The 264,894-nt window shown below is 47.8% G+C and overlaps 1 long non-coding RNA gene across 1 annotated transcript; it reads left to right on the top strand.

The window, feature by feature from the left end:
• The first annotated feature begins 76,613 nt into the window (after window positions 1-76,613).
• Window positions 76,614-203,320, top strand: LOC125774444 (uncharacterized). Its single transcript, XR_007420900.1, has 3 exons — window positions 76,614-77,644; window positions 132,868-132,909; window positions 203,280-203,320. It is a non-coding gene; the product is annotated as an uncharacterized LOC125774444 (long non-coding RNA).
• Window positions 203,321-264,894: the final 61,574 nt, after the last annotated feature.

Genomic DNA, 264,894 nt, shown 5'->3' with positions numbered 1-264,894 from the left:
TCTTGGCTGATGTGTCTTGGCTAAGGTGTCTTGGCTAAGGTGTCTTGGCTAAGGTGTCTTGGCTAATGTGTCTTGGCTAAGGTGTCTTGGCTAAGGTGTCTTGGCTAAGGTGTCTTGGCTAATGTGTCTCGGCTAAGGTGTCTTGGCTAATGTGTCTTGGCTAAGGTGTCTTGGCTAATGTGTCTTATCTAATCCCAATGTGCAATTCAACCACGCCTGCTTATTAATACTATTGCCGCTATGTTCTGGCCTACAGGCGAAGTGAGATAAAAAACGTGCACATACGCATATACACGGTACGCTGTCGATCCCAATTAGCCCTTTCTCCCTCTACCTAACTGACGATCATCCTGCTAAAGCGAGAATGCGTGTTGAGATCGCGCGTCGATACACACTAACACATTCAAAGACACCATGTGTATACACAGCGTACGAGCGCCTGCACGATCCTAGGGGCGTGACGCGGGTCGATGTGGAATCCATGTGGAACGCATCGGGATTGCTCGCAGCGTACGGGCGCATGCACGATCCTGGCGGATGAATATGGAAGCTTTCGAGTCCATGTGGAATCCTGTCGGAATCCATGTGGGATCCTCACAGCGTCCATGTGGAAAGCAACGCTAGCCCTCGCAGTGTACGGGCGCTTGCACGATCCTTGCGGGTGAATGTTTAATGCCGGTGAATGAGTCCATGTGGAAAGCAACGCGTCCGCAGCGTACGCGGTGGTCGTAGCGTGCAAAAGCGCATTCACTTTTCTTCATTTATTTGTATTAAAATCATTATTTATTTACAAACCACCGATTACAATATGTTGACCTCACTTTGGGCTAATAGTTGCAAGATTTTCCCGTGAGATATTTAAATAAAATAGTATTATATTTCAATTACAAAACCGAGGTATTTTTCGCTACAATTCTATGCCTTGCTTTAGCTATTTCCTCGTGGCCGCCCGTAACGAACTGGCTTTGGTTTTTATCGAATAACTAAAAAAGTTGAAGAGCTAGACAAAAATGATGTTCTACAAAGTTGTAAAGAATAACATTTTGCATCTTTCAAAGATATTTATAGATTTTTATACAAATGATTAACCATGTTATTTTGATTAAATATATCGGGGATTGCTTCAGCGTCACAAATTTAATTTTTAAATTCATTCAAACATACGATTTGGATAAAAGTGTAAAGGACAGTGTTGACCTACTTATGAACAACTGTTATGAAAAATTTTGGACTTCTGAACAGCTTTTAAATTGATCGTTCACTGCCTGTAGTCCCATCGTTCGACACCTAATCGACGCATCCTGTTACATTCATATTCGTTACCTATGTACGCATCACTGGTAAGCGAGTCGGTGTTTAGCCGGTAAGCATTTCTTGGCCAAGCAATGGTTTGTGGTATGACTCAATTCTCATCAGAGGTATTCGGTTTCCCCTAGTCGCACCTACATAACATCCTGTGTTCATTACCTGCCTACAAGAACCAGTAACACCTTTTGCATGTATAGGCGCGTAGCGACAAGGAACAGTGCTAGTTACCTGTCGTCTGTCTGAACGCTCATGGGAAAAAACTAGCACGTGTAGCAGCTACCTCGTATTTCTGTGCGTTTATAGAAATTTTCCATAAAGCCACACCTTGAGGGTAGTTAAAAAGGTCCAAACAGCGTCTAATATTTTTTATCGGAACGGCCGTATGGTAGGAAACAAACCTGTTATGCAATATTTTTCCCCAAAAATATCTAAAAGCACGAAAGAATTATTTTTTGCATCATACGTGCAGTGAAATCCATTCCCATTCAGCTTCATTTATATACGGTACACAACGTACCCCCTCAACGACTGGTCGGATAGCGCAAATGTAAGGATGACTTTCTTCTACACCAATTTCTAATCCAATGTTCTCTATCATTTCAGCAAAAGCTCCAAGGAAATTGTATGGGGAAAAAAGATTCTCTCACGCTCTCACGAGAGAGTGAATTTGAGGAACCCCCCTGGCGTTTTTATTTTCTGGAATTCATTCATTTTTTTTGCTAAAATCCGGCATAGGTCCACACGCTACGAACGCTCGCGGGCGACTGCAGCGGGCGTGGCTACGCGGGGCTTTATATACCAACCCGGTTTGAGTGTGTGCGTGTGGTCGCTAAATGTCTTCCTCCGGGACTCCGCGGTGGATTCCGAACAGACCCGTTAGAGACCATGAGAACAAAAGAAACTCGACCGCATGAACTCGCTTTTGCATGACTGGGATGTGTCTTGGCTAAGGTGTCTTGGCTAAGGTGTCTTGGCTAATGTGTTTCGGCTAAGGTGTCTTGGCTAAGGTGTCTTGGCTAAGGTGTCTTGGCTAATGTGTGTTGGCTAAAGTGTCTTGGCTAAGGTGTCTTGGCTAAGGTGTCTTGGCTAAGGTGTCTTGGCTAATGTGTCTTGGCTAAGGTGTCTTGGCTAAGGTGTCTTGGCTAATGTGTCTTGGCTAATGTGTCTTGGCTAAGGTGTCTTGGCTAATGTGTCTTGGCTAATGTGTCTTGGCTAATGTGTCTTGGCTAAGGTGTCTTGGCTAAGGTGTCTTGGCTAAGGTGTCTTGGCTAATGTGTCTTGGCTAAGGTGTCTTGGCTAATGTGTCTTGGCTAATGTGTCTTGGCTAATGTGTCTTGGCTAAGGTGTCTTGGCTAATGTGTCTTGGCTAATGTGTCTTGGCTAATGTGTCTTGGCTAAGGTGTCTTGGCTAATGTGTCTTGGCTAATGTGTCTTGGCTAATGTGTCTTGGCTAAGGTGTCTTGGCTAAGGTGTCTTGGCTAAGGTGTCTTGGCTAATGTGTCTTGGCTAATGTGTCTTGGCTAATGTGTCTTGGCTAATGTGTCTTGGCTAAGGTGTCTTGGCTAAGGTGTCTTGGCTAATGTGTCTCGGCTAATGTTTCTTGGCTAATGTGTCTTGACTAATGTGTCTTGGCTAAGGTGTCTTGGCTAATGTGTCTTGGCCAATGTGTCTTGGCTAAGGTGTCTTGGCTAATGTGTCTCGGCTAAGGTGTCTTGGCTAAGGTGTCTTGGCTAAGGTGTCTTGGCTAAGGTGTCTTGGCTAATGTGTCTAAGCTAATGTGTCTTGGCTAATGTGTCTTGGCTAAGGTGTCTTGGCTAATGTGTCTTGGCAAAGGTGTCTTGGCTAAGGTGTCTTGGCTAATGTGTCTTGGCTAAGGTGTCTTGGCTAATGTGTCTTGGCTAATGTGTCATGGCTAATGCGTCTTGGCTAAGGTGTCTTGGCTTAGGTGTCTTGGCTAATGTGTCTTGGCTAAGGTGTCTTGGCTAAGGTGTCTTGGCTAATGTGTCTTGGCTAATGTGTCTTGGCTAAGGTGTCTTGGCTAATGTGTCTTGGCTAATGTGTCTTGGCTAATGTGTCTTGGCTAAGGTGTCTTGGCTAAGGTGTCTTGGCTAAGGTGTCTCGGCTAATGTGTCTTGGCTAAGGTGTCTTGGCTAAGGTGTCTTGGCTAAGGTGTCTTGGCTAAGGTGTCTTGGCTAAGGTGTCCTGGCTAATGTGTTTTGGCTAAGGTGTCTTGGCTAATGTGTCTCGGCTAAGGTGTCTTGGCTAATGTGTCTTGGCTAATGTGTCTTGGCTAATGTGTCTCGGCTAAGGTGTCTTGGCTAAGGTGTCTTGGCTTAGGTGTCTTGGCTAATGTGTCTTGGCTAATGTGTCTCGGCTAAAGTGTCTTGGCTAATGTGTCTTGGCTAAAGTGTCTTGGCTAAGGTGTCTTGGCTAAGGTAACTTGGCTAAGGTGTCTTGGCTTAGGTGTCTTGGCTAAGGTGTCTCGGCTAATGTGTCTTGGCTCAGGTGTCTTGGCTAATGTGTCTCGGCTAATGTGTCTTGGCTAAAGTGTCTTGGCTATGGTGTCTTGGCTAAGGTGTCTTGGCTAATGTGTCTTGGCTAAGGTGTCTTGGCTAATGTGTCTTGGCTAAGGTGTCTTGGCTAAGGTGTCTTGGCTAAGGTGTCTTGGCTAAGGTGTCTTGGCTAATGTGTCTTGGCTAATGTGTCTTGGCTAATGTGTCTTGGCTAAGGTGTCTTGGCTAATGTGTCTTGGCTAATGTGTCTTGGCTAAGGTGTCTTGGCTAAGGTGTCTTGGCTAATGTGTCTAAGCTAATGTGTTTCGGCTAATGTGTCTTGGCTAATGTGTCTTGGCTAAGGTGTCTTGGCTAAAGTGTCTTGGCTAAGGTGTCTTGGCTAAGGTGTCTTGGCTAATGTGTCTTGGCTAATGTGTCTTGGCTAAGGTGTCTCGGCTAATGTGTCTTGGCTAATGTGTCTTGGCTAAGATGTCTTGACTAAGGTGTCTTGGCTAAGGTGTCTTGGCTAAAGTGTCTTGGCTAAGTTGTCTTGGCTAAAGTGTCTTGGCTAATGTGTCTTGGCTAATGTGTCTTGGCTAATGTGTCTTGGCTAATGTGTCTTGGCTAAGGTGTCTTGGCTAATGTGTCTTGGCTAAGGTGTCTTGGCTAAGGTGTCTTGGCTAATGTGTCTTGGCTTATGTGTCATGGCTAATGCGTCTTGGCTAAGGTGTCTTGGCTTAGGTGTCTTGGCTAATGTGTCTTGGCTAAGGTGTCTTGGCTAAAGTGGCTTGGCTAATGTGTCTTGGCTAAGGTGTCTTGGCTAAGGTGTCTTGGCTAATGTGTCTTGGCTAAGGTGTCTTGGCTAATGTGTCTTGGCTAATGTGTCTTGGCTAAGGTGTCTTGGCTAAGGTGTCTTGGCTAATGTGTCTTGGCTAAGGTGTCTTGGCTAAGGTGTCTCGGCTAATGTGTCTTGGCTAAGGTGTCTTGGCTAAGGTGTCTTGGCTAAGGTGTCTTGGCTAATGTGTCTTGGCTAAGGTGTCTTGGCTAAGGTGTCTTGGCTAAGGTGTCTTGGCTAAGGTGTCTTGGCTAATGTGTCTTGGCTAATGTGTCTTGGCTAAGGTGTCTTGGCTAAGGTGTCTTGGCTAAGGTGTCTCGGCTAATGTGTCTTGGCTAAGGTGTCTTGGCTAAGGTGTCTTGGCTAAGGTGTCTTGGCTAATGTGTCTTGGCTAAGGTGTCTTGGCTAAGGTGTCTTGGCTAAGGTGTCTTGGCTAATGTGTCTTGGCTAAGGTGTCTTGGCTAATGTGTCTTGGCTAATGTGTCTTGGCTAATGTGTCTTGGCTAAGGTGTCTTGGCTAAGGTGTCTTGGCTAAGGTGTCTTGGCTAATGTGTCTTGGCTAATGTGTCATGGCTAATGCGTCTTGGCTAAGGTGTCTTGGCTTAGGTGTCTTGGCTAATGTGTCTTGGCTAATGTGTCTTGGCTAAGGTGTCTTGGCTAATGTGTCTTGGCTAATGTGTCTTGGCTAAGGTGTCTTGGCTAAGGTGTCTTGGCTAATGTGTCTTGGCTAAGGTGTCTTGGCTAAGGTGTCTCGGCTAAGGTGTCTTGGCTAAGGTGTCTCGGCTAAGGTGTCTTGGCTAAGGTGTCTTGGCTAAGGTGTCTCGGCTAAGGTGTCTTGGCTAAGGTGTCTCGGCTAAGGTGTCTTGGCTAATGTGTCTTGGCTAAGGTGTCTCGGCTAAGGTGTCTTGGCTAAGGTGTCTTGGCTAAGGTGTCTTGGCTAAGGTGTCTTTGCTAATGTGTCTCGTCTAAGGTGTCTTGGCTAAGGTGGCTAATGTGTCTCGGCTAAGGTGTCTTGGCTAATGTGTCTTGACTACGGTGTCTTGGCTAATGTGTCTTGGCTAAGGTGTCTTGGCTAAGGTGTCTTGGCTAAAGTGTCTTGGCTAAGGTGTCTTGGCTAAGGTGTCTTGGCTAAGGTGTCTTGGCTAATGTGTCTTGGCTAAGGTGTCTTGGCTAAGGTGTCTTGGCTAATGTGTCTTGGCTAAGGTGTCTCGGCTTAAGTGTCTTGGCTAAGGTGTCTTGGCTAAGGTGTCTTGGCTAAAGTGTCTTGGCTAAGGTGTCTTGGCTAATGTGTCTTGGCTAAGGTGTCTTGGCTAATGTGTCTCGGCTAAGGTGTCTTGGCTAAGGTGTCTTGGCTAATGTGTCTTGGCTAAGGTGTCTTGGCTAAGGTGTCTTGGCTAATGTGTCTTGGCTAAAGTGTCTTGGCTAAGGTGTCTTGGCTAATGTGTCTTGGCTAAGGTGTCTTGGCTAATGTGTCTCGGCTTAGGTGTCTTGGCTAATGTGTCTTGGCTAAGGTGTCTTGGCTAAAGTGTCTTGGCTAAGGTGTCTTGGCTAAGGTGTCTTGGCTAAGGTGTCTTGGCTAAGGTGTCTTGGCTAAAGTGTCTTGGCTAAGGTGTCTTGGCTAAGGTGTCTTGGCTATTGTGTCTTGGCTAAAGTGTCTTGGCTAAGGTGTCTTGGCTAATGTGTCTTGGCTAAGGTGTCTCGGCTAAAGTGTCTTGGCTAAGGTGTCTTGGCTAAAGTGTCTTGGCTAAGGTGTCTTGGCTAATGTGTCTTGGCTAAGGTGTCTTTGCTAAGGTGTCTTGGCTAATGTGTCTTGGCTAATGTGTCTTGGCTAATGTGTCTTGGCTAATGTGTCTCGTCTAAGGTGTCTTGGCTAAGGTGTCTTGGCTAATGTGTCTTGGCTAAGGTGTCTTGGCTAAGGTGTCTTGGCTAATGTGTCTTGGCTAAAGTGTCTTGGCTAAGGTGTCTTGGCTAATGTGTCTTGGCTAAGGTGTCTTGGCTAATGTGTCTCGGCTTAGGTGTCTTGGCTAATGTGTCTTGGCTAAGGTGTCTTGGCTAAGGTGTCTTGGCTAAGGTGTCTTGGCTAATGTGTCTCGGCTAAGGTGTCTTGGCTAAGGTGTCTTGGCTAAGGTGTCTTGGGTAATGTGTCTTGGCTAAGGTGTCTTGGCTAATGTGTCTCGGCTAAGGTGTCTTGGCTAATGTGTCTTGACTACGGTGTCTTGGCTAATGTGTCTTGGCTAATGTGTCTTGGCTAAGGTGTCTTGGCTAATGTGTCTTGGCTAATGTGTCTTGGCTAAGGTGTCTTGGCTAATGTGTCTTGGCTAATGTGTCTTGGCTAAGGTGTCTTGGCTAAGGTGTCTTGGCTAAGGTGTCTTGGCTAAGGTGTCTTGGCTAATGTGTCTTGGCTAAAGTGTCTTGGCTAATGTGTCTTGGCTAAGGTGTCTTGGCTTAGGTGTCTTGGCTAATGTGCCTCGGCTAAGGTGTCTTGACTAAGGTGTCTTGGCTAATGTGTCTTGGCTAAAGTGTCTCGGCTAAGGTGTCTTGGCTAATGTGTCTTGGCTACGGTGTCTTGGCTAATGTGTCTTGGCTAAGGTGTCTTGGCTAATGTGTCTTGGCTAGGTTGTCTCGGCTAAAGTGTCTTGGCTAAGGTGTCTTGGCTAATGTGTCTCGGCTAAGGTGTCTTGGCTTAGGTGTCTTGGCTAATGTGTCTTGGCTAATGTGTCTCGGCTAAAGTGTCTTGGCTAAGGTGTCTTGGCTAAAGTGTCTTGGCTAAGGTGTCTTGGCTAAGGTGTCTTGGCTAAGGTGTCTTGGCTAAGGTGTCTTGGCTAATGTGTCTTGGCTAAGGTGTCTTGGCTAATGTGTCTTGGCTAAGGTGTCTTGGCTAATGTGTCTTGGCTAAGGTGTCTTGGCTAAGGTGTCTTGGCTAAGGTGTCTTGGCTAATGTGTCTTGGCTAAGGTGTCTTGGCTAAGGTGTCTTGACTAATGTGTCTTGGCTAAGGTGTCTTGGCTAAGGTGTCTTGGCTAAAGTGTCTTGGCTAAGGTGTCTTGGCTAAGGTGTCCTGGCTAATGTGTCTCGGCTAAAGTGTCTTGGCTAATGTGTCTTGGCTAAGGTGTCTTGGCTAAGGTGTCTTGGCTAATGTGTCTCGGCTAAGGTGTCTTGGCTAATGTGTCTCGGCTAAAGTGTCTTGGCTAAGGTGTCTTGGCTAAGGTGTCTTGGCTAATGTGTCTCGGCTAAAGTGTCTTGGCTAATGTGTCTTGGCTAAGGTGTCTTGGCTAAGGTGTCTTGGCTAATGTGTCTCGGCTAAGGTGTCTTGGCTAATGTGTCTCGGCTAAAGTGTCTTGGCTAAGGTGTCTTGGCTAAGGTGTCTTGGCTAAGGTGTCTTGGCTAAGGTGTCTTGGCTAAGGTGTCTTGGCTAATGTGTCTCGGCTAAGGTGTCTTGGCTATTGTGTCTTGGCTAAGGTGTCTTGGCTAAGGTGTCTTGGCTAAGGTGTCTTGGCTAAGGTGTCTTGGCTAATGTGTCTCGGCTAAAGTGTCTTGGCTAAGGTGTCTTGGCTAAGGTGTCTTGGCTAAAGTGTCTTGGCTAAGGTGTCTTGGCTAAGGTGTCTTGGCTAATGTGTCTCGGCTAAGGTGTCTTGGCTAATGTGTCTCGGCTAAAGTGTCTTGGCTAAGGTGTCTTGGCTAATGTGTCTTGGCTAAGGTGTCTTGGCTAAGGTGTCTTGGCTAAGGTGTCTTGGCTTATGTGTCTTGGCTAAGGTGTCTTGGCTAATGTGTCTTGGCTAAGGTGTCTTGGCTAAGGTGTCTTGGCTAATGTGTCTCGGCTAAGGTGTCTTGGCTAATGTGTCTTGGCTAAGGTGTCTTGGCTAAGGTGTCTTGGCTAAGGTGTCTTGGCTAAGGTGTCTTGGCTAATGTGTCTCGGCTAAGGTGTCTTGGCTATTGTGTCTTGGCTAAGGTGTCTTGGCTAAGGTGTCTTGGCTAAGGTGTCTTGGCTAAGGTGTCTTGGCTAAGGTGTCTTGGCTAATGTGTCTCGGCTAAAGTGTCTTGGCTAAGGTGTCTTGGCTAAGGTGTCTTGGCTAATGTGTCTTGGCTAAGGTGTCTTGGCTAAGGTGTCTTGGCTAATGTGTCTCGGCTAAGGTGTCTTGGCTAATGTGTCTCGGCTAAAGTGTCTTGGCTAATGTGTCTTGGCTAAGGTGTCTTGGCTATTGTGTCTTGGCTAAAGTGTCTTGGCTAAGGTGTCTTGGCTAAGGTATCTTGGCTAATGTGTCTCGGCTAAGGTGTCTTGGCTAATGTGTCTCGGCTAAAGTGTCTTGGCTAAGGTGTCTTGGCTAAGGTGTCTTGGCTAAGGTGTCTTGGCTAATGTGTCTTGGCTAAGGTGTCTTGGCTAATGTGTCTCGGCTAAGGTGTCTTGGCTAAGGTGTCTTGGCTAAGGTGTTTTGGCTAATGTGTCTTGGCTAAGGTGTCTTGGCTAAGGTGTCTTGGCTAATGTGTCTTGGCTAAGGTGTCTTGGCTAAGGTGTCTTGGCTAAAGTGTCTTGGCTAAGGTGTCTTGGCTAATGTGTCTCGGCTAAGGTGTCTTGGCTAAAGTGTCTTGGCTAAGGTGTCTTGGCTAATGTGTCTTGGCTAAGGTGTCTTGGCTAATGTGTCTTGGCTAAGGTGTCTTGGCTAAGGTGTCTTGGCTAATGTGTCTTGGCTAAGGTGTCTTGGCTAAGGTGTCTTGGCTAAAGTGTCTTGGCTAAGGTGTCTTGGCTAAGGTGTCTTGGCTAAGGTGTCTTGGCTAATGTGTCTTGGCTAAAGTGTCTTGGCTAAGGTGTCTTGGCTAAGGTGTCTTGGCTAAGGTGTCTTGGCTAATGTGTCTTGGCTAAGGTGTCTTGGCTAAGGTGTCTTGGCTAATGTGTCTTGGCTAAGGTGTCTTGGCTAAGGTGTCTTGGCTAAAGTGTCTTGGCTAAGGTGTCTTGGCTAAGGTGTCTTGGCTAAGGTGTCTTGGCTTATGTGTCTTGGCTAAAGTGTCTTGGCTAAGGTGTCTTGGCTAAGGTGTCTTGGCTAAGGTGTCTTGGCTAATGTGTCTTGGCTAAGGTGTCTTGGCTAAGGTGTCTTGGCTAAAGTGTCTTGGCTAAGGTGTCTTGGCTAAGGTGTCTTGGCTAAGGTGTCTTGGCTAATGTGTCTTGGCTAAAGTGTCTTGGCTAAGGTGTCTTGGCTAATGTGTCTTGGCTAAGGTGTCTCGGCTTAAGTGTCTTGGCTAAGGTGTCTTGGCTAAGGTGTCTTGGCTAAAGTGTCTTGGCTAAGGTGTCTTGGCTAATGTGTCTTGGCTAAGGTGTCTTGGCTAATGTGTCTCGGCTAAGGTGTCTTGGCTAAGGTGTCTTGGCTAATGTGTCTTGGCTAAGGTGTCTTGGCTAAGGTGTCTTGACTAATGTGTCTTGGCTAAAGTGTCTTGGCTAAGGTGTCTTGGCTAATGTGTCTCGGCTTAGGTGTCTTGGCTAATGTGTCTTGGCTAAGGTGTCTTGGCTAAAGCGTCTTGGCTAAGGTGTCTTGGCTAAGGTGTCTTGGCTAAGGTGTCTTGGCTAATGTGTCTTGGCTAATGTGTCTTGGCTAAGGTGTCTTGTCTAAGGTGTCTTGGCTAAAGTGTCTTGGCTAAGGTGTCTTGGCTAAGGTGTCTTGGCTAAGGTGTCTTGGCTATTGTGTCTTGGCTAAAGTGTCTTGGCTAAGGTGTCTTGGCTAATGTGTCTTGGCTAAGGTGTCTCGGCTAAAGTGTCTTGGCTAAGGTGTCTTGGCTAAGGTGTCTTGGCTAAAGTGTCTTGGCTAAGGTGTCTTGGCTAATGTGTCTTGGCTAAGGTGTCTTGGCTAATGTGTCTCGTCTAAGGTGTCTTGGCTAAGGTGTCTTGGCTAATGTGCCTTGGATAAGGTGTCTTGGCTAAGGTGTCTTGGCTAATGTGTCTTGGCTAAAGTGTCTTGGCTAAGGTGTCTTGGCTAATGTGTCTTGGCTAAGGTGTCTTGGCTAAGGTGTCTTGGCTAAGGTGTCTTGGCTTAGGTGTCTTGGCTAAGGTGTCTTGGCTAATGTGTCTTGGCTAAAGTGTCTTGGCTAAGGTGTCTTGGCTAATGTGTCTTGGCTAAGGTGTCTTGGCTAAGGTGTCTTGGCTAAGGTGTCTTGGCTTAGGTGTCTTGGCTAATGTGTCTTGGCTAAAGTGTCTTGGCTAAGGTGTCTTGGCTAAGGTGTCTCGGCTAAGGTGTCTTGGCTAAGGTGTCTTGGCTAATGTGTCTTGGCTAAGGTGTCTTGGCTAAGGTGTCTTGACTAATGTGTCTTGGCTAAAGTGTCTTGGCTAAGGTGTCTTGGCTAATGTGTCTCGGCTTAGGTGTCTTGGCTAATGTGTCTTGGCTAAGGTGTCTTGGCTAAAGCGTCTCGGCTAAGGTGTCTTGGCTAAGGTGTCTTGGCTAAGGTGTCTTGGCTAATGTGTCTTGGCTAATGTGTCTTGGCTAAGGTGTCTTGTCTAAGGTGTCTTGGCTAAAGTGTCTTGGCTAAGGTGTCTTGGCTAAGGTGTCTTGGCTAAGGTGTCTTGGCTATTGTGTCTTGGCTAAAGTGTCTTGGCTAAGGTGTCTTGGCTAATGTGTCTTGGCTAAGGTGTCTCGGCTAAAGTGTCTTGGCTAAGGTGTCTTGGCTAAGGTGTCTTGGCTAAAGTGTCTTGGCTAAGGTGTCTTGGCTAATGTGTCTTGGCTAAGGTGTCTTGGCTAATGTGTCTCGTCTAATGTGTCTTGGCTAATGTGTCTTGGCTAAGGTGTCTTGGCTAATGTGTCTTGGCTAAGGTGTCTTGGCTAATGTGTCTTGGCTAAGGTGTCTTGGCCAATGTGTCTTGGCTTATGTGTCTTGGCTAAGGTGTCTTGGCTAAGGTGTCTTGGCTAAGGTGTCTTGGCTTAGGTGTCTTGGCTAAGGTGTCTTGGCTAAAGTGTCTTGGCTAAAGTGTCTTGGCTAAGGTGTCTTGGCTAATGTGTCTCGGCTAAGGTGTCTTGGCTAATGTGTCTTGGCTACGGTGTCTTGGCTAATGTGTCTTGGCTAAGGTGTCTTGGCTAATGTGTCTTGGCTAGGTTGTCTCGGCTAAGGTGTCTTGGCTAAGGTGTCTTGGCTAATGTGTCTTGGCTAAGGTGTCTTGGCTAAGGTGTCTTGGCTAATGTGTCTTGGCTAAAGTGTCTTGGCTAAGGTGTCTTGGCTAATGTGTCTCGGCTTAGGTGTCTTGGCTAATGTGTCTTGGCTAAGGTGTCTTGGCTAAGGTGTCTTGGCTAAAGTGTCTTGGCTAAGGTGTCTTGGCTAATGTGTCTCGGCTAAAGTGTCTTGGCTAATGTGTCTCGGCTAAGGTGTCTTGGCTAAGGTGTCTTGGCTAATGTGTCTTGGCTAAGGTGTCTTGGCTAAGGTGTCTTGGCTAAGGTGTCTTGGCTAATGTGTCTTGGCTAATGTGTCTTGGCTAAGGTGTCTTGGCTAAGGTGTCTTGGCTAAGGTGTCTCGGCTAATGTGTCTTGGCTAAGGTGTCTCGGCTAATGTGTCTTGGCTAATGTGTCTTGGCTAAAGTGTCTTGGCTAAGGTGTCTTGGCTAAGGTGTCTTGGCTAAGGTGTCTTGGCTAAGGTGTCTTGGCTAAGGTGTCTTGGCTAATGTGTCTTGGCTAATGTGTCTTGGCTAAAGTGTCTTGGCTAAGGTGTCTTGGCTAATGTGTCTTGGCTAAGGTGTCTTGGTTAATGTGTCTTGGCTAATGTGTCTCGGCTTATATGTCTTGGCTAATGTGTCTTGGCTAAGGTGTCTTGGCTAAGGTGTCTCGGCTAATGTGTCTTGGCTATTGTGTCTCGGCTAAGGTGTCTTGGCTAAGGAGTCTTGGCTAAGGTGTCTCGGCTAAGGTGTCTTGGCTAAGGTGTCTTGGCTAAGGTGTCTTGGCTAAGGTGTCTCGGCTAATGTGTCTTGGCTAATGTGTCTTGGCTAAGGTGTCTCGGCTAATGTGTCTTGGCTAATTTGTCTTGGCTAAAGTGTCTTGGCTAAGGTGTCTTGGCTAATGTGTCTTGGCTAAGGTGTCTTGGCTAAGGTGTCTTGGCTAATGTGTCTTGGCTAATGTGTCTCGGCTTATGTGTCTTGGCTAATGTGTCTTGGCTAAGGTGTCTTGGCTAATGTGTCTTGGCTAAAGTGTCTTGGCTAAGGTGTCTTGGCTAATGTGTCTCGGCTAAGGTGTCTTGGCTAATGTGTCTTGGCTGAGGTGTCTCGGCTAAGGTGTCTTGGCTAAGGTGTCTTGGCTAAGGTGTCTTGGCTAAGGTGTCTTGGCTAAGGTGTCTTGGCTAATGTGTCTTGGCTAAAGTGTCTTGGCTAAGGTGTCTTGGCTAATGTGTCTCGGCTAAGGTGTCTTGGCTAATGTGTCTTGGCTACGGTGTCTTGGCTAATGTGTCTTGGCTAAGGTGTCTTGGCTAATGTGTCTTGGCTAGGTTGTCTCGGCTAAGGTGTCTTGGCTAAGGTGTCTTGGCTAATGTGTCTTGGCTAAGGTGTCTTGGCTAATGTGTCTTGGCTAAGGTGTCTTGGCTAATGTGTCTTGGCTAAAGTGTCTTGGCTAAGGTGTCTTGGCTAATGTGTCTTGGCTAAGGTGTCTTGGCTAAGGTGTCTCGGCTAAGGTGTCTTGGCTAAGGTGTCTCGGCTAAGGTGTCTTGGCTAATGTGTCTTGGCTGAGGTGTCTCGGCTAAGGTGTCTTGGCTAAGGTGTCTTGGCTAAGGTGTCTTGGCTAAGGTGTCTTGGCTAAGGTGTCTTGGCTAATGTGTCTTGGCTAAAGTGTCTTGGCTAAGGTGTCTTGGCTAATGTGTCTCGGCTAAGGTGTCTTGGCTAATGTGTCTTGGCTACGGTGTCTTGGCTAATGTGTCTTGGCTAAGGTGTCTTGGCTAATGTGTCTTGGCTAGGTTGTCTCGGCTAAGGTGTCTTGGCTAAGGTGTCTTGGCTAATGTGTCTTGGCTAAGGTGTCTTGGCTAATGTGTCTTGGCTAAGGTGTCTCGGCTTAAGTGTCTTGGCTAAGGTGTCTTGGCTAAGGTGTCTTGGCTAAAGTGTCTTGGCTAAGGTGTCTTGGCTAATGTGTCTTGGCTAAGGTGTCTTGGCTAATGTGTCTCGGCTAAGGTGTTTGGCTAAGGTGTCTTGGCTAATGTGTCTTGGCTAAGGTGTCTTGGCTAAGGTGTCTTGGCTAATGTGTCTTGGCTAAAGTGTCTTGGCTAAGGTGTCTTGGCTAATGTGTCTTGGCTAAGGTGTCTCGGCTTAGGTGTCTTGGCTAATGTGTCTTGGCTAAGGTGTCTTGGCTAAAGTGTCTTGGCTAAGGTGTCTTGGCTAAGGTGTCTTGGCTAAGGTGTCTTGGCTAAGGTGTCTTGGCTAATGTGTCTTGGCTAAAGTGTCTTGGCTAAGGTGTCTTGGCTAAGGTGTCTTGGCTAAGGTGTCTTGGCTAAGGTGTCTTGGCTAAGGTGTCTTGGCTAAGGTGTCTTGGCTAATGTGTCTTGGCTAAAGTGTCTTGGCTAAGGTGTCTTGGCTAATGTGTCTCGGCTAAGGTGTCTTGGCTAAGGTGTCTTGGCTAATGTGTCTTGGCTAAGGTGTCTTGGCTAAGGTGTCTTGGCTAATGTGTCTTGGCTAAAGTGTCTTGGCTAAGGTGTCTTGGCTAATGTGTCTTGGCTAAGGTGTCTCGGCTTAGGTGTCTTGGCTAATGTGTCTTGGCTAAGGTGTCTTGGCTAAAGTGTCTTGGCTAAGGTGTCTTGGCTAAGGTGTCTTGGCTAAGGTGTCTTGGCTAAGGTGTCTTGGCTAATGTGTCTTGGCTAAAGTGTCTTGGCTAAGGTGTCTTGGCTAAGGTGTCTTGGCTAAGGTGTCTTGGCTAAGGTGTCTTGGCTAAGGTGTCTTGGCTAATGTGTCTTGGCTAAAGTGTCTTGGCTAAGGTGTCTTGGCTAATGTGTCTTGGCTAAGGTGTCTTGGCTAATGTGTCTCGGCTTAGGTGTCTTGGCTAATGTGTCTTGGCTAAGGTGTCTTGGCTAAGGTGTCTTGGCTAAGGTGTCTTGGCTAATGTGTCTCGGCTAAGGTGTCTTGGCTAAGGTGTCTTGGCTAAGGTGTCTTGGGTAATGTGTCTTGGCTAAGGTGTCTTGGCTAATGTGTCTTGGCTGAGGTGTCTCGGCTAAGGTGTCTTGGCTAAGGTGTTTTGGCTAAGGTGTCTTGGCTAAGGTGTCTTGGCAAAGGTGTCTTGGCTAAGGTGTCTTGGCTAAGGTGTCTTGGCTAAGGTGTCTTGGCTAATGTGTCTTGGCTAAAGTGTCTTGGCTAAGGTGTCTTGGCTAAGGTGTCTTGGCTAAGGTGTCTTGGCTAAGGTGTCTTGGCTAATGTGTCTTGGCTAAAGTGTCTTGGCTAAGGTGTCTTGGCTAAGGTGTCTTGGCTAAGGTGTCTTGGCTAAGGTGTCTTGGCTAAGGTGTCTTGGCTAAGGTGTCTTGGCTAATGTGTCTTGGCTAAAGTGTCTTGGCTAAGGTGTCTTGGCTAATGTGTCTTGGCTAAGGTGTCTTGGCTAATGTGTCTCGGCTTAGGTGTCTCGGCTAATGTGTCTTGGCTAAGGTGTCTTGGCTAAGGTGTCTTGGCTAAGGTGTCTTGGCTAATGTGTCTCGGCTAAGGTGTCTTGGCTAAGGTGTCTTGGCTAAGGTGTCTTGGGTAATGTGTCTTGGCTAAGGTGTCTTGGCTTATGTGTCTTGGCTAAAGTGTCTTGGCTAAGGTGTCTTGGCTAAGGTGTCTTGGCTAAGGTGTCTTGGCTAATGTGTCTTGGATAAGGTGTCTTGGCTAAGGTGTCTTGGCTAATGTGTCTTGGCTAATGTGTCTTGGCTAAGGTGTCTTGGCTAATGTGTCTTGGCTAAGGTGTCTTGACCAATGTGTCTTGGCTTATGTGTCTTGGCTAAGGTGTCTTGGCTAAGGTGTCTTGGCTAAGGTGTCTTGGCTAAGGTGTCTTGGCTAAGGTGTCTTGGCTAATGTGTCTTGGCTAAGGTGTCTTGGCTAATGTGTCTCGGCTAAGGTGTCTTGGCTAAGGTGTCTTGGCTAAGGTGTCTTGGCTAAGGTGTCTTGGCTAAGGTGTCTTGGCTAATGTGTCTTGGCTAAGGTGTCTTGGCTAAGGTGTCTTGGCTAAGGTGTCTTGGCTAAGGTGTCTTGGCTAATGTGTCTTGGCTAAAGTGTCTTGGCTAAGGTGTCTTGGCTAAGGTGTCTTGGCTAAGGTGTCTTGGCTAAGGTGTCTTGGCTAAGGTGTCTTGGCTAAGGTGTCTTGGCTAATGTGTCTTGGCTAAAGTGTCTTGGCTAAGGTGTCTTGGCTAATGTGTCTTGGCTAAGGTGTCTTGGCTAATGTGTCTCGGCTTAGGTGTCTTGGCTAATGTGTCTTGGCTAAGGTGTCTTGGCTAAGGTGTCTTGGCTAAGGTGTCTTGGCTAATGTGTCTTGGCTAAAGTGTCTTGGCTAAGGTGTCTTGGCTAATGTGTCTTGGCTAAGGTGTCTTGGCTAAGGTGTCTCGGCTAAGGTGTCTTGGCTAAGGTGTCTCGGCTAAGGTGTCTTGGCTAATGTGTCTTGGCTGAGGTGTCTCGGCTAAGGTGTCTTGGCTAAGGTGTCTTGGCTAAGGTGTCTTGGCTAAGGTGTCTTGGCTAAGGTGTCTTGGCTAATGTGTCTTGGCTAAAGTGTCTTGGCTAAGGTGTCTTGGCTAAGGTGTCTTGGCTAAGGTGTCTTGGCTAATGTGTCTTGGCTAAGGTGTCTTGGCTAATGTGTCTCGGCTAAGGTGTCTTGGCTAAGGTGTCTTGGCTAAGGTGTCTTGGCTAAGGTGTCTTGGCTAAGGTGTCTTGGCTAATGTGTCTTGGCTAAGGTGTCTTGGCTAAGGTGTCTTGGCTAAGGTGTCTTGGCTAAGGTGTCTTGGCTAATGTGTCTTGGCTAAAGTGTCTTGGCTAAGGTGTCTTGGCTAAGGTGTCTTGGCTAAGGTGTCTTGGCTAAGGTGTCTTGGCTAAGGTGTCTTGGCTAAGGTGTCTTGGCTAATGTGTCTTGGCTAAAGTGTCTTGGCTAAGGTGTCTTGGCTAATGTGTCTTGGCTAAGGTGTCTTGGCTAATGTGTCTCGGCTTAGGTGTCTTGGCTAATGTGTCTTGGCTAAGGTGTCTTGGCTAAGGTGTCTTGGCTAAGGTGTCTTGGCTAATGTGTCTTGGCTAAAGTGTCTTGGCTAAGGTGTCTTGGCTAATGTGTCTTGGCTAAGGTGTCTTGGCTAAGGTGTCTCGGCTAAGGTGTCTTGGCTAAGGTGTCTCGGCTAAGGTGTCTTGGCTAATGTGTCTTGGCTGAGGTGTCTCGGCTAAGGTGTCTTGGCTAAGGTGTCTTGGCTAAGGTGTCTTGGCTAAGGTGTCTTGGCTAAGGTGTCTTGGCTAATGTGTCTTGGCTAAAGTGTCTTGGCTAAGGTGTCTTGGCTAATGTGTCTCGGCTAAGGTGTCTTGGCTAATGTGTCTTGGCTACGGTGTCTTGGCTAATGTGTCTTGGCTAAGGTGTCTTGGCTAATGTGTCTTGGCTAGGTTGTCTCGGCTAAGGTGTCTTGGCTAAGGTGTCTTGGCTAATGTGTCTTGGCTAAGGTGTCTTGGCTAAGGTGTCTTGACTAATGTGTCTTGGCTAAAGTGTCTTGGCTAAGGTGTCTTGGCTAATGTGTCTCGGCTTAGGTGTCTTGGCTAATGTGTCTTGGCTAAGGTGTCTTGGCTAAGGTGTCTTGGCTAAAGTGTCTTGGCTAAGGTGTCTTGGCTAATGTGTCTCGGCTAAAGTGTCTTGGCTAATGTGTCTCGGCTAAGGTGTCTTGGCTAAGGTGTCTTGGCTAATGTGTCTTGGCTAAGGTGTCTTGGCTAAGGTGTCTTGGCTAAGGTGTCTTGGCTAATGTGTCTTGGCTAATGTGTCTTGGCTAAGGTGTCTTGGCTAAGGTGTCTTGGCTAAGGTGTCTCGGCTAATGTGTCTTGGCTAAGGTGTCTCGGCTAATGTGTCTTGGCTAATGTGTCTTGGCTAAAGTGTCTTGGCTAAGGTGTCTTGGCTAAGGTGTCTTGGCTAAGGTGTCTTGGCTAAGGTGTCTTGGCTAAGGTGTCTCGGCTAATGTGTCTTGGCTAATGTGTCTTGGCTAAAGTGTCTTGGCTAAGGTGTCTTGGCTAATGTGTCTTGGCTAAGGTGTCTTGGTTAATGTGTCTTGGCTAATGTGTCTCGGCTTATATGTCTTGGCTAATGTGTCTTGGCTAAGGTGTCTTGGCTAAGGTGTCTCGGCTAATGTGTCTTGGCTATTGTGTCTCGGCTAAGGTGTCTTGGCTAAGGAGTCTTGGCTAAGGTGTCTCGGCTAAGGTGTCTTGGCTAAGGTGTCTTGGCTAAGGTGTCTTGGCTAAGGTGTCTCGGCTAATGTGTCTTGGCTAATGTGTCTTGGCTAAGGAGTCTCGGCTAATGTGTCTTGGCTAATTTGTCTTGGCTAAAGTGTCTTGGCTAAGGTGTCTTGGCTAATGTGTCTTGGCTAAGGTGTCTTGGCTAAGGTGTCTTGGCTAATGTGTCTTGGCTAATGTGTCTCGGCTTATGTGTCTTGGCTAATGTGTCTTGGCTAAGGTGTCTTGGCTAATGTGTCTTGGCTAAAATGTCTTGGCTTAGGTGTCTTGGCTAATGTGTCTCGGCTAAGGTGTCTTGGCTAAGGTGTCTTGGCTAATGTGTCTTGGCTAAAGTGTCTTGGCTAAGGTGTCTTGGCTAATGTGTCTCGGCTAAAGTGTCTTGGCTAAGGTGTCTTGGCTAAGGTGTCTTGGCTAAGGTGTCTTGGCTAAGGTGTCTTGGCTAAGGTGTCTTGGCTAAGGTGTCTTGGCTAAGGTGTCTTGGCTAATGTGTCTTGGATAAGGTGTCTTGGCTAAGGTGTCTTGGCTAATGTGTCTTGGCTAATGTGTCTTGGCTAAGGTGTCTTGGCTAATGTGTCTTGGCTAAGGTGTCTTGACCAATGTGTCTTGGCTTATGTGTCTTGGCTAAGGTGTCTTGGCTAAGGTGTCTTGGCTAAGGTGTCTTGGCTAAGGTGTCTTGGCTAAGGTGTCTTGGCTAATGTGTCTTGGCTAAGGTGTCTTGGCTAATGTGTCTCGGCTAAGGTGTCTTGGCTAAGGTGTCTTGGCTAAGGTGTCTTGGCTAAGGTGTCTTGGCTAAGGTGTCTTGGCTAATGTGTCTTGGCTAAGGTGTCTTGGCTAAGGTGTCTTGGCTAAGGTGTCTTGGCTAAGGTGTCTTGGCTAATGTGTCTTGGCTAAAGTGTCTTGGCTAAGGTGTCTTGGCTAAGGTGTCTTGGCTAAGGTGTCTTGGCTAAGGTGTCTTGGCTAAGGTGTCTTGGCTAAGGTGTCTTGGCTAATGTGTCTTGGCTAAAGTGTCTTGGCTAAGGTGTCTTGGCTAATGTGTCTTGGCTAATGTGTCTTGGCTGAGGTGTCTCGGCTAAGGTGTCTTGGCTAAGGTGTCTTGGCTAATGTGTCTTGGCTGAGGTGTCTCGGCTAAGGTGTCTTGGCTAAGGTGTCTTGGCTTATGTGTCTTGGCTAAAGTGTCTTGGCTAAGGTGTCTTGGCTAAGGTGTCTTGGCTAAGGTGTCTTGGCTAATGTGTCTTGGATAAGGTGTCTTGGCTAAGGTGTCTTGGCTAATGTGTCTTGGCTAATGTGTCTTGGCTAAGGTGTCTTGGCTAATGTGTCTTGGCTAAGGTGTCTTGACCAATGTGTCTTGGCTTATGTGTCTTGGCTAAGGTGTCTTGGCTAAGGTGTCTTGGCTAAGGTGTCTTGGCTAAGGTGTCTTGGCTAAGGTGTCTTGGCTAATGTGTCTTGGCTAAGGTGTCTTGGCTAATGTGTCTCGGCTAAGGTGTCTTGGCTAAGGTGTCTTGGCTAAGGTGTCTTGGCTAAGGTGTCTTGGCTAAGGTGTCTTGGCTAATGTGTCTTGGCTAAGGTGTCTTGGCTAAGGTGTCTTGGCTAAGGTGTCTTGGCTAAGGTGTCTTGGCTAATGTGTCTTGGCTAAAGTGTCTTGGCTAAGGTGTCTTGGCTAAGGTGTCTTGGCTAAGGTGTCTTGGCTAAGGTGTCTTGGCTAAGGTGTCTTGGCTAAGGTGTCTTGGCTAATGTGTCTTGGCTAAAGTGTCTTGGCTAAGGTGTCTTGGCTAATGTGTCTTGGCTAAGGTGTCTTGGCTAATGTGTCTCGGCTTAGGTGTCTTGGCTAATGTGTCTTGGCTAAGGTGTCTTGGCTAAGGTGTCTTGGCTAAGGTGTCTTGGCTAATGTGTCTTGGCTAAAGTGTCTTGGCTAAGGTGTCTTGGCTAATGTGTCTTGGCTAAGGTGTCTTGGCTAAGGTGTCTCGGCTAAGGTGTCTTGGCTAAGGTGTCTCGGCTAAGGTGTCTTGGCTAATGTGTCTTGGCTGAGGTGTCTCGGCTAAGGTGTCTTGGCTAAGGTGTCTTGGCTAAGGTGTCTTGGCTAAGGTGTCTTGGCTAAGGTGTCTTGGCTAATGTGTCTTGGCTAAAGTGTCTTGGCTAAGGTGTCTTGGCTAATGTGTCTCGGCTAAGGTGTCTTGGCTAATGTGTCTTGGCTACGGTGTCTTGGCTAATGTGTCTTGGCTAAGGTGTCTTGGCTAATGTGTCTTGGCTAGGTTGTCTCGGCTAAGGTGTCTTGGCTAAGGTGTCTTGGCTAATGTGTCTTGGCTAAGGTGTCTTGGCTAAGGTGTCTTGACTAATGTGTCTTGGCTAAAGTGTCTTGGCTAAGGTGTCTTGGCTAATGTGTCTCGGCTTAGGTGTCTTGGCTAATGTGTCTTGGCTAAGGTGTCTTGGCTAAGGTGTCTTGGCTAAAGTGTCTTGGCTAAGGTGTCTTGGCTAATGTGTCTCGGCTAAAGTGTCTTGGCTAATGTGTCTCGGCTAAGGTGTCTTGGCTAAGGTGTCTTGGCTAATGTGTCTTGGCTAAGGTGTCTTGGCTAAGGTGTCTTGGCTAAGGTGTCTTGGCTAATGTGTCTTGGCTAATGTGTCTTGGCTAAGGTGTCTTGGCTAAGGTGTCTTGGCTAAGGTGTCTCGGCTAATGTGTCTTGGCTAAGGTGTCTCGGCTAATGTGTCTTGGCTAATGTGTCTTGGCTAAAGTGTCTTGGCTAAGGTGTCTTGGCTAAGGTGTCTTGGCTAAGGTGTCTTGGCTAAGGTGTCTTGGCTAAGGTGTCTCGGCTAATGTGTCTTGGCTAATGTGTCTTGGCTAAAGTGTCTTGGCTAAGGTGTCTTGGCTAATGTGTCTTGGCTAAGGTGTCTTGGTTAATGTGTCTTGGCTAATGTGTCTCGGCTTATATGTCTTGGCTAATGTGTCTTGGCTAAGGTGTCTTGGCTAAGGTGTCTCGGCTAATGTGTCTTGGCTATTGTGTCTCGGCTAAGGTGTCTTGGCTAAGGAGTCTTGGCTAAGGTGTCTCGGCTAAGGTGTCTTGGCTAAGGTGTCTTGGCTAAGGTGTCTTGGCTAAGGTGTCTCGGCTAATGTGTCTTGGCTAATGTGTCTTGGCTAAGGAGTCTCGGCTAATGTGTCTTGGCTAATTTGTCTTGGCTAAAGTGTCTTGGCTAAGGTGTCTTGGCTAATGTGTCTTGGCTAAGGTGTCTTGGCTAAGGTGTCTTGGCTAATGTGTCTTGGCTAATGTGTCTCGGCTTATGTGTCTTGGCTAATGTGTCTTGGCTAAGGTGTCTTGGCTAATGTGTCTTGGCTAAAATGTCTTGGCTTAGGTGTCTTGGCTAATGTGTCTCGGCTAAGGTGTCTTGGCTAAGGTGTCTTGGCTAATGTGTCTTGGCTAAAGTGTCTTGGCTAAGGTGTCTTGGCTAATGTGTCTCGGCTAAAGTGTCTTGGCTAAGGTGTCTTGGCTAAGGTGTCTTGGCTAAGGTGTCTTGGCTAAGGTGTCTTGGCTAAGGTGTCTTGGCTAATGTGTCTCGGCTAAGGTGTCTTGGCTAAAGTGTCTTGGCTAATGTGTCTCGGCTAAGGTGTCTTGGCTAAGGTGTCTTGGCTAAGGTGTCTTGGCTAAGGTGTCTTGGCTAAGGTGTCTTGGCTAAGGTGTCTTGGCTAAGGTGTCTTGGCTAAGGTGTCTTGGCTAATGTGTCTTGGCTAAGGTGTCTTGGCTAATGTGTCTCGGCTAAGGTGTCTTGGCTAAGGTGTCTTGGCTAAGGTGTCTTGGCTAAGGTGTCTTGGCTAAGGTGTCTTGGCTAATGTGTCTTGGCTAAGGTGTCTTGGCTAAGGTGTCTTGGCTTAGGTGTCTCGGCTAAGGTGTCTTGGCTAATGTGTCTTGGCTAAGGTGTCTTGGCTAAGGTGTCTCGGCTAAGGTGTCTTGGCTAAGGTGTCTCGGCTAAGGTGTCTTGGCTAAGGTGTCTTGGCTAAGGTGTCTCGGCTGAGGTGTCTTGGCTAAGGTGTCTCGGCTAAGGTGTCTTGGCTAATGTGTCTTGGCTGAGGTGTCTCGGCTAAGGTGTCTTGGCTAAGGTGTCTTGGCTAAGGTGTCTTGGCTAAGGTGTCTTTGCTAATGTGTCTCGTCTAAGGTGTCTTGGCTAAGGTGGCTAATGTGCCTCGGCTAAGGTGTCTTGGCTAATGTGTCTTGACTACGGTGTCTTGGCTAATGTGTCTTGGCTAAGGTGTCTTGGCTAAGGTGTCTTGGCTAAAGTGTCTTGGCTAAGGTGTCTTGGCTAAGGTGTCTTGGCTAAGGTGTCTTGGCTAATGTGTCTTGGCTAAGGTGTCTTGGCTAAGGTGTCTTGGCTAATGTGTCTTGGCTAAGGTGTCTCGGCTTAAGTGTCTTGGCTAAGGTGTCTTGGCTAAGGTGTCTTGGCTAAAGTGTCTTGGCTAAGGTGTCTTGGCTAATGTGTCTTGGCTAAGGTGTCTTGGCTAATGTGTCTCGGCTAAGGTGTCTTGGCTAAGGTGTCTTGGCTAATGTGTCTTGGCTAAGGTGTCTTGGCTAAGGTGTCTTGGCTAATGTGTCTTGGCTAAAGTGTCTTGGCTAAGGTGTCTTGGCTAATGTGTCTTGGCTAAGGTGTCTCGGCTTAGGTGTCTTGGCTAATGTGTCTTGGCTAAGGTGTCTTGGCTAAAGTGTCTTGGCTAAGGTGTCTTGGCTAAGGTGTCTTGGCTAAGGTGTCTTGGCTAAGGTGTCTTGGCTAATGTGTCTTGGCTAAAGTGTCTTGGCTAAGGTGTCTTGGCTAAGGTGTCTTGGCTAAGGTGTCTTGGCTAAGGTGTCTTGGCTAAGGTGTCTTGGCTAAGGTGTCTTGGCTAATGTGTCTTGGCTAAAGTGTCTTGGCTAAGGTGTCTTGGCTAATGTGTCTTGGCTAAGGTGTCTTGGCTAATGTGTCTCGGCTTAGGTGTCTTGGCTAAGGTGTCTTGGCTAAGGTGTCTTGGCTAAGGTGTCTTGGCTAATGTGTCTCGGCTAAGGTGTCTTGGCTAAGGTGTCTTGGCTAAGGTGTCTTGGGTAATGTGTCTTGGCTAAGGTGTCTTGGCTAATGTGTCTTGGCTGAGGTGTCTCGGCTAAGGTGTCTTGGCTAAGGTGTTTTGGCTAAGGTGTCTTGGCTAAGGTGTCTTGGCTAATGTGTCTTGGCTAAGGTGTCTTGGCTAAGGTGTCTTGGCTAAGGTGTCTTGGCTAATGTGTCTTGGCTAAAGTGTCTTGGCTAAGGTGTCTTGGCTAAGGTGTCTTGGCTAAGGTGTCTTGGCTAAGGTGTCTTGGCTAATGTGTCTTGGCTAAAGTGTCTTGGCTAAGGTGTCTTGGCTAAGGTGTCTTGGCTAAGGTGTCTTGGCTAAGGTGTCTTGGCTAAGGTGTCTTGGCTAAGGTGTCTTGGCTAATGTGTCTTGGCTAAAGTGTCTTGGCTAAGGTGTCTTGGCTAATGTGTCTTGGCTAAGGTGTCTTGGCTAATGTGTCTCGGCTTAGGTGTCTCGGCTAATGTGTCTTGGCTAAGGTGTCTTGGCTAAGGTGTCTTGGCTAAGGTGTCTTGGCTAATGTGTCTCGGCTAAGGTGTCTTGGCTAAGGTGTCTTGGCTAAGGTGTCTTGGGTAATGTGTCTTGGCTAAGGTGTCTTGGCTTATGTGTCTTGGCTAAAGTGTCTTGGCTAAGGTGTCTTGGCTAAGGTGTCTTGGCTAAGGTGTCTTGGCTAATGTGTCTTGGATAAGGTGTCTTGGCTAAGGTGTCTTGGCTAATGTGTCTTGGCTAATGTGTCTTGGCTAAGGTGTCTTGGCTAATGTGTCTTGGCTAAGGTGTCTTGGCCAATGTGTCTTGGCTTATGTGTCTTGGCTAAGGTGTCTTGGCTAAGGTGTCTTGGCTAAGGTGTCTTGGCTAAGGTGTCTTGGCTAAGGTGTCTTGGCTAAGGTGTCTTGGCTAATGTGTCTTGGCTAAGGTGTCTTGGCTAATGTGTCTCGGCTAAGGTGTCTTGGCTAAGGTGTCTTGGCTAAGGTGTCTTGGCTAAGGTGTCTTGGCTAAGGTGTCTTGGCTAATGTGTCTTGGCTAAGGTGTCTTGGCTAAGGTGTCTTGGCTAAGGTGTCTTGGCTAAGGTGTCTTGGCTAATGTGTCTTGGCTAAAGTGTCTTGGCTAAGGTGTCTTGGCTAAGGTGTCTTGGCTAAGGTGTCTTGGCTAAGGTGTCTTGGCTAAGGTGTCTTGGCTAAGGTGTCTTGGCTAATGTGTCTTGGCTAAAGTGTCTTGGCTAAGGTGTCTTGGCTAATGTGTCTTGGCTAAGGTGTCTTGGCTAATGTGTCTCGGCTTAGGTGTCTTGGCTAATGTGTCTTGGCTAAGGTGTCTTGGCTAAGGTGTCTTGGCTAAGGTGTCTTGGCTAATGTGTCTTGGCTAAAGTGTCTTGGCTAAGGTGTCTTGGCTAATGTGTCTTGGCTAAGGTGTCTTGGCTAAGGTGTCTCGGCTAAGGTGTCTTGGCTAAGGTGTCTCGGCTAAGGTGTCTTGGCTAATGTGTCTTGGCTGAGGTGTCTCGGCTAAGGTGTCTTGGCTAAGGTGTCTTGGCTAAGGTGTCTTGGCTAAGGTGTCTTTGCTAATGTGTCTCGTCTAAGGTGTCTTGGCTAAGGTGGCTAATGTGTCTCGGCTTAGGTGTCTTGGCTAAGGTGTCTTGGCTAAGGTGTCTTGGCTAAAGTGTCTTGGCTAAGGTGTCTTGGCTAAGGTGTCTTGGCTAAGGTGTCTTGGCTAATGTGTCTTGGCTAAGGTGTCTTGGCTAAGGTGTCTTGGCTAATGTGTCTTGGCTAAGGTGTCTCGGCTTAAGTGTCTTGGCTAAGGTGTCTTGGCTAAGGTGTCTTGGCGAAAGTGTCTTGGCTAAGGTGTCTTGGCTAATGTGTCTTGGCTAAGGTGTCTTGGCTAATGTGTCTCGGCTAAGGTGTCTTGGCTAAGGTGTCTTGGCTAATGTGTCTTGGCTAAGGTGTCTTGGCTAAGGTGTCTTGGCTAATGTGTCTTGGCTAAAGTGTCTTGGCTAAGGTGTCTTGGCTAATGTGTCTTGGCTAAGGTGTCTCGGCTTAGGTGTCTTGGCTAATGTGTCTTGGCTAAGGTGTCTTGGCTAAAGTGTCTTGGCTAAGGTGTCTTGGCTAAGGTGTCTTGGCTAAAGTGTCTTGGCTAAGGTGTCTTGGCTAATGTGTCTTGGCTAAGGTGTCTTTGCTAATGTGTCTCGTCTAAGGTGTCTTGGCTAAGGTGTCTTGGCTAATGTGTCTTGGCTAAGGTGTCTTGGCTAAGGTGTCTTGGCTAATGTGTCTTGGCTAAAGTGTCTTGGCTAAGGTGTCTTGGCTAATGTGTCTTGGCTAAGGTGTCTTGGCTAATGTGTCTCGGCTTAGGTGTCTTGGCTTATGTGTCTTGGCTAAGGTGTCTTGGCTAAGGTGTCTTGGCTAAGGTGTCTTGGCTAATGTGTCTCGGCTAAGGTGTCTTGGCTAAGGTGTCTTGGCTAAGGTGTCTTGGCTAATGTGTCTTGGCTAATGTGTCTTGGCTAAGGTGTCTTGGCTAAGGTGTCTTGGCTAAGGTGTCTTGGCTAAGGTGTCTTGGCTAATGTGTCTTGGCTAATGTGTCTTGGCTAATGTGTCTTGGCTAAGGTGTCTTGGCTAATGTGTCTTGGCTAATGTGTCTTGGCTAAGGTGTCTTGGCTAATGTGTCTTGACTAAGGTGTCTTGGCTAATGTGTCTTGGCTAAGGTGTCTTGGCTAATGTGTCTCGGCTAAGGTGTCTTGGCTAATGTGTCTTGACTACGGTATCTTGGCTAATGTGTCTTGGCTAATGTGTCTTGGCTAAGGTGTCTTGGCTAATGTGTCTTGGCTAAGGTGTCTTGGCTAATGTGTCTTGGCTAAGGTGTCTTGGCTAATGTGTCTTGGCTAATGTGTCTTGGCTAAGGTGTCTTGGCTAAGGTGTCTTGGCTAAGGTGTCTTGGCTTAGGTGTCTTGGCTAAGGTGTCTTGGCTAATGTGTCTTGGCTAAGGTGTCTTGGCTTAGGTGTCTTGGCTAATGTGCCTCGGCTAAGGTGTCTTGACTAAGGTGTCTTGGCTAATGTGTCTTGGCTAAAGTGTCTTGGCTAAGGTGTCTTGGCTAATGTGTCTCGGCTAAGGTGTCTTGGCTAATGTGTCTTGGCTACGGTGTCTTGGCTAAGGTGTCTTGGCTAAGGTGTCTTGGCTAATGTGTCTCGGCTAAAGTGTCTTGGCTAAGGTGTCTTGGCTAAGGTGTCTTGGCTAAAGTGTCTTGGCTAAGGTGTCTTGGCTAAGGTGTCTTGGCTAATGTGTCTCGGCTAAAGTGTCTTGGCTAATGTGTCTTGGCTAAGGTGTCTTGGCTAAGGTGTCTTGGCTAATGTGTCTCGGCTAAGGTGTCTTGGCTAATGTGTCTTGGCTAAGGTGTCTTGGCCAATGTGTCTTGGCTTATGTGTCTTGGCTAAGGTGTCTCGGCTAAAGTGTCTTGGCTAAGGTGTCTTGGCTAAGGTGTCTTGGCTAATGTGTCTCGGCTAAAGTGTCTTGGCTAATGTGTCTTGGCTAAGGTGTCTTGGCTAAGGTGTCTTGGCTAATGTGTCTCGGCTAAGGTGTCTTGGCTAATGTGTCTCGGCTAAAGTGTCTTGGCTAAGGTGTCTTGGCTAAGGTGTCTTGGCTAAGGTGTCTTGGCTAAGGTGTCTTGGCTAAGGTGTCTTGGCTAATGTGTCTCGGCTAAGGTGTCTTGGCTATTGTGTCTTGGCTAAGGTGTCTTGGCTAAGGTGTCTTGGCTAAGGTGTCTTGGCTAAGGTGTCTTGGCTAAGGTGTCTTGGCTAATGTGTCTCGGCTAAAGTGTCTTGGCTAAGGTGTCTTGGCTAAGGTGTCTTGGCTAAAGTGTCTTGGCTAAGGTGTCTTGGCTAAGGTGTCTTGGCTTATGTGTCTCGGCTAAGGTGTCTTGGCTAATGTGTCTCGGCTAAAGTGTCTTGGCTAAGGTGTCTTGGCTAATGTGTCTTGGCTAAGGTGTCTTGGCTAAGGTGTCTTGGCTAAGGTGTCTTGGCTTATGTGTCTTGGCTAAGGTGTCTTGGCAAATGTGTCTTGGCTAAGGTGTCTTGGCTAAGGTGTCTTGGCTAATGTGTCTCGGCTAAGGTGTCTTGGCTAATGTGTCTCGGCTAAAGTGTCTTGGCTAAGGTGTCTTGGCTAAGGTGTCTTGGCTAAGGTGTCTTGGCTAAGGTGTCTTGGCTAAGGTGTCTTGGCTAATGTGTCTCGGCTAAGGTGTCTTGGCTATTGTGTCTTGGCTAAGGTGTCTTGGCTAAGGTGTCTTGGCTAAGGTGTCTTGGCTAAGGTGTCTTGGCTAATGTGTCTCGGCTAAAGTGTCTTGGCTAAGGTGTCTTGGCTAAGGTGTCTTGGCTAAAGTGTCTTGGCTAAGGTGTCTTGGCTAAGGTGTCTTGGCTAATGTGTCTTGGCTAAGGTGTCTTGGCTATTGTGTCTTGGCTAAAGTGTCTTGGCTAAGGTGTCTTGGCTAAGGTGTCTTGGCTAATGTGTCTCGGCTAAGGTGTCTTGGCTAATGTGTCTCGGCTAAAGTGTCTTGGCTAAGGTGTCTTGGCTAAGGTGTCTTGGCTAAGGTGTCTTGGCTAATGTGTCTTGGCTAATGTGTCTTGGCTAATGTGTCTCGGCTAAGGTGTCTTGGCTAAGGTGTCTTGGCTAAGGTGTTTTGGCTAATGTGTCTTGGCTAAGGTGTCTTGGCTAAGGTGTCTTGGCTAATGTGTCTTGGCTAAGGTGTCTTGGCTAAGGTGTCTTGGCTAAAGTGTCTTGGCTAAGGTGTCTTGGCTAATGTGTCTCGGCTAAGGTGTCTTGGCTAAAGTGTCTTGGCTAAGGTGTCTTGGCTAATGTGTCTTGGCTAAGGTGTCTTGGCTAATGTGTCTTGGCTAAGGTGTCTTGGCTAAGGTGTCTTGGCTAATGTGTCTTGGCTAAGGTGTCTTGGCTAAGGTGTCTTGGCTAATGTGTCTCGGCTAAGGTGTCTTGGCTAATGTGTCTCGGCTAAAGTGTCTTGGCTAAGGTGTCTTGGCTAAGGTGTCTTGGCTAAGGTGTCTTGGCTAAGGTGTCTTGGCTAATGTGTCTCGGCTAAGGTGTCTTGGCTATTGTGTCTTGGCTAAGGTGTCTTGGCTAAGGTGTCTTGGCTAAGGTGTCTTGGCTAAGGTGTCTTGGCTAATGTGTCTCGGCTAAAGTGTCTTGGCTAAGGTGTCTTGGCTAAGGTGTCTTGGCTAAAGTGTCTTGGCTAAGGTGTCTTGGCTAAGGTGTCTTGGCTAATGTGTCTCGGCTAAGGTGTCTTGGCTAATGTGTCTCGGCTAAAGTGTCTTGGCTAAGGTGTCTTGGCTAATGTGTCTTGGCTAAGGTGTCTTGGCTAAGGTGTCTTGGCTAAGGTGTCTTGGCTTATGTGTCTTGGCTAAGGTGTCTTGGCAAATGTGTCTTGGCTAAGGTGTCTTGGCTAAGGTGTCTTGGCTAATGTGTCTCGGCTAAGGTGTCTTGGCTAATGTGTCTCGGCTAAAGTGTCTTGGCTAAGGTGTCTTGGCTAAGGTGTCTTGGCTAAGGTGTCGTGGTCAAGGTGTCTTGGCTAAGGTGTCTTGGCTAAGGTGTCTTGGCTAATGTGTCTCGGCTAAGGTGTCTTGGCTATTGTGTCTTGGCTAAGGTGTCTTGGCTAAGGTGTCTTGGCTAAGGTGTCTTGGCTAAGGTGTCTTGGCTAATGTGTCTCGGCTAAAGTGTCTTGGCTAAGGTGTCTTGGCTAAGGTGTCTTGGCTAAAGTGTCTTGGCTAAGGTGTCTTGGCTAAGGTGTCTTGGCTAATGTGTCTTGGCTAAGGTGTCTTGGCTATTGTGTCTTGGCTAAAGTGTCTTGGCTAAGGTGTCTTGGCTAAGGTGTCTTGGCTAATGTGTCTCGGCTAAGGTGTCTTGGCTAATGTGTCTCGGCTAAAGTGTCTTGGCTAAGGTGTCTTGGCTAAGGTGTCTTGGCTAAGGTGTCTTGGCTAATGTGTCTTGGCTAAGGTGTCTTGGCTAATGTGTCTCGGCTAAGGTGTCTTGGCTAAGGTGTCTTGGCTAAGGTGTTTTGGCTAATGTGTCTTGGCTAAGGTGTCTTGGCTAAGGTGTCTTGGCTAATGTGTCTTGGCTAAGGTGTCTTGGCTAAGGTGTCTTGGCTAAAGTGTCTTGGCTAAGGTGTCTTGGCTAATGTGTCTCGGCTAAGGTGTCTTGGCTAAAGTGTCTTGGCTAAGGTGTCTTGGCTAATGTGTCTTGGCTAAGGTGTCTTGGCTAATGTGTCTTGGCTAAGGTGTCTTGGCTAAGGTGTCTTGGCTAATGTGTCTTGGCTAAGGTGTCTTGGCTAAGGTGTCTTGGCTAAAGTGTCTTGGCTAAGGTGTCTTGGCTAAGGTGTCTTGGCTAAGGTGTCTTGGCTAATGTGTCTTGGCTAAAGTGTCTTGGCTAAGGTGTCTTGGCTAAGGTGTCTTGGCTAAGGTGTCTTGGCTAATGTGTCTTGGCTAAGGTGTCTTGGCTAAGGTGTCTTGGCTAATGTGTCTTGGCTAAGGTGTCTTGGCTAAGGTGTCTTGGCTAAAGTGTCTTGGCTAAGGTGTCTTGGCTAAGGTGTCTTGGCTAAGGTGTCTTGGCTAAGGTGTCTTGACTAATGTGTCTTGGCTAAGGTGTCTTGGCTAAGGTGTCTTGGCTAAGGTGTCTTGGCTAATGTGTCTTGGCTAAGGTGTCTTGGCTAAGGTGTCTTGGCTAAAGTGTCTTGGCTAAGGTGTCTTGGCTAAGGTGTCTTGGCTAAGGTGTCTTGGCTAATGTGTCTTGGCTAAAGTGTCTTGGCTAAGGTGTCTTGGCTAATGTGTCTTGGCTAAGGTGTCTCGGCTTAAGTGTCTTGGCTTATGTGTCTTGGCTAAGGTGTCTTGGCTAAGGTGTCTTGGCTAAGGTGTCTTGGCTTAGGTGTCTTGGCTAAGGTGTCTTGGCTAAAGTGTCTTGGCTAAAGTGTCTTGGCTAAGGTGTCTTGGCTAATGTGTCTCGGCTAAGGTGTCTTGGCTAATGTGTCTTGGCTACGGTGTCTTGGCTAATGTGTCTTGGCTAAGGTGTCTTGGCTAATGTGTCTTGGCTAGGTTGTCTCGGCTAAAGTGTCTTGGCTAAGGTGTCTTGGCTAATGTGTCTCGGCTAAGGTGTCTTGGCTTAGGTTTCTTGGCTAATGTGTCTTGGCTAATGTGTCTCGGCTAAAGTGTCTTGGCTAAGGTGTCTTGGCTAAAGTGTCTTGGCTAAGGTGTCTTGGCTAAGGTGTCTTGTCTAAGGTGTCTTGGCTAAGGTGTCTTGGCTAATGTGTCTTGGCTAAGGTGTCTTGGCTAATGTGTCTTGGCTAAGGTGTCTTGGCTAATGTGTCTTGGCTAAGGTGTCTTGGCTAATGTGTCTTGGCTAATGTGTCTTGGCTAAGGTGTCTTGGCTAAGGTGTCTTGGCTAAGGTGTCTTGGCTTAGGTGTCTTGGCTAAGGTGTCTTGGCTAAAGTGTCTTGGCTAAAGTGTCTTGGCTAAGGTGTCTTGGCTAATGTGTCTTGGCTAAGGTGTCTTGGCTAATGTGTCTTGGCTAAGGTGTCTTGGCTAATGTGTCTTGGCTAAGGTGTCTTGGCTAATGTGTCTTGGCTAGGTTGTCTCGGCTAAAGTGTCTTGGCTAAGGTGTCTTGGCTAATGTGTCTCGGCTAAGGTGTCTTGGCTTAGGTGTCTTGGCTAATGTGTCTTGGCTAATGTGTCTCGGCTTAAGTGTCTTGGCTAAGGTGTCTTGGCTAAAGTGTCTTGGCTAAGGTGTCTTGGCTAAGGTGTCTTGGCTAAGGTGTCTTGGCTAAGGTGTCTTGGCTAAGGTGTCTTGGCTAATGTGTCTTGGCTAAGGTGTCTTGGCTAATGTGTCTCGGCTAAGGTGTCTTGGCTAAGGTGTCTTGGTTAAAGTGTCTTGGCTAATGTGTCTTGGCTAAGGTGTCTTGGCTTATGTGTCTTGGCTAAGGTGTCTTGGCTAAGGTGTCTTGGCTAATGTGTCTTGGCTAATGTGTCTTGGCTAAGGTGTCTTGGCTAATGTGTCTTGGCTAAAGTGTCTTGGCTAAGGTGTCTTGGCTAAGGTGTCTTGGCTAAGGTGTCTTGGCTAATGTGTCTTGGCTAAAGTGTCTCGGCTAAGGTGTCTTGGCTAATGTGTCTTGGCTAAGGTGTCTTGGCTAATGTGCCTCGGCTTAGGTGTCTTGGCTAATGTGTCTTGGCTAAGGTGTCTTGGCTAAGGTGTCTTGGCTAAGGTGTCTTGGCTAAAGTGTCTTGGCTAAGGTGTCTTGGCTAAGGTGTCTTGGCTAAGGTGTCTTGGCTAATGTGTCTTGGCTAAAGTGTCTTGGCTAAGGTGTCTTGGCTAAGGTGTCTTGGCTAAGGTGTCTTGGCTAATGTGTCTTGGCTAAGGTGTCTTGGCTAAGGTGTCTTGGCTAAAGTGTCTTGGCTAAGGTGTCTTGGCTAAGGTGTCTTGGCTAAGGTGTCTTGGCTAATGTGTCTTGGCTAAAGTGTCTTGGCTAAAGTGTCTTGGCTAAGGTGTCTTGGCTAAGGTGTCTTGGCTAAGGTGTCTTGGCTAATGTGTCTCGGCTAAAGTGTCTTGGCTAAGGTGTCTTGGCTAAGGTGTCTTGGCTAAAGTGTCTTGGCTAAGGTGTCTTGGCTAAGGGGTCTTGGCTAATGTGTCTGGGCTAAAGTGTCTTGGCTAAGGTGTCTTTGCTAAGGTGTCTTGGCTAAGGTGTCTTTTCTAATGTGTCTCGGCTAAGGTGTCTTGGCTAATGTGTCTTGGCTAATGTGTCTTGGCTAAGGTGTCTTGGCTAAGGTGTCTTGGCTAATGTGTCTCGGCTAAAGTGTCTTGGCTAAGGTGTCTTGGCTAAGGTGTCTTGGCTAAGGTGTCTTGGCTAAGGTGTCTTGGCTAAGGTGTCTTGGCTAATGTGTCTCGGCTAAGGTGTCTTGGCTATTGTGTCTTGGCTAAGGTGTCTTGGCTAAGGTGTCTTGGCTAAGGTGTCTTTGCTAATGTGTCTTGGCTAATGTGTCTTGGCTAATGTGTCTTGGCTAAGGTGTCTTGGCTAAGGTGTCTTGGCTAATGTGTCTTGGCTAATGTGTCTCGGCTAAGGTGTCTTGGCTAATGTGTCTTGGCTAATGTGTCTTGGCTAATGTGTCTTGGCTAAGGTGTCTTGGCTAAGGTGTCTTGGCTAATGTGTCTTGGCTAAAGTGTCTTGGCTTAGGTGTCTTGGCTAATGTGTCTCGGCTAAGGTGTCTTGGCTACGGTGTCTTGGCTAAGGTGTCTTGGCTAAGGTGTCTTGGCTAAGGTGTCTTGGCTAAAGTGTCTCGGCTAAAGTGTCTTGGCTAAGGTGTCTTGGCTAAGGTGTCTTGGCTAAGGTGTCTTGGCTAAGGTGTCTTGGCTAAGGTGTCTTGGCTAAGGTGTCTTGGCTAAGGTGTCTCGGCTAAGGTGTCTTGGCAAAAGTGTCTTGGCTAAGGTGTCTTGGCTAATGTGTTTCGGCTAAGGTGTCTTGGCTAATGTGTCTTGGCTAAGGTGTCTTGGCTAAGGTGTCTTGGCTAATGTGTCTTGGCTAAGGTGTCTTGGCTAAGGTGTCTTGGCTAATGTGTCTCGGCTAAGGTGTCTTGGCTAAGGTGTCTTGGCTAAGGTGTCTTGGCTAATGTGTCTTGGCTAAGGTGTCTTGGCTAAGGTGTCTTGGCTAAGGTGTCTTGGCTAATGTGTCTTGGCTAAGGTGTCTTGGCTAATGTGTCTCGGCTAAGGTGTCTTGGCTAAGGTGTCTTGGCTAATGTGTCTTGGCTAATGTGTCTTGGCTAAGGTGTCTTGGCTAAGGTGTCTTGGCTAAGGTGTCTCGGCTATAGTGTCTTGGCTAAGGTGTCTTGGCTAAGGTGTCTTGGCTAAGGTGTCTTGGCTAAGGTGTCTTGGCTAAGGTGTCTTGGCTAAGGTGTCTTGGCTAATGTGTCTCGGCTAAGGTGTCTTGGCTATTGTGTCTTGGCTAAGGTGTCTTGGCTAAGGTGTCTTGGCTAAGGTGTCTTGGCTAAGGTGTCTTGGCTAAGGTGTCTTGGCTAATGTGTCTCGGCTAAAGTGTCTTGGCTAAGGTGTCTTGGCTAAGGTGTCTTGGCTAAATGGTCTTGGCTAAGGTGTCTTGGCTAAGGTGTCTTGGCTAAGGTGTCTTGGCTAAGGTGTCTTGGCTAAGGTGTCTTGGCTAAGGTGTCTTGGCTAATGTGTCTCGGCTAAGGTGTCTTGGCTATTGTGTCTTGGCTAAGGTGTCTTGGCTAAGGTGTCTTGGCTAATGTGTCTTGGCTAATGTGTCTTGGCTAAGGTGTCTTGGCTAAGGTGTCTTGGCTAATGTGTCTCGGCTAAAGTGTCTTGGCTAAGGTGTCTTAGCTAAGGTGTCTTGGCTAAGGTGTCTTGGCTAAGGTGTCTTGGCTAAGGTGTCTTGGCTAAGGTGTCTTGGCTAATGTGTCTCGGCTAAGGTGTCTTGGCTATTGTGTCTTGGCTAAGGTGTCTTGGCTAAGGTGTCTTGGCTAAGGTGTCTTGGCTAATGTGTCTTGGCTAAGGTGTCTTGGCTAATGTGTCTTGGCTAAGGTGTCTTGGCTAAGGTGTCTTGGCTAAGGTGTCTTGGCTAAGGTGTCTTGGCTAATGTGTCTTGGCTAATGTGTCTTGGCTAATGTGTCTTGGCTAAGGTGTCTTGGCTAAGGTGTCTTGGCTAATGTGTCTTGGCTAAAGTGTCTTGGCTTAGGTGTCTTGGCTAATGTGTCTCGGCTAAGGTGTCTTGGCTACGGTGTCTTGGCTAAGGTGTCTTGGCTAATGTGTCATGGCTAATGTGTCTTGGCTAAGGAGTCTTGGCTAATGTGTCTTGGCTAATGTGTCTTGGCTAATGTGTCTTGGCTAAGGTGTCTTGGCTAATGTGTCTTGGCTAATGTGTCTTGGCTAATGTGTCTTGGCTAAGGTGTCTTGGCTAAGGTGTCTTGGCTAAGGTGTCTTGGCTAAGGTGTCTCGGCTAATGTGTCTTGGCTAATGTGTCTTGGCTAATGTGTCTTGGCTAAAGTGTCTTGGCTAAGGTGTCTTGGCTAATGTGTCTTGACTAATGTGTCTTGGCTAAAGTGTCTTGGCTAAGGTGTCTTATCTAAGGTGTCTTGGCTAAGGTGTCTTGGCTAAGGTGTCTTGGCTAAGGTGTCTTGGCTAATGTGTCTTGGCTAAGGTGTCTTGGCTAAGGTGTCTTGGCTAAGGTGTCTTGGCTAAGGTGTCTTGGCTAATGTGTCTTGGCTAATGTGTCTCGGCTAAGGTGTCTTTGCTAATGTGTCTTGGCTAAGGTGTCTTGGCTAAGGTGTCTTGGCTAAGGTGTCTTGGCTAAGGTGTCTTGGCTAAGGTGTCTTGGCTAATGTGTCTTGGCTAAGGTGTCTTGGCTAAGGTGTCTTGGCTAAGGTGTCTTGGCTAATGTGTCTTGGCTAAGGAGTCTTGGCTAAGGTGTCTTGGCTAAGGTGTCTTGGCTAAGGTGTCTTGGCTAATGTGTCTCGGCTAAGGTGTCTTGGCTAAGGTGTCTCGGCTAAAGTGTCTTGGCTAATGTGTCTTGGCTAAGGTGTCTTGGCTAAGGTGTCTTGGCTAATGTGTCTTGGCTAAGGTGTCTTGGCTAAGGTGTCTTGGCTAATGTGTCTCGGCTAAAGTGTCTTGGCTAAGGTGTTTTGGCTAAGGTGTCTTGGCTAAGGTGTCTTGGCTAAAGTGTCTTGGCTAAGGTGTCTTGGCTAAGGTGTCTTGGCTAATGTGTCTTGGCTAATGTGTCTTGGCTAAGGTGTCTTGGCTAAGGTGTCTTGGCTAATGTGTCTCGGATAAAGTGTCTTGGCTAAGGTGTCTTGGCTAAGGTGTCTTGGCTAATGTGTCTTGGCTAATGTGTCTTGGCTAAGGTGTCTTGGCTAAGGTGTCTTGGCTAATGTGTCTCGGATAAAGTGTCTTGGCTAAGGTGTCTTGGCTAATGTGTCTCGGCTAAAGTGTCTTGGCTAAGGTGTCTTGGCTAAGGTGTCTTGGCTAAGGTGTCTTGGCTAAAGTGTCTTGGCTAAGGTGTCTTGGCTAAGGTGTCTTGGCTAATGTGTCTTGGCTAATGTGTCTTGGCTAAGGTGTCTTGGCTAAGGTGTCTTGGCTAATGTGTCTCGGATAAAGTGTCTTGGCTAAGGTGTCTTGGCTAAGGTGTCTTGGCTAATGTGTCTTGGCTAATGTGTCTTGGCTAACGTGTCTTTTCTAAGGTGTCTTGGCTAATGTGTCTCGGATAAAGTGTCTTGGCTAAGGTGTCTTGGCTAAGGTGTCTTGGCTAAGGTGTCTTGGCTAATGTGTCTTGGCTAATGTGTCTCGGCTAAGGTGTCTTGGCTAATGTGTCTTGGCTAAGGTGTCTTGGCTAATGTGTCTTGGCTAATGTGTCTTGGCTAAGGTGTCTTGGCTAAGGTGTCTTGGCTAATGTGTCTTGGCTAAGGTGTCTTGGCTAAGGTGTCTTGGCTAATGTGTTTTGGCTAAGGTGTCTTGGCTAAGGTGTCTTGGCTAATGTGTCTTGGCTAAGGTGTCTTGGCTAAGGTGTCTTGGCTAAGGTGTCTTGGCTAATGTGTCTCGGCTAAAGTGTCTTGGCTAAGGTGTCTTGGCTAATGTGTCTTGGCTAATGTGTCTTGGCTAAGGTGTCTTGGCTAAGGTGTCTTGGCTAATGTGTCTCGGATAAAGTGTCTTGGCTAAGGTGTCTTGGCTAAGGTGTCTTGGCTAAGGTGTCTTGGCTAAGGTGTCTTGGCTAAGGTGTCTTGGCTAAGGTGTCTTGGCTAAGGTGTCTTGGCTAATGTGTCTTGGCTAATGTGTCTCGGCTAAGGTGTCTTGGCTAATAAGTCTTGGCTAATGTGTCTCGGCTAAAGTGTCTTGGCTAAGGTGTCTTGGCTAAGGTGTCTTGGCTAAGGTGTCTTGGCTAAGGTGTCTTGGCTAAGGTGTCTTGGCTAATGTGTCTCGGCTAAGGTGTCTTGGCTACTGTGTCTTGGCTAAGGTGTCTTGGCTAAGGTGTCTTGGCTAAGGTGTCTTGGCTAAAGTGTCTTGGCTAAGGTGTCTTGGCTAATGTGTCTTGGCTAAGGTGTCTTGGCTAAGGTGTCTTGGCTAAGGTGTCTTGGCTAATGTGTCTTGGCTAATGTGTCTCGGCTAAGGTGTCTTGGCTAATGTGTCTTTTCTAATGCGTCTTGGCTAAGGTGTCTTGGCTAAGGTGTCTTGGCTAAGGTGTCTTGGCTAAGGTGTCTTGGCTAATGTGTCTCGGCTAAGGTGTCTTAGCTAAGGTGTCTCGGCTAAAGTGTCTTGGCTAAAGTGTCTTGGCTAAGGTGTCTTGGCTAAGGTGTCTTGGCTAAGGTGTCTTGGCTAAGGTGTCTTGGCTAAGGTGTCTTGGCTAATGTGTCTCGGCTAAGGTGTCTTGGCTACTGTGTCTTGGCTAAGGTGTCTTGGCTAAGGTGTCTTGGCTAAGGTGTCTTGGCTAAAGTGTCTTGGCTAAGGTGTCTTGGCTAATGTGTCTTGGCTAAGGTGTCTTGGCTAAGGTGTCTTGGCTAAGGTGTCTTGGCTAATAAGTCTTGGCTAATGTGTCTCGGCTAAAGTGTCTTGGCTAAGGTGTCTTGGCTAAGGTGTCTTTTCTAATGCGTCTTGGCTAAGGTGTCTTGGCTAAGGTGTCTTGGCTAAGGTGTCTTGGCTAAGGTGTCTTGGCTAATGTGTCTCGGCTAAGGTGTCTTAGCTAAGGTGTCTCGGCTAAAGTGTCTTGGCTAATGTGTCTTGGCTAATGTGTCTTGGCTAATGTGTCTTGGCTAAGGTGTCTTGGCTAATGTGTCTTGGCTAAAGTGTCTTGGCTAAGGTGTCTTGGCTAAGGTGTCTTGGCTAAGGTGTCTTGGCTAAGGTGTCTTGGCTAAGGTGTCTTGGCTAATGTGTCTTGGCTAATGTGTCTCGGCTAAGGTGTCTTGGCTAATGTGTCTTGGCTAAGGTGTCTTGGCTAATGTGTCTTGGCTAATGTGTCTTGGCTAAGGTGTCTTGGCTAAGGTGTCTTGGCTAAGTTGTCTTAGCTAAGGTGTCTTGGCTAATGTGTCTTGGCTAATGTGTCTCGGCTAAGGTGTCTTTGCTAATGTGTCTTGGCTAAGGTGTCTTGGCTATGGAGTCTTGGCTAATGTGTCTTGGCTAATGTGTCTTGGCTAATGTGTCTTGGCTAAGGTGTCTTGGCTAATGTGTCTTGGCTAATGTGTCTTGGCTAATGTGTCTTGGCTAAGGTGTCTTGGCTAAGGTGTCTTGGCTAAGGTGTCTTGGCTAAGGTGTCTCGGCTAATGTGTCTTGGCTAATGTGTCTTGGCTAAAGTGTCTTGGCTAAGGTGTCTTGGCTAAGGTGTCTTGGCTAATGTGTCTTGACTAATGTGTCTTGGCTAAAGTGTCTTGGCTAAGGTGTCTTATCTAAGGTGTCTTGGCTAAGGTGTCTTGGCTAAGGTGTCTTGGCTAAGGTGTCTTGGCTAATGTGTCTTGGCTAAGGTGTCTTGGCTAAGGTGTCTTGGCTAAGGTGTCTTGGCTAAGGTGTCTTGGCTAAGGTGTCTTGGCTAATGTGTCTTGGCTAATGTGTCTCGGCTAAGGTGTCTTTGCTAATGTGTCTTGGCTAAGGTGTCTTGGCTAAGGTGTCTTGGCTAAGGTGTCTTGGCTAAGGTGTCTTGGCTAAGGTGTCTTGGCTAATGTGTCTTGGCTAAGGTGTCTTGGCTAAGGTGTCTTGGCTAATGTGTCTTGGCTAAGGAGTCTTGGCTAAGGTGTCTTGGCTAAGGTGTCTTGGCTAAGGTGTCTTGGCTAATGTGTCTCGGCTAAGGTGTCTTGGCTAAGGTGTCTCGGCTAAAGTGTCTTGGCTAATGTGTCTTGGCTAAGGTGTCTTGGCTAAGGTGTCTTGGCTAATGTGTCTTGGCTAAGGTGTCTTGGCTAAGGTGTCTTGGCTAATGTGTCTCGGCTACAGTGTCTTGGCTAAGGTGTCTTGGCTAAGGTGTCTTGGCTAAGGTGTCTTGGCTAAAGTGTCTTGGCTAAGGTGTCTTGGCTAAGGTGTCTTGGCTAATGTGTCTTGGCTAATGTGTCTTGGCTAAGGTGTCTTGGCTAAGGTGTCTTGGCTAATGTGTCTTGGCTAAGGTGTCTTGGCTAATGTGTTTCGGCAAAGGTGTCTTGGCTAATGTGTCTTGGCTAAGGTGTCTTGGCTAATGTGTCTTGGCTAAAGTGTCTTGGCTAATGTGTCTCGGCTAAGGTGTCTTGACTAAGGTGTCTTGGCTAATGTGTCTTGGCTAAGGTGTCTTGGCTAATGTGACTTGGCTAAGGTGTCTTGGCTAATGTGTCTTGGCTAAGGTGTCTTGGCTAAGGTGTCTTGGCTAAGGTGTCTTGGCTAAGGTGTCTTGGCTAAGGTGTCTTGGCTAAGGTGTCTTGACTAATGTGTCTTGGCTAATGTGTCTTGGCTAAGGTGTCTTGGCTACTGTGTCTTGGCTAATGTGTCTCGGCTAAGGTGTCTTGGCTAATGTGTCTCGGCAAAGGTGTCTTGGCTAATGTGTCTTGGCTAAGGTGTCTCGGCTTAAGTGTCTTGGCTAAAGTGTCTTGGCTAAGGTGTCTTGGCTAAGGTGTCTTGGCTAAGGTGTCTTGGCTAAGGTGTCTTGGCTAAGGTGTCTTGGCTAATGTGTCTCGGCAAAGGTGTCTTGGCTAATGCGTCTTGGCTAAGGTGTCTCGGCTAAAGTGTCTTGGCTAAGGTGTCTTGGCTAAGGTGTCTTGGCTAAGGTGTCTTGGCTAAAGTGTCTTGGCTAAGGTGTCTTGACTAATGTGTCTTGGCTAATGTGTCTTGGCTAAGGTGTCTTGGCTACTGTGTCTTGGCTAATGTGTCTCGGCTAAGGTGTCTTGGCTAATGTGTCTCGGCAAAGGTGTCTTGGCTAATGTGTCTTGGCTAAGGTGTCTCGGCTAAAGTGTCTTGGCTAAAGTGTCTTGGCTAAAGTGTCTTGGCTAAGGTGTCTTGGCTAAGGTGTCTTGGCTACTGTGTCTTGGCTAATGTGTCTCGGCTAAGGTGTCTTGGCTAATGTGTCTCGGCAAAGGTGTCTTGGCTAATGTGTCTTGGCTAAGGTGTCTCGGCTAAAGTGTCTTGGCTAAGGTGTCTTGGCTAATGTGTCTCGGCTAAAGTGTCTTGGCTAAGGTGTCTTGGCTAAGGTGTCTTGTCTAAGGTGTCTTTTCTAATGCGTCTTGGCTAAGGTGTCTTGGCTAAGGTGTCTTGGCTAAGGTGTCTTGGCTAAGGTGTCTTGGCTAAGGTGTCTTGGCTAATGTGTCTCGGCTAAAGTGTCTTGGCTAAGGTGTCTTGGCTAATGTGTCTTGGCTAATAAGTCTTGGCTAATGTGTCTCGGCTAAAGTGTCTTGGCTAAGGTGTCTTGGCTAAGGTGTCTTGGCTAAGGTGTCTTGGCTAAGGTGTCTTGGCTAAGGTGTCTTGGCTAAGGTGTCTTGGCTAATGTGTCTTGGCTAATGTGTCTCGGCTAAGGTGTCTTGGCTAATAAGTCTTGGCTAATGTGTCTCGGCTAAAGTGTCTTGGCTAAGGTGTCTTGGCTAAGGTGTCTTGGCTAAGGTGTCTTGGCTAAGGTGTCTTGGCTAATGTGTCTCGGCTAATGTGTCTTGGCTACTGTGTCTTGGCTAAGGTGTCTTGGCTAAGGTGTCTTGGCTAAGGTGTCTTGGCTAAAGTGTCTTGGCTAAGGTGTCTTGGCTAATGTGTCTTGGCTAAGGTGTCTTGGCTAAGGTGTCTTGGCTAATGTGTCTTGGCTAAGGTGTCTTGGCTAAGGTGTCTTGTCTAAGGTGTCTTTTCTAATGCGTCTTGGCTAAGGTGTCTTGGCTAAGGTGTCTTGGCTAAGGTGTCTTGGCTAAGGTGTCTTGGCTAAGGTGTCTTGGCTAATGTGTCTCGGCTAAGGTGTCTTAGCTAAGGTGTCTCGGCTAAAGTGTCTTGGCTAATGTGTCTTGGCTAAGGTGTCTTGGCTAATGTGTCTTGGCTAATGTGTCTTGGCTAATGTGTCTTGGCTAAGGTGTCTTGGCTAATGTGTCTTGGCTAAAGTGTCTTGGCTAAGGTGTCTTGGCTAAGGTGTCTTGGCTAAGGTGTCTTGGCTAAGGTGTCTTGGCTAAGGTGTCTTGGCTAAGGTGTCTTGGCTAAGGTGTCTTGGCTAATGTGTCTTGGCTAATGTGTCTCGGCTAAGGTGTCTTGGCTAATGTGTCTTGGCTAAGGTGTCTTGGCTAATGTGTCTTGGCTAATGTGTCTTGGCTAAGGTGTCTTGGCTAAGGTGTCTTGGCTAAGTTGTCTTAGCTAAGGTGTCTTGGCTAATGTGTCTTGGCTAATGTGTCTCGGCTAAGGTGTCTTTGCTAATGTGTCTTGGCTAAGTTGTCTTGGCTAAGGTGTCTTGGCTAAGGTGTCTTGGCTAAGGTGTCTTGGCTAAGGTGTCTTGGCTAATGTGTCTTGGCTAAGGTGTCTTGGCTAAGGTGTCTTGGCTAAGGTGTCTTGGCTAATGTGTCTTGGCTAATGTGTCTCGGCTAAGGTGTCTTGGCTAAGGTGTCTTGGCTAAGGTGTCTTGGCTAAGGTGTCTTGGCTAAGGTGTCTTGGCTAAGGTGTCTTGGCTAATGTGTCTTGGCTAATGTGTCTTGGCTAAGGTGTCTTGGCTAAGGTGTCTTGGCTAATGTGTCTCGGCTAAAGTGTCTTGGCTAAGGTGTCTTGGCTAAGGTGTCTTGGCTAAGGTGTCTTGGCTAATGTGTCTTGGCTAATGTGTCTCGGCTAAGGTGTCTTGGCTAAGGTGTCTTGGCTAAGGTGTCTTGGCTAAGGTGTCTTGGCTAATGTGTCTTGGCTAAGGTGTCTTGGCTAATGTGTCTTGGCTAAGGTGTCTTGGCTAAGGTGTCTTGGCTAAGGTGTCTTGGCTAATGTGTCTTGGCTAATGTGTCTTGGCTAATGTGTCTTGGCTAAGGTGTCTTGGCTAAGGTGTCTTGGCTAATGTGTCTTGGCTAAAGTGTCTTGGCTTAGGTGTCTTGGCTAATGTGTCTCGGCTAAGGTGTCTTGGCTACGGTGTCTTGGCTAAGGTGTCTTGGCTAAGGTGTCATGGCTAATGTGTCTTGGCTAAGGAGTCTTGGCTAATGTGTCTTGGCTAATGTGTCTTGGCTAATGTGTCTTGGCTAAGGTGTCTTGGCTAATGTGTCTTGGCTAATGTGTCTTGGCTAATGTGTCTTGGCTAAGGTGTCTTAGCTAAGGTGTCTTGGCTAAGGTGTCTTGGCTAAGGTGTCTCAGCTAATGTGTCTTGGCTAATGTGTCTTGGCTAAAGTGTCTTGGCTAAGGTGTCTTGGCTAAGGTGTCTTGGCTAATGTGTCTTGACTAATGTGTCTTGGCTAAAGTGTCTTGGCTAAGGTGTCTTATCTAAGGTGTCTTGGCTAAGGTGTCTTGGCTAAGGTGTCTTGGCTAAGGTGTCTTGGCTAAGGTGTCTTGGCTAAGGTGTCTTGGCTAAGGTGTCTTGGCTAATGTGTCTCGGCTAAGGTGTCTTTGCTAATGTGTCTTGGCTAAGGTGTCTTGGCTAAGGTGTCTTGGCTAAGGTGTCTTGGCTAAGGTGTCTTGGCTAAGGTGTCTTGGCTAATGTGTCTTGGCTAAGGTGTCTTGGCTAAGGTGTCTTGGCTAATGTGTCTTGGCTAAGGAGTCTTGGCTAAGGTGTCTTGGCTAAGGTGTCTTGGCTAAGGTGTCTTGGCTAATGTGTCTCGGCTAAGGTGTCTTGGCTAAGGTGTCTCGGCTAAAGTGTCTTGGCTAATGTGTCTTGGCTAAGGTGTCTTGGCTAAGGTGTCTTGGCTAATGTGTCTTGGCTAAGGTGTCTTGGCTAAGGTGTCTTGGCTAATGTGTCTCGGCTAAAGTGTCTTGGCTAAGGTGTCTTGGCTAAGGTGTCTTGGCTAAGGTGTCTTGGCTAAAGTGTCTTGGCTAAGGTGTCTTGGCTAAGGTGTCTTGGCTAATGTGTCTTGGCTAATGTGTCTTGGCTAAGGTGTCTTGGCTAAGGTGTCTTGGCTAATGTGTCTCGGATAAAGTGTCTTGGCTAAGGTGTCTTGGCTAAGGTGTCTTGGCTAAGGTGTCTTGGCTAAGGTGTCTTGGCTAATGTGTCTTGGCTAAGGTGTCTTGGCTAAGGTGTCTTGGCTAATGTGTCTTGGCTAATGTGTCTCGGCTAAGGTGTCTTGGCTAAGGTGTCTTGGCTAATGTGTCTTGGCTAATGTGTCTTGGCTAAGGTGTCTTGGCTAAGGTGTCTTGGCTAATGTGTCTTGGCTAAGGTGTCTTGGCTAAGGTGTCTTGGCTAATGTGTTTTGGCTAAGGTGTCTTGGCTAAGGTGTCTTGGCTAATGTGTCTTGGCTAAGGTGTCTTCGCTAAGGTGTCTTGGCTAAGGTGTCTTGGCTAATGTGTCTCGGCTAAAGTGTCTTGGCTAAGGTGTCTTGGCTAATGTGTCTTGGCTAATGTGTCTTGGCTAAGGTGTCTTGGCTAAGGTGTCTTGGCTAATGTGTCTCGGATAAAGTGTCTTGGCTAAGGTGTCTTGGCTAAGGTGTCTTGGCTAAGGTGTCTTGGCTAAGGTGTCTTGGCTAAGGTGTCTTGGCTAAGGTGTCTTGGCTAATGTGTCTTGGCTAATGTGTCTCGGCTAAGGTGTCTTGGCTAATAAGTCTTGGCTAATGTGTCTCGGCTAAAGTGTCTTGGCTAAGGTGTCTTGGCTAAGGTGTCTTGGCTAAGGTGTCTTGGCTAAGGTGTCTTGGCTAAGGTGTCTTGGCTAATGTGTCTCGGCTAAGGTGTCTTGGCTACTGTGTCTTGGCTAAGGTGTCTTGGCTAAGGTGTCTTAGCTAAGGTGTCTTGGCTAAAGTGTCTTGGCTAAGGTGTCTTGGCTAATGTGTCTTGGCTAATGTGTCTTGGCTAAGGTGTCTTGGCTAAGGTGTCTTGGCTAAGGTGTCTTGGCTAAGGTGTCTTGGCTAAGGTGTCTTTTCTAATGCGTCTTGGCTAAGGTGTCTTGGCTAAGGTGTCTTGGCTAAGGTGTCTTGGCTAAGGTGTCTTGGCTAAGGTGTCTTGGCTAATGTGTCTCGGCTAAGGTGTCTTAGCTAAGGTGTCTCGGCTAAAGTGTCTTGGCTAATGTGTCTTGGCTAAGGTGTCTTGGCTAATGTGTCTTGGCTAATGTGTCTTGGCTAATGTGTCTTGGCTAAGGTGTCTTGGCTAATGTGTCTTGGCTAAAGTGTCTTGGCTAAGGTGTCTTGGCTAAGGTGTCTTGGCTAAGGTGTCTTGGCTAAGGTGTCTTGGCTAAGGTGTCTTGGCTAAGGTGTCTTGGCTAATGTGTCTTGGCTAATGTGTCTCGGCTAAGGTGTCTTGGCTAATGTGTCTTGGCTAATGTGTCTTGGCTAATGTGTCTTGGCTAAGGTGTCTTGGCTAAGGTGTCTTGGCTAAGTTGTCTTAGCTAAGGTGTCTTGGCTAAGGTGTCTTGGCTAATGTGTCTCGGCTAAGGTGTCTTGGCTAATGTGTCTTGGCTAAGGTGTCTTGGCTAAGGTGTCTTGGCTAAGGTGTCTTGGCTAAGGTGTCTTGGCTAAGGTGTCTTGGCTAATGTGTCTTGGCTAATGTGTCTTGGCTAAGGTGTCTTGGCTAAGGTGTCTTGGCTAATGTGTCTTGGCTAATGTGTCTCGGCTAAGGTGTCTTGGCTAAGGTGTCTTGGCTAAGGTGTCTTGGCTAAGGTGTCTTGGCTAATGTGTCTTGGCTAATGTGTCTTGGCTAAGGTGTCTTGGCTAAGGTGTCTTGGCTAATGTGTCTCGGCTAAAGTGTCTTGGCTAAGGTGTCTTGGCTAAGGTGTCTTGGCTAAGGTGTCTTGGCTAATGTGTCTTGGCTAATGTGTCTCGGCTAAGGTGTCTTGGCTAAGGTGTCTTGGCTAAGGTGTCTTGGCTAAGGTGTCTTGGCTAAGGTGTCTTGGCTAAGGTGTCTTGGCTAATGTGTCTTGGCTAATGTGTCTCGGCTAAGGTGTCTTGGCTAATGTGTCTTGGCTAAGGTGTCTTGGCTAATGTGTCTTGGCTAATGTGTCTTGGCTAATGTGTCTTGGCTAAGGTGTCTTGGCTAAGGTGTCTTGGCTAAGGTGTCTTGGCTAAGGTGTCTTGGCTAATGTGTCTTGGCTAATGTGTCTGGGCTAAGGTGTCTTTGCTAATGTGTCTTGGCTAAGGTGTCTTGGCTAAGGTGTCTTGGCTAATGTGTCTTGGCTAATGTGTCTTGGCTAAGGTGTCTTGGCTAAGGTGTCTTGGCTAAGGTGTCTTGGCTAAGGTGTCTTGGCTAAGGTGTCTTGGCTAATGTGTCTTGGCTAATGTGTCTTGGCTAAGTTGTCTTGGCTAAGGTGTCTTGGCTAAGGTGTCTTGGCTAAGGTGTCTTGGCTAAGGTGTCTTGGCTAATGTGTCTTGGCTAAGGTGTCTTGGCTAAGGTGTCTTGGCTAAGGTGTCTTGGCTAATGTGTCTTGGCTAATGTGTCTCGGCTAAGGTGTCTCGGCTAAGGTGTCTTGGCTAAGGTGTCTTGGCTAAGGTGTCTTGGCTAAGGTGTCTTGGCCAAGTTGTCTTGGCTAAGGTGTCTTGGCTAATGTGTCTTGGCTAATGTGTCTTGGCTAAGGTGTCTTGGCTAAGGTGTCTTGGCTAATGTGTCTCGGCTACAGTGTCTTGGCTAAGGTGTCTTGGCTAAGGTGTCTTGGCTAAGGTGTCTTGGCTAAGGTGTCTTGGCTAAGGTGTCTTGGCTAATGTGTCTTGGCTAATGTGTCTTGGCTAAGGTGTCTTGGCTAAGGTGTCTTGGCTAGGGTGTCTTGGCTAAGGTGTCTTGGCTAAGGTGTCTTGGCTAAGGTGTCTTGGCTAAGGTGTCTTGGCTAATGTGTCTTGGCTAATGTGTCTCGGCTAAGGTGTCTTGGCTAATGTGTCTTGGCTAATGTGTCTCGGCTAAGGTGTCTTTGCTAATGTGTCTTGGCTAAGGTGTCTTGGCTAAGGTGTCTTGGCTAAGGTGTCTTGGCTAAGGTGTCTTGGCTAATGTGTCTTGGCTAAGGTGTCTTGGCTAAGGTGTCTTGGCTAAGGTGTCTTGGCTAAGTGTCTTGGCTAATGTGTCTCGGCTAAAGTGTCTTGGCTAATGTGTCTTGGCTAAGGTGTCTTGGCTAAGGTGTCTTGGCTAAGGTGTCTTGGCTAAGGTGTCTTGGCTAATGTGTCTTGGCTAATGTGTCTTGGCTAAGTTGTCTTGGCTAAGGTGTCTTGGCTAAGGTGTCTTGGCTAAGGTGTCTTGGCTAAGGTGTCTTGGCTAAGGTGTCTTGGCTAAGGTGTCTTGGCTAAGGTGTCTTGGCTAAGGTGTCTTGGCTAATGTGTCTCGGCTAAGGTGTCTTGGCTATTGTGTCTTGGCTAAGGTGTCTTGGCTAAGGTGTCTTGGCTAAGGTGTCTTGGCTAAGGTGTCTTGGCTAATGTGTGTCGGCTAAAGTGTCTTGGCTAAGGTGTCTTGGCTAAGGTGTCTTGGCTAAGGTGTCTTGGCTAAGGTGTCTTGGCTAAGGTGTCTTGGCTAAGGTGTCTTGGCTAATGTGTCTTGGCTAATGTGTCTTGGCTAAGGTGTCTTGGCTAAGGTGTCTTGGCTAATGTGTCTCGGCTAAAGTGTCTTGGCTAAGGTGTCTTGGCTAAGGTGTCTTGGCTAAGGTGTCTTGGCTAAGGTGTCTTGGCTAAGGTGTCTTGGCTAATGTGTCTTGGCTAATGTGTCTTGGCTAAGGTGTCTTGGCTAAGGTGTCTTGGCTAAGGTGTCTTGGCTAAGGTGTCTTGGCTAATGTGTCTTGGCTAAGGTGTCTTGGCTAAGGTGTCTTGGCTAAGGTGTCTTGGCTAAGGTGTCTTGGCTAAGGTGTCTTGGCTAAGGTGTCTTGGCTAATGTGTCTTGGCTAAGGTGTCTCGGCTAAAGTGTCTTGGCTAAGGTGTCTTGGCTAATGTGTCTTGGCTAAGGTGTCTTGGCTAATGTGTCTTGGCTAAGGTGTCTTGGCTAAGGTGTCTTGGCTAATGTGTCTCGGCTAAAGTGTCTTGGCTAAGGTGTCTTGGCTAATGTGTCTTGGCTAAGGTGTCTCGGCTAAAGTGTCTTAGCTAAGGTGTCTTGGCTAAGGTGTCTTGGCTAAAGTGTCTCGGCTAAAGTGTCTTGGCTAAGGTGTCTTGGCTAAGGTGTCTTGGCTAAGGTGTCTTGGCTAAGGTGTCTTGGCTAAGGTGTCTTGGCTAAGGTGTCTTGGCTAAGGTGTCTTGGCTAAGGTGTCTTGGCTAATGTGTCTTGGCTAAGGTGTCTTGGCTAATGTGTCTCGGCTAAGGTGTCTTGGCTAATGTGTCTTGGCTAAGGTGTCTTGGCTAATGTGTCTTGGCTAATGTGTCTTGGCTAAGGTGTCTTGGCTAATGTGTCTTGGCTAAGGTGTCTTGGCTAAGGTGTCTTGGCTAAGGTGTCTTGGCTAATGTGTCTTGGCTAAGGTGTCTTGGCTAATGTTTTTTTTTTTTTTTTTTTTTTTTTTTTTTTTTTTTTTTTTTTTTACAAGGAGTTTAAAATCTTCGAAAGACACCCACAATGGGGGACATGGGATTTTTACCCAGTAAAAAACTCTCCTTGAACCCTGTGCACCCTCCCACGGAATCACCTCGCGGTATTACTTCATGGGAGGGGCAGTGCTGTGGCACTCAGTCTGTCTTATGATACGCGCTAGCAACAAGCAACACTTTTGTTTGTTTTTTTTTTATTTTTTTTCACAACACAACACAACACTGGACATCACATACACAGCACAGCACACACTCATGCGAGACCAAACCGTTGATCTTGTCGCCACTGTTTCTGCAGTTTCACCAGAATCGATCGCATCGCCGTTTCAGCTGCCTTCCACAGATCTGCACTCTGCAACATCACTTGCAGGATGTTCGACGCGTTCACTGCCGTTCCGCACTTGTCGCTCAATTGCCGGCGCTCCTCAGCAAATCTAGGACAGTAGAACAAAACGTGTTCAGCTGTCTCATCTACGTCCCCGCATGCTGGGCATCGTGGTGAAGCGGCATGTCGGAATCTATGCAGGTAGTTCCTGAAACAGCCATGACCGGAGAGAAATTGTGTGACGAAGAAGTTCACTTCGCCATGTTTCCTTCCCAGCCACGTTTCAACGTCGGGGATCAAGGAATAGGTCCATCTCCCTTTCGCCGAGTTGCTCCAAGCCACCTGCCATTTCCTCTTTGACTCCGACTTAACTGCTCCATCAGCAAGAGGTTCCCCCGAGCGTGCGTTGCGGAAGTTCTTCGCGTCTTCTTCAAGGGTGATGTAGAGCGGCATGATTCCCGCAATTACGCATACCGCATCATACGATATGGTACGATACGCACTGGTAACACGCATGACCAATCGTCTGTGTACCTTATCCACAGCTTTCCGGTTCTGCTTCGCCGACATGATGTGCGCCCACGCAGGGGCTCCGTACCTCACTACGGACGTGGCTACATTAGCGTGTAGGCGCCTAATGTTGCTGCTTGGTCCACCTATATTTGGCATGAATGTTGCCATCATATTTGCGGTCTTCATAGCCTTCCCACACACTTCTACGAGGTGCTGCTTGAAGTTCAGCCGATCGTCGATTATGACTCCGAGATATTTTAGATATCTGGTAGACTCAATGTGGTGCGAGCCAACCAATATCGTAGCTTTCTGTACTTCCCTGTGGCTGCTGATGACTATAAACTTCGTCTTCGCGTGCTCAATTTGCAGCTTTACCCCTCTCATCCACCTATCAATCCTGTTGACTGCGTCCGTTGCCAGCATCTCGATCTCCTCAATCGTTTCGCCGGTTATTGTAAGGGCGATGTCATCTGCAAACCCGATCAATTGAGCTCCTGGTGGTAGTGCGAGAGTCAGCACCCCGTCATACATGACGTTCCACAGAGTGGGTCCTAAAACTGATCCCTGTGGGACGCCTGCCGTAATCGAGGTTGTCCGGACTCCTTCCTCCGTGTCATATTGTAGCACCCGTCCTTGAAGATAATTACTCAAGAGCCTGCACAAGTACGGGGGAACCTCCATGCGCTCCAACGCAGCAGCAATTGCCTCCCAGCTAGCACTGTTAAAGGCGTTTTTTACATCGATTGTAATCAACGCGCAGTAACGTGCACCGGACCTTTTTCTCCGAAACGCAGCATATCCCGTCTCCAGCACTGCCAGCATTGCGTCGACTGTTGAGCGCTTCTTCCGAAATCCAAACTGCCGCTTAGAAAGTCCAAGCGGACCTTCCGTGTGCACTGTCAGGCGATCCAGAATTGGAATTTCCTGTACCTTAGCCAGGGAATCAGTGAGCCCCAAAGGCCTTAGAGCTGATGGGTCGCCCGGCTGCTTTCCTGGTTTTGGTATTAGCACCAGCTTCTGCTGTTTCCACGTCGACGGGAATTGGCCTGACTTCAGTGTGTCCTGGAGTACAATCTGGAACACTTTCGGGAAAGCTCTCATGGCTACTTTGACTGCTTCGTTTGGAATGCCATCCGGGCCAGGTGCTTTCCCAGGTTTAAGACGGTCGGCAATCCGTAGAATTTCGTCTTCAGTTATTGGCTCAATCTCTTTTTCTGAAGTTCTGAAGGTAGTGTACAGTTCTGGAGCGTCATGAGTGGGGAACAAATTCCCAATGATCCTTTTAAGCCTCATGGGACATCGTTCCACAGGCTCTTGGCGAGTTTTCACCTTCTGCATCACTGTCTTGTAGGCAAAACCCCAGGGCTTCCGAGCAATTTCAGCACTAAGCTCCAGGAAGCATCTCCTCTTACTGTCTTTAATTGCTCTCTTCAGATCAGACCTGGCCGTGACGTATGCTGCTCGCAGTTGATCTCGGTTTCCAATACGTCTCTCCCGCTGTAATTTCCGGCGTACTGCTATGCACCTGGCCCGTAGTGTCGCGATAGAAGCGTTCCACCAGTAGGCAGGGTTTCGCTTACAGCTGGAGGCTTTTCTCCTCGGCATTGTCGCATCGCAAGCATCAGTCAACCCAGCTGCTAGTTCGTGCACGCTGCGCGCATCTGCGAAGCCACCAAAGGCTAACGCCTCCTTGAACAGCTCCTCGTCGAAAAACTGGATTTTCCAACCTAGGGTGCCGTTAGTATACACTGTCGTTGGCATGCTCCTTCTGATGGCAGCGTATCGGACAACTCGATGGTCGCTGAGAGTGTACGCTTCGCTCACTCTCCAGTTCAGATGTCGCGCTAGGATTGGGCTACAGAACGTGATGTCTATAATCGAAGTCCTATCATTTCTACTAAACGTGGGAGTAGAACCTACGTTTCCCAAAACAACATCCAGTCGAGCAAGGCTTTCTAGCACCGCGTCTCCTCTGGTGTTCGTCCGTCTACTTCCCCATTCAACCGCCCAGGCATTGAAGTCTCCAGCTATAACTACTGGGCTTCGCCCCTCGAGCTGTTCCACTAGGCTGTCTAACATATCGTTGAATTTGTTTAGCTCCCACCTGGGGGGAGCGTAGCAGCTGCAGAAATATACTCCGTTGATCAGGGCGATGACGAACCCCTCGAAGCCGCAGGATACTACTGTTTGAATGGGAAAAGGTCCCACAGCCCAGATTGCAGCCATCTCAGTTTTATCCATGACCCAGTTGTTGGTGTTACTTGGTGCACGATAGGGTTCTGATATAATGGCCACATCGCCTTTTTCCTCCATTATCACCTGCCACAGAAGATCCTGTGCAGCCTCGCAATGGTTAAGGTTCACTTGGACTACTTCCATGCTTTCCGAGCTGCGTGGCAACGGGTTCCTCCGACTTGGTGTGCATTGCTTCCCGGGGGGCACACGAGACACACTGCTGGTTTGACGCAGGTTCGTGCTTGATGCCCTTTTTCACCGCAGCGTAGACAGTGCTCTCTTCTGTCTGGGCCCTTACAGTCACGTAGGACATGGTCGAACTCCCAACAACGATAACACCTTCTGGTCTGGGGCAAAATGCGGACGCGACAGATTGACCAATCAACCTCTACCTCTCTGGCTTCTGCTACAATCAACGCTTGCTTTAACGGCATTTTTATGTACGCCGTCTGCGTTCCATTAAACGCCGGTTTCATCTTTATTTCCACGGTGGCATTTCCTAGTTCGAACCGACTTCGCAAAGCGAGTTCAACTGTCTCTGCTGCTGTGACTTCATCTATATCACGACATTCAATTGTCGCCTCGTTGCCACGTACTGTTACTTTCCCCGCTTCTCCCACAGACTCCTGTAGGAGATCCTTGTAATTCATCCCACAGGCCGTTTCGTCCTTTTTCAGCTCGAAGATCATATTTCCTTCTCGCGTGCGCCTGATCTTCGAGACCTGTTTACCCAGCGTCTGTAGCTTTGGGTCTGTCTTAACACGCCGTAAGATATCCGCGTAGGAATCTTTTTCGTTAAGCCCGATCACTATGGCTTCTGTTTTCGGACGCACTTGCGGCTTCGATGGAGGATAAGTCCAAGCAGCATGTTTTTCTTCTGCGGGTGTTGGTCTCTGCTGTTTTTTCCTTACAACAGTATTCCACTGATACTCGCTGCTTTCATCGGCTGAAGTCGGCATTTTCTTCTCCGTGATATTGCTCTTCTGCTTCTTTTGTCCTTCTACATCGGCCTCCGGTGTTCTCTGGTTTCTCCCACGTTTCGAGGGGCCTGCCGGAGGGATAACAGGAGTAGCCGATGAATCGCGGGTTGCTTCAGCATAGCTTAGTGCCTTTTCCGCTCTTTCTGCTCGCAGCTTCAAGGTAGCAAGCTCACGTTCCACGTTGCTAAGAGCATTCAATATTTTCACCGACATCCTCTTTATCGGCGCATGGACATTGTTGCGATCCTTAGTGTACAGGTGCAACTCACGCGCCGTGTCAAGCGCTTCTTGAAGCCTGCTTTTGGTCAATGCTTCGGCGCTCTCCTGCCTCGGAAATATTTGCATCTGCACAAGCTTTTTTCCGCCAGCAATACCTGCAGGATCTTTTTCCGCCTGTGCTTCCTGAGCTAAATCGCAACATTCGATTGTAGTATGCTCACCTGCTCCCTGTCCTTCACTGTCCTTCTTCCCTTCTTCTACCGACTGGGAATTTCCACTGGGCGGAGAACGCACAGTTTTACTGCTACGGCCGAAGAAAACGCTCAGTGCAGTACCCAATGCATTTGGGTGACTTCCTTCGTGTTCACTCATTTTAAAAATGCTGCGTTTCGCTCGTGTAAATGAGCCTTAAGCACAGCACTCACCGCTGAACACCATCTGACGCACTATACGAACACTCACGCAGGCTCACACTCACACTCTTGGCTAATGTGTCTTGGCTAATGTGTCTTGGCTAAGGTGTCTTGGCTAAGGTGTCTTGGCTAAGGTGTCTTGGCTAAGGTGTCTTGGCTAAGGTGTCTTGGCTAAGGTGTCTTGGCTAATGTGTCTTGGCTAAGGTGTCTTGGCTAATGTGTCTTGGCTAATGTGTCTTGGCTAATGTGTCTTGGCTAAGGTGTCTTGGCTAAAGTGTCTTGGCTAAGGTGTCTTGGCTAAGGTGTCTTGGCTAATGTGTCTTGGCTAATGTGTCTTGGCTAAGGTGTCTTGGCTAAGGTGTCTTGGCTAAGGTGTCTTGGCTAAGGTGTCTTGGCTAAGGTGTGTTGGCTAAGGTGTCTTGGCTAAGGTGTCTTGGCTAATGTGTCTCGGCTAAAGTGTCTTGGCTAAGGTGTCTTGGCTAATGTGTCTCGGCTAAGGTGTCTTGGCTAATGTGTCTTGGCTAAGGTGTCTTGGCTAATGTGTCTTGGCTAATGTGTCTTGGCTAAGGTGTCTTGGCTAAGGTGTCTTGGCTAAGGTGTCTTGGCTAAGGTGTCTTGGCTAAGGTGTCTTGGCTAAGGTGTCTCGGCTAAGGTGTCTTGGCTAATGTGTCTTGGCTAATGTGTCTTGGCTAAGGTGTCTTGGCTAAGGTGTCTTGGCTAATGTGTCTTGGCTAAGGTGTCTTGGCTAAGGTGTCTTGGCTAATGTGTCTCGGCTAAGGTGTCTTGGCTAAGGTGTCTTGGCTAAGGTGTCTTGGCTAATGTGTCTCGGCTAAGGTGTCTTGGCTAAGGTGTCTTGGCTAAGGTGTCTTGGCTAAGGTGTCTTGGCTAAGGTGTCTTGGCTAAGGTGTCTTGGCTAAGGTGTCTTGGCTAAGGTGTCTTGGCTAAGGTGTCTTGGCCAAGGTGTCTTGGCTAATGTGTCTCGGCTAAGGTGTCTTGGCTAATGTGTCTTGGCTAAGGTGTCTTGGCTAAGGTGTCTTGGCTAAGGTGTCTTGGCTAAGGTGTCTTGGCTAAGGTGTCTTGGCTAATGTGTCTTGGCAAATGTGTCTTGGCTAAAGTGTCTTAGCTAAGGTGTCTTGGCTAATGTGTCTCGGCTAAGGTGTCTTGGCTAGTGTGTCTTGGCTAAGGTGTCTTGGCTAATGTGTCTCGGCTAAGGTGTCTTGGCTAATGTGTCTTGGCTAAGGTGTCTTGGCTAAGGTGTCTTGGCTAAGGAGTCTTGGCTAAGGTGTCTTGCCTAAGGTGTCTTGGCTAAAGTGTCTTGGCTAATGTGTCTTGGCTAAGGTGTCTTGGCTAAAGTGTCTCGGCTAAAGTGTCTTGGCTAAGGTGCCTTGGCTAAGGTGTCTTGGCTAAGGTGTCTTGGCTAAGGTGTCTTGGCTAAGGTGTCTTGGCTAAGGTGTCTTGGCTAATGTGTCTCGGCTAAGGTGTCTTGGCTAAGGTGTCTTGGCTAATGTGTCTCGGCTAATGTGTCTTGGCTAATGTGTCTTGGCTAAGGTGTCTTGGCTAAGGTGTCTTGGCTAAGGTGTCTTGGCTAAGGTGTCTTGGCTAAGGTGTCTTGGCTAAGGTGTCTTGGCTAAGGTGTCTTGGCTAAGGTGTCTTGGCTAATGTGTCTCGGCTAAGGTGTCTTGGCTAATGTGTCTTGGCTAAGGTGTCTTGGCTAAGGTGTCTTGGCTAAGGTGTCTCGGCTAAAGTGTCTTGGCTAAGGTGTCTTGGCTAAGGTGTCTTGGCTAAGTGTCTTGGCTAAGGTGTCTTGGCTAAGGTGTCTTGGCTAAAGTGTCTCGGCTAAAGTGTCTTGGCTAAGGTGTCTTGGCTAAGGTGTCTTGGCTAAGGTGTCTTGGCTAATGTGTCTCGGCTAAGGTGTCTTGGCTAAAGTGTCTTGGCTAATGTGTCTCGGCTAAGGTGTCTTGGCTAATGTGTCTTGGCTAAGGTGTCTTGGCTAAGGTGTCTTGGCTAAGGTGTCTTGGCTAAGGTGTCTTGGCTAAGGTGTCTTGGCTAATGTGTCTTGGCTAAGGTGTCTTGGCTAAGGTGTCTTGGCTAAGGTGTCTTGGCTAATGTGTCTCGGCTAAAGTGTCTTGGCTAAGGTGTCTTGGCTAAGGTGTCTTGGCTAAGGTGTCTTGGCTAAGGTGTCTTGGCTAAGGTGTCTTGGCTAAGGTGTCTTGGCTAAGGTGTCTTGGCTAATGTGTCTTGGCTAATGTGTCTTGGCTAAGGTGTCTTGGCTAAGGTGTCTTGGCTAATGTGTCTTGGCTAAGGTGTCTTGGCTAAGGTGTCTTGGCTAAGGTGTCTTGGCTAAGGTGTCTTGGCTAAGGTGTCTTGGCTAATGTGTCTTGGCTAATGTGTCTTGGCTAAGGTTTCTTGGCTAAGGTGTCTTGGCTAAGGTGTCTTGGCTAATGTGTCTTGGCTAATGTGTCTTGGCTAAGGTGTCTTGGCTAAGGTGTCTTGGCTAAGGTGTCTTGGCTAAGGTGTCTTGGCTAAGGTGTCTTGGCTAATGTGTCTCGGCTAAGGTGTCTTGGCTAATGTGTCTTGGCTAAGGTGTCTTGGCTAATGTGTCTTGGCTAAGGTGTCTTGGCTAAGGTGTCTTGGCTAAGGTGTCTTGGCTAAGGTGTCTTGGCTAAGGTGTCTTGGCTAAGGTGTCTTGGCTAAGGTGTCTTGGCTAAGGTGTCTTGGCTAAGGTGTCTTGGCTAATGTGTCTCGGCTAAAGTGTCTTGGCTAAGGTGTCTTGGCTAAGGTGTCTTGGCTAAGGTGTCTTGGCTAAGGTGTCTTGGCTAATGTGTCTTGGCTAAGGTGTCTTGGCTAATGTGTCTTGGCTAAGGTGTCTTGGCTAAGGTGTCTTGGCTAAGGTGTCTTGGCTAATGTGTCTTGGCTAATGTGTCTCGGCTAAGGTGTCTTGGCTAATGTGTCTTGGCTAAGGTGTCTTGGCTAAGGTGTCTTGGCTAAGGTGTCTTGGCTAAGGTGTCTTGGCTAATGTGTCTCGGCTAAAGTGTCTTGGCTAAGGTGTCTTGGCTAAGGTGTCTTGGCTAAGGTGTCTTGGCTAAGGTGTCTTGGCTAAGGTGTCTTGGCTAAGGTGTCTTGGCTAAGGTGTCTTGGCTAAGGTGTCTTGGCTAATGTGTCTTGGCTAATGTGTCTTGGCTAATGTGTCTCGGCTAAAGTGTCTTGGCTAAGGTGTCTTGGCTAAGGTGTCTTGGCTAAGGTGTCTTGGCTAATGTGTCTTGGCTAATGTGTCTTGGCTAAGGTGTCTTGGCTAAGGTGTCTTGGCTACGGTGTCTTGGCTAAGGTGTCTTGGCTAAGGTGTCTTGGCTAAGGTGTCTTGGCTAATGTGTCTTGGCTAATGTGTCTCGGCTAAGGTGTCTTGGCTAATGTGTCTTGGCTAAGGTGTCTTGGCTAATGTGTCTTGGCTAATGTGTCTTGGCTAAGGTGTCTTGGCTAAGGTGTCTTGGCTAAGGTGTCTTGGCTAAGGTGTCTTGGCTAATGTGTCTTGGCTAATGTGTCTCGGCTAAGGTGTCTTTGCTAATGTGTCTTGGCTAAGGTGTCTTGGCTAAGGTGTCTTGGCTAAGGTGTCTTGGCTAAGGTGTCTTGGCTAAGGTGTCTTGGCTAAGGTGTCTTGGCTAAGGTGTCTTGGCTAATGTGTCTTGGCTAATATGTCTTGGCTAAGGTGTCTTGGCTAAGGTGTCTTGGCTAATGTGTCTCGGCTAAAGTGTCTTGGCTAAGGTGTCTTGGCTAAGGTGTCTTGGCTAAGGTGTCTTGGCTAAGGTGTCTTGGCTAAGGTGTCTTGGCTAATGTGTCTTGGCTAAGGTGTCTTGGCTAAGGTGTCTTGGCTAAGGTGTCTTGGCTAAAGTGTCTTGGCTAAGGTGTCTTGGCTAAGGTGTCTTGGCTAAGGTGTCTTGGCTAAGGTGTCTTGGCTAATGTGTCTTGGCTAATGTGTCTCGGCTAAGGTGTCTTGGCTAAGGTGTCTTGGCTAAGGTGTCTTGGCTAACGTGTCTTGGCTAATGTGTCTTGGCTAAGGTGTCTTGGCTAAGGTGTCTTGGCTAAGGTGTCTTGGCTAAGGTGTCTTGGCTAATGTGTCTTGGCTAATGTGTCTCGGCTAAGGTGTCTTTGCTAATGTGTCTTGGCTAAGGTGTCTAAGCTAAGGTGTCTTGGCTAAGGTGTCTTGGCTAAGGTGTCTTGGCTAAGGTGTCTTGGCTAAGGTGTCTTGGCTAATGTGTCTTGGCTAAGGTGTCTTGGCTAAGGTGTCTTGGCTAAGGTGTCTTGGCTAAGGTGTCTTGGCTAATGTGTCTCGGCTAAAGTGTCTTGGCTAATGTGTCTTGGCTAAGGTGTCTTGGCTAAGGTGTCTTGGCTAATGTGTCTTGGCTAATGTGTCTTGGCTAAGGTGTCTTGGCTAAGGTGTCTTGGCTAATGTGTCTCGGCTAAAGTGTCTTGGCTAAGGTGTCTTGGCTAAAGTGTCTTGGCTAAGGTGTCTTGGCTAAGGTGTCTTGGCTAAGGTGTCTTGGCTAAGGTGTCTTGGCTAAGGTGTCTTATCTAATGTGTCTCGGCTAAGGTGTCTTGGCTATTGTGTCTTGGCTAAGGTGTCTTGGCTAAGGTGTCTTGGCTAAGGTGTCTTGGCTAAGGTGTCTTGGCTAAGGTGTCTTGGCTAATGTGTCTCGGCTAAAGTGTCTTGGCTAAGGTGTCTTGGCTAAGGTGTCTTGGCTAAAGTGTCTTGGCTAAGGTGTCTTGGCTAAGGGGTCTTGGCTAATGTGTCTGGGCTAAAGTGTCTGGGCTAAAGTGTCTTGGCTAAGGTGTCTTGGCTAAGGTGTCTTGGCTAAGGTGTCTTGGCTAATGTGTCTCGGCTAAGGTGTCTTGGCTAATGTGTCTTGGCTAATGTGTCTTGGCTAAGGTGTCTTGGCTAAGGTGTCTTGGCTAATGTTTCTCGGCTAAAGTGTCTTGGCTAAGGTGTCTTGGCTAAGGTATCTTGGCTAAAGTGTCTTGGCTAAGGTGTCTTGGCTAAGGTGTCTTGGCTAAGGTGTCTTGGCTAAGGTGTCTTGGCTAAGGTGTCTTGGCTAAGGTGTCTTGGCTAATGTGTCTCGGCTAAGGTGTCTTGGCTATTGTGTCTTGGCTAAGGTGTCTTGGCTAAGGTGTCTTGGCTAAGGTGTCTTGGCTAAGGTGTCTTGGCTAAGGTGTCTTGGCTAAGGTGTCTTGGCTAAGGTGTCTTGGCTAAGGTGTCTTGGCTAAGGTGTCTTGGCTAATGTGTCTCGGCTAGGGTGTCTTGGCTATTGTGTCTTGGCTAAACTGTCTTGGCTAAGGTGTCTTGGCTAAGGTGTCTTGGCTAAGGTGTCTTGGCTAAGGTGTCTTGGCTAATGTGTCTCGGCTAAAGTGTCTTGGCTAAGGTGTCTTGGCTAAGGTGTCTTGGCTAAAGTGTCTTGGCTAAGGTGTCTTGGCTAAGGTGTCTTGGCTAAGGTGTCTTGGCTAAGGTGTCTTGGCTAAGGTGTCTTGGCTAAGGTGTCTTGGCTAATGTGTCTCGGCTAAAGTGTCTTGGCTAATGTGTCTTGGCTAAGGTGTCTTGGCTAAGGTGTCTTGGCTAATGTGTCTTGGCTAATGTGTCTTGGCTAATGTGTCTTGGCTAAGGTGTCTTGGCTAATGTGTCTTTGCTAATGTGTCTTGGCTAAGGTGTCTAAGCTAAGGTGTCTTGGCTAAGGTGTCTTGGCTAAGGTGTCTTGGCTAAGGTGTCTTGGCTAATGTGTCTTGGCTAAGGTGTCTTGGCTAAGGTGTCTTGGCTAAGGTGTCTTGGCTAAGGTGTCTTGGCTAATGTGTCTCGGCTAAAGTGTCTTGGCTAATGTGTCTTGGCTAAGGTGTCTTGGCTAAGGTGTCTTGGCTAATGTGTCTTGGCTAATGTGTCTTGGCTAAGGTGTCTTGGCTAAGGTGTCTTGGCTAATGTGTCTCGGCTAAAGTGTCTTGGCTAAGGTGTCTTGGCTAAGGTGTCTTGGCTAAGGTGTCTTGGCTAAGGTGTCTTGGCTAAGGTGTCTTGGCTAAGGTGTCTTGGCTAAGGTGTCTTGGCTAAGGTGTCTTGGCTAATGTGTCTCGGCTAGGGTGTCTTGGCTATTGTGTCTTGGCTAAGGTGTCTTGGCTAAGGTGTCTTGGCTAAGGTGTCTTGGCTAAGGTGTCTTGGCTAATGTGTCTCGGCTAATGTGTCTCGGCTAAGGTGTCTTGGCTAAGGTGTCTTGGCTAAGGTGTCTTGGCTAAGGTGTCTTGGCTAAGGTGTCTTGGCTAATGTGTCTTGGCTAATGTGTCTCGGCTAAGGTGTCTTGGCTAATGTGTCTTGGCTAAGGTGTCTTGGCTAAGGTGTCTTGGCTAATGTGTCTCGGCTAATGTGTCTCGGCTAAGGTGTCTTGGCTAAGGTGTCTTGGCTAAGGTGTCTTGGCTAAAGTGTCTTGGCTAAGGTGTCTTGGCTAAGGGGTCTTGGCTAATGTGTCTGGGCTAAAGTGTCTTGGCTAAGGTGTCTTGGCTAATGTGTCTTGGCTAAGGTGTCTTGGCTAAGGTGTCTTGGCTAATGTGTCTCGGCTAAAGTGTCTTGGCTAAGGTGTCTTGGCTAAGGTGTCTTGGCTAAGGTGTCTTGGCTAAGGTGTCTTGGCTAAGGTGTCTTGGCTAAGGTGTCTTGGCTAATGTGTCTCGGCTAAGGTGTCTTGGCTATTGTGTCTTGGCTAAGGTGTCTTGGCTAAGGTGTCTTGGCTAAGGTGTCTTGGCTAATGTGTCTTGGCTAATGTGTCTTGGCTAATGTGTCTTGGCTAAGGTGTCTTGGCTAAGGTGTCTTGGCTAAGGTGTCTCGGCTAAAATGTCTTGGCTAAGGTGTCTTGGCTAATGTGTCTTGGCTTATGTGTCTTGGCTAATGTGTCTTGGCTAAGGTGTCTTGGCTAAGGTGTCTTGGCTAATGTGTCTTGGCTAAAGTGTCTTGGCTTAGGTGTCTTGGCTAATGTGTCTCGGCTAAGGTGTCTTGGCTAAGGTGTCTTGGCTAGGGTGTCTCGGCTAATGTGTTTTGGCTAAGGTGTCTTGGCTAATGTGTCTTGGCTAAGGTGTCTTGGCTAAGGTGTCTTGGCTAAGGTGTCTTGGCTAAGGTGTCTTGGCTAAGGTGTCTTGGCTAAAGTGTCTTGGCTAATGTGTCTTGGCTAAGGTGTCTTGGCTAAGGTGTCTTGGCTAAGGTGTCTTTGCTAATGTGTCTTGGCTAATGTGTCTTGGCTAAGGTGTCTTGGCTAAGGTGTCTTGGCTAATGTGTCTCGGCTAAAGTGTCTTGGCTAAGGTGTCTTGGCTAAGGTGTCTTGGCTAAGGTGTCTTGGCTAAGGTGTCTTGGCTAAGGTGTCTTGGCTAATGTGTCTTGGCTAATGTGTCTCGGCTAAGGTGTCTTGGCTATTCTGTCTTGGCTAAGGTGTCTTGGCTAAGGTGTCTCGGCTAATGTGTCTTGGCTAATGTGTCTTGGCTAAGGTGTCTTGGCTAAGGTGTCTTGGCTAAGGTGTCTTGGCTAAGGTGTCTTGGCTAATGTGTCTTGGCTAATGTGTCTTGGCTAATGTGTCTTGGCTAAGGTGTCTTGGCTAAGGTGTCTTGGCTAAGGTGTCTTGGCTAAGGTGTCTTGGCTAAGGTGTCTTGGCTAATGTGTCTTGGCAAATGTGTCTTGGCTAAGGTGTCTTGGCTAAGGTGTCTTGGCTAATGTGTCTTGGCTAAGGTGTCTTGGCTAAGGTGTCTCGGCTAAAGTGTCTTGGCTAAGGTGTCTTGGCTAAGGTGTCTTGGCTAAGGTGTCTTGGCTAAGGTGTCTTGGCTAAGGTGTCTTGGCTATTCTGTCTTGGCTAAGGTGTCTTGGCTAAGGTGTCTTGGCTAAGGTGTTTTGGCTAAGGTGTCTTGGCTAAGGTGTCTTGGCTAATGTGTCTTGGCTAATGTGTCTCGGCTAAGGTGTCTTGGCTAAGGTGTCTTGGCTAAGGTGTCTTGGCTAATGTGTCTCGGCTAAAGTGTCTTGGCTAAGGTGTCTTGGCTAAGGTGTCTTGGCTAAGGTGTCTTGGCTAAGGTGTCTTGGCTAAGGTGTCTTGGCTAAGGTGTCTTGGCTAAGGTGTCTTGGCTAAGGTGTCTTGGCTAAGGTGTCTTGGCTAAGGTGTCTTGGCTAAAGTGTCTTGGCTAAGGTGTCTTGGCTAAGGGGTCTTGGCTAATGTGTCTTGGCTAATGTGTCTCGGCTAAAGTGTCTTGGCTAAGGTGTCTTGGCTAAGGTGTCTTGGCTAAGGTGTCTTGGCTAATGTGTCTCGGCTAAAGTGTCTTGGCTAAGGTGTCTTGGCTAAGGTGTCTTGGCTAAGGTGTCTTGGCTAAGGTGTCTTGGCTAAGGTGTCTTGGCTAAGGTGTCTTGGCTAAGGTGTCTTGGCTAAGGTGTCTTGGCTAATGTGTCTTGGCAAATGTGTCTTGGCTAAGGTGTCTTGGCTAAGGTGTCTTGGCTAATGTGTCTTGGCTAAGGTGTCTTGGCTAAGGTGTCTCGGCTAAGGTGTCTCGGCTAAAGTGTCTTGGCTAAGGTGTCTTGGCTAAGGTGTCTTGGCTAATGTGTCTTGGCTAAGGTGTCTTGGCTAAGGTGTCTTGGCTAAGGTGTCTTGGCTAAGGTGTTTTGGCTAAGGTGTCTTGGCTAAGGTGTCTTGGCTAATGTGTCTTGGCTAATGTGTCTCGGCTAAGGTGTCTTGGCTAAGGTGTCTTGGCTAAGGTGTCTTGGCTAATGTGTCTCGGCTAAAGTGTCTTGGCTAAGGTGTCTTGGCTAAGGTGTCTTGGCTAAGGTGTCTTGGCTAAGGTGTCTTGGCTAAGGTGTCTTGGCTAAGGTGTCTTGGCTAAGGTGTCTTGGCTAAGGTGTCTTGGCTAAAGTGTCTTGGCTAAGGTGTCTTGGCTAAGGGGTCTTGGCTAATGTGTCTGGGCTTAAGTGTCTTGGCTAAGGTGTCTTGGCTAATGTGTCTTGGCTAAGGTGTCTTGGCTAAGGTGTCTTGGCTAATGTGTCTCGGCTAAAGTGTCTTGGCTAAGGTGTCTTGGCTATTGTGTCTTGGCTAAGGTGTCTTGGCTAAGGTGTCTTGGCTAAGGTGTCTTGGCTAATGTGTCTTGGCTAATGTGTCTTGGCTAAGGTGTCTTGGCTAAGGTGTCTTGGCTAAGGTGTCTCGGCTAAAATGTCTAAGCTAAGGTGTCTTGGCTAATGTGTCTTGGCTTATGTGTCTTGGCTAATGTGTCTTGGCTAAGGTGTCTTGGCTAAGGTGTCTTGGCTAATGTGTCTTGGCTAAAGTGTCTTGGCTTAGGTGTCTTGGCTAATGTGTCTCGGCTAAGGTGTCTTGGCTAAGGTGTCTTGGCTAGGGTGTCTCGGCTAATGTGTTTTGGCTAAGGTGTCTTGGCTAATGTGTCTTGGCTAAGGTGTCTTGGCTAAGGTGTCTTGGCTAAGGTGTCTTGGCTAAGGTGTCTTGGCTAAGGTGTCTTGGCTAAAGTGTCTTGGCTAATGTGTCTTGGCTAAGGTGTCTTGGCTAAGGTGTCTTGGCTAAGGTGTCTTGGCTAAGGTGTCTTGGCTTAGGTGTCTTGGCTAAGGTGTCTTGGCTAAGGTGTCTTGGCTAAGGTGTCTTGGCTAAGGTGTCTTGGCTAAGGTGTCTTGGCTAAGGTGTCTTGGCTAAGGTGTCTTGGCTAATGTGTCTCGGCTAGGGTGTCTTGGCTATTGTGTCTTGGCTAAGGTGTCTTGGCTAAAGTGTCTTGGCTAAGGTGTCTTGGCTAAGGTGTCTTGGCTAAGGTGTCTTGGCTAAGGTGTCTTGGCTAAGGTGTCTTGGCTAATGTGTCTTGGCAAATGTGTCTCGGCTAAGGTGTCTTGGCTAAGGTGTCTTGGCTAAGGTGTCTTGGCTAATGTGTCTCGGCTAAAGTGTCTTGGCTAAGGTGTCTTGGCTAAGGTGTCTTGGCTAAGGTGTCTTGGCTAAGGTGTCTTGGCTAAGGTGTCTTGGCTAAGGTGTCTTGGCTAAGGTGTCTTGGCTAAAGTGTCTTGGCTAAGGTGTCTTGGCTAAGGGGTCTTGGCTAATGTGTCTGGGCTAAAGTGTCTTGGCTAAGGTGTCTTGGCTAATGTGTCTTGGCTAAGGTGTCTTGGCTAAGGTGTCTTGGCTAATGTGTCTCGGCTAAAGTGTCTTGGCTAAGGTGTCTTGGCTATTGTGTCTTGGCTAAGGTGTCTTGGCTAAGGTGTCTTGGCTAAGGTGTCTTGGCTAATGTGTCTTGGCTAATGTGTCTTGGCTAAGGTGTCTTGGCTAAGGTGTCTTGGCTAAGGTGTCTCGGCTAAAATGTCTTGGCTAAGGTGTCTTGGCTAATGTGTCTTGGCTTATGTGTCTTGGCTAAGGTGTCTTGGCTAAGGTGTCTTGGCTAAGGTGTCTTGGCTAAGGTGTCTTGGCTAAGGTGTCTTGGTTAATGTGTCTTGGCTAAGGTGTCTTGGCTAAGGGGTCTTGGCTAATGTGTCTGGGCTAAAGTGTCTTGGCTAAGGTGTCTTGGCTAATGTGTCTTGGCTAAGGTGTCTTGGCTAAGGTGTCTTGGCTAATGTGTCTTGGCTAAAGTGTCTTGGCTTAGGTGTCTTGGCTAATGTGTCTCGGCTTAGGTGTCTTGGCTAAGGTGTCTTGGCTAGGGTGTCTCGGCTAATGTGTTTTGGCTAAGGTGTCTTGGCTAATGTGTCTTGGCTAAGGTGTCTTGGCTAATGTGTCTTGGCTAAGGTGTCTTGGCTAAGGTGTCTTGGCTAAGGTGTCTTGGCTAAGGTGTCTTGGCTAAAGTGTCTTGGCTAATGTGTCTTGGCTAAGGTGTCTTGGCTAAGGTGTCTTGGCTAAGGTGTCTTGGCTAATGTGTCTTGGCTAATGTGTCTTGGCTAAGGTGTCTTGGCTAAGGTGTCTTGGCTAATGTGTCTCGGCTAAAGTGTCTTGGCTAAGGTGTCTTGGCTAAGGTGTCTTGGCTAAGGTGTCTTGGCTAAGGTGTCTTGGCTAAGGTGTCTTGGCTAATGTGTCTTGGCTAATGTGTCTCGGCTAAGGTGTCTTGGCTATTCTGTCTTGGCTAAGGTGTCTTGGCTAAGGTGTCTCGGCTAATGTGTCTTGGCTAATGTGTCTTGGCTAAGGTGTCTTGGCTAAGGTGTCTTGGCTAAGGTGTCTTGGCTAAGGTGTCTTGGCTAATGTGTCTTGGCTAATGTGTCTTGGCTAATGTGTCTTGGCTTAGGTGTCTTGGCTAAGGTGTCTTGGCTAAGGTGTCTTGGCTAAGGTGTCTTGGCTAATGTGTCTTGGCAAATGTGTCTTGGCTAAGGTGTCTTGGCTAAGGTGTCTTGGCTAAGGTGTCTTGGCTAAGGTGTCTTGGCTAAGGTGTCTCGGCTAAAGTGTCTTGGCTAAGGTGTCTTGGCTAAGGTGTCTTGGCTAAGGTGTCTTGGCTAAGGTGTCTTGGCTAAGGTGTCTTGGCTAATGTGTCTTGGCTAATGTGTCTCGGCTAAGGTGTCTTGGCTAAGGTGTCTTGGCTAAGGTGTCTTGGCTAATGTGTCTCGGCTAAAGTGTCTTGGCTAAGGTGTCTTGGCTAAGGTGTCTTGGCTAAGGTGTCTTGGCTAAGGTGTCTTGGCTAAGGTGTCTTGGCTAAGGTGTCTTGGCTAAGGTGTCTTGGCTAAGGTGTCTTGGCTAATGTGTCTCGGCTAAGGTGTCTTGGCTATTCTGTCTTGGCTAAGGTGTCTTGGCTAAGGTGTCTCGGCTAATGTGTCTTGGCTAATGTGTCTTGGCTAATGTGTCTTGGCTAAGGTGTCTTGGCTAAGGTGTCTTGGCTAAGGTGTCTTGGCTAAGGTGTCTTGGCTAATGTGTCTTGGCTAATGTGTCTTGGCTAATGTGTCTTGGCTAAGGTGTCTTGGCTAAGGTGTCTTGGCTAAGGTGTCTTGGCTAAGGTGTCTTGGCTAAGGTGTCTTGGCTAATGTGTCTTGGCAAATGTGTCTTGGCTAAGGTGTCTTGGCTAATGTGTCTTGGCTAAGGTGTCTTGGCTAAGGTGTCTCGGCTAAAGTGTCTTGGCTAAGGTGTCTTGGCTAAGGTGTCTTGGCTAAGGGGTCTTGGCTAATGTGTCTGGGCTAAAGTGTCTTGGCTAAGGTGTCTTGGCTAATGTGTCTTGGCTAAGGTGTCTTGGCTAAGGTGTCTTGGCTAATGTGTCTTGGCTAAAGTGTCTTGGCTTAGGTGTCTTGGCTAATGTGTCTCGGCTAAGGTGTCTTGGCTAAGGTGTCTTGGCTAGGGTGTCTCGGCTAATGTGTTTTGGCTAAGGTGTCTTGGCTAATGTGTCTTGGCTAAGGTGTCTTGGCTAAGGTGTCTTGGCTAAGGTGTCTTGGCTAAGGTGTCTTGGCTAAGGTGTCTTGGCTAAGGTGTCTTGGCTAAAGTGTCTTGGCTAATGTGTCTTGGCTAAGGTGTCTTGGCTAAGGTGTCTTGGCTAAGGTGTCTTGGCTAATGTGTCTTGGCTAATGTGTCTTGGCTAAGGTGTCTTGGCTAAGGTGTCTTGGCTAATGTGTTTCGGCTAAAGTGTCTTGGCTAAGGTGTCTTGGCTAAGGTGTCTTGGCTAAGGTGTCTTGGCTAAGGTGTCCTGGCTAAGGTGTCTTGGCTAATGTGTCTTGGCTAATGTGTCTCGGCTAAGGTGTCTTGGCTATTCTGTCTTGGCTAAGGTGTCTTGGCTAAGGTGTCTCGGCTAATGTGTCTTGGCTAATGTGTCTTGGCTAAGGTGTCTTGGCTAAGGTGTCTTGGCTAAGGTGTCTTGGCTAATGTGTCTTGGCTAATGTGTCTTGGCTAATGTGTCTTGGCTAAGGTGTCTTGGCTAAGGTGTCTTGGCTAAGGTGTCTTGGCTAAGGTGTCTTGGCTAATGTGTCTTGGCAAATGTGTCTTGGCTAAGGTGTCTTGGCTAAGGTGTCTTGGCTAAGGTGTCTTGGCTAAGGTGTCTTGGCTAAGGTGTCTCGGCTAAAGTGTCTTGGCTAAGGTGTCTTGGCTAAGGTGTCTTGGCTAAGGTGTCTTGGCTAAGGTGTCTTGGCTAAGGTGTCTTGGCTAATGTGTCTTGGCTTATGTGTCTCGGCTAAGGTGTCTTGGCTAAGGTGTCTTGGCTAAGGTGTCTTGGCTAATGTGTCTCGGCTAAAGTGTCTTGGCTAAGGTGTCTTGGCTAAGGTGTCTTGGCTAAGGTGTCTTGGCTAAGGTGTCTTGGCTAAGGTGTCTTGGCTAAGGTGTCTTGGCTAATGTGTCTCGGCTAAGGTGTCTTGGCTATTCTGTCTTGGCTAAGGTGTCTTGGCTAAGGTGTCTCGGCTAATGTGTCTTGGCTAATGTGTCTTGGCTAATGTGTCTTGGCTAAGGTGTCTTGGCTAAGGTGTCTTGGCTAAGGTGTCTTGGCTAAGGTGTCTTGGCTAATGTGTCTTGGCTAATGTGTCTTGGCTAATGTGTCTTGGCTAAGGTGTCTTGGCTAAGGTGTCTTGGCTAAGGTGTCTTGGCTAAGGTGTCTTGGCTAAGGTGTCTTGGCTAATGTGTCTTGGCAAATGTGTCTTGGCTAAGGTGTCTTGGCTAATGTGTCTTGGCTAAGGTGTCTTGGCTAAGGTGTCTCGGCTAAAGTGTCTTGGCTAAGGTGTCTTGGCTAAGGTGTCTTGGCTAAGGTGTCTTGGCTAAGGTGTCTTGGCTAAGGTGTCTTGGCTAATGTGTCTTGGCTAATGTGTCTTGGCTAATGTGTCTTGGCTAAGGTGTCTTGGCTAAGGTGTCTTGGCTAATGTGTCTCGGCTAAAGTGTCTTGGCTAAGGTGTCTTGGCTAAGGTGTCTTGGCTAAGGTGTCTTGGCTAATGTGTCTTGGCTAATGTGTCTCGGCTAAGGTGTCTTGGCTATTCTGTCTTGGCTAAAGTGTCTTGGCTAAGGTGTCTCGGCTAATGTGTCTTGGCTAATGTGTCTTGGCTAAGGTGTCTTGGCTAAGGTGTCTTGGCTAAGGTGTCTTGGCTAAGGTGTCTTGGCTAATGTGTCTTGGCTAAGGTGTCTTGGCTAATGTGTCTTGGCTAAGGTGTCTTGGCTAAGGTGTCTTGGCTAAGGTGTCTTGGCTAAGGTGTCTTGGCTAAGGTGTCTTGGCTAATGTGTCTCGGCTAAAGTGTCTTGGCTAAGGTGTCTTGGCTAAGGTATCTTGGCTAATGTGTCTTGGCTAAGGTGTCTTGGCTAAGGTGTCTCGGCTAAAGTGTCTTGGCTAAGGTGTCTTGGCTAAGGTGTCTTGGCTAAGGTGTCTTGGCTAAGGTGTCTTGGCTAAGGTGTCTTGGCTAAGGTGTCTTGGCTAATGTGTCTTGGCTAATGTGTCTCGGCTAAGGTGTCTTGGCTAATGTGTCTTGGCTAAGGTGTCTTGGCTAATGTGTCTTGGCTAATGTGTCTTGGCTAAGGTGTCTTGGCTAAGGTGTCTTGGCTAAGGTGTCTTGGCTAAGGTGTCTTGGCTAATGTGTCTTGGCTAATGTGTCTCGGCTAAGGTGTCTTTGCTAATGTGTCTTGGCTAAGGTGTCTTGGCTAAGGTGTCTCGGCTAATGTGTCTTGGCTAAGGTGTCTTGGCTAAGGTGTCTTGGCTAAGGTGTCTTGGCTAAGGTGTCTTGGCTAAGGTGTCTTGGCTAAGGTGTCTTGGCTTATGTGTCTTGGCTAAGGTGTCTTGGCTAATGTGTCTTGGCTAAGGTGTCTTGGCTAAGGTGTCTTGGCTAATGTGTCTTGGCTAATGTGTCTTGGCTAAGGTGTCTTGGCTAAGGTGTCTTGGCTAAGGTGTCTTGGCTAAGGTGTCTTGGCTAAGGTGTCTTGGCTAAGGTGTCTTGGCTAAGGTGTCTTGGCTAAGGTGTCTTGGCTAAGGTGTCTTGGCTAAGGTGTCTTGGCTAAGGTGTCTTGGCTAAGGTGTCTTGGCTAAGGTGTCTTGGCTATTGTGTCTTGGCTAAGGTGTCTTGGCTAAGGTGTCTTGGCTAAGGTGTCTTGGCTAATGTGTCTTGGCTAAAGTGTCTTGGCTAAGGTGTCTTGGCTAAGGTGTCTTGGCTAATGTGTCTCGGCTAAAGTGTCTTGGCTAATGTGTCTTGGCTAAGGTGTCTTGGCTAAGGTGTCTTGGCTAAGGTGTCTTGGCTAAGGTGTCTTGGCTAAGGTGTCTTGGCTAAGGTGTCTTGGCTAATGTGTCTCGGCTAAGGTGTCTTGGCTAATGTGTCTTGGCTAAGGTGTCTTGGCTAATGTGTCTTGGCTAAGGTGTCTTGGCTAAGGTGTCTTGGCTAAGGTGTCTTGGCTAAGGTGTCTTGGCTAATGTGTCTTGGCTAATGTGTCTTGGCTAAGGTGTCTTGGCTAAGGTGTCTTGGCTAAGGTGTCTTGGCTAAGGTGTCTTGGCTAAGGTGTCTTGGCTATTGTGTCTTGGCTAAGGTGTCTTGGCTAAGGTGTCTTGGCTAAGGTGTCTTGGCTAATGTGTCTTGGCTAAAGTGTCTTGGCTAAGGTGTCTTGGCTAAGGTGTCTTGGCTAATGTGTCTCGGCTAATGTGTCTTGGCTAATGTGTCTTGGCTAAGGTGTCTTGGCTAAGGTGTCTTGGCTAAGGTGTCTTGACTAAGGTGTCTTGGCTAAGGTGTCTTGGCTAAGGTGTCTTGGCTAATGTGTCTCGGCTAAGGTGTCTTGGCTAATGTGTCTTGGCTAAGGTGTCTTGGCTAATGTGTCTTGGCTAAGGTGTCTTGGCTAAGGTGTCTTGGCTAAGGTGTCTTGGCTAAGGTGTCTTGGCTAATGTGTCTTGGCTAATGTGTCTTGGCTAAGGTGTCTTGGCTAAGGTGTCTTGGCTAAGGTGTCTTGGCTAATGTGTCTTGGCTAATGTGTCTTGGCTAATGTGTCTTGGCTAAGGTGTCTTGGCTTAGGTGTCTTGGCTAAAGTGTCTTGGCTTAAGTGTCTTGGCTTAGGTGTCTTGGCTAATGTGTCTTGGCTAATGTGTCTTGGCTAAGGTGTCTTGGCTAAGGTGTCTTGGCTAAGGTGTCTTGGCTAAGGTGTCTTGGCTAAGGTGTCTTGGCTAAGGTGTCTTGGCTAAGGTGTCTTGGCTAAGGTGTCTCGGCTAAGGTGTCTTGGCTAAGGTGTCTTGGCTAAGGTGTCTTGGCTAAGGTGTCTTGGCTAAGGTGTCTTGGCTAATGTGTCTCGGCTAAAGTGTCTTGGCTAAGGTGTCTTGGCTAAGGTGTCTTGGCTAAGGTGTCTTGGCTAAGGTGTCTTGGCTAAGGTGTCTTGGCTAATGTGGCTTGGCTAAAGTGTCTTGGCTAATGTGTCTTGGCTAAGGTGTCTTGGCTAATGTGTCTTGGGTAAGGTGTCTTGGCTAAGGTGTCTTGGCTAAGGTGTCTTGGCTAAGGTGTCTTGGCTAAGGTGTCTTGGCAAATGTGTCTTGGCTAATGTGTCTCGGACAAAATGTCTTGGCTAAGGTGTCTTGGCTAAGGTGTCTTGGCTAAGGTGTCTTGGCTAATGTGTCTTGGCTAATGTGTCTTGGCTAAGGTGTCTTGGCTAAGGTGTCTTGGCTAAGGTGTCTTGGCTAAGGTGTCTTGGCTAAGGTGTCTTGGCTAAGGTGTCTTGGCTAAGGTGTCTTGGCTATTGTGTCTTGGCTAAAGTGTCTTGGCTAAGGTGTCTTGGCTAAGGTGTCTTGGCTAAGGTGTCTTGGCTAATGTGTCTTGGCTAATGTGTCTTGGCTAAGGTGTCTTGGCTAAGGTGTCTTGGCTAAGGTGTCTTGGCTAAGGTGTCTTGGCTAATGTGTCTTGGCTAATGGGTCTTGGCTAATGTGTCTTGGCTAAGGTGTCTTGGCTAAGGTGTCTTGGCTAAGGTGTCTTGGCTAATGTGTCTTGGCTAAAGTGTCTTGGCTTAGGTGTCTTGGCTAATGTGTCTTGGCTAATGTGTCTTGGCTAAGGTGTCTTGGCTAAGGTGTCTTGGCTAAGGTGTCTTGGCTAAGGTGTCTTGGCTAAGGTGTCTTGGCAAATGTGTCTTGGCTAAGGTGTCTTGGCTAAGGTGTCTTGGCTAAGGTGTCTTGGCTAATGGGTCTTGGCTAAGGTGTCTTGGCTAAGGTGTCTTGGCTAAGGTGTCTTGGCTAAGGTGTCTTGGCTAAGGTGTCTTGGCTAACTTGTCTTGGCTAAGGTGTGTTGGCTAATGTGTCTCGGCTAAGGTGTCTTGGCTAATGTGTCTTGGCTAAGGTGTCTTGGGTAAGGTGTCTTGGCTAAGGTGTCTTGGCTAAGGTGTCTTGGCTAAGGTGTCTTGGCGAAGGTGTCTTGGCTAATGTGTCTTGGCTAATGTGTCTCGGACAAAATGTCTTGGCTAAGGTGTCTTGGCTAAGGTGTCTTGGCTAAGGTGTCTTGGCTAATGTGTCTTGGCTAATGTGTCTTGGCTAAGGTGTCTTGGCTAAGGTGTCTTGGCTAAGGTGTCTTGGCTAAGGTGTCTTGGCTAAGGTGTCTTGGCTATTGTGTCTTGGCTAAGGTGTCTTGGCTAAGGTGTCTTGGCTAAGGTGTCTTGGCTAAGGTGTCTTGGCTATTGTGTCTTGGCTAAGGTGTCTTGGCTAAGGTGTCTTGGCTAAGGTGTCTTGGCTAAGGTGTCTTGGCTAAGGTGTCTTGGCTAATGTGTCTTGGCTAAGGTGTCTTGGCTAATGTGTCTTGGCTCATGTGTCTTGGCTAAGGTGTCTTGGCTAAGGTGTCTTGGCTAAGGTGTCTTGGCTAAGGTGTCTTGGCTAAAGTGTCTTGGCTAAGGTGTCTTGGCTAAGGTGTCTTGGCTAATGTGTCTCGGCTAAGGTGTCTTGGCTAATGTGTCTTGGCTAAGGTGTCTTGGCCAATGTGTCTTGGCTAATGTGTCTTGGCTAAGGTGTCTTGGCTAAGGTGTCTTGGCTAAGGTGTCTTGGCTAATGTGTCTTGGCTAATGTGTCTTGGCTAAGGTGTCTTGGCTAAGGTGTCTTGGCTAAGGTGTCTTGGCTAAGGTGTCTTGGCTAAGGTGTCTTGGCTAATGTGTCTTGGCTAAGGTGTCTTGGCTAAGGTGTCTTGGCTAAGGTGTCTTGGCTAATGTGTCTCGGCTAAGGTGTCTTGGCTAATGTGTCTTGGCTAAGGTGTCTTGGCTAATGTGTCTTGGCTCATGTGTCTTGGCTAAGGTGTCTTGGCTAAGGTGTCTTGGCTAAGGTGTCTTGGCTAAGGTGTCTTGGCTAATGTGTCTTGGCTAATGTGTCTCGGCTAAGGTGTCTTGGCTAATGTGTCTTGGCTAAGGTGTCTTGGCTAAGGTGTCTTGGCTAAGGTGTCTCGGCTAAGGTGTCTTGGCTAATGTGTCTTGGCTAAGGTGTTTTGGCTAACGTGACTTGGCTAAGGTGTCTTGGCTAAGGTGTCTTGGCTAAGGTGTCTTGGCTAAGGTGTCTTGGCTAAGGTGTCTTGGCTAAGGTGTCTTGGCTAAGGTGTCTTGGCTAAGGTGTCTTGGCTAAGGTGTCTTGGCTAAGGTGTCTTGGCTAAGGTGTCTTGGCTAAGGTGTCTTGGCTAATGTGTCTCGGCTAAGGTGTCTTGGCTAAGGTGTCTCGGCTAAGGTGTCTTGGCTAATGTGTCTTGGCTAAGGTGTCTTGGCTAAGGTGTCTTGGCTAAGGTGTCTTGGCTAAGGTGTCTTGGCTAAGGTGTCTTGGCTAAGGTGTCTTGGCTAAGGTGTCTTGGCTAAGGTGTCTAGGCTAAGGTGTCTCGGCTAAAGTGTCTTGGCTAAGGTGTCTTGGCTAAGGTGTCTTGGCTAAGGTGTCTTGGCTAATGTGTCTTGGCTAAGGTGTCTTGGCTAATGTGTCTCGGCTAAAGTGTCTTGGCTAAGGTGTCTTGGCTAACTTGTCTTGGCTAAGGTGTGTTGGCTAATGTGTCTCGGCTAATGTGTCTTGGCTAATGTGTCTTGGCTAAGGTGTCTTGGCTAATGTGTCTTGGGTAAGGTGTCTTGGCTAAGGTGTCTTGGCTAAGGTGTCTTGGCTAAGGTGTCTTGGCTAAGGTGTCTTGGCTAATGTGTCTTGGCTAATGTGTCTCGGACAAAATGTCTTGGCTAAGGTGTCTTGGCTAAGGTGTCTTGGCTAAGGTGTCTTGGCTAATGTGTCTTGGCTAATGTGTCTTGGCTAAGGTGTCTTGGCTAAGGTGTCTTGGCTAAGGTGTCTTGGCTAAGGTGTCTTGGCTAAGGTGTCTTGGCTAAGGTGTCTTGGCTAAGGTGTCTTGGCTAAGGTGTCTTGGCTAAGGTGTCTTGGCTATTGTGTCTTGGCTAAGGTGTCTTGGCTAAGGTGTCTTGGCTAAGGTGTCTTGGCTAATGTGTCTTGGCTAAAGTGTCTTGGCTAAGGTGTCTTGGCTAAGGTGTCTTGGCTAATGTGTCTCGGCTAAAGTGTCTTGGCTAAGGTGTCTTGGCTAAGGTATCTTGGCTAAGGTGTCTTGGCTAAGGTGTCTTGGCTAATGTGTCTCGGCTAAGGTGTCTTGGCTAATGTGTCTTGGCTAATGTGTCTTGGCTAATGTGTCTTGGCTAAGGTGTCTTGGCTAAGGTGTCTTGGCTAAGGTGTCTTGGCTAAGGTGTCTTGGCTAATGTGTCTTGGCTAATGTGTCTTGGCTAAGGTGTCTTGGCTAATGTGTCTTGGCTAAGGTGTCTTGGCTAAGGTGTCTTGGCTAATGTGTCTTGGCTAATGTGTCTTGGCTAATGTGTCTTGGCTAAGGTGTCTTGGCTAAGGTGTCTTGGCTAATGTGTCTTGGCTTAAGTGTCTTGGCTAATGTGTCTTGGCTAAAGTGTCTTGGCTTAGGTGTCTTGGCTAATGTGTCTTGGCTAATGTGTCTTGGCTAAGGTATCTTGGCTAAGGTGTCTTGGCTAAGGTGTCTTGGCTAAGGTGTCTTGGCTAAGGTGTCTTGGCAAATGTGTCTTGGCTAAGGTGTCTTGGCTAAGGTGTCCTGGCTAAGGTGTCTTGGCTAAGGTGTCTTGGCTAAGGTGTCTTGGCTAATGTGTCTTGGCAAATGTGTCTTGGCTAAGGTGTCTTGGCTAAGGTGTCTTGGCTAAGGTGTCTTGGCTAAGGTGTCTTGGCTAATGGGTCTTGGCTAATGTGTCTTGGCTAAGGTGTCTTGGCTAAGGTGTCTTGGCTATGGTGTCTTGGCTAAGGTGTCTTGGCTAAGGTGTCTTGGCTAATGTGTCTCGGCTAATGTGTCTTGGCTAAGGTGTCTTGGCTAAGGTGTCTTGGCTAATGTGTCTTGGCTAAGGTGTCTTGGCTAAGGTGTCTTGGCTAAGGTGTCTTGGCTAAGGTGTCTTGGCTAAGGTGTCTTGGCTAAGGTGTCTTGGCTAAGGTGTCTTGGCTAAGGTGTCTTGGCTAATGTGTCTTGGCTAAGGTGTCTTGGCTAATGTGTCTTGGCTAATGTGTCTTGGCTAAGGTGTCTTGGCTAAGGTGTCTTGGCTAAGGTGTCTTGGCTAATGGGTCTTGGCTAATGTGTCTTGGCTAAGGTGTCTTGGCTAAGGTGTCTTGGCTAAGGTGTCTTGGCTAAGGTGTCTTGGCTAAGGTGTCTTGGCTAAGGTGTCTTGGCTAATGTGTCTCGGCTAATGTGTCTTGGCTAATGTGTCTTGGCTAAGGTGTCTTGGCTAAGGTGTCTTGGCTAATGTGTCTTGGCTAAAGTGTCTTGGCTTAGGTGTCTTGGCTAAGGTGTCTTGGCTAATGTGTCTTGGCTAAGGTGTCTTGGCTAAGGTGTCTTGGCTAAGGTGTCTTGGCTAAGGTGTCTTGGCTAAGGTGTCTTGGCAAATGTGTCTTGGCTACGGTGTCTTGGCTAAGGTGTCTTGGCTAAGGTGTCTTGGGTAAGGTGTCTTGGCTAATGTGTCTTGGCTAAGGTGTCTTGGCTAATGTGTCTCGGCTAAAGTGTCTTGGCTTAGGTGTCTTGGCTAAGGTGTCTTGGCTAATGTGTCTTGGCTAATGTGTCTTGGCTAAGGTGTCTTGGCTAATGTGTCTTGGCTAAGGTGTCTTGGCTAAGGTGTCTTGGCTAATGTGTCTTGGCTAAAGTGTCTTGGCTAACGTGTCTTGGCTAAGGTGTCTTGGCTAAGGTGTCTTGGCTAAGGTGTCTTGGCTAATGTGTCTTGGCTAATGTGTCTCGGCTAAGGTGTCTTGGCTAATGTGTCTTGGCTAAGGTGTCTTGGCTAAGGTGTCTTGGCTAAGGTGTCTTGGCTAAGGTGTCTTGGCTAATGTGTCTTGGCTAATGTGTCTCGGCTAAGGTGTCCTTTCTAATGTGTCTTGGCTTATGTGTCTTGGCTAATGTGTCTTGGCTAAGGTGTCTTGGCTAAGGTGTCTTGGCTAAGGTGTCTTGGCTAAGGTGTCTTGGCTAAGGTGTCTTGGCTAAGGTGTCTTGGCTAAGGTGTCTTGGCTAATGTGTCTCGGCTAAGGTGTCTTGGCTAAGGTGTCTTGGCTAAGGTGTCTTGGCTAAGGTGTCTTGGCTAATGTGTCTCGGCTAAAGTGTCTTGGCTAATGTGTCTTGGCTAAGGTGTCTTGGCTAAGGTGTCTTGGCTAATGTGTCTTGGCTAATGTGTCTTGGCTAAGGTGTCTTGGCTAAGGTGTCTTGGCTAATGTGTCTCGGCTAAAGTGTCTTGGCTAAGGTGTCTTGGCTAAGGTGTCTTGGCTAATGTGTCTTGGCTAAGGTGTCTTGGCTAAGGTGTCTTGGCTAAGGTGTCTTGGCTAAGGTGTCTTGGCTAATGTGTCTCGGCTAAGGTGTCTTGGCTATTGTGTCTTGGCTAAGGTGTCTTGGCTAAGGTGTCTTGGCTAAGGTGTCTTGGCTAATGTGTCTTGGCTAATGTGTCTTCGCTAATGTGTCTTGGCTAAGGTGTCTTGGCTAATGTGTCTTGGCTAATGTGTCTTGGCTAAGGTGTCTTGGCTAATGTGTCTCGGCTAAAGTGTCTTGGCTAAGGTGTCTTGGCTAAGGTGTCTTGGCTAAGGTGTCTTGGCTAAGGTGTCTTGGCTAAGGTGTCTTGGCTAAGGTGTCTCGGCTAAGGTGTCTTGGCTATTGTGTCTTGGCTAAGGTGTCTTGGCTAAGGTGTCTTGGCTAAGGTGTCTTGGCTAATGTGTCTTGGCTAATGTGTCTTGGCTAAGGTGTCTTGGCTAAGGTGTCTTGGCTAAGGTGTCTTGGCTAAGGTGTCTTGGCTAATGTGTCTTGGCTAATGTGTCTTGGCTAATGTGTCTTGGCTAAGGTGTCTTGGCTAAGGTGTCTTAGCTAATGTGTCTTGGCTAAAGTGTCTTGGCTTAGGTGTCTTGGCTAATGTGTCTTGGCTAATGTGTCTTGGCTAAGGTGTCTTGATTAAGGTGTCTTGGCTAAGGTGTCTTGGCTAAGGTGTCTTGGCTAAGGTGTCTTGGCTAAAGTGTTTCGGCTAAAGTGTCTTAGCTAAGGTGTCTTGGCTAAGGTGTCTTGGCTAAGGTGTCTTGGCTAAGGTGTCTTGGCTAATGTGTCTCGGCTAAGGTGTCTTGGCTAATGTGTCTCGGCTAATGTGTCTTGACTAAGGTGTCTTGGCTAAAGTGTCTTGGCTAAGGTGTCTTGGCTAAGGTGTCTTGGCTAAGGTGTCTTGGCTAAGGTGTCTTGGCTAAGGTGTCTTGGCTAAGGTGTCTTGGCTAAGGTGTCTTGGCTAATGTGTCTCGGCTAAGGTGTCTTGGCTATTGTGTCTTGGCTAAGGTGTCTTGGCTAAGGTGTCTTGGCTAAGGTGTCTTGGCTAAGGTGTCTTGGCTAATGTGTCTCGGCTAAAGTGTCTTGGCTAAGGTGTCTTGGCTAAGGTGTCTTGGCTAAAGTGTCTTGGCTAAGGTGTCTTGGCTAAGGTGTCTTGGCTAATGTGTCTCGGCTAAAGTGTCTTGGCTAAGGTGTCTTGGCTAAGGTGTCTTGGCTAAGGTGTCTTGGCTAATGTGTGTCGGCTAAGGTGTCTTGGCTAATGTGTCTTGGCTAAGGTGTCTTGGCTAATGTGTCTTGGCTAATGTGTCTTGGCTAAGGTGTCTTGGCTAAGGTGTCTTGGCTAATGTGTCTCGGCTAAAGTGTCTTGGCTAAGGTGTCTTGGCTAAGGTGTCTTGGCTAAGGTGTCTTGGCTAAGGTGTCTTGGCTAAGGTGTCTTGGCTAAGGTGTCTTGGCTAATGTGTCTCGGCTAAGGTGTCTTGGCTAAGGTGTCTTGGCTAATGTGTCTTGGCTTAGGTGTCTTGGCTAAGGTGTCTTGGCTAAGGTGTCTTGGCTAAGGTGTCTTGGCTAATGTGTCTTGGCTAATGTGTCTTGGCTAATGTGTCTTGGCTAAGGTGTCTTGGCTAAGGTGTCTTGGCTAATGTGTCTTGGCTTAAGTGTCTTGGCTAAGGTGTCTTGGCTAATGTGTCTTGGCTAAAGTGTCTTGGCTTAGGTGTCTTGGCTAAGGTGTCTTGGCTAAGGTGTCTTGGCTAAGGTGTCTTGGCTAAGGTGTCTTGGCTAAGGTGTCTTGGCTAAGGTGTCTTGGCTAAGGTGTCTCGGCTAAGGTGTCTTGGCTAAGGTGTCTTGGCTAAGGTGTCTTGGCTAATGTGTCTCGGCTAAAGTGTCTTGGCTAATGTGTCTTGGCTAAGGTGTCTTGGCTAAGGTGTCTTGGCTTATGTGTCTTGGCTAAGGTGTCTTGGCTAATGTGTCTTGGCTAATGTGTCTTGGCTAAGGTGTCTTGGCTAAGGTGTCTTGGCTAAGGTGTCTTGGCTAAGGTGTCTTGGCTAATGGGTCTTGGCTAATGTGTCTTGGCTAAGGTGTCTTGGCTAAGGTGTCTTGGCTAAGGTGTCTTGGCTAAGGTGTCTTGGCTAAGGTGTCTTGGCTAATGTGTCTCGGCTAATGTGTCTTGGCTAATGTGTCTTGGCTAAGGTGTCTTGGCTAAGGTGTCTTGGCTAATGTGTCTTGGCTAAAGTGTCTTGGCTTAGGTGTCTTGGCTAATGTGTCTTGGCTAATGTGTCTTGGCTAAGGTGTCTTGGCTAAGGTGTCTTGGCTAAGGTGTCTTGGCTAAGGTGTCTTGGCAAATGTGTCTTGGCTAAGGTGTCTTGGGTAAGGTGTCTTGGCTAAGGTGTCTTGGCTAAGGTGTCTTGGCTAATGTGTCTTGGCTAAGGTGTCTTGGCTAATGTGTCTCGGCTAAAGTGTCTTGGCTTAGGTGTCTTGGCTAAGGTGTCTTGGCTAATGTGTCTTGGCTAATGTGTCTTGGCTAAGGTGTCTTGGCTAATGTGTCTTGGCTAAGGTGTCTTGGCTAAGGTGTCTTGGCTAATGTGGCTTGGCTAAAGTGTCTTGGCTAATGTGTCTTGGCTAAGGTGTCTTGGCTAAGGTGTCTTGGCTAAGGTGTCTTGGCTAATGTGTCTTGGCTAATGTGTCTCGGCTAAGGTGTCTTGGCTAATGTGTCTTGGCTAAGGTGTCTTGGCTAAGGTGTCTTGGCTAAGGTGTCTTGGCTAAGGTGTCTTGGCTAAGGTGTCTTGGCTAATGTGTCTTGGCTAATGTGTCTCGGCTAAGGTGTCCTTTCTAATGTGTCTTGGCTAATGTGTTTTGGCTAATGTGTCTTGGCTAAGGTGTCTTGGCTAAGGTGTCTTGGCTAATGTGTCTTGGCTAAAGTGTCTTGGCTTAGGTGTCTTGGCTAATGTGTCTTGGCTAAGGTGTCTTGGCTAAGGTGTCTTGGCTAAGGTGTCTTGGCTAAGGTGTCTTGGCTAATGTGTCTCGGCTAAAGTGTCTTGGCTAAGGTGTCTTGGCTAAGGTGTCTTGGCTAAGGTGTCTTGGCTAAGGTGTCTTGGCTAATGTGTCTCGGCTAAGGTGTCTTGGCTAATGTGTCCCGGCTAATGTGTCTTGACTAAGGTGTCTTGGCTAAAGTGTCTTGGCTAAGGTGTCTTGGCTAAGGTGTCTTGGCTAAGGTGTCTTGGCTAAGGTGTCTTGGCTAAGGTGTCTTGGCTAAGGTGTCTTGGCTAAGGTGTCTTGGCTAAGGTGTCTTGGCTAATGTGTCTCGGCTAAGGTGTCTTGGCTATTGTGTCTTGGCTAAGGTGTCTTGGCTAAGGTGTCTTGGCTAAGGTGTCTTGGCTAAGGTGTCTTGGCTAATGTGTCTCGGCTAAAGTGTCTTGGCTAAGGTGTCTTGGCTAAGGTGTCTTGGCTAAAGTGTCTTGGCTAAGGTGTCTTGGCTAAGGTGTCTTGGCTAATGTGTCTCGGCTAAAGTGTCTTGGCTAAGGTGTCTTGGCTAAGGTGTCTTGGCTAAGGTGTCTTGGCTAAGGTGTCTTGGCTAATGTGTGTCGGCTAAGGTGTCTTGGCTAATGTGTTTTGGCTAAGGTGTCTTGGCTAATGTGTCTTGGCTAATGTGTCTTGGCTAAGGTGTCTTGGCTAAGGTGTCTTGGCTAATGTGTCTCGGCTAAAGTGTCTTGGCTAAGGTGTCTTGGCTAAGGTGTCTTGGCTAAGGTGTCTTGGCTAAGGTGTCTTGGCTAAGGTGTCTTGGCTAAGGTGTCTTGGCTAAGGTGTCTTGGCTAATGTGTCTCGGCTAAGGTGTCTTGGCTAATGTGTCTCGGCTAAGGTGTCTTGGCTAAGGTGTCTTGGCTAAGGTGTCTTGGCTAAGGTGTCTTGGCTAAGGTGTCTTGGCTAAGGTGTCTTGGCTAAGGTGTCTTGGCTAATGTGTCTTGGCTAATGTGTCTTGGCTTAGGTGTCTTGGCTAAGGTGTCTTGGCTAAGGTGTCTTGGCTTATGTGTCTTGGCTTAAGTGTCTTGGCTTAGGTGTCTTGGCTAATGTGTCTTGGCTAATGTGTCTTGGCTAAGGTGTCTTGGCTAAGGTGTCTTGGCTAAGGTGTCTTGGCTAAGGTGTCTTGGCTAAGGTGTCTTGGCTAAGGTGTCTTGGCTAAGGTGTCTTGGCTAAGGTGTCTTGGCTAAGGTGTCTTGGCTAAGGTGTCTTGGCTAAGGTGTCTTGGCTAATGTGTCTCGGCTAAAGTGTCTTGGCTAAGGTGTGTTGGCTAAGGTGTCTTGGCTAAGGTGTCTAGGCTAATGTGTCTTGGCTAAGGTGTCTTGGCTAATGTGTCTTGGCTAATGTGTCTTGGCTAAGGTGTCTTGGCTAAGGTGTCTTGGCTAAGGTGTCTTGGCTAAGGTGTCTTGGCTAATGGGTCTTGGCTAATGTGTCTTGGCTAAGGTGTCTTGGCTAAGGTGTCTTGGCTAAGGTGTCTTGGCTAAGGTGTCTTGGCTAAGGTGTCTTGGCTAATGTGTCTCGGCTAATGTGTCTTGGCTAATGTGTCTTGGCTAAGGTGTCTTGGCTAAGGTGTCTTGGCTAATGTGTCTTGGCTAAAGTGTCTTGGCTTAGGTGTCTTGGCTAATGTGTCTTGGCTAATGTGTCTTGGCTAAGGTGTCTTGGCTAAGGTGTCTTGGCTAAGGTGTCTTGGCTAAGGTGTCTTGGCTAAGGTGTCTTGGCAAATGTGTCTTGGCTAAGGTGTCTTGGCTAAGGTGTCTTGGCTAATGTGTCTTGGCTAAGGTGTCTTGGCTAATGTGTCTTGGCTAAGGTGTCTTGGCTAATGTGTCTCGGCTAAAGTGTCTTGGCTTAGGTGTCTTGGCTAAGGTGTCTTGGCTAATGTGTCTTGGCTAATGTGTCTTGGCTAAGGTGTCTTGGCTAATGTGTCTTGGCTAAGGTGTCTTGGCTAAGGTGTCTTGGCTAATGTGTCTTGGCTAAAGTGTCTTGGCTAATGTGTCTTGGCTAAGGTGTCTTGGCTAAGGTGTCTTGGCTAAGGTGTCTTGGCTAATGTGTCTTGGCTAATGTGTCTCGGCTAAGGTGTCTTGGCTAATGTGTCTTGGCTAAGGTGTCTTGGCTAAGGTGTCTTGGCTAATGTGTCTTGGCTAAGGTTTCTTGGCTAAGGTGTCTTGGCTAAGGTGTCTTGGCTAAGGTGTCTTGGCTAAGGTGTCTCGGCTAAGGTGTCTTGGCTATTGTGTCTTGGCTAAGGTGTCTTGGCTTAGGTGTGTCGGCTAAGGTGTCCTTTCTAATGTGTCTTGGCTAATGTGTCTTGGCTAAGGTGTCTTGGCTAAGGTGGCTTGGCTAAGGTGTCTTGGCTAAGGTGTCTTGGCTAAGGTGTCTTGGCTAAGGTGTCTTGGCTAATGTGTCTTGGCTAAGGTGTCTTGGCTAAGGTGTCTTGGCTAAGGTGTCTTGGCTAAGGTGTCTTGGCTAAGGTGTCTTGGCTAAGGTGTCTTGGCTAAGGTGTCTTGGCTAAGGTGTCTTGGCTAATGTGTCTCGGCTAAAGTGTCTTGGCTAAGGTGTCTTGGCTAAGGTGTCTTGGCTAAGGTGTCTTGGCTAATGTGTCTCGGCTAAAGTGTCTTGGCTAATGTGTCTTGGCTAAGGTGTCTTGGCTAAGGTGTCTTGGCTAATGTGTCTTGGCTAATGTGTCTTGGCTAAGGTGTCTTGGCTAAGGTGTCTTGGCTAATGTCTCTCGGCTAAAGTGTCTTGGCTAAGGTGTCTTGGCTAAGGTGTCTTGGCTAATGTGTCTTGGCTAAGGTGTCTTGGCTAAGGTGTCTTGGCTAAGGTGTCTTGGCTAAGGTGTCTTGGCTAATGTGTCTCGGCTAAGGTGTCTTGGCTATTGTGTCTTGGCTAAGGTGTCTTGGCTAAGGTGTCTTGGCTAAGGTGTCTTGGCTAAGGTGTCTTGGCTAAGGTGTCTTGGCTAATGTGTCTTGGCTAATGTGTCTTGGCTAAGGTGTCTTGGCTAATGTGTCTCGGCTAATGTGTCTTGGCTAATGTGTCTTGGCTAAAGTGTCTTGGCTTCGGTGTCTTGGCTAATGTGTCTTGGCTAAGGTGTCTTGGCTAAGGTGTTTTGGCTAAGGTGTCTTGGCTAAGGTGTCTTGGCTAAGGTGTCTTGGCTAAAGTGTCTCGGCTAAAGTGTCTTGGCTAAGGTGTCTTGGCTAAGGTGTCTTGGCTAAGGTGTCTTGGCTAAGGTGTCTTGGCTAAGGTGTCTTGGCTAAGGTGTCTTGGCTAATGTGTCTTGGCTAAGGTGTCTTGGCTAAGGTGTCTTGGCTAAGGTGTCTTGGCTAAGGTGTCTTGGCTAAGGTGTCTTGGCTAATGTGTCTTGGCTAATGTGTCTTGGCTAATGTGTCTCGGCTAAAGTGTTTTGGCTAAGGTGTCTTGGCTAAGGTGTCTTGGCTAAAGTGTCTTGGCTAAGGTGTCTTGGCTAAGGTGTCTTGGCTAATGTGTCTCGGCTAAAGTGTCTTGGCTAAGGTGTCTTGGCTAAGGTGTCTTGGCTAAGGTGTCTTGGCTAAGGTGTCTTGGCTAATGTGTCTTGGCTAAGGTGTCTTGGCTAAGGTGTCTTGGCTAATGTGTCTCGGCTAAAGTGTCTTGGCTAAGGTGTCTTGGCTAAGGTGTCTTGGCTAAGGTGTCTTGGCTAAGGTGTCTTGGTTAAGGTGTCTTGGCTAAGGTGTCTTGGCTAAGGTGTCTTGGCTAAGGTGTCTTGGCTAATGTGTCTCGGCTAAGGTGTCTTGGCTATTGTGTCTTGGCTAAGGTGTCTTGGCTAAGGTGTCTTGGCTAAAGTGTCTTGGCTAAGGTGTCTTGGCTAAGGTGTCTTGGCTAAGGTGTCTTGGCTAAGGTGTCTTGGTTAAGGTGTCTTGGCTAAGGTGTCTTGGCTAAGGTGTCTTGGCTAAGGTGTCTTGGCTAATGTGTCTCGGCTAAGGTGTCTTGGCTATTGTGTCTTGGCTAAGGTGTCTTGGCTAAGGTGTCTTGGCTAAGGTGTCTTGGCTAATGTGTCTCGGCTAAAGTGTCTTGGCTAAGGTGTCTTGGCTAAGGTGTCTTGGCTAAAGTGTCTTGGCTAAGGTGTCTTGGCTAAGGTGTCTTGGCTAAGGTGTCTTGGCTAAGGTTTCTTGGCTAAGGTGTCTTTGCTAAGGTGTCTTGGCTAAGGTGTCTTGGTTAAGGTGTCTTGGCTAATGTGTGTCGGCTAAGGTGTCTTGGCTAATGTGTCTTGGCTAAGGTGTCTTGGCTAATGTGTCTTGGCTAATGTGTCTTGGCTAAGGTGTCTTGGCTAAGGTGTCTTGGCTAATGTGTCTCGGCTAAAGTGTCTTGGCTAAGGTGTCTTGGCTAAGGTGTCTTGGCTAAGGTGTCTTGGCTAAGGTGTCTTGGCTAAGGTGTCTTGGCTAAGGTGTCTTGGCTAATGTGTCTCGGCTAAGGTGTCTTGGCTAAGGTGTCTTGGCTAAGGTGTCTTGGCTAATGTGTCTTGGCTAAGGTGTCTTGGCTAATGTGTCTTGGCTAATGTGTCTTGGCTAAGGTGTCTTGGCTAAGGTGTCTTGGCTAATGTGTCTCGGCTAAAGTGTCTTGGCTAAGGTGTCTTGGCTAAGGTGTCTTGGCTAAGGTGTCTTGGCTAAGGTGTCTTGGCTAAGGTGTCTTGGCTAAGGTGTCTTGGCTAATGTGTCTCGGCTAAGGTGTCTTGGCTAAGGTGTCTTGGCTAAGGTGTCTTGGCTAAGGTGTCTTGGCTAAGGTTTTTTTTTTTTTTTTTTTTTTTACAAGGAGTTTAAAATCTTCGAAAGACACCCACAGTGGGGGACATGGGTTTTTTACCCAGTAAAAAACTCTCCTTGAACCCTGTGCACCCTCCCACGGAATCACCTCGCGGTATTACTTCATGGGAGGGGCAGTGCTGTGCACTTAGTCTACTTGGTACGTACTAGCAACATATAACACTCTCGAGCACATGTAGGTTTTACACTGGACGGTCACACACGCACACACAAACCACACAACACTTCACACTAAACACTCAGGCAAGACCATGCATCTGGTCTTCTCTCCACCACCGCTGCAGCTTTGTAACGACCTGGCGCATCATCATCGACGCAGCCTCCCACATATTGCTGTTCTGGAGCATCAGCTGCACCAAGTTTGAGTGCCCAACCTCCGTATCGCACATGTCGTTCAGCTGCTGACGTTCGGCGATGAACCTTGGACAGCCGAACATGACATGTTCTGCCGTCTCGTCGGCGTCCGGACAAGCTGGGCACCGCGGCGAAGACGCGTGCGTAAACCTATGCAAGTAGCTCCGGAAGCAGCCATGGCCGGAAAGAATCTGCGTGACGAAGAAGTCTACGTCACCATGCGTCCTTCCAACCCATGCCGCAACATCGGGAATCAGCGAATAGGTCCATCTGCCTGTTGTTGAACTTGACCAGCTGCTCTGCCATTTCTGCGTCGTCTCTGCCCTGATGCGTTTCTTCACAGCTGCAGTGAGAGGTTCCCCCGCACGTGCCGTCCGGAAATTCTCCAAGTCCTCACTCTAGAATGATGCATAGGGGTATCATACCCGATATCACGCAAACCGCATCGTACGAGATGGTACGGTAAGCACTAGCAACACGCATGGCCAATCGCCGATGTACTCTACGTACAGTATTCTGGTGCTGCTTTTCCGACAGAATATGCGCCCAGACTGGCGCACCATATCTTATAACGGATATGGCAACGCTTGCGTGAAGACGTCGTATGCTGCTGCTGGGTCCACCTATGTTTGGCATGAATGATGCCAATGCATTTGCGGTCTTCATGGCTTTATTGCATGCATCATCTAGATGGTGCTTGAATTTCAGCCGGTCATCGATTCGAATCCCAAGGTATTTGAGATTCCTGACGGACTCAATGTGCTCTGAGCCCACCAGTATCGATGCCTTCTGCACTTCCTTATGGCTGCTGATGAGTATGAACTCTGTTTTCGCGTGCGCAATTTCTAAGCAGGCTGCTTTCATCCATTCATCGATTCTATCGACAGCATCCGTGGCTAACATCTCAACCTCCTCGATGGATTCGCCGGTGACTGTTAACGCAATGTCGTCTGCAAAGCCGGTGAGCTCAGTTTTTGGAGGAAGAGCGAGGGTTAGTACTCCGTTATACATGACGTTCCACAGGGTGGGACCAAGAACTGATCCCTGTGGAACTCCGGCTGTAATGGTGAACGTTTTAACCCCCTCGCCTGTTTCGTACTGCAAAACGCGGCCGTGGAGGTAGCTCCTCAGCACCCTGCACAAATACGGAGGAACCCTCATGTTCTCCAACGCAACTGCTATCGCATCCCAACTAGCGCTGTTGAATGCGTTTTTGACGTCTATAGTGACGACTGCACAGTAGCGAGCACCACACCTTTTCCGACGAAACGCTGCGTTGCCTTTCTCGAGCACCGCCAGTATTGCGTCAACCGTTGAGCGCTTCTTCCGAAAACCGAACTGGCGCTCAGAAAGTCCGTGTTCGCCTTCCGTGTATTGAACCAAATGATCCTGAACCTTAGCCATGGTGTCGATGAGACCCAACGGCCTGAAGGCTGACGGGTCACCCGGTGGCTTGCCCGGCTTTGGTATTAGAACCAGCTTTTGCTTCTTCCACAACGACGGGAACTGCCCAGACAGGAGAGTGGTCTGCAGCACGGTTTGGAACACTGCCGGATACGCTTTCATGGCCACCATGACTGCCTCGTTGGGAAGTCCATCTGGCCCGGGTGCTTTCCCTGGTTTGAGGCGGTCAGCGATCCTGAGGATCTCGTCGACTGTAATCGGCTCAGGTTCGGACTCCGGGACTGTGAACGCTGTGTTTAGTACCGGAGGGTTGTGCGTCGGGAACAATCTTTCGATGATGCTTTTAAGCACAACAGGGCAACGCTCGACGGGTTCATGTGTTCTGCCTTTCCCCATCAGCTCCTTGAAAGCAGAACCCCATGGCTTCCGAGCGACTGCTGCGCATAGTTGAAGAAAGTAACGCCGTTTGCTCGACTTAATCTCTCTCTTTAAGACCGACCTAGCCGTAACGTAGGCGTCTCTCAGCTGCAGTTTTCGTTTCGGACACCTCTCACGTTGCATTTTTCTGCGGGCTGCCAAGCAATCAGACCGGAACTTCGCGATGGTAGAGTCCCACCAGTAGGCAGAAGTACGGGAATGACGGGGTGGCTTTCTACGGGGCATCGTGGCATCACCCGCCGTGGACAGAGCAGCTACAAGATCTGGAGCATTTCGAACTATTCCAAAATCGCCGAAGTTAAGCGCTTCCAAGAAAAGTTCTTTGTTGAGCATCCGGGTTTTCCAGCCTCGCATTTTGTTTGACGGAACCTGCAGTGTTATGCGCTTTTTCCCGATGCTATACCGGACAACTCGATGATCGCTCAGGGTATACGTATCGCTCACTCGCCAGTTTAGGTGTTGCGCCAGGACGGGACTACAGAACGTAATGTCGATAATCGACGTCCTGTCGTTCCTGCTGTTGTTGCTGCCGCCTTTCGGTGCTTGATACGGCTCCGACAGAATGACCACATCGCCCTTTTCCTCAACCACTACCTGACACAAAAGATCTTGTGCAGCCTCGCAGTGATTCAGGTTTACTTGCACTATCTCCATGCTTTCTGGGCTGCTGGACAATACGTTCCTCCGACCTGGTGAGCATTGTTGCCTGGAGCACATACTAGGCATACTGCCGGTTTGGTGCACGTGCGAGCCTGGTGGCCCTCCTCGCCGCACCGCAGACAGTTGTTTCTCCTATCCGGTCCCTTGCAGTCTCGCTGCACATGGTTGTATTCCCAGCAGCGGAAACACCTTCGCGATTGTGGCAGAATGCGGATTCGGCAAATTGACCAGTCAATTTCTACCTCTCTCGCTGACGCTATAAGCAGCGCTTGCTTGGCTGCCATTTTTATGCAGGCTGTCTGCGTTCCGTTGAATGCCGGCTTTATGTTGATGTCGAGGCGAGTAGTACCGAGTTCGAATCTCGCTTTAAGCGCGCGTTCAACATCTTCCAGGCTTGTCACCTCGTCTATGTCGCGAATTTCAAGTGTCGCAACATTTCCTCGCACTGTGACCTGACCGGCTTCTCCCACGGAATCCTGCAGCAGGTCTTTAAAGTCGCTACCGCTTACTGCATCGTCTCGCTTCAGCTCGAAAATCAGGTTTCCCTCTCTCGTGCGTCTAACCTTGGAAACTTGCTTCCCAAGCGATTGCAGTTTCGGATCCGCCTTCACCCTTCGCAGAATGTCGGCGTACGACTCCTTTTCTTTGAGCCCCACTACTATCCCTTCCGTTTTGTGGCGCGTTTGAGAGGCCATCTTTGGCAGGACTGCTGCCTTACCCGCTTGCTCGGTGGTCGTCTTCTTGGGCTCTTGCTGCCTCCACTTAACGATGGTGGTCCACGGCAGTTCGTCGGACGTTTCGGTTATGGGAGTTTCGGTTACGAGGTTCCCCGAAGCGTCACTTTTAGGCTTCTTCTGCATCAATGGTACAGCTTCCGGGGTTATCGCACTTCTCCCCCGTTTAGATGAACCCGCGGTTTGCGTCAGTGGTGTCACCGTCTCGCTGCAACTCGATCTAGCCTCGCTAAGCAGCTTTTCTGCTCGTTCTGCTCGCATCTTCCATGTAAGTAGTTCGCGTTCCACGCTGCTGAGATCGGATAATATTTTGACCGACATCCTCTTGATGGGTGCGTGAACATTGTTGCGGTCTTTGGTGTAGAGATGCAACTCCCTCGCTGTCTCCAGGGCTTCTTTCAGCTTACTTCTGCCTACTTGCATGGAACCACCCGTTTCCGCCGCTGGTTGGGTTTCATCACACCCCGTTCCGGCTCCCTGGCTGCAGGCGATATTTTTCGCCACTCCTGCATAACTGGCATTAACTTCCTTACCTGCCACTACTTCTTCTTCTCTGCAATCAGCTTCATTGTTCTGTACGTTCCCACTAGGGGGTGAGCGTACAGTCTTGCTGCTCTTACGGAAGAAGTCCTTCAGCGCCGTGCCCAAGCCTGCATTTGATTGGCTTGTGTCGTGCTCACTCATTTTTTCCACGCGCACTCATTTAGTACATGAAGTAGCAGACGTGTAGAAGGAGCTTAACAGCGGCCAAGCCACGCTGAGGGGAAACTCGCGGTAACTCACGACACTCACACTCTCTCGTGTCTTGGCTAATGTGTCTCGGCTAAAGTGTCTTGGCTAATGTGTCTTGGCTAAGGTGTCTTGGCTAAGGTGTCTTGGCTAATGTGTCTTGGCTAATGTGTCTTGGCTAAGGTGTCTTGGCTAAGGTGTCTTGGCTAATGTGTCTCGGCTAAAGTGTCTTGGCTAAGGTGTCTTGGCTAAGGTGTCTTGGCTAATGTGTCTTGGCTAAGGTGTCTTGGCTAAGGTGTCTTGGCTAAGGTGTCTTGGCTAAGGTGTCTTGGCTAATGTGTCTCGGCTAAGGTGTCTTGGCTATTGTGTCTTGGCTAAGGTGTCTTGGCTAAGGTGTCTTGGCTAAGGTGTCTTGGCTAAGGTGTCTTGGCTAATGTGTCTTGGCTAATGTGTCTTGGCTAATGTGTCTCGGCTAAAGTGTCTTGGCTAAGGTGTCTTGGCTAAGGTGTCTTGGCTAAAGTGTCTTGGCTAAGGTGTCTTGGCTAAGGTGTCTTGGCTAAGGTGTCTCGGCTAAAGTGTCTTGGCTAAGGTGTCTTGGCTAAGGTGTCTTGGCTAAGGTGTCTTGGCTAAGGTGTCTTGGCTAATGTGTCTCGGCTAAGGTGTCTTGGCTAATGTGTCTTGGCTAAGGTGTCTTGGCTAATGTGTCTTGGCTAATGTGTCTTGGCTAAGGTGTCTTGGCTAAGGTGTCTTGGCTAATGTGTCTCGGCTAAAGTGTCTTGGCTAAGGTGTCTTGGCTAAGGTGTCTTGGCTAAGGTGTCTTGGCTAAGGTGTCTTGGATAAGGTGTCTTGGCTAAGGTGTCTCGGCTAAGGTGTCTTGGCTATTGTGTCTTGGCTAAGGTGTCTTGGCTAAGGTGTCTTGGCTAAGGTGTCTTGGCTAATGTGTCTTGGCTAATGTGTCTTGGCTAATGTGTCTTGGCTAAGGTGTCTTGGCTAAGGTGTCTTGGCTAAGGTGTCTTGGCTAATGTGTCTTGGCTAATGTGTCTTGGCTAAGGTGTCTTGGCTAAGGTGTCTTGGCTAAGGTGTCTTGGCTAAGGTGTCTTGGCTATTGTGTCTTGGCTAAGGTGTCTTGGCTAAGGTGTCTTGGCTAAAGTGTCTTGGCTAAGGTGTCTTGGCTAAGGTGTCTTGGCTAATGTGTCTCGGCTAAAGTGTCTTGGCTAAGGTGTCTTGGCTAAGGTGTCTTGGCTAATGTGTCTTGGCTAATGTGTCTTGGCTAAGGTGTCTTGGCTAATGTGTCTCGGCTAATGTGTCTTGGCTAATGTGTCTTGGCTAAAGTGTCTTGGCTTCGGTGTCTTGGCTAATGTGTCTTGGCTAAGGTGTCTTGGCTAAGGTGTTTTGGCTAAGGTGTCTTGGCTAAGGTGTCTTGGCTAAGGTGTCTTGGCTAAAGTGTCTCGGCTAAAGTGTCTTGGCTAAGGTGTCTTGGCTAAGGTGTCTTGGCTAAGGTGTCTTGGCTAAGGTGTCTTGGCTAAGGTGTCTTGGCTAAGGTGTCTTGGCTAATGTGTCTTGGCTAAGGTGTCTTGGCTAAGGTGTCTTGGCTAAGGTGTCTTGGCTAAGGTGTCTTGGCTAAGGTGTCTTGGCTAATGTGTCTTGGCTAATGTGTCTTGGCTAATGTGTCTCGGCTAAAGTGTTTTGGCTAAGGTGTCTTGGCTAAGGTGTCTTGGCTAAAGTGTCTTGGCTAAGGTGTCTTGGCTAAGGTGTCTTGGCTAATGTGTCTCGGCTAAAGTGTCTTGGCTAAGGTGTCTTGGCTAAGGTGTCTTGGCTAAGGTGTCTTGGCTAAGGTGTCTTGGCTAATGTGTCTTGGCTAAGGTGTCTTGGCTAAGGTGTCTTGGCTAATGTGTCTCGGCTAAAGTGTCTTGGCTAAGGTGTCTTGGCTAAGGTGTCTTGGCTAAGGTGTCTTGGCTAAGGTGTCTTGGCTAAGGTGTCTTGGCTAAGGTGTCTCGGCTTAGGTGTCTTGGCTATTGTGTCTTGGCTAAGGTGTCTTGGCTAAGGTGTCTTGGCTAAGGTGTCTTGGCTAAGGTGTCTTGGCTAAGGTGTCTTGGCTAAGGTGTCTTGGCTAATGTGTCTTGGCTAATGTGTCTTGGCTAATGTGTCTTGGCTAAGGTGTCTTGGCTAAGGTGTCTTGGCTAAGGTGTCTTGGCTAAGGTGTCTTGGCTATTGTGTCTTGGCTAAGGTGTCTTGGCTAAGGTGTCTTGGCTAAAGTGTCTTGGCTAAGGTGTCTTGGCTAAGGTGTCTTGGCTAATGTGTCTCGGCTAAAGTGTCTTGGCTAAGGTGTCTTGGCTAATGTGTCTTGGCTAATGTGTCTTGGCTAATGTGTCTTGGCTAAGGTGTCTTGGCTAAGGTGTCTTGGCTAAGGTGTCTTGGCTAATGTGTCTTGGCTAATGTGTCTTGGCTAATGTGTCTCGGCTAAAGTGTCTTGGCTAAGGTGTCTTGGCTAAGGTGTCTTGGCTAAAGTGTCTTGGCTAAGGTGTCTTGGCTAAGGTGTCTTGGCTAATGTGTCTCGGCTAAAGTGTCTTGGCTAAGGTGTCTTGGCTAAGGTGTCTTGGCTAAGGTGTCTTGGCTAAGGTGTCTTGGCTAATGTGTCTTGGCTAAGGTGTCTTGGCTAATGTGTCTTGGCTAATGTGTCTTGGCTAAGGTGTCTTGGCTAAGGTGTCTTGGCTAATGTGTCTTGGCTAAAGTGTCTTGGCTAAGGTGTCTTGGCTAAGGTGTCTTGGCTAAGGTGTCTTGGCTAAGGTGTCTTGGCTAAGGTGTCTCGGCTAAGGTGTCTTGGCTATTGTGTCTTGGCTAAGGTGTCTTGGCTAAGGTGTCTTGGCTAAGGTGTCTTGGCTAATGTGTCTTGGCTAATGTGTCTTGGCTAAGGTGTCTTGGCTAAGGTGTCTTGGCTAAGGTGTCTTGGCTAAGGTGTCTTGGCTAATGTGTCTTGGCTAATGTGTCTTGGCTAATGTGTCTTGGCTAAGGTGTCTTGGCTAAGGTGTCTTGGCTAAGGTGTCTTGGCTATTGTGTCTTGGCGAAGGTGTCTTGGCTAAGGTGTCTTGGCTAAGGTGTCTTGGCTAATGTGTCTCGGCTAATGTGTCTCGGCTAAAGTGTCTTGGCTAAGGTGTCTTGGCTAAGGTGTCTTGGCTAATGTGTCTTGGCTAATGTGTCTTGGCTAAGGTGTCTTGGCTAATGTGTCTTGGCTAAGGTGTCTTGGCTAAGGTGTCTTGGCTAAGGTGTCTTGGCTAAGGTGTCTTGGCTAAGGTGTCTTGGCTAAAATGTCTTGGCTAAAGTGTCTTGGCTAAGGTGTCTTGGCTAAGGTGTCTTGGCTAAAGTGTCTCGGCTAATGTGTCTTGGCTAAGGTGTCTTGGCTAAGGTGTCTCGGCTAAGGTGTCTTGGCTAAGGTGTCTTGGCTATTGTGTCTTGGCTAAGGTGTCTTGGCTAAGGTGTCTTGGCTAAAGTGTCTTGGCTAAGGTGTCTTGGCTAAGGTGTCTTGGCTAATGTGTCTCGGCTAAAGTGTCTTGGCTAAGGTGTCTTGGCTAAGGTGTCTTGGCTAAGGTGTCTTGGCTAAGGTGTCTTGGCTAAGGTGTCTTGGCTATTGTGTCTTGGCTAAGGTGTCTTGGCTAAGGTGTCTTGGCTAAGGTGTCTTGGCTAAGGTGTCTTGGCTAAGGTGTCTTGGCTAAGGTGTCTCGGCTAAGGTGTCTCGGCTAATGTGTCTTGGCTAAGGTGTCTCGGCTAATGTGTCTTGGCTAATGTGTCTTGGCTAATGTGTCTTGGCTAAGGTGTCTTGGCTAAGGTGTCTTGGCTAAGGTGTCTTGGCTAAGGTGTCTTGGCTATTGTGTCTTGGCTAAGGTGTCTTGGCTAAGGTGTCTTGGCTAAGGTGTCTTGGCTAAGGTGTCTTGGCTAAGGTGTCTTGGCTAAGGTGTCTTGGCTAAGGTGTCTCGGCTAAGGTGTCTCGGCTAATGTGTCTTGGCTAAGGTGTCTCGGCTAATGTGTCTTGGCTAATGTGTCTTGGCTAATGTGTCTTGGCTAAGGTGTCTTGGCTAAGGTGTCTTGGCTAAGGTGTCTTGGCTAAGGTGTCTTGGCTATTGTGTCTTGGCAAAGGTGTCTTGGCTAAGGTGTCTTGGCTAAAGTGTCTTGGCTAAGGTGTCTTGGCTAAGGTGTCTTGGCTAATGTGTCTCGGCTAAAGTGTCTTGGCTAAGGTGTCTTGGCTAATGTGTCTTGGCTAATGTGTCTTGGCTAATGTGTCTTGGCTAAGGTGTCTTGGCTAAGGTGTCTTGGCTAAGGTGTCTTGGCTAATGTGTCTTGGCTAATGTGTCTTGGCTAATGTGTCTCGGCTAAAGTGTCTTGGCTAAGGTGTCTTGGCTAAGGTGTCTTGGCTAAAGTGTCTTGGCTAAGGTGTCTTGGCTAAGGTGTCTTGGCTAAGGTGTCTTGGCTAATGTGTCTCGGCTAAAGTGTCTTGGCTAAGGTGTCTTGGCTAAGGTGTCTTGGCTAAGGTGTCTTGGCTAAGGTGTCTTGGCTAATGTGTCTTGGCTAAGGTGTCTTGGCTAATGTGTCTTGGCTAATGTGTCTTGGCTAAGGTGTCTTGGCTAAGGTGTCTTGGCTAATGTGTCTCGGCTAAAGTGTCTTGGCTAAGGTGTCTTGGCTAAGGTGTCTTGGCTAAGGTGTCTTGGCTAAGGTGTCTTGGCTAAGGTGTCTTGGCTAAGGTGTCTTGGCTAAGGTGTCTCGGCTAAGGTGTCTTGGCTATTGTGTCTTGGCTAAGGTGTCTTGGCTAAGGTGTCTTGGCTAAGGTGTCTTGGCTAATGTGTCTTGGCTAATGTGTCTCGGCTAAAGTGTCTTGGCTAATGTGTCTTGGCTAAGGTGTCTTGGCTAAAGTGTCTTGGCTAAGGTGTCTTGGCTAAGGTGTCTTGGCTAATGTGTCTCGGCTAAAGTGTCTTGGCTAAGGTGTCTTGGCTAAGGTGTCTTGGCTAATGTGTCTTGGCTAATGTGTCTTGGCTAAGGTGTCTTGGCTAAGGTGTCTTGGCTAATGTGTCTCGGCTAAAGTGTCTTGGCTAAGGTGTCTTGGCTAAGGTGTCTTGGCTAAGGTGTCTTGGCTAAGGTGTCTTGGCTAAGGTGTCTTGGCTAATGTGTCTTGGCTAATGTGTCTTGGCTAAGGTGTCTTGGCTAAGGTGTCTTGGCTAATGTGTCTCGGCTAAAGTGTCTTGGCTAAGGTGTCTTGGCTAAGGTGTCTTGGCTAAGCTGTCTTGGCTAAGGTGTCTTGGCTAAGGTGTCTTGGCTAAGGTGTCTTGGCTAATGTGTCTTGGCTAATGTGTCTTGGCTAAGGTGTCTTGGCTAAGGTGTCTTGGCTAATGTGTCTCGGCTAAAGTGTCTTGGCTAAGGTGTCTTGGCTAAGGTGTCTTGGCTAAGGTGTCTTGGCTAAGGTGTCTTGGCTAAGGTGTCTTGGCTAAGGTGTCTTGGCTAAGGTGTCTTGGCTAATGTGTCTTGGCTAATGTGTCTTGGCTAAGGTGTCTTGGCTAAGGTGTCTTGGCTAATGTGTCTCGGCTAAAGTGTCTTGGCTAAGGTGTCTTGGCTAAGGTGTCTTGGCTAAGGTGTCTTGGCTAAGGTGTCTTGGCTAAGGTGTCTTGGCTAAGGTGTCTTGGCTATTGTGTCTTGGCTAAGGTGTCTTGGCTAAGGTGTCTTGGCTAAGGTGTCTTGGCTAAAGTGTCTTGGCTAAGGTGTCTTGGCTAAGGTGTGTTGGCTAAGGTGTCTTGGCTATTGTGTCTTGGCTAAGGTGTCTTGGCTAAGGTGTCTTGGCTAAGGTGTCTTGGCTATTGTGTCTTGGCTAAGGTGTCTTGGCTAAGGTGTCTTGGCTAAGGTGTCTTGGCTAAAGTGTCTTGGCTAAGGTGTCTTGGCTAAGGTGTCTTGGCTAAAGTGTCTTGGCTAAGGTGTCTTGGCTAAGGTGTCTTGGCTAATGTGTCTCGGGTAAAGTGTCTTGGCTAAGGTGTCTTGGCTAAGGTGTCTTGGCTAAGGTGTCTTGGCTAAGGTGTCTTGGCTAAGGTGTCTTGGCTAAGGTGTCTTGGCTAAGGTGTCTTGGCTAAGGTGTCTTATCTAAAGTGTCTTGGCTAAGGTGTCTTGGCTAAGGTGTCTTGGCTAATGTGTCTCGGCTAAAGTGTCTTGGCTAAGGTGTCTTGGCTAAGGTGTCTTGGCTAAGGTGTCTTGGCTAAGGTGTCTTGGCTAAGGTGTCTTGGCTATTGTGTCTTGGCTAAGGTGTCTTGGCTTAGGTGTCTTGGCTAAGGTGTCTTGGCTAATGTGTCTCGGCTAAAGTGTCTTGGCTAAGGTGTCTTGGCTAAGGTGTCTTGGCTAAGGTGTCTTGGCTAAAGTGTCTTGGCTAAGGTGTCTTGGCTAATGTGTCTCGGCTAAGGTGTCTTGGCTAAGGTGTCTTGGCTAATGTGTCTCGGCTAAAGTGTCTTGGCTAAGGTGTCTTGGCTAAAGTGTCTTGGCTAAGGTGTCTTGGCTAAGGTGTCTTGGCTAAGGTGTCTTGGCTATTGTGTCTTGGCTAAGGTGTCTTGGCTAATGTGTCTTGGCTAATGTGTCTTGGCTAAGGTGTCTTGGCTAAGGTGTCTTGGCTAATGTGTCTCGGCTAAAGTGTCTTGGCTAAGGTGTCTTGGCTAAGGTGTCTTGGCTAAGGTGTCTTGGCTAAGGTGTCTTGGCTAAGGTGTCTTGGCTAATGTGTCTTGGCTATTGTGTCTTGGCTAAGGTGTCTTGGCTAAGGTGTCTTGGCTAAGGTGTCTTGGCTAAGGTGTCTTGGCTAAGGTGTCTTGGCTAATGTGTCTCGGCTAAAGTGTCTTGGCTAAGGTGTCTTGGCTAAGGTGTCTTGGCTAAGGTGTCTTGGCTAAGGTGTCTTGGCTAAGGTGTCTTGGCTATTGTGTCTTGGCTAAGGTGTCTTGGCTTAGGTGTCTTGGCTAAGGTGTCTTGGCTAAGGTGTCTTGGCTAAGGTGTCTTGGCTAAGGTGTCTTGGCTAAGGTGTCTTATCTAAAGTGTCTTGGCTAAGGTGTCTTGGCTAAGGTGTCTTGGCTAATGTGTCTCGGCTAAAGTGTCTTGGCTAAGGTGTCTTGGCTAAGGTGTCTTGGCTAAGGTGTCTTGGCTAAGGTGTCTTGGCTAAGGTGTCTTGGCTATTGTGTCTTGGCTAAGGTGTCTTGGCTTAGGTGTCTTGGCTAAGGTGTCTTGGCTAAGGTGTCTTGGCTAAGGTGTCTTGGCTAAGGTGTCTTGGCTAAGGTGTCTTGGCTAAGGTGTCTTGGCTAAAGTGTCTTGGCTAAGGTGTCTTGGCTAAGGTGTCTTGGCTAATGTGTCTCGGCTAAAGTGTCTTGGCTAAGGTGTCTTGGCTAAGGTGTCTTGGCTAAGGTGTCTTGGCTAAAGTGTCTTGGCTAAGGTGTCTTGGCTATATGTCTCGGCTAAGGTGTCTTGGCTAAGGTGTCTTGGCTAAAGTGTCTTGGCTAAGGTGTCCTGGCTAAGGTGTCTTGGCTAAGGTGTCTTGGCTAAGGTGTCTTGGCTAAGGTGTCTTGGCTAAGGTGTCTTGGCTATTGTGTCTTGGCTAAGGTGTCTTGGCTAATGTGTCTTGGCTAATGTGTCTTGGCTAAGGTGTCTTGGCTAAGGTGTCTTGGCTAATGTGTCTCGGCTAAAGTGTCTTGGCTAAGGTGTCTTGGCTAAGGTGTCTTGGCTAAGGTGTCTTGGCTAAGGTGTCTTGGCTAATGTGTCTTGGCTATTGTGTCTTGGCTAAGGTGTCTTGGCTAAGGTGTCTTGGCTAAGGTGTCTTGGCTAAGGTGTCTTGGCTAAGGTGTCTTGGCTAAGGTGTCTCGGCTAAAGTGTCTTGGCTAAAGTGTCTTGGCTAAGGTGTCTTGGCTAAGGTGTCTTGGCTAATGTGTCTCGGCTAAAGTGTCTTGGCTAAGGTGTCTTGGCTAAGGTGTCTTGGCTATTGTGTCTTGGCTAAGGTGTCTTGGCTAATGTGTCTCGGCTAAGGTGTCTTGGCTAAGGTGTCTTGGCTAAAGTGTCTTGGCTAAGGTGTCTTGGCTAAGGTGTCTTGGCTAAGGTGTCTTGGCTAAGGTGTCTTGGCTAAGGTGTCTTGGCTATTGTGTCTTGGCTAAGGTGTCTTGGCTAAGGTGTCTTGGCTAAGGTGTCTTGGCTAAAGTGTCTTGGCTAAGGTGTCTTGGCTAAGGTGTCTTGGCTAAAGTGTCTTGGCTAAGGTGTCTTGGCTAATGTGTCTTGGCTAATGTGTCTTGGCTAAGGTGTCTTGGCTAAGGTGTCTTGGCTAATGTGTCTTGGCTAAGGTGTCTTGGCTAAGGTGTCTTGGCTAAGGTGTCTCGGCTAAGGTGTCTTGGCTAAGGTGTCTTGGCTAATGTGTCTCGGCTAAGGTGTCTTGGCTAATGTGTCTTGGCTAAGGTGTCTTGGCTAATGTGTCTTGGCTAAAGTGTCTTGGCTAAGGTGTCTTGGCTAAGGTGTCTTGGCTAATGTGTCTCGGCTAAAGTGTCTTGGCTAAGGTGTCTTGGCTAAGGTGTCTTGGCTAAGGTGTCTTGGCTAAGGTGTCTTGGCTAAGGTGTCTTGGCTAAGGTGTCTTGGCTATTGTGTCTTGGCTAAGGTGTCTTGGCTAAGGTGTCTTGGCTAAGGTGTCTTGGCTAAAGTGTCTTGGCTAAGGTGTCTTGGCTAAGGTGTCTTGGCTAAGGTGTCTTGGCTAATGTGTCTCGGCTAAAGTGTCTTGGCTAAAGTGTCTTGGCTAAGGTGTCTTGGCTAAGGTGTCTTGGCTAAGGTGTCTTGGCTAAGGTGTCTTGGCTAAGGTGTCTTGGCTAATGTGTCTCGGCTAAAGTGTCTTGGCTAATGTGTCTTGGCTAATGTGTCATGGCTAATGCGTCTTGGCTAAGGTGTCTTGGCTAAGGTGTCTTGGCTAATGTGTCTTGGCTAAGGTGTCTTGGCTAAGGTGTCTTGGCTAATATGTCTCGGCTAAGGTGTCTTGGCTATTGTGTCTTGGCTAAGGTGTCTTGGCTAATGTGTCTCGGCTAAGGTGTCTTGGCTAAGGTGTCTTGGCTAATGTGTCTTGGCTAAGGTGTCTTGGCTAAGGTGTCTTGGCTAATGTGTCTTGGCTAATGTGTCTTGGCTAAGGTGTCTTGGCTAAGGTGTCTTGGCTAAGGTGTCTTGGCTAAGGTGTCTTGGCTATTGTGTCTTGGCTAAGGTGTCTTGGCTAATGTGTCTCGGCTAAGGTGTCTTGGCTAAGGTGTCTTGGCTAAAGTGTCTTGGCAAAGGTGTCTTGGCTAATGTGTCTTGGCTAAGGTGTCTTGGCTAAGGTGTCTTGGCTAAGGTGTCTTGGCTAAGGTGTCTTGGCTAAGGTGTCTTGGCTAAAGTGTCTTGGCCAAGGTGTCTCGGCTAAGGTGTCTTGGCTATTGTGTCTTGGCTAACGTGTCTCGTCTAATGTGTCTTGGCTAAGGTGTCTTGGCTAAGGTGTCTTGGCTAAGGTGTCTTGGCTATTGTGTCTTGGCTAAGGTGTCTTGGCTAAGGTGTCTTGGCTAATGTGTCTTGGCTAAGGTGTCTTGGCTAAGGTGTCTTGGCTAAGGTGTCTTGGCTAAGGTGTCTTGACTAAGGTGTCTCGGCTAATGTGTCTTGGCTAATGTGTCTCGGCTAAAGTGTCTTGGCTAAGGTGTCTTGGCTAAGGTGTCTTGGCTAAGGTGTCTCGGCTAAGGTGTCTTGGCTCAGGTGTCTTGGCTAATGTGTCTTGGCTAAAGTGTCTTGGCTAAGGTGTCTTGGCTAATGTGTCTCGGCTAAAGTGTCTTGGCTAAGGTGTCTTGGCTAAGGTGTCTTGGCTAATGTGTCTCGGCTAAGGTGTCTTGGCTAAGGTGTCTTGGCTAATGTGTCTCGGCTAAGGTGTCTTGGCTAATGTGTCTTGGCTAAGGTGTCTTGGCTAATGTGTCTTGGCTAAAGTGTCTTGGCTAAGGTGTCTTGGATAAGGTGTCTTGGCTAATGTGTCTCGGCTAAAGTGTCTTGGCTAAGGTGTCTTGGCTAAGGTGTCTTGGCTAAGGTGTCTTGGCTAAGGTGTCTTGGCTAAGGTGTCTTGGCTAAGGTGTCTTGGCTAAGGTGTCTTGGCTATTGTGTCTTGGCTAAGGTGTCTTGGCTAAGGTGTCTTGGCTAAGGTGTCTTGGCTAAAGTGTCTTGGCTAAGGTGTCTTGGCTAAGGTGTCTTGGCTAAAGTGTCTTGGCTAAGGTGTCTTGGCTAAGGTGTCTTGGCTAATGTGTCTCGGCTAAAGTGTCTTGGCTAAAGTGTCTTGGCTAAGGTGTCTTGGCTAAGGTGTCTTGGCTAAAGTGTCTTGGCTAAGGTGTCTTGGCTAAGGTGTCTTGGCTAATGTGTCTCGGCTAAAGTGTCTTGGCTAAGGTGTCTTGGCTAATGTGTCTTGGCTAATGTGTCTTGGCTAAGGTGTCTTGGCTAAGGTGTCTTGGCTAATGTGTCTCGGCTAAAGTGTCTTGGCTAATGTGTCTTGGCTATGGTGTCTTGGCTAAGGTGTCTTGGCTAAGGTGTCTTGGCTAAGGTGTCTTGGCTAAGGTGTCTTGGCTATTGTGTCTTGGCTAAGGTGTCTTGGCTAAGGTGTCTTGGCTAAGGTGTCTTGGCTAAAGTGTCTTGGCTAATGTGTCTTGGCTAAGGTGTCTTGGCTAAAGTGTCTTGGCTAAGGTGTCTTGGCTAAGGTGTCTTGGCTAATGTGTCTCGGCTAAAGTGTCTTGGCTAAGGTGTCTTGGCTAAGGTGTCTTGGCTAAGGTGTCTTTGCTAAGGTGTCTTGGCTAAGGTGTCTTGGCTAAGGTGTCTTGGCTAAGGTGTCTTGGCTATTGTGTCTTGGCTAAGGTGTCTTGGCTAAGGTGTCTTGGCTAAGGTGTCTTGGCTAAAGTGTCTTGGCTAAGGTGTCTTGGCTAAGGTGTCTTGGCTAAAGTGTCTTGGCTAAGGTGTCTTGGCTAAGGTGTCTTGGCTAAGGTGTCTTGGCTAAGGTGTCTTGGCTAATGTGTCTTGGCTAATGTGTCTTGGCTAAGGTGTCTTGGCTAAGGTGTCTTGGCTAAGGTGTCTTGGCTAAGGTGTCTTGGCTAATGTGTCTTGGCTAATGTGTCTTGGCTAATGTGTCTTGGCTAAGGTGTCTTGGCTAAGGTGTCTTGGCTAAGGTGTCTTGGCTAAAGTGTCTTGGCTAAGGTGTCTTGGCTAAGGTGTCTTGGCTAAAGTGTCTTGGCTAAGGTGTCTTGGCTAAGGTGTCTTGGCTAAGGTGTCTTGACTAAGGTGTCTTGGCTAAGGTGTCTTGGCTAAGGTGTCTTGGCTAATGTGTCTTGGCTAAGGTGTCTTGGCTAAGGTGTCTTGGCTAAGGTGTCTTGGCTAATGTGTCTTGGCTAAGGTGTCTTGGCTAAGGTGTCTTGGCTAAGGTGTCTTGGCTAAGGTGTCTTGGCTAAGGTGTCTTGGCTAAGGTGTCTTGGCTAAGGTGTCTTGGCTAAGGTGTCTTGGCTAAGGTGTCTTGGCTAAGGTGTCTTGGCTAATGTGTCTTGGCTAAGGTGTCTTGGCTAAGGTGTCTTGGCTAAGGTGTCTTGGCTAAGGTGTCTTGGCTAATGTGTCTCGGCTAAAGTGTCTTGGCTAATGTGTCTTGGCTAAGGTGTCTTGGCTAAGGTGTCTTGGCTAAAGTGTCTTGGCTAAGGTGTCTTGGCTAAGGTGTCTTGGCTAATGTGTCTCGGCTAAAGTGTCTTGGCTAAAGTGTCTTGGCTAAGGTGTCTTGGCTAAGGTGTCTTGGCTAAAGTGTCTTGGCTAAGGTGTCTTGGCTAATGTGTCTTGGCTAATGTGTCTTGGCTAAGGTGTCTTGGCTAAGGTGTCTTGGCTAATGTGTCTCGGCTAAAGTGTCTTGGCTAAGGTGTCTTGGCTAAGGTGTCTTGGCTAAGGTGTCTTGGCTAAGGTGTCTTGGCTATTGTGTCTTGGCTAAGGTGTCTTGGCTAAGGTGTCTTGGCTAAGGTGTCTTGGCTAAGGTGTCTTGGCTAAGGTGTCTTGGCTAAAGTGTCTTGGCTTAGGTGTCTTGGCTAAGGTGTCTTGGCTAAAGTGTCTTGGCTAAGGTGTCTTGGCTAAGGTGTCTTGGCTAATGTGTCTCGGCTAAAGTGTCTTGGCTAAAGTGTCTTGGCTAAGGTGTCTTGGCTAAGGTGTCTTGGCTAAAGTGTCTTGGCTAAGGTGTCTTGGCTAAGGTGTCTTGGCTAATGTGTCTCGGCTAAAGTGTCTTGGCTAAGGTGTCTTGGCTAATGTGTCTTGGCTAATGTGTCTTGGCTAAGGTGTCTTGGCTAAGGTGTCTTGGCTAATGTGTCTCGGCTAAAGTGTCTTGGCTAAGGTGTCTTGGCTAAGGTGTCTTGGCTAAGGTGTCTTGGCTAAGGTGTCTTGGCTAAGGTGTCTTGGCTAAGGTGTCTTGGCTAAGGTGTCTTGGCTATTGTGTCTTGGCTAAGGTGTCTTGGCTAAGGTGTCTTGGCTAAGGTGTCTTGGCTAAGGTGTCTTGGCTAAAGTGTCTTGGCTAAGGTGTCTTGGCTAAGGTGTCTTGGCTAAAGTGTCTTGGCTAAGGTGTCTTGGCTAATGTGTCTCGGCTAAAGTGTCTTGGCTAAGGTGTCTTGGCTAAGGTGTCTTGGCTAAGGTGTCTTGGCTATTGTGTCTTGGCTAAGGTGTCTTGGCTAAGGTGTCTTGGCTAAGGTGTCTTGGCTAAGGTGTCTTGGCTAAGGTGTCTTGGCTAAAGTGTCTTGGCTAAGGTGTCTTGGCTAAGGTGTCTTGGCTAATGTGTCTCGGCTAAAGTGTCTTGGCTAAGGTGTCTTGGCTAAGGTGTCTTGGCTAAGGTGATTTGGCTATTGTGTCTTGGCTAAGGTGTCTTGGCTAATGTGTCTCGGCTAAGGTGTCTTGGCTAAGGTGTCTTGGCTTAAGTGTCTTGGCTAAGGTGTCTTGGCTAAGGTGTCTTGGCTAAGGTGTCTTGGCTAAGGTGTCTTGGCTAAGGTGTCTTGGCTATTGTGTCTTGGCTAAGGTGTCTTGGCTAATGTGTCTTGGCTAATGTGTCTTGGCTAAGGTGTCTTGGCTAAGGTGTCTTGGCTAATGTGTCTCGGCTAAAGTGTCTTGGCTAAGGTGTCTTGGCTAAGGTGTCTTGGCTAAGGTGTCTTGGCTAAGGTGTCTTGGCTAAGGTGTCTTGGCTAAGGTGTCTTGGCTAAGGTGTCTTGGCTATTGTGTCTTGGCTAAGGTGTCTTGGCTAAGGTGTCTTGGCTAAGGTGTCTTGGCTAAGGTGTCTTGGCTAAGTTGTCTTGGCTAAGGTGTCTTGGCTAAAGTGTCTTGGCTAAGGTGTCTTGGCTAAGGTGTCTTGGCTAATGTGTCTCGGCTAAAGTGTCTTGGCTAAGGTGTCTTGGCTAATGTGTCTTGGCTAATGTGTCTTGGCTAAGGTGTCTTGGCTAAGGTGTCTTGGCTAAGGTGTCTTCGCTAAGGTGTCTTGGCTAAGGTGTCTTGGCCAAGGTGTCTTGGCTAAGGTGTCTTGGCTAAGGTGTCTTGGCTAATGTGTCTTGGCTAATGTGTCTTGGCTAAGGTGTCTTGGCTAAGGTGTCTTTTCTAATGTGTCTCGGCTAAAGTGTCTTGGCTAAGGTGTCTTGGCTAAGGTGTCTTGGCTAAGGTGTCTTGGCTAAGGTGTCTTGGCTAAGGTGTCTTGGCTAAGGTGTCTTGGCTAATGTGTCTCGGCTAAGGTGTCTTGGCTATTGTGTCTTGGCTAAGGTGTCTTGGCTAAGGTGTCTTGGCTAAGGTGTCTTTTCTAATGTGTCTCGGCTAAAGTGTCTTGGCTAAGGTGTCTTGGCTAAGGTGTCTTGGCTAAGGTGTCTTGGCTAAGGTGTCTTGGCTAATGTGTCTTGGCTAATGTGTCTTGGCTAAGGTGTCTTGGCTATTGTGTCTTGGCTAAGGTGTCTTGGCTAAGGTGTCTTGGCTAAGGTGTCTTGGCTAAGGTGTCTTGGCTAAGGTGTCTTTTCTAATGTGTCTCGGCTAAAGTGTCTTGGCTAAGGTGTCTTGGCTAAGGTGTCTTGGCTAAGGTGTCTTGGCTAAGGTGTCTTGGCTAATGTGTCTTGGCTAATGTGTCTTGGCTAATGTGTCTTGGCTAATGTGTCTTGGCTAAGGTGTCTTGGCTAATGTGTCTCGGCTAAAGTGTCTTGGCTAAGGTGTCTTGGCTAAGGTGTCTTGGCTAATGTGTCTCGGCTAAAGTGTCTTGGCTAAGGTGTCTTTTCTAATGTGTCTCGGCTAATGTGTCTTGGCTAAGGTGTCTTGGCTAAGGTGTCTTGGCTAAGGTGTCTTGGCTAATGTGTCTCGGCTAAAGTGTCTTGGCTAAGGTATCTTTTCTAATGTGTCTCGGCTAAAATGTCTTGGCTAAGGTGTCTTGGCTAAGGTGTCTTGGCTAAGGTGTCTTGGCTAAGGTGTCTTGGCTAATGTGTCTCGGCTAATGTGTCTTGGCTAAGGTGTCTTGGCTAAGGTGTCTTTTCTAATGTGTCTCGGCTAAAGTGTCTTGGCTAAGGTGTCTTGGCTAAGGTGTCTTGGCTAAGGTGTCTTGGCTAAGGTGTCTTGGCTAATGTGTCTTGGCTAATGTGTCTTGGCTAAGGTGTCTTGGCTAAGGTGTCTTGGCTAAGGTGTCTTGGCTAATGTGTCTCGGCTAAAGTGTCTTGGCTAAGGTGTCTTGGCTAAGGTGTCTTGGCTAATGTGTCTTGGCTAATGTGTCTTGGCTAAGGTGTCTTGGCTAAGGTGTCTTGGCTAAGGTGTCTTGGCTAATGTGTCTCGGCTAAAGTGTCTTGGCTAAGGTGTCTTGGCTAAGGTGTCTTGGCTAAGGTGTCTTGGCTAATGTGTCTTGGCTAAGGTGTCTTGGCTAAGGTGTCTTGGCTAAGGTGTCTTGGTTTAGGTGTCTTGGCTAAGGTGTCTTGGCTAAGGTGTCTTGGCTAAGGTGTCTCGGCTAATGTGTCTTGGCTAAGGTGTCTTGGCTAAGGTGTCTTGGCTAAGGTGTCTTGGCTAAGGTGTCTTGGCTAATGTGTCTTGGCTAATGTGTCTTGGCTAAGGTGTCTTGGCTAAGGTGTCTTTTCTAATGTGTCTCGGCTAAAGTGTCTTGGCTAAGGTGTCTTGGCTAAGGTGTCTTGGCTAAGGTGTCTTGGCTAAGGTGTCTTGGCTAATGTGTCTTGGCTAAGGTGTCTTGGCTAATGTGTCTCGGCTAAGGTGTCTTGGCTAATGTGTCTTGGCTAATGTGTCTTGGCTAATGTGTCTTGGCTAAGGTGTCTTGGCTAATGTGTCTTGGCTAAGGTGTCTTGGCTAAGGTGTCTTGGCTAAGGTGTCTTGGTTTAGGTGTCTTGGCTAAGGTGTCTTGGCTAATGTGTCTCGGCTAATGTGTCTTGGCTAAGGTGTCTTGGCTAAGGTGTCTTGGCTAAGGTGTCTTGGCTAAGGTGTCTTGGCTAATGTGTCTTGGCTAATGTGTCTTGGCTAAGGTGTCTTGGCTAAGGTGTCTTTTCTAATGTGTCTCGGCTAAAGTGTCTTGGCTAAGGTGTCTTGGCTAAGGTGTCTTGGCTAAGGTGTCTTGGCTAAGGTGTCTTGGCTAAGGTGTCTTGGCTAAGGTGTCTTGGCTAAGGTGTCTTGGCTAATGTGTCTCGGCTAAGGTGTCTTGGCTATTGTGTCTTGGCTAAGGTGTCTTGGCTAAGGTGTCTTGGCTAAGGTGTCTTTTCTAATGTGTCACGGCTAAAGTGTCTTGGCTAAGGTGTCTTGGCTAAGGTGTCTTGGCTAATGTGTCTCGGCTAAGGTGTCTTGGCTAATGTGTCTTGGCTAAGGTGTCTTGGCTAAGGTGTCTTGGCTAAGGTGTCTTGGCTAAGGTGTCTTGGCTAAGGTGTCTTGGGTAATGTGTCTCGGCTAAGGTGTCTTGGCTAAGGTGTCTTGGCTATTGTGTCTTGGCTAAGGTGTCTTGGCTAAGGTGTCTTGGCTAAGGTGTCTTGGCTAAGGTGTCTTGGCTAAGGTGTCTTTTCTAATGTGTCTCGGCTAAAGTGTCTTGGCTAAGGTGTCTTGGCTAAGGTGTCTTGGCTAAGGTGTCTTGGCTAAGGTGTCTTGGCTAATGTGTCTTGGCTAATGTGTCTTGGCTAAGGTGTCTTGGCTAATGTGTCTCGGCTAATGTGTCTTGGCTAAGGTGTCTTGGCTAAGGTGTCTTGGCTAATGTGTCTTGGCTAAAGTGTCTTGGCTAAGGTGTCTTGGCTAAGGTGTCTTGGCTAAGGTGTCTTGGCTAAGGTGTCTTGGTTTAGGTGTCTTGGCTAAGGTGTCTTGGCTAAGGTGTCTTGGCTAATGTGTCTTGGCTAAGGTGTCTTGGCTAATGTGTCTCGGCTAATGTGTCTTGGCTAAGGTGTCTTGGCTAAGGTGTCTTGGCTAATGTGTCTTGGCTAAGGTGTCTTGGCTAATGTGTCTCGGCTAAGGTGTCTTGGCTAATGTGTCTTGGCTAATGTGTCTTGGCTAAGGTGTCTTGGCTAATGTGTCTTGGCTAAGGTGTCTTGGCTAAGGTGTCTTGGCTAAGGTGTCTTGGCTAAGGTGTCTTGGTTTAGGTGTCTTGGCTAAGGTGTCTTGGCTAAGGTGTCTTGGCTAATGTGTCTCGGCTAATGTGTCTTGGCTAAGGTGTCTTGGCTAAGGTGTCTTGGCTAAGGTGTCTTGGCTAAGGTGTCTTGGCTAAGGTGTCTCGGCTAAGGTGTCTTGGCTTATGTGTCTTGGCTAATGTGTCTCGGTTAGGGTGTCTTGGCTAAGGTGTCTTGGCTAAGGTGTCTTGGCTAAGGTGTCTTGGCTAAGGTGTCTTGGCTAATGTGTCTTGGCTAAGGTGTCTTGGCTAAGGTGTCTTGGCTAAGGTGTCTTGGCTAAGGTGTCTTGGCTAATGTGTCTTGGCTATTGTGTCTTGGCTAAGGTGTCTTGGCTAAGGTGTCTCGGCTAAGGTGTCTTGGCTAAGGTGTCTTGGCTAAGGTGTCTTGGCTAAGGTGTCTTGGCTAATGTGTCTCGGCTAAGGTGTCTTGGCTAATGTGTCTTGGCTAAGGTGTCTTGGCTAAGGTGTCTTGGCTAAGGTGTATTGGCTAAGGTGTCTTGGCTAAGGTGTCTTGGCTAAGGTGTCTTGGGTAATGTGTCTTGGCTAAGGTGTCTTGGCTAAGGTGTCTTGGCTAAGGTGTCTTGGCTAAGGTGTCTTGGCTAAGGTGTCTTGGCTAATGTGTCTCGGCTAATGTGTCTTGGCTAAGGTGTCTTGGCTAAGGTGTCTTGGCTAATGTGTCTTGGCTAAGGTGTCTTGGCTAATGTGTCTCGGCTAAGGTGTCTTGGCTAATGTGTCTTGGCTAAAGTGTCTTGGCTAAGGTGTCTTGGCTAAGGTGTCTTGGCTAATGTGTCTTGGCTAAGGTGTCTTGGCTAAGGTGTCTTGGCTAAGGTGTCTTGGCTAATGTGTCTTGGCTAATGTGTCTTGGCTAAGGTGTCTTGGCTAATGTGTCTCGGCTAAGGTGTCTTGGCTAATGTGTCTTGGCTAAAGTGTCTTGGCTAAGGTGTCTTAGCTAAGGTGTCTTGGCTAAGGTGTCTTAGCTAAGGTGTCTTGGCTAATGTGTCTTGGCTAAGGTGTCTTGGCTAATGTGTCTTGGCTAAGGTGTCTTGGCTAAGGTGTCTTGGCTAATGTGTCTTGGCTAAGGTGTCTTCGCTAAGGTGTCTTGGCTAAGGTGTCTTGGCTAAGGTGTCTTGGCTAAGGTGTCTTGGCTAAGGTGTCTTGGCTAAGGTGTCTTGGCTAATGTGTCTTGGCTAATGTGTCTTGGCTAAGGTGTCTTGGCTAAGGTGTCTTTTCTAATGTGTCTCGGCTAAAGTGTCTTGGCTAAGGTGTCTTGGCTAAGGTGTCTTGGCTAAGGTGTCTTGGCTAAGGTGTCTTGGCTAAGGTGTCTTGGCTAAGGTGTCTTGGCTAATGTGTCTCGGCTAAGGTGTCTTGGCTATTGTGTCTTGGCTAAGGTGTCTTGGCTAAGGTGTCTTGGCTAAGGTGTCTTTTCTAATGTGTCTCGGCTAAAGTGTCTTGGCTAAGGTGTCTTGGCTAAGGTGTCTTGTCTAAGGTGTCTTGGCTAAGGTGTCTTGGCTAATGTGTCTTGGCTAATGTGTCTTGGCTAAGGTGTCTTGGCTATTGTGTCTTGGCTAAGGTGTCTTGGCTAAGGTGTCTTGGCTAAGGTGTCTTGGCTAAGGTGTCTTGGCTAAGGTGTCTTTTCTAATGTGTCTCGGCTAAAGTGTCTTGGCTAAGGTGTCTTGGCTAAGGTGTCTTGGCTAAGGTGTCTTGGCTAAGGTGTCTTGGCTAATGTGTCTTGGCTAATGTGTCTTGGCTAAGGTGTCTTGGCTAAGGTATCTTGGCTAAGGTGTCTTGGCTAATGTGTCTCGGCTAAAGTGTCTTGGCTAAGGTGTCTTGGCTAAGGTGTCTTGGCTAATGTGTCTCGGCTAAAGTGTCTTGGCTAAGGTGTCTTTTCTAATGTGTCTCGGCTAATGTGTCTTGGCTAAGGTGTCTTGGCTAAGGTGTCTTGGCTAAGGTGTCTTGGCTAAGGTGTCTTGGCTAATGTGTCTCGGCTAAAGTGTCTTGGCTAAGGTATCTTTTCTAATGTGTCTCGGCTAAAATGTCTTGGCTAAGGTGTCTTGGCTAAGGTGTCTTGGCTAAGGTGTCTTGGCTAAGGTGTCTTGGCTAATGTGTCTTGGCTAATGTGTCTTGGCTAAGGTGTCTTGGCTAAGGTGTCTTTTCTAATGTGTCTCGGCTAAAGTGTCTTGGCTAAGGTGTCTTGGCTAAGGTGTCTTGGCTAAGGTGTCTTGGCTAAGGTGTCTTGGCTAATGTGTCTTGGCTAATGTGTCTTGGCTAAGGTGTCTTGGCTAAGGTGTCTTGGCTAAGGTGTCTTGGCTAATGTGTCTCGGCTAAAGTGTCTTGGCTAAGGTGTCTTGGCTAAGGTGTCTTGGCTAATGTGTCTTGGCTAATGTGTCTTGGCTAAGGTGTCTTGGCTAAGGTGTCTTGGCTAAGGTGTTTTGGCTAATGTGTCTCGGCTAAAGTGTCTTGGCTAAGGTGTCTTGGCTAAGGTGTCTTGGCTAATGTGTCTCGGCTAAAGTGTCTTGGCTAAGGTGTCTTTTCTAATGTGTCTCGGCTAAAGTGTCTTGGCTAAGGTGTCTTGGCTAAGGTGTCTTGGCTAAGGTGTCTTGGCTAAGGTGTCTTGGCTAATTTGTCTTGGCTAATGTGTCTTGGCTAAGGTGTCTTGGCTAAGGTGTCTTTTCTAATGTGTCTCGGCTAAAGTGTCTTGGCTAAGGTGTCTTGGCTAAGGTGTCTTGGCTAAGGTGTCTTGGCTAAGGTGTCTTGGCTAAGGTGTCTTGGCTAAGGTGTCTTGGCTAATGTGTCTCGGCTAAGGTGTCTTGGCTATTGTGTCTTGGCTAAGGTGTCTTGGCTAAGGTGTCTTGGCTAAGGTGTCTTGGCTAAGGTGTCTTGGCTAAGGTGTCTTGGCTAAGGTGTCTTTTCTAATGTGTCTCGGCTAAAGTGTCTTGGCTAAGGTGTCTTGGCTATTGTGTCTTGGCTAAGGTGTCTTGGCTAAGGTGTCTTGGCTAAGGTGTCTTGGCTAAGGTGTCTTTTCTAATGTGTCTCGGCTAAAGTGTCTTGGCTAAGGTGTCTTGGCTAAGGTGTCTTGGCTAAGGTGTCTTGGCTAAGGTGTCTTGGCTAATGTGTCTTGGCTAATGTGTCTTGGCTAAGGTGTCTTGGCTAAGGTGTCTTGGCTAAGGTGTCTTGGCTAAGGAGTCTTGGCTAAAGTGTCTTGGCTAAGGTGTCTTGGCTAATGTGTCTTGGCTAAGGTGTCTTGGCTAATGTGTCTTGGCTAAGGTGTCTTGGCTAATGTGTCTTGGCTAATGTGTCTTGGCTAAGGTGTCTTGGCTAATGTGTCTCGGCTAATGTGTCTTGGCTAATGTGTCTCGGCTAAGGTGTCTTGGCTATTGTGTCTTGGCTAAGGTGTCTTGGCTAAGGTGTCTTGGCTAAGGTGTCTTGGCTAAGGTGTCTTGGCTAAGGTGTCTTGGCTAAGGTGTCTTTTCTAATGTGTCTCGGCTAAAGTGTCTTGGCTAAGGTGTCTTGGCTATTGTGTCTTGGCTAAGGTGTCTTGGCTAAGGTGTCTTGGCTAAGGTGTCTTGGCTAAAGTGTCTTGGCTAAGGTGTCTTTTCTAATGTGTCTCGGCTAAAGTGTCTTGACTAAGGTGTCTTGGCTAATGTGTCTTGGCTAATGTGTCTTGGCTAAGGTGTCTTGGCTAATGTGTCTCGGCTAAGGTGTCTTGGCTAATGTGTCTTGGCTAAAGTGTCTTGGCTAAGGTGTCTTAGCTAAGGTGTCTTGGCTAAGGTGTCTTAGCTAAGGTGTCTTGGCTAATGTGTCTTGGCTAAGGTGTCTTGGCTAATGTGTCTTGGCTAAGGTGTCTTGGCTAAGGTGTCTTGGCTAATGTGTCTTGGCTAAGGTGTCTTGGCTAATGTGTCTCGGCTAATGTGTCTTGGCTAAGGTGTCTTGGCTAAGGTGTCTTGGCTAATGTGTCTCGGCTAAGGTGTCTTGGCTAATGTGTCTTGGCTAATGTGTCTTGGCTAAGGTGTCTTGGCTAATGTGTCTTGGCTAAGGTGTCTTGGCTAAGGTGTCTTGGCTAAGGTGTCTTGGTTTAGGTGTCTTGGCTAAGGTGTCTTGGCTAATGTGTCTCGGCTAATGTGTCTTGGCTAAGGTGTCTTGGCTAAGGTGTCTTGGCTAAGGTGTCTTGGCTAAGGTGTCTTGGCTAAGGTGTCTCGGCTAAGGTGTCTTGGCTTAAGTGTCTTGGCTAATGTGTCTCGGTTAGGGTGTCTTGGCTAAGGTGTCTTGGCTAAGGTGTCTTGGCTAAGGTGTCTTGGCTAAGGTGTCTTGGCTAAGGTGTCTTGGCTAATGTGTCTTGGCTAAGGTGTCTTGGCTAAGGTGTCTTGGCTAAGGTGTCTTGGCTAAGGTGTCTTGGCTAATGTGTCTTGGCTAATGTGTCTTGGCTAAGGTGTCTTGGCTAAGGTGTCTCGGCTAAGGTGTCTTGGCTAAGGTGTCTTGGCTAAGGTGTCTTGGCTAAGGTGTCTTGGCTAATGTGTCTCGGCTAAGGTGTCTTGGCTAATGTGTCTTGGCTAAGGTGTCTTGGCTAAGGTGTCTTGGCTAAGGTGTATTGGCTAAGGTGTCTTGGCTAAGGTGTCTTGGCTAAGGTGTCTTGGGCAATGTGTCTTGGCTAAGGTGTCTTGGCTAAGGTGTCTTGGCTAAGGTGTCTTGGCTAAGATGTCTTGGCTAAGGTGTCTTGGCTAATGTGTCTCGGCTAATGTGTCTTGGCTAAGGTGTCTTGGCTAAGGTGTCTTGGCTAATGTGTCTTGGCTAAGGTGTCTTGGCTAATCTGTCTCGGCTAAGGTGTCTTGGCTAATGTGTCTTGGCTAAAGTGTCTTGGCTAAGGTGTCTTGGCTAAGGTGTCTTGGCTAATGTGTCTTGGCTAAGGTGTCTTGGCTAAGGTGTCTTGGCTAAGGTGTCTTGGCTAAGGTGTCTTGGCTAATGTGTCTTGGCTAATGTGTCTTGGCTAAGGTGTCTTGGCTAATGTGTCTCGGCTAAGGTGTCTTGGCTAATGTGTCTTGGCTAAAGTGTCTTGGCTAAGGTGTCTTAGCTAAGGTGTCTTGGCTAAGGTGTCTTAGCTAAGGTGTCTTGGCTAATGTGTCTTGGCTAAGGTGTCTTGGCTAATGTGTCTTGGCTAAGGTGTCTTGGCTAAGGTGTCTTGGCTAATGTGTCTTGGCTAAGGTGTCTTCGCTAAGGTGTCTTGGCTAAGGTGTCTTGGCTAAGGTGTCTTGGCTAAGGTGTCTTGGCTAAGGTGTCTTGGCTAATGTGTCTTGGCTAATGTGTCTTGGCTAAGGTGTCTTGGCTAAGGTGTCTTTTCTAATGTGTCTCGGCTAAAGTGTCTTGGCTAAGGTGTCTTGGCTAAGGTGTCTTGGCTAAGGTGTCTTGGCTAAGGTGTCTTGGCTAAGGTGTCTTGGCTAAGGTGTCTTGGCTAATGTGTCTCGGCTAAGGTGTCTTGGCTTTTGTGTCTTGGCTAAGGTGTCTTGGCTAAGGTGTCTTGGCTAAGGTGTCTTTTCTAATGTGTCTCGGCTAAAGTGTCTTGGCTAAGGTGTCTTGGCTAAGGTGTCTTGGCTAAGGTGTCTTGGCTAAGGTGTCTTGGCTAATGTGTCTTGGCTAATGTGTCTTGGCTAAGGTGTCTTGGCTATTGTGTCTTGGCCAAGGTGTCTTGGCTAAGGTGTCTTGGCTAAGGTGTCTTGGCTAAGGTGTCTTGGCTAAGGTGTCTTTTCTAATGTGTCTCGGCTAAAGTGTCTTGGCTAAGGTGTCTTGGCTAAGGTGTCTTGGCTAAGGTGTCTTGGCTAAGGTGTCTTGGCTAATGTGTCTTGGCTAATGTGTCTTGGCTAAGGTGTCTTGGCTAAGGTGTCTTGGCTAAGGTGTCTTGGCTAATGTGTCTCGGCTAAAGTGTCTTGGCTAAGGTGTCTTGGCTAAGGTGTCTTGGCTAATGTGTCTCGGCTAAAGTGTCTTGGCTAAGGTGTCTTTTCTAATGTGTCTCGGCTAATGTGTCTTGGCTAAGGTGTCTTGGCTAAGGTGTCTTGGCTAAGGTGTCTTGGCTAAGGTGTCTTGGCTAAGGTGTCTTGGCTAAGGTGTCTTGGCTAATGTGTCTTGGCTAATGTGTCTTGGCTAAGGTGTCTTGGCTATTGTGTCTTGGCTAAGGTGTCTTGGCTAAGGTGTCTTGGCTAAGGTGTCTTGGCTAAAGTGTCTTGGCTAAGGTATCTTTTCTAATGTGTCTCGGCTAAAATGTCTTGGCTAAGGTGTCTTGGCTAAGGTGTCTTGGCTAAGGTGTCTTGGCTAAGGTGTCTTGGCTAATGTGTCTTGGCTAATGTGTCTTGGCTAAGGTGTCTTGGCTAAGGTGTCTTTTCTAATGTGTCTCGGCTAAAGTGTCTTGGCTAAGGTGTCTTGGCTAAGGTGTCTTGGCTAAGGTGTCTTGGCTAAGGTGTCTTGGCTAATGTGTCTTGGCTAATGTGTCTTGGCTAAGGTGTCTTGGCTAAGGTGTCTTGGCTAAGGTGTCTTGGCTAATGTGTCTCGGCTAAAGTGTCTTGGCTAAGGTGTCTTGGCTAAGGTGTCTTGGCTAATGTGTCTTGGCTAATGTGTCTTGGCTAAGGTGTCTTGGCTAAGGTGTCTTGGCTAAGGTGTTTTGGCTAATGTGTCTCGGCTAAAGTGTCTTGGCTAAGGTGTCTTGGCTAAGGTGTCTTGGCTAATGTGTCTCGGCTAAAGTGTCTTGGCTAAGGTGTCTTTTCTAATGTGTCTCGGCTAAAGTGTCTTGGCTAAGGTGTCTTGGCTAAGGTGTCTTGGCTAAGGTGTCTTGGCTAAGGTGTCTTGGCTAATTTGTCTTGGCTAATGTGTCTTGGCTAAGGTGTCTTGGCTAAGGTGTCTTTTCCAATGAGTCTCGGCTAAAGTGTCTTGGCTAAGGTGTCTTGGCTAAGGTGTCTTGGCTAAGGTGTCTTGGCTAAGGTGTCTTGGCTAAGGTGTCTTGGCTAATGTGTCTCGGCTAAGGTGTCTTGGCTATTGTGTCTTGGCTAAGGTGTCTTGGCTAAGGTGTCTTGGCTAAGGTGTCTTGGCTAAGGTGTCTTGGCTAAGGTGTCTTGGCTAAGGTGTCTTTTCTAATGTGTCTCGGCTAAAGTGTCTTGGCTAAGGTGTCTTGGCTATTGTGTCTTGGCTAAGGTGTCTTGGCTAAGGTGTCTTGGCTAAGGTGTCTTGGCTAAGGTGTCTTGGCTAAGGTGTCTTTTCTAATGTGTCTCGGCTAAAGTGTCTTGGCTAAGGTGTCTTGGCTAAGGTGTCTTGGCTAAGGTGTCTTGGCTAAGGTGTCTTGGCTAATGTGTCTTGGCTAATGTGTCTTGGCTAAGGTGTCTTGGCTAAGGTGTCTTGGCTAAGGTGTCTTGGCTAAGGAGTCTTGGCTAAAGTGTCTTGGCTAAGGTGTCTTGGCTAAGGTGTCTTTTCTAATGTGTCTCGGCTAAAGTGTCTTGGCTAAGGTGTCTTGGCTAAGGTGTCTCGGCTAAAGTGTCTTGGCTAAGGTGTCTTGGCTAAGGAGTCTTGGCTAAAGTGTCTTGGCTAAAGTGTCTTGGCTAAGGTGTCTTTTCTAATGTGTCTCGGCTAAAGTGTCTTGGCTAAGGTGTCTTGGCTAAGGTGTCTTGGCTAAGGTGTCTTGGCTAAGGTGTCTTGGCTAATGTGTCTTGGCTAATGTGTCTTGGCTAAGGTGTCTTGGCTAAGGTGTCTTGGCTAATGTGTCTCGGCTAAAGTGTCTTGGCTAAGGTGTCTTTTCTAATGTGTCTCGGCTAAAGTGTCTTGGCTAAGGTGTCTTGGCTAAGGTGTCTTGGCTAAGGTGTCTTGGCTAAGGTGTCTTGGCTAAGGTGTCTTGGCTAATGTGTCTTGGCTAATGTGTCTTGGCTAAGGTGTCTTGGCTAAGGTGTCTTGGCTAAGGTGTCTTGGCTAATGTGTCTCGGCTAAGGTGTCTTGGCTAATGTGTCTTGGCTAAGGTGTCTTGGCTAAGGTGTCTTGGCTAAGGTGTCTTGGCTAAGGTGTCTTGGCTAATGTGTCTTGGCTAATGTGTCTTGGCTAAGGTGTCTTGGCTAAGGTGTCTTGGCTAAGGTGTCTTGGCTAAGGTGTCTTGGCTAATGTGTCTTGGCTAATGTGTCTTGGCTAAGGTGTCTTGGCTAAGGTGTCTTTACTAATGTGTCTTGGCTAAAGTGTCTTGGCTTAGGTGTCTTGGCTAATGTGTCTCTTCTAAGGTGCGTTGGCTAAGGTGTCTTGGCAAAGGTGTCTTGGCTAAGGTGTCTTGGCTAAGGTGTCTTGGCTAAGGTGTCTTGGCTAAAGTGTCTCGGCTAAAGTGTCTTGGCTAAGGTGTCTTGGCTTTGGTGTCTTGGCTAAGGTGTCTTGGCTAAGGTGTCTTGGCTAATGTGTCTCGGCTAAGGTGTCTTGGCTAATGTGTCTCGGCTTAGGTGTCTTGGCTTATGTGTCTTGGCTAAGGTGTCTTGGCTAAGGTGTCTTGGCTAAGGTGTCTTAGCTAAGGTGTCTTGGCTAATGTGTCTTGGCTAAGGTGTCTTGGCTAATGTGTCTTGGCTAAGGTGTCTTGGCTAAGGTGTCTTGGCTAATGTGTCTTGGCTAAGGTGTCTTCGCTAAGGTGTCTTGGCAAAGGTGTCTTGGCTAAGGTGTCTTGGCTAAGGTGTCTTGGCTAAGGTGTCTTGGCTAATGTGTCTTGGCTAATGTGTCTTGGCTAAGGTGTCTTGGCTAAGGTGTCTTTTCTAATGTGTCTCGGCTAAAGTGTCTTGGCTAAGGTGTCTTGGCTAAGGTGTCTTGGCTAAGGTGTCTTGGCTAAGGTGTCTTGGCTAAGGTGTCTTGGCTAAGGTGTCTTGGCTAATGTGTCTCGGCTAAGGTGTCTTGGCTATTGTGTCTTGGCTAAGGTGTCTTGGCTAAGGTGTCTTGGCTAAGGTGTCTTGGCTAAGGTGTCTTGGCTAAGGTGTCTTTTCTAATGTGTCTCGGCTAAAGTGTCTTGGCTAAGGTGTCTTGGCTAAGGTGTCTTGGCTAAGGTGTCTTGGCTAAGGTGTCTTGGCTAATGTGTCTTGGCTAATGTGTCTTGGCTAAGGTGTCTTGGCTATTGTGTCTTGGCTAAGGTGTCTTGGCTAAGGTGTCTTGGCTAAGGTGTCTTGGCTAAGGTGTCTTGGCTAAGGTGTCTTTTCTAATGTGTCTCGGCTAAAGTGTCTTGGCTAAGGTGTCTTGGCTAAGGTGTCTTGGCTAAGGTGTCTTGGCTAAGGTGTCTTGGCTAATGTGTCTTGGCTAATGTGTCTTGGCTAAGGTGTCTTGGCTAAGGTGTCTTGGCTAAGGTGTCTTGGCTAATGTGTCTCGGCTAAAGTGTCTTGGCTTAGGTGTCTTGGCTAAGGTGTCTTGGCTAAGGTGTCTTGGCTAATGTGTCTCGGCTAAAGCGTCTTGGCTAAGGTGTCTTTTCTAATGTGTCTCGGCTAAGGTGTCTTGGCTAAGGTGTCTTGGCTAAGGTGTCTTGGCTAAGGTGTCTTGGCTAATGTGTCTCGGCTAAAGTGTCTTGGCTAAGGTGTCTTTTCTAATGTGTCTCGGCTAAAGTGTCTTGGCTAAGGTGTCTTGGCTAAGGTGTCTTGGCTAAGGTGTCTTGGCTAAGGTGTCTTGGCTAATGTGTCTTGGCTAATGTGTCTTGGCTAAGGTGTCTTGGCTAAGGTGTCTTTTCTAATGTGTCTCGGCTAAAGTGTCTTGGCTAAGGTGTCTTGGCTAAGGTGTCTTGGCTAAGGTGTCTTGGCTAATGTGTCTTGGCTAATGTGTCTTGGCTAAGGTGTCTTGGCTAAGGTGTCTTGGCTAAGGTGTCTTGGCAAATGTGTCTCGGCTAAAGTGTCTTGGCTAAGGTGTCTTGGCTAAGGTGTCTTGGCTAATGTGTCTTGGCTAATGTGTCTTGGCTAAGGTGTCTTGGCTAAGGTGTCTTGGCTAATGTGTCTTGGCTAATGTGTCTCGGCTAAAGTGTCTTGGCTAAGGTGTCTTGGCTAAGGTGTCTTGGCTAATGTGTCTCGGCTTAAGTGTGTTGGCTAAGGTGTCTTTTCTAATGTGTCTCGGCTAAAGTGTCTTGGCTAAGGTGTCTTGGCTAAGGTGTCTTGGCTAAGGTGTCTTGGCTAAGGTGTCTTGGCTAATTTGTCTTGGCTAATGTGTCTTGGCTAAGGTGTCTTGGCTAAGGTGTCTTTTCTAATGTGTCTCGGCTAAAGTGTCTTGGCTAAGGTGTCTTGGCTAAGGTGTCTTGGCTAAGGTGTCTTGGCTAAGGTGTCTTGGCTAAGGTGTCTTGGCTAAGGTGTCTTGGCTAATGTGTCTCGGCTAAGGTGTCTTGGCTATTGTGTCTTGGCTAAGGTGTCTTGGCTAAGGTGTCTTGGCTAAGGTGTCTTGGCTAAGGTGTCTTGGCTAAGGTGTCTTGGCTAAGGTGTCTTGGCTAAGGTGTCTTTTCTAATGTGTCTCGGCTAAGGTGTCTTGGCTAAGGTGTCTTGGCTATTGTGTCTTGGCTAAGGTGTCTTGGCTAAGGTGTCTTGGCTAAGGTGTCTTGGCTAAGGTGTCTTGGCTAAGGTGTCTTTTCTAATGTGTCTTGGCTAAAGTGTCTTGGCTAAGGTGTCTTGGCTAAGGTGTCTTGGCTAAGGTGTCTTGGCTAAGGTGTCTTGGCTAATGTGTCTTGGCTAATGTGTCTTGGCTAAGGTGTCTTGGCTAAGGTGTCTTGGCTAAGGTGTCTTGGCTCAGGTGTCTTGGCTAATGTGTCTTGGCTCAAGTGTCTTGGCTAAGGTGTCTTGGCTAATGTGTCTCGGCTAAAGTGTCTTGGCTAAGGTGTCTTGGCTAAGGTGTCTTGGCTAAGGTGTCTTGGCTAAGGTGTCTTGGCTAATGTGTCTCGGCTAAGGTGTCTTGGCTAAAGTGTCTTGGCTAATGTGTCTCGGCTAAGGTGTCTTGGCTAAAGTGCCTTGGCTAAGGTGTCTTGGCTAAGGTGTCTTGGCTAAGGTGTCTTGGCTAAGGTGTCTTGGCTCAGGTGTCTTGGCTAATGTGTCTTGGCTAAGGTGTCTTGGCTAAGGTGTCTTGGCTAAGGTGTCTTGGCTAAGGTGTCTTGGCTAAGGTGTCTTGGCTAAGGTGTCTTGGCTAATGTGTTTTGGCTAAGGTGTCTTGGCTAAGGTGTCTTGGCTAAGGTGTCTTGGCTCAGGTGTCTTGGCTAATGTGTCTTGGCTAAAGTGTCTTGGCTAAGGTGTCTTGGCTAAGGTGTCTTGGCTAAGGTGTCTTGGCTAAGGTGTCTTGGCTAAGGTGTCTTGGCTAAGGAGTCTCGGCTAATGTGTCTTGGCTAAGGTGTCTTGGCTAATGTGTCGTTTTCTAATGTGTCTTGGCTAAGGTGTCTTGACTAAGGTGTCTTGGCTAAGGTGTCTTGGCTAAGGTGTCTTGGCTAAGGTGTCTTGGCTAATGTGTCTTGACTAAGGTGTCTTGGCTAATGTGTCTCGGCTAAGGTGTCTTGGCTAAGGTGTCTTGGCTAAGGTGTCTTGGCTAAAGTGTCTTGGCTAAGGTGTCTTGGCTAAGGTGTCTTGGCTAAGGTGTCTTGGCTAAGGTGTCTTGGCTAATGTGTCTCGGCTAATGTGTCTTGGCTAAGGTGTCTTGGCTAATGTGTCGTTTTCTAATGTGTCTTGGCTAAGGTGTCTTAACTAAGGTGTCTTGGCTAAGGTGTCTTGGCTAATGTGTCTTGGCTAATGTGTCTTGGCTAAGGTGTCTTGGCTAAGGTGTCTTGGCTAATGTGTCTTGGCTAAGGTATCTTGGCTAATGTGTCTTGGCTAAGGTGTCTTGGCTAATGTGTCTTGGCTAACGTGTCTTGGCTAATGTGTCTTGGCTAAGGTGTCTTGGCTAAGGTGTCTTGGCTAAGGTGTCTTGGCTAAGGTGTCTTGGCTAAGGTGTCTTGGCTAATGAGTCTCGGCTAATGTGTCTTGGCTAAAGTGTCTTGGCTAATGTGTCGTTTTCTAATGTGTCTTGGCTAAGGTGTCTTGACTAAGGTGTCTTGGCTAAGGTGTCTTGGCTAAGGTGTCTTGGCTAAGGTGTCTTGGCTAATGTGTCTTGGCTAATGTGTCTCGGCTAAGGTGTCTTGGCTAAGGTGTCTTGGCTAAGGTGTCTTGGCTAAAGTGTCTTGGCTAAGGTGTCTTGGCTAAGGTGTCTTGGCTAATGTGTCTCGGCTAAAGTGTCTTGGCTAAGGTGTCTTGGCTAAGATGTCTTGGCTAAGGTGTCTTGGCTAAGGTGTCTTGGCTAAGGTGTCTTGGCTAATGTGTCTTGGCTAATGTGTCTTGGCTAAGGTGTCTTGGCTAAGGTGTCTTGGCTAAGGTGTCTTGGCTAAGGTGTCTTGGCTAAGGTGTCTTGGCTAAGGTGTCTTGGCTAAAGTGTCTCGGCTAAAGTGTCTTGGCTAAGGTGTCTTGGCTAAGGTGTCTCGGCTAAGGTGTCTTGGCTAAAGTGTCTTGGCTTATGTGTCTTGGCTAAGGTGTCTTGGCTAAGGTGTCTTGGCTAAGGTGTCTTGGCTAAGGTGTCTTGGCTAAGGTGTCTTGGCTAAGGTGTCTTGGCTAATGTGTCTCGGCTAAGGTGTCTTGGCTAAGGTGTCTTGGCTAAGGTGTCTTGGCTAAGGTGTCTTGGCTAAGGTGTCTTGGCTAAGGTGTCTTGGCTAAAGTGTCTCGGCTAAGGTGTCTTGGCTAAGGTGTCTTGGCTAAGGTGTCTTGGCTAAGGTGTCTTGGCTAATGTGTCTCGGCTAAGGTGTCTTGGCTAATGTGTCTCGGCTAAGGTGTCTTGGCTAAAGTGTCTTGGCTAATGTGTCTTGGCTAAGGTGTCTTGGCTAAGGTGTCTTGGCTAAGGTGTCTTGGCTAAGGTGTCTTGGCTAAGGTGTCTTGGCTAATGTGTCTCGGCTAAGGTGTCTTAGCTAAGGTGTCTTGGCTAAGGTGTCTTGACTAAGGTGTCTTGGCTAAGGTGTCTTGGCTAATGTGTCTTGGCTAAGGTGTCTTGGCTAATGTGTCTCGGCTAATGTGTCTTGGCTAAGGTGTCTTGGCTAAGGTGTCTTGGCTAATGTGTCTTGGCTAATGTGTCTCGGCTAAGGTGTCTTGGCTAATGTGTCTTGGCTAAGGTGTCTTGGCTAAGGTGTCTTGGCAAAGGTGTCTTGGCTAAGGTGTCTTGGCTAAGGTGTCTTGGCTAAGGTGTCTTGGCTAAGGTGTCTTGGCTAAAGTGTCTCGGCTAAAGTGTCTTGACTAAGGTGTCTCGGCTAAGGTGTCTTGGCTAAGGTGTCTTGGCTAAGGTGTCTTGGCTAATGTGTCTTGGCTAAGGTGTCTTGGCTAAGGTGTCTTGGCTAAGGTGTCTTGGCTAATGTGTCTCGGCTAAGGTGTCTTGGCTAAGGTGTCTTGGCTAAGGTGTCTTGGCTAATGTGTCTTGGCTAATGTGTCTTGGCTAAGGTGTCTTGGCTAAGGTGTCTTGGCAAATGTGTCTTGGCTAAAGTGTCTTGGCTTAGGTGTCTTGGCTAATGTGTCTCGGCTAAGGTGTCTTGGCTAAGGTGTCTTGGCTAATGTGTCTTGGCTAAGGTGTCTTGGCTAATGTGTCTTGGCTAAGGTGTCTTTTCTAATGTGTCTCGGCTAAAGTGTCTTGGCTAAGGTGTCTTGGCTAAGGTGTCTTGGCTAAGGTGTCTTGGCTAAGGTGTCTTGGCTAATTTGTCTTGGCTAATGTGTCTTGGCTAAGGTGTCTTGGCTAAGGTGTCTTTTCTAATGTGTCTCGGCTAAAGTGTCTTGGCTAAGGTGTCTTGGCTAAGGTGTCTTGGCTAAGGTGTCTTGGCTAAGGTGTCTTGGCTAAGGTTTCTTGGCTAATGTGTCTCGGCTAAGGTGTCTTGGCTAAGGTGTCTTGGCTAAGGTGTCTTGACTAAGGTGTCTTGGCTAAGGTGTCTTGGCTAATGTGTCTTGGCTAAGGTGTCTTGGCTAATGTGTCTCGGCTAATGTGTCTTGGCTAAGGTGTCTTGGCTAAGGTGTCTTGGCTAATGTGTCTTGGCTAATGTGTCTTGGCTAATGTGTCTTGGCTAAGGTGTCTTGGCTAAGGTGTCTTGGCAAATGTGTCTTGGCTAAAGTGTCTTGGCTTAGGTGTCTTGGCTAATGTGTCTCGGCTAAGGTGTCTTGGCTAAGGTGTCTTGGCTAATGTGTCTTGATTAAGGTGTCTTGGCTAATGTGTCTTGGCTAAGGTGTCTTGGCTAAGGTGTCTTTTCTAATGTGTCTCGGCTAAAGTGTCTTGGCTAAGGTGTCTTGGCTAAGGTGTCTTGGCTAAGGTGTCTTGGCTAAGGTGTCTTGGCTAATGTGTCTGGGCTTAAGTGTCTTGGCTAAGGTGTCTTGGCTAATGTGTCTTGGCTAAGGTGTCTTGGCTAAGGTGTCTTGGCTAAAGTGTCTCGGCTAAAGTGTCTTGACTAAGGTGTCTCGGCTAAGGTGTCTTGGCTAAGGTGTCTTGGCTAAGGTGTCTTGGCTAAGGTGTCTTGGCTAAGGTGTCTTGGCTAAGGTGTCTTGGCTAATGTGTCTCGGCTAATGTGTCTTGGCTAAGGTGTCTTGGCTAAGGTGTCTTGGCTAATGTGTCTTGGCTAATGTGTCTTGGCTAAGGTGTCTTGGCTAAGGTGTCTTGGCAAATGTGTCTTGGCTAAAGTGTCTTGGCTTAGGTGTCTTGGCTAATGTGTCTCGGCTAAGGTGTCTTGGCTAAGGTGTCTTGGCTAATGTGTCTTGGCTAAGGTGTCTTGGCTAATGTGTCTTGGCTAAGGTGTCTTGGCTAAGGTGTCTTTTCTAATGTGTCTCGGCTAAAGTGTCTTGGCTAAGGTGTCTTGGCTAAGGTGTCTTGGCTAAGGTGTCTTGGCTAAGGTGTCTTGGCTAATTTGTCTTGGCTAATGTGTCTTGGCTAAGGTGTCTTGGCTAAGGTGTCTTTTCTAATGTGTTTCGGCTAAAGTGTCTTGGCTAAGGTGTCTTGGCTAAGGTGTCTTGGCTAAGGTGTCTTGGCTAAGGTGTCTTGGCTAAGGTGTCTTGGCTAATGTGTCTCGGCTAAGGTGTCTTGGCTATTGTGTCTTGGCTAAGGTGTCTTGGCTAAGGTGTCTTGGCTAAGGTGTCTTGGCTAAGGTGTCTTGGCTAAGGTGTCTTTTCTAATGTGTCTCGGCTAAAGTGTCTTGGCTAAGGTGTCTTGGCTATTGTGTCTTGGCTAAGGTGTCTTGGCTAAGGTGTCTTGGCTAAGGTGTCTTTTCTAATGTGTCTTGGCTAAAGTGTCTTGGCTAAGGTGTCTTGGCTAAGGTGTCTTGGCTAAGGTGTCTTGGCTAAGGTGTCTTGGCTAATATGTCTTGGCTAATGTGTCTTGGCTAAGGTGTCTTGGCTAAGGTGTCTTGGCTAAGGTGTCTTGGCTAAGGAGTCTTGGCTAAGGTATCTTGGCTAAGGTGTCTTGGCTAAGGTGTCTTTTCTAATGTGTCTCGGCTAAAGTGTCTTGGCTAAGGTGTCTTGGCTAAGGTGTCTCGGCTAAAGTGTCTTGGCTAAAGTGTCTTGGCTAAGGAGTCTTGGCTAAAGTGTCTTGGCTAAGGTGTCTTGGCTAAGGTGTCTTTTCTAATGTGTCTCGGCTAAAGTGTCTTGGCTAAGGTGTCTTGGCTAAGGTGTCTTGGCTAAGGTGTCTTGGCTAAGGTGTCTCGGCTAATGTGTCTTGGCTAATGTGTCTTGGCTAAGGTGTCTTGGCTAAGGTGTCTTGGCTAATGTGTCTCGGCTAAAGTGTCGTGGCTAAGGTGTCTTTTCTAATGTGTCTCAGCTAAAGTGTCTTGGCTAAGGTGTCTTGGCTAAGGTGTCTTGGCTAAGGTGTCTTGGCTAAGGTGTCTTGGCTAATGTGTCTTGGCTAATGTGTCTTGGCTAAGGTGTCTTGGCTAAGGTGTCTTGGCTAAGGTGTCTTGGCTAATGTGTCTCGGCTAAGGTGTCTTGGCTAATGTGTCTTGGCTAAGGTGTCTTGGCTAAGGTGTCTTGGCTAAGGTGTCTTGGCTAAGGTGTCTTGGCTAATGTGTCTTGGCTAATGTGTCTTGGCTAAGGTGTCTTGGCTAAGGTGTCTTGGCTAAGGTGTCTTGGCTAAGGTGTCTTGGCTAAGGTGTCTTGGCTAATGTGTCTTGGCTAATGTGTCTTGGCTAAGGTGTCTTGGCTAAGGTGTCTTTACTAATGTGTCTTGGCTAAAGTGTCTTGGCTTAGGTGTCTTGGCTAAGGTGTCTCTTCTAAGGTGCCTTGGCTAAGGTGTCTTGGCAAAGGTGTCTTGGCTAAGGTGTCTTGGCTAAGGTGTCTTGGCTAAGGTGTCTTGGCTAAAGTGTCTCGGCTAAAGTGTCTTGGCTAAGGTGTCTTGGCTTAGGTGTCTTGGCTAAGGTGTCTTGGCTAAGGTGTCTTGGCTAAGGTGTCTTGGCTAAGGTGTCTTGGCTAATGTGTCTTGGCTAAGGTGTCTTGGCTAATGTGTCTCGGCTAATGTGTCTTGGCTAAGGTGTCTTGGCTAATGTGTCTCGGCTAAGGTGTCTTGGCTAATGTGTCTTGGCTAAGGTGTCTTGGCTAAGGTGTCTTGGCTAAAGTGTCTCGGCTAAAGTGTCTTGGCTAAGGTGTCTTGGCTAAGGTGTCTTGGCTAAGGTGTCTTGGCTAATGTGTCTCGGCTAAGGTGTCTTGGCTAATGTGTCTTGGCTAAGGTGTCTTGGCTAAGGTGTCTTGGCTAAGGTGTCTTGGCTAATGTGTCTCGGCTAAGGTGTCTTGGCTAAGGTGTCTTGGCTAAGGTGTCTTGACTAAGGTGTCTTGGCTAAGGTGTCTTGGCTAATGTGTCTTGGCTAAGGTGTCTTGGCTAATGTGTCTCGGCTAATGTGTCTTGGCTAAGGTGTCTTGGCTAAGGTGTCTTGGCTAAGGTGTCTTGGCTAATGTGTCTTGGCTAATGTGTCTTGGCTAATGTGTCTTGGCTAATGTGTCTCGGCTAATGTGTCTTGGCTAAGGTGTCTTGGCTAAGGTGTCTTGGCTAATGTGTCTTGGCTAATGTGTCTTGGCTAAGGTGTCTTGGCTAAGGTGTCTTGGCTAATGTGTCTTGGCTAAGGTGTCTTGGCTAAGGTGTCTTGGCTAATGTGTCTTGGCTAAGGTGTCTTGGCTAAGGTGTCTTGGCTAAAGTGTCTCGGCTAAAGTGTCTTGGCTAAGGTGTCTTGGCTTAGGTGTCTTGGCTAAGGTGTCTTGGCTAAGGTGTCTTGGCTAAGGTGTCTTGGCTAAGGTGTCTTGGCTAATGTGTCTTGGCTAAGGTGTCTTGGCTAATGTGTCTCGGCTAATGTGTCTTGGCTAAGGTGTCTTGGCTAATGTGTCTCGGCTAAGGTGTCTTGGCTAATGTGTCTTGGCTAAGGTGTCTTGGCTAAGGTGTCTTGGCTAAAGTGTCTCGGCTAAAGTGTCTTGGCTAAGGTGTCTTGGCTAAGGTGTCTTGGCTAAGGTGTCTCAGCTAAAGTGTCTTGGCTAATGTGTCTCGGCTAATGTGTCTTGGCTAAGGTGTCTTGGCTAAGGTGTCTTGGCTAATGTGTCTTGGCTAATGTGTCTTGGCTAAGGTGTCTTGGCTAAGGTGTCTTGGCAAATGTGTCTTGGCTAAAGTGTCTCGGCTAAAGTGTCTTGGCTAAGGTGTCTTGGCTAAGGTGTCTTGGCTAAAGTGTCTCGGCTAAAGTGTCTTGGCTAAGGTGTCTTGGCTAAGGTGTCTTGGCTAAGGTGTCTTGGCTAATGTGTCTCGGCTAAGGTGTCTTGGCTAATGTGTCTCGGCTAAGGTGTCTTGGCTAAAGTGTCTTGGCTAATGTGTCTTGGCTAAGGTGTCTTGGCTAAGGTGTCTTGGCTAAGGTGTCTTGGCTAAGGTGTCTTGGCTAAGGTGTCTTGGCTAAGGTGTCTTGGCTAAAGTGTCTCGGCTAAAGTGTCTTGGCTAAGGTGTCTTGGCTAAGGTGTCTTGGCTAAGGTGTCTTGGCTAATGTGTCTCGGCTAAGGTGTCTTGGCTAATGTGTCTCGGCTAAGGTGTCTTGGCTAAGGTGTCTTGGCTAAGGTGTCTTGGCTAAGGTGTCTTGGCTAAGGTGTCTTGGCTAAGGTGTCTTGGCTAAAGTGTCTCGGCTAAAGTGTCTTGGCTAAGGTGTCTTGGCTAAGGTGTCTTGGCTAAGGTGTCTTGGCTAATGTGTCTCGGCTAAGGTGTCTTGGCTAATGTGTCTCGGCTAAGGTGTCTTGGCTAAAGTGTCTTGGCTAATGTGTCTTGGCTAAGGTGTCTTGGCTAAGGTGTCTTGGCTAAGGTGTCTTGGCTAAGGTGTCTTGGCTAAGGTGTCTTGGCTAATGTGTCTCGGCTAAGGTGTCTTGGCTAAGGTGTCTTGGCTAAGGTGTCTTGGCTAAGGTGTCTTGGCTAAGGTGTCTTGGCTAAGGTGTCTTGGCTAAAGTGTCTCGGCTAAAGTGTCTTGGCTAAGGTGTCTTGGCTAGGGTGTCTTGGCTAAGGTGTCTTGGCTAATGTGTCTCGGCTAAGGTGTCTTGGCTAATGTGTCTCGGCTAAGGTGTCTTGGCTAAAGTGTCTTGGCTAATGTGTCTTGGCTAAGGTGTCTTGGCTAAGGTGTCTTGGCTAAGGTGTCTTGGCTAAGGTGTCTTGGCTAAGGTGTCTTGGCTAAGGTGTCTTGGCTAATGTGTCTCGGCTAAGGTGTCTTGGCTAAGGTGTCTTGGCTAAGGTGTCTTGACTAAGGTGTCTTGGCTAAGGTGTCTTGGCTAATGTGTCTTGGCTAAGGTGTCTTGGCTAATGTGTCTCGGCTAATGTGTCTTGGCTAAGGTGTCTTGGCTAAGGTGTCTTGGCTAATGTGTCTTGGCTAATGTGTCTCGGCTAAGGTGTCTTGGCTAATGTGTCTTGGCTAAGGTGTCTTGGCTAAGGTGTCTTGGCAAAGGTGTCTTGGCTAAGGTGTCTTGGCTAAGGTGTCTTGGCTAAGGTGTCTTGGCTAAGGTGTCTTGGCTAAAGTGTCTCGGCTAAAGTGTCTTGACTAAGGTGTCTCGGCTAAGGTGTCTTGGCTAAGGTGTCTTGGCTAAGGTGTCTTGGCTAATGTGTCTTGGCTAAGGTGTCTTGGCTAAGGTGTCTTGGCTAAGGTGTCTTGGCTAATGTGTCTCGGCTAAGGTGTCTTGGCTAAGGTGTCTTGGCTAAGGTGTCTTGGCTAATGTGTCTTGGCTAATGTGTCTTGGCTAAGGTGTCTTGGCTAAGGTGTCTTGGCAAATGTGTCTTGGCTAAAGTGTCTTGGCTTAGGTGTCTTGGCTAATGTGTCTCGGCTAAGGTGTCTTGGCTAAGGTGTCTTGGCTAATGTGTCTTGGCTAAGGTGTCTTGGCTAATGTGTCTTGGCTAATGTGTCTTGGCTAAGGTGTCTTTTCTAATGTGTCTCGGCTAAAGTGTCTTGGCTAAGGTGTCTTGGCTAAGGTGTCTTGGCTAAGGTGTCTTGGCTAAGGTGTCTTGGCTAATTTGTCTTGGCTAATGTGTCTTGGCTAAGGTGTCTTGGCTAAGGTGTCTTTTCTAATGTGTCTCGGCTAAAGTGTCTTGGCTAAGGTGTCTTGGCTAAGGTGTCTTGGCTAAGGTGTCTTGGCTAAGGTGTCTTGGCTAAGGTTTCTTGGCTAATGTGTCTCGGCTAAGGTGTCTCGGCTAAGGTGTCTTGGCTAAGGTGTCTTGGCTAAGGTGTCTTGGCTAATGTGTCTTGGCTAAGGTGTCTTGGCTAAGGTGTCTTGGCTAAGGTGTCTTGGCTAATGTGTCTCGGCTAAGGTGTCTTGGCTTAGGTGTCTTGGCTAAGGTGTCTTGGCTAATGTGTCTTGGCTAATGTGTCTTGGCTAAGGTGTCTTGGCTAAGGTGTCTTGGCAAATGTGTCTTGGCTAAAGTGTCTTGGCTTAGGTGTCTTGGCTAATGTGTCTCGGCTAAGGTGTCTTGGCTAAGGTGTCTTGGCTAATGTGTCTTGATTAAGGTGTCTTGGCTAATGTGTCTTGGCTAAGGTGTCTTGGCTAAGGTGTCTTTTCTAATGTGTCTCGGCTAAAGTGTCTTGGCTAAGGTGTCTTGGCTAAGGTGTCTTGGCTAAGGTGTCTTGGCTAAGGTGTCTTGGCTAAGGTGTCTTGGCTAAGGTGTCTTGGCTAAAGTGTCTCGGCTAAAGTGTCTTGACTAAGGTGTCTCGGCTAAGGTGTCTTGGCTAAGGTGTCTTGGCTAAGGTGTCTTGGCTAAGGTGTCTTGGCTAAGGTGTCTTGGCTAAGGTGTCTTGGCTAATGTGTCTCGGCTAATGTGTCTTGGCTAAGGTGTCTTGGCTAAGGTGTCTTGGCTAATGTGTCTTGGCTAATGTGTCTTGGCTAAGGTGTCTTGGCTAAGGTGTCTTGGCAAATGTGTCTTGGCTAAAGTGTCTTGGCTTAGGTGTCTTGGCTAATGTGTCTCGGCTAAGGTGTCTTGGCTAAGGTGTCTTGGCTAATGTGTCTTGGCTAAGGTGTTTTGGCTAATGTGTCTTGGCTAAGGTGTCTTGGCTAAGGTGTCTTTTCTAATGTGTCTCGGCTAAAGTGTCTTAGCTAAGGTGTCTTGGCTAAGGTGTCTTGGCTAAGGTGTCTTGGCTAAGGTGTCTTGGCTAATTTGTCTTGGCTAATGTGTCTTGGCTAAGGTGTCTTGGCTAAGGTGTCTTTTCTAATGTGTTTCGGCTAAAGTGTCTTGGCTAAGGTGTCTTGGCTAAGGTGTCTTGGCTAAGGTGTCTTGGCTAAGGTGTCTTGGCTAAGGTGTCTTGGCTAATGTGTCTCGGCTAAGGTGTCTTGGCTATTGTGTCTTGGCTAAGGTGTCTTGGCTAAGGTGTCTTGGCTAAGGTGTCTTGGCTAAGGTGTCTTGGCTAAGGTGTCTTTTCTAATGTGTCTCGGCTAAAGTGTCTTGGCTAAGGTGTCTTGGCTAATGTGTCTTGGCTAAGGTGTCTTGGCTAAGGTGTCTTGGCTAAGGTGTCTTTTCTAATGTGTCTTGGCTAAAGTGTCTTGGCTAAGGTGTCTTGGCTAAGGTGTCTTGGCTAAGGTGTCTTGGCTAAGGTGTCTTGGCTAATATGTCTTGGCTAATGTGTCTTGGCTAAGGTGTCTTGGCTAAGGTGTCTTGGCTAAGGTGTCTTGGCTAAGGAGTCTTGGCTAAGGTGTCTTGGCTAAGGTGTCTTGGCTAAGGTGTCTTTTCTAATGTGTCTCGGCTAAAGTGTCTTGGCTAAGGTGTCTTGGCTAAGGTGTCTCGGCTAAAGTGTCTTGGCTAAGGTGTCTTGGCTAAGGAGTCTTGGCTAAAGTGTCTTGGCTAAGGTGTCTTGGCTAAGGTGTCTTTTCTAATGTGTCTCGGCTAAAGTGTCTTGGCTAAGGTGTCTTGGCTAATGTGTCTTGGCTAAGGTGTCTTGGCTAAGGTGTCTCGGCTAATGTGTCTTGGCTAATGTGTCTTGGCTAAGGTGTCTTGGCTAAGGTGTCTTGGCTAATGTGTCTCGGCTAAAGTGTCGTGGCTAAGGTGTCTTTTCTAATGCGTCTCAGCTAAAGTGTCTTGGCTAAGGTGTCTTGGCTAAGGTGTCTTGGCTAAGGTGTCTTGGCTAAGGTGTCTTGGCTAATGTGTCTTGGCTAATGTGTCTTGGCTAAGGTGTCTTGGCTAAGGTGTCTTGGCTAAGGTGTCTTGGCTAATGTGTCTCGGCTAAGGTGTCTTGGCTAATGTGTCTTGGCTAAGGTGTCTTGGCTAAGGTGTCTTGGCTAAGGTGTCTTGGCTAAGGTGTCTTGGCTAAGGTGTCTTGGCTAATGTGTCTTGGCTAAGGTGTCTTGGCTAAGGTGTCTTGGCTAAGGTGTCTTGGCTAAGGTGTCTTGGCTAAGGTGTCTTGGCTAATGTGTCTTGGCTAATGTGTCTTGGCTAAGGTGTCTTGGCTAAGGTGTCTTTACTAATGTGTCTTGGCTAAAGTGTCTTGGCTTAGGTGTCTTGGCTAAGGTGTCTCTTCTAAGGTGCCTTGGCTAAGGTGTCTTGGCAAAGGTGTCTTGGCTAAGGTGTCTTGGCTAAGGTGTCTTGGCTAAGGTGTCTTGGCTAAAGTGTCTCGGCTAAAGTGTCTTGGCTAAGGTGTCTTGGCTTAGGTGTCTTGGCTAAGGTGTCTTGGCTAAGGTGTCTTGGCTAAGGTGTCTTGGCTAAGGTGTCTTGGCTAATGTGTCTTGGCTAAGGTGTCTTGGCTAATAAGTCTCGGCTAATGTGTCTTGGCTAAGGTGTCTTGGCTAATGTGTCTCGGCTAAGGTGTCTTGGCTAATGTGTCTTGGCTAAGGTGTCTTGGCTAAGGTGTCTTGGCTAAAGTGTCTCGGCTAAAGTGTCTTGGCTAAGGTGTCTTGGCTAAGGTGTCTTGGCTAAGGTGTCTTGGCTAATGTGTCTCGGCTAAGGTGTCTTGGCTAATGTGTCTTGGCTAAGGTGTCTTGGCTAAGGTGTCTTGGCTAAGGTGTCTTGGCTAATGTGTCTCGGCTAAGGTGTCTTGGCTAAGGTGTCTTGGCTAAGGTGTCTTGACTAAGGTGTCTTGGCTAAGGTGTCTTGGCTAATGTGTCTTGGCTAAGGTGTCTTGGCTAATGTGTCTCGGCTAATGTGTCTTGGCTAAGGTGTCTTGGCTAATGTGTCTTGGCTAATGTGTCTTGGCTAAGGTGTCTTGGCTAAGGTGTCTTGGCTAAGGTGTCTTGGCTAAGGTGTCTTGGCTAATGTGTCTTGGCTAATGTGTCTTGGCTAAGGTGTCTTGGCTAAGGTGTCTTGGCTAAGGTGTCTTGGCTAAGGTGTCTCTTCTAAGGTGCCTTGGCTAAGGTGTCTTGGCAAAGGTGTCTTGGCTAAGGTGTCTTGGCTAAGGTGTCTTGGCTAAGGTGTCTTGGCTAAAGTGTCTCGGCAAAAGTGTCTTGGCTAAGGTGTCTTGGCTTAGGTGTCTTGGCTAAGGTGTCTTGGCTAAGGTGTCTTGGCTAAGGTGTCTTGGCTAAGGTGTCTTGGCTAATGTGTCTTGGCTAAGGTGTCTTGGCTAATGTGTCTCGGCTAATGTGTCTTGGCTAAGGTGTCTTGGCTAATGTGTCTCGGCTAAGGTGTCTTGGCTAATGTGTCTTGGCTAAGGTGTCTTGGCTAAGGTGTCTTGGCTAAAGTGTCTCGGCTAAAGTGTCTTGGCTAAGGTGTCTTGGCTAAGGTGTCTTGGCTAAGGTGTCTTGGCTAATGTGTCTCGGCTAAGGTGTCTTGGCTAATGTGTCTCGGCTAAGGTGTCTTGGCTAAAGTGTCTTGGCTAATGTGTCTTGGCTAAGGTGTCTTGGCTAAGGTGTCTTGGCTAAGGTGTCTTGGCTAAGGTGTCTTGGCTAAGGTGTCTTGGCTAAGGTGTCTTTTCTAATGTGTCTCGGCTAAAGTGTCTTGGCTAAGGAGTCTTGGCTAAAGTGTCTTGGCTAAGGTGTCTTGGCTAAGGTGTCTTTTCTAATGTGTCTCGGCTAAAGTGTCTTGGCTAAGGTGTCTTGGCTAAGGTGTCTCGGCTAAAGTGTCTTGGCTAAGGTGTCTTGGCTAAGGAGTCTTGGCTAAAGTGTCTTGGCTAAGGTGTCTTGGCTAAGGTGTCTTTTCTAATGTGTCTCGGCTAAAGTGTCTTGGCTAAGGTGTCTTGGCTAAGGTGTCTTGGCTAAGGTGTCTTGGCTAAGGTGTCTCGGCTAATGTGTCTTGGCTAATGTGTCTTGGCTAAGGTGTCTTGGCTAAGGTGTCTTGGCTAATGTGTCTCGGCTAAAGTGTCTTGGCTAAGGTGTCTTTTCTAATGTGTCTCAGCTAAAGTGTCTTGGCTAAGGTGTCTTGGCTAAGGTGTCTTGGCTAAGGTGTCTTGGCTAAGGTGTCTTGGCTAATGTGTCTTGGCTAATGTGTCTTGGCTAAGGTGTCTTGGCTAAGGTGTCTTGGCTAAGGTGTCTTGGCTAAGGTGTCTTGGCTAATGTGTCTTGGCTAAGGTGTCTTGGCTAAGGTGTCTTGGCTAAGGTGTCTTGGCTAATGTGTCTTGGCTAATGTGTCTTGGCTAATGTGTCTTGGCTAAGGTGTCTTGGCTAAGGTGTCTTGGCTAAGGTGTTTTGGCTAAGGTGTCTTGGCTAAGGTGTCTTGGCTAAGGTGTCTTGGCTAAGGTGTCTTGGCTAAGGTGTCTTGGCTAATGTGTCTTGGCTAAGGTGTCTTGGCTAAGGTGTCTTGGCTAAGGTGTCTTGGCTAAGGTGTCTTGGCTAAGGTGTCTTGGCTAATGTGTCTTGGCTAATGTGTCTTGGCTAAGGTGTCTTGGCTAAGGTGTCTTTACTAATGTGTCTTGGCTAAAGTGTCGTGGCTTAGGTGTCTTGGCTAAGGTGTCTCTTCTAAGGTGCCTTGGCTAAGGTGTCTTGGCAAAGGTGTCTTGGCTAAGGTGTCTTGGCTAAGGTGTCTTGGCTAAGGTGTCTTGGCTAAAGTGTCTCGGCTAAAGTGTCTTGGCTAAGGTGTCTTGGCTTAGGTGTCTTGGCTAAGGTGTCTTGGCTAAGGTGTCTTGGCTAAGGTGTCTTGGCTAAGGTGTCTTGGCTAATGTGTCTTGGCTAAGGTGTCTTGGCTAATGTGTCTCGGCTAATGTGTCTTGGCTAAGGTGTCTTGGCTAATGTGTCTCGGCTAAGGTGTCTTGGCTAATGTGTCTTGGCTAAGGTGTCTTGGCTAAGGTGTCTTGGCTAAAGTGTCTCGGCTAAAGTGTCTTGTCTAAGGTGTCTTGGCTAAGGTGTCTTGGCTAAGGTGTCTTGGCTAATGTGTCTCGGCTAAGGTGTCTTGGCTAATGTGTCTCGGCTAAGGTGTCTTGGCTAAAGTGTCTTGGCTAATGTGTCTTGGCTAAGGTGTCTTGGCTAAGGTGTCTTGGCTAAGGTGTCTTGGCTAAGGTGTCTTGGCTAAGGTGTCTTGGCTAAGGTGTCTTGGCTAAGGTGTCTTGGCTAATGTGTCTCGGCTAAGGTGTCTTGGCTAAGGTGTCTTGGCTAAGGTGTCTTGACTAAGGTGTCTTGGCTAAGGTGTCTTGGCTAATGTGTCTTGGCTAAGGTGTCTTGGCTAATGTGTCTCGGCTAATGTGTCTTGGCTAAGGTGTCTTGGCTAAGGTGTCTTGGCTAATGTGTCTTGGCTAATGTGTCTTGGCTAAGGTGTCTTGGCTAAGGTGTCTTGGCTAATGTGTCTTGGCTAATGTGTCTTGGCTAAGGTGTCTTGGCTAAGGTGTCTTGGCTAAGGTGTCTCTTCTAAGGTGCCTTGGCTAAGGTGTCTTGGCAAAGGTGTCTTGGCTAAGGTGTCTTGGCTAAGGTGTCTTGGCTAAGGTGTCTTGGCTAAAGTGTCTCGGCTAAAGTGTCTTGGCTAAGGTGTCTTGGCTTAGGTGTCTTGGCTAAGGTGTCTTGGCTTAGGTGTCTTGGCTAAGGTGTCTTGGCTAAGGTGTCTTGGCTAAGGTGTCTTGGCTAAGGTGTCTTGGCTAATGTGTCTTGGCTAAGGTGTCTTGGCTAATGTGTCTCGGCTAATGTGTCTTGGCTAAGGTGTCTTGGCTAATGTGTCTCGGCTAAGGTGTCTTGGCTAATGTGTCTTGGCTAAGGTGTCTTGGCTAAGGTGTCTTGGCTAAAGTGTCTCGGCTAAAGTGTCTTGGCTAAGGTGTCTTGGCTAAGGTGTCTTGGCTAAGGTGTCTTGGCTAATGTGTCTCGGCTAAGGTGTCTTGGCTAATGTGTCTCGGCTAAGGTGTCTTGGCTAAAGTGTCTTGGCTAATGTGTCTTGGCTAAGGTGTCTTGGCTAAGGTGTCTTGGCTAATGTGTCTTGGCTAATGTGTCTTGGCTAAGGTGTCTTGGCTAAGGTGTCTTGGCTAAGGTGTCTTGGCTAATGTGTCTCGGCTAAGGTGTCTTGGCTAATGTGTCTTGGCTAAGGTGTCTTGGCTAAGGTGTCTTGGCTAAGGTGTCTTGGCTAAGGTGTCTTGGCTAAGGTGTCTTGGCTAATGTGTCTTGGCTAATGTGTCTTGGCTAAGGTGTCTTGGCTAAGGTGTCTTGGCTAATGTGTCTTGGCTAAGGTGTCTTGGCTAATGTGTCTTGGCTTATGTGTCTTGGCTAAGGTGTCTTTACTAATGTGTCTTGGCTAAAGTGTCTTGGCTAAAGTGTCTTGGCTTAGGTGTCTTGGCTAATGTGTCTCTTCTAAGGTGCCTTGGCTAAGGTGTCTTGGCAAAGGTGTCTTGGCTAAGGTGTCTTGGCTAAGGTGTCTTGGCTAAGGTGTCTTGGCTAATGTGTCTCGGCTAAAGTGTCTTGGCTAAGGTGTCTTGGCTTAGGTGTCTTGGCTAAGGTGTCTTGGCTAAGGTGTCTTGGCTAAGATGTCTTGGCTAAGGTGTCTTGGCTAAGGTGTCTTGGCTAAGGTGTCTTGGCTAAAGTGTCTCGGCTACAGTGTCTTGGCTAAGGTGTCTTGGCTAAGGTGTCTTGGCTAAGGTGTCTTGGCTAATGTGTCTCGGCTAAGGTGTCTTGGCTAATGTGTCTCGGCTAATGTGTCTTGGCTAAGGTGTCTTGGCTAAAGTGTCTTGGCTAATGTGTCTTGGCTAAGGTGTCTTGGCTAAGGTGTCTTGGCTAAGGTGTCTTGGCTAAGGTGTCTTGGCTAAGGTGTCTTGGCTAAGGTGTCTTGGCTAAAGTGTCTCGGCTAAAGTGTCTTGACTAAGGTGTCTCGGCTAAGGTGTCTTGGCTAAGGTGTCTTGGCTAAGGTGTCTTGGCTAATGTGTCTTGGCTAAGGTGTCTTGGCTAAGGTGTCTTGGCTAAGGTGTCTTGGCTAATGTGTCTCGGCTAATGTGTCGTGGGTAAGGTGTCTTGGCTAAGGTGTCTTGGCTAATGTGTCTTGGCTAATGTGTCTTGGCTAAGGTGTCTTGGCTAAGGTGTCTTGGCTAAGGTGTCTTGGCTAATGTGTCTCGGCTAAGGTGTCTTGGCTAAGGTGTCTTGGCTAAGGTGTCTTGGGTAATGTGTCTTGGCTAAGGTGTCTTGGCTTAAGTGTCTTGGCTTAGGTGTCTTGGCTAATGTGTCTCGGCTAAGGTGTCTTGGCTAAGGTGTCTTGGCTAATGTGTCTTGGCTAAGGTGTCTTGGCTAATGTGTCTTGGCTAAGGTGTCTTGGCTAAGGTGTCTTGGCTAAGGTGTCTTGGCTAATGTGTCTTGGCTAATGTGTCTTGGCTAATGTGTCTTGGCTAAGGTGTCTTGGCTAATGTGTCTCGGCTAATGTGTCTTGGCTAAGGTGTCTTGACTAAGGTGTCTTGGCTAAAGTGTCTTGGCTAATGTGTCTTGGCTAAGGTGTCTTGGCTAATGTGTCTTGGCTAAGGTGTCTTGGCTAAGGTGTCTTGGCTAAGGTGTCTTGGCTAAGGTGTCTTGGCTAAGGTGTCTTGGCTAAGGTGTCTTGGCTAAGGTGTCTTGGCTAATGTGTCTCGGCTTAGGTGTCTTGGCTAAGGTGTCTTGGCTAAGGTGTCTTGGCTAATGTGTCTTGGCTAAGGTGTCTTGGCTAAGGTGTCTTGGCTAAGGTGTCTTGGCTAATGTGTCTTGGCTAAGGTGTCTTGGCTAATGTGTCTCGGCTAATGTGTCTTGGCTAAGGTGTCTTGGCTAAGGTGTCTTGGCTAATGTGTCTTGGCTAATGTGTCTCGGCTAAGGTGTCTTGGCTAATGTGTCTTGGCTAAGGTGTCTTGGCTAATGTGTCTTGGCTAAGGTGTCTTGGCTAATGTGTCTTGGCTAATGTGTCTTGGCTAAGGTGTCTTGGCTAAGGTGTCTTGGCTAAGGTGTCTTGGCTAAGGTGTCTTGGCTAATGTGTCTCGGCTAATGTGTCTTGGCTAAGGTGTCTTGACTAAGGTGTCTTGGCTAATGTGTCTTGGCTAAAGTGTCTTGGCTAATGTGTCTCGGCTAAAGTGTCTTGGCTAAGGTGTCTTGGCTAATGTGTCTTGGCTAAGGTGTCTTGGCTAAGGTGTCTTGGCTAAGGTGTCTTGGCTAATGTGTCTCGGCTAATGTGTCTTGGCTAAGGTGTCTTGGCTAAGGTGTCTTGGCTAATGTGTCTCGGCTAATGTGTCCTGGCTAAGGTGTCTTGGCTAAGGTGTCTTGGCTAATGTGTCTTGGCTAATGTGTCTTGGCTAATGTGTCTCGGCTAAGGTGTCTTGGCTAAGGTGTCTTGGCTAAGGTGTCTTGGCTAATGTGTCTCGGCTAATGTGTCTTGGCTAAGGTGTCTTGGCTAAGGTGACTTGGCTAATGTGTCTCGGCTAATGTGTCTTGGCTAAGGTGTCTTGGCTAATGTGTCTTGGCTAATGTGTCTTGGCTAAGGTGTCTTGGCTAATGTGTCTCGGCTAATGTGTATTGGCTAAGGTGTCTTGGCTAATGTGTCTCGGCTAATGTGTCCTGGCTAAGGTGTCTTGGTTAAGGTGTCTTGGCTAATGTGTCTTGGCTAATGTGTCTTGGCTAATGTGTCTCGGCTAAGGTGTCTTGGCTAAGGTGTCTTGGCTAAGGGTTCTTGGCTAATGTGTCTCGGCTAAAGTGTCTTGGCTAAGGTGTCTTGGCTAATGTGTCTTGGCTAAGGTGTCTTGGCTAAGGTGTCTTGGCTAAGGTGTCTTGGCTAAGGTGTCTTGGCTAATTTGTATTGGCTTATGTGTCTTGGCTAAAGTGTCTTGGCTAATGTGTCTCGGCTAAAGTGTCTTGGCTAAGGTGTCTTGGCTAATGTGTCTTGGCTAAGGTGTCTTGGCTAAGGTGTCTTGGCTAAGGTGTCTTGGCTAATGTGTCTCGGCTAATGTGTCTTGGCTAAGGTGTCTTGGCTAAGGTGTCTTGGCTAAGGTGTCTTGGCTAATGTGTCTTGGCTAAAGTGTCTTGGCTAATGTGTCTCGGCTAAAGTGTCTTGGCTAAGGTGTCTTGGCTAATGTGTCTTGGCTAAGGTGTCTTGGCTAAGGTGTCTTGGCTAAGGTGTCTTGGCTAATGTGTCTCGGCTAATGTGTCTTGGCTAAGGTGTCTTGGCTAAGGTGTCTTGGCTAATGTGTCTCGGCTAATGTGTCTTGGCTAAGGTGTCTTGGCTAATGTGTCTTGGCTAATGTGTCTTGGCTAAGGTGTCTTGGCTAATGTGTCTCGGCTAATGTGTATTGGCTAAGGTGTCTTGGCTAATGTGTCTCGGCTAATGTGTCCTGGCTAAGGTGTCTTGGCTAAGGTGTCTTGGCTAATGTGTCTTGGCTAATGTGTCTTGGCTAATGTGTCTCGGCTAAGGTGTCTTGGCTAAGGTGTCTTGGCTAAGGGTTCTTGGCTAATGTGTCTCGGCTAAAGTGTCTTGGCTAAGGTGTCTTGGCTAAGGTGTCGTGGCTAAGGTGTCTTGGCTAAGGTGTCTTGGCTAATGTGTCTCGGCTAAGGTGTCTTGGCTAAGGTGTCTTGGCTAAGGTGTCTTGGCTAAGGTGTCTTGGCTAAAGTGTCTTGGCTAAGGTGTCTTGGCTAAGGTGTCTTGGCTAAGGTGTCTTGGCTAAGGTGTCTTGGCTAAGGTGTCTTGGCTAAGGTGTCTTGGCTAATGTGTCTTGGCTAAGGTGTCTTGGCTAATGTGTCTCGGCTAAGGTGTCTTGGCTAAGGTGTCTTGGCTAATGTGTCTTGGCTAAGGTGTCTTGGCTAAGGTGTCTTGGCTAATGTGTCTTGGCTAAAGTGTCTTGGCTAAGGTGTCTTGGCTAATGTGTCTCGGCTTAGGTGTCTTGGCTCAGGTGTCTTGGCTAATGTGTCTTGGCTAAGGTGTCTTGGCTAAGGTGTCTTGGCTAATGTGTCTCGGCTAAAGTGTCTTGGCTAAGGTGTCTTGGCTAAGGTGTCTTGGCTAAAGTGTCTTGGCTAAGGTGTCTTGGCTAATGTGTCTCGGCTAAGGTGTCTTGGCTAAAGTGTCTTGGCTAATGTGTCTCGGCTAAGGTGTCTTGGCTAATGTGTCTTGGCTAAGGTGTCTTGGCTAAGGTGTCTTGGCTAAGGTGTCTTGGCTAAGGTGTCTTGGCTAAGGTGTCTTGGCTAAGGTGTCTTGGCTAATGTGTCTTGGCTAAGGTGTCTTGGCTAATGTGTCTCGGCTAAGGTGTCTTGGCTAAGGTGTCTTGGCTAATGTGTCTTGGCTAAAGTGTCTTGGCTAAGGTGTCTTGGCTAATGTGTCTCGGCTAAGGTGTCTTGGCTAAAGTGTCTTGGCTAAGGTGTCTTGGCTAATGTGTCTTGGCTAAGGTGTCTTGGCTAAGGTGTCTCGGCTAATGTGTCTTGGCTAAGGTGTCTTGGCTAAGGTGTCTTGGCTAAGGTGTCTTGGCTAAGGTGTCTTGGCTAAGGTGTCTTGGCTAATGTGTCTCGGCTAATGTGTCTTGGCTAAGGTGTCTTGGCTAAGGTGTCTTGGCTAATGTGTCTTGGCTAAGGTGTCTTGGCTAATGTGTCTTTGCTAATGTGTCTCGGCTTATGTGTCTTGGCTAATGTGTCTTGGCTAAAGTGTCTTGGCTAAGGTGTCTTGGCTAATGTGTCTTGGCTAAGGTGTCTTGGCTAATGTGTCTTGGCTAAGGTGTCTTCGCTAAGGTGTCTTGGCTAAGGTGTCTCGGCTAAGGTGTCTTGGCTAAGGTGTCTTGGCTAAGGTGTCTTGGCTAAGGTGTGTTGGCTAAGGTGTCTCGGCTAATGTGTCTTGGCTAAGGTGTCTTGGCTAAGGTGTCTTGGCTAATGTGTCTCGGCTAAGGTGTCTCGGCTAAGGTGTCTTGGCTAATGTGTCTTGGCTAAGGTGTCTTGGCTAAGGTGTATTGGCTAAGATGCTTGGCTAAGGTGTCTTGGCTAAGGTGTCTTGGCTAAGGTGTCTTGGCTAAGGTGTCTTGGCTAAGGTGTCTTGGCTAAGGTGTCTTGGCTAATGTGTCTTGGCTAATGTGTCTCGGCTAATGTGTCTTGGCTAAGGTGCCTTGGCTAAGGTGTCTTGGCTAAGGTGTCTTGGCTAAGGTGTCTTGGCTTAGGTGTCTCGGCTAATGTGTCTTGGCTAATGTGTCTTGGCTAATGTGTCTTGGCTAATGTGTCTTGGCTAAGGTGTCTTGGCTAAGGTGTCTTGGCTAATGTGTCTCGGCTAAGGTGTCTTGGCTAATGTGTCTTGGCTAAAGTGTCTTGGCTAAGGTGTCTTGGCTTAGGTGTCTTGGCTAATGTGTCTCGGCTAAGGTGTCTTGGCTAATGTGTCTCGGCTAAGGTGTCTTGGCTAAGGTGTCTTGGCTAAGGTGTCTTGGCTAAGGTGTCTTGGCTAAGGTGTCTCGGCTAATGTGTCTTGGCTAAGGTGTCTTGGCTAAGGTGTCTTGGCTAATGTGTTTTGGCTAAGGTGTCTTGGCTAAGGTGTCTTGGCTAAGATGCTTGGCTAAGGTGTCTTGGCTAAGGTGTCTTGGCTAAGGTGTCTTGGCTAAGGTGTCTTGGCTAAGGTGTCTTGGCTAAGGTGTCTTGGCTAAGGTGTCTTGGCTAAAGTGTCTTGGCTAATGTGTCTCGGCTAAGGTGTCTTGGCTAATGTGTCTTGGCTAATGTGTCTCGGCTAAGGTGTCTTGGCTAAGGTGTCTTGGCTAATGTGTCTTGGCTAAGGTGTCTTGGCTAAGGTGTCTTGGCTAATGTGTCTTGGCTAAGGTGTCTCGGCTAAGGTGTCTTGGCTAAGGTGTCTTGGCTAATGTGTCTTGGCTAAGGTGTCTTGGCTAATGTGTCTTGGCTAAGGTGTCTTGGCTAAGGTGTCTTGGCTAAGGTGTCTTGGCTAAGGTGTCTAGGCTAAAGTGTCTTGGCTAAGGTGTCTTGGCTAAGGTGTCTTGGCTAAGGTGTCTTGGCTAAGGTGTCTTGGCTAATGTGTCTCGGCTAAGGTGTCTTGGCTAAAGTGTCTTGGCTAATGTGTCCCGGCTAAGGTGTCTTGGCTAATGTGTCTTGGCTAAGGTGTCTTGGCTAAGGTGTCTTGGCTAAGGTGTCTTGGCTAATGTGTCTTGGCTAAGGTGTCTTGGCTAAGGTGTCTTGGCTAATGTGTCTTGGCTAAGGTGTCTCGGCTAAGGTGTCTTGGCTAAGGTGTCTTGGCTAATGTGTCTTGGCTAAGGTGTCTTGGCTAATGTGTCTTGGCTAAGGTGTCTTGGCTAAGGTGTCTTGGCTAAGGTGTCTTGGCTAAGGTGTCTAGGCTAAAGTGTCTTGGCTAAGGTGTCTTGGCTAAGGTGTCTTCGCTAAGGTGTCTTGGCTAATGTGTCTCGGCTAAGGTGTCTTGGCTAAAGTGTCTTGGCTAATGTGTCTTGGCTAAGGTGTCTTGGCTAAGGTGTCTTGGCTAAGGTGTCTTGGCTAATGTGTCTTGGCTAAGGTGTCTTGGCTAATGTGTCTTGACTAATGTGTCTTGGCTAAGGTGTCTTGGCTAAGGTGTCTTGGCTAATGTGTCTTGGCTAAGGTGTCTTGGCTAAGGTGTCTTGGCTAATGTGTCTTGGCTAAGGTGTCTTGGCTAAGGTGTCTTGGCTAAGGTGTCTTGGCTAATGTGTCTCGGCTAATGTGTCTTGGCTAAGGTGTCTTGACTAATGTGTCTCGGCTAATGTGTCTTGGCTAAGGTGTCTTGGCTAAGGTGTCTTGGCTAATGTGTCTTGGCTAATGTGTCTCGGCTAAGGTGTCTTGGCTAATGTGTCTTGGCTAAGGTGTCTTGGCTAAGGTGTCTTGGCTAATGTGTCTTGGCTAATGTGTCTTGGCTAATGTGTCTTGGCTAAGGTGTCTTGGCTAATGTGTCTCGGCTAATGTGTCTTGGCTAAGGTGTCTTGGCTAATGTGTCTCGGCTAATGTGTCTTGGCTAAGGTGTCTTGGCTAAGGTGTCTTGGCTAATGTGTCTTGGCTAATGTGTCTCGGCTAAGGTGTCTTGGCTAAGGTGTCTTGGCTAATGTGTCTTGGCTAAGGTGTCTCGGCTAAGGTGTCTTGGATAATGTGTCTCGGCTAAAGTGTCTTGGCTAAGGTGTCTTGGCTAAGGTGTCTTGGCTAAGGTGTCTTGGCTAAGGTGTCTTGGCTAAGGTGTCTTGGCTAATGTGTCTCGGCTAAGGTGTCTTGGCTAATGTGTCTCGGCTAAGGTGTCTTGGCTTATGTGTCTTGGCTAAGGTGTCTTGGCTAAGGTGTCTTGGCTAAGGTGTCTTGGCTAAGGTGTCTTGGCTAAGGTGTCTTGGCTAATGTGTCTTGGCTAAGGTGTCTTTGCTAAGGTGTCTCGGCTAAGGTGTCTTGGCTAAGGTGTCTTGGCTAATGTGTCTTGGCTAAGGTGTCTTGGCTAAGGTGTCTTGGCTAATGTGTCTCGGCTAAAGTGTCTTGGCTTAGGTGTCTTGGCTAATGTGTCTCGGCTAAGGTGTCTTGGCTAAGGTGTCTTGGCTAAGGTGTCTTGGCTTAAGTGTTTTGGCTAAGGTGTCTTGGCTAATGTGTCTCGGCTAAAGTGTCTTGGCTAAGGTGTCTTGGCTAAGGTGTCTTCGCTAAGGTGTCTTGGCTAATGTGTCTTGGCTAATGTGTCTCGGCTAAGGTGTCTTGGCTAAAGTGTCTTGGCTAATGTGTCTCGGCTAAGGTGTCTTGGCTAAGGTGTCTTGGCTATGGTGTCTTGGCTAAGGTGTCTTGGCTAAGGTGTCTTGGCTAAGGTGTCTTGGCTAAGGTGTCTTGGCTAAGGTGTCTTGGCTAAGGTGTCTTGGCTATGGTGTCTTGGCTAAGGTGTCTTGGCTAATGTGTCTTGGCTAAGGTGTCTTGGCTAAGGTGTCTTGGCTAATGTGTCTTGGCTAAAGTGTCTTGGCTTAGGTGTCTCGGCTAATGTGTCTCGGCTAAGGTGTCTTGGCTAATGTGTCTCGGCTAAGGTGTCTTGGCTAAGGTGTCTTGGCTAAGGTGTCTTGGCTAAGGTGTCTTGGCTAAGGTGTCTTGGCTAAGGTGTCTTGGCTAAGGTGTCTTGGCTATGGTGTCTTGGCTAAGGTGTCTTGGCTAATGTGTCTTGGCTAAGGTGTCTTGGCTAAGGTGTCTTGGCTAATGTGTCTTGGCTAAAGTGTCTTGGCTTAGGTGTCTCGGCTAATGTGTCTCGGCTAAGGTGTCTTGGCTAATGTGTCTCGGCTAAGGTGTCTTGGCTAATGTGTCTTGGCTAAGGTGTCTTGGCTAATGTGTCTCGGCTAATGTGTCTTGGCTAAGGTGTCTTGTCTAATGTGTCTTGGCTAAGGTGTCTTGGCTAATGTGTCTTGGCTAATGTGTCTTGGCTAATGTGTCTTGGCTAAGGTGTCTTGGCTAAGGTGTCTTGGCTAAGGTGTCTTGGCTAAGGTGTCTTGGCTAATGTGTCTTGTCTAATGTGTCTTGGCTAAGGTGTCTTGGCTAATGTGTCTCGGCTAATGGGTCTTGGCTAAGGTGTCTTGGCTAATGTGTCTTGGCTAATGTGTCTTGGCTAAGGTGTCTTGGCTAATGTGTCTCGGCTAGTGTGTCTTGGCTAAGGTGTCTTGGCTAATGTGTCTCGGCTAATGTGTCTTGGCTAAGGTGTCTTGGCTAAGGTGTCTTGGCTAAGGTGTCTTGGCTAATGTGTCTTGGCTAATGTGTCTCGGCTAAGGTGTCTTGGCTAAGGTGTCTTGGCTAAGGTGTCTTGGCTAAGGTGTCTTGGCTAAGGGTTCTTGGCTAATGTGTCTCGGCTAAAGTGTCTTGGCTAAGGTGTCTTGGCTAAGGTGTCTTGGCTAAGGTGTCTTGGCTAAGGTGTCTTGGCTAATGTGTCTCGGCTAAGGTGTCTTGGCTTAAGTGTCTTGGCTTATGTGTCTCGGCTAATGTGTCTTGGCTAATGTGTCTTGGCTAATGTGTCTTGGCTAAGGTGTCTTGGCTAAGGTGTCTTGGCTAAGGTGTCTTGGCTAAGGTGTCTTGGCTAAGGTGTCTTGGCTAAGGTGTCTTGGCTAAGGTGTCTTGGCTAATGTGTCTTGGCTAATGTGTCTCGGCTAAGGTGTCTTGGCTTAGGTGTCTTGGCTAATGTGTCTTGGCTAATGTGTCTTGGCTAAGGTGTCTTGGCTAATGTGTCTTGGCTAAAGTGTCTTGGCTAAGGTGTCTTGGCTAATGTGTCTCGGCTAAGGTGTCTTGGCTCAGGTGTCTTGGCTAATGTGTCTTGGCTAAAGTGTCTTGGCTAAGGTGTCTTGGCTAATGTGTCTCGGCTAAAGTGTCTTGGCTAAGGTGTCTTGGCTAAGGTGTCTTGGCTAAGGTGTCTTGGCTAATGTGTCTCGGCTAAGGTGTCTTGGCTAAAGTGTCTTGGCTAATGTGTCTCGGCTAAGGTGTCTTGGCTAATGTGTCTTGGCTAAGGTGTCTTGGCTAAGGTGTCTTGGCTAAGGTGTCTTGGCTAAGGTGTCTTGGCTAAGGTGTCTTGGCTAATGTGTCTTGGCTAAGGTGTCTTGGCTAATGTGTCTCGGCTAAGGTGTCTTGGCTAAGGTGTCTTGGCTAATGTGTCTTGGCTAAAGTGTCTTGGCTAAGGTGTCTTGGCTAATGTGTCTCGGCTAAGGTTTCTTGGCAAAAGTGTCTTGGCTAAGGTGTCTTGGCTAATGTGTCTTGGCTAAGGTGTCTTGGCTAATGTGTCTCGGCTAATGTGTCTTGGCTAAGGTGTCTTGGCTAAGGTGTCTTGGCTAAGGTGTCTTGGCTAATGTGTCTTGGCTAAGGTGTCTTGGCTAAGGTGTCTTGGCTAAGGTGTCTTGGCTAAGGTGTCTTGGCTAATGTGTCTTGGCTAAAGTGTCTTGGCTAATGTGTCTCGGCTAATGTGTCTCGGCTAATGTGTCTTGGCTAAGGTGTCTTGGCTAAGGTGTCTTGGCTAAGGTGTCTTGGCTAAGGTGTCTTGGCTAAGGTGTCTTGGCTAAGGTGTCTTGGCTAATGTGTCTTGGCTAAAGTGTCTTGGCTAATGTGTCTCGGCTAATGTGTCTTGGCTAAGGTGTCTTGGCTAAGGTGTCTTGGCTAATGTGTCTTGGCTAAGGTGTCTTGGCTAATGTGTCTCGGCTAATGTGTCTTGGCTAAGGTGTCTTGGCTAAGGTGTCTTGGCTAAGGTGTCTTGGCTAAGGTGTCTTGGCTAATGTGTCTTGGCTAAGGTGTCTTGGCTAAGGTGTCTTGGCTAAGGTGTCTTGGCTAATGTGTCTTGGCTAAAGTGTCTTGGCTAATGTGTCTCGGCTAATGTGTCTTGGCTAAGGTGTCTTGGCTAAGGTGTCTTGGCTAATGTGTCTTGGCTAAGGTGTCTTGGCTAATGTGTCTTGGCTAATGTGTCTCGGCTTATGTGTCTTGGCTAATGTGTCTTGGCTAAAGTGTCTTGGCTAAGGTGTCTTGGCTAATGTGTCTTGGCTAAGGTGTCTTGGCTAAGGTGTCTTGGCTAAGGTGTCTTCGCTAAGGTGTCTTGGCTAATGTGTCTCGGCTAAGGTGTCTTGGCTAAGGTGTCTTGGCTAAGGTGTCTTGGCTAAGGTGTCTTGGCTAAGGTGTCTTGGCTAAGGTGTCTCGGCTAAGGTGTCTTGGCTAAGATGCTTGGCTAAGGTGTCTTGGCTAATGTGTCTCGGCTTATGTGTCTTGGCTAAGGTGTCTTGGCTAAGGTGTCTTGGCTAAGGTGTCTTGGCTAAGGTGTCTTGGCTAAGGTGTCTTGGCTAATGTGTCTCGGCTAAGGTGTCTCGGCTAAGGTGTCTTGGCTAATGTGTCTTGGCTAAGGTGTCTTGGCTAAGGTGTCTTGGCTAAGATGCTTGGCTAAGGTGTCTTGGCTAAGGTGTCTTGGCTAATGTGTCTTGGCTAAGGTGTCTTGGCAAAGGTGTCTTGGCTAAGGTGTCTTGGCTTAGGTGTCTTGGCTAATGTGTCTCGGCTAATGTGTCTTGTCTAAGGTGTCTTGGCTAATGTGTCTTGGCTAATGTGTCTTGGCTAAGGTGTCTTGGCTAAGGTGTCTTGGCTAATGTGTCTCGGCTAAGGTGTCTTGGCTAATGTGTCTTGGCTAAAGTGTCTTGGCTAAGGTGTCTTGGCTAATGTGTCTTGGCTAAGGTGTCTTGGCTAAGGTGTCTTGGCTAAGGTGTCTTGGCTAAGGTGTCTTGGCTAATGTGTCTTGGCTAATGTGTCTTGGCTAAGGTGTCTTGGCTAATGTGTCTCGGCTAAGGTGTCTTGGCTAATGTGTCTTGGCTAAAGTGTCTTGGCTAAGGTGTCTTGGCTAAGGTGTCTTGGCTAAGGTGTCTTGGCTAATGTGCCTTGGCTAATGTGTCTTGGCTAATGTGTCTTGGCTAAGGTGTCTTGGCTAAGGTGTCTTGGCTAATGTGTCTTGGCTAAAGTGTCTTGGCTAAGGTGTCTTGGCTAATGTGTCTTGGCTAAGGTGTCTTGGCTAATGTGTCTCGGCTAAGGTGTCTTTGCTAAAGTGTCTTGGCTAATGTGTCTCGGCTAATGTGTCTTGGCTAATGTGTCTTGGCTAAGGTGTCTTGGCTAAGGTGTCTTGGCTAAGGTGTCTTGGCTAAGGTGTCTTGGCTAATGTGTCTCGGCTAAGGTGTCTTGGCTAATGTGTCTTGGCTAAAGTGTCTTGGCTAAGGTGTCTTGGCTAATGTGTCTTGGCTAAAATGTCTTGGCTAATGTGTCTTGGCTAAGGTGTCTTGGCTAAGGTGTCTTGGCTAATGTGTCTTGGCTAAGGTGTCTTGGCTAAGGTGTCTTGGCTAAGGTGTCTTGGCTAATGTGTCTTGGCTAAGGTGTCTTGGCTAAGGTGTCTTGGCTAATGTGGCTTGGCTAATGTGTCTTGGCTAAGGTGTCTTGGCTAAGGTGTCTTGGGTAATGTGTTTTGGCTTAAGTGTTTTGGCTTAGGTGTCTTGGCTAATGTGTCTCGGCTAAGGTGTCTTGGCTAAGGTGTCTTGGCTAATGTGTCTTGGCTAAGGTGTCTTGGCTAAGGTGTCTTGGCTTAGGTGTCTTGGCTAATGTGTCTTGGCTAAGGTGTCTTGGCTAAGGTGTCTTGGCTAATGTGTCTTGGCTAATGTGTCTTGGCTAAAGTGTCTTGGCTAATGTGTCTCGGCTAAAGTGTCTCGGCTAATGTGTCTTGGCTAAGGTGTCTTGGCTAAGGTGTCTTGGCTTAGGTGTCTTGGCTAATGTGTCTCGGCTAAGGTGTCTTGGCTAAGGTGTCTTGGCTAATGTGTCTTGGCTAAGGTGTCTTGGCTAAGGTGTCTTGGCTAAGGTGTCTTGGCTAAGGTGTCTTGGCTAAGGTGTCTTGGCTAATGTGTCTCGGCTAATGTGTCTCGGCTAATGTGTCTTGGCTAAGGTGTCTTGGCTAAGGTGTCTCGGCTAATGTGTCTTGGCTAAGGTGTCTTAGCTAAGGTGTCTTGGCTAATGTGTCTCGGCTAAAGTGTCTTGGCTAAGGTGTCTTGGCTAAGGTGTCTTGGCTAAGGTGTCTTGGCTAAGGTGTCTTGGCTAAAGTGTCTTGGCTAAGGTGTCTTGGCTAATGTGTCTTGGCTAAGGTGTCTCGGCTCAAGTGTCTTGGCTAAGGTGTCTTGGCTAAGGTGTCTTGGCTAAGGTGTCTTGGCTAAGGTGTCTTGGCTAAAGTGTCTTGGCTAAGGTGTCTTGGCTAAGGTGTCTTGGCTAAGGTGTCTTGGCTAAGGTGTCTTGGCTAAGGTGTCTTGGCTAATGTGTCTTGGCTAATGTGTCTTGGCTAAGGTGTCTTGGCTAAGGTGTCTTGGCTAAGGTGTCTTGGCTAAGGTGTCTTGGCTAAGGTGTCTTGGCTAAGGTGTCTTGGCTAAGGTGTCTTGGCTAATGTGTCTTGGCTAAGGTGTCTTGGCTAATGTGTCTTGGCTAAGGTGTCTTGGCTAAGGTGTCTTGGCTAAGGTGTCTTGGCTAAGGTGTCTTGGCTAAAGTGTTTTGGCTAATGTGTCTCGGCTAAAGTGTCTTGGCTAATGTGTCTTGGCTAAGGTGTCTTGGCTAAGGTGTCTTGGCTAAGGTGTCTTGGCTAATGTGTCTTGGCTAATGTGTCTCGGCTAAGGTGTCTTGGCTAAGGTGTCTTGGCTAATGTGTCTTGGCTAAGGTGTCTTGGCTAAGGTGTCTTGGCTAAGGTGTCTTGGCTAAGGTGTCTTGGCTAATGTGTCTTGGCTAAGGTGTCTCGGCTAAAGTGTCTTGGCTAAGGTGTCTTGGCTAAGGTGTCTTGGCTAAGGTGTCTTGGCTAAGATGCTTGGCTAAGGTGTCTTGGCTAATGTGTCTCGGCTTATGTGTCTTGGCTAAGGTGTCTCGGCTAAAGTGTCTTGGCTAAGGTGTCTTGGCTAATGTGTCTTGGCTAAGGTGTCTTGGCTAAGGTGTCTTGGCTAATGTGTCTTGGCTAAAGTGTCTTGGCTAATGTGTCTCGGCTAAAGTGTCTTGGCTAAGGTGTCTTGGCTAAGGTGTCTTGGCTAAGGTGTCTTGGCTAAGGTGTCTTGGCTAAGGTGTCTTGGCTAAGGTGTCTTGGCTAATGTGTCTCGGCTAAGGTGTCTTGGCTAAGGTGTCTTGGCTAATGTGTCTTGGCTAAGGTGTCTTGGCTAATGTGTCTTGGCTAAAGTGTCTTGGCTAATGTGTCTCGGCTAAAGTGTCTTGGCTAAGGTGTCTTGGCTAAGGTGTCTTGGCTAAGGTGTCTTGGCTAAGATGCTTGGCTAAGGTGTCTTGGCTAATGTGTCTCGGCTTATGTGTCTTGGCTAAGGTGTCTCGGCTAAAGTGTCTTGGCTAAGGTGTCTTGGCTAATGTGTCTTGGCTAAGGTGTCTTGGCTAATGTGTCTTGGCTAATGTGTCTCGGCTTATGTGTCTTGGCTAATGTGTCTTGGCTAAAGTGTCTTGGCTAAGGTGTCTTGGCTAAGGTGTCTTGGCTAAGGTGTCTTGGCTAAGGTGTCTTCGCTAAGGTGTCTTGGCTAATGTGTCTCGGCTAAGGTGTCTTGGCTAAGGTGTCTTGGCTAAGGTGTCTTGGCTAAGGTGTCTTGGCTAAGGTGTCTTAGCTAAGGTGTCTCGGCTAAGGTGTCTTGGCTAAGATGCTTGGCTAAGGTGTCTTGGCTAATGTGTCTCGGCTTATGTGTCTTGGCTAAGGTGTCTCGGCTAAGGTGTCTTGGCTAAGGTGTCTTGGCTAAGGTGTCTTGGCTAATGTGTCTTGGCTAAAGTGTCTTGGCTAAGGTGTCTTGGCTAAGGTGTCTTGGCTAAGGTGTCTTGGCTAAGGTGTCTTGGCTAAGATGCTTGGCTAAGGTGTCTTGGCTAAGGTGTCTTGGCTAATGTGTCTTGGCTAAGGTGTCTTGGCAAAGGTGTCTTGGCTAAGGTGTCTTGGCTTAGGTGTCTTGGCTAATGTGTCTCGGCTAATGTGTCTTGGCTAAGGTGTCTTGGCTAATGTGTCTTGGCTAATGTGTCTTGGCTAAGGTGTCTTGGCTAAGGTGTCTTGGCTAATGTGTCTCGGCTAAGGTGTCTTGGCTAATGTGTCTTGGCTAAAGTGTCTTGGCTAAGGTGTCTTGGCTAATGTGTCTTGGCTAAGGTGTCTTGGCTAAGGTGTCTTGGCTAAGGTGTCTTGGCTAAGGTGTCTTGGCTAAGGTGTCTTGGCTAATGTGTCTTGGCTAATGTGTCTTGGCTAAGGTGTCTTGGCTAAGGTGTCTTGGCTAAGGTGTCTTGGCTAATGTGTCTCGGCTAAGGTGTCTTGGCTAATGTGTCTTGGCTAAAGTGTCTTGGCTAAGGTGTCTTGGCTAATGTGTCTTGGCTAAGGTGTCTTGGCTAATGTGTCTTGGCTAATGTGCCTTGGCTAAGGTGTCTTGGCTAATGTGTCTCGGCTAAGGTGTCTTGGCTAAGGTGTCTTGGCTAATGTGTCTTGGCTAAGGTGTCTTGGCTAAGGTGTCTTGGCTAATGTGTCTCGGCTAAGGTGTCTTGGCTAAGGTGTCTTGGCTAATGTGTCTTGGCTAAGGTGTCTTGGCTAAGGTGTCTTGGCTTAGGTGTCTTGGCTAAGGTGTCTTGGCTAAGGTGTCTTGGCTAATGTTTCTTGGCTAAAGTGTCTTGGCTAAGGTGTCTTGGCTAAGGTGTCTTGGCTAAGGTGTCTTGGCTAAGGTGTCTTGGCTAAGGTGTCTTGGCTAATGTGTCTCGGCTAAGGTGTCTTGGCTAAGGTGTCTTGGCTAATGTGTCTTGGCTAAGGTGTCTTGGCTAAGGTGTCTTGGCTAATGTGTCTTGGCTAATGTGTCTCGGCTTATGTGTCTTGGCTAATGTGTCTTGGCTAAAGTGTCTTGGCTAAGGTGTCTTGGCTAATGTGTCTTGGCTAAGGTGTCTTGGCTAAGGTGTCTTGGCTAATGTGTCTTGGCTAATGTGTCTTGGCTAATGTGTCTCGGCTAAAGTGTCTTGGCTAAGGTGTCTTGGCTAAGGTGTCTTGGCTAAGGTGTCTTGGCTAATGAGTCTCGGCTAATGTGTCTTGGCTAAGGTGTCTTGGCTAAGGTGTCTTGGCTAATGTGTCTTGGCTAAAGTGTCTTGGCTAAGGTGTCTTGGCTAAGGTGTCTTGGCTAAGATGCTTGGCTAAGGTGTCTTGGCTAAGGTGTCTTGGCTAATGTGTCTTGGCTAAGGTGTCTTGGCTAAAATGTCTTGACAAAGGTGTCTTGGCTAAGGTGTCTTGGCTTAGGTGTCTTGGCTAATGTGTCTCGGCTAATGTGTCTTGGCTAAGGTGTCTTGGCTAATGTGTCTTGGCTAATGTGTCTTGGCTAAGGTGTCTTGGCTAAGGTGTCTTGGCTAATGTGTCTCGGCTAAGGTGTCTTGGCTAATGTGTCTTGGCTAAAGTGTCTTTGCTAAGGTGTCTTGGCTAATGTGTCTTGGCTAAGGTGTCTTGGCTAAGGTGTCTTGGCTAAGGTGTCTTGGCTAAGGTGTCTTGGCTAATGTGTCTTGGCTAATGTGTCTTGGCTAAGGTGTCTTGGCTAATGTGTCTCGGCTAAGGTGTCTTGGCTAATGTGTCTTGGCTAAAGTGTCTTGGCTAAGGTGTCTTGGCTAAGGTGTCTTGGCTAAGGTGTCTTGGCTAATGTGTCTTGGCTAATGTGTCTTGGCTAAGGTGTCTTGGCTAAGGTGTCTTGGCTAATGTGTCTTGGCTAAAGTGTCTTGGCTAAGGTGTCTTGGCTAATGTGTCTTGGCTAAGGTGTCTTGGCTAATGTGTCTCGGCTAAGGTGTCTTGGCTAAAGTGTCTTGGCTAATGTGTCTCGGCTAAGGTGTCTTGGCTAATGTGTCTTGGCTAAGGTGTCTTGGCTAAGGTGTCTTGGCTAAGGTGTCTTGGCTAAGGTGTCTTGGCTAAGGTGTCTTGGCTAATGTGTCTTGGCTAATGTGTCTCGGCTAAGGTGTCTTGGCTAATGTGTCTTGGCTAAAGTGTCTTGGCTAAGGTGTCTTGGCTAATGTGTCTTGGCTAAAATGTCTTGGTAAATGTGTCTTGGCTAAGGTGTCTTGGCTAAGGTGTCTTGGCTAATGTGTCTTGGCTAAGGTGTCTTGGCTAAGGTGTCTTGGCTAAGGTGTCTTGGCTAATGTGTCTTGGCTAAGGTGTCTTGGCTAAGGTGTCTTGGCTAATGTGTCTTGGCTAATGTGTCTTGGCTAAGGTGTCTTGGCTAAGGTGTCTTGGCTAATGTGTTTTGGCTTAAGTGTTTTGGCTTAGGTGTCTTGGCTAATGTGTCTCGGCTAAGGTGTCTTGGCTAAGGTGTCTTGGCTAATGTGTCTTGGCTAAGGTGTCTTGGCTAAGGTGTCTTGGCTTAGGTGTCTTGGCTAATGTGTCTTGGCTAAGGTGTCTTGGCTAAGGTGTCTTGGCTAATGTGTCTTGGCTAAAGTGTCTTGGCTAATGTGTCTCGGCTAAAGTGTCTTGGCTAAGGTGTCTTGGCTAAGGTGTCTTGGCTAAGGTGTCTTGGCTAATGTGTCTCGGCTAATGTGTCTCGGCTAATGTGTCTTGGCTAAGGTGTCTTGGCTAAGGTGTCTCGGCTAATGTGTCTTGGCTAAGGTATCTTAGCTAAGGTGTCTTGGCTAATGTGTCTCGGCTAATGTGTCTTGGCTAAGGTGTCTTGGCTAAGGTGTCTTGGCTAAGGTGTCTTGGCTAAGGTGTCTTGGCTAAAGTGTCTTGGCTAAGGTGTCTTGGCTAAAGTGTCTTGGCTAAGGTGTCTTGGCTAATGTGTCTTGGCTTAGGTGTCTCGGCTAAAGTGTCTTGGCTAAGGTGTCTTGGCTAAGGTGTCTTGGCTAAGGTGTCTTGGCTAAGGTGTCTTGGCTTAGGTGTCTTGGCTAAAGTGTCTTGGCTAAGGTGTCTTGGCTAATGTGTCTTGGCTAAGGTGTCTTGGCTAATGTGTCTCGGCTAAGGTGTCTCGGCTAAGGTGTCTTGGCTTATGTGTCTTGGCTAATGTGTCTTGGCTAAGGTGTCTTGGCTAATGTTTCTTGGCCAATGTGTCTTTGCTAAGGTGTCTTGGCTAAGGTGTCTTGGCTAAGGTGTCTTGGCTAATGTGTCTTGGCTAAGGTGTCTTGGCTAATGTGTCTTGGCTAAGGTGTCTTTGCTAAGGTGTCTTGGCTAAGGTGTCTTGGCTAAGGTGTCTTGGCTTAAGTGTTTTGGCTAATGTGTCTCGGCTAAAGTGTCTTGGCTAATGTGTCTTGGCTAAGGTGTCTTGGCTAAGGTGTCTTGGCTAAGGTGTCTTGGCTAAGGTGTCTTGGCTAATGTGTCTCGGCTAAGGTGTCTTGGCTAAGGTGTCTTGGCTAATGTGTCTTGGCTAAGGTGTCTTGGCTAAGGTGTCTTGGCTAAAGTGTCTTGGCTAAGGTGTCTTGGCTAAGGTGTCTTGGCTAAGGTGTCTTGGCTAAGGTGTCTTGGCTAATGTGTCTCGGCTAAGGTGTCTTGGCTAAGGTGTCTTGGCTAATGTGTCTTGGCTAAGGTGTCTTGGCTAAGGTGTCTTGGCTAATGTGTCTCGGCTAAGGTGTCTTGGCTAAGGTGTCTTGGCTAATGTGTCTTGGCTAAGGTGTCTTGGCTAAGGTGTCTTGGCTTAGGTGTCTTGGCTAAGGTGTCTTGGCTAAGGTGTCTTGGCTAATGTTTCTTGGCTAAAGTGTCTTGGCTAAGGTGTCTTGGCTAAGGTGTCTTGGCTAAGGTGTCTTGGCTAAGGTGTCTTGGCTAAGGTGTCTTGGCTAATGTGTCTCGGCTAAGGTGTCTTGGCTAAGGTGTCTTGGCTAATGTGTCTTGGCTAAGGTGTCTTGGCTAAGGTGTCTTGGCTAATGTTTCTTGGCTAATGTGTCTTGGCTAATGTGTCTTGGCTAATGTGTCTTGGCTAAGGTGTCTTGGCTAAGGTGTCTTGGCTAATGTGTTTTGGCTTAAGTGTTTTGGCTTAGGTGTCTTGGCTAATGTGTCTCGGCTAAGGTGTCTTGGCTAAGGTGTCTTGGCTAATGTGTCTTGGCTAAGGTGTCTTGGCTAAGGTGTCTTGGCTTAGGTGTCTTGGCTAATGTGTCTTGGCTAAGGTGTCTTGGCTAAGGTGTCTTGGCTAATGTGTCTTGGCTAAAGTGTCTTGGCTAATGTGTCTCGGCTAAAGTGTCTTGGCTAAGGTGTCTTGGCTAAGGTGTCTTGGCTAAGGTGTCTTGGCTAATGTGTCTCGGCTAATGTGTCTCGGCTAATGTGTCTTGGCTAAGGTGTCTTGGCTAAGGTGTCTCGGCTAATGTGTCTTGGCTAAGGTATCTTAGCTAAGGTGTCTTGGCTAAGGTGTCTCGGCTAATGTGTCTTGGCTAAGGTGTCTTGGCTAAGGTGTCTTGGCTAAGGTGTCTTGGCTAAGGTGTCTTGGCTTAAGTGTTTTGGCTAATGTGTCTCGGCTAAAGTGTCTTGGCTAATGTGTCTTGGCTAAGGTGTCTTGGCTAATGTGTCTTGGCTAAGGTGTCTTGGCTAAAGTGTCTTGGCTAAGGTGTCTTGGCTAAGGTGTCTTGGCTAATGTGTCTCGGCTAAAGTGTCTTGGCTAAGGTGTCTTGGCTAAGGTGTCTTGGCTAAGGTGTCTTGGCTTAGGTGTCTTGGCTAAAGTGTCTTGGCTAAGGTGTCTTGGCTAATGTGTCTTGGCTAAGGTGTCTTGGCTAATGTGTCTCGGCTAAGGTGTCTTGGCTAAGGTGTCTTGGCTTATGTGTCTTGGCTAATGTGTCTTGGCTAAGGTGTCTTGGCTAATGTTTCTTGGCTAATGTGTCTTTGCTAAGGTGTCTTGGCTAAGGTGTCTTGGCTAAGGTGTCTTGGCTAATGTGTCTTGGCTAAGGTGTCTTGGCTAATGTGTCTTGGCTAAGGTGTCTTTGCTAAGGTGTCTTGGCTAAGGTGTCTTGGCTAAGGTGTCTTGGCTTAAGTGTTTTGGCTAATGTGTCTCGGCTAAAGTGTCTTGGCTAATGTGTCTTGGCTAAGGTGTCTTGGCTAAGGTGTCTTGGCTAATGTGTCTCGGCTAAGGTGTCTTGGCTAAGGTGTCTTGGCTAATGTGTCTTGGCTAAGGTGTCTTGGCTAAGGTGTCTTGGCTAAAGTGTCTTGGCTAAGGTGTCTTGGCTAAGGTGTCTTGGCTAAGGTGTCTTGGCTAAGGTGTCTTGGCTAATGTGTCTCGGCTAAGGTGTCTTGGCTAAGGTGTCTTGGCTAATGTGTCTTGGCTAAGGTGTCTTGGCTAAGGTGTCTTGGCTAATGTGTCTCGGCTAAGGTGTCTTGGCTAAGGTGTCTTGGCTAATGTGTCTTGGCTAAGGTGTCTTGGCTAAGGTGTCTTGGCTTAGGTGTCTTGGCTAAGGTGTCTTGGCTAAGGTGTCTTGGCTAATGTTTCTTGGCTAAAGTGTCTTGGCTAAGGTGTCTTGGCTAAGGTGTCTTGGCTAAGGTGTCTTGGCTAAGGTGTCTTGGCTAAGGTGTCTTGGCTAATGTGTCTCGGCTAAGGTGTCTTGGCTAAGGTGTCTTGGCTAATGTGTCTTGGCTAAGGTGTCTTGGCTAAGGTGTCTTGGCTAATGTTTCTTGGCTAATGTGTCTTTGCTAAGGTGTCTTGGCTAAGGTGTCTTGGCTAAGGTGTCTTGGCTAATGTGTCTTGGCTAAGGTGTCTTGGCTAATGTGTCTTGGCTAAGGTGTCTTGGCTAAGGTGTCTTGGCTAAGGTGTCTTGGCTAAGGTGTCTTGGCTAAAGTGTTTTGGCTAATGTGTCTCGGCTAAAGTGTCTTGGCTAATGTGTCTTGGCTAAGGTGTCTTGGCTAATGTGTCTTGGCTAATGTGTCTCGGCTAAGGTGTCTTGGCTAAGGTGTCTTGGCTAATGTGTCTTGGCTAAGGTGTCTTGGCTAAGGTGTCTTGGCTAAGGTGTCTTGGCTAATGTGTCTTGGCTAAGGTGTCTCGGCTAAAGTGTCTTGGCTAAGGTGTCTTGGCTAAGGTGTCTTGGCTAAGGTGTCTTGGCTAAGGTGTCTTGGCTAAGGTGTCTTGGCTAAAGTGTCTTGGCTAAGGTGTCTTGGCTAAGGTGTCTTGGCTAAGGTGTCTTGGCTAAGGTGTCTTGGCTAAGGTGTCTTGGCTAATGTGTCTCGGCTAAGGTGTCTTGGCTAAGGTGTCTTGGCTAATGTGTCTTGGCTAAGGTGTCTTAACTAAGGTGTCTTGGCTAAGGTGTCTTGGCTAATGTGTCTCGGCTAAAGTGTCTTGGCTAAGGTGTCTTGGCTAAGGTGTCTTGGCTAAGGTGTCTTGGCTAAGGTGTCTTGGCTAATGTGTCTCGGCTAAGGTGTCTTGGCTAATGTGTCTCGGCTAAGGTGTCTTGGCTAATGTGTCTTGGCTAAGGTGTCTTGGCTAAGGTGTCTTGGCTAAGGTGTCTTGGCTAAGGTGTCTTGGCTAATGTTTCTTGGCTAAGGTGTCTTGGCTAATGTGTCTTGGCTAAGGTGTCTTGGCTAAGGTGTCTTGGCTAATGTGTCTTGGCTAAGGTGTCTTGGCTAAGGTGTCTTGGCTAATGTTTCTTGGCTAAAGTGTCTTGGCTTAGGTGTCTTGGCTAATGTGTCTCGGCTAAGGTGTCTTGGCTAAGGTGTCTTGGCTTATGTGTCTTGGCTAAAGTTTCTTGGCTAAGGTGTCTTGGCTAATGTGTCTCGGCTAAAGTATCTTGGCTAAGGTGTCTTGGCTAAGGTGTCTTGGCTAAGGTGTCTTGGCTAAGGTGTCTTGGCTAATGTGTCTCGGCTAAGGTGTCTTGGCTAAAGTGTCTTGGCTAATGTGTCTCGGCTAAGGTGTCTTGGCTAAGGTGTCTTGGCTAAGGTGTCTTGGCTAAGGTGTCTTGGCTAAGGTGTCTTGGCTAATGTGTCTTGGCTAAGGTGTCTTGGCTAATGTGTCTTGGCTAAGGTGTCTTGGCTAATGTGTCTCGGCTAAGGTGTCTTGGCTAAGGTGTCTTGGCTAATGTGTCTTGGCTAAAGTGTCTTGGCTAAGGTGTCTTGGCTAATGTGTCTCGGCAAAGGTGTCTTGGCTAAGGTGTCTTGGCTAAGGTGTCTCGGCTAATGTGTCTTGGCTAAGGTGTCTTAGCTAAGGTGTCTTGGCTAATGTGTCTTGGCTAATGTTTCTTGGCTAAGGTGTTTTGGCTAAGGTGTCTTGGCTAATGTGTCTTGGCTAAGGTGTCTTGGCTAATGTGTCTTGGCTAAGGTGTCTTGGCTAATGTGTCTTGGCTAAGGTGTCTTGGCTAAGGTGTCTTGGCTAAGGTGTCTTGGCTAATGTGTCTCGGCTAAGGTGTCTTGGCTAAGGTGTCTTGGCTAATGTGTCTTGGCTAAAGTGTCTTGTCTAAGGTGTCTTGGCTAATGTGTCTCGGCTAAGGTGTCTTGGCTAAGGTGTCTTGGCTAATGTGTCTTGGCTAAAGTGTCTCGGCTAATGTGTCTTGGCTAAGGTGTCTTGGCTAAGGTGTCTTGGCTAAGGTGTCTTGGCTAATGTGTCTCGGCTAAAGTGTCTTGGCTAAGGTGTCTTGGCTAAAGTGTCTTGGCTAAGGTGTCTTGGCTAAGGTGTCTTGGCTAAGGTGTCTCGGCTAATGTGTCTTGGCTAATGTGTCTTGGCTAAAGTGTCTTGGCTAAGGTGTCTTGGCTAAGATGTCTTGGCTAATGTGTCTTGGCTAAGGTGTCTTGGCTAATGTGTCTTGGCTAATGTGTCTTGGCTAAGGTGTCTTGGCTAAGGTGTCTTGGCTAATGTGTCTTGGCTAAGGTGTCTTGGCTAAGGTGTCTTGGCTAAGGTGTCTTGGCTAAGGTGTCTTGGCTAAGGTGTCTTGGCTAATGTGTCTTGGCTAATGTGTCTCGGCTAATGTGTCTTGGCTAAGGTGTCTTGGCTAAGGTGTCTTGGCTAAGGTGTCTTGGCTAATGTGTCTTGGCTAAGGTGTCTTGGCTAAGGTGTCTTGGCTAAGGTGTCTCGGCTAATGTGTCTTGGCTAATGTGTCTTGGCTAAAGTGTCTTGGCTAAGGTGTCTTGGCTAAGGTGTCTTGGCTAATGTGTCTTGGCTAAGGTGTCTTGGCTAAAGTGTCTTGGCTAAGGTGTCTTGGCTAAAGTGTCTTGGCTAAGGTGTCTTGGCTAAGGTGTCTTGGCTAAGGTGTCTCGGCTAATGTGTCTTGGCTAATGTGTCTTGGCTAAAGTGTCTTGGCTAAGGTGTCTTGGCTAAGGTGTCTTGGCTAATGTGTCTTGGCTAAGGTGTCTTGGCTAATGTGTCTTGGCTAAGGTGTCTTCGCTAAGGTGTCTTGGCTAAGGTGTCTCGGCTAATGTGTCTTGGCTAAAGTGTCTTGGCTAAGGTGTCTTGGCTAATGTGTCTTGGCTAATGTGTCTCGGCTAATGTGTCTTGGCTAAGGTGTCTTGGCTAAAGTGTCTTGGCTAAGGTGTCTTGGCTAAGGTGTCTTGGCTAAGGTGTCTCGGCTAATGTGTCTTGGCTAAAGTGTCTTGGCTAAGGTGTCTTGGCTAAGGTGTCTTGGCTAATGTGTCTCGGCTAAAGTGTCTTGGCTAAGGTGTCTTGGCTAAAGTGTCTTGGCTAAGGTGTCTTGGCTAAGGTGTCTTGGCTAAGGTGTCTCGGCTAATGTGTCTTGGCTAATGTGTCTTGGCTAAAGTGTCTTGGCTAAGGTGTCTTGGCTAAGGTGTCTTGGCTAATGTGTCTTGGCTAAGGTGTCTTGGCTAAGGTGTCTTGGCTAATGTGTCTCGGCTAAAGTGTCTTGGCTAAGGTGTCTTGGCTAAAGTGTCTTGGCTAAGGTGTCTTGGCTAAGGTGTCTTGGCTAAGGAGTCTCGGCTTATGTGTCTTGGCTAATGTGTCTTGGCTAAAGTGTCTTGGCTAAGGTGTCTTGGCTAAGGTGTCTTGGCTAATGTGTCTTGGCTAAGGTGTCTTGGCTAATGTGTCTTGGCTAATGTGTCTCGGCTTATGTGTCTTGGCTAATGTGTCTTGGCTAAAGTGTCTTGGCTAAGGTGTCTTGGCTAATGTGTCTTGGCTAAGGTGTCTTGGCTAATGTGTCTTGGCTAATGTGTCTTCGCTAAGGTGTCTTGGCTAATGTGTCTCGGCTAATGTGTCTTGGCTAAAGTGTCTTGGCTAAGGTGTCTTGGCTAATGTGTCTTGGCTAATGTGTCTCGGCTAATGTGTCTTGGCTAAGGTGTCTTGGCTAAGGTGTCTTGGCTAAGGTGTCTTGGCTAATGTGTCTCGGCTAAGGTGTCTTGGCTAAGGTGTCTTGGCTAAAGTGTCTTGTCTAAGGTGTCTTGGCTAAGGTGTCTTGGCTAAGGTGTCTCGGCTAATGTGTCTTGGCTAATGTGTCTTGGCTAAAGTGTCTTGGCTAAGGTGTCTTGGCTAAGGTGTCTTGGCTAATGTGTCTTGGCTAAGGTGTCTTGGCTAAGGTGTCTTGGCTAAGGTGTCTTGGCTAAGGTGTCTTGGCTAAGGTGTCTCGGCTAATGTGTCTTGGCTAATGTGTCTTGGCTAAAGTGTCTTGGCTAAGGTGTCTTGGCTAAGGTGTCTTGGCTAATGTGTCTTGGCTAAGGTGTCTTGGCTAAGGTGTCTTGGCTAAGGTGTCTTGGCTAATGTGTCTCGGCTAAGGTGTCTTGGCTAAGGTGTCTTGGCTAAGGTGTCTTGGCTAATGTGTCTTGGCTAAGGTGTCTTGGCTAATGTGTCTTGGCTAAGGTGTCTTCGCTAAGGTGTCTTGGCTAATGTGTCTCGGCTAATGTGTCTTGGCTAAAGTGTCTTGGCTAAGGTGTCTTGGCTAATGTGTCTTGGCTAATGTGTCTCGGCTAATGTGTCTTGGCTAAGGTGTCTTGGCTAAGGTGTCTTGGCTAAGGTGTCTTGGCTAATGTGTCTCGGCTAAAGTGTCTTGGCTAAGGTGTCTTGGCTAAAGTGTCTTGGCTAAGGTGTCTTGGCTAAGGTGTCTTGGCTAAGGTGTCTCGGCTAATGTGTCTTGGCTAATGTGTCTTGGCTTAAGTGTCTTGGCTAAGGTGTCTTGGCTAAGGTGTCTTGGCTAAAGTGTCTTGGCTAAGGTGTCTTGGCTAATGTGTCTCGGCTAAGGTGTCTTGGCTAAGGTGTCTTGGCTAATGTGTCTCGGCTAAGGTGTCTTGGCTAATGTGTCTTGGCTAAGGTGTCTTGGCTAAGGTGTCTTGGCTAAGGTGTCTTGGCTAAGGTGTCTTGGCTAATGTGTCTTGGCTAAGGTGTCTTGGCTAAGGTGTCTTGGCTAATGTTTCTTGGCTAAAGTGTCTTGGCTTAGGTGTCTTGGCTAATGTGTCTCGGCTAAGGTGTCTTGGCTAAGGTGTCTTGGCTTATGTGTCTTGGCTAAAGTTTCTTGGCTAAGGTGTCTTGGCTAATGTGTCTCGGCTAAAGTGTCTTGGCTAAGGTGTCTTGGCTAAGGTGTCTTGGCTAATGTGTCTTGGCTAAGGTGTCTTGGCTAATGTGTCTCGGCTAAGGTGTCTTGGCTAAAGTGTCTTGGCTAATGTGTCTCGGCTAAGGTGTCTTGGCTAAGGTGTCTTGGCTAAGGTGTCTTGGCTAAGGTGTCTTGGCTAAGGTGTCTTGGCTAAGGTGTCTTGGCTAAGGTGTCTTGGCTAATGTGTCTTGGCTAAGGTGTCTTGGCTAATGTGTCTTGGCTAAGGTGTCTTGGCTAAGGTGTCTCGGCTAAGGTGTCTTGGCTAAGGTGTCTTGGCTAATGTGTCTTGGCTAAAGTGTCTTGGCTAAGGTGTCTTGGCTAATGTGTCTCGGCTAAGGTGTCTTGGCTAAGGTGTCTTGGCTAATGTGTCTAGGCTAATGTGTCTCGGCTAATGTGTCTTGGCTAAGGTGTCTTGGCTAAGGTGTCTTGGCTAAGGTGTCTTGGCTAATGTGTCTCGGCTAAAGTGTCTTGGCTAAGGTGTCTTGGCTAAAGTGTCTTTGCTAAGGTGTCTTGGCTAAGGTGTCTTGGCTAAGGTGTTTCGGCTAATGTGTCTTGGCTAATGTGTCTTGGCTAAAGTGTCTTGGCTAATGTGTCTTGGCTAAAGTGTCTTGGCTAAGGTGTCTTGGCTAAGGTGTCTTGGCTAATGTGTCTTGGCTAAGGTGTCTTGGCTAAGGTGTCTTGGCTAATGTGTCTCGGCTAAAGTGTCTTGGCTAAGGTGTCTTGGCTAAGGTGTCTTGGCTAAGGTGTCTTGGCTAAGGTGTCTTGGCTAAGGTGTCTTGGCTAAGGTGTCTTGGCTAATGTGTCTCGGCTAAGGTGTCTTGGCTAATGTGTCTTGGCTAAGGTGTCTTGGCTAAGGTGTCTTGGCTAAGGTGTCTTGGCTAATGTGTCATGGCTAATGTGTCTTGGCTAATGTGTCTTGGCTAAGGTGTCTTGGCTAATGTGTCTTGGCTAAGGTGTCTTCGCTAAGGTGTCTTGGCTAATGTGTCTTGGCTAAGGTGTCTTGGCTAATGTGTCTTGGCTAATGTGTCTTGGCTAAGGTGTCTTGGCTAAGGTGTCTTGGCTAAGGTGTCTTGGCTAAGGTGTCTTGGCTAAGGTGTCTTGGCTAAGGTGTCTTGGCTAAGGTGTCTTGGCTAATGTGTCTCGGCTAAGGTGTCTTGGCTAATGTGTCTTGGCTAAGGTGTCTTGGCTAATGTGTCTCGGCTAAAGTGTCTTGGCTAAGGTGTCTTGGCTAAAGTGTCTTGGCTAAGGTGTCTTGGCTAATGTGTCTCGGCTAAAGTGTCTTGGCTAAGGTGTCTTGGCTAATGTGTCTTGGCTAATGTGTCTTGGCTAAGGTGTCTTGGCTAAGGTGTCTTCGCTAAGGTGTCTTGGCTAATGTGTCTTGGCTAATGTGTCTTGGCTAATGTGTCTTGGCTAAGGTGTCTTGGCTAATGTGTCTTGGCTAAGGTGTCTTCGCTAAGGTGTCTTGGCTAATGTGTCTTGGCTAAGGTGTCTTGGCTAATGTGTCTTGGCTAATGTGTCTTGGCTAAGGTGTCTTGGCTAAGGTGTCTTGGCTAAGGTGTCTTGGCTAAGGTGTCTTGGCTAAGGTGTCTTGGCTAAGGTGTCTTGGCTAAGGTGTCTTGGCTAATGTGTCTTGGCTAAGGTGTCTTCGCTAAGGTGTCTTGGCTAATGTGTCTTGGCTAATGTGTCTTGGCTAATGTGTCTTGGCTAAGGTGTCTTGGCTAAGGTGTCTTGGCTAAGGTGTCTTGGCTAAGGTGTCTTGGCTAAGGTGTCTTGGCTAAGGTGTCTCGGCTAAGGTGTCTTGGCTAATGTGTCTTGGCTAAGGTGTCTTGGCTAAGGTGTCTTCGCTAAGGTGTCTTGGCTAATGTGTCTTGGCTAATGTGTCTTGGCTAATGTGTCTTGGCTAAGGTGTCTTGGCTAATGTGTCTTGGCTAAGGTGTCTTCGCTAAGGTGTCTTGGCTAATGTGTCTTGGCTAAGGTGTCTTGGCTAATGTGTCTTGGCTAATGTGTCTTGGCTAAGGTGTCTTGGCTAAGGTGTCTTGGCTAAGGTGTCTTGGCTAAGGTGTCTTGGCTAAGGTGTCTTGGCTAAGGTGTCTTGGCTAAGGTGTCTTGGCTAATGTGTCTCGGCTAAGGTGTCTTGGCTAATGTGTCTTGGCTAAGGTGTCTTGGCTAATGTGTCTCGGCTAAAGTGTCTTGGCTAATGTGTCTCGGCTAAGGTGTCTTGGCTAATGTGTCTTGGCTAAGGTGTCTTGGCTAATGTGTCTCGGCTAAAGTGTCTTGGCTAAGGTGTCTTGGCTAATGTGTCTTGGCTAAGGTGTCTTGGCTAAGGTGTCTTGGCTAATGTGTCTTGGCTAAGGTGTCTTCGCTAAGGTGTCTTGGGTAATGTGTCTCGGCTAATGTGTCTTGGCTAATGTGTCTTGGCTAAAGTGTCTTGGCTAAGGTGTCTTGGCTAAGGTGTCTTGGCTAATGTGTCTTGGCTAAGGTGTCTTGGCTAATGTGTCTTGGCTAATGTGTCTCGGCTTATGTGTCTTGGCTAATGTGTCTTGGCTAAAGTTTCTTGGCTAAGGTGTCTTGGCTAATGTGTCTTGGCTAATGTGTCTTGGCTAATGTGTCTTGGCTAAGGTGTCTTCGCTAAGGTGTCTTGGCTAATGTGTCTCGGCTAATGTGTCTTGGCTAAAGTGTCTTGGCTAAGGTGTCTTGGCTAAGGTGTCTTGGCTAATGTGTCTTGGCGAAGGTGTCTTAGCTAAGGTGTCTTGGCTAATGTGTTTTGGCTAAGGTGTCTTGGCTAATGTGTCTTGGCTAAGGTGTCTTGGCTAATGTGTCTTGGCTAAGGTGTCTTGGCTAATGTGTCTTGGCTAATGTGTCTTGGCTTATGTGTCTTGGCTTATGTGTCTTGGCTAAAGTGTCTTGGCTAAGGTGTCTTAGCTCATGTGTCTTGGCTAAGGTGTCTTGGCTAATGTGTCTTGGCTAAGGTGTCTTCGCTAAGGTGTCTTGGCTAATGTGTCTTGGCTAATGTGTCTTGGCTAAGGTGTCTTGGCTAAGGTGTCTTGGCTAAGGTGTCTTGGCTAAGGTGTCTTGGCTAAGGTGTCTTGGCTAAGGTGTCTTGGCTAATGTGTCTCGGCTAAGGTGTCTTGGCTAATGTGTCTTGGCTAAGGTGTCTTGGCTAATGTGTCTCGGCTAAAGTGTCTTGGCTAAGGTGTCTTGGCTAATGTGTCTTGGCTAATGTGTCTTGGCTAAGGTGTCTTGGCTAATGTGTCTTGGCTAAGGTGTCTTCGCTAAGGTGTCTTGGCTAATGTGTCTTGGCTAAGGTGTCTTGGCTAATGTGTCTTGGCTAATGTGTCTCGGCTTATGTGTCTTGGCTAATGTGTCTTGGCTAAAGTGTCTTGGCTAAGGTGTCTTGGCTAATGTGTCTTGGCTAAGGTGTCTTGGCTAATGTGTCTTGGCTAAGGTGTCTTCGCTAAGGTGTCTTGGCTAATGTGTCTTGGCTAATGTGTCTTGGCTAATGTGTCTTGGCTAAGGTGTCTTGGCTAAGGTGTCTTGGCTAAGGTGTCTTGGCTAAGGTGTCTTGGCTAAGGTGTCTTGGCTAAGGTGTCTTGGCTAATGTGTCTCGGCTAAGGTGTCTTGGCTAATGTGTCTTGGCTAAGGTGTCTTGGCTAAGGTGTCTTCGCTAAGGTGTCTTGGCTAATGTGTCTTGGCTAATGTGTCTTGGCTAATGTGTCTTGGCTAAGGTGTCTTGGCTAATGTGTCTTGGCTAAGGTGTCTTCGCTAAGGTGTCTTGGCTAATGTGTCTTGGCTAAGGTGTCTTGGCTAATGTGTCTTGGCTAATGTGTCTTGGCTAAGGTGTCTTGGCTAAGGTGTCTTGGCTAAGGTGTCTTGGCTAAGGTGTCTTGGCTAAGGTGTCTTGGCTAAGGTGTCTTGGCTAAGGTGTCTTGGCTAAGGTGTCTTGGCTAATGTGTCTCGGCTAAGGTGTCTTGGCTAATGTGTCTTGGCTAAGGTGTCTTGGCTAATGTGTCTCGGCTAAAGTGTCTTGGCTAAGGTGTCTTGGCTAAAGTGTCTTGGCTAAGGTGTCTTGGCTAAGGTGTCTTGGCTAAGGTGTCTTGGCTAATGTGTCTCGGCTAAAGTGTCTTGGCTAAGGTGTCTTGGCTAAAGTGTCTTGGCTAAGGTGTCTTGGCTAAGGTGTCTTGGCTAATGTGTCTCGGCTAAAGTGTCTCGGCTAAAGTGTCTTGGCTAATGTGTCTTGGCTAATGTGTCTTGGCTAATGTGTCTTGGCTAAGGTGTCTTGGCTAAGGTGTCTTCGCTAAGGTGTCTTGGCTAATGTGTCTTGGCTAATGTGTCTTGGCTAATGTGTCTTGGCTAATGTGTCTTGGCTAAGGTGTCTTGGCTAATGTGTCTCGGCTAAAGTGTCTTGGCTAAGGTGTCTTGGCTAAAGTGTCTTGTCTAAGGTGTCTTGGCTAAGGTGTCTTGGCTAAGGTGTCTCGGCTAATGTGTCTTGGCTAATGTGTCTTGGCTAAAGTGTCTTGGCTAAGGTGTCTTGGCTAAGGTGTCTTGGCTAATGTGTCTTGGCTAAGGTGTCTTGGCTAAGGTGTCTTGGCTAAGGTGTCTTGGCTAAGGTGTCTTGGCTAAGGTGTCTCGGCTAATGTGTCTTGGCTAATGTGTCTTGGCTAAAGTGTCTTGGCTAAGGTGTCTTGGCTAAGGTGTCTTGGCTAATGTGTCTTGGCTAAGGTGTCTTGGCTAAGGTGTCTTGGCTAAGGTGTCTTGGCTAATGTGTCTCGGCTAAGGTGTCTTGGCTAAGGTGTCTTGGCTAAGGTGTCTTGGCTAATGTGTCTTGGCTAAGGTGTCTTGGCTAATGTGTCTTGGCTAAGGTGTCTTCGCTAAGGTGTCTTGGCTAATGTGTCTCGGCTGATGTGTCTTGGCTAAAGTGTCTTGGCTAAGGTGTCTTGGCTAATGTGTCTTGGCTAATGTGTCTCGGCTAATGTGTCTTGGCTAAGGTGTCTTGGCTAAGGTGTCTTGGCTAAGGTGTCTTGGCTAATGTGTCTCGGCTAAAGTGTCTTGGCTAAGGTGTCTTGGCTAAAGTGTCTTGGCTAAGGTGTCTTGGCTAAGGTGTCTTGGCTAAGGTGTCTCGGCTAATGTGTCTTGGCTAATGTGTCTTGGCTTAAGTGTCTTGGCTAAGGTGTCTTGGCTAAGGTGTCTTGGCTAAAGTGTCTTGGCTAAGGTGTCTTGGCTAATGTGTCTCGGCTAAGGTGTCTTGGCTAAGGTGTCTTGGCTAATGTGTCTCGGCTAAGGTGTCTTGGCTAATGTGTCTTGGCTAAGGTGTCTTGGCTAAGGTGTCTTGGCTAAGGTGTCTTGGCTAAGGTGTCTTGGCTAATGTGTCTTGGCTAAGGTGTCTTGGCTAAGGTGTCTTGGCTAATGTTTCTTGGCTAAAGTGTCTTGGCTTAGGTGTCTTGGCTAATGTGTCTCGGCTAAGGTGTCTTGGCTAAGGTGTCTTGGCTTATGTGTCTTGGCTAAAGTTTCTTGGCTAAGGTGTCTTGGCTAATGTGTCTCGGCTAAAGTGTCTTGGCTAAGGTGTCTTGGCTAAGGTGTCTTGGCTAATGTGTCTTGGCTAAGGTGTCTTGGCTAATGTGTCTCGGCTAAGGTGTCTTGGCTAAAGTGTCTTGGCTAATGTGTCTCGGCTAAGGTGTCTTGGCTAAGGTGTCTTGGCTAAGGTGTCTTGGCTAAGGTGTCTTGGCTAAGGTGTCTTGGCTAAGGTGTCTTGGCTAAGGTGTCTTGGCTAATGTGTCTTGGCTAAGGTGTCTTGGCTAATGTGTCTTGGCTAAGGTGTCTTGGCTAAGGTGTCTCGGCTAAGGTGTCTTGGCTAAGGTGTCTTGGCTAATGTGTCTTGGCTAAAGTGTCTTGGCTAAGGTGTCTTGGCTAATGTGTCTCGGCTAAGGTGTCTTGGCTAAGGTGTCTTGGCTAATGTGTCTAGGCTAATGTGTCTCGGCTAATGTGTCTTGGCTAAGGTGTCTTGGCTAAGGTGTCTTGGCTAAGGTGTCTTGGCTAATGTGTCTCGGCTAAAGTGTCTTGGCTAAGGTGTCTTGGCTAAAGTGTCTTTGCTAAGGTGTCTTGGCTAAGGTGTCTTGGCTAAGGTGTTTCGGCTAATGTGTCTTGGCTAATGTGTCTTGGCTAAAGTGTCTTGGCTAATGTGTCTTGGCTAAAGTGTCTTGGCTAAGGTGTCTTGGCTAAGGTGTCTTGGCTAATGTGTCTTGGCTAAGGTGTCTTGGCTAAGGTGTCTTGGCTAATGTGTCTCGGCTAAAGTGTCTTGGCTAAGGTGTCTTGGCTAAAGTGTCTTGGCTAAGGTGTCTTGGCTAAGGTGTCTTGGCTAAGGTGTCTTGGCTAAGGTGTCTTGGCTAAGGTGTCTTGGCTAAGGTGTCTTGGCTAATGTGTCTCGGCTAAGGTGTCTTGGCTAATGTGTCTTGGCTAAGGTGTCTTGGCTAAGGTGTCTTCGCTAAGGTGTCTTGGCTAATGTGTCATGGCTAATGTGTCTTGGCTAATGTGTCTTGGCTAAGGTGTCTTGGCTAATGTGTCTTGGCTAAGGTGTCTTGGCTAAGGTGTCTTGGCTAATGTGTCTTGGCTAAGGTGTCTTGGCTAATGTGTCTTGGCTAATGTGTCTTGGCTAAGGTGTCTTGGCTAAGGTGTCTTGGCTAAGGTGTCTTGGCTAAGGTGTCTTGGCTAAGGTGTCTTGGCTAAGGTGTCTTGGCTAAGGTGTCTTGGCTAAGGTGTCTTGGCTAATGTGTCTCGGCTAAGGTGTCTTGGCTAATGTGTCTTGGCTAAGGTGTCTTGGCTAATGTGTCTCGGCTAAAGTGTCTTGGCTAAGGTGTCTTGGCTAAAGTGTCTTGGCTAAGGTGTCTTGGCTAATGTGTCTCGGCTAAAGTGTCTTGGCTAAGGTGTCTTGGCTAATGTGTCTTGGCTAATGTGTCTTGGCTAAGGTGTCTTGGCTAAGGTGTCTTCGCTAAGGTGTCTTGGCTAATGTGTCTTGGCTAATGTGTCTTGGCTAATGTGTCTTGGCTAAGGTGTCTTGGCTAATGTGTCTTGGCTAAGGTGTCTTCGCTAAGGTGTCTTGGCTAATGTGTCTTGGCTAAGGTGTCTTGGCTAATGTGTCTTGGCTAATGTGTCTTGGCTAAGGTGTCTTGGCTAAGGTGTCTTGGCTAAGGTGTCTTGGCTAAGGTGTCTTGGCTAAGGTGTCTTGGCTAAGGTGTCTTGGCTAAGGTGTCTTGGCTAATGTGTCTTGGCTAAGGTGTCTTCGCTAAGGTGTCTTGGCTAATGTGTCTTGGCTAATGTGTCTTGGCTAATGTGTCTTGGCTAAGGTGTCTTGGCTAAGGTGTCTTGGCTAAGGTGTCTTGGCTAAGGTGTCTTGGCTAAGGTGTCTTGGCTAAGGTGTCTCGGCTAAGGTGTCTTGGCTAATGTGTCTTGGCTAAGGTGTCTTGGCTAAGGTGTCTTCGCTAAGGTGTCTTGGCTAATGTGTCTTGGCTAATGTGTCTTGGCTAATGTGTCTTGGCTAAGGTGTCTTGGCTAATGTGTCTTGGCTAAGGTGTCTTCGCTAAGGTGTCTTGGCTAATGTGTCTTGGCTAAGGTGTCTTGGCTAATGTGTCTTGGCTAATGTGTCTTGGCTAAGGTGTCTTGGCTAAGGTGTCTTGGCTAAGGTGTCTTGGCTAAGGTGTCTTGGCTAAGGTGTCTTGGCTAAGGTGTCTTGGCTAAGGTGTCTTGGCTAATGTGTCTCGGCTAAGGTGTCTTGGCTAATGTGTCTTGGCTAAGGTGTCTTGGCTAATGTGTCTCGGCTAAAGTGTCTTGGCTAATGTGTCTCGGCTAAGGTGTCTTGGCTAATGTGTCTTGGCTAAGGTGTCTTGGCTAATGTGTCTCGGCTAAAGTGTCTTGGCTAAGGTGTCTTGGCTAATGTGTCTTGGCTAAGGTGTCTTGGCTAAGGTGTCTTGGCTAATGTGTCTTGGCTAAGGTGTCTTCGCTAAGGTGTCTTGGGTAATGTGTCTCGGCTAATGTGTCTTGGCTAATGTGTCTTGGCTAAAGTGTCTTGGCTAAGGTGTCTTGGCTAAGGTGTCTTGGCTAATGTGTCTTGGCTAAGGTGTCTTGGCTAATGTGTCTTGGCTAATGTGTCTCGGCTTATGTGTCTTGGCTAATGTGTCTTGGCTAAAGTTTCTTGGCTAAGGTGTCTTGGCTAATGTGTCTTGGCTAAGGTGTCTTGGCTAATGTGTCTTGGCTAAGGTGTCTTGGCTAAGGTGTCTTGGCTAATGTGTCTCGGCTAATGTGTCTTGGCTAAAGTGTCTTGGCTAAGGTGTCTTGGCTAAGGTGTCTTGGCTAATGTGTCTTGGCGAAGGTGTCTTAGCTAAGGTGTCTTGGCTAATGTGTTTTGGCTAAGGTGTCTTGGCTAATGTGTCTTGGCTAAGGTGTCTTGGCTAATGTGTCTTGGCTAAGGTGTCTTGGCTAATGTGTCTTGGCTAATGTGTCTTGGCTTATGTGTCTTGGCTTATGTGTCTTGGCTAAAGTGTCTTGGCTAAGGTGTCTTAGCTAATGTGTCTTGGCTAAGGTGTCTTGGCTAATGTGTCTTGGCTAAGGTGTCTTCGCTAAGGTGTCTTGGCTAATGTGTCTTGGCTAATGTGTCTTGGCTAAGGTGTCTTGGCTAAGGTGTCTTGGCTAAGGTGTCTTGGCTAAGGTGTCTTGGCTAAGGTGTCTTGGCTAAGGTGTCTTGGCTAATGTGTCTCGGCTAAGGTGTCTTGGCTAATGTGTCTTGGCTAAGGTGTCTTGGCTAATGTGTCTCGGCTAAAGTGTCTTGGCTAAGGTGTCTTGGCTAATGTGTCTTGGCTAATGTGTCTTGGCTAAGGTGTCTTGGCTAATGTGTCTTGGCTAAGGTGTCTTCGCTAAGGTGTCTTGGCTAATGTGTCTTGGCTAAGGTGTCTTGGCTAATGTGTCTTGGCTAATGTGTCTCGGCTTATGTGTCTTGGCTAATGTGTCTTGGCTAATGTGTCTTGGCTAAGGTGTCTTGGCTAATGTGTCTTGGCTAAGGTGTCTTGGCTAATGTGTCTTGGCTAAGGTGTCTTCGCTAAGGTGTCTTGGCTAATGTGTCTTGGCTAATGTGTCTTGGCTAATGTGTCTTGGCTAAGGTGTCTTGGCTAAGGTGTCTTGGCTAAGGTGTCTTGGCTAAGGTGTCTTGGCTAAGGTGTCTTGGCTAAGGTGTCTTGGCTAATGTGTCTCGGCTAAGGTGTCTTGGCTAATGTGTCTTGGCTAAGGTGTCTTGGCTAAGGTGTCTTCGCTAAGGTGTCTTGGCTAATGTGTCTTGGCTAATGTGTCTTGGCTAATGTGTCTTGGCTAAGGTGTCTTGGCTAATGTGTCTTGGCTAAGGTGTCTTCGCTAAGGTGTCTTGGCTAATGTGTCTTGGCTAAGGTGTCTTGGCTAATGTGTCTTGGCTAATGTGTCTTGGCTAAGGTGTCTTGGCTAAGGTGTCTTGGCTAAGGTGTCTTGGCTAAGGTGTCTTGGCTAAGGTGTCTTGGCTAAGGTGTCTTGGCTAAGGTGTCTTGGCTAAGGTGTCTTGGCTAATGTGTCTCGGCTAAGGTGTCTTGGCTAATGTGTCTTGGCTAAGGTGTCTTGGCTAATGTGTCTCGGCTAAAGTGTCTTGGCTAAGGTGTCTTGGCTAAAGTGTCTTGGCTAAGGTGTCTTGGCTAAGGTGTCTTGGCTAAGGTGTCTTGGCTAATGTGTCTCGGCTAAAGTGTCTTGGCTAAGGTGTCTTGGCTAAAGTGTCTTGGCTAAGGTGTCTTGGCTAAGGTGTCTTGGCTAATGTGTCTCGGCTAAAGTGTCTCGGCTAAAGTGTCTTGGCTAATGTGTCTTGGCTAATGTGTCTTGGCTAATGTGTCTTGGCTAAGGTGTCTTGGCTAAGGTGTCTTCGCTAAGGTGTCTTGGCTAATGTGTCTTGGCTAATGTGTCTTGGCTAATGTGTCTTGGCTAATGTGTCTTGGCTAAGGTGTCTTGGCTAAGGTGTCTTCGCTAAGGTGTCTTGGCTAATGTGTCTTGGCTAAGGTGTCTTGGCTAATGTGTCTTGGCTAATGTGTCTTGGCTAAGGTGTCTTGGCTAAGGTGTCTTGGCTAAGGTGTCTTGGCTAAGGTGTCTTGGCTAAGGTGTCTTGGCTAAGGTGTCTTGGCTAAGGTGTCTTGGCTAATGTGTCTTGGCTAAGGTGTCTTCGCTAAGGTGTCTTGGCTAATGTGTCTTGGCTAATGTGTCTTGGCTAATGTGTCTTGGCTAAGGTGTCTTGGCTAAGGTGTCTTGGCTAAGGTGTCTTGGCTAAGGTGTCTTGGCTAAGGTGTCTTGGCTAAGGTGTCTTGGCTAAGGTGTCTTGGCTAAGGTGTCTCGGCTAAGGTGTCTTGGCTAATGTGTCTCGGCTAAAGTGTCTTGGCTAAGGTGTCTTGGCTAATGTGTCTTGGCTAAGGTGTCTTGGCTAATGTGTCTTGGCTAATGTGTCTTGGCTAAGGTGTCTTGGCTAAGGTGTCTTGGCTAAGGTGTCTTGGCTAAGGTGTCTTGGCTAAGGTGTCTTGGCTAAGGTGTCTTGGCTAAGGTGTCTTGGCTAATGTGTCTCGGCTAAGGTGTCTTGGCTAATGTGTCTTGGCTAAGGTGTCTTGGCTAATGTGTCTCGGCTAAAGTGTCTTGGCTAATGTGTCTCGGCTAAGGTGTCTTGGCTAATGTGTCTTGGCTAAGGTGTCTTGGCTAATGTGTCTCGGCTAAAGTGTCTTGGCTAAGGTGTCTTGGCTAATGTGTCTTGGCTAAGGTGTCTTGGCTAAGGTGTCTTGGCTAATGTGTCTTGGCTAAGGTGTCTTTGCTAAGGTGTCTTGGGTAATGTGTCTCGGCTAATGTGTCTTGGCTAATGTGTCTTGGCTAAAGTGTCTTGGCTAAGGTGTCTTGGCTAAGGTGTCTTGGCTAATGTGTCTTGGCTAAGGTGTCTTGGCTAATGTGTCTTGGCTAATGTGTCTCGGCTTATGTGTCTTGGCTAATGTGTCTTGGCTAAAGTTTCTTGGCTAAGGTGTCTTGGCTAATGTGTCTTGGCTAAGGTGTCTTGGCTAATGTGTCTTGGCTAAGGTGTCTTCGCTAAGGTGTCTTGGCTAATGTGTCTCGGCTAATGTGTCTTGGCTAAAGTGTCTTGGCTAAGGTGTCTTGGCTAAGGTGTCTTGGCTAATGTGTCTTGGCGAAGGTGTCTTAGCTAAGGTGTCTTGGCTAATGTGTTTTGGCTAAGGTGTCTTGGCTAATGTGTCTTGGCTAAGGTGTCTTGGCTAATGTGTCTTGGCTAAGGTGTCTTGGCTAATGTGTCTTGGCTAATGTGTCTTGGCTTATGTGTCTTGGCTTATGTGTCTTGGCTAAAGTGTCTTGGCTAAGGTGTCTTAGCTAATGTGTCTTGGCTAAGGTGTCTTGGCTAATGTGTCTTGGCTAAGGTGTCTTCGCTAAGGTGTCTTGGCTAATGTGTCTTGGCTAATGTGTCTTGGCTAAGGTGTCTTGGCTAAGGTGTCTTGGCTAAGGTGTCTTGGCTAAGGTGTCTTGGCTAAGGTGTCTTGGCTAAGGTGTCTTGGCTAAGGTGTCTTGGCTAATGTGTCTCGGCTAAGGTGTCTTGGCTAATGTGTCTTGGCTAAGGTGTCTTGGCTAATGTGTCTCGGCTAAAGTGTCTTGGCTAAGGTGTCTTGGCTAATGTGTCTTGGCTAATGTGTCTTGGCTAAGGTGTCTTGGCTAATGTGTCTTGGCTAAGGTGTCTTCGCTAAGGTGTCTTGGCTAATGTGTCTTGGCTAAGGTGTCTTGGCTAATGTGTCTTGGCTAATGTGTCTCGGCTTATGTGTCTTGGCTAATGTGTCTTGGCTAAAGTGTCTTGGCTAAGGTGTCTTGGCTAATGTGTCTTGGCTAAGGTGTCTTGGCTAATGTGTCTTGGCTAAGGTGTCTTCGCTAAGGTGTCTTGGCTAATGTGTCTTGGCTAATGTGTCTTGGCTAATGTGTCTTGGCTAAGGTGTCTTGGCTAAGGTGTCTTGGCTAAGGTGTCTTGGCTAAGGTGTCTTGGCTAAGGTGTCTTGGCTAAGGTGTCTTGGCTAAGGTGTCTTGGCTAATGTGTCTCGGCTAAGGTGTCTTGGCTAAGGTGTCTTCGCTAAGGTGTCTTGGCTAATGTGTCTTGGCTAATGTGTCTTGGCTAATGTGTCTTGGCTAAGGTGTCTTGGCTAATGTGTCTTGGCTAAGGTGTCTTCGCTAAGGTGTCTTGGCTAATGTGTCTTGGCTAAGGTGTCTTGGCTAATGTGTCTTGGCTAATGTGTCTTGGCTAAGGTGTCTTGGCTAATGTGTCTTGGCTAAGGTGTCTTCGCTAAGGTGTCTTGGCTAATGTGTCTTGGCTAAGGTGTCTTGGCTAATGTGTCTTGGCTAATGTGTCTCGGCTAAGGTGTCTTGGCTAATGTGTCTTGGCTAAGGTGTCTTGGCTAAGGTGTCTTGGCTAAGGTGTCTTGGCTAAGGTGTCTTGGCTAATGTTTCTTGGCTAAGGTGTCTTGGCTAATGTGTCTTGGCTAAGGTGTCTTGGCTAAGGTGTCTTGGCTAATGTGTCTTGGCTAAGGTGTCTTGGCTAAGGTGTCTTGGCTAATGTTTCTTGGCTAAAGTGTCTTGGCTTAGGTGTCTTGGCTAATGTGTCTCGGCTAAGGTGTCTTGGCTAAGGTGTCTTGGCTTATGTGTCTTGGCTAAAGTTTCTTGGCTAAGGTGTCTTGGCTAATGTGTCTCGGCTAAAGTATCTTGGCTAAGGTGTCTTGGCTAAGGTGTCTTGGCTAAGGTGTCTTGGCTAAGGTGTCTTGGCTAATGTGTCTCGGCTAAGGTGTCTTGGCTAAAGTGTCTTGGCTAATGTGTCTCGGCTAAGGTGTCTTGGCTAAGGTGTCTTGGCTAAGGTGTCTTGGCTAAGGTGTCTTGGCTAAGGTGTCTTGGCTAATGTGTCTTGGCTAAGGTGTCTTGGCTAATGTGTCTTGGCTAAGGTGTCTTGGCTAATGTGTCTCGGCTAAGGTGTCTTGGCTAAGGTGTCTTGGCTAATGTGTCTTGGCTAAAGTGTCTTGGCTAAGGTGTCTTGGCTAATGTGTCTCGGCAAAGGTGTCTTGGCTAAGGTGTCTTGGCTAAGGTGTCTCGGCTAATGTGTCTTGGCTAAGGTGTCTTAGCTAAGGTGTCTTGGCTAATGTGTCTTGGCTAATGTTTCTTGGCTAAGGTGTTTTGGCTAAGGTGTCTTGGCTAATGTGTCTTGGCTAAGGTGTCTTGGCTAATGTGTCTTGGCTAAGGTGTCTTGGCTAATGTGTCTTGGCTAAGGTGTCTTGGCTAAGGTGTCTTGGCTAAGGTGTCTTGGCTAATGTGTCTCGGCTAAGGTGTCTTGGCTAAGGTGTCTTGGCTAATGTGTCTTGGCTAAAGTGTCTTGTCTAAGGTGTCTTGGCTAATGTGTCTCGGCTAAGGTGTCTTGGCTAAGGTGTCTTGGCTAATGTGTCTTGGCTAAAGTGTCTCGGCTAATGTGTCTTGGCTAAGGTGTCTTGGCTAAGGTGTCTTGGCTAAGGTGTCTTGGCTAATGTGTCTCGGCTAAAGTGTCTTGGCTAAGGTGTCTTGGCTAAAGTGTCTTGGCTAAGGTGTCTTGGCTAAGGTGTCTTGGCTAAGGTGTCTCGGCTAATGTGTCTTGGCTAATGTGTCTTGGCTAAAGTGTCTTGGCTAAGGTGTCTTGGCTAAGATGTCTTGGCTAATGTGTCTTGGCTAAGGTGTCTTGGCTAATGTGTCTTGGCTAATGTGTCTCGGCTTATGTGTCTTGGCTAATGTGTCTTGGCTAATGTGTCTTGGCTAAGGTGTCTTGGCTAAGGTGTCTTGGCTAAGGTGTCTTGGCTAAGGTGTCTTGGCTAAGGTGTCTTGGCTAATGTGTCTTGGCTAATGTGTCTCGGCTAATGTGTCTTGGCTAAGGTGTCTTGGCTAAGGTGTCTTGGCTAAGGTGTCTTGGCTAATGTGTCTCGGCTAAAGTGTCTTGGCTAAGGTGTCTTGGCTAAAGTGTCTTGGCTAAGGTGTCTTGGCTAAGGTGTCTTGGCTAAGGTGTCTCGGCTAATGTGTCTTGGCTAATGTGTCTTGGCTAAAGTGTCTTGGCTAAGGTGTCTTGGCTAAGGTGTCTTGGCTAATGTGTCTTGGCTAAGGTGTCTTGGCTAATGTGTCTTGGCTAAGGTGTCTTCGCTAAGGTGTCTTGGCTAAGGTGTCTCGGCTAATGTGTCTTGGCTAAAGTGTCTTGGCTAAGGTGTCTTGGCTAATGTGTCTTGGCTAATGTGTCTCGGCTAATGTGTCTTGGCTAAGGTGTCTTGGCTAAGGTGTCTTGGCTAAGGTGTCTTGGCTAATGTGTCTCGGCTAAAGTGTCTTGGCTAAGGTGTCTTGGCTAAAGTGTCTTGGCTAAGGTGTCTTGGCTAAGGTGTCTTGGCTAAGGTGTCTCGGCTAATGTGTCTTGGCTAATGTGTCTTGGCTAAAGTGTCTTGGCTAAGGTGTCTTGGCTAAGGTGTCTTGGCTAATGTGTCTTGGCTAAGGTGTCTTGGCTAAGGTGTCTTGGCTAATGTGTCTCGGCTAAAGTGTCTTGGCTAAGGTGTCTTGGCTAAAGTGTCTTGGCTAAGGTGTCTTGGCTAAGGTGTCTTGGCTAAGGTGTCTCGGCTAATGTGTCTTGGCTAATGTGTCTTGGCTAAAGTGTCTTGGCTAAGGTGTCTTGGCTAAGGTGTCTTGGCTAATGTGTCTTGGCTAAGGTGTCTTGGCTAATGTGTCTTGGCTAATGTGTCTCGGCTTATGTGTCTTGGCTAATGTGTCTTGGCTAAAGTGTCTTGGCTAAGGTGTCTTGGCTAATGTGTCTTGGCTAAGGTGTCTTGGCTAATGTGTCTTGGCTAAGGTGTCTTCGCTAAGGTGTCTTGGCTAATGTGTCTCGGCTAATGTGTCTTGGCTAAAGTGTCTTGGCTAAGGTGTCTTGGCTAATGTGTCTTGGCTAATGTGTCTCGGCTAATGTGTCTTGGCTAAGGTGTCTTGGCTAAGGTGTCTTGGCTAAGGTGTCTTGGCTAATGTGTCTCGGCTAAAGTGTCTTGGCTAAGGTGTCTTGGCTAAAGTGTCTTGTCTAAGGTGTCTTGGCTAAGGTGTCTTGGCTAAGGTGTCTCGGCTAATGTGTCTTGGCTAATGTGTCTTGGCTAAAGTGTCTTGGCTAAGGTGTCTTGGCTAAGGTGTCTTGGCTAATGTGTCTTGGCTAAGGTGTCTTGGCTAAGGTGTCTTGGCTAAGGTGTCTTGGCTAAGGTGTCTCGGCTAATGTGTCTTGGCTAATGTGTCTTGGCTAAAGTGTCTTGGCTAAGGTGTCTTGGCTAAGGTGTCTTGGCTAATGTGTCTTGGCTAAGGTGTCTTGGCTAAGGTGTCTTGGCTAAGGTGTCTTGGCTAATGTGTCTCGGCTAAGGTGTCTTGGCTAAGGTGTCTTGGCTAAGGTGTCTTGGCTAATGTGTCTTGGCTAAGGTGTCTTGGCTAATGTGTCTTGGCTAAGGTGTCTTCGCTAAGGTGTCTTGGCTAATGTGTCTCGGCTAATGTGTCTTGGCTAAAGTGTCTTGGCTAAGGTGTCTTGGCTAATGTGTCTTGGCTAATGTGTCTCGGCTAATGTGTCTTGGCTAAGGTGTCTTGGCTAAGGTGTCTTGGCTAAGGTGTCTTGGCTAATGTGTCTCGGCTAAAGTGTCTTGGCTAAGGTGTCTTGGCTAAAGTGTCTTGGCTAAGGTGTCTTGGCTAAGGTGTCTTGGCTAAGGTGTCTCGGCTAATGTGTCTTGGCTAATGTGTCTTGGCTTAAGTGTCTTGGCTAAGGTGTCTTGGCTAAGGTGTCTTGGCTAAAGTGTCTTGGCTAAGGTGTCTTGGCTAATGTGTCTCGGCTAAGGTGTCTTGGCTAAGGTGTCTTGGCTAATGTGTCTCGGCTAAGGTGTCTTGGCTAATGTGTCTTGGCTAAGGTGTCTTGGCTAAGGTGTCTTGGCTAAGGTGTCTTGGCTAAGGTGTCTTGGCTAATGTGTCTTGGCTAAGGTGTCTTGGCTAAGGTGTCTTGGCTAATGTTTCTTGGCTAAAGTGTCTTGGCTTAGGTGTCTTGGCTAATGTGTCTCGGCTAAGGTGTCTTGGCTAAGGTGTCTTGGCTTATGTGTCTTGGCTAAAGTTTCTTGGCTAAGGTGTCTTGGCTAATGTGTCTCGGCTAAAGTGTCTTGGCTAAGGTGTCTTGGCTAAGGTGTCTTGGCTAATGTGTCTTGGCTAAGGTGTCTTGGCTAATGTGTCTCGGCTAAGGTGTCTTGGCTAAAGTGTCTTGGCTAATGTGTCTCGGCTAAGGTGTCTTGGCTAAGGTGTCTTGGCTAAGGTGTCTTGGCTAAGGTGTCTTGGCTAAGGTGTCTTGGCTAAGGTGTCTTGGCTAAGGTGTCTTGGCTAATGTGTCTTGGCTAAGGTGTCTTGGCTAATGTGTCTTGGCTAAGGTGTCTTGGCTAATGTGTCTCGGCTAAGGTGTCTTGGCTAAGGTGTCTTGGCTAATGTGTCTTGGCTAAAGTGTCTTGGCTAAGGTGTCTTGGCTAATGTGTCTCGGCTAAGGTGTCTTGGCTAAGGTGTCTTGGCTAATGTGTCTAGGCTAATGTGTCTCGGCTAATGTGTCTTGGCTAAGGTGTCTTGGCTAAGGTGTCTTGGCTAAGGTGTCTTGGCTAATGTGTCTCGGCTAAAGTGTCTTGGCTAAGGTGTCTTGGCTAAAGTGTCTTTGCTAAGGTGTCTTGGCTAAGGTGTCTTGGCTAAGGTGTTTCGGCTAATGTGTCTTGGCTAATGTGTCTTGGCTAAAGTGTCTTGGCTAATGTGTCTTGGCTAATGTGTCTTGGCTAATGTGTCTTGGCTAAGGTGTCTTGGCTAAGGTGTCTTGGCTAAGGTGTCTTGGCTAAGGTGTCTTGGCTAAGGTGTCTTGGCTAAGGTGTCTTGGCTAAGGTGTCTTGGCTAATGTGTCTCGGCTAAGGTGTCTTGGCTAAGGTGTCTTCGCTAAGGTGTCTTGGCTAATGTGTCTTGGCTAATGTGTCTTGGCTAATGTGTCTTGGCTAAGGTGTCTTGGCTAAAGTGTCTTGGCTAAGGTGTCTTGGCTAAGGTGTCTTGGCTAAGGTGTCTCGGCTAATGTGTCTTGGCTAATGTGTCTTGGCTAAAGTGTCTTGGCTAAGGTGTCTTGGCTAAGATGTCTTGGCTAATGTGTCTTGGCTAAGGTGTCTTGGCTAATGTGTCTTGGCTAAGGTGTCTTGGCGAAGGTGTCTTGGCTAAGGTGTCTTGGCTAATGTGTCTCGGCTAAAGTGTCTTGGCTAATGTGTCTTGGCTAAGGTGTCTTGGCTAATGTGTCTTGGCTAAGGTGTCTTCGCTAAGGTGTCTTGGCTAATGTGTCTTGGCTAAGGTGTCTTGGCTAATGTGTCTTGGCTAATGTGTCTCGGCTTATGTGTCTTGGCTAATGTGTCTTGGCTAAAGTGTCTTGGCTAAGGTGTCTTGGCTAATGTGTCTTGGCTAAGGTGTCTTGGCTAATGTGTCTTGGCTAAGGTGTCTTCGCTAAGGTGTCTTGGCTAATGTGTCTTGGCTAATGTGTCTTGGCTAATGTGTCTTGGCTAAGGTGTCTTGGCTAAGGTGTCTTGGCTAATGTGTCTTGGCTAAGGTGTCTTGGCTAAGGTGTCTTGGCTAAGGTGTCTTGGCTAAGGTGTCTTGGCTAATGTGTCTCGGCTAAGGTGTCTTGGCTAAGGTGTCTTCGCTAAGGTGTCTTGGCTAATGTGTCTTGGCTAATGTGTCTTGGCTAATGTGTCTTGGCTAAGGTGTCTTGGCTAATGTGTCTTGGCTAAGGTGTCTTCGCTAAGGTGTCTTGGCTAATGTGTCTTGGCTAAGGTGTCTTGGCTAATGTGTCTTGGCTAATGTGTCTTGGCTAAGGTGTCTTGGCTAATGTGTCTTGGCTAAGGTGTCTTCGCTAAGGTGTCTTGGCTAATGTGTCTTGGCTAAGGTGTCTTGGCTAATGTGTCTTGGCTAATGTGTCTCGGCTAAGGTGTCTTGGCTAATGTGTCTTGGCTAAGGTGTCTTGGCTAAGGTGTCTTGGCTAAGGTGTCTTGGCTAAGGTGTCTTGGCTAATGTTTCTTGGCTAAGGTGTCTTGGCTAATGTGTCTTGGCTAAGGTGTCTTGGCTAAGGTGTCTTGGCTAATGTGTCTTGGCTAAGGTGTCTTGGCTAAGGTGTCTTGGCTAATGTTTCTTGGCTAAAGTGTCTTGGCTTAGGTGTCTTGGCTAATGTGTCTCGGCTAAGGTGTCTTGGCTAAGGTGTCTTGGCTTATGTGTCTTGGCTAAAGTTTCTTGGCTAAGGTGTCTTGGCTAATGTGTCTCGGCTAAAGTATCTTGGCTAAGGTGTCTTGGCTAAGGTGTCTTGGCTAAGGTGTCTTGGCTAAGGTGTCTTGGCTAATGTGTCTCGGCTAAGGTGTCTTGGCTAAAGTGTCTTGGCTAATGTGTCTCGGCTAAGGTGTCTTGGCTAAGGTGTCTTGGCTAAGGTGTCTTGGCTAAGGTGTCTTGGCTAAGGTGTCTTGGCTAATGTGTCTTGGCTAAGGTGTCTTGGCTAATGTGTCTTGGCTAAGGTGTCTTGGCTAATGTGTCTCGGCTAAGGTGTCTTGGCTAAGGTGTCTTGGCTAATGTGTCTTGGCTAAAGTGTCTTGGCTAAGGTGTCTTGGCTAATGTGTCTCGGCAAAGGTGTCTTGGCTAAGGTGTCTTGGCAAAGGTGTCTTGGCTAATGTGTCTTGGCTAATGTTTCTTGGCTAAGGTGTTTTGGCTAAGGTGTCTTGGCTAATGTGTCTTGGCTAAGGTGTCTTGGCTAATGTGTCTTGGCTAAGGTGTCTTGGCTAATGTGTCTTGGCTAAGGTGTCTTGGCTAAGGTGTCTTGGCTAAGGTGTCTTGGCTAATGTGTCTCGGCTAAGGTGTCTTGGCTAAGGTGTCTTGGCTAATGTGTCTTGGCTAAAGTGTCTTGTCTAAGGTGTCTTGGCTAATGTGTCTCGGCTAAGGTGTCTTGGCTAAGGTGTCTTGGCTAATGTGTCTTGGCTAAAGTGTCTCGGCTAATGTGTCTTGGCTAAGGTGTCTTGGCTAAGGTGTCTTGGCTAAGGTGTCTTGGCTAATGTGTCTCGGCTAAAGTGTCTTGGCTAAGGTGTCTTGGCTAAAGTGTCTTGGCTAAGGTGTCTTGGCTAAGGTGTCTTGGCTAAGGTGTCTCGGCTAATGTGTCTTGGCTAATGTGTCTTGGCTAAAGTGTCTTGGCTAAGGTGTCTTGGCTAAGATGTCTTGGCTAATGTGTCTTGGCTAAGGTGTCTTGGCTAATGTGTCTTGGCTAATGTGTCTCGGCTTATGTGTCTTGGCTAATGTGTCTTGGCTAATGTGTCTTGGCTAAGGTGTCTTGGCTAAGGTGTCTTGGCTAAGGTGTCTTGGCTAAGGTGTCTTGGCTAAGGTGTCTTGGCTAATGTGTCTTGGCTAATGTGTCTCGGCTAATGTGTCTTGGCTAAGGTGTCTTGGCTAAGGTGTCTTGGCTAAGGTGTCTTGGCTAATGTGTCTCGGCTAAAGTGTCTTGGCTAAGGTGTCTTGGCTAAAGTGTCTTGGCTAAGGTGTCTTGGCTAAGGTGTCTTGGCTAAGGTGTCTCGGCTAATGTGTCTTGGCTAATGTGTCTTGGCTAAAGTGTCTTGGCTAAGGTGTCTTGGCTAAGGTGTCTTGGCTAATGTGTCTTGGCTAAGGTGTCTTGGCTAATGTGTCTTGGCTAAGGTGTCTTCGCTAAGGTGTCTTGGCTAAGGTGTCTCGGCTAATGTGTCTTGGCTAAAGTGTCTTGGCTAAGGTGTCTTGGCTAATGTGTCTTGGCTAATGTGTCTCGGCTAATGTGTCTTGGCTAAGGTGTCTTGGCTAAGGTGTCTTGGCTAAGGTGTCTTGGCTAATGTGTCTCGGCTAAAGTGTCTTGGCTAAGGTGTCTTGGCTAAAGTGTCTTGGCTAAGGTGTCTTGGCTAAGGTGTCTTGGCTAAGGTGTCTCGGCTAATGTGTCTTGGCTAATGTGTCTTGGCTAAAGTGTCTTGGCTAAGGTGTCTTGGCTAAGGTGTCTTGGCTAATGTGTCTTGGCTAAGGTGTCTTGGCTAAGGTGTCTTGGCTAATGTGTCTCGGCTAAAGTGTCTTGGCTAAGGTGTCTTGGCTAAAGTGTCTTGGCTAAGGTGTCTTGGCTAAGGTGTCTTGGCTAAGGTGTCTCGGCTAATGTGTCTTGGCTAATGTGTCTTGGCTAAAGTGTCTTGGCTAAGGTGTCTTGGCTAAGGTGTCTTGGCTAATGTGTCTTGGCTAAGGTGTCTTGGCTAATGTGTCTTGGCTAATGTGTCTCGGCTTATGTGTCTTGGCTAATGTGTCTTGGCTAAAGTGTCTTGGCTAAGGTGTCTTGGCTAATGTGTCTTGGCTAAGGTGTCTTGGCTAATGTGTCTTGGCTAAGGTGTCTTCGCTAAGGTGTCTTGGCTAATGTGTCTCGGCTAATGTGTCTTGGCTAAAGTGTCTTGGCCAAGGTGTCTTGGCTAATGTGTCTTGGCTAATGTGTCTCGGCTAATGTGTCTTGGCTAAGGTGTCTTGGCTAAGGTGTCTTGGCTAAGGTGTCTTGGCTAATGTGTCTCGGCTAAAGTGTCTTGGCTAAGGTGTCTTGGCTAAAGTGTCTTGTCTAAGGTGTCTTGGCTAAGGTGTCTTGGCTAAGGTGTCTCGGCTAATGTGTCTTGGCTAATGTGTCTTGGCTAAAGTGTCTTGGCTAAGGTGTCTTGGCTAAGGTGTCTTGGCTAATGTGTCTTGGCTAAGGTGTCTTGGCTAAGGTGTCTTGGCTAAGGTGTCTTGGCTAAGGTGTCTCGGCTAATGTGTCTTGGCTAATGTGTCTTGGCTAAAGTGTCTTGGCTAAGGTGTCTTGGCTAAGGTGTCTTGGCTAATGTGTCTTGGCTAAGGTGTCTTGGCTAAGGTGTCTTGGCTAAGGTGTCTTGGCTAATGTGTCTCGGCTAAGGTGTCTTGGCTAAGGTGTCTTGGCTAAGGTGTCTTGGCTAATGTGTCTTGGCTAAGGTGTCTTGGCTAATGTGTCTTGGCTAAGGTGTCTTCGCTAAGGTGTCTTGGCTAATGTGTCTCGGCTAATGTGTCTTGGCTAAAGTGTCTTGGCTAAGGTGTCTTGGCTAATGTGTCTTGGCTAATGTGTCTCGGCTAATGTGTCTTGGCTAAGGTGTCTTGGCTAAGGTGTCTTGGCTAAGGTGTCTTGGCTAATGTGTCTCGGCTAAAGTGTCTTGGCTAAGGTGTCTTGGCTAAAGTGTCTTGGCTAAGGTGTCTTGGCTAAGGTGTCTTGGCTAAGGTGTCTCGGCTAATGTGTCTTGGCTAATGTGTCTTGGCTTAAGTGTCTTGGCTAAGGTGTCTTGGCTAAGGTGTCTTGGCTAATGTGTCTTGGCTAAGGTGTCTTGGCTAATGTGTCTCGGCTAAGGTGTCTTGGCTAAGGTGTCTTGGCTAATGTGTCTCGGCTAAGGTGTCTTGGCTAATGTGTCTTGGCTAAGGTGTCTTGGCTAAGGTGTCTTGGCTAAGGTGTCTTGGCTAAGGTGTCTTGGCTAATGTGTCTTGGCTAAGGTGTCTTGGCTAAGGTGTCTTGGCTAATGTTTCTTGGCTAAAGTGTCTTGGCTTAGGTGTCTTGGCTAATGTGTCTCGGCTAAGGTGTCTTGGCTAAGGTGTCTTGGCTTATGTGTCTTGGCTAAAGTTTCTTGGCTAAGGTGTCTTGGCTAATGTGTCTCGGCTAAAGTGTCTTGGCTAAGGTGTCTTGGCTAAGGTGTCTTGGCTAATGTGTCTTGGCTAAGGTGTCTTGGCTAATGTGTCTCGGCTAAGGTGTCTTGGCTAAAGTGTCTTGGCTAATGTGTCTCGGCTAAGGTGTCTTGGCTAAGGTGTCTTGGCTAAGGTGTCTTGGCTAAGGTGTCTTGGCTAAGGTGTCTTGGCTAAGGTGTCTTGGCTAAGGTGTCTTGGCTAATGTGTCTTGGCTAAGGTGTCTTGGCTAATGTGTCTTGGCTAAGGTGTCTTGGCTAATGTGTCTCGGCTAAGGTGTCTTGGCTAAGGTGTCTTGGCTAATGTGTCTTGGCTAAAGTGTCTTGGCTAAGGTGTCTTGGCTAATGTGTCTCGGCTAAGGTGTCTTGGCTAAGGTGTCTTGGCTAATGTGTCTAGGCTAATGTGTCTCGGCTAATGTGTCTTGGCTAAGGTGTCTTGGCGAAGGTGTCTTGGCTAAGGTGTCTTGGCTAATGTGTCTCGGCTAAAGTGTCTTGGCTAAGGTGTCTTGGCTAAAGTGTCTTTGCTAAGGTGTCTTGGCTAAGGTGTCTTGGCTAAGGTGTTTCGGCTAATGTGTCTTGGCTAATGTGTCTTGGCTAAAGTGTCTTGGCTAATGTGTCTTGGCTAAAGTGTCTTGGCTAAGGTGTCTTGGCTAAGGTGTCTTGGCTAATGTGTCTTGGCTAAGGTGTCTTGGCTAAGGTGTCTTGGCTAATGTGTCTCGGCTAAAGTGTCTTGGCTAAGGTGTCTTGGCTAAAGTGTCTTGGCTAAGGTGTCTTGGCTAAGGTGTCTTGGCTAAGGTGTCTTGGCTAAGGTGTCTTGGCTAAGGTGTCTTGGCTAAGGTGTCTTGGCTAATGTGTCTCGGCTAAGGTGTCTTGGCTAATGTGTCTTGGCTAAGGTGTCTTGGCTAAGGTGTCTTCGCTAAGGTGTCTTGGCTAATGTGTCATGGCTAATGTGTCTTGGCTAATGTGTCTTGGCTAAGGTGTCTTGGCTAATGTGTCTTGGCTAAGGTGTCTTCGCTAAGGTGTCTTGGCTAATGTGTCTTGGCTAAGGTGTCTTGGCTAATGTGTCTTGGCTAAGGTGTCTTGGCTAAGGTGTCTTGGCTAAGGTGTCTTGGCTAAGGTGTCTTGGCTAAGGTGTCTTGGCTAAGGTGTCTTGGCTAAGGTGTCTTGGCTAAGGTGTCTTGGCTAATGTGTCTCGGCTAAGGTGTCTTGGCTAATGTGTCTTGGCTAAGGTGTCTTGGCTAATGTGTCTCGGCTAAGGTGTCTTGGCTAAGGTGTCTTGGCTAAAGTGTCTTGGCTAAGGTGTCTTGGCTAATGTGTCTCGGCTAAAGTGTCTTGGCTAAGGTGTCTTGGCTAATGTGTCTTGGCTAATGTGTCTTGGCTAAGGTGTCTTGGCTAAGGTGTCTTCGCTAAGGTGTCTTGGCTAATGTGTCTTGGCTAATGTGTCTTGGCTAATGTGTCTTGGCTAAGGTGTCTTGGCTAATGTGTCTTGGCTAAGGTGTCTTCGCTAAGGTGTCTTGGCTAATGTGTCTTGGCTAAGGTGTCTTGGCTAATGTGTCTTGGCTAATGTGTCTTGGCTAAGGTGTCTTGGCTAAGGTGTCTTGGCTAAGGTGTCTTGGCTAAGGTGTCTTGGCTAAGGTGTCTTGGCTAAGGTGTCTTGGCTAAGGTGTCTTGGCTAATGTGTCTTGGCTAAGGTGTCTTCGCTAAGGTGTCTTGGCTAATGTGTCTTGGCTAATGTGTCTTGGCTAATGTGTCTTGGCTAAGGTGTCTTGGCTAAGGTGTCTTGGCTAAGGTGTCTTGGCTAAGGTGTCTTGGCTAAGGTGTCTTGGCTAAGGTGTCTCGGCTAAGGTGTCTTGGCTAATGTGTCTTGGCTAAGGTGTCTTGGCTAAGGTGTCTTCGCTAAGGTGTCTTGGCTAATGTGTCTTGGCTAATGTGTCTTGGCTGATGTGTCTTGGCTAAGGTGTCTTGGCTAAGGTGTCTTGGCTAAGGTGTCTTCGCTAAGGTGTCTTGGCTAATGTGTCTTGGCTAAGGTGTCTTGGCTAATGTGTCTTGGCTAATGTGTCTTGGCTAAGGTGTCTTGGCTAAGGTGTCTTGGCTAAGGTGTCTTGGCTAAGGTGTCTTGGCTAAGGTGTCTTGGCTAAGGTGTCTTGGCTAAGGTGTCTTGGCTAATGTGTCTCGGCTAAGGTGTCTTGGCTAATGTGTCTTGGCTAAGGTGTCTTGGCTAATGTGTCTCGGCTAAAGTGTCTTGGCTAATGTGTCTCGGCTAAGGTGTCTTGGCTAATGTGTCTTGGCTAAGGTGTCTTCGCTAATGTGTCTCGGCTAAAGTGTCTTGGCTAAGGTGTCTTGGCTAATGTGTCTTGGCTAAGGTGTCTTGGCTAAGGTGTCTTGGCTAATGTGTCTTGGCTAAGGTGTCTTCGCTAAGGTGTCTTGGGTAATGTGTCTCGGCTAATGTGTCTTGGCTAATGTGTCTTGGCTAAAGTGTCTTGGCTAAGGTGTCTTGGCTAAGGTGTCTTGGCTAATGTGTCTTGGCTAAGGTGTCTTGGCTAATGTGTCTTGGCTAATGTGTCTCGGCTTATGTGTCTTGGCTAATGTGTCTTGGCTAAAGTTTCTTGGCTAAGGTGTCTTGGCTAATGTGTCTTGGCTAAGGTGTCTTGGCTAATGTGTCTTGGCTAAGGTGTCTTCGCTAAGGTGTCTTGGCTAATGTGTCTCGGCTAATGTGTCTTGGCTAAAGTGTCTTGGCTAAGGTGTCTTGGCTAAGGTGTCTTGGCTAATGTGTCTTGGCGAAGGTGTCTTAGCTAAGGTGTCTTGGCTAATGTGTTTTGGCTAAGGTGTCTTGGCTAATGTGTCTTGGCTAAGGTGTCTTGGCTAATGTGTCTTGGCTAAGGTGTCTTGGCTAATGTGTCTTGGCTAATGTGTCTTGGCTTATGTGTCTTGGCTTATGTGTCTTGGCTAAAGTGTCTTGGCTAAGGTGTCTTGGCTAATGTGTCTTGGCTAAGGTGTCTTGGCTAATGTGTCTTGGCTAAGGTGTCTTCGCTAAGGTGTCTTGGCTAATGTGTCTTGGCTAATGTGTCTTGGCTAAGGTGTCTTGGCTAAGGTGTCTTGGCTAAGGTGTCTTGGCTAAGGTGTCTTGGCTAAGGTGTCTTGGCTAAGGTGTCTTGGCTAATGTGTCTCGGCTAAGGTGTCTTGGCTAATGTGTCTTGGCTAAGGTGTCTTGGCTAATGTGTCTCGGCTAAAGTGTCTTGGCTAAGGTGTCTTGGCTAATGTGTCTTGGCTAATGTGTCTTGGCTAAGGTGTCTTGGCTAATGTGTCTTGGCTAAGGTGTCTTCGCTAAGGTGTCTTGGCTAATGTGTCTTGGCTAAGGTGTCTTGGCTAATGTGTCTTGGCTAATGTGTCTCGGCTTATGTGTCTTGGCTAATGTGTCTTGGCTAAAGTGTCTTGGCTAAGGTGTCTTGGCTAATGTGTCTTGGCTAAGGTGTCTTGGCTAATGTGTCTTGGCTAAGGTGTCTTCGCTAAGGTGTCTTGGCTAATGTGTCTTGGCTAATGTGTCTTGGCTAATGTGTCTTGGCTAAGGTGTCTTGGCTAAGGTGTCTTGGCTAAGGTGTCTTGGCTAAGGTGTCTTGGCTAAGGTGTCTTGGCTAAGGTGTCTTGGCTAATGTGTCTCGGCTAAGGTGTCTTGGCTAATGTGTCTTGGCTAAGGTGTCTTGGCTAAGGTGTCTTCGCTAAGGTGTCTTGGCTAATGTGTCTTGGCTAATGTGTCTTGGCTAATGTGTCTTGGCTAAGGTGTCTTGGCTAATGTGTCTTGGCTAAGGTGTCTTCGCTAAGGTGTCTTGGCTAATGTGTCTTGGCTAAGGTGTCTTGGCTAATGTGTCTTGGCTAATGTGTCTTGGCTAAGGTGTCTTGGCTAAGGTGTCTTGGCTAAGGTGTCTTGGCTAAGGTGTCTTGGCTAAGGTGTCTTGGCTAAGGTGTCTTGGCTAAGGTGTCTTGGCTAAGGTGTCTTGGCTAATGTGTCTCGGCTAAGGTGTCTTGGCTAATGTGTCTTGGCTAAGGTGTCTTGGCTAATGTGTCTCGGCTAAAGTGTCTTGGCTAAGGTGTCTTGGCTAAAGTGTCTTGGCTAAGGTGTCTTGGCTAAGGTGTCTTGGCTAATGTGTCTCGGCTAAAGTGTCTCGGCTAAAGTGTCTTGGCTAATGTGTCTTGGCTAATGTGTCTTGGCTAATGTGTCTTGGCTAAGGTGTCTTGGCTAAGGTGTCTTCGCTAAGGTGTCTTGGCTAATGTGTCTTGGCTAATGTGTCTTGGCTAATGTGTCTTGGCTAATGTGTCTTGGCTAATGTGTCTTGGCTAAGGTGTCTTCGCTAAGGTGTCTTGGCTAATGTGTCTTGGCTAAGGTGTCTTGGCTAATGTGTCTTGGCTAATGTGTCTTGGCTAAGGTGTCTTGGCTAAGGTGTCTTGGCTAAGGTGTCTTGGCTAAGGTGTCTTGGCTAAGGTGTCTTGGCTAAGGTGTCTTGGCTAAGGTGTCTTGGCTAAGGTGTCTTGGCTAATGTGTCTTGGCTAAGGTGTCTTCGCTAAGGTGTCTTGGCTAATGTGTCTTGGCTAATGTGTCTTGGCTAATGTGTCTTGGCTAAGGTGTCTTGGCTAAGGTGTCTTGGCTAAGGTGTCTTGGCTAAGGTGTCTTGGCTAAGGTGTCTTGGCTAAGGTGTCTTGGCTAAGGTGTCTTGGCTAAGGTGTCTTGGCTAATGTGTCTTGGCTAAGGTGTCTTCGCTAAGGTGTCTTGGCTAATGTGTCTTGGCTAATGTGTCTTGGCTAATGTGTCTTGGCTAAGGTGTCTTGGCTAAGGTGTCTTGGCTAAGGTGTCTTGGCTAATGTGTCTTGGCTAAGGTGTCTTGGCTAAGGTGTCTTCGCTAAGGTGTCTTGGCTAATGTGTCTTGGCTAATGTGTCTTGGCTAATGTGTCTTGGCTAAGGTGTCTTGGCTAATGTGTCTTGGCTAAGGTGTCTTCGCTAAGGTGTCTTGGCTAATGTGTCTTGGCTAAGGTGTCTTGGCTAATGTGTCTTGGCTAATGTGTCTTGGCTAAGGTGTCTTGGCTAAGGTGTCTTGGCTAAGGTGTCTTGGCTAAGGTGTCTTGGCTAAGGTGTCTTGGCTAATGTGTCTCGGCTAAGGTGTCTTGGCTAATGTGTCTTGGCTAAGGTGTCTTGGCTAATGTGTCTCGGCTAAAGTGTCTTGGCTAATGTGTCTCGGCTAAGGTGTCTTGGCTAATGTGTCTTGGCTAAGGTGTCTTGGCTAATGTGTCTCGGCTAAAGTGTCTTGGCTAAGGTGTCTTGGCTAATGTGTCTTGGCTAAGGTGTCTTCGCTAAGGTGTCTTGGCTAATGTGTCTTGGCTAAGGTGTCTTCGCTAAGGTGTCTTGGGTAATGTGTCTCGGCTAATGTGTCTTGGCTAATGTGTCTTGGCTAATGTGTCTCGGCTTATGTGTCTTGGCTAATGTGTCTTGGCTAAAGTGTCTTGGCTAAGGTGTCTTGGCTAATGTGTCTTGGCTAAAGTGTCTTGGCTAATGTGTCTTGGCTAAGGTGTCTTCGCTAAGGTGTCTTGGCTAATGTGTCTTGGCTAATGTGTCTTGGCTAATGTGTCTTGGCTAAGGTGTCTTGGCTAAGGTGTCTTGGCTAAGGTGTCTCGGCTTATGTGTCTTGGCTAATGTGTCTTGGCTAAAGTGTTTTGGCTAAGGTGTCTTGGCTAAAGTGTCTTGGCTAAGGTGTCTTGGCTAAGGTGTCTTGGCTAATGTGTCTTGGCTAATGTGTCTCGGCTTATGTGTCTTGGCTAATGTGTCTTGGCTAAAGTGTCTTGGCTAAGGTGTCTTGGCTAATGTGTCTTCGCTAAGGTGTCTTGGCTAAGGTGTCTTGGCTAATGTGTCTTGGCTAAAGTGTCTTGGCTAATGTGTCTTGGCTAAGGTGTCTTGGCTAATGTGTCTTGGCTAAGGTGTCTTGGCTAAGGTGTCTTGGCTATGGTGTCTTGGCTAATGTGTCTTGGCTAATGTGTCTTGGCTAAGGTGTCTTGGCTAAGGTGTCTTGGCTAAGGTGTCTTGGCTAATGTGTCTCGGCTAATGTGTCTTGGCTAAGGTGTCTTGGCTAAGGTGTCTTGGCTAAGGTGTCTTGGCTAAGGTGTCTTGGCTAAGGTGTCTTGGCTAATGTGTCTCGGCTAATGTGTCTTGGCTAAGGTGTCTTGGCTAAGGTGTCTTGGCTAATGTGTCTCGGCTAAAGTGTCTCGGCTTAGGTGTCTTGGCTAAGGTGTCTTGGCTAAGGTGTCTTGGCTAAGGTGTCTTGGCTAATGTGTCTCGGCTAAGGTGTCTTGGCTAAGGTGTCTTGGCTAAGGTGTCTTGGCTAAGGTGTCTTGGCTAAGCTGTCTTGGCTAAGGTGTCTTGGCTAATGTGTCTTGGCTAATGTGTCTCGGCTAAGGTGTCTTGGCTAATGTGTCTCGGCTAAAGTGTCTTGGCTAAGGTGTCTTGGCTAAGGTGTCTTGGCTAATGTGTCTTGGCTAAGGTGTCTTGGCTAAGGTGTCTTGGCTAAGGTGTCTTGGCTAAGGTGTCTTGGCTAATGTGTCTTGGCTAAGGTGTCTTGGCTAATGTGTCTTGGCTAAGGTGTCTTGGCTAATGTGTCTCGGCTAATGTGTCTTGGCTAAAGTGTCTTGGCTAAGGTGTCTTGGCTAAGGTGTCTTGGCTAAGGTGTCTTGGCTAAGGTGTCTTGGCTAAGCTGTCTTGGCTAAGGTGTCTTGGCTAATGTGTCTTGGCTAATGTGTCTCGGCTAAGGTGTCTTGGCTAATGTGTCTCGGCTAAAGTGTCTTGGCTAAGGTGTCTTGGCTAAGGTGTCTTGGCTAAGGTGTCTTGGCTAAGGTGTCTTGGCTAATGTGTCTTGGCTAATGTGTCTCGGCTAAGGTGTCTTCGCTAAGGTGTCTTGGCTAATGTGTCTCGGCTAATGTGTCTTGGCTAAGGTGTCTTGGCTAATGTGTCTTGGCTAAGGTGTCTTCGCTAAGGTGTCTTGGCTAATGTGTCTCGGCTAATGTGTCTTAGCTAAGGTGTCTTGGCTAATGTGTTTTGGCTAAGGTGTCTTGGCTAATGTGTCTTGGCTAAGGTGTCTTGGCTAAGGTGTCTTGGCTAAGGTGTCTTGGCTAATGTGTCTTGGCTAATGTGTCTTGGCTAAGGTGTCTTGGCTAAGGTGTCTTGGCTAAGGTGTCTTGGCTAAGGTGTCTTGGCTAATGTGTCTCGGCTAAGGTGTCTTGGCTAAGGTGTCTTGGCTAAGGTGTCTTGGCTAAGGTGTCTTGGCTAAGCTGTCTTGGCTAAGGTGTCTTGGCTAATGTGTCTTGGCTAATGTGTCTCGGCTAAGGTGTCTTGGCTAATGTGTCTCGGCTAAAGTGTCTTGGCTAAGGTGTCTTGGCTAAGGTGTCTTGGCTAATGTGTCTTGGCTAAGGTGTCTTGGCTAAGGTGTCTTGGCTAAGGTGTCTTGGCTAAGGTGTCTTGGCTAATGTGTCTTGGCTAAGGTGTCTTGGCTAAGGTGTCTTGGCTAAGGTGTCTTGGCTAATGTGTCTCGGCTAATGTGTCTTGGCTAAGGTGTCTTGGCTAAGGTGTCTTGGCTAAGGTGTCTTGGCTAAGGTGTCTTGGCTAAGGTGTCTTGGCTAATGTGTTTTGGCTAAGGTGTCTTGGCTAATGTGTCTTGGCTAAGGTGTCTTGGCTAAGGTGTCTTGGCTAAGGTGTCTTGGCTAATGTGTCTTGGCTAAGGTGTCTTGGCTAAGGTGTCTTGGCTAAGGTGTCTTGGCTAATGTGTCTCGGCTAAGGTGTCTTGGCTAAGGTGTCTTGGCTAAGGTGTCTTGGCTAAGGTGTCTTGGCTAAGCTGTCTTGGCTAAGGTGTCTTGGCTAATGTGTCTTGGCTAATGTGTCTCGGCTAAGGTGTCTTGGCTAATGTGTCTCGGCTAAAGTGTCTTGGCTAAGGTGTCTTGGCTAATGTGTCTTGGCTAAGGTGTCTTGGCTAATGTGTCTTGGCTAAGGTGTCCTGGCTAATGTGTCTCGGCAAAGGTGTCTTGGTTAATGTGTCTTGGCTAAGGTGTCTTGGCTAATGTGTCTTGGCTAAGGTGTCTTGGCTAAGGTGTCTTGGCTAAGGTGTCTTGGCTAATGTGTCTCGGCTAATGTGTCTTGGCTAAAGTGTCTTGGCTAAGGTGTCTTGGCTAAGGTGTCTTGGCTAATGTGTCTTGGCTAAGGTGTCTTAGCTAAGGTGTCTTGGCTAATGTGTTTTGGCTAAGGTGTCTTGGCTAATATGTCTTGGCTAAGGTGTCTTGGCTAATGTGTCTTGGCTAAGGTGTCTTGGCTAATGTGTCTTGGCTAATGTGTCTCGGCTTATGTGTCTTGGCTAAAGTGTCTTGGCTAAAGTGTCTTGGCTAAGGTGTCTTGGCTAATGTGTCTTGGCTAAGGTGTCTTGGATAATGTGTCTTGGCTAAGGTGTCTTCGCTAAGGTGTCTTGGCTAATGTGTCTCGGCTAATGTGTCTTGGCTAAAGTGTCTTGGCTAAGGTGTCTTGGCTAAGGTGTCTTGGCTAATGTGTCTTGGCTAAGGTGTCTTAGCTAAGGTGTCTTGGCTAATGTGTTTTGGCTAAGGTGTCTTGGCTAATGTGTCTTGGCTAAGGTGTCTTGGCTAAGGTGTCTTGGCTAAGGTGTCTTGGCTAATGTGTCTTGGCTAATGTGTCTTGGCTAAGGTGTCTTGGCTTAGGTGTCTTGGCTAAGGTGTCTTGGCTAAGGTGTCTTGGCTAATGTGTCTCGGCTAAGGTGTCTTGGCTAAGGTGTCTTGGCTAAGGTGTCTTGGCTAAGGTGTCTTGGCTAATGTGTCTTGGCTAATGTGTCTCGGCTAAGGTGTCTTGGCTAATGTGTCTCGGCTAAAGTGTCTTGGCTAAGGTGTCTTGGCTAAGGTGTCTTGGCTAATGTGTCTTGGCTAAGGTGTCTTGGCTAAGGTGTCTCGGCTAAGGTGTCTTGGCTAATGTGTCTTGGCTAAGGTGTCTTGGCTAAGGTGTCTTGGCTAAGGTGTCTTGGCTAATGTGTCTCGGCTAATGTGTCTTGGCTAAGGTGTCTTGGCTAAGGTGTCTTGGCTAAGGTGTCTTGGCTAAGGTGTCTTGGCTAATGTGTCTCGGCTAATGTGTCTTGGCTACGGTGTCTTGGCTAAGGTGTCTTGGCTAATGTGTCTTGGCTAATGTGTCTTGGCTAAGGTGTCTTGGCTAATGTGTCTTGGCTAATGTGTCTCGGCTAAGGTGTCTTGGCTAATGTGTCTTGGCTAAAGTGTCTTGGCTAAGGTGTCTTGGCTAAGGTGTCTTGGCTAATGTGTCTTGGCTAAGGTGTCTTGGCTAAGGTGTCTTGGCTAAGGTGTCTTGGCTAATATGTCTTGGCTAATGTGTCTTGGCTAAGGTGTCTTGGCTAATGTGTCTCGGCTAAGGTGTCTTGGCTAATGTGTCTTGGCTAAAGTGTCTTGGCTAAGGTGTCTTGGCTAAGGTGTCTTGGCTAATGTGTCTTGGCTAAGGTGTCTTGGCTAATGTGTCTTGGCTAAGGTGTCCTGGCTAATGTGTCTCGGCAAAGGTGTCTTGGCTAATGTGTCTTGGCTAAGGTGTCTTGGCTAATGTGTCTTGGCTAAGGTGTCTTGGCTAAGGTGTCTTGGCTAAGGTGTCTTGGCTAATGTGTCTCGGCTAATGTGTCTTGGCTAAGGTGTCTTGGCTAATGTGTCTCGGCTAAGGTGTCTTGGCTAAGGTGTCTTGGCTAAGGTGTCCTGGCTAATGTGTCTCGGCTAAAGTGTCTTGGCTAATGTGTCTTGGCTAAAGTGTCTTGGCTAATGTGTCTCGGCTAAGGTGTCTTGGCTAATGTGTCTTGGCTAAAGTGTCTTGGCTAAGGTGTCTTGGCTAAGGTGTCTTGGCTAATGTGTCTTGGCTAAGGTGTCTTGGCTAATGTGTCTTGGCTAAGGTGTCCTGGCTAATGTGTCTCGGCTAAGGTGTCTTGGCTAATGTGTCTTGGCTAAGGTGTCCTGGCTAATGTGTCTCGGCAAAGGTGTCTTGGCTAATGTGTCTTGGCTAAGGTGTCTTGGCTAAGGTGTCTTGGCTAAGGTGTCTTGGCTAAGGTGTCTTGGCTAATGTGTCTTGGCTAAGGTGTCTTGGCTAAGGTGTCTTGGCTAAGGTGTCTTGGCTAATGTGTCTTGGCTAATGTGTCTTGGCTAAGGTGTCTTGGCTAATGTGTCTCGGCTAAGGTGTCTTGGCTAATGTGTCTTGGCTAAAGTGTCTTGGCTAAGGTGTCTTGGCTAAGGTGTCTTGGCTAATGTGTCTTGGCTAAGGTGTCTTGGCTAATGTGTCTTGGCTAAGGTGTCCTGGCTAATGTGTCTCGGCTAAAGTGTCTTGGCTAAGGTGTCTTGGCTAAGGTGTCTTGGCTAATGTGTCTTGGCTAAGGTGTCTTGGCTAAGGTGTCTTGGCTAAGGTGTCTTGGCTAAGGTGTCTTGGCTAATGTGTCTTGGCTAAGGTGTCTTGGCTAAGGTGTCTTGGCTAAGGTGTCTTGGCTAATGTGTCTCGGCTAATGTGTCTTGGCTAATGTGTCTTGGCTAAGGTGTCTTGGCTAAGGTGTCTTGGCTAAGGTGTCTTGGCTAATGTGTCTTGGCTAATGTGTCTTGGCTAAGGTGTCTTGGCTAATGTGTCTCGGCTAATGTGTCTTGGCTAAGGTGTCTTGGCTAAGTTGTCTTGGCTAATGTGTCTTGGCTAATGTGTCTTGGCTAAGCTGTCTTGGCTAATGTGTCTTGGCTAATGTGTCTCGGCTAAGGTGTCTTGGCTAATGAGTCTTGGCTAAAGTGTCTTGGCTAAGGTGTCTTGGCTAAGGTGTCTTGGCTAATGTGTCTTGGCTAAGGTGTCTTGGCTAAGGTGTCTTGGCTAAGGTGTCTTGGCTAATGTGTCTCGGCTAAGGTGTCTTGGCTAAGGTGTCTTGGCTAAGGTGTCTTGGCTAAGGTGTCTTGGCTAAGGTGTCTTGGCTAATGTGTCTTGGCTAAGGTGTCTTGGCTAATGTGTCTCGGCTAAGGTGTCGCGGCTAAAGTGTCTTGGCTAATGTGTCTCGGCTAAGGTGTCTTGGCTAATGTGTCTTGGCTTAGGTGTCTTGGCTAAGGTGTTTTGGCTAAGGTGTCTTGGTTAAGGTGTCTTGGCTAAGGTGTCTCGGCTAATGTGTCTTGGCTAAGGTGTCTTGGCTAATGTGTCTTGGCTAAGGTGTCTTGGCTAAGGTGTCTTGGCTAATGTGTCTTGGCTAAGGTGTCTTGGCTAAGGTGTCTTGGCTAATGTGTCTTGGCTAAAGTGTCTTGGCTAATGTGTCTCGGCTAAGGTGTCTTGGCTAAGGTGTCTTGGCTTATGTGTCTTGGCTAAAGTGTTTTGGCTAATGTGTCTTGGCTAAGGTGTCTTGGCTAAGGTGTCTTGGCTAAGGTGTCTTGGCTAAGGTGTCTTGGCTAATGTGTCTCGGCTAAGGTGTCTTGGCTAATGTGTCTTGGCTAAGGTGTCTTGGCTAAGGTGTCTTGGCTAATGTGTCTTGGCTAAGGTGTCTTGGCTAAGGTGTCTTGGCTAAGGTGTCTTGGCTAAGGTGTCTTGGCTAAGGTGTCTTGGCTAAGGTGACTTGGCTAAGGTGTCTTGGCTAAGGTGTCTTGGCTAAGGTGTCTTGGCTAAGGTGTCTTGGCTAAGGTGTCTTGGCTAAGGTGTCTTGGCTAAGGTGTCTTGGCTAAGGTGTCTTGGCTAATGTGTCTTGGCTAAGGTGTCTTGGCTAAGGTGTCTTGGCTAAGGTGTCTTGGCTAATGTGTCTCGGCTAAGGTGTCTTGGCTAATGTGTCTTGGCTAATGTGTCTTGGCTAATGTGTCTTGGCTAAGGTGTCTTGGCTAAGGTGTCTTGGCTAAGGTGTCTTGGCTAATGTGTTTCGGCTAAGGTGTCTTGGCTAAGGTGTCTTGGCTAAGGTGTCTTGGCTAATGTGTCTCGGCTAAGGTGTCTTGGCTAATGTGTCTTGGCTAAGGTGTCTTGGCTAAGGTGTCTTGGCTAAGGTGTCTTGGCTAAGGTGTCTTGGCTAAGGTGTCTTGGCTAAGGTGTCTTGGCTAATGTGTCTTGGCTAAGGTGTCTTGGCTAAGGTGTCTTGGCTAAGGTGTCTTGGCTAATGTGTCTCGGCTAAGGTGTCTTGGCTAAGGTGTCTTGGCTAATGTGTCTTGGCTAAGGTGTCTTGGCTAAGGTGTCTTGGCTAAGGTGTCTTGGCTAATGTGTCTCGGCTAAGGTGTCTTGGCTAATATGTCTTGGCTAAGGTGTCTTGGCTAATGTGTCTTGGCTAATGTGTCTTGGCTAAGGTGTCTTGGCTAAGGTGTCTTGGCTAAGGTGTCTTGGCTAAGGTGTCTTGGCTAAGGTGTCTTAGCTAATGTGTCTCGGCTAAGGTGTCTTGGCTAATGTGTCTTGGCTAAGGTGTCTTGGCTAAGGTGTCTTGGCTAAGGTGTCTTGGCTAAGGTGTCTTGGCTAATGTGTCTTGGCTAAGGTGTCTTGGCTAAGGTGTCTTGGCTAATGTGTCTTGGCTAAGGTGTCTTGGCTAAGCTGTCTTGGCTAAGGTGTCTTGGCTAAAGTGTCTTGGCTTAGGTGTCTTGGCTAATGTGTTTCGGCTAAGGTGTCTTGGCTAAGGTGTCTTGGCTAATGTGTCTTGGCTAAAGTGTCTTGGCTATTGTGTCTTGGCTAAGGTGTCTTGGCTAAGGTGTCTTGGCTAAGGTGTCTTGGCTAATGTGTTTCGGCTAAGGTGTCTCGGCTAATGTGTCTTGGCTAAGGTGTCTTGGCTAAGGTGTCTCGGCTAATGTGTCTCGGCTAATTTGTCTTGGCTAAGGTGTCTTGGCTAAGGTGTTTTGGATAATGTGTCTTGGCTAAGGTGTCTTGGCTAAGGTGTCTTGGCTAATGTGTCTTGGCTAAGGTGTCTTGGCTAAGGTGTCTTGGCTAAGGTGTCTTGGCTAAGGTGTCTTGGCTAATGTGTCTCGGCTAATGTGTCTTGGCTAAGGTGTCTTGGCTAAGGTGTCTTGGCTAATGTGTCTTGGCTAAGGTGTCTTGGCTAATGTGTCTTGGCTAAGGTGTCTCGGCTAAGGTGTCTTGGCTAAGGTGTCTTGGCTAAGGTGTCTTGGCTAAGGTGTCTTGGCTAATGTGTCTTGGCTAATGTGTCTTGGCTAAGGTGTCTTGGCTAAGGTGTCTTGGCTAATGTGTCTCGGCTAATGTGTCTTGGCTAAGGTGTCTTGGCTAATGTGTCTCGGCTAATGTGTCTTGGCTAAGGTGTCTTGGCTAATGTGTCTCGGCTAATGTGTCTTGGCTAAGGTGTCTTGGCTAAGGGGTCTTGGCTAATGTGTCTTGGCTAATGTGTCTTGGCTAATGTGTCTCGGCTAAGGTGTCTTGGCTAAGGTGTCTTGGCTAAGGTGTCTTGGCTAAGGTGTCTTGGCTAAGGTGTCTTGGCTAAGGTGTCTTGGCTAATGTGTCTTGGCTAAGGTGTCTTGGCTAATGTGTCTCGGCTAAGGTGTCTCGGCTAAAGTGTCTTGGCTAATGTGTCTCGGCTTAGGTGTCTTGGCTAATGTGTCTTGGCTAAGGTGTCTTGGCTAAGGTGTCTTGGCTGAGGTGTCTTGGCTAAGGTGTCTTGGCTAAGGTGTCTTGGCTAATGTGTCTTGGCTAAGGTGTCTTGGCTAATGTGTCTCGGCTAAGGTGTCTTGGCTAAGGTGTCTTGGCTAATGTGTCTTGGCTAAGGTGTCTTGGCTAAGGTGTCTTGGCTAATGTGTCTTGGCTAAAGTGTCTTGGCTAATGTGTCTCGGCTAAGGTGTCTTGGCTAAGGTGTCTTGGCTTATGTGTCTTGGCTAAAGTGTCTTGGCTAATGTGTCTTGGCTAAGGTGTCTTGGCTAAGGTGTCTTGGCTAAGGTGTCTTGGCTAAGGTGTCTTGGCTAAGGTGTCTTGGCTAATGTGTTTCGGCTAAGGTGTCTTGGCTAATGTGTCTGGGCTAAGGTGTCTTGGCTAATGTGTCTCGGCTAAGGTGTCTTGGCTAATGTGTCTTGGCTAATGTGTCTTGGCTAATGTGTCTTGGCTAAGGTGTCTTGGCTAAGGTGTCTTGGCTAAGGTGTCTTGGCTAAGGTGTCTTGGCTAAGGTGTCTTGGCTAATGTGTCTCGGCTAAGGTGTCTTGGCTAAGGTGTCTTGGCTAAGGTGTCTTGGCTAATGTGTCTCGGCTAAGGTGTCTTGGCTAATGTGTCTTGGCTAAGGTGTCTTGGCTAAGGTGTCTTGGCTAAGGTGTCTTGGCTAAGGTGTCTTGGCTAAGGTGTCTTGGCTAATGTGTCTTGGCTAAGGTGTCTTGGCTAAGGTGTCTTGGCTAAGGTGTCTTGGCTAATGTGTCTCAGCTAAGGTGTCTTGGCTAAGGTGTCTTGGCTAATGTGTCTTGGCTAAGGTGTCTTGGCTAAGGTGTCTTGGCTAAGGTGTCTTGGCTAATGTGTCTCGGCTAAGGTGTCTTGGCTAATATGTCTTGGCTAAGGTGTCTTGGCTAATGTGTCTTGGCTAATGTGTCTTGGCTAAGGTGTCTTGGCTAAGGTGTCTTGGCTAAGGTGTCTTGGCTAAGGTGTCTTAGCTAATGTGTCTCGGCTAAGGTGTCTTGGCTAATGTGTCTTGGCTAAGGTGTCTTGGCTAAGGTGTCTTGGCTAAGGTGTCTTGGCTAATGTGTCTTGGCTAAGGTGTCTTGGCTAAGGTGTCTTGGCTAATGTGTCTTGGCTAAGGTGTCTTGGCTAAGGTGTCTTGGCTAAGGTGTCTTGGCTAAAGTGTCTTGGCTTAGGTGTCTTGGCTAATGTGTTTCGGCTAAGGTGTCTTGGCTAAGGTGTCTTGGCTAATGTGTCTTGGCTAAAGTGTCTTGGCTAATGTGTCTTGGCTAAGGTGTCTTGGCTAAGGTGTCTTGGCTAAGGTGTCTTGGCTAATGTGTCTCGGCTAAGGTGTCTCGGCTAATGTGTCTTGGCTAAGGTGTCTTGGCTAAGGTGTCTCGGCTAATGTGTCTCGGCTAATGTGTCTCGGCTAATTTGTCTTGGCTAAGGTGTCTTGGCTAAGGTGTTTTGGATAATGTGTCTTGGCTAAGGTGTCTTGGCTAAGGTGTCTTGGCTAAGGTGTCTTGGCTAAGGTGTCTTGGCTAAGGTGTCTTGGCTAAGGTGTCTTGGCTAATGTGTCTCGGCTAATGTGTCTTGGCTAAGGTGTCTTGGCTAAGGTGTCTTGGCTAATGTGTCTTGGCTAAGGTGTCTTGGCTAATGTGTCTTGGCTAAGGTGTCTCGGCTAAGGTGTCTTGGCTAAGGTGTCTTGGCTAAGGTGTCTTGGCTAAGGTGTCTTGGCTAATGTGTCTCGGCTAATGTGTCTTGGCTAAGGTGTCTTGGCTAAGGTGTCTTGGCTAATGTGTCTCGGCTAATGTGTCTTGGCTAAGGTGTCTTGGCTAATGTGTCTCGGCTAATGTGTCTTGGCTAAGGTGTCTTGGCTAATGTGTCTCGGCTAATGTGTCTTGGCTAAGGTGTCTTGGCTAAGGGGTCTTGGCTAATGTGTCTTGGCTAATGTGTCTTGGCTAATGTGTCTCGGCTAAGGTGTCTTGGCTAAGGTGTCTTGGCTAAGGTGTCTTGGCTAAGGTGTCTTGGCTAAGGTGTCTTGGCTAAGGTGTCTTGGCTAATGTGTCTTGGCTAAGGTGTCTTGGCTAATGTGTCTCGGCTAAGGTGTCTCGGCTAAAGTGTCTTGGCTAATGTGTCTCGGCTTAGGTGTCTTGGCTAATGTGTCTTGGCTAAGGTGTCTTGGCTAAGGTGTCTTGGCTGAGGTGTCTTGGCTAAGGTGTCTTGGCTAAGGTGTCTTGGCTAATGTGTCTTGGCTAAGGTGTCTTGGCTAATGTGTCTCGGCTAAGGTGTCTTGGCTAAGGTGTCTTGGCTAATGTGTCTTGGCTAAGGTGTCTTGGCTAAGGTGTCTTGGCTAATGTGTCTTGGCTAAAGTGTCTTGGCTAATGTGTCTCGGCTAAGGTGTCTTGGCTAAGGTGTCTTGGCTAATGTGTCTCGGCTAAAGTGTCTTGGCTAATGTGTCTTGGCTAAGGTGTCTTGGCTAAGGTGTCTTGGCTAAGGTGTCTTGGCTAAGGTGTCTTGGCTAAGGTGTCTTGGCTAATGTGTTTCGGCTAAGGTGTCTTGGCTAATGTGTCTTGGCTAAGGTGTCTTGGCTAATGTGTCTTGGCTAAGGTGTCTTGGCTAAGGTGTCTTGGATAAGGTGTCTTAGCTAAGGTGTCTTGGCTAAGGTGACTTGGCTAAGGTGTCTTGGCTAAGGTGTCTTGGCTAAGGTGTCTTGGCTAAGGTGTCTTGGCTAAGGTGTCTTGGCTAAGGTGTCTTGGCTAAGGTGTCTTGGCTAAGGTGTCTTGGCTAAGGTGTCTTGGCTAAGGTGTCTTGGCTAATGTGTCTTGGCTAAGGTGTCTTGGCTAAGGTGTCTTGGCTAAGGTGTCTTGGCTAATGTGTCTCGGCTAAGGTGTCTTGGCTAATGTGTCTTGGCTAATGTGTCTTGGCTAAGGTGTCTTGGCTAAGGTGTCTTGGCTAAGGTGTCTTGGCTAAGGTGTCTTGGCTAAGGTGTCTTGGCTAATGTGTCTCGGCTAAGGTGTCTTGGCTAAGGTGTCTTGGCTAAGGTGTCTTGGCTAATGTGTCTCGGCTAAGGTGTCTTGGCTAATGTGTCTTGGCTAAGGTGTCTTGGCTAAGGTGTCTTGGCTAAGGTGTCTTGGCTAAGGTGTCTTGGCTAAGGTGTCTTGGCTAAGGTGTCTTGGCTAATGTGTCTTGGCTAAGGTGTCTTGGCTAAGGTGTCTTGGCTAAGGTGTCTTGGCTAATGTGTCTCCGCTAAGGTGTCTTGGCTAAGGTGTCTTGGCTAATGTGTCTTGGCTAAGGTGTCTTGGCTAAGGTGTCTTGGCTAAGGTGTCTTGGCTAATGTGTCTCGGCTAAGGTGTCTTGGCTAATGTGTCTTGGCTAAGGTGTCTTGGCTAATGTGTCTTGGCTAAGGTGTCTTGGCTAAGGTGTGTTGGCTAAGGTGTCTTGGCTAAGGTGTCTTGGCTAAGGTGTCTTGGCTAAGGTGTCTTAGCTAATGTGTCTCGGCTAAGGTGTCTTGGCTAATGTGTCTTGGCTAAGGTGTCTTGGCTAATGTGTCTCGGCTAAGGTGTCTTAGCTAAGGTGTCTTGGCTAAGGTGTCTTGGCTAATGTGTCTTGGCTAAGGTGTCTTGGCTAAGGTGTCTTGGCTAAGGTGTCTTGGCTAAGGTGTCTTGGCTAAGGTGTCTTGGCTAATGTGTCTTGGCTAATGTGTCTCGGCTAAGGTGTCTTGGCTAAGGTGTCTTGGCTAATGTGTCTCGGCTAAAGTGTCTTGGCTAAGGTGTCTTGGCTAAGGTGTCTTGGCTAAGGTGTCTTGGCTAAGGTGTCTTGGCTAAGGTGTCTTGGCTAATGTGTCTCGGCTAATGTGTCTTGGCTAAAGTGTCTTGGCTAAGGTGTCTTCGCTAATGTGTCTCGGCTAATGTGTCTTGGCTAAGGTGTCTTGGCTAAGGTGTCTTGGCTAAGGTGTCTTGGCTAAGGTGTCTTGGCTAAGGTGTCTTGGCTAAGGTGTCTTGGCTAATGTGTCTTGGCTAATGTGTCTCGGCTAAAGTGTCTTGGCTAATGTGCATTTTCTAAAGTGTCTTGGCTAATGTGTCTCGGCTAAGGTGTCTTGGCTAAGGTGTCTTGGCTAATGTGTCTTGGCTAATGTGTCTCGGCTAAAGTGTCTTGGCTAAGGTGTTTTGGCTAAGGTGTCTTGGCTAATGTGTCTCGGCTAAAGTGTCTTGGCTAAGGTGTCTTGGCTAAAGTGTCTTGGCTAAGGTGTTTTGGCTAAAGTGTCTTGGCTAAGGTGTCTTGGCTAAAGTGTCTTGGCTAAGGTGTTTTGGCTAAGGTGTCTTGGCTAAGGTGTCTTGGCTAAGGTGTCTTGGCTAAGGTGTCTTGGCTAAGGTGTCTCGGCTAATGTGTCTTGGCTAATGTGTCTTGGCTAAAGTGTCTTGGCTAAGGTGTCTTGGCTAAGGTGTCTTGGCTAAGGTGTCTTGGCTAATGTGTCTTGGCTAAGGTGTCTTGGCTAAGGTGTCTTGGCTAAGGTGTCTTGGCTAATGTGTCTTGGCTAATGTGTCTCGGCTAAGGTGTCTTGGCTAAGGTGTCTTGGCTAATGTGTCTCGGCTAAAGTGTCTTGGCTAAGGTGTCTTGGCTAAGGTGTCTTGGCTAAGGTGTCTTGGCTAAGGTGTCTTGGCTAATGTGTCTTGGCTAATGTGTCTTGGATAATGTGTCTCGGCTAAAGTGTCGTGGCTAAGGTGTCTTGGCTAAAGTGACTTGGCTAAGGTGTCTTGGCTAAGGTGTCTTGGCTAATGTGTCTTGGCTAATGTGTCTTGGCTAATGTGTCTTGGATAATGTGTCTCGGCTAAAGTGTCGTGGCTAAGGTGTCTTGGCTAAAGTGACTTGGCTAAGGTGTCTTGGCTAAGGTGTCTTGGATAATGTGTCTCGGCTAATGTGTCTTGGCTAATGTGTCTCGGCTAATGTGTCTTGGCTAAAGTGTCTTGGCTAAGGTGTCTTCGCTAATGTGTCTCGGCTAATGTGTCTTGGCTAAGGTGTCTTGGCTAAGGTGTCTTGGCTAATGTGCATTGGCTAAAGTAACTTGGCTAATGTGTCTCGGCTAAGGTGTCTTGGCTAAGGTGTCTTGGCTAATGTGTCTTGGCTAATGTGTCTCGGCTAAAGTGTCTTGGCTAAGGTGTCTTGGCTAAAGTGTCTTGGCTAAGGTGTCTTGGCTAATGTGTCTTGGCTAATGTGTCTTGGCTAATGTGTCTCGGCTTAAGTGTCTTGGCTAAGGTGTCTTCGCTAAGGTGTCTTGGCTAATGTGTCTTGGCTAAGGTGTTTTGGCTAAGGTGTCTTGGCTAATGTGCATTGGCTTAAGTGTCTTGGCTAATGTGTCTCGGCTAAGGTGTCTTGGCTAAGGTGTCTTGGCTAATGTGTCTTGGCTAATGTGTCTCGGCTAAAGTGTCTTGGCTAAAGTGTCTTGGCTAAGGTGTCTTGGCTAAAGTGTCTTGGCTAAGGTGTCTTGGCTAAGGTGTCTTGGCTAAGGTGTCTTGGCTAAGGTGTCTTGGCTAAGGTGTCTCGGCTAAGGTGTCTTGGCTAATGTGTCTTGGCTAAGGTGTTTTGGCTAAGGTGTCTTGGCTAATGTGCATTGGCTAAAAAGTCTTGGCTAATGTGTCTCGGCTAAGGTGTCTCGGCTAAGGTGTCTTGGCTAATGTGTCTTGGCTAATGTGTCTCGGCTAAAGTGTCTTGGCTAAGGTGTCTTGGCTAATGTGTCTTGGCTAAGGTGTCTTGGCTAAGGTGTCTTGGCTAAGGTGTCTTGGCTAAGGTGTCTTGGCTAAGGTGTCTCGGCTAATGTGTCTTGGCTAAGGTGTCTTGGCTAAGGTGTCTTGGCTAAGGTGTCTCGGCTAATGTGTCTTGGCTAATGTGTCTTGGCTAAAGTGTCTTGGCTAAGGTGTCTTGGCTAATGTGTCTTGGCTAAGGTGTCTTGGCTAATGTGTCTTGGCTAAGGTGTCTTCGCTAAGGTGTCTTGGCTAATGTGTCTCGGCTAATGTGTCTTGGCTAAAGTGTCTTGGCTAAGGTGTCTTGGCTAAGGTGTCTTGGCTAATGTGTCTTGGCTAATGTGTCTCGGCTAAAGTGTCTTGGCTAAGGTGTCTTGGCTAAAGTGTCTTGGCTAAGGTGTTTTGGCTAATGTGTCTTGGCTAATGTGTCTCGGCTTAAGTGTCTTGGCTAAGGTGTCTTGGCTAAAGTGTCTTGGCTAAGGTGTTTTGGCTAAGGTGTCTTGGCTAAGGTGTCTTGGCTAAGGTGTCTTGGCTACGGTGTCTCGGCTAATGTGTATTGGCTAATGTGTCTTGGCTAAAGTGTCTTGGCTAAGGTGTCTTGGCTAAGGTGTCTTGGCAAATGTGTATTGGCTAAGGTGTCTTGGCTAAGGTGTCTTGGCTAAGGTGTCTTGGCAAATGTGTCTTGGCTAATGTGTCTCGGCTAAGGTGTCTTGGCTAAGGTGTCTTGGCTAATGTGTCTCGGCTAAAGTGTCTTGGCTAAGGTGTCTTGGCTAAGGTGTCTTGGCTAAGGTGTCTTGGCTAATGTGTCTTGGCTAAGGTGCCTTGGCTAATGTGTCTTGGCTAATGTGTCTTGGATAATGTGTCTCGGCTAATGTGTCTTGGCTAATGTGTCTCGGCTAATGTGTCTTGGCTAAAGTGTCTTGGCTAAGGTGTCTTCGCTAATGTGTCTCGGCTAATGTGTCTTGGCTAAGGTGTCTTGGCTAAGGTGTCTTGGCTAAGGTGGCTTGGCTAAGGTGTCTTGGCTAAGGTGTCTTGGCTAAGGTGTCTCGGCTAATGTGTCTTGGCTAATGTGTCTTGGCTAAAGTGTCGTGGCTAAGGTGTCTTGGCTAAGGTGTCTTGGCTAATGTGTCTTGGCTAAGGTGTCTTGGCTAATGTGTCTTGGCTAATGTGTCTCGGCTTATGTGTCTTGGCTAATGTGTCTTGGCTAAAGTGTCTTGGCTAAGGTGTCTTGGCTAATGTGTCTTGGCTAAGGTGTCTTGGCTAAGGTGTCTTCGCTAAGGTGTCTTGGCTAATGTGTCTCGGCTAATGTGTCTTGGCTAAAGTGTCTTGGCTAAGGTGTCTTGGCTAAGGTGTCTTGGCTAAGGTGTCTTGGCTAATGTGTCTTGGCTAATGTGTCTCGGCTAAAGTGTCTTGGCTAAGGTGTCTTGGCTAAAGTGTCTTGGCTAAGGTGTCTTGGCTAAGGTGTCTTGGCTAAGGTGTCTTGGTTAAGGTGTCTTGGCTAAGGTGTCTCGGCTAATGTGTCTTGGCTAATGTGTCTTGGCTAAAGTGTCTTGGCTAAGGTGTCTTGGCTAAGGTGTCTTGGCTAAGGTGTCTTGGCTAATGTGTTTCGGCTAAGGTGTCTTGGCTAATGTGTCTTGGCTAAGGTGTCTTGGCTAATGTGTCTCGGCTAAGGTGTCTTGGCTAATGTGTCTTGGCTAATGTGTCTTGGCTAATGTGTCTTGGCTAAGGTGTCTTGGCTAAGGTGTCTTGGCTAAGGTGTCTTGGCTAAGGTGTCTTGGCTAATGTGTCTCGGCTAAGGTGTCTTGGCTAAGGTGTCTTGGCTAAGGTGTCTTGGCTAATGTGTCTCGGCTAAGGTGTCTTGGCTAATGTGTCTTGGCTAAGGTGTCTTGGCTAAGGTGTCTTGGCTAAGGTGTCTTGGCTAATGTGTCTCGGCTAAGGTGTCTTGGCTAATGTGTCTTGGCTAAAGTGTCTTGGCTAAGGTGTCTTGGCTAAGGTGTCTTGGCTAAGGTGTCTTGGCTAAGGTGTCTTGGCTAATGTGTCTCGGCTAATGTGTCTTGGCTAATGTGTCTTGGCTAAGGTGTCTTGGCTAATGTGTCTTGGCTAAGGTGTCTTGGCTAATGTGTCTCGGCTAAGGTGTCTTGGCTAAGGTGTCTTGGCTAATGTGTCTTGGCTAAGGTGTCTTGGCTAAGGTGTCTTGGCTAATGTGTCTTGGCTAAAGTGTCTTGGCTAATGTGTCTCGGCTAAGGTGTCTTGGCTAAGGTGTCTTGGCTTATGTGTCTTGGCTAAAGTGTCTTGGCTAATGTGTCTTGGCTAAGGTGTCTTGGCTAAGGTGTCTTGGCTAAGGTGTCTTGGCTAAGGTGTCTTGGCTAAGGTGTCTTGGCTAATGTGTTTCGGCTAAGGTGTCTTGGCTAATGTGTCTTGGCTAAGGTGTCTTGGCTAATGTGTCTCGGCTAAGGTGTCTTGGCTAATGTGTCTTGGCTAATGTGTCTTGGCTAATGTGTCTTGGCTAAGGTGTCTTGGCTAAGGTGTCTTGGCTAAGGTGTCTTGGCTAAGGTGTCTTGGCTAAGGTGTCTTGGCTAATGTGTCTCGGCTAAGGTGTCTTGGCTAAGGTGTCTTGGCTAAGGTGTCTTGGCTAATGTGTCTCGGCTAAGGTGTCTTGGCTAATGTGTCTTGGCTAAGGTGTCTTGGCTAAGGTGTCTTGGCTAAGGTGTCTTGGCTAAGGTGTCTTGGCTAAGGTGTCTTGGCTAAGGTGTCTTGGCTAATGTGTCTTGGCTAAGGTGTCTTGGCTAAGGTGTCTTGGCTAAGGTGTCTTGGCTAATGTGTCTCGGCTAAGGTGTCTTGGCTAAGGTGTCTTGGCTAATGTGTCTTGGCTAAGGTGTCTTGGCTAAGGTGTCTTGGCTAAGGTGTCTTGGCTAATGTGTCTCGGCTAAGGTGTCTTGGCTAATATGTCTTGGCTAAGGTGTCTTGGCTAATGTGTCTTGGCTAATGTGTCTTGGCTAAGGTGTCTTGGCTAAGGTGTCTTGGCTAAGGTGTCTTGGCTAAGGTGTCTTGGCTAAGGTGTCTTAGCTAATGTGTCTCGGCTAAGGTGTCTTGGCTAATGTGTCTTGGCTAAGGTGTCTTGGCTAAGGTGTCTTGGCTAAGGTGTCTTGGCTAAGGTGTCTTGGCTAATGTGTCTTGGCTAAGGTGTCTTGGCTAAGGTGTCTTGGCTAATGTGTCTTGGCTAAGGTGTCTTGGCTAAGGTGTCTTGGCTAAGGTGTCTTGGCTAAAGTGTCTTGGCTTAGGTGTCTTGGCTAATGTGTTTCGGCTAAGGTGTCTTGGCTAAGGTGTCTTGGCTAATGTGTCTTGGCTAAAGTGTCTTGGCTAATGTGTCTTGGCTAAGGTGTCTTGGCTAAGGTGTCTTGGCTAATGTGTCTCGGCTAAGGTGTCTCGGCTAATGTGTCTTGGCTAAGGTGTCTTGGCTAAGGTGTCTCGGCTAATGTGTCTCGGCTAATGTGTCTCGGCTAATTTGTCTTGGCTAAGGTGTCTTGGCTAAGGTGTTTTGGATAATGTGTCTTGGCTAAGGTGTCTTGGCTAATGTGTCTTGGCTAAGGTGTCTTGGCTAAGGTGTCTTGGCTAAGGTGTCTTGGCTAAGGTGTCTTGGCTAATGTGTCTCGGCTAATGTGTCTTGGCTAAGGTGTCTTGGCTAAGGTGTCTTGGCTAATGTGTCTTGGCTAAGGTGTCTTGGCTAATGTGTCTTGGCTAAGGTGTCTCGGCTAAGGTGTCTTGGCTAAGGTGTCTTGGCTAAGGTGTCTTGGCTAAGGTGTCTTGGCTAATGTGTCTCGGCTAATGTGTCTTGGCTAAGGTGTCTTGGCTAAGGTGTCTTGGCTAATGTGTCTCGGCTAATGTGTCTTGGCTAAGGTGTCTTGGCTAATGTGTCTCGGCTAATGTGTCTTGGCTAAGGTGTCTTGGCTAATGTGTCTCGGCTAATGTGTCTTGGCTAAGGTGTCTTGGCTAAGGGGTCTTGGCTAATGTGTCTTGGCTAATGTGTCTTGGCTAATGTGTCTCGGCTAAGGTGTCTTGGCTAAGGTGTCTTGGCTAAGGTGTCTTGGCTAAGGTGTCTTGGCTAAGGTGTCTTGGCTAAGGTGTCTTGGCTTATGTGTCTTGGCTAAGGTGTCTTGGCTAATGTGTCTCGGCTAAGGTGTCTCGGCTAAAGTGTCTTGGCTAATGTGTCTCGGCTTAGGTGTCTTGGCTAATGTGTCTTGGCTAAGGTGTCTTGGCTAAGGTGTCTTGGCTGAGGTGTCTTGGCTAAGGTGTCTTGGCTAAGGTGTCTTGGCTAATGTGTCTTGGCTAAGGTGTCTTGGCTAATGTGTCTCGGCTAAGGTGTCTTGGCTAAGGTGTCTTGGCTAATGTGTCTTGGCTAAGGTGTCTTGGCTAAGGTGTCTTGGCTAATGTGTCTTGGCTAAAGTGTCTTGGCTAATGTGTCTCGGCTATGGTGTCTTGGCTAAGGTGTCTTGGCTTATGTGTCTTGGCTAAAGTGTCTTGGCTAATGTGTCTTGGCTAAGGTGTCTTGGCTAAGGTGTCTTGGCTAAGGTGTCTTGGCTAAGGTGTCTTGGCTAAGGTGTCTTGGCTAATGTGTTTCGGCTAAGGTGTCTTGGCTAATGTGTCTTGGCTAAGGTGTCTTGGCTAATGTGTCTTGGCTAAGGTGTCTTGGCTAAGGTGTCTTGGATAAGGTGTCTTAGCTAAGGTGTCTTGGCTAAGGTGACTTGGCTAAGGTGTCTTGGCTAAGGTGTCTTGGCTAAGGTGTCTTGGCTAAGGTGTCTTGGCTAAGGTGTCTTGGCTAAGGTGTCTTGGCTAAGGTGTCTTGGCTAAGGTGTCTTGGCTAAGGTGTCTTGGCTAAGGTGTCTTGGCTAAGGTGTCTTGGCTAATGTGTCTTGGCTAAGGTGTCTAGGCTAAGGTGTCTTGGCTAAGGTGTCTTGGCTAATGTGTCTCGGCTAAGGTGTCTTGGCTAATGTGTCTTGGCTAATGTGTCTTGGCTAAGGTGTCTTGGCTAAGGTGTCTTGGCTAAGGTGTCTTGGCTAATGTGTCTCGGCTAAGGTGTCTTGGCTAAGGTGTCTTGGCTAAGGTGTCTTGGCTAATGTGTCTCGGCTAAGGTGTCTTGGCTAATGTGTCTTGGCTAAGGTGTCTTGGCTAAGGTGTCTTGGCTAAGGTGTCTTGGCTAAGGTGTCTTGGCTAAGGTGTCTTGGCTAATGTGTCTTGGCTAAGGTGTCTTGGCTAAGGTGTCTTGGCTAAGGTGTCTTGGCTAATGTGTCTCGGCTAAGGTGTCTTGGCTAAGGTGTCTTGGCTAATGTGTCTTGGCTAAGGTGTCTTGGCTAAGGTGTCTTGGCTAAGGTGTCTTGGCTAATGTGTCTCGGCTAAGGTGTCTTGGCTAATGTGTCTTGGCTAAGGTGTCTTGGCTAAGGTGTCTTGGCTAAGGTGTCTTGGCTAAGGTGTGTTGGCTAAGGTGTCTTGGCTAAGGTGTCTTGGCTAAGGTGTCTTGGCTAAGGTGTCTTAGCTAATGTGTCTCGGCTAAGGTGTCTTGGCTAATGTGTCTTGGCTAAGGTGTCTTGGCTAATGTGTCTCGGCTAAGGTGTCTTAGCTAAGGTGTCTTGGCTAAGGTGTCTTGGCTAATGTGTCTTGGCTAAGGTGTCTTGGCTAAGGTGTCTTGGCTAAGGTGTCTTGGCTAAGGTGTCTTGGCTAAGGTGTCTTGGCTAATGTGTCGTGGCTAATGTGTCTCGGCTAAGGTGTCTTGGCTAAGGTGTCTTGGCTAATGTGTCTCGGCTAAAGTGTCTTGGCTAAGGTGTCTTGGCTAAGGTGTCTTGGCTAAGGTGTCTTGGCTAAGGTGTCTTGGCTAAGGTGTCTTGGCTAATGTGTCTCGGCTAATGTGTCTTGGCTAAAGTGTCTTGGCTAAGGTGTCTTCGCTAATGTGTCTCGGCTAATGTGTCTTGGCTAAGGTGTCTTGGCTAAGGTGTCTTGGCTAAGGTGTCTTGGCTAAGGTGTCTTGGCTAAGGTGTCTTGGCTAAGGTGTCTTGGCTAAGGTGTCTTGGCTAATGTGTCTTGGCTAATGTGTCTCGGCTAAAGTGTCTTGGCTAATGTGCATTTTCTAAAGTGTCTTGGCTAATGTGTCTCGGCTAAGGTGTCTTGGCTAAGGTGTCTTGGCTAATGTGTCTTGGCTAATGTGTCTCGGCTAAAGTGTCTTGGCTAAGGTGTTTTGGCTAAGGTGTCTTGGCTAATGTGTCTCGGCTAAAGTGTCTTGGCTAAGGTGTCTTGGCTAAAGTGTCTTGGCTAAGGTGTTTTGGCTAAAGTGTCTTGGCTAAGGTGTCTTGGCTAAAGTGTCTTGGCTAAGGTGTTTTGGCTAAGGTGTCTTGGCTAAGGTGTCTTGGCTAAGGTGTCTTGGCTAAGGTGTCTTGGCTAAGGTGTCTCGGCTAATGTGTCTTGGCTAATGTGTCTTGGCTAAAGTGTCTTGGCTAAGGTGTCTTGGCTAAGGTGTCTTGGCTAAGGTGTCTTGGCTAATGTGTCTTGGCTAAGGTGTCTTGGCTAAGGTGTCTTGGCTAAGGTGTCTTGGCTAATGTGTCTTGGCTAATGTGTCTCGGCTAAGGTGTCTTGGCTAAGGTGTCTTGGCTAATGTGTCTCGGCTAAAGTGTCTTGGCTAAGGTGTCTTGGCTAAGGTGTCTTGGCTAAGGTGTCTTGGCTAAGGTGTCTTGGCTAATGTGTCTTGGCTAATGTGTCTTGGATAATGTGTCTCGGCTAAAGTGTCGTGGCTAAGGTGTCTTGGCTAAAGTGTCTTGGCTAAGGTGTCTTGGCTAAGGTGTCTTGGCTAATGTGTCTTGGCTAATGTGTCTTGGATAATGTGTCTCGGCTAATGTGTCTTGGCTAATGTGTCTCGGCTAATGTGTCTTGGCTAAAGTGTCTTGGCTAAGGTGTCTTCGCTAATGTGTCTCGGCTAATGTGTCTTGGCTAAGGTGTCTTGGCTAAGGTGTCTTGGCTAATGTGCATTGGCTAAAGTAACTTGGCTAATGTGTCTCGGCTAAGGTGTCTTGGCTAAGGTGTCTTGGCTAATGTGGCTTGGCTAATGTGTCTCGGCTAAAGTGTCTTGGCTAAGGTGTCTTGGCTAAAGTGTCTTGGCTAAGGTGTCTTGGCTAAGGTGTCTTGGCTAAGGTGTCTTGGCTAAGGTGTCTTGGCTAAGGTGTCTTGGCTAAGGTGTCTCGGCTAAGGTGTCTTGGCTAATGTGTCTTGGCTAAGGTGTTTTGGCTAAGGTGTCTTGGCTAATGTGCATTGGCTTAAGTGTCTTGGCTAATGTGTCTCGGCTAAGGTGTCTTGGCTAAGGTGTCTTGGCTAATGTGTCTTGGCTAATGTGTCTCGGCTAAAGTGTCTTGGCTAAAGTGTCTTGGCTAAGGTGTCTTGGCTAAAGTGTCTTGGCTAAGGTGTCTTGGCTAAGGTGTCTTGGCTAAGGTGTCTTGGCTAAGGTGTCTTGGCTAAGGTGTCTCGGCTAAGGTGTCTTGGCTAATGTGTCTTGGCTAAGGTGTTTTGGCTAAGGTGTCTTGGCTAATGTGCATTGGCTAAAAAGTCTTGGCTAATGTGTCTCGGCTAAGGTGTCTCGGCTAAGGTGTCTTGGCTAAGGTGTCTTGGCTAATGTGTCTCGGCTAAAGTGTCTTGGCTAAGGTGTCTTGGCTAATGTGTCTTGGCTAAGGTGTCTTGGCTAAGGTGTCTTGGCTAAGGTGTCTTGGCTAAGGTGTCTTGGCTAAGGTGTCTCGGCTAATGTGTCTTGGCTAAGGTGTCTTGGCTAAGGTGTCTTGGCTAAGGTGTCTCGGCTAATGTGTCTTGGCTAATGTGTCTTGGCTAAAGTGTCTTGGCTAAGGTGTCTTGGCTAATGTGTCTTGGCTAAGGTGTCTTGGCTAATGTGTCTTGGCTAAGGTGTCTTCGCTAAGGTGTCTTGGCTAATGTGTCTCGGCTAATGTGTCTTGGCTAAAGTGTCTTGGCTAAGGTGTCTTGGCTAAGGTGTCTTGGCTAATGTGTCTTGGCTAATGTGTCTCGGCTAAAGTGTCTTGGCTAAGGTGTCTTGGCTAAAGTGTCTTGGCTAAGGTGTTTTGGCTAATGTGTCTTGGCTAATGTGTCTCGGCTAAAGTGTCTTGGCTAAGGTGTCTTGGCTAAAGTGTCTTGGCTAAGGTGTTTTGGCTAAGGTGTCTTGGCTAAGGTGTCTTGGCTAAGGTGTCTTGGCTAAGGTGTCTCGGCTAATGTGTCTTGGCTAATGTGTCTTGGCTAAAGTGTCTTGGCTAAGGTGTCTTGGCTAAGGTGTCTTGGCAAATGTGTATTGGCTAAGGTGTCTTGGCTAAGGTGTCTTGGCTAAGGTGTCTTGGCAAATGTGTCTTGGCTAATGTGTCTCGGCTAAGGTGTCTTGGCTAAGGTGTCTTGGCTAATGTGTCTCGGCTAAAGTGTCTTGGCTAAGGTGTCTTGGCTAAGGTGTCTTGGCTAAGGTGTCTTGGCTAATGTGTCTTGGCTAAGGTGCCTTGGCTAATGTGTCTTGGCTAATGTGTCTTGGATAATGTGTCTCGGCTAATGTGTCTTGGCTAATGTGTCTCGGCTAATGTGTCTTGGCTAAAGTGTCTTGGCTAAGGTGTCTTCGCTAATGTGTCTCGGCTAATGTGTCTTGGCTAAGGTGTCTTGGCTAAGGTGTCTTGGCTAAGGTGGCTTGGCTAAGGTGTCTTGGCTAAGGTGTCTTGGCTAAGGTGTCTCGGCTAATGTGTCTTGGCTAATGTGTCTTGGCTAAAGTGTCGTGGCTAAGGTGTCTTGGCTAAGGTGTCTTGGCTAATGTGTCTTGGCTAAGGTGTCTTGGCTAATGTGTCTTGGCTAATGTGTCTCGGCTTATGTGTCTTGGCTAATGTGTCTTGGCTAAAGTGTCTTGGCTAAGGTGTCTTGGCTAATGTGTCTTGGCTAAGGTGTCTTGGCTAATGTGTCTTGGCTAAGGTGTCTTCGCTAAGGTGTCTTGGCTAATGTGTCTCGGCTAATGTGTCTTGGCTAAAGTGTCTTGGCTAAGGTGTCTTGGCTAAGGTGTCTTGGCTAAGGTGTCTTGGCTAATGTGTCTTGGCTAATGTGTCTCGGCTAAAGTGTCTTGGCTAAGGTGTCTTGGCTAAAGTGTCTTGGCTAAGGTGTCTTGGCTAAGGTGTCTTGGCTAAGGTGTCTTGGCTAAGGTGTCTCGGCTAATGTGTCTTGGCTAATGTGTCTTGGCTAAAGTGTCTTGGCTAAGGTGTCTTGGCTAAGGTGTCTTGGCTAAGGTGTCTTGGCTAAGGTGTCTTGGATAATGTGTCTCGGCTAATGTGTCTTGGCTAATGTGTCTCGGCTAATGTGTCTTGGCTAAAGTGTCTTGGCTAAGGTGTCTTCGCTAAGGTGTCTTGGCTAATGTGCCTCGGCTAATGTGTCTTGGCTAAAGTGTCTTGGCTAAGGTGTCTTGGCTAAGGTGTCTTGGCTAATGTGTCTTGGCTAATGTGTCTCGGCTAAAGTGTCTTGGCTAAGGTGTCTTGGCTAAGGTGTCTTGGCTAAGGTGTCTTGGCTAAGGTGTCTTGGCTAAGGTGCCTTGGCTAATGTGTCTTGGCTAATGTGTCTTGGCTAATGTGTCTTGGCTAATGTGTCTTGGCTAAAGTGTCTTGGCTAAGGTGTCTTGGCTAAGGTGTCTTGGCTAAGGTGTCTTGGCTAAGGTGTCTTGGATAATGTGTCTCGGCTAATGTGTCTTGGCTAAGGTGTCTTGGCTAATGTGTCTCGGCTAATGTGTCTTGGCTAATGTGTCTTGGCTAAGGTGTCTTGGCTAAGGTGTCTTGGCTAATGTGTCTTGAGTAATGTGTCTTGGCTAATGTGTCATGGCTAATGTGTCTTGGCTAAAGTGTCTTGGCTAAGGTGTCTTGGCTAAGGTGTCTTGGCTAAGGTGTCTTGGCTAAGGTGTCTTGGCTAATGTGTCTCGGCTAAGGTGTCTTGGCTAAGGTGTCTTTGCTAAGGTGTCTTGGCTAAGGTGTCTTGGCTAAGGTGTCTTGGCTAAGGTGTCTTGGCTAATGTGTCTCGGCTAAAGTGTCTTGGCTAAGGTGTCTTGGCTAAGGTGTCTTGGCTAAGGTGTCTTGGCTAAGGTGTCTTGGCTAATGTGTCTCGGCTAAGGTGTCTTGGCTAAAGTGTCTTGGCTAATGTGTCTCGGCTAAGGTGTCTTGGCTAATGTGTCTTGGCTAAGGTGTCTTGGCTAAGGTGTCTTGGCTAAGGTGTCTTGGCTAATGTGTCTTGGCTAAGGTGTCTTGGCTAAGGTGTCTCGGCTAAGGTGTCTTGGCTAAGGTGTCTTGGCTAATGTGTCTTGGCTAAGGTGTCTTGGCTAAGGTGTCTTGGCTAATGTGTCTTGGCTAAAGTGTCTTGGCTTAGGTGTCTTGGCTAATGTGTCTCGGCTAAGGTGTCTTGGCTAAGGTGTCTTGGCTAAACGTCTTGGCTAAAGTGTCTTGGCTAAGGTGTCTTGGCTAATGTGTCTCGGCTAAAGTGTCTTGGCTAAGGTGTCTTGGCTAAGGTGGCTTGGCTAAGGTGTCTTGGCTAAGGTGTCTTGGCTAATGTGTCTCGGCTAAGGTGTCTTGGCTAAAGTGTCGCGGCTAATGTGTCTCGGCTAAGGTGTCTTGGCTAATGTGTCTCGGCTAAGGTGTCTTGGCTAATGTGTCTTGGCTAATGTGTCTTGGCTAATGTGTCTTGGCTAAGGTGTCTTGGCTAAGGTGTCTTGGCTAAGGTGTCTTGGCTAAGGTGTCTTGGCTAAGGTGTCTTGGCTAATGTGTCTCGGCTAAGGTGTCTTGGCTAAGGTGTCTTGGCTAAGGTGTCTTGGCTAAGGTGTCTTGGCTAATGTGTCTCGGCTAAGGTGTCTTGGCTAAGGTGTCTCGGCTAATGTGTCTTGGCTAATGTGTCTTGGCTAAGGTGTCTTGGCTAAGGTGTCTTGGCTAAGGTGTCTTGGCTAAGGTGTCTTGGCTAAGGTGTCTTGGCTAATGTGTCTCGGCTAAGGTGTCTTGGCTAAGGTGTCTTGGCTAATGTGTCTTGGCTAAGGTGTCTTAACTAAGGTGTCTCGGCTAAGGTGTCTTGGCTAAGGTGTCTTGGCTAAGGTGTCTTGGCTAAGGTGTCTTGGCTAAAGTGTCTTGGCTAATGTGTCTTGGCTAATGTGTCTTGGCTAAGGTGTCTTGGCTAATGTGTCTCGGCTAAAGTGTCTCGGCTAATGTGTCTTGGCTAAGGTGTCTTAGCTAAGGTGTCTTGGCTAATGTGTTTTGGCTAAGGTGTCTTGGCTAATGTGTCTTGGCTAAGGTGTCTTGGCTAATGTGTCTTGGCTAAGGTGTCTTGGCTAAGGTGTCTTGGCTAATGTGTCTTGGCTAAAGTGTCTTGGCTTAGGTGTCTTGGCAAAGGTGTCTTGGCTAAAGTGTCTTGGCTAAGGTGTCTTGGCTAAGGTGTCTTGGCTAAGGTGTCTTGGCTAATGTGTCTTGGCTAATGTGTCTTGGCTAAGGTGTCTTGGCTAAGGTGTCTTGGCTAATGTGTCTTGGCTAATGTGTCTTGGCTAAGGTGTCTTGGCTAAGGTGTCTTGGCTAATGTGTCTCGGCTAAGGTGTCTTGGCTAAGGTGTCTTGGCTAAGGTGTCTTGGCTAAGGTGTCTTGGCTAAGGTGCCTTGGCTAAGGTGTCTCGGCTAATGTGTCTTGGCTAAGGTGTCTTGGCTAAGGTGTCTTGGCTAAGGTGTCTTGGCTAAGGTGTCTTGGCTAAGGTGTCTTGGCTAATGTGTCTCGGCTAAGGTGTCTTGGCTAAGGTGTCTTGGCTAAGGTGTCTTGGCTAAGGTGTCTTGGCTAAAGTGTCTTGGTTAAGGTGTCTTGGCTAAGGTGTCTTGGCTAAGGTGTCTTGGCTAAGGTGTCTTGGCTAAGATGCTTGGCTAAGGTGTCTTGGCTAAGGTGTCTTGGCTAATGTGTCTTGGCTAAGGTGTCTTGGCTAATGTGTCTTGGCTAAGGTGTCTTGGCTAAGGTGTCTTGGCTAAGGTGTCTTGGCTAAGGTGTGTTGGCTAAGGTGCCTTGGCTAATGTGTCTCGGCTAATGTGTCTTGGCTAAGGTGTCTTGGCTAAGGTGTCTTGGCTAATGTGTCTTGGCTAATGTGTCTTGGCTAAGGTGTCTTGGCTAATGTGTCTCGGCTAAGGTGTCTTGGCTAATGTGTCTTGGCTAAGGTGTCTTGGCTAAGGTGTCTTGGCTAAGATGCTTGGCTAATGTGTCTTGGCTAAGGTGTCTTGGCTAAGGTGTCTCGGCTAATGTGTCTTGGCTAAGGTGTCTTGGCTAAGGTGTCTTGGCTAAGGTGTCTTGGCTAATGTGTCTCGGCTAATGTGTCTTGGCAAATGTGTCTTGTCTAAGGTGTCTTGGCTAAGGTGTCTTGGCTAAGGTGTGTTGGCTAAGGTGTCTTGGCTAATGTGTCTCGGCTAATGTGTCTTGGCTAAGGTGTCTTGGCTAAGGTGTCTTGGCTAATGTGTCTTGGCTAATGTGTCTTGGCTAAGGTGTCTTGGCTAATGTGTCTCGGCTAAGGTGTCTTGGCTAATGTGTCTTGGCTAAAGTGTCTTGGCTAAGGTGTCTTGGCTAAGGTGTCTTGGCTAATGTGTCTTGGCTAAGGTGTCTTGGCTAAGGTGTCTTGGCTAATGTGTCTTGGCTGATGTGTCTTGGCTAATGTGTCTTTGCTAAGGTGTTGACTAATGTGTCTTGGCTAAGGTGTCTTGGCTAATGTGTCTTGGCTAATGTGTCTTGGCTAAGCTGTCTTGGCTAATGTGTCTTGGCTAATGTGTCTTGGCTAATGTGTCTTGGCTAAGGTGTCTTGGCTAATGTGTCTTGGCTAAGGTGTCTTGGCTAATGTGTCTTGGCTAATGTGTCTTGGCTAAGGTGTCTTGGCTAATGTGTCTTGGCTAATGTGTCTTGGCTAAGGTGTCTTGGCTAATGTGTCTCGGCTAAGGTGTCTTGGCTAATGTGTCTTGGCTAAAGTGTCTTGGCTAAGGTGTCTTGGCTAAGGTGTCTTGGCTAAGGTGTCTTGGCTAAGGTGTCTTGGCTAATGTGTCTTGGCTAATGTGTCTTGGCTAAGGTGTCTTGGCTAATGTGTCTCGGCAAAGGTGTCTTGGCTAATGTGTCTTGGCTAAGGTGTCTTGGCTAATGTGTCTTGGCTAAGGTGTCTTGGCTAAGGTGTCTTGGCTAATGTGTCTTGGCTAAGGTGTCTTGGCTAAGGTGTCTTGGCTAAGGTGTCTTGGCTAATGTGTCTTGGCTAAGGTGTCTTGGCTAAGGTGTCTTGGCTAATGTGTCTTGGCTAATGTGTCTTGGCTAAGGTGTCTTGGCTAAGGTGTCTTGGCTAAGGCGTCTTGGCTAATGTGTCTCGGCTAATGTGTCTTGGCTAAGGTGTCTTGACTAAGTTGTCTTGGCTAATGTGTCTTGGCTAAGGTGTCTTGGCTAAGGTGTCTTGGCTAATGTGTCTTGGCTAAAGTGTCTTGGCTAATGTGTCTTGGCTAAAGTGTCTTGGCTAAGGTGTCTTGGCTAAGGTGTCTTGGCTAAGGTGTCTTGGCTAATGTGTCTCGGCAAAGGTGTCTTGGCTAATGTGTCTTGGCTAAGGTGTCTTGGCTAATGTGTCTCGGCTAAAGTGTCTTGGCTAATGTGTCTCGGCTAAGGTGTCTTGGCTAAAGTGTCTTGGCTAATGTGTCTTGGCTAAGGTGTCTTGGCTAATGTGTCTCGGCTAAGGTGTCTTGGCTAATGTGTCTTGGCTAAGGTGTCTTGGCTAAGGTGTCTTGGCTAAGGTGTCTTGGCTAATGTGTCTCGGCTAAAGTGTATTGGCTAATGTGTCTCGGCTAAAGTGTCTTGGCTAATGTGTCTTGGCTAATGTGTCTCGGCTAATGTGTCTTGGCTAAGGTGTCTTGGCTAAGGTGTCTTGGCTAATGTGTCTTGGCTAATGTGTCTTGGCTAATGTGTCTTGGCTAATGTGTCTCGGCTAAGGTGTCTTGGCTAAGGTGTCTTGGCTAAGGTGTCTTGGCTAAGGTGTCTTGGCTAAGGTGTCTTGGCTAATGTCTCTCGGCTAAAGTGTCTTGGCTAAGGTGTCTTGGCTAAAGTGTCTTGGCTAAGGTGTCTTGGTTAAGGTGTCTTGGCTAAGGTGTCTTGGCTAAGATGCTTGGCTAAGGTGTCTTGGCTAAGGTGTCTTGGCTAATGTGTCTTGGCTAAGGTGTCTTGGCTAATGTGTCTTGGCTAATGTGTCTTGGCTAATGTGTCTCGGCTAATGTGTCTTGGCTAAGGTGTCTTGGCTAAGGTGTCTTGGCTAAGGTGTCTTGGCTAAGGTGTGTTGGCTAAGGTGCCTTGGCTAATGTGTCTCGGCTAAGGTGTCTTGGCTAAGGTGTCTTGGCTAAGGTGTCTTGGCTAATGTGTCTTGGCTAATGTGTCTTGGCTAAGGTGTCTTGGCTAATGTATCTCGGCTAAGGTGTCTTGGCTAATGTGTCTTGGCTAAGGTGTCTTGGCTAAGGTGTCTTGGCTAAGATGCTTGGCTAATGTGTCTTGGCTAAGGTGTCTTGGCTAAGGTGTCTTGGCTAATGTGTCTTGGCTAAGGTGTCTTGGCTAAGGTGTCTTGGCTAAGGTGTCTTGGCTAATGTGTCTTGGCTAATGTGTCTCGGCTAATGTGTCTTGGCAAATGTGTCTTGGCTAAGGTGTCTTGGCTAAGGTGTCTTGGCTAAGGTGTGTTGGCTAAGGTGTCTTGGCTAATGTGTCTCGGCTAATGTGTCTTGGCTAAGGTGTCTTGGCTAAGGTGTCTTGGCTAATGTGTCTTGGCTAATGTGTCTTGGCTAAGGTGTCTTGGCTAATGTGTCTCGGCTAAGGTGTCTTGGCTAATGTGTCTTGGCTAAAGTGTCTTGGCTAAGGTGTCTTGGCTAAGGTGTCTTGGCTAATGTGTCTTGGCTAAGGTGTCTTGGCTAATTTGTCTTGGCTAATGTGTCTTGGCTGATGTGTCTTGGCTAATGTGTCTTTGCTAAGGTGTTGACTAATGTGTCTTGGCTAAGGTGTCTTGGCTAATGTGTCTTGGCTAATGTGTCTTGGCTAAGCTGTCTTGGCTAAGCTGTCTTGGCTAATGTGTCTTGGCTAATGTGTCTTGGCTAATGTGTCTTGGCTAAGGTGTCTTGGCTAATGTGTCTTGGCTAAGGTGTCTTGGCTAATGTGTCTTGGCTAATGTGTCTTGGCTAATGTGTCTTGGCTAATGTGTCTTGGCTAATGTGTCTTGGCTAAGGTGTCTTGGCTAATGTGTCTCGGCTAAGGTGTCTTGGCTAATGTGTCTTGGCTAAAGTGTCTTGGCTAAGGTGTCTTGGCTAAGGTGTCTTGGCTAAGGAGTCTTGGCTAAGGTGTCTTGGCTAATGTGTCTTGGCTAATGTGTCTTGGCTAAGGTGTCTTGGCTAATGTGTCTCGGCAAAGGTGTCTTGGCTAATGTGTCTTGGCTAAGGTGTCTTGGCTAATGTGTCTTGGCTAAGGTGTCTTGGCTAAGGTGTCTTTGCTAATGTGTCTTGGCTAAGGTGTCTTGGCTAAGGTGTCTTGGCTAAGGTGTCTTGGCTAATGTGTCTTGGCTAAGGTGTCTTGGCTAAGGTGTCTTGGCTAATGTGTCTTGGCTAATGTGTCTTGGTTAAGGTGTCTTGGCTAAGGTGTCTTGGCTAAGGCGTCTTGGCTAATGTGTCTCGGCTAATGTGTCTTGGCTAAGGTGTCTTGACTAAGTTGTCTGGGCTAATGTGTCTTGGCTAAGGTGTCTTGGCTAAGGTGTCTTGGCTAATGTGTCTTGGCTAAAGTGTCTTGGCTAATGTGTCTTGGCTAAAGTGTCTTGGCTAAGGTGTCTTGGCTAAGGTGTCTTGGCTAAGGTGTCTTGGCTAAGGTGTCTTGGCTAATGTGTCTCGGCAAAGGTGTCTTGGCTAATGTGTCTTGGCTAAGGTGTCTCGGCTAATGTGTCTCGGCTAAAGTGTCTTGGCTAATGTGTCTCGGCTAAGGTGTCTTGGCTAAAGTGTCTTGGCTAATGTGTCTTGGCTAAGGTGTCTTGGCTAATGTGTCTCGGCTAAGGTGTCTTGGCTAATGTGTCTTGGCTAAGGTGTCTTGGCTAAGGTGTCTTGGCAAAGGTGTCTTGGCTAATGTGTCTCGGCTAAAGTGTATTGGCTAATGTGTCTCGGCTAAAGTGTCTTGGCTAAGGTGTCTTGGCTAATGTGTCTCGGCTAATGTGTCTTGGCTAAGGTGTCTTGGCTAAGGTGTCTTGGCTAATGTGTCTTGGCTAATGTGTCTTGGCTAATGTGTCTTGGCTAATGTGTCTCGGCTAAGGTGTCTTGGCTAAGGTGTCTTGGCTAAGGTGTCTTGGCTAAGGTGTCTTGGCTAAGGTGTCTTGGCTAAGGTGTCTTGGCTAATGTCTCTCGGCTAAAGTGTCTTGGCTAAGGTGTCTTGGCTAAAGTGTCTTGGCTAAGGTGTCTTGGCTAATGTGTCTCGGCTAAGGTGTCTCGGCTAAAGTGTCTTGGCTAATGTGTCTCGGCTAAGGTGTCTTGGCTAAGGTGTCTTGGCTAAGGTGTCTTGGCTAAGGTGTCTTGGCTAAAGTGTCTTGGCTAATGTGTCTCGGCTAAGGTGTCTTGGCTAAGGTGTCTTGGCTAATGTGTCTTGGCTAAGGTATCTTGGCTAATGTGTCTTGGCTAATGTGTCTTGGCTAATGTGTCTTGGCTAAGGTGTCTTGGCGAAGGTGTCTTGGCTAAGGTGTCTTGGCTAAGGTGTCTTGGCTAATGTGTCTTGGCTAAGGTGTCTTGGCTAATGTGTCTCGGCTAAGGTGTCTTGGCTAATGTGTCTTGGCTAAGGTGTCTTGGCTAAGGTGTCTTGGCTAAGGTGTCTTGGCTAAGGTGTCTTGGCTAAGGTGTCTTGGCTAATGTGTCTTGGCTAAGGTGTCTTGGCTAATGTGTCTTGGCTAAGGTGTCTTGGCTAAGGTGTCTTGGCTAAGGTGTCTTGGCTAATGTGTCTCGGCTAAGGTGTCTTGGCTAATGTGTCTTGGCTAAGGTGTCTTGGCTAAGGTGTCTTGGCTAAGGTGTCTTGGCTAAGGTGTCTTGGCTAAGGTGTCTTGGCTAAGGTGTCTTGGCTAAGGTGTCTTGGCTAAGGTGTCTTGGCTAAGGTGTCTTGGCTAAGGTGTCTTGGCTAAGGTGTCTTGGCTAATGTGTCTCGGCTAAGGTGTCTTGGCTAAGGTGTCTTGGCTAAGGTGTCTTGGCTAATGTGTCTCGGCTAAGGTGTCTTGGCTAATGTGTCTTGGCTAAGGTGTCTTGGCTAAAGTGTCTCGGCTAAGGTGTCTTGGCTAAGGTGTCTTGGCTAAGGTGTCTTGGCTAAGGTGTCTTGGCTAAGGTGTCTTGGCTAAGGTGTCTTGGCTAAGGTGTCTTGGCTAAGGTGTCTTGGCTAATGTGTCTTGGCTAAGGTGTCTTGGCTAAGGTGTCTTGGCTAAGGTGTCTTGGCTAATGTGTCTTGGCTAATGTGTCTTGGCATAGGTGTCTTGACTAAGGTGTCTCGGCTAAGGTGTCTTGGCTAAAGTGTCTTGGCTAAAGTGTCTTGGCATAGGTGTCTTGGCTTAGGTGTCTCGGCTAAGGTGTCTTGGCTAAGGTGTCTTGGCTAAGGTGTCTTGGCTAATGTGTCTTGGCTAAGGTGTCTTGGCTAATGTGTCTTGGCTGATGTGTCTTGGCTAAGGTGTCTTGGCTAAGGTGTCTTGGCTAATGTGTCTTGGCTAATGTGTCTTGGCTAAGGTGTCTTGGCTAAGGTGTCTTGGCTAATGTGTCTTGGCTAAAGTGTCTTGGCTAAAGTGTCTTGGCTAATGTGTATTGGCTAATGTGTCTTGGCTAAGGTGTCTTGGCTAAGGTGTCTTGGCTAAGGTGTCTTGGCTAAGGTGTCTTGGCTAAGGTGTCTTGGCTAAGGTGTCTTGGCTAATGTGTCTTGGCTAAAGTGTCTTGGCTTAGGTGTCTTGGCTAAGGTGTCTTGGCTAAAGTGTCTTGGATAAGGTGTCTTGGCTAAGGTGTCTTGGCTAAGGTGTCTTGGCTAAGGTGTCTTGGCTAATGTGTCTCGGCTAATGTGTCTCGGCTAAGGTGTCTTGGCTAATGTGTCTTGGCTAAGGTGTCTTGGCTAAGGTGTCTTGGCTAATGTGTCTCGGCTAATGTGTCTCGGCTAAGGTGTCTTGGCTAATGTGTCTTGGCTAAGGTGTCTTGGCTAAGGTGTCTTGGCTAATGTGTCTTGGCTAAAGTGTCTTGGCTTAGGTGTCTTGGCTAATGTGTCTCGGCTAAGGTGTCTTGGCTAAGGTGTCTTGGCTAATGTGTCTTTGCTAAAGTGTCTTGGCTAATGTGTCTTGGCTAAGGTGTCTTGGCTAAGGTGTCTTGACTAAGGTGTCTTGGCTAAGGTGTCTTGGCTAATGTGTCTCGGCTAAGGTGTCTTGGCTAATGTGTCTTGGCTAAGGTGTCTTGGCTAATGTGTCTCGGCTAAGGTGTCTTGGCTAATGTGTCTTGGCTAAGGTGTCTTGGCTAAGGTGTCTTGGCTAAGGTGTCTTGGCTAAGGTGTCTTGGCTAAGGTGTCTTGGCTAAGGTGTCTTGGCTAAGGTGTCTTGGCTAAGGTGTCTTGGCTAAGGTGTCTTGGCTAAAGTGTCTTGGCTAATGTGTCTCGGCTAAAGTGTCTTGGCTAATGTGTCTCGGCTAAGGTGTCTTGGCTAATGTGTCTTGGCTAAGGTGTCTTGGCTAAGCTGTCTTGGCTAAGGTGTGTTGGCTAAGGTGTCTTGGCTAATGTGTCTCGGCTAATGTGTCTTGGCTAAGGTGTCTTGGCTAATGTGTCTTGGCTAAGGTGTCTTGGCTAATGTGTCTTGGCTAATGTGTCTTGGCTAATGTGTCTTGGCTAAGGTGTCTTGGCTAATGTGTCTTGGCTAAGGTGTCTTGGCTAAGGTGTCTTGGCTAATGTGTCTTGGCTAAGGTGTCTTGGCTAAGGTGTCTTGGCTAAGGTGTCTTGGCTAAGGTGTCTTGGCTAATGTGTCTTGGCTAATGTGTCTTGGCTAAGGTGTCTTGGCTAATGTGTCTCGGCTAAGGTGTCTTGGCTAAGGTGTCTTGGCTAAGGTGTCTTGGCTAAGGTGTCTTGGCTTAAGTGTCTTGGCTAATGTGTCTTGGCTAATGTGTCTCGGCTAAGGTGTTTTGGCTAAGGTGTCTTGGCTAAGGTGTCTTGGCTAAGGTGTCTTGGCTAAGGTGTCTTGGCTAATGTGTCTCGGCTAAAGTGTCTTGGCTAAGGTGTCTTGGCTAATGTGTCTTGGCTTATGTGTCTTGGCTAATGTGTCTTGGCTAATGTGTCTTGGCTAAGGTGTCTTGGCTAATGTGTCTTGGCTAAGGTGTCTCGGCTAAAGTGTCTTGGCTAATGTGTCTTGGCTAAGGTGTCTTGGCTAAGGTGTCTTGGCTAATGTGTCTCGGCTAATGTGTCTTGGCTAAGGTGTCTTGGCTAAGGTGTCTTGGCTAAGGTGTCTTGGCTAAGGTGTCTTGGCTAATGTGTCTCGGCTAAGGTGTCTTGGCTAAGGTGTCTTGGCTAATGTGTCTTGGCTAAGGTGTCTTGGCTAATGTGTCTTGGCTAAGGTGTCTTGGCTAAGGTGTCTTGGCTAATGTGTCTTGGCTAATGTGTCTTGGCTAAGGTGTCTTGGCTAATGTGTCTTGGCTAAGGTGTCTTGGCTAAGGTGTCTTGGCTAAGGTGTCTTGGCTAATGTGTCTTGGCTAATGTGTCTTGGCTAAGGTGTCTTGGCTAAGGTGTCTTGGCTAATGTGTCTTGGCTAATGTGTCTTGGCTAAGGTGTCTTGGCTAAGGTGTCTTGGCTAATGTGTCTCGGCTAAAGTGTCTTGGCTAAGGTGTCTTGGCTAAGGTGTCTTGGCTAAGGTGTCTTGGCTAAGGTGTCTTGGCTAAGGTGTCTTGGCTAAGGTGCCTTGGCTAATGTGTCTCGGCTAAAGTGTCTTGGCTAAGGTGTCTTGGCTAAGGTGTCTTGGCTAAAGTGTCTTGGCTAAGGTGTCTTGGCTAAGGTGTCTTGGCTAATGTGTCTCTTCTAAAGTGTCTTGGCTAAGGTGTCTTGGCTAAGGTGTCTTGGCTAAGGTGTCTTGGCTAAGGTGTCTTGGCTAATGTGTCTTGGCTAATGTGTCTTGGCTAAGGTGTCTTGGCTAAGGTGTCTTGGCGAATGTGTCTCGGCTAAAGTGTCTTGGCTAATGTGTCTCGGCTAATGTGTCTTGGCTAAGGTGCCTTGGCTAATGTGTCTTGGCTAATGCGTCTTGACTAATGTGTCTTGGCTAAGGTGTCTTGGCTAAGGTGTCTTGGCTAATGTGTCTTGGCTAATGTGTCTTGGCTAATGTGTCTTGGCTAATGTGTCTTGGCTAATGTGTCTTGGCTAAGGTGTCTCGGCTAATGTGTCTTGGCTAATGTGTCTTGGCTAATGTGTCTCGGCTAATGTGTCTTGGCTAATGTGTCTTGGCTAATGTGTCTTGGCTAATGTGTCTTGGCTAAGGTGTCTTGGCTAAGGTGTCTTGGCTAAGGTGTCTTGGCTAAGGTGTCTTGGCTAATGTGTCTTGGCTAATGTGTCTTGGCTAATGTGTCTTGGCTAAGGTGTCTTGGCTAAGGTGTCTTGGCTAATGTGTCTTGGCTAAAGTGTCTTGGCTTAGGTGTCTTGGCTAATGTGTCTCGGCTAATGTGTCTTGGCTAAGGTGTCTTGGCTAATGTGTCTTGGCTAATGTGTCTTGGCTAATGTGTCTTGGCTAAGGTGTCTTGGCTAAGGTGTCTTGGCTAATGTGTCTTGGCTAAGGTGTCTTGGCTAAGGTGTCTTGGCTAATGTGTCTTGGCTAAGGTGTCTTGGCTAATGTGTCTCGGCTAAAGTGTCTTGGCTAAGGTGTCTTGGCTATTGTGTCTTGGCTAATGTGTCTTGGCTAAGGAGGCTTGGTTAAGGTGTCTTGGCTAATGTGTCTCGGCTAAAGTGTCTTGGCTAAGGTGTCTTGGCTAAGGTGTCTTGGCTAAGGTGTCTTGGCTAAGGTGTCTTGGCTAAGGTGTCTTGGCTAAGGTGTCTTGGCTAATGTGTCTTGGCTAATGTGTCTTGGCTAAGGTGTCTTGGCTAAGGTGTCTTGGCTAGTGTGTCTCGGCTAAAGTGTCTTGGCTAAGGTGTCTTGGCTAAGGTGTCTTGGCTATTGTGTCTTGGCTAATGTGTCTTGGCTAAGGTGTCTTGGCTAAGGTGTCTTGGCTAATGTGTCTCGGCTAAAGTGTCTTGGCTAAGGTGTCTTGGCTAAGGTGTCTTGGCTAAGGTGTCTTGGCTAATGTTTCTCGGCTAAGGTGTCTTGGCTAAGGTGTCTTGGCTAATGTGTCTCGGTTAAAGTGTCTTGGCTAAGGTGTCTTGGCTAAGGTGTCTTGGCTAAGGTGTCTTGGCTAATGTGTCTTGGCTAATGTGTCTTGGCTAATGTGTCTCGGCTAAGGTGTCTTTTCTAAGGTGTCTTGGCTAAGGTGTCTTGGCTAAGGTGTCTTGGCTAAGGTGTCTTGGCTAAGGTGTCTTGGCTAATGTGTCTTGGCTAAAGTGTCTTGGCTAAGGTGTCTTGGCTAAGGTGTCTTGGCTAAGGTGTCTTGGCTAAGGTGTCTTGGCTAATGTGTCTCGGCTAAGGTGTCTTGGCTAAAGTGTCTTGGCTAATGTGTCTCGGCTAATGTGTCTTGGCTAAGGTGTCTTGGCTAAGGTGTCTTGGCTAATGTGTCTTGGCTAAGGTGTCTTGGCTAAGGTGTCTTGGCTAATGTGTCTTGGCTAAGGTGTCTTGGCTAAGGTGTCTCGGCTAAGGTGTCTTGGCTAAGGTGTCTTGGCTAATGTGTCTTGGCTAAGGTGTCTTGGCAAAGGTGTCTCGGCTAAGGTGTCTTGGCTAATGTGTCTTGGCTAAAGTGTCTTGGCTAAGGTGTCTTGGCTAAGGTGTCTTGGCTAAGGTGTCTTGGCTAAGGTGTCTTGGCTAATGTGTCTCGGCTAAAGTGTCTTGGCTAAGGTGTCTTGGCTAAGGTGTCTTGGCTAAGGTGTCTTGGCTAAGGTGTCTTGGCTAAGGTGTCTTGGCTAAGGTGTCTTGGCTAATGTGTCTTGGATAATGTGTCTTGGCTAAGGTGTCCTGGCTAAGGTGTCTTGGCTAATGTGTCTCGGCTAAAGTGTCTTGGCTAAGGTGTCTTGGCTAAGGTGTCTTGGCTATTGTGTCTTGGCTAATGTGTCTTGGCTAAGGTGTCTTGGCTAAGGTGTCTTGGCTAATGTGTCTCGGCTAAAGTGTCTTGGCTAAGGTGTCTTGGCTAAGGTGTCTTGGCTAAGGTGTCTTGGCTAATGTTTCTCGGCTAAGGTGTCTTGGCTAAGGTGTCTTGGCTAATGTGTCTCGGTTAAAGTGTCTTGGCTAAGGTGTCTTGGCTAAGGTGTCTTGGCTAAGGTGTCTTGGCTAATGTGTCTTGGCTAATGTGTCTTGGCTAATGTGTCTCGGCTAAGGTGTCTTTTCTAAGGTGTCTTGGCTAAGGTGTCTTGGCTAAGGTGTCTTGGCTAAGGTGTCTTGGCTAAGGTGTCTTGGCTAAGGTGTCTTGGCTAAGGTGTCTCGGCTAATGTGTCTTGGCTAAGGTGTCTTGGCTAAGGTGTCTTGGCTAATGTGTCTTGGCTAAGGTGTCTTGGCTAATGTGTCTAGGCTAATGTGTCTCGGCTTATGTGTCTTGGCTAATGTGTCTTGGCTAAAGTGTCTTGGCTAAGGTGTCTTGGCTAATGTGTCTTGGCTAAGGTGTCTTGGCTAATGTGTCTTGGCTAAGGTGTCTTGGCTAATGTGTCTTGGCTAAGGTATCTTGGCTAATGTGTCTTGGCTAATGTGTCTTGGCTAATGTGTCTTGGCTAAGGTGTCTTGGCGAAGGTGTCTTGGCTAAGGTGTCTTGGCTAAGGTGTCTTGGCTAATGTGTCTTGGCTAAGGTGTCTTGGCTAATGTGTCTCGGCTAAGGTGTCTTGGCTAATGTGTCTTGGCTAAGGTGTCTTGGCTAAGGTGTCTTGGCTAAGGTGTCTTGGCTAAGGTGTCTTGGCTAAGGTGTCTTGGCTAAGGTGTCTTGGCTAATGTGTCTTGGCTAAGGTGTCTTGGCTAATGTGTCTTGGCTAAGGTGTCTTGGCTAAGGTGTCTTGGCTAAGGTGTCTTGGCTAATGTGTCTCGGCTAAGGTGTCTTGGCTAATGTGTCTTGGCTAAGGTGTCTTGGCTAAGGTGTCTTGGCTAAGGTGTCTTGGCTAAGGTGTCTTGGCTAATGTGTCTTGGCTAAGGTGTCTTGGCTAAGGTGTCTTGGCTAAGGTGTCTTGGCTAAGGTGTCTTGGCTAAGGTGTCTTGGCTAAGGTGTCTTGGCTAAGGTGTCTTGGCTAAGGTGTCTCGGCTAATGTGTCTTGGCTAATGTGTCTTGGCTAATGTGTCTTGGCTAAGGTGTCTTGGCTAAGGTGTCTTGGCTAACGTGTCTCGGCTAAGGTGTCTTGGCTAAGGTGTCTTGGCTAATGTGTCTTGGCTAAGGTGTCTTGGCTAAGGTGTCTTGGCTAAGGTGTCTTGGCTAAGGTGTCTTGGCTAATGTGTCTTGGCTAAGGTATCTTGGCTAATGTGTCTTGGCTAAGGTGTCTTGGCTAAGGTGTCTTGGCTAATGTGTCTTGGCTAAGGTGTCTTGGCTAAGGTGTCTTGGCTAATGTGTCTTGGCTAAAGTGTCTTGGCTAAGGTGTCTTGGCTAATGTGTCTCGGCTAAGGTGTCTTGGCTAAGGTGTCTTGGCTAATGTGTCTTGGCTAATGTGTCTCGGCTAATGTGTCTTGGCTAAGGTGTCTTGGCTAAGGTGTCTTGGCTAATGTGTCTTGGCTAATGTGTCTCGGCTAAAGTGTCTTGGCTAAGGTGTCTTGGCTAAGGTGTCTTGGCTAAGGTGTCTTGGCTAAGGTGTCTTGGCTAAGGTGTCTTGGCTAAGGTGTCTTGGCTAAGGTGTCTCGGCTAATGTGTCTTGGCTAAAGTGTCTTGGCTAAGGTGTCTTGGCTAATGTGTCTCGGCTAAGGTGTCTTGGCTAATGTGTCTCGGCTAATGTGTCTTGGCTAAGGTGTCTTGGCTAAGGTGTCTTGGCTAATGTGTCTCGGCTAAGGTGTCTCGGCTAAGGTGTCTTGGCTAAGGTGTCTTGGCTAAGGTGTCTTGGCTAAGGTGTCTTGGCTAATGTGTCTTGGCTAAGGTGTCTTGGCTAAGGTGTCTTGGCTAAGGTGTCTTGGCTAAGGTGTCTTGGCTAATGTGTCTCGGCTAAAGTGTCTTGGCTAAGGTGTCTTGGCTAAGGTGTCTTGGCTAAGGTGTCTTGGCTAAGGTGTCTTGGCTAAGGTGTCTTGGCTAATGTGTCTTGGCTAAGGTGTCTTGGCTAAGGTGTCTTGGCTAATGTGTCTCGGCTAAGGTGTCTCGGCTAAGGTGTCTTGGCTAATGTGTCTTGGCTAAGGTGTCTTGGCTAAGGTGTCTTGGCTAAGGTGTCTTGGCTAAGGTGTCTTGGCTAATGTGTCTTGGCTAAGGTATCTTGGCTAATGTGTCTTGGCTAAGGTGTCTTGGCTAAGGTGTCTTGGCTAAGGTGTCTTGGCTAAGGTGTCTTGGCTAATGTGTCTCGGCTAAGGTGTCTCGGCTAAGGTGTCTTGGCTAATGTGTCTTGGCTAAGGTGTCTTGGCTAAGGTGTCTTGGCTAAGGTGTCTTGGCTAAGGTGTCTTGGCTAATGTGTCTTGGCTAAGGTATCTTGGCTAATGTGTCTTGGCTAAGGTGTCTTGGCTAAGGTGTCTTGGCTAATGTGTCTTGGCTAAGGTGTCTTGGCTAAGGTGTCTTGGCTAATGTGTCTCGGCTAAGGTGTCTTGGCTAAGGTGTCTTGGCTAATGTGTCTTGGCTAATGTGTCTCGGCTAAGGTGTCTTGGCTAATGTGTCTCGGCTAATGTGTCTTGGCTAAGGTGTCTTGGCTAAGGTGTCTTGGCTAATGTGTCTCGGCTAAAGTGTCTTGGCTTAGGTGTCTTGGCTAATGTGTCTTGGCTAAGGTGTCTTGGCTAAGGTGTCTTGGCTAATGTGTCTTGGCTAAGGTGTCTTGGCTAATGTGTCTTGGCTAAGGTGTCTTGGCTAAGGTGTCTTGGCTAAGGTGTCTTGGCTAAGGTGTCTTGGCTAAAGTGTCTTGGCTAAGGTGTCTTGGCTAATGTGTCTCGGCTAAAGTGTCTTGGCTAAGGTGTCTTGGCTAAGGTGTCTTGGCTAATGTGTCTCGGCTAATGTGTCTTGGCTAAAGTGTCTTGGCTAAAGTGTCTTGGCTAAGGTGTCTTGGCTAATGTGTCTTGGCTAAGGTATCTTGGCTAATGTGTCTTGGCTAAGGTGTCTTGGCTAAGGTGTCTTGGCTAATGTGTCTTGGCTAAGGCTTCTTGGCTAAGGTGTCTTGGCTAATGTGTCTTGGCTAAAGTGTCTTGGCTAAGGTGTCTTGGCTAATGTGTCTCGGCTAAGGTGTCTTGGCTAAGGTGTCTTGGCTAATGTGTCTTGGCTAATGTGTCTCGGCTAATGTGTCTTGGCTAAAGTGTCTTGGCTAAGGTGTCTTGGCTAATGTGTCTCGGCTAAGGTGTCTTGGCTAATGTGTCTTGGCTAATGTGTCTTGGCTAAGGTGTCTTGGCTAATGTGTCTCGGCAAAGGTGTCTTGGCTAATGTGTCTTGGCTAAGGTGTCTTGGCTAATGTGTCTTGGCTAAGGTGTCTTGGCTAAGGTGTCTTGGCTAATGTGTCTTGGCTAAGGTGTCTTGGCTAAGGTGTCTTGGCTAATGTGTCTTGGCTAATGTGTCTTGGCTAAGGTGTCTTGGCTAAGGTGTCTTGGCTAATGTGTCTTGGCTAATGTGTCTTGGCTAAGGTGTCTTGGCTAATGTGTCTTGGCTAAGGTGTCTTGGCTAATGTGTCTTGGCTAAGGTGTTTTGGCTAATGTGTCTTGGCTAATGTATCTTGGCTAAGGTGTCTTGGCTAAGGTGTCTTGGCTAATGTGTCTTGGCTAAGGTGTCTTGGCTAAGGTGTCTTGGCTAATGTGTCTTGGCTAAAGTGTCTTGGCTAATGTGTCTCGGCTAAAGTGTCTTGGCTAAGGTGTCTTGGCTAAGGTGTCTTGGCTAAGGTGTCTTGGCTAAGGTGTCTTGGCTAAGGTGTCTTGGCTAATGTGTCTCGGCAAAGGTGTCTTGGCTAATGTGTCTTGGCTAAGGTGTCTCGGCTAAGGTGTCTTGACTAAGGTGTCTTGGCTAATGTGTCTTGGCTAAGGTGTCTTGGCTAATGTGACTTGGCTAAGGTGTCTTGGCTAATGTGTCTTGGCTAAGGTGTCTTGGCTAAGGTGTCTTGGCTAAGGTGTCTTGGCTAAGGTGTCTTGGCTAATGTGTCTCGGCTAATGTTTCTTGGCTAAGGTGTCTTGACTAAGGTGTCTTGGCTAATGTGTCTTGGCTAAGGTGTCTTGGCTAAGGTGTCTTGGCTAAGGTGTCGTGGCTAAAGTGTCTTGGCTTAGGTGTCTTGGCTAATGTGTCTCGGCTAAGGTGTCGTGGCTAAGGTGTCTTGGCTAATGTGTCTTGGCTAAGGTGTCTTGGCTAATGTGTCTTGGCTAATGTGTCTTGGCTAAGGTGTCTTGGCTAAGGTGTCTTGGCTAAGGTGTCTTGGCTAATGTGTCTCGGCTAATGTGTCTTGGCTAAGGTGTCTTGGCTAAGGTGGCTTGGCTAATGTGTCTTGGCTAAGGTGTCTTGGCTAAGGTGTCTTGGCTAATGTGTCTTGGCTAAAGTGTCTTGGCTAATGTGTCTCGGCTAAAGTGTCTTGCTAAGGTGTCTTGGCTAAGGTGTCTTGGCTAAGGTGTCTTGGCTAAGGTGTCTTGGCTAATGTGTCTCGGCTAATGTGTCTTGGCTAAGGTGTCTTGGCTAAGGTGTCTTGGCTAATGTGTCTTGGCTAAGGTGTCTTGGCTAATGTGTCTTGGCTAAGGTGTCTTGGCTAAGGTGTCTTGGCTAAGGTGTCTTGGCTAAGGTGTCTTGGCTAAGGTGTCTTGGCTAATGTGTCTCGGCTAATGTGTCTTGGCTAAGGTGTCTTGGCTAAGGTGTCTTGGCTAATGTGTCTTGGCTAATGTGTCTTGGCTAAGGTGTCTTGGCTAAGGTGTCTTGGCTAAGGTGTCTTGGCTAATGTGTCTTGGCTAAGGTGTCTTGGCTAATGTGTCTTGGCTAATGTATCTTGGCTAAGGTGTCTTGGCTAAGGTGTCTTGGCTAATGTGTCTTGGCTAAAGTGTCTTGGCTAATGTGTCTCGGCTAAAGTGTCTTGGCTAATGTGTCTCGGCTAAAGTGTCTTGGCTAAGGTGTCTTGGCTAAGGTGTCTTGGCTAAGGTGTCTTGGCTAAGGTGTCTTGGCTAAGGTGTCTCGGCTAATGTGTCTTGGCTAATGTGTCTTGGCTAAAGTGTCTTGGCTAAGGTGTCTTGGCTAAGGTGTCTTGGCTAATGTGTCTTGGCTAAGGTGTCTTGGCTAATGTGTCTAGGCTAATGTGTCTCGGCTTATGTGTCTTGGCTAATGTGTCTTGGCTAAAGTGTCTTGGCTAAGGTGTCTTGGCTAATGTGTCTTGGCTAAGGTGTCTTGGCTAATGTGTCTTGGCTAAGGTGTTTTCGCTAAGGTGTCTTGGCTAATGTGTCTCGGCTAATGTGTCTTGGCTAAAGTGTCTTGGCTAAGGTGTCTTTTCTAAGGTGTCTTGGCTAAGGTGTCTTGTCTAAGGTGTCTTGGCTAATGTGTCTCGGCTAAAGTGTCTTGGCTAAGGTGTCTTGGCTAAGGTGTCTTGGCTAAGGTGTCTTGGCTAAGGTGTCTCGGCTAATGTGTCTTGGCTAATGTGTCTTGGCTAAGGTGTCTTGGCTAATGTGTCTCGGCTAAAGTGTCTTGGCTAAGGTGTCTTGGCTAATGTGTCTCGGCTAAGGTGTCTTGGCTAAGGTATCTTGGCTAAGGTGTCTCGGCTAATGTGTCTTGGCTAAGGTGTCTTAGCTAAGGTGTCTTGGCTAATGTGTTTTGGCTAAGGTGTCTTGGCTAATGTGTCTTGGCTAAGGTGTCTTGGCTAAGGTGTCTTGGCTAAGGTGTCTTGGCTAAGGTGTCTTGGCTAATGTGTCTTGGCTAAGGTATCTTGGCTAATGTGTCTTGGCTAAGGTGTCTTGGCTAAGGTGTCTTGGCTAAGGTGTCTTAGCTAATGTGTCTTGGCTAAGGTGTCTTGGCTAAGGTGTCTTGGCTAATGTGTCTTGGCTAAAGTGTCTTGGCTAAGGTGTCTTGGCTAATGTGTCTCGGCTAAGGTGTCTTGGCTAAGGTGTCTTGGCTAATGTGTCTTGGCTAATGTGTCTCGGCTAATGTGTCTTGGCTAAGGTGTCTTGGCTAAGGTGTCTTGGCTAATGTGTCTTGGCTAATGTGTCTCGGCTAAAGTGTCTTGGCTAAGGTGTCTTGGCTAAGGTGTCTTGGCTAAGGTGTCTTGGCTAAGGTGTCTTGGCTAAGGTGTCTTGGCTAAGGTGTCTTGGCTAAGGTGTCTCGGCTAATGTGTCTTGGCTAATGTGTCTTGGCTAAAGTGTCTTGGCTAAGGTGTCTTGGCTAAGGTGTCTTGGCTAATGTGTCTTGGCTAAGGTGTCTTGGCTAATGTGTCTTGGCTAATGTGTCTCGGCTTATGTGTCTTGGCTAATGTGTCTTGGCTAAAGTGTCTTGGCTAAGGTGTCTTGGCTAATGTGTCTTGGCTAAGGTGTCTTGGCTAATGTGTCTTGGCTAAGGTGTCTTCGCTAAGGTGTCTTGGCTAAGGTGTCTTGGCTAATGTGTCTTGGCTAAAGTGTCTTGGCTAATGTGTCTTGGCTCATGTGTCTTGGCTAAGGTATCTTGGCTAATGTGTCTTGGCTAAGGTGTCTTGGCTAAGGTGTCTTGGCTAAGGTGTCTTGGCTAATGTGTCTTGGCTAAGGTGTCTTGGCTAAGGTGTCTTGGCTAATGTGTCTTGGCTAAAGTGTCTTGGCTAAGGTGTCTTGGCTAATGTGTCTCGGCTAATGTGTCTTGGCTAAGGTGTCTTGGCTAATGTGTCTTGGCTAATGTGTCTCGGCTAATGTGTCTTGGCTAAGGTGTCTTGGCTAAGGTGTCTTGGCTAATGTGTCTTGGCTAATGTGTCTTGGCTAAAGTGTCTTGGCTAAGGTGTCTTGGCTAAGGTGTCTTGGCTAAGGTGTCTTGGCTAAGGTGTCTTGGCTAAGGTGTCTTGGCTAAGGTGTCTTGGCTAAGGTGTCTCGGCTAATGTGTCTTGGCTAATGTGTCTTGGCTAAAGTGTCTTGGCTAAGGTGTCTTGGCTAAGGTGTCTTGGCTAATGTGTCTTGGCTAAGGTGTCTTGGCTAATGTGTCTTGGCTAATGTGTCTCGGCTTATGTGTCTTGGCTAATGTGTCTTGGCTAAAGTGTCTTGGCTAAGGTGTCTTGGCTCATGTGTCTTGGCTAAGGTGTCTTGGCTAATGTGTCTTGGCTAAGGTGTCTTGGCTAAGGTGTCTTGGCTAAGGTGTCTTGGCTAATGTGTCTTAGCTAAAGTGTCTTGGCTAATGTGTCTCGGCTAAAGTGTCTTGGCTAAGGTGTCTTGGCTAAGGTGTCTTGACTAAGGTGTCTTGGCTAATGTATCTTGGCTAAGGTGTCTTGGCTAAGGTGTCTTGGCTAATGTGTCTTGGCTAAAGTGTCTTGGCTAATGTGTCTCGGCTAAAGTGTCTTGGCTAAGGTGTCTTGGCTAAGGTGTCTTAGCTAAGGTGTCTTGGTTAAGGTGTCTTGGCTAATGTGTCTTGGCTTATGTGTCTCGGCAAAGGTGTCTTGGCTAAGGTGTCTTGGCTAATGTGTTTCGGCAAAGGTGTCTTGGCTAATGTGTCTTGGCTAAGGTGTCTTGGCTAATGTGTCTCGGCAAAGGTGTCTTGGCTAATGTGTCTTGGCTAAGGTGTCTTGGCTAAGGTGTCTTGGCTAAGGTGTCTTGGCTAAGGTGTCTTGGCTAATGTGTCTTGGCTAATGTGTCTCGGCAAAGGTGTCTTGGCTAATGTGTCTTGGCTAAGGTGTCTTGGCTAATGCGTTTCGGCAAAGGTGTCTTGGCTAATGTGTCTTGGCTAAGGTGTCTTGGCTAATGTGTCTTGGCTAAAGTGTCTTGGCTAATGTGTCTTGGCTAAGGTGTCTTGACTAAGGTGTCTTGGCTAATGTGTCTTGGCTAAGGTGTCTTGGCTAATGTGACTTGGCTAAGGTGTCTTGGCTAATGTGTCTTGGCTAAGGTGTCTTGGCTAAGGTGTCTTGGCTAAGGTGTCTTGGCTAATGTGTCTCGGCTAATGTGTCTTGGCTAAGGTGTCTTGACTAAGGTGTCTTGGCTAATGTGTCTTGGCTAAGGTGTCTTGGCTAAGGTGTCTTGGCTAAGGTGTCGTGGCTAAAGTGTCTTGGCTTAGGTGTCTTGGCTAATGTGTCTTGGCTAAGGTGTCTTGGCTAATGTGTCTTGGCTAATGTGTCTTGGCTAAGGTGTCTTGGCTAAGGTGTCTTGGCTAAGGTGTCTTGGCTAAGGTGTCTTGGCTAATGTGTCTCGGCTAATGTGTCTTGGCTAAGGTGTCTTGGCTAAGGTGGCTTGGCTAATGTGTCTTGGCTAAGGTGTCTTGGCTAAGGTGTCTTGGCTAATGTGTCTTGGCTAAAGTGTCTTGGCTAAGGTGTCTTGGCTAAGGTGTCTTGGCTAATGTGTCTCGGCTAATGTGTCTTGGCTAAGGTGTCTTGGCTAATGTGTCTCGGCTAAAGTGTCTTGGCTAAGGTGTCTTGGCTAAGGTGTCTTGGCTAAGGTGTCTTGGCTAAGGTGTCTTGGCTAATGTGTCTCGGCTAATGTGTCTTGGCTAAGGTGTCTTGGCTAAGGTGTCTTGGCTAATGTGTCTTGGCTAAGGTGTCTTGGCTAAGGTGTCTTGGCTAATGTGTCTTGGCTAATGTGTCTTGGCTAAGGTGTCTTGGCTAAGGTGTCTTGGCTAAGGTGTCTTGGCTAATGTGTCTTGGCTAATGTGTCTTGGCTAATGTATCTTGGCTAAGGTGTCTTGGCTAAGGTGTCTTGGCTAATGTGTCTTGGCTAAAGTGTCTTGGCTAATGTGTCTCGGCTAAAGTGTCTTGGCTAAGGTGTCTTGGCTAAGGTGTCTTGGCTAAGGTGTCTTGGCTAAGGTGTCTTGGCTAAGGTGTCTTGGCTAAGGTGTCTTGGCTAAGGTGTCTTGGCTAATGTGTCTCGGCAAAGGTGTCTTGGCTAATGTGTCTTGGCTAAGGTGTCTCGGCTAAAGTGTCTTGGCTAAGGTGTCTTGGCTAAGGTGTCTTGGCTAAGGTGTCTTGGCTAAAGTGTCTTGGCTAAGGTGTCTTGACTAATGTGTCTTGGCTAATGTGTCTTGGCTAAGGTGTCTTGGCTACTGTGTCTTGGCTAATGTGTCTCGGCTAAGGTGTCTTGGCTAATGTGTCTCGGCAAAGGTGTCTTGGCTAATGTGTCTTGGCTAAGGTGTCTCGGCTAAAGTGTCTTGGCTAAAGTGTCTTGGCTAAGGTGTCTTGGCTAAGGTGTCTTGGCTAAAGTGTCTTGGCTAAGGTGTCTTGGCTAATGTGTCTTGGCTAAGGTGTCTTGGCTAATGTGTCTCGGCTAAAGTGTCTTGGCTAAGGTGTCTTGGCTAAGGTGTCTTGGCTAAGGTGTCTTGGCTAAGGTGTCTTGGCTAATGTGTCTCGGCTAATGTGTCTTGGCTAAGGTGTCTTGGCTAAGGTGTCTTGGCTAATGTGTCTTGGCTAAGGTGTCTTGGCTAAGGTGTCTTGGCTAATGTGTCTTGGCTAAGGTGTCTTGGCTAAGGTGTCTTGGCTAAGGTGTCTTGGCTAATGTGTCTTGGCTAATGTGTCTTGGCTAATGTATCTTGGCTAAGGTGTCTTGGCTAAGGTGTCTTGGCTAATGTGTCTTGGCTAAAGTGTCTTGGCTAATGTGTCTCGGCTAAAGTGTCTTGGCTAAGGTGTCTTGGCTAAGGTGTCTTGGCTAAGGTGTCTTGGCTAAGGTGTCTTGGCTAAGGTGTCTTGGCTAAGGTGTCTTGGCTAAGGTGTCTTGGCTAATGTGTCTCGGCAAAGGTGTCTTGGCTAATGTGTCTTGGCTAAGGTGTCTCGGCTAAAGTGTCTTGGCTAAGGTGTCTTGGCTAAGGTGTCTTGGCTAAGGTGTCTTGGCTAAAGTGTCTTGGCTAAGGTGTCTTGACTAATGTGTCTTGGCTAATGTGTCTTGGCTAAGGTGTCTTGGCTACTGTGTCTTGGCTAATGTGTCTCGGCTAAGGTGTCTTGGCTAATGTGTCTCGGCAAAGGTGTCTTGGCTAATGTGTCTTGGCTAAGGTGTCTCGGCTAAAGTGTCTTGGCTAAAGTGTCTTGGCTAAGGTGTCTTGGCTAAGGTGTCTTGGCTAAAGTGTCTTGGCTAAGGTGTCTTGGCTAATGTGTCTTGGCTAATGTGTCTCGGCTAAGGTGTCTTGGCTAAAGTGTCTTGGCTAATGTGTCTCGGCTTATGTGTCTTGGCTAAGGTGTCTTGGCTAATGTGTCTCGGCTAAGGTGTCTTGGCTAATGTGTCTTGGCTAAGGTGTCTTGGCTAATGTGTCTTGGCTAATGTGTCTTGGCTAATGTGTCTTGGCTAATGTGTCTTGGCTAAGGTGTCTTGGCTAATGTGTCGCGGCAAAGGTGTCTTGGCTAATGTGTCTTGGCTAAGGTGTCTTGGCTAATGTGTCTTGGCTAAGGTGTCTTGGCTAAGGTGTCTTGGCTAATGTGTCTTGGCTAAGGTGTCTTGGCTAAGGTGTCTTGGCTAAGGTGTCTTGGCTAATGTGTCTTGGCTAAGGTGTCTTGGCTAAGGTGTCTTGGCTAATGTGTCTTGGCTTATGTGTCTTGGCTAAGGTGTCTTGGCTAAGGTGTCTTGGCTAATGTATCTTGGCTAAGGTGTCTTGGCTAAAGTGTCTTGGCTAAGGTGTCTTGGCTAATGTGTCTTGGCTAAGGTGTCTTGGCTAATGTGTCTTGGCAAAGGTGTTTTCGCTAAGGTGTCTTGGCTAATGTGTCTCGGCTAATGTGTCTTGGCTAAAGTGTCTTGGCTAAGGTGTCTTGGCTAAGGTGTCTTGGCTAATGTGTCTTGGCTAAGGTGTCTTGGCTAATGTGTCTTGGCTAAGGTGTCTTAGCTAAGGTGTCTTGGCTAATGTGTTTTGGCTAAGGTGTCTTGGCTAATGTGTCTTGGCTAAGGTGTCTTGGCTAAGGTGTCTTGGCTAATGTGTCTTGGCTAAGGTGTCTTGGCTAATGTGTCTCGGCTAAGGTGTCTTGGCTAACGTGTCTTGGCTAAGGTGTCTTGGCTAAGGTGTCTTGGCTAATGTGTCTTGGCTAAAGTTTCTTGGCTAATGTGTCTCGGCTAAGGTGTCTTGACTAAGGTGTCTTGGCTAATGTGTCTTGGCTAAGGTGTCTTGGCTAATGTGACTTGGCTAAGGTGTCTTGGCTAATGTGTCTTGGCTAAGGTGTCTTGGCTAAGGTGTCTTGGCTAAGGTGTCTTGGCTAAGGTGTCTTGGCTAAGGTGTCTTGGCTAATGTGTCTCGGCTAAGGTGTCTTGGCTAAGGTGTCTTGGCTAAGGTGTCTTGGCTAAGGTGTCTTGGCTAATGTGTCTCGGCTAAAGTGTCTTGGCTAAGGTGTCTTGGCTAAGGTGTCTTGGCTAAGGTGTCTTGGCTAAGGTGTCTTGGCTAATTTGTCTCGGCTAAGGTGTCTTGGCTAATGTGTCTTGGCTAAAGTGTCTTGGCTAAGGTGTCTTGGCTAAGGTGTCTTGGCTAATGTGTCTTGGCTAAGGTGTCTTGGCTAATGTGTCTTGGCTAATGTATCTTGGCTAAGGTGTCTTGGCTAAGGTGTCTTGGCTAATGTGTCTTGGCTAAGGTGTCTTGGCTAAGGTGTCTTGGCTAATGTGTCTTGGCTAAAGTGTCTTGGCTAAGGTGTCTTGGCTAAGGTGTCTTGGCTAAGGTGTCTTGGCTAAGGTGTCTTGGCTAATGTGTCTCGGCTAAGGTGTCTTGGCTAATGTGTCTCGGCTAAGGTGTCTTGACTAATGTGTCTTGGCTAAAGTGTCTTGGCTAAGGTGTCTTGGCTAAGGTGTCTTGGCTAAGGTGTCTTGGCTAATGTGTCTTGGCTAAGGTGTCTTGGCTAAGGTGTCTTGGCTAAGGTGTCTTGGCTAAGGTGTCTTGGCTAATGTGTCTCGGCTAATGTTTCTTGGCTAAGGTGTCTTGGCTAAGGTGTCTTGGCTAATGTGTCTTGGCTAAGGTGTCTTGGCTAAGGTGTCTTGGCTAGAGTGTCGTGGCTAAAGTGTCTTGGCTTAGGTGTCTTGGCTTATGTGTCTCGGCTAAGGTGTCGTGGCTAAGGTGTCTTGGCTAATGTGTCTTGGCTAAGGTGTCTTGGCTAATGTGTCTTGGCTAATGTGTCTTGGCTAAGGTGTCTTGGCTAAGGTGTCTTGGCTAAGGTGTCTTGGCTAATGTGTCTCGGCTAATGTGTCTTGGCTAAGGTGTCTTGGCTAAGGTGGCTTGGCTAATGTGTCTCGGCTAAGGTGTCTTGGCTAAAGTGTCTTGGCTAATGTGTCTCGGCTTATGTGTCTTGGCTAAGGTGTCTTGGCTAATGTGTCTCGGCTAAGGTGTCTTGGCTAATGTGTCTTGGCTAAGGTGTCTTGGCTAATGTGTCTTGGCTAAAGTGTCTTGGCTAATGTGTCTTGGCTAATGTGTCTTGGCTAAGGTGTCTTGGCTAATGTGTCGCGGCAAAGGTGTCTTGGCTAATGTGTCTTGGCTAAGTTGTCTTGGCTAATGTGTCTTGGCTAAGGTGTCTTGGCTAAGGTGTCTTGGCTAAGGTGTCTTGGCTAATGTGTCTTGGCTAAGGTGTCTTGGCTAAGGTGTCTTGGCTAATGTGTCTTGGCTAAGGTGTCTTCGCTAAGGTGTCTTGGCTAATGTGTCTCGGCTAAGGTGTCTCGGCTAATGTGTCTTGGCTAATGTGTCTTGGCTAATGTGTCTCGGCTAAGGTGTCTTGGCTAAAGTGTCTTGGCTAATGTGTCTCGGCTTATGTGTCTTGGCTAAGGTGTCTTGGCTAATGTGTCTCGGCTAAGGTGTCTTGGCTAATGTGTCTTGGCTAAGGTGTCTTGGCTAATGTGTCTTGGCTAAAGTGTCTTGGCTAATGTGTCTTGGCTAATGTGTCTTGGCTAAGGTGTCTTGGCTAATGTGTCTTGGCTAAGGTGTCTTGGCTAAGGTGTCTTGGCTAAGGTGTCTTGGCTAAAGTGTCTTGGCTAATGTGTCTTGGCTAAGGTGTCTTGGCTAATGTGTCTTGGCTAAGGTGTCTTGGCTAAGTTGTCTTGGCTAATGTGTCTTGGCTAAGGTGTCTTGGCTAAGGTGTCTTGGCTAAGGTGTCTTGGCTAATGTGTCTTGGCTAAGGTGTCTTGGCTAAGGTGTCTTGGCTAATGTGTCTTGGCTAATGTGTCTTGGCTAAGGTGTCTTGGCTAAGGTGTCTTGGCTAATGTGTCTTGGCTAAGGTGTCTTGGCTAAGGTGTCTTGGCTAATGTGTCTCGGCTAATGTGTCTTGGCTAAGGTGTCTTGGCTAAGGTGTCTCAGCTAATGTGTCTTGGCTAAGGTGTCTTGGCTAAGGTGTCTTGGCTAATGTGTCTTGGCTTAGGTGTCTTGGCTAAGGTGTCTTGGCTAAAGTGTCTTGGCTAATGTGTCTTGGCAAAGGTGTCTTGGCTAATGTGTCTTGGCTAAGGTGTCTTGGCTAAGGTGTCTTGGCTAAGGTGTCTTTGCTAATGTGTCTTGGCTAATGTGTCTTGGCTAAGGTGTCTTGGCTAATGTGTCTTGGCTAAGGTGTCTTGGCTAATGTGTCTTGGCTAAGGTGTCTTGGCTAAGTTGTCTTGGCTAATGTGTCTTGGCTAAGGTGTCTTGGCTAAGGTGTCTTGGCTAAGGTGTCTTGGCTAATGTGTCTTGGCTAATGTGTCTTGGCTAAGGTGTCTTGGCTAAGGTGTCTTGGCTAATGTGTCTTGGCTAAGGTGTCTTGGCTAAGGTGTCTTGGCTAATGTGTCTCGGCTAATGTGTCTTGGCTAAGGTGTCTTGGCTAAGGTGTCTCAGCTAATGTGTCTTGGCTAAGGTGTCTCGGCTAAGGTGTCTTGGCTAAGGTGTCTTGGCTAAGGTGTCTTGGCTAAGGTGTCTTGGCTAAAGTGTCTTGGCTAATGTGTCTTGGCTAAGGTGTCTTGGCTAATGTGTCTTGGCTAAGGTGTCTTGGCTAAGGTGTCTTGGCTAAGGTGTCTTTGCTAATGTGTCTTGGCTAATGTGTCTTGGCTAAGGTGTCTTGGCTAATGTGTCTTGGCTAAGGTGTCTTGGCTAATGTGTCTTGGCTAAGGTGTCTTGGCTAAGTTGTCTTGGCTAATGTGTCTTGGCTAAGGTGTCTTGGCTAAGGTGTCTTGGCTAAGGTGTCTTGGCTAATGTGTCTTGGCTAAGGTGTCTTGGCTAAGGTGTCTTGGCTAATGTGTCTTGGCTAAGGTGTCTTCGCTAAGGTGTCTTGGCTAATGTGTCTCGGCTAAGGTGTCTCGGCTAATGTGTCTTGGCTAATGTGTCTTGGCTAATGTGTCTCGGCTAAGGTGTCTTGGCTAAAGTGTCTTGGCTAATGTGTCTCGGCTTATGTGTCTTGGCTAAGGTGTCTTGGCTAATGTGTCTCGGCTAAGGTGTCTTGGCTAATGTGTCTTGGCTAAGGTGTCTTGGCTAATGTGTCTTGGCTAAGGTGTCTTGGCTAAGTTGTCTTGGCTAATGTGTCTTGGCTAAGGTGTCTTGGCTAAGGTGTCTTGGCTAAGGTGTCTTGGCTAATGTGTCTTGGCTAAGGTGTCTTGGCTAAGGTGTCTTGGCTAATGTGTCTTGGCTAAGGTGTCTTCGCTAAGGTGTCTTGGCTAATGTGTCTCGGCTAAGGTGTCTCGGCTAATGTGTCTTGGCTAATGTGTCTTGGCTAATGTGTCTCGGCTAAGGTGTCTTGGCTAAAGTGTCTTGGCTAATGTGTCTCGGCTTATGTGTCTTGGCTAAGGTGTCTTGGCTAATGTGTCTCGGCTAAGGTGTCTTGGCTAATGTGTCTTGGCTAAGGTGTCTTGGCTAATGTGTCTTGGCTAAAGTGTCTTGGCTAATGTGTCTTGGCTAATGTGTCTTGGCTAAGGTGTCTTGGCTAATGTGTCTTGGCTAAGGTGTCTTGGCTAAGGTGTCTTGGCTAATGTGTCGCGGCAAAGGTGTCTTGGCTAATGTGTCTTGGCTAAGGTGTCTTGGCTAATGTGTCTTGGCTAAGGTGTCTTGGCTAAGGTGTCTTGGCTAAGGTGTCTTGGCTAATGTGTCTTGGCTAAGGTGTCTTGGCTAAGGTGTCTTGGCTAATGTGTCTTGGCTAAGGTGTCTTCGCTAAGGTGTCTTGGCTAATGTGTCTCGGCTAAGGTGTCTCGGCTAATGTGTCTTGGCTAATGTGTCTTGGCTAATGTGTCTCGGCTAAGGTGTCTTGGCTAAAGTGTCTTGGCTAATGTGTCTCGGCTTATGTGTCTTGGCTAAGGTGTCTTGGCTAATGTGTCTCGGCTAAGGTGTCTTGGCTAATGTGTCTTGGCTAAGGTGTCTTGGCTAATGTGTCTTGGCTAAAGTGTCTTGGCTAATGTGTCTTGGCTAATGTGTCTTGGCTAAGGTGTCTTGGCTAATGTGTCTTGGCTAAGGTGTCTTGGCTAAGGTGTCTTGGCTAAGGTGTCTTGGCTAAAGTGTCTTGGCTAATGTGTCTTGGCTAAGGTGTCTTGGCTAATGTGTCTTGGCTAAGGTGTCTTGGCTAAGTTGTCTTGGCTAATGTGTCTTGGCTAAGGTGTCTTGGCTAAGGTGTCTTGGCTAAGGTGTCTTGGCTAATGTGTCTTGGCTAAGGTGTCTTGGCTAAGGTGTCTTGGCTAATGTGTCTTGGCTAATGTGTCTTGGCTAAGGTGTCTTGGCTAATGTGTCGCGGCAAAGGTGTCTTGGCTAATGTGTCTTGGCTAAGGTGTCTTGGCTAATGTGTCTTGGCTAAGGTGTCTTGGCTAAGTTGTCTTGGCTAATGTGTCTTGGCTAAGGTGTCTTGGCTAAGGTGTCTTGGCTAAGGTGTCTTGGCTAATGTGTCTTGGCTAAGGTGTCTTGGCTAAGGTGTCTTGGCTAATGTGTCTTGGCTAAGGTGTCTTCGCTAAGGTGTCTTGGCTAATGTGTCTCGGCTAAGGTGTCTCGGCTAATGTGTCTTGGCTAATGTGTCTTGGCTAATGTGTCTCGGCTAAGGTGTCTTGGCTAAAGTGTCTTGGCTAATGTGTCTCGGCTTATGTGTCTTGGCTAAGGTGTCTTGGCTAATGTGTCTCGGCTAAGGTGTCTTGGCTAATGTGTCTTGGCTAAGGTGTCTTGGCTAATGTGTCTTGGCTAAGGTGTCTTGGCTAAGTTGTCTTGGCTAATGTGTCTTGGCTAAGGTGTCTTGGCTAAGGTGTCTTGGCTAAGGTGTCTTGGCTAATGTGTCTTGGCTAAGGTGTCTTGGCTAAGGTGTCTTGGCTAATGTGTCTTGGCTAAGGTGTCTTCGCTAAGGTGTCTTGGCTAATGTGTCTCGGCTAAGGTGTCTCGGCTAATGTGTCTTGGCTAATGTGTCTTGGCTAATGTGTCTCGGCTAAGGTGTCTTGGCTAAAGTGTCTTGGCTAATGTGTCTCGGCTTATGTGTCTTGGCTAAGGTGTCTTGGCTAATGTGTCTCGGCTAAGGTGTCTTGGCTAATGTGTCTTGGCTAAGGTGTCTTGGCTAATGTGTCTTGGCTAAAGTGTCTTGGCTAATGTGTCTTGGCTAATGTGTCTTGGCTAAGGTGTCTTGGCTAATGTGTCTTGGCTAAGGTGTCTTGGCTAAGGTGTCTTGGCTAATGTGTCGCGGCAAAGGTGTCTTGGCTAATGTGTCTTGGCTAAGGTGTCTTGGCTAATGTGTCTTGGCTAAGGTGTCTTGGCTAAGTTGTCTTGGCTAATGTGTCTTGGCTAAGGTGTCTTGGCTAAGGTGTCTTGGCTAAGGTGTCTTGGCTAATGTGTCTTGGCTAAGGTGTCTTGGCTAAGGTGTCTTGGCTAATGTGTCTTGGCTAAGGTGTCTTCGCTAAGGTGTCTTGGCTAATGTGTCTCGGCTAAGGTGTCTCGGCTAATGTGTCTTGGCTAATGTGTCTTGGCTAATGTGTCTCGGCTAAGGTGTCTTGGCTAAAGTGTCTTGGCTAATGTGTCTCGGCTTATGTGTCTTGGCTAAGGTGTCTTGGCTAATGTGTCTCGGCTAAGGTGTCTTGGCTAATGTGTCTTGGCTAAGGTGTCTTGGCTAATGTGTCTTGGCTAAGGTGTCTTGGCTAATGTGTCTTGGCTAAGGTGTCTTGGCTAAGGTGTCTTGGCTAATGTGTCTTGGCTAAGGTGTCTTGGCTAAGGTGTCTTGGCTAAGGTGTCTTGGCTAAAGTGTCTTGGCTAAGGTGTCTTGGCTAAGGTGTCTTGGCTAATGTGTCTTGGCTAAGGTGTCTTGGCTAAGGTGTCTTGGCTAATGTGTCTCGGCTAAGGTGTCTCGGCTAATGTGTCTTGGCTAATGTGTCTTGGCTAATGTGTCTCGGCTAATGTGTCTTGGCTAAAGTGTCTTGGCTAAGGTGTCTTGGCTAAGGTGTCTTGGCTAAGGTGTCTTGGCTAATGTGTCTTGGCTAATGTGTCTCGGCTAAAGTGTCTTGGCTAAGGTGTCTTGGCTAAGGTGTCTTGGCTAAGGTGTCTTGGCTAAGGTGTCTTGGCTAAGGTGTCTTGGCTAAGGTGTCTCGGCTAATGTGTCTTGGCTAATGTGTCTTGGCTAAAGTGTCTTGGCTAAGGTGTCTTGGCTAAGGTGTCTTGGCTAATGTGTCTTGGCTAAGGTGTCTTGGCTAATGTGTCTAGGCTAATGTGTCTCGGCTTATGTGTCTTGGCTAATGTGTCTTGGCTAAAGTGTCTTGGCTAAGGTGTCTTGGCTAATGTGTCTTGGCTAAGGTGTCTTGGCTAATGTGTCTTGGCAAAGGTGTTTTCGCTAAGGTGTCTTGGCTAATGTGTCTCGGCTAATGTGTCTTGGCTAAAGTGTCTTGGCTAAGGTGTCTTGGCTAAGGTGTCTTGGCTAATGTGTCTTGGCTAAGGTGTCTTGGCTAATGTGTCTTGGCTAAGGTGTCTTGGCTAAGGTGTCTTGGCTAAGGTGTCTTGGCTAAGGTGTCTTGGCTAAGGTGTCTTGGCTAAGGTGTCTCGGCTAATGTGTCTTGGCTAATGTGTCTTGGCTAAAGTGTCTTGGCTAAGGTGTCTTGGCTAAGGTGTCTTGGCTAATGTGTCTTGGCTAATGTGTCTCGGCTAAAGTGTCTTGGCTAAGGTGTCTTGGCTAAGGTGTCTTGGCTAAGGTGTCTTGGCTAAGGTGTCTTGGCTAAGGTGTCTTGGCTAAGGTGTCTCGGCTAATGTGTCTTGGCTAATGTGTCTTGGCTAAAGTGTCTTGGCTAAGGTGTCTTGGCTAAGGTGTCTTGGCTAATGTGTCTTGGCTAAGGTGTCTTGGCTAATGTGTCTAGGCTAATGTGTCTCGGCTTATGTGTCTTGGCTAATGTGTCTTGGCTAAAGTGTCTTGGCTAAGGTGTCTTGGCTAATGTGTCTTGGCTAAGGTGTCTTGGCTAATGTGTCTTGGCAAAGGTGTTTTCGCTAAGGTGTCTTGGCTAATGTGTCTCGGCTAATGTGTCTTGGCTAAAGTGTCTTGGCTAAGGTGTCTTGGCTAAGGTGTCTTGGCTAATGTGTCTTGGCTAAGGTGTCTTGGCTAATGTGTCTTGGCTAAGGTGTCTTGGCTAAGGTGTCTTGGCTAATGTGTTTTGGCTAAGGTGTCTTGGCTAATGTGTCTTGGCTAAGGTGTCTTGGCTAAGGTGTCTTGGCTAAGGTGTCTTGGCTAAGGTGTCTTGGCTAATGTGTCTCGGCTAAGGTGTCTTGGCTAACGTGTCTTGGCTAAGGTGTCTTGGCTAAGGTGTCTTGGCTAAGGTGTCTTGGCTAAGGTGTCTCGGCTAATGTGTCTTGGCTAAGGTGTCTTGGCTAAGGTGTCTTGGCTAAGGTGTCTTGGCTAAGGTGTCTTGGCTAATGTGTCTCGGCTAAGGTGTCTCGGCTAAGGTGTCTTGGCTAATGTGTCTTGGCTAAGGTGTCTTGGCTAAGGTGTCTTGGCTAAGGTGTCTTGGCTAAGGTGTCTTGGCTAATGTGTCTTGGCTAAGGTGTCTTGGCTAAGGTGTCTTGGCTAAGGTGTCTTGGCTAATGTGTCTTGGCTAAGGTGTCTTGGCTAAGGTGTCTTGGCTAATGTGTTTTGGCTAAGGTGTCTTGGCTAATGTGTCTTGGCTAAGGTGTCTTGGCTAAGGTGTCTTGGCTAAGGTGTCTTGGCTAAGGTGTCTTGGCTAATGTGTCTCGGCTAAGGTGTCTTGGCTAATGTGTCTCGGCTAAGGTGTCTTGACTAATGTGTCTTGGCTAAAGTGTCTTGGCTAAGGTGTCTTGGCTAAGGTGTCTTGGCTAAGGTGTCTTGGCTAAGGTGTCTTGGCTAATGTGTCTTGGCTAATGTGTCTTGGCTAAGGTGTCTTGGCTAATGTGTCTCGGCAAAGGTGTCTTGGCTAATGTGTCTTGGCTAAGGTGTCTTGGCTAATGTGTCTTGGCTAAGGTGTCTTGGCTAAGGTGTCTTGGCTAATGTGTCTTGGCTAAGGTGTCTTGGCTAAGGTGTCTTGGCTAATGTGTCTTGGCTAATGTGTCTTGGCTAAGGTGTCTTGGCTAAGGTGTCTTGGCTAATGTGTCTTGGCTAATGTGTCTTGGCTAAGGTGTCTTGGCTAATGTGTCTTGGCTAAGGTGTCTTGGCTAATGTGTCTTGGCTAAGGTGTCTTGGCTAATGTGTCTTGGCTAATGTATCTTGGCTAAGGTGTCTTGGCTAAGGTGTCTTGGCTAATGTGTCTTGGCTAAGGTGTCTTGGCTAAGGTGTCTTGGCTAATGTGTCTTGGCTAAAGTGTCTTGGCTAATGTGTCTCGGCTAAAGTGTCTTGGCTAAGGTGTCTTGGCTAAGGTGTCTTGGCTAAGGTGTCTTGGCTAAGGTGTCTTGGCTAAGGTGTCTTGGCTAATGTGTCTCGGCAAAGGTGTCTTGGCTAATGTGTCTTGGCTAAGGTGTCTCGGCTAAGGTGTCTTGACTAAGGTGTCTTGGCTAATGTGTCTTGGCTAAGGTGTCTTGGCTAATGTGTCTTGGCTAAGGTGTCTTGGCTAATGTGTCTTGGCTAAGGTGTCTTGGCTAAGGTGTCTTGGCTAAGGTGTCTTGGCTAAGGTGTCTTGGCTAATGTGTCTCGGCTAATGTTTCTTGGCTAAGGTGTCTTGACTAAGGTGTCTTGGCTAATGTTTCTTGGCTAAGGTGTCTTGACTAAGGTGTCTTGGCTAATGTGTCTTGGCTAATGTGTCTCGGCTAAGGTGTCTTGGCTAACGTGTCTTGGCTAAGGTGTCTTGGCTAAGGTGTCTTGGCTAAGGTGTCTTGGCTAAGGTGTCTTGGCTAAGGTGTCTTGGCTAAGGTGTCTTGGCTAAGGTGTCTTGGCTAATGTGTCTCGGCTAAGGTGTCTCGGCTAATGTGTCTTGGCTAAGGTGTCTTGGCTAAGGTGTCTTGGCTAAGGTGTCTTGGCTAAGGTGTCTTGGCTAATGTGTCTCGGCAAAGGTGTCTTGGCTAATGTGTCTTGGCTAAGGTGTCTCGGCTAAGGTGTCTTGGCTAATGTGTCTTGGCTAAGGTGTCTTGGCTAATGTGTCTTGGCTAAGGTGTCTTGGCTAATGTGTCTTGGCTAAGGTGTCTTGGCTAAGGTGTCTTGGCTAAGGTGTCTTGGCTAAGGTGTCTTGGCTAATGTGTCTCGGCTAATGTTTCTTGGCTAAGGTGTCTTGACTAAGGTGTCTTGGCTAATGTGTCTTGGCTAATGTGTCTCGGCTAAGGTGTCTTGGCTAACGTGTCTTGGCTAAGGTGTCTTGGCTAAGGTGTCTTGGCTAAGGTGTCTTGGCTAAGGTGTCTCGGCTAATGTGTCTTGGCTAAGGTGTCTTGGCTAAGGTGTCTTGGCTAATGTGTCTTGGCTAAGGTGTCTTGGCTAAGGTGTCTTGGCTAAGGTGTCTTGGCTAAGGTGTCTTGGCTAATGTGTCTCGGCTAAGGTGTCTTGGCTAATGTGTCTCGGCTAAGGTGTCTTGACTAATGTGTCTTGGCTAAGGTGTCTTGGCTAAGGTGTCTTGGCTAAGGTGTCTTGGCTAAGGTGTCTTGGCTAAGGTGTCTTGGCTAAGGTGTCTCGGCTAATGTGTCTTGGCTAATGTGTCTTGGCTAAAGTGTCTTGGCTAAGGTGTCTTGGCTAAGGTGTCTTGGCTAATGTGTCTTGGCTAAGGTGTCTTGGCTAATGTGTCTAGGCTAATGTGTCTCGGCTAATGTGTCTTGGCTAATGTGTCTTGGCTAAAGTGTCTTGGCTAAGGTGTCTTGGCTAATGTGTCTTGGCTAAGGTGTCTTGGCTAATGTGTCTTGGCAAAGGTGTTTTCGCTAAGGTGTCTTGGCTAATGTGTCTCGGCTAATGTGTCTTGGCTAATGTGTCTTGGCTAAGGTGTCTTGGCTAAGGTGTCTTGGCTAATGTGTCTTGGCTAAGGTGTCTTGGCTAATGTGTCTTGGCTAAGGTGTCTTGGCTAAGGTGTCTTGGCTAATGTGTTTTGGCTAAGGTGTCTTGGCTAATGTGTCTTGGCTAAGGTGTCTTGGCTAAGGTGTCTTGGCTAAGGTGTCTTGGCTAAGGTGTCTTGGCTAATGTGTCTCGGCTAAGGTGTCTTGGCTAACGTGTCTTGGCTAAGGTGTCTTGGCTAAGGTGTCTTGGCTAAGGTGTCTTGGCAAAGGTGTCTCGGCTAATGTGTCTTGGCTAAGGTGTCTTGGCTAAGGTGTCTTGGCTAAGGTGTCTTGGCTAAGGTGTCTTGGCTAATGTGTCTCGGCTAAGGTGTCTCGGCTAAGGTGTCTTGGCTAATGTGTCTTGGCTAAGGTGTCTTGGCTAAGGTGTCTTGGCTAAGGTGTCTTGGCTAAGGTGTCTTGGCTAATGTGTCTTGGCTAAGGTGTCTTGGCTAAGGTGTCTTGGCTAAGGTGTCTTGGCTAATGTGTCTTGGCTAAGGTGTCTTGGCTAAGGTGTCTTGGCTAATGTGTTTTGGCTAAGGTGTCTTGGCTAATGTGTCTTGGCTAATGTATCTTGGCTAAGGTGTCTTGGCTAAGGTGTCTTGGCTAATGTGTCTTGGCTAAAGTGTCTTGGCTAATGTATCTTGGCTAAGGTGTCTTGGCTAAGGTGTCTTGGCTAAGGTGTCTTGGCTAATGTGTCTTGGCTAAGGTGTCTTGGCTAATGTGTCTCGGCTAAGGTGTCTTGGCTAACGTGTCTTGGCTAAGGTGTCTTGGCTAAGGTGTCTTGGCTAAGGTGTCTTGGCTAATGTGTCTTGGCTAAGGTGTCTTGGCTAAGGTGTCTTGGCTAAGGTGTCTTGGCTAAGGTGTCTTGGCTAAGGTGTCTTGGCTAAGGTGTCTTGGCTAAGGTGTCTTGGCTAATGTGTCTCGGCTAAGGTGTCTCGGCTAATGTGTCTTGGCTAAGGTGTCTTGGCTAAGGTGTCTTGGCTAAGGTGTCTTGGCTAATGTGTCTCGGCTAAGGTGTCTTGGCTAACGTGTCTTGGCTAAAGTGTCTTGGCTGAGGTGTCGTGGCTAAGGTGTCTTGGCTAAGGTGTCTTGGCTAAGGTGTCTTGGCTAAGGTGTCTTGGCTAAGGTGTCTTGGCTAATGTGTCTCGGCTAAGGTGTCTTGGCTAATGTGTCTCGGCTAAGGTGTCTTGACTAATGTGTCTTGGCTAAAGTGTCTTGGCTAAGGTGTCTTGGCTAAGGTGGCTTGGCTAAGGTGTCTTGGCTAAGGTGTCTTGGCTAATGTGTCTTGGCTAATGTGTCTTGGCTAAGGTGTCTTGGCTAATGTGTCTCGGCAAAGGTGTCTTGGCTAATGTGTCTTGGCTAAGGTGTCTTGGCTAATGTGTCTTGGCTAAGGTGTCTTGGCTAAGGTGTCTTGGCTAATGTGTCTTGGCTAAGGTGTCTTGGCTAAGGTGTCTTGGCTAATGTGTCTTGGCTAATGTGTCTTGGCTAAGGTGTCTTGGCTAAGGTGTCTTGGCTAATGTGTCTTGGCTAATGTGTCTTGGCTAAGGTGTCTTGGCTAATGTGTCTTGGCTAAGGTGTCTTGGCTAATGTGTCTTGGCTAAGGTGTCTTGGCTAATGTGTCTTGGCTAATGTATCTTGGCTAAGGTGTCTTGGCTAAGGTGTCTTGGCTAATGTGTCTTGGCTAAGGTGTCTTGGCTAAGGTGTCTTGGCTAATGTGTCTTGGCTAAAGTGTCTTGGCTAATGTGTCTCGGCTAAAGTGTCTTGGCTAAGGTGTCTTGGCTAAGGTGTCTTGGCTAAGGTGTCTTGGCTAAGGTGTCTTGGCTAAGGTGTCTTGGCTAATGTGTCTCGGCAAAGGTGTCTTGGCTAATGTGTCTTGGCTAAGGTGTCTCGGCAAAGGTGTCTTGACTAAGGTGTCTTGGCTAATGTGTCTTGGCTAAGGTGTCTTGGCTAATGTGTCTTGGCTAAGGTGTCTTGGCTAATGTGTCTTGGCTAAGGTGTCTTGGCTAAGGTGTCTTGGCTAAGGTGTCTTGGCTAAGGTGTCTTGGCTAATGTGTCTCGGCTAATGTTTCTTGGCTAAGGTGTCTTGACTAAGGTGTCTTGGCTAATGTGTCTTGGCTAAGGTGTCTTGGCTAAGGTGTCTTGGCTAAGGTGTCGTGGCTAAAGTGTCTTGGCTTAGGTGTCTTGGCTAATGTGTCTCGGCTAAGGTGTCTTGGCTAAGGTGTCTTGGCTAAGGTGTCTTTTCTAATGTGTCTTGGCTAAGGTATCTTGGCTAATGTGTCTTGGCTAAGGTGTCTTGGCTAAGGTGTCTTGGCTAAGGTGTCTTGGCTAATGTGTCTTGGCTAAGGTGTCTTGGCTAAGGTGTCTTGGCTAATGTGTCTTGGCTAATGTGTCTTGGCTAAGGTGTCTTGGCTAATGTGTCTTGGCTAGTGTGTCTTGGCTAAGGTGTCTTGGCTAAGGTGTCTTGGCTAAGGTGTCTTGGCTAAGGTGTCTTGGCTAATGTGTCTCGGCTAATGTGTCTTGGCTAAGGTGTCTTGGCTAAGGTGGCTTGGCTAATGTGTCTTGGCTAAGGTGTCTTGGCTAAGGTGTCTTGGCTAATGTGTCTTGGCTAAAGTGTCTTGGCTAATGTGTCTCGGCTAAAGTGTCTTGCTAAGGTGTCTTGGCTAAGGTGTCTTGGCTAAGGTGTCTTGGCTAAGGTGTCTTGGCTAATGTGTCTCGGCTAATGTGTCTTGGCTAAGGTGTCTTGGCTAAGGTGTCTTGGCTAATGTGTCTTGGCTAAGGTGTCTTGGCTAAGGTGTCTTGGCTAATGTGTCTTGGCTAATGTGTCTTGGCTAAGGTGTCTTGGCTAAGGTGTCTTGGCTAAGGTGTCTTGGCTAATGTGTCTTGGCTAAGGTGTCTTGGCTAATGTGTCTTGGCTAATGTATCTTGGCTAAGGTGTCTTGGCTAAGGTGTCTTGGCTAATGTGTCTTGGCTAAAGTGTCTTGGCTAATGTGTCTCGGCTAAAGTGTCTTGGCTAAGGTGTCTTGGCTAAGGTGTCTTGGCTAAAGTGTCTTGGCTAAGGTGTCTTGGCTAATGTATCTTGGCTAAGGTGTCTTGGCTAAGGTGTCTTGGCTAATGTGTCTTGGCTAATGTGTCTCGGCTAAGGTGTCTTGGCTAACGTGTCTTGGCTAAGGTGTCTTGGCTAAGGTGTCTTGGCTAAGGTGTCTTGGCTAAGGTGTCTTGGCTAAGGTGTCTTGGCTAAGGTGTCTTGGCTAAGGTGTCTTGGCTAATGTGTCTCGGCTAAGGTGTCTCGGCTAATGTGTCTTGGCTAAGGTGTCTTGGCTAAGGTGTCTTGGCTAAGGTGTCTTGGCTAAGGTGTCTTGGCTAATGTGTCTCGGCAAAGGTGTCTTGGCTAATGTGTCTTGGCTAAGGTGTCTCGGCTAAGGTGTCTTGGCTAATGTGTCTTGGCTAAGGTGTCTTGGCTAATGTGTCTTGGCTAAGGTGTCTTGGCTAATGTGTCTTGGCTAAGGTGTCTTGGCTAAGGTGTCTTGGCTAAGGTGTCTTGGCTAAGGTGTCTTGGCTAATGTGTCTCGGCTAATGTTTCTTGGCTAAGGTGTCTTGACTAAGGTGTCTTGGCTAATGTGTCTTGGCTAATGTGTCTCGGCTAAGGTGTCTTGGCTAACGTGTCTTGGCTAAGGTGTCTTGGCTAAGGTGTCTTGGCTAAGGTGTCTTGGCTAAGGTGTCTCGGCTAATGTGTCTTGGCTAAGGTGTCTTGGCTAAGGTGTCTTGGCTAATGTGTCTTGGCTAAGGTGTCTTGGCTAAGGTGTCTTGGCTAAGGTGTCTTGGCTAATGTGTCTTGGCTAATGTGTCTCGGCTAAGGTGTCTTGGCTAATGTGTCTCGGCTAAGGTGTCTTGACTAATGTGTCTTGGCTAAGGTGTCTTGGCTAAGGTGTCTTGGCTAAGGTGTCTTGGCTAAGGTGTCTTGGCTAAGGTGTCTTGGCTAAGGTGTCTCGGCTAATGTGTCTTGGCTAATGTGTCTTGGCTAAAGTGTCTTGGCTAAGGTGTCTTGGCTAAGGTGTCTTGGCTAATGTGTCTTGGCTAAGGTGTCTTGGCTAATGTGTCTAGGCTAATGTGTCTCGGCTTATGTGTCTTGGCTAATGTGTCTTGGCTAAAGTGTCTTGGCTAAGGTGTCTTGGCTAATGTGTCTTGGCTAAGGTGTCTTGGCTAATGTGTCTTGGCAAAGGTGTTTTCGCTAAGGTGTCTTGGCTAATGTGTCTCGGCTAATGTGTCTTGGCTAAAGTGTCTTGGCTAAGGTGTCTTGGCTAAGGTGTCTTGGCTAATGTGTCTTGGCTAAGGTGTCTTGGCTAATGTGTCTTGGCTAAGGTGTCTTGGCTAAGGTGTCTTGGCTAATGTGTTTTGGCTAAGGTGTCTTGGCTAATGTGTCTTGGCTAAGGTGTCTTGGCTAAGGTGTCTTGGCTAAGGTGTCTTGGCTAAGGTGTCTTGGCTAATGTGTCTCGGCTAAGGTGTCTTGGCTAACGTGTCTTGGCTAAGGTGTCTTGGCTAAGGTGTCTTGGCTAAGGTGTCTTGGCAAAGGTGTCTCGGCTAATGTGTCTTGGCTAAGGTGTCTTGGCTAAGGTGTCTTGGCTAAGGTGTCTTGGCTAAGGTGTCTTGGCTAATGTGTCTCGGCTAAGGTGTCTCGGCTAAGGTGTCTTGGCTAATGTGTCTTGGCTAAGGTGTCTTGGCTAAGGTGTCTTGGCTAAGGTGTCTTGGCTAAGGTGTCTTGGCTAATGTGTCTTGGCTAAGGTGTCTTGGCTAAGGTGTCTTGGCTAAGGTGTCTTGGCTAATGTGTCTTGGCTAAGGTGTCTTGGCTAAGGTGTCTTGGCTAATGTGTTTTGGCTAAGGTGTCTTGGCTAATGTGTCTTGGCTAATGTATCTTGGCTAAGGTGTCTTGGCTAAGGTGTCTTGGCTAATGTGTCTTGGCTAAAGTGTCTTGGCTAATGTATCTTGGCTAAGGTGTCTTGGCTAAGGTGTCTTGGCTAAGGTGTCTTGGCTAATGTGTCTTGGCTAAGGTGTCTTGGCTAATGTGTCTCGGCTAAGGTGTCTTGGCTAACGTGTCTTGGCTAAGGTGTCTTGGCTAAGGTGTCTTGGCTAAGGTGTCTTGGCTAATGTGTCTTGGCTAAGGTGTCTTGGCTAAGGTGTCTTGGCTAAGGTGTCTTGGCTAAGGTGTCTTGGCTAAGGTGTCTTGGCTAAGGTGTCTTGGCTAAGGTGTCTTGGCTAATGTGTCTCGGCTAAGGTGTCTCGGCTAATGTGTCTTGGCTAAGGTGTCTTGGCTAAGGTGTCTTGGCTAAGGTGTCTTGGCTAATGTGTCTCGGCTAAGGTGTCTTGGCTAACGTGTCTTGGCTAAAGTGTCTTGGCTGAGGTGTCGTGGCTAAGGTGTCTTGGCTAAGGTGTCTTGGCTAAGGTGTCTTGGCTAAGGTGTCTTGGCTAAGGTGTCTTGGCTAATGTGTCTCGGCTAAGGTGTCTTGGCTAATGTGTCTCGGCTAAGGTGTCTTGACTAATGTGTCTTGGCTAAAGTGTCTTGGCTAAGGTGTCTTGGCTAAGGTGGCTTGGCTAAGGTGTCTTGGCTAAGGTGTCTTGGCTAATGTGTCTTGGCTAATGTGTCTTGGCTAAGGTGTCTTGGCTAATGTGTCTCGGCAAAGGTGTCTTGGCTAATGTGTCTTGGCTAAGGTGTCTTGGCTAATGTGTCTTGGCTAAGGTGTCTTGGCTAAGGTGTCTTGGCTAATGTGTCTTGGCTAAGGTGTCTTGGCTAAGGTGTCTTGGCTAATGTGTCTTGGCTAAGGTGTCTTGGCTAAGGTGTCTTTTCTAATGTGTCTTGGCTAAGGTATCTTGGCTAATGTGTCTTGGCTAAGGTGTCTTGGCTAAGGTGTCTTGGCTAAGGTGTCTTGGCTAATGTGTCTTGGCTAAGGTGTCTTGGCTAAGGTGTCTTGGCTAATGTGTCTCGGCAAAGGTGTCTTGGCTAATGTGTCTTGGCTAAGGTGTCTCGGCAAAGGTGTCTTGACTAAGGTGTCTTGGCTAATGTGTCTTGGCTAAGGTGTCTTGGCTAATGTGTCTTGGCTAAGGTGTCTTGGCTAATGTGTCTTGGCTAAGGTGTCTTGGCTAAGGTGTCTTGGCTAAGGTGTCTTGGCTAAGGTGTCTTGGCTAATGTGTCTCGGCTAATGTTTCTTGGCTAAGGTGTCTTGACTAAGGTGTCTTGGCTAATGTGTCTTGGCTAAGGTGTCTTGGCTAAGGTGTCTTGGCTAAGGTGTCGTGGCTAAAGTGTCTTGGCTTAGGTGTCTTGGCTAATGTGTCTCGGCTAAGGTGTCTTGGCTAAGGTGTCTTGGCTAAGGTGTCTTTTCTAATGTGTCTTGGCTAAGGTATCTTGGCTAATGTGTCTTGGCTAAGGTGTCTTGGCTAAGGTGTCTTGGCTAAGGTGTCTTGGCTAATGTGTCTTGGCTAAGGTGTCTTGGCTAAGGTGTCTTGGCTAATGTGTCTTGGCTAATGTGTCTTGGCTAAGGTGTCTTGGCTAATGTGTCTTGGCTAGTGTGTCTTGGCTAAGGTGTCTTGGCTAAGGTGTCTTGGCTAAGGTGTCTTGGCTAAGGTGTCTTGGCTAATGTGTCTCGGCTAATGTGTCTTGGCTAAGGTGTCTTGGCTAAGGTGGCTTGGCTAATGTGTCTTGGCTAAGGTGTCTTGGCTAAGGTGTCTTGGCTAATGTGTCTTGGCTAAAGTGTCTTGGCTAATGTGTCTCGGCTAAAGTGTCTTGCTAAGGTGTCTTGGCTAAGGTGTCTTGGCTAAGGTGTCTTGGCTAAGGTGTCTTGGCTAATGTGTCTCGGCTAATGTGTCTTGGCTAAGGTGTCTTGGCTAAGGTGTCTTGGCTAATGTGTCTTGGCTAAGGTGTCTTGGCTAAGGTGTCTTGGCTAATGTGTCTTGGCTAATGTGTCTTGGCTAAGGTGTCTTGGCTAAGGTGTCTTGGCTAATGTGTCTTGGCTAAGGTGTCTTGGCTAATGTGTCTTGGCTAATGTATCTTGGCTAAGGTGTCTTGGCTAAGGTGTCTTGGCTAATGTGTCTTGGCTAAAGTGTCTTGGCTAATGTGTCTCGGCTAAAGTGTCTTGGCTAAGGTGTCTTGGCTAAGGTGTCTTGGCTAAAGTGTCTTGGCTAAGGTGTCTTGGCTAATGTATCTTGGCTAAGGTGTCTTGGCTAAGGTGTCTTGGCTAAGGTGTCTTGGCTAAGGTGTCTTGGCTAAGGTGTCTCGGCTAATGTGTCTTGGCTAATGTGTCTTGGCTAAAGTGTCTTGGCTAAGGTGTCTTGGCTAATGTGTCTCGGCTAAAGTGTCTTGGCTAAGGTGTCTTGGCTAATGTGTCTCGGCTAAGGTGTCTTGGCTAAGGTATCTTGGCTAAGGTGTCTCGGCTAATGTGTCTTGGCTAAGGTGTCTTAGCTAAGGTGTCTTGGCTAATGTGTTTTGGCTAAGGTGTCTTGGCTAATGTGTCTTGGCTAAGGTGTCTTGGCTAAGGTGTCTTGGCTAAGGTGTCTTGGCTAAGGTGTCTTTTCTAATGTGTCTTGGCTAAGGTATCTTGGCTAATGTGTCTTGGCTAAGGTGTCTTGGCTAAGGTGTCTTGGCTAAGGTGTCTTGGCTAATGTGTCTTGGCTAAGGTGTCTTGGCTAAGGTGTCTTGGCTAATGTGTCTTGGCTAAAGTGTCTTGGCTAAGGTGTCTTGGCTAATGTGTCTCGGCTAAGGTGTCTTGGCTAAGGTGTCTTGGCTAATGTGTCTTGGCTAATGTGTCTCGGCTAATGTGTCTTGGCTAAGGTGTCTTGGCTAAGGTGTCTTGGCTAAGGTGTCTTGGCTAATGTGTCTCGGCTAAAGTGTCTTGGCTAAGGTGTCTTGGCTAAGGTGTCTTGGCTAAGGTGTCTTGGCTAAGGTGTCTTGGCTAAGGTGTCTTGGCTAAGGTGTCTTGGCTAAGGTGTCTCGGCTAATGTGTCTTGGCTAATGTGTCTTGGCTAAAGTGTCTTGGCTAAGGTGTCTTGGCTAAGGTGTCTTGGCTAATGTGTCTTGGCTAAGGTGTCTTGGCTAATGTGTCTTGGCTAATGTGTCTCGGCTTATGTGTCTTGGCTAATGTATCTTGGCTAAAGTGTCTTGGCTAAGGTGTCTTGGCTCATGTGTCTTGGCTAAGGTGTCTTGGCTAATGTGTCTTGGCTAAGGTGTCTTCGCTAAGGTGTCTTGGCTAAGGTGTCTTGGCTAAGGTGTCTTGGCTAATGTGTCTTGGCTAAAGTGTCTTGGCTAATGTGTCTTGGCTAATGTGTCTTGGCTAAGGTATCTTGGCTAATGTGTCTTGGCTAAGGTGTCTTGGCTAAGGTGTCTTGGCTAAGGTGTCTTGGCTAATGTGTCTTGGCTAAGGTGTCTTGGCTAAGGTGTCTTGGCTAATGTGTCTTGGCTAAAGTGTCTTGGCTAAGGTGTCTTGGCTAATGTGTCTCGGCTAAGGTGTCTTGGCTACGGTGTCTTGGCTAATGTGTCTTGGCTAATGTGTCTCGGCTAATGTGTCTTGGCTAAGGTGTCTTGGCTAAGGTGTCTTGGCTAATGTGTCTTGGCTAATGTGTCTCGGCTAAAGTGTCTTGGCTAAGGTGTCTTGGCTAAGGTGTCTTGGCTAAGGTGTCTTGGCTAAGGTGTCTTGGCTAAGGTGTCTTGGCTAAGGTGTCTTGGCTAAGGTGTCTCGGCTAATGTGTCTTGGCTAATGTGTCTTGGCTAAAGTGTCTTGGCTAAGGTGTCTTGGCTAAGGTGTCTTGGCTAATGTGTCTTGGCTAAGGTGTCTTGGCTAATGTGTCTTGGCTAAGGTGTCTTGGCTAATGTGTCTTGGCTAATGTGTCTTGGCTAAAGTGTCTTGGCTAAGGTGTCTTGGCTCATGTGTCTTGGCTAAGGTGTCTTGGCTAATGTGTCTTGGCTAAGGTGTCTTCGCTAAGGTGTCTTGGCTAAGGTGTCTTGGCTAATGTGTCTTGGCTAAAGTGTCTTGGCTAATGTGTCTCGGCTAAAGTGTCTTGGCTAAGGTGTCTTGGCTAAGGTGTCTTGACTAAGGTGTCTTGGCTAATGTATCTTGGCTAAGGTGTCTTGGCTAAGGTGTCTTGGCTAATGTGTCTTGGCTAAAGTGTCTTGGCTAATGTGTCTCGGCTAAAGTGTCTTGGCTAAGGTGTCTTGGCTAAGGTGTCTTGGCTAAGGTGTCTTGGTTAAGGTGTCTTGGCTAATGTGTCTTGGCTAATGTGTCTCGGCAAAGGTGTCTTGGCTAATGTGTCTTGGCTAAGGTGTCTTGGCTAATGTGTTTCGGCAAAGGTGTCTTGGCTAATGTGTCTTGGCTAAGGTGTCTTGGCTAATGTGTCTCGGCAAAGGTGTCTTGGCTAATGTGTCTTGGCTAAGGTGTCTTGGCTAAGGTGTCTTGGCTAAGGTGTCTTGGCTAAGGTGTCTTGGCTAATGTGTCTTGGCTAATGTGTCTCGGCAAAGGTGTCTTGGCTAATGTGTCTTGGCTAAGGTGTCTTGGCTAATGTGTTTCGGCAAAGGTGTCTTGGCTAATGTGTCTTGGCTAAGGTGTCTTGGCTAATGTGTCTTGGCTAAAGTGTCTTGGCTAATGTGTCTTGGCTAAGGTGTCTTGACTAAGGTGTCTTGGCTAATGTGTCTTGGCTAAGGTGTTTTGGCTAATGTGTCTTGGCTAAGGTGTCTTGGCTAAGGTGTCTTGGCTAAGGTGTCTTGGCTAAGGTGTCTTGGCTAATGTGTCTCGGCTAATGTGTCTTGGCTAAGGTGTCTTGGCTAATGTGTCTCGGCAAAGGTGTCTTGGCTAATGTGTCTTGGCTAAGGTGTCTTGGCTAAGGTGTCTTGGCTAAGGTGTCTTGGCTAAGGTGTCTTGGGTGATGTGTCTTGGCTAATGTGTCTCGGCAAAGGTGTCTTGGCTAATGTGTCTTGGCTAAGGTGTCTTGGCTAATGTGTTTCGGCAAAGGTGTCTTGGCTAATGTGTCTTGGCTAAGGTGTCTTGGCTAATGTGTCTTGGCTAAAGTGTCTTGGCTAATGTGTCTTGGCTAAGGTGTCTTGACTAAGGTGTCTTGGCTAATGTGACTTGGCTAAGGTGTCTTGGCTAATGTGTCTTGGCTAAGGTGTCTTGGCTAAGGTGTCTTGGCTAAGGTGTCTTGGCTAAGGTGTCTTGGCTAATGTGTCTCGGCTAATGTGTCTTGGCTAAGGTGTCTTGACTAAGGTGTCTTGGCTAATGTGTCTTGGCTAAGGTGTCTTGGCTAAGGTGTCTTGGCTAAGGTGTCGTGGCTAAAGTGTCTTGGCTAATGTGTCTTGGCTAATGTGTCTCGGCTAAGGTGTCGTGGCTAAGGTGTCTTGGCTAATGTGTCTTGGCTAAGGTGTCTTGGCTAATGTGTCTTGGCTAATGTGTCTTGGCTAAGGTGTCTTGGCTAAGGTGTCTTGGCTAAGGTGTCTTGGCTAAGGTGTCTTGGCTAATGTGTCTCGGCTAATGTGTCTTGGCTAAGGTGTCTTGGCTAAGGTGGCTTGGCTAATGTGTCTTGGCTAAGGTGTCTTGGCTAAGGTGTCTTGGCTAATGTGTCTTGGCTAAAGTGTCTTGGCTAATGTGTCTCGGCTAAAGTGTCTTGGCTAAGGTGTCTTGGCTAAGGTGTCTTGGCTAAGGTGTCTTGGCTAAGGTGTCTTGGCTAATGTGTCTCGGCTAATGTGTCTTGGCTAAGGTGTCTTGGCTAAGGTGTCTTGGCTAATGTGTCTTGGCTAAGGTGTCTTGGCTAAGGTGTCTTGGCTAATGTGTCTTGGCTAATGTGTCTTGGCTAAGGTGTCTTGGCTAAGGTGTCTTGGCTAAGGTGTCTTGGCTAATGTGTCTTGGCTAAGGTGTCTTGGCTAATGTGTCTTGGCTAATGTATCTTGGCTAAGGTGTCTTGGCTAAGGTGTCTTGGCTAATGTGTCTTGGCTAAAGTGTATTGGCTAATGTGTCTCGGCTAAAGTGTCTTGGCTAAGGTGTCTTGGCTAAGGTGTCTTGGCTAAGGTGTCTTGGCTAAGGTGTCTTGGCTAAGGTGTCTTGGCTAATGTGTCTCGGCAAAGGTGTCTTGGCTAATGTGTCTTGGCTAAGGTGTCTCGGCCAAAGTGTCTTGGCTAAGGTGTCTTGGCTAAGGTGTCTTGGCTAAGGTGTCTTGGCTAAAGTGTCTTGGCTAAGGTGTCTTGACTAATGTGTCTTGGCTAATGTGTCTTGGCTAAGGTGTCTTGGCTAAGGTGTCTTGGCTAATGTGTCTTGACTAAGGTGTCTTGGCTAAGGTGTCTTGGCAAATGTGTCTCGGCAAAGGTGTCTTGGCTAATGTGTCTCGGCAAAGGTGTCTTGGCTAAGGTGTCTTGGCTAAGGTGTCTTGGCTAAGGTGTCTTGGCTAATGTGTCTCGGCTAATGTGTCTTGGCTAAGGTGTCTTGGCTAAGGTGTCTTGGCTAATGTGTCTTGGCTAAAGTGTCTTGGCTAATGTGTCTCGGCTAAAGTGTCTTGGCTAAGGTGTCTTGGCTAAGGTGTCTTGGCTAAGGTGTCTTGGCTAAGGTGTCTTGGCTAATGTGTCTCGGCTAATGTGTCTTGGCTAAGGTGTCTTGGCTAAGGTGTCTTGGCTAATGTGTCTTGGCTAAGGTGTCTTGGCTAAGGTGTCTTGGCTAATGTGTCTTGGCTAATGTGTCTTGGCTAAGGTGTCTTGGCTAAGGTGTCTTGGCTAAGGTGTCTTGGCTAATGTGTCTTGGCTAAGGTGTCTTGGCTAATGTGTCTTGGCTAATGTATCTTGGCTAAGGTGTCTTGGCTAAGGTGTCTTGGCTAATGTGTCTTGGCTAAAGTGTCTTGGCTAATGTGTCTCGGCTAAAGTGTCTTGGCTAAGGTGTCTTGGCTAAGGTGTCTTGGCTAAGGTGTCTTGGCTAAAGTGTCTTGGCTAATGTGTCTCGGCAAAGGTGTCTTGGCTAATGTGTCTTGGCTAAGGTGTCTCGGCCAAAGTGTCTTGGCTAAGGTGTCTTGGCTAAGGTGTCTTGGCTAAGGTGTCTTGGCTAAAGTGTCTTGGCTAAGGTGTCTTGACTAATGTGTCTTGGCTAATGTGTCTTGGCTAAGGTGTCTTGGCTAAGGTGTCTTGGCTAATGTGTCTTGACTAAGGTGTCTTGGCTAAGGTGTCTTGGCTAATGTGTCTCGGCAAAGGTGTCTTGGCTAATGTGTCTCGGCAAAGGTGTCTTGGCTAAGGTGTCTTGGCTAAGGTGTCTTGGCTAAGGTGTCTTGGCTAATGTGTCTCGGCTAATGTGTCTTGGCTAAGGTGTCTTGGCTAAGGTGGCTTGGCTAATGTGTCTTGGCTAAGGTGTCTTGGCTAAGGTGTCTTGGCTAATGTGTCTTGGCTAAAGTGTCTTGGCTAATGTGTCTCGGCTAAAGTGTCTTGGCTAAGGTGTCTTGGCTAAGGTGTCTTGGCTAAGGTGTCTTGGCTAAGGTGTCTTGGCTAAGGTGTCTTGGCTAATGTGTCTCGGCAAAGGTGTCTTGGCTAATGTGTCTTGGCTAAGGTGTCTCGGCCAAAGTGTCTTGGCTAAGGTGTCTTGGCTAAGGTGTCTTGGCTAAGGTGTCTTGGCTAAAGTGTCTTGGCTAAGGTGTCTTGACTAATGTGTCTTGGCTAATGTGTCTTGGCTAAGGTGTCTTGGCTAAGGTGTCTTGGCTAATGTGTCTTGACTAAGGTGTCTTGGCTAAGGTGTCTTGGCTAATGTGTCTCGGCAAAGGTGTCTTGGCTAATGTGTCTCGGCAAAGGTGTCTTGGCTAAGGTGTCTTGGCTAAGGTGTCTTGACTAATGTGTCTTGGCTAATGTGTCTTGGCTAAGGTGTCTTGGCTACTGTGTCTTGGCTAATGTGTCTCGGCTAAGGTGTCTTGGCTAATGTGTCTCGGCAAAGGTGTCTTGGCTAATGTGTCTTGGCTAAGGTGTCTCGGCTAAAGTGTCTTGGCTAAAGTGTCTTGGCTAAGGTGTCTTGGCTAAGGTGTCTTGGCTAAAGTGTCTTGGCTAAGGTGTCTTGGCTAATGTGTCTTGGCTAATGTGTCTCGGCTAAGGTGTCTTGGCTAAAGTGTCTTGGCTAATGTGTCTCGGCTTATGTGTCTTGGCTAAGGTGTCTTGGCTAATGTGTCTCGGCTAAGGTGTCTTGGCTAATGTGTCTTGGCTAAGGTGTCTTGGCTAATGTGTCTTGGCTAATGTGTCTTGGCTAATGTGTCTTGGCTAATGTGTCTTGGCTAAGGTGTCTTGGCTAATGTGTCGCGGCAAAGGTGTCTTGGCTAATGTGTCTTGGCTAAGGTGTCTTGGCTAATGTGTCTTGGCTAAGGTGTCTTGGCTAAGGTGTCTTGGCTAATGTGTCTTGGCTAAGGTGTCTTGGCTAAGGTGTCTTGGCTAAGGTGTCTTGGCTAATGTGTCTTGGCTAAGGTGTCTTGGCTAAGGTGTCTTGGCTAATGTGTCTTGGCTAATGTGTCTTGGCTAAGGTGTCTTGGCTAAGGTGTCTTGGCTAATGTATCTTGGCTAAGGTGTCTTGGCTAAGGTGTCTTGGCTAATGTGTCTTGGCTAAAGTGTCTTGGCTAATGTGTCTCGGCTAAAGTGTCTTGGCTAAGGTGTCTTGGCTAAGGTGTCTTGGCTAAGGTGTCTTGGCTAAGGTGTCTTGGCTAATGTATCTTGGCTAAGGTGTCTTGGCTAAGGTGTCTTGGCTAATGTGTCTTGGCTAAAGTGTCTTGGCTAATGTGTCTCGGCTAAAGTGTCTTGGCTAAGGTGTCTTGGCTAAGGTGTCTTGGCTTAGGTGTCTTGGCTAAGGTGTCTTGGCTAATGTGTCTTGGCTAATGTGTCTCGGCAAAGGTGTCTTGGCTAATGTGTCTTGGCTAAGGTGTCTTGGCTAATGTGTTTCGGCAAAGGTGTCTTGGCTAATGTGTCTTGGCTAAGGTGTCTTGGCTAATGTGTCTTGGCTAAAGTGTCTTGGCTAATGTGTCTCGGCTAAGGTGTCTTGACTAAGGTGTCTTGGCTAATGTGTCTTGGCTAAGGTGTCTTGGCTAAAGTGACTTGGCTAAGGTGTCTTGGCTAATGTGTCTTGGCTAAGGTGTCTTGGCTAAGGTGTCTTGGCTAAGGTGTCTTGGCTAAGGTGTCTTGGCTAAGGTGTCTTGGCTAAAGTGTCTTGGCTAAGGTGTCTTGACTAATGTGTCTTGGCTAATGTGTCTTGGCTAAGGTGTCTTGGCTACTGTGTCTTGGCTAATGTGTCTCGGCTAAGGTGTCTTGGCTTATGTATCTCGGCAAAGGTGTCTTGGCTAATGTGTCTTGGCTAAGGTGTCTCGGCTAAAGTGTCTTGGCTAAAGTGTCTTGGCTAAGGTGTCTTGGCTAAGGTGTCTTGGCTAAGGTGTCTTGGCTAAGGTGTCTTGGCTAATGTGTCTCGGCAAAGGTGTCTTGGCTTATGTGTCTTGGCTAAGGTGTCTCGGCTAAAGTGTCTTGGCTAAGGTGTCTTGGCTAAGGTGTCTTGGCTAAGGTGTCTTGGCTAAAGTGTCTTGGCTAAGGTGTCTTGACTAATGTGTCTTGGCTAATGTGTCTTGGCTAAGGTGTCTTGGCTACTGTGTCTTGGCTAATGTGTCTCGGCTAAGGTGTCTTGGCTAATGTGTCTCGGCAAAGGTGTCTTGGCTAATGTGTCTTGGCTAAGGTGTCTCGGCTAAAGTGTCTTGGCTAAAGTGTCTTGGCTAAGGTGTCTTGGCTAAGGTGTCTTGGCTAAAGTGTCTTGGCTAAGGTGTCTTGGCTAATGTGTCTTGGCTAATGTGTCTCGGCTAAGGTGTCTTGGCTAAAGTGTCTTGGCTAATGTGTCTCGGCTTATGTGTCTTGGCTAAGGTGTCTTGGCTAATGTGTCTCGGCTAAGGTGTCTTGGCTAATGTGTCTTGGCTAAGGTGTCTTGACTAAGGTGTCTTGGCTAAGGTGTCTTGGCTAATGTGTCTTGGCTAATGTGTCTCGGCAAAGGTGTCTTGGCTAATGTGTCTCGGCTAAGGTGTCTTGACTAATGTGTCTTGGCTAATGTGTCTTGGCTAAGGTGTCTTGGCTACTGTGTCTTGGCTAATGTGTCTCGGCTAAGGTGTCTTGGCTAATGTGTCTCGGCAAAGGTGTCTTGGCTAATGTGTCTTGGCTAAGGTGTCTCGGCTAAAGTGTCTTGGCTAAAGTGTCTTGGCTAAGGTGTCTTGGCTAAGGTGTCTTGGCTAAAGTGTCTTGGCTAAGGTGTCTTGGCTAATGTGTCTTGGCTAATGTGTCTCGGCTAAGGTGTCTTGGCTAAAGTGTCTTGGCTAATGTGTCTCGGCTTATGTGTCTTGGCTAAGGTGTCTTGGCTAATGCGTCTCGGCTAAGGTGTCTTGGCTAATGTGTCTTGGCTAAGGTGTCTTGGCTAATGTGTCTTGGCTAATGTGTCTTGGCTAATGTGTCTTGGCTAATGTGTCTTGGCTAAGGTGTCTTGGCTAATGTGTCGCGGCAAAGGTGTCTTGGCTAATGTGTCTTGGCTAAGGTGTCTTGGCTAATGTGTCTTGGCTAAGGTGTCTTGGCTAAGGTGTCTTGGCTAATGTGTCTTGGCTAAGGTGTCTTGGCTAAGGTGTCTTGGCTAAGGTGTCTTGGCTAATGTGTCTTGGCTAAGGTGTCTTGGCTAAGGTGTCTTGGCTAATGTGTCTTGGCTAATGTGTCTTGGCTAAGGTGTCTTGGCTAAGGTGTCTTGGCTAATGTATCTTGGCTAAGGTGTCTTGGCTAAGGTGTCTTGGCTAATGTGTCTTGGCTAAAGTGTTTTGGCTAATGTGTCTCGGCTAAAGTGTCTTGGCTAAGGTGTCTTGGCTAAGGTGTCTTGGCTAAGGTGTCTTGGCTAAGGTGTCTTGGCTAATGTATCTTGGCTAAGGTGTCTTGGCTAAGGTGTCTTGGCTAATGTGTCTTGGCTAAAGTGTCTTGGCTAATGTGTCTCGGCTAAAGTGTCTTGGCTAAGGTGTCTTGGCTAAGGTGTCTTGGCTAAGGTGTCTTGGCTAAGGTGTCTTGGCTAATGTGTCTTGGCTAATGTGTCTCGGCAAAGGTGTCTTGGCTAATGTGTCTTGGCTAAGGTGTCTTGGCTAATGTGTTTCGGCAAAGGTGTCTTGGCTTATGTGTCTTGGCTAAGGTGTCTTGGCTAATGTGTCTTGGCTAAAGTGTCTTGGCTAATGTGTCTCGGCTAAGGTGTCTTGACTAAGGTGTCTTGGCTAATGTGTCTTGGCTAAGGTGTCTTGGCTAATGTGACTTGGCTAAGGTGTCTTGGCTAATGTGTCTTGGCTAAGGTGTCTTGGCTAAGGTGTCTTGGCTAAGGTGTTTTGGCTAAGGTGTCTTGGCTAAGGTGTCTTGGCTAAAGTGTCTTGGCTAAGGTGTCTTGACTAATGTGTCTTGGCTAATGTGTCTTGGCTAAGGTGTCTTGGCTACTGTGTCTTGGCTTATGTGTCTCGGCTAACGTGTCTTGGCTAATGTGTCTCGGCAAAGGTGTCTTGGCTAATGTGTCTTGGCTAAGGTGTCTCGGCTAAAGTGTCTTGGCTAAAGTGTCTTGGCTAAGGTGTCTTGGCTAAGGTGTCTTGGCTAAGGTGTCTTGGCTAAGGTGTCTTGGCTAATGTGTCTCGGCAAAGGTGTCTTGGCTAATGTGTCTTGGCTAAGGTGTCTCGGCTAAAGTGTCTTGGCTAAGGTGTCTTGGCTAAGGTGTCTTGGCTAAGGTGTCTTGGCTAAAGTGTCTTGGCTAAGGTGTCTTGACTAATGTGTCTTGGCTAATGTGTCTTGGCTAAGGTGTCTTGGCTACTGTGTCTTGGCTAATGTGTCTCGGCTAAGGTGTCTTGGCTAATGTGTCTCGGCAAAGGTGTCTTGGCTAATGTGTCTTGGCTAAGGTGTCTCGGCTAAAGTGTCTTGGCTGAAGTGTCTTGGCTAAGGTGTCTTGGCTAAGGTGTCTTGGCTAAAGTGTCTTGGCTAAGGTGTCTTGGCTAATGTGTCTTGGCTAATGTGTCTCGGCTAAGGTGTCTTGGCTAAAGTGTCTTGGCTAATGTGTCTCGGCTAATGTGTCTTGGCTAAGGTGTCTTGGCTAATGTGTCTCGGCTAAGGTGTCTTGGCTAATGTGTCTTGGCTAAGGTGTCTTGGCTAATGTGTCTTGGCTAAAGTGTCTTGGCTAATGTGTCTTGGCTAATGTGTCTTGGCTAAGGTGTCTTGGCTAATGTGTCGCGGCAAAGGTGTCTTGGCTAATGTGTCTTGGCTAAGGTGTCTTGGCTAATGTGTCTTGGCTAAGGTGTCTTGGCTAAGGTGTCTTGGCTAATGTGTCTTGGCTAAGGTGTCTTGGCTAAGGTGTCTTGGCTAAGGTGTCTTGGCTAAGGTGTCTTGGCTAATGTGTCTTGGCTAAGGTGTCTTGGCTAAGGTGTCTTGGCTAATGTGTCTTGGCTAATGTGTCTTGGCTAAGGTGTCTTGGCTAAGGTGTCTTGGCTAATGTATCTTGGCTAAGGTGTCTTGGCTAAGGTGTCTTGGCTAATGTGTCTTGGCTAAAGTGTCTTGGCTAATGTGTCTCGGCTAAAGTGTCTTGGCTAAGGTGTCTTGGCTAAGGTGTCTTGGCTAAGGTGTCTTGGCTAAGGTGTCTTGGCTAATGTATCTTGGCTAAGGTGTCTTGGCTAAGGTGTCTTGGCTAAGGTGTCTTGTCTAATGTGTCTTGGCTAAAGTGTCTTGGCTAATGTGTCTCGGCTAAAGTGTCTTGGCTAAGGTGTCTTGGCTAAGGTGTCTTGGCTAAGGTGTCTTGGCTAAGGTGTCTTGGCTAATGTGTCTTGGCTAATGTGTCTCGGCAAAGGTGTCTTGGCTAATGTGTCTTGGCTAAGGTGTCTTGGCTAATGTGTTTCGGCAAAGGTGTCTTGGCTAATGTGTCTTGGCTAATGTGTCTTGGCTAAGGTGTCTTGGCTAAGGTGTCTTGGCTAAGGTGTCTTGGCTAAGGTGTCTTGGCTAAGGTGTCTTGGCTAATGTGTCTTGGCTAAGGTGTCTTGACTAATGTGTCTTGGCTAATGTGTCTTGGCTAAGGTGTCTTGGCTACTGTGTCTTGGCTAATGTGTCTCGGCTAAGGTGTCTTGGCTAATGTGTCTCGGCAAAGGTGTCTTGGCTAATGTGTCTTGGCTAAGGTGTCTTGGCTAAAGTGTCTTGGCTAAAGTGTCTTGGCTAAGGTGTCTTGGCTAAGGTGTCTTGGCTAAAGTGTCTTGGCTAAGGTGTCTTGGCTAATGTGTCTTGGCTAATGTGTCTCGGCAAAGGTGTCTTGGCTAATGTGTCTTGGCTAAGGTGTCTTGGCTAATGTGTTTCGGCAAAGGTGTCTTGGCTAATGTGTCTTGGCTAATGTGTCTTGGCTAAGGTGTCTTGGCTAAGGTGTCTTGGCTAAGGTGTCTTGGCTAAGGTGTCTTGCCTAATGTGTCTTGGCTAAGGTGTCTTGACTAATGTGTCTTGGCTAATGTGTCTTGGCTAATGTGTCTTGGCTAAGGTGTCTTGGCTAAGGTGTCTTGGCTAATGTATCTTGGCTAAGGTGTCTTGGCTAAGGTGTCTTGGCTAAGGTGTCTTGGCTAAGGTGTCTTGGCTAAGGTGTCTTGGCTAATGTGTCTTGGCTAAGGTGTCTTGACTAATGTGTCTTGGCTAATGTGTCTTGGCTAATGTGTCTTGGCTAAGGTGTCTTGGCTAAGGTGTCTTGGCTAATGTATCTTGGCTAAGGTGTCTTGGCTAAGGTGTCTTGGCTAATGTGTCTTGGCTAAAGTGTCTTGGCTAATGTGTCTCGGCTAAAGTGTCTTGGCTAAGGTGTCTTGGCTAAGGTGTCTTGGCTAATGTGTCTTGGCTAATGTGTCTTGGCTACTGTGTCTTGGCTTATGTGTCTCGGCTAACGTGTCTTGGCTAATGTGTCTTGGCTAAGGTGTCTTGGCTAATGTGTCTTGGCTAATGTATCTTGGCTAAGGTGTCTTGGCTAAGGTGTCTTGGCTAATGTGTCTTGGCTAATGTGTCTTGGCTAATGTGTCTCGGCTAAAGTGTCTTGGCTAAGGTGTCTTGGCTAAGGTGTCTTGGCTAAGGTGTCTTGGCTAAGGTGTCTTGGCTAAGGTGTCTTGGCTAATGTGTCTCGGCAAAGGTGTCTTGGCTAATGTGTCTTGGCTAAGGTGTCTCGGCTAAAGTGTCTTGGCTAAGGTGTCTTGGCTAAGGTGTCTTGGCTAAGGTGTCTTGGCTAAAGTGTCTTGGCTAAGGTGTCTTGACTAATGTGTCTTGGCTAATGTGTCTTGGCTAAGGTGTCTTGGCTACTGTGTCTTGGCTAATGTGTCTCGGCTAAGGTGTCTTGGCTAATGTGTCTCGGCAAAGGTGTCTTGGCTAATGTGTCTTGGCTAAGGTGTCTCGGCTAAAGTGTCTTGGCTAAAGTGTCTTGGCTAAGGTGTCTTGGCTAAGGTGTCTTGGCTAAAGTGTCTTGGCTAAGGTGTCTTGGCTAATGTGTCTTGGCTAATGTGTCTCGGCTAAGGTGTCTTGGCTAAAGTGTCTTGGCTAATGTGTCTCGGCTAAGGTGTCTTGGCTAATGTGTCTTGGTCAAGGTGTCTTGGCTAATGTGTCTTGGCTAATGTGTCTTGGCTAATGTGTCTTGGCTAATGTGTCTTGGCTAAGGTGTCTTGGCTAATGTGTCGCGGCAAAGGTGTCTTGGCTAATGTGTCTTGGCTAAGGTGTCTTGGCTAATGTGTCTTGGCTAAGGTGTCTTGGCTAAGGTGTCTTGGCTAATGTGTCTTGGCTAAGGTGTCTTGGCTAAGGTGTCTTGGCTAAGGTGTCTTGGCTAATGTGTCTTGGCTAAGGTGTCTTGGCTAAGGTGTCTTGGCTAATGTGTCTTGGCTAATGTGTCTTGGCTAAGGTGTCTTGGCTAATGTATCTTGGCTAAGGTGTCTTGGCTAAGGTGTCTTCGCTAAGGTGTCTTGACTAAGGTGTCTTGGCTAATGTGTCTTGGCTAAGGTGTCTTGGCTAATGTGACTTGGCTAAGGTGTCTTGGCTAATGTGTCTTGGCTAAGGTGTCTTGGCTAAGGTGTCTTGGCTAAGGTGTCTTGGCTACTGTGTCTTGGCTAATGTGTCTCGGCTAAGGTGTCTTGGCTAATGTGTCTCGGCAAAGGTGTCTTGGCTAATGTGTCTTGGCTAAAGTGTCTTGGCTAAGGTGTCTTGGCTAATGTGTCTTGGCTAATGTGTCTCGGCTAAGGTGTCTTGGCTAAAGTGTCTTGGCTAAGGTGTCTCGGCTTATGTGTCTTGGCTAAGGTGTCTTGGCTAATGTGTCTCGGCTAAGGTGTCTTGGCTAATGTGTCTTGGCTAAGGTGTCTTGGCTAATGTGTCTTGGCTAATGTGTCTTGGCTAATGTGTCTTGGCTAATGTGTCTCGGCTAAAGTGTCTTGGCTAAAGTGTCTTGGCTAAGGTGTCTTGGCTAAGGTGTCTTGGCTAAAGTGTCTTGGCTAAGGTGTCTTGGCTAATGTGTCTTGGCTAATGTGTCTCGGCTAAGGTGTCTTGGCTAAAGTGTCTTGGCTAAGGTGTCTCGGCTTATGTGTCTTGGCTAAGGTGTCTTGGCTAATGTGTCTCGGCTAAGGTGTCTTGGCTAATGTGTCTTGGCTAAGGTGTCTTGGCTAATGTGTCTTGGCTAATGTGTCTTGGCTAATGTGTCTTGGCTAAGGTGTCTTGGCTAATGTGTCGCGGCAAAGGTGTCTTGGCTAATGTGTCTTGGCTAAGGTGTCTTGGCTAATGTGTCTTGGCTAAGGTGTCTTGGCTAAGGTGTCTTGGCTAATGTGTCTTGGCTAAGGTGTCTTGGCTAAGGTGTCTTGGCTAAGGTGTCTTGGCTAATGTGTCTTGGCTAAGGTGTCTTGGCTAAGGTGTCTTGGCTAATGTGTCTTGGCTAATGTGTCTTGGCTAAGGTGTCTTGGCTAAGGTGTCTTGGCTAATGTATCTTGGCTAAGGTGTCTTGGCTAAGGTGTCTTGGCTAATGTGTCTTGGCTAAAGTGTCTTGGCTAATGTGTCTCGGCTAAAGTGTCTTGGCTAAGGTGTCTTGGCTAAGGTGTCTTGGCTAAGGTGTCTTGGCTAAGGTGTCTTGGCTAATGTATCTTGGCTAAGGTGTCTTGGCTAAGGTGTCTTGGCTAATGTGTCTTGGCTAAAGTGTCTTGGCTAATGTGTCTCGGCTAAAGTGTCTTGGCTAAGGTGTCTTGGCTAAGGTGTCTTGGCTAAGGTGTCTTGGCTAAGGTGTCTTGGCTAATGTGTCTTGGCTAATGTGTCTCGGCAAAGGTGTCTTGGCTAATGTGTCTTGGCTAAGGTGTCTTGGCTAATGTGTTTCGGCAAAGGTGTCTTGGCTAATGTGTCTTGGCTAAGGTGTCTTGGCTAATGTGTCTTGGCTAAAGTGTCTTGGCTAATGTGTCTCAGCTAAGGTGTCTTGACTAAGGTGTCTTGGCTAATGTGTCTTGGCTAAGGTGTCTTGGCTAATGTGACTTGGCTAAGGTGTCTTGGCTAATGTGTCTTGGCTAAGGTGTCTTGGCTAAGGTGTCTTGGCTAAGGTGTCTTGGCTAAGGTGTCTTGGCTAAGGTGTCTTGGCTAAGGTGTCTTGGCTAAAGTGTCTTGGCTAAGGTGTCTTGACTAATGTGTCTTGGCTAATGTGTCTTGGCTAAGGTGTCTTGGCTACTGTGTCTTGGCTAATGTGTCTCGGCTAAGGTGTCTTGGCTAATGTGTCTCGGCAAAGGTGTCTTGGCTAATGTGTCTTGGCTAAGGTGTCTCGGCTAAAGTGTCTTGGCTAAAGTGTCTTGGCTAAGGTGTCTTGGCTAAGGTGTCTTGGCTAAGGTGTCTTGGCTAAGGTGTCTTGGCTAATGTGTCTCGGCAAAGGTGTCTTGGCTAATGTGTCTTGGCTAAGGTGTCTCGGCTAAAGTGTCTTGGCTAAGGTGTCTTGGCTAAAGTGTCTTGGCTAAGGTGTCTTGGCTAAAGTGTCTTGGCTAAGGTGTCTTGACTAATGTGTCTTGGCTAATGTGTCTTGGCTAAGGTGTCTTGGCTTCTGTGTCTTGGCTAATGTGTCTCGGCTAAGGTGTCTTGGCTAATGTGTCTCGGCAAAGGTGTCTTGGCTAATGTGTCTTAGCTAAGGTGTCTCGGCTAAAGTGTCTTGGCTAAAGTGTCTTGGCTAAGGTGTCTTGGCTAAGGTGGCTTGGCTAAAGTGTCTTGGCTAAGGTGTCTTGGCTAATGTGTCTTGGCTAATGTGTCTCGGCTAAGGTGTCTTGGCTAAAGTGTCTTGGCTAATGTGTCTCGGCTTATGTGTCTTGGCTAAGGTGTCTTGGCTAATGTGTCTCGGCTAATGTGTCTTGGCTAATGTGTCTTGGCTAAGGTGTCTTGGCTAATGTGTCTTGGCTAATGTGTCTTGGCTAATGTGTCTTGGCTAATGTGTCTTGGCTAAGGTGTCTTGGCTAATGTGTCGCGGCAAAGGTGTCTTGGCTAATGTGTCTTGGCTAAGGTGTCTTGGCTAATGTGTCTTGGCTAAGGTGTCTTGGCTAAGGTGTCTTGGCTAATGTGTCTTGGCTAAGGTGTCTTGGCTAAGGTGTCTTGGCTAAGGTGTCTTGGCTAAGGTGTCTTGGCTAAGGTGTCTTGGCTAATGTGTCTTGGCTAATGTGTCTTGGCTAAGGTGTCTTGGCTAAGGTGTCTTGGCTAATGTATCTTGGCTAAGGTGTCTTGGCTAAGGTGTCTTGGCTAATGTGTCTTGGCTAAAGTGTCTTGGCTAATGTGTCTCGGCTAAAGTGTCTTGGCTAAGGTGTCTTGGCTAAGGTGTCTTGGCTAAGGTGTCTTGACTAAGGTGTCTTGGCTAATGTATCTTGGCTAAGGTGTCTTGGCTAAGGTGTCTTGGCTAAGGTGTCTTGGCTAATGTGTCGCGGCAAAGGTGTCTTGGCTAATGTGTCTTGGCTAAGGTGTCTTGGCTAATGTGTCTTGGCTAAGGTGTCTTGGCTAAGGTGTCTTGGCTAATGTGTCTTGGCTAAGGTGTCTTGGCTAAGGTGTCTTGGCTAAGGTGTCTTGGCTAATGTGTCTTGGCTAAGGTGTCTTGGCTAAGGTGTCTTGGCTAATGTGTCTTGGCTAATGTGTCTTGGCTAATGTGTCTTGGCTAAGGTGTCTTGGCTAATGTGTCTTGGCTAATGTGTCTTGGCTAAGGTGTCTTGGCTAATGTGACTTGGCTAAGGTGTCTTGGCTAAGGTGTCTTGGCTAAGGTGTCTTGGCTAATGTGTCTTGGCTAAGGTGTCTTGGCTAATGTGTCTTGGCTAAGGTGTCTTGGCTAATGTGTCTTGGCTAATGTGTCTTGGCTAAGGTGTCTTGGCTAAAGTGTCTTGGCTAATGTGTCTTGGCTAAGGTGTCTTGGCTAAGGTGTCTTGGCTAAGGTGTCTTGGCTAAGGTGTCTTGGCTAATGTGTCTTGGCTTATGTGTCTCGGCAAAGGTGTCTTGGCTAATGTGTCTTGGCTAAGGTGTCTTGGCTAATGTGTTTCGGCAAAGGTGTCTTGGCTAATGTGTCTTGGCTAATGTGTCTTGGCTAAGGTGTCTTGGCTAAGGTGTCTTGGCTAAGGTGTCTTGGCTAATGTGTCTTGGCTAAGGTGTCTTGGCTAAGGTGTCTTGGCTAATGTATCTTGGCTAAGGTGTCTTGGCTAAGGTGTCTTGGCTAATGTGTCTTGGCTAAAGTGTCTTGGCTAATGTGTCTCGGCTAAAGTGTCTTGGCTAAGGTGTCTTGGCTAAGGTGTCTTGGCTAATGTGTCTTGGCTAATGTGTCTTGGCTAAGGTGTCTTGGCTAAGGTGTCTTGGCTAAGGTGTCTTGGCTAATGTGTCTTGGCTAAGGTGTCTTGGCTAAGGTGTCTTGGCTAATGTGTCTTGGCTAAAGTGTCTTGGCTAATGTGTCTCGGCTAAAGTGTCTTGGCTAAGGTGTCTTGGCTAAGGTGTCTTGGTTAAGGTGTCTTGGCTAAGGTGTCTTGGCTAAGGTGTCTTGGCTAATGTGTCTCGGCAAAGGTGTCTTGGCTAATGTGTCTTGGCTAAGGTGTCTCGGCTAAAGTGTCTTGGCTAAGGTGTCTTGGCTAAGGTGTCTTGGCTAAAGTGTCTTGGCTAAGGTGTCTTGACTAATGTGTCTTGGCTAATGTGGCTTGGCTAAGGTGTCTTGGCTACTGTGTCTTGGCTAATGTGTCTCGGCTAAGGTGTCTTGGCTAATGTGTCTCGGCAAAGGTGTCTTGGCTAATGTGTCTTGGCTAAGGTGTCTCGGCTAAAGTGTCTTGGCTAAAGTGTCTTGGCTAAGGTGTCTTGGCTAAGGTGTCTTGGCTAAAGTGTCTTGGCTAAGGTGTCTTGGCTAATGTGTCTTGGCTAATGTGTCTCGGCTAAGGTGTCTTGGCTAAAGTGTCTTGGCTAATGTGTCTCGGCTTATGTGTCTTGGCTAAGGTGTCTTGGCTAATGTGTCTCGGCTAAGGTGTCTTGGCTAATGTGTCTTGGCTAAGGTGTCTTGGCTAATGTGTCTTGGCTAATGTGTCTTGGCTAATGTGTCTTGGCTAATGTGTCTTGGCTAAGGTGTCTTGGCTAATGTGTCGCGGCAAAGGTGTCTTGGCTAATGTGTCTTGGCTAAGGTGTCTTGGCTAATGTGTCTTGGCTAAGGTGTCTTGGCTAAGGTGTCTTGGCTAATGTGTCTTGGCTAAGGTGTCTTGGCTAAGGTGTCTTGGCTAAGGTGTCTTGGCTAATGTGTCTTGGCTAAGGTGTCTTGGCTAAGGTGTCTTGGCTAATGTGTCTTGGCTAATGTGTCTTGGCTAAGGTGTCTTGGCTAAGGTGTCTTGGCTAAGGTGTCTTGGCTAAGGTGTCTTGGCTAATGTGTCTTGGCTAAAGTGTCTTGGCTAATGTGTCTCGGCTAAAGTGTCTTGGCTAAGGTGTCTTGGCTAAGGTGTCTTGGCTAAGGTGTCTTGGCTAAGGTGCCTTGGCTAATGTATCTTGGCTAATGTGTCTTGGCTAAGGTGTCTTGGCTAAGGTGTCTTGGCTAAGGTGTCTTGGCTAATGTGTCTTGGCTAAGGTGTCTTGGCTAAGGTGTCTTGGCTAAGGTGTCTTGGCTAATGTGTCTTGGCTAAAGTGTCTTGGCTAAGGTGTCTTGGCTAAGGTGTCTTGGCTAATGTGTCTTGGCTAAGGTGTCTTGGCTAATGTGTCTTGGCTAAGGTGTCTTAGCTAAGGTGTCTTGGCTAATGTGTTTTGGCTAAGGTGTCTTGGCTAATGTGTCTTGGCTAAGGTGTCTTGGCTAAGGTGTCTTGGCTAAGGTGTCTTGGCTAAGGTGTCTTGGCTAATGTGTCTTGGCTAATGTATCTTGGCTAAGGTGTCTTGGCTAAGGTGTCTTGGCTAATGTGTCTTGGCTAAAGTGTCTTGGCTAATGTGTCTCGGCTAAAGTGTCTTGGCTAAGGTGTCTTGGCTAAGGTGTCTTGGCTAAGGTGTCTTTTTTTTTTTTTTTTTTTTTTTTTTTTGTTAACGGGGAGGGAACCTTCAAAAGGTACCCACCTCGAAGGGCGGCTTGCGGCTACAAACCAATCCCTCCGAGATGGGTTATGTGGGATTCATCGTGACGCTGGACCCGAGAAGCGGACCCGGCAGCCGATGGGACCCTAACTAAACCACTCCTCGACCTGATCCGAACCCTGCCGATGCGCTTGATGTGCGTAGTACTCCATGCAGGAACGTTTGTGCGATGCACCCATCCTGTTGACGCGCTGCTGCTTTCCAATGCTGCTACTGCGTCATCCGTCCTAGTTGTCTCAGCTGCTGCTGCTGCTTCGTGCCTTCCTTCCGCTGCTGCTGCTTAATTCCGCCCGTCCGTAGCCGCTACTTCCGGTGGGGTCTAGCTCCTGCTGCTGCTCTGGTTACTCGTTGCTGCTGCTGCTGCTTCCGTTGTCGTCATCCTTTGGTGCGGTTACGGCGGTAGCTGTTGCTGTCCCGTTTGTTCCGTGTTCCGCCGGCGTTGTTGTCGTCTCCGTCTGGCCGTAGGTGGACTTTCCTCATTCCATCTCACTTGGAGGTTTCTGAAGATGGTCCTTGCGGCGGTCCGGACTGCTTCCCATGTGTTGCTGTTGGCACACATTTCCGCTGCAAGATTTTCTATCGTCAAGCGGGTGTGGCTCTGCTGCTGCATCTCGTGTTGGGTTCGAGCAAACCGTGGACAGTGGAACATTACGTGGTCGACATCTTCCACTTGGTGTTCACACACCGGGCAGTTTGGCGAGCCGTCGAGGATGCCTTTTTCGACGAAGTAGCTCCGGAGAAACCCATGCCCTGTAAAGAGTTGAGAGAGATAGAAATCAATTTCTCCGTGCTTACGATTTACCCAGGACATAATGTCCGGGATAATTCTCCTCGTCTTCATCCCCGGCGATCTCGGCTGCTCCGCTCCGGCTGTCCATTGTTGTTGCCAGCGTCCCATGGTCTCTTCCCTTTGCCGCTTTCGTATGTCTGGTCTTGGACTTCCCCTCGCTACCTTTTCGTCGTGGCAGCGGATGTCCTCCTCTAGGAGAAGGACTAACGGGATAGTGCTTGCGACCACGCAAGCGGCATCGTAGGAGACCGTTTGGAAGGCACTGGCCACTCGAAGAGCTCCTGTGCGGTGCGTCCTCTGAACCGTGGTCCAGTGAACGTCCTTCTGAAGAAGCGTCCGTCCCCACAATGGTGCCGCGTAACGGACAATGCTATTCCCAACGTTAACCAAGGGTCTCCTTCTGCTGCTTTTTGGGCCACACTTATTCGGCATCAGAGCGGTCAAGACATTCGTGATACGTGATGCCTTGCTGCAAACCTTCTCCAAATGCCGACCGTGGTGCTGTTTGCGGCAGAGCTCGACCCCCAGGTACTTGAGCGTTTCAGTGGATACGATCGTGTGTCCCCCCGCACGTAGTTGACCTACCTGCGGGTTGTGATGAGTGCAGAAGATCATGTAGCCGGTCTTTTGATGGGCCAGCTTCAATCCCACTCCATCCATCCAACGCTCGATCGTCTCCAGATTCCTCGTAGCAAGGTTGCTGATTTCCTGCGGGTCCCTCCCTATAAGGGTGAACGCCACATCATCAGCAAACCCTATAATGTCCGCACGCTTTCCGAACAGCTCCAAACGAAGAAGGTCATCGTACATAACATTCCACAGTGTTGGCCCTAGGACCGAGCCCTGCGGGACACCTGCCGATACTGGTAACGAGACCATTCCTTCATCCGTTTCGTAGTGGAGCGTGCGATTCGTGAAGTAGTTCCGCAGCAACGCCTGGAGGTACGGTGGCGTGTTCCTTCGCTGCAGAGCTGCTCCGATCGCTGTCCAGTTGGCCGTGTTGAAGGCGTTCTTCACGTCGATTGTCACCATCGCACACAGTCGATCGCCCCTGCGCTTCTTGTCGAGCGCAACCCTTCCGTTGGCAATCACCCTGTTGATGGCATCCATGGTTGAGCGTCCTTTCCTGAATCCGTATTGGGCATCAGCGAGACCGCCCGTTGCATCCAGATGCTCCGTAAGTCTGCGCTGTATGAGTCGCTCCAATACTTTTCCCAGAACACTCAGCAGGCAGATTGGCCGGTACGACGATGATTCTCCGGGTGGTTTCCCGGCCTTCGAGAACAGCACTAGCCGTTGCCTCTTCCATTCGACGGGGAAGTGGCCGGAATCGATGTAATGCTGGAACGTTCTCATGAAGACGCGTGGAAACGCCGTCATCGCCGCAATCCAGGCCACGTTCGGAATGTTGTCGTCTCCT

Source organism: Anopheles funestus, unplaced genomic scaffold, assembly GCF_943734845.2.
Source record: "Anopheles funestus unplaced genomic scaffold, idAnoFuneDA-416_04 scaffold_8_ctg1, whole genome shotgun sequence".
Lineage (NCBI taxonomy): Eukaryota > Metazoa > Arthropoda > Insecta > Diptera > Culicidae > Anopheles > Anopheles funestus.
The sequence above is the reverse complement of the archived record's forward strand: the minus strand, read 5'-3'. Positions and strand labels throughout refer to the sequence as shown.